Source organism: Hyla sarda, chromosome 11, assembly GCF_029499605.1.
Source record: "Hyla sarda isolate aHylSar1 chromosome 11, aHylSar1.hap1, whole genome shotgun sequence".
Taxonomy (NCBI): Eukaryota; Metazoa; Chordata; class Amphibia; order Anura; family Hylidae; genus Hyla; species Hyla sarda.
The window spans coordinates 92,792,760-93,081,117 of record NC_079199.1 but is presented as its reverse complement, the minus strand read 5'-3'; the positions used below and the strand labels follow the sequence as shown (position 1 = coordinate 93,081,117).

Below are 288,358 nucleotides of genomic sequence, written 5' to 3'. Positions count from 1 at the left end.
GACTTTAACAACTTGTCTGAAGACTTAGACGTCCTAGAAAATGCCCTTTAGATTGTACACTGAGCACTTTGTGTAGAGGAAAGGAAAATAAATTCAACCTACATATGAAGAATATGAAGTATATATGTATGTATATATATATGTATGTATGTATGTATGTATGCCGCCCCCCAGTGCCATCATAACAACTTAATTCTGGGAAAATCTTCTGATCTATGCAATATTTGTAACCACTGCGTATTCTGTTTGTTATATGATCATTGTAAAGAGAATCTGATTTGCACTGTGATCTTTGCACTTTATATTTGTGTATTTTGTACAGTTGTCTCATCTCTTTTTGTCCAATCTTACTAGTTAGGTGGATTTTGTTTAACACAAAAAAAAAATAATATAAGAAATGAATCAACAAATAAAATAAACGTTTTCAGATATTTGTGTATTTTTTTTTTCTTTCTCTTTCTTTCATTTTTTTTTTTTTCTAATTCCCTTAAGTTGTTCTTTCAAATGATCCACTCACTTATGGGATATACTGTATATAATGTGAGGGGTGGACTCACTTATGGGATATACTGTATATAATGTGAGGGGTGGAGTCACTTATGGGATATACTGTATAAATAATGTGAGGGGTGGACTCACTTATGGGATATACTGTATATATAATGTGAGGGGTGGAGTCACTTATGGGATATACTGTATATATAATGTGAGGGGTGGAGTCACTTATGGGATATACTGTATATATATAATGTGAGGGGTGGAGTCACTTATGGGATATACTGTATATATAATGTGAGGGGTGGACTCACTTATGGGATATACTGTATATATAATGTGAGGGGTGGACTCACTTATGGGATATACTGTATATAATGTGAGGGGTGGAGTCACTTATGGGAGATACTGTATATATAATGTGAGGGGTGGACTCACTTATGGGATATATTGTATATATAATGTGAGGGGTGGACTCACTTATGGGATATACTGTATATATAATGTGAGGGATGGACTCACTTATGGGATATACTGTATATATAATGTGAGGGGTGGACTCACTTATGGGAGATACTGTATATATAATGTGAGGGGTGGAGTCACTTATGGGATATACTGTATATAATGTGAGGGGTGGAGTCACTTATGGGATATACTGTATATATAATGTGAGGGGTGGACTCACTTATGGGATATACTGTATATAATGTGAGGGGTGGACTCACTTATGGGATATACTGTATATATAATGTGAGGGGTGGACTCACTTATGGGATATACTGTATATAATGTGAGGGGTGGACTCACTTATGGGAGATACTGTATATATAAAGTGAGGGGTGGAATCACTTATGGGATATACTGTATATATAATGTGAGGGGTGGAGTCACTTATGGGATATACTGTATATATAATGTGAGGGGTGGACTCACTTATGGGATATACTGTATATAATGTGAGGGGTGGACTCACTTATGGGATATACTGTATATATAATGTGAGGGGTGGAGTCACTTATGGGATATACTGTATATAATGTGAGGGGTGGACTCACTTATGGGAGATACTGTATATATAATGTGAGGGGTCGAGTCACTTATGGGATATACTGTATATATAATGTGATGAGTGGACTCACTTATGGGAGATACTGTATATATAATGTGAGGGGTGGACTCACTTATGGGAGATACTGTATATATAATGTGAGGGGTGGAGTCACTTATGGGATATACTGTATATATAATGTGAGGGGTGGAGTCACTTATGGGATATACTGTATATATAATGTGAGGGGTGGACTCACTTATGGGATATACTGTATATAATGTGAGGGGTGGAGTCACTTATGGGAGATACTGTATATATAATGTGAGGGGTGGAGTCACTTATGGGATATACTGTATATAATGTGAGGGGTGGACTCACTTATGGGAGATACTGTATATAATGTGAGGGGTGGAGTCACTTATGGGATATACTGTATATATAATGTGAGGGGTGGACTCTCTTATGGGAGATACTGTATATAATGTGAGGGGTGGAGTCACTTATGGGAGATACTGTATATATAATGTGAGGGGTGTAGTCACTTATGGGATATACTGTATGTATAATGTGAGGGGTGGACTCACTTATGGGATATACTGTATATAATGTGAGGGGTGGAATCACTTATGGGAGATACTGTATATATAATGTGAGGGGTGGACTCACTTATGGGATATACTGTATATATAATGTGAGGGGTGGACTCACTTATGGGAGATACTGTATATAATGTGAGGGGTGGACTCACTTATGGGAGATACTGTATATAATGTGAGGGGTGGAGTCACTTATGGGATATACTGTATATAATGTGAGGGGTGAACTCACTTATGGGAGATACTGTATATAACGTGAGGGGTGGAGTCACTTATGGGATATACTGTATATATAATGTGAGGGGTGGACTCACTTATGGGATATACTGTATATAATGTGAGGGGTGGACTCACTTATGGGAGATACTGTATATATAATGTGAGGGGTGGACTCACTTATGGGATATACTGTATATAATGTGAGGGGTGGACTCACTTATGGGAAATACTGTATATATAATGTGAGGGGTGGACTCACTTATGGGATATACTGTATATATAATGTGAGGGGTGGAGTCACTTATGGGATATACTGTATATATAATGTGAGGGGCGGACTCACTTATGGGATATACTGTATATATAATGTGAGGGGCGGACTCACTTATGGGAGATACTGTATATAATGTGAGGGGTGGAGTCACTTATGGGATATACTGTATATAATGTGAGGGGTGGACTCACTTATGGGAGATACTGTATATAGTGTGAGGGGTGGACTCACTTATGGGAGATACTGTATATATAATGTGAGGGGTGGAGTCACTTATGGGATATACTGTATATATAATGTGAGGGGTGGACTCACTTATGGGATATACTGTATATAGTGTGAGGGGTGGACTCACTTATGGGATATACTGTATATATAATGTGAGGGGTGGAGTCACTTATGGGATATACTGTATATAATGTGAGGGGTGGACTCACTTATGGGATATACTGTATATATAATGTGAGGGGTGGAGTCACTTATGGGATATACTGTATATATAATGTGAGGGGTGGACTCACTTATGGGAGATACTGTATATAGTGTGAGGGGTGGAGTCACTTATGGGATATACTGTATATATAATGTGAGGGGTGGAGTCACTTATGGGAGATACTGTATATATAATGTGAGGGGTGGACTCACTTATGGGATATACTGTATATATAATGTGAGGGGTGGAGTCACTTATGGGATATACTGTATATATAATGTGAGGGGTGGAGTCACTTATGGGATATACTGTATATATGATGTGAGGGGTGGAGTCACTTATGGGATATACTGTATATATGATGTGAGGGGTGGACTCACTTATGGGATATACTGTATATATAATGTGAGGGATGGACTCACTTATGGGAGATACTGTATATATAATGTGAGGGGTGGAGTCACTTATGGGATATACTGTATATATGATGTGAGGGGTGGAGTCACTTATGGGATATACTGTATATATAATGTGAGGGGTGGACTCACTTATGGGATATACTGTATATATAATGTGATTGGTGGAGTCACTTATGGGATATACTGTATATATAATGTGAGGAGTGGACTCACTTATGGGAGATACTGTATATATAATGTGAGGGGTGGAGTCACTTATGGGAGATACTGTATATATAATGTGAGGGGTGGAGTCACTTATGGGATATACTGTATATAATGTGAGGGGTGGACTCACTTATGGGATATACTGTATATATAATGTGAGGGGTGGAGTCACTTATGGGATATACTGTATATAATGTGAGGGGTGGACTCACTTATGGGATATACTGTATATATAATGTGAGGGGTGGACTCCCTTATGGGAGATACTGTATATATAATGTGAGGGGTGGAGTCACTTATGGGAGATACTGTATATATAATGTGAGGGGTGGACTCACTTATGGGATATACTGTATATATAATGTGAGGGGTGGAGTCACTTATGGGATATACTGTATATAATGTGAGGGGTGGACTCACTTATGGGATATACTGTATATATAATGTGAGGGGTGGACTCACTTATGGGAGATACTGTATATATAATGTGAGGGGTGGACTCACTTATGGGAGATACTGTATATATAATGTGAGGGGTGGACTCACTTATGGGATATACTGTATATATAATGTGAGGGGTGGACTCCCTTATGGGAGATACTGTATATATAATGTGAGGGGTGGACTCACTTATGGGATATACTGTATATATAATGTGAGGGGTGGACTCACTTATGGGATATACTGTATATATAATGTGAGGGGTGGACTCCCTTATGGGAGATACTGTATATATAATGTGAGGGGTGGACTCACTTATGGGATATACTGTATATATAATGTGAGGGGTGGAGTCACTTATGGGAGATACTGTATATATAATGTGAGGGGTGGACTCACTTATGGGATATACTGTATATATAATGTGAGGGGTGGAGTCACTTATGGGATATACTGTATATATGATGTGAGGGGTGGAGTCACTTATGGGATATACTGTATATATAATGTGAGGGGTGGACTCACTTATGGGATATACTGTATATATAATGTGATTGGTGGAGTCACTTATGGGATATACTGTATATATAATGTGAGGAGTGGACTCACTTATGGGAGATACTGTATATATAATGTGAGGGGTGGAGTCACTTATGGGAGATACTGTATATATAATGTGAGGGGTGGAGTCACTTATGGGATATACTGTATATAATGTGAGGGGTGGACTCACTTATGGGATATACTGTATATATAATGTGAGGGGTGGAGTCACTTATGGGATATACTGTATATAATGTGAGGGGTGGACTCACTTATGGGATATACTGTATATATAATGTGAGGGGTGGACTCCCTTATGGGAGATACTGTATATATAATGTGAGGGGTGGACTCACTTATGGGATATACTGTATATATAATGTGAGGGGTGGAGTCACTTATGGGATATACTGTATATAATGTGAGGGGTGGACTCACTTATGGGATATACTGTATATATAATGTGAGGGGTGGACTCACTTATGGGAGATACTGTATATATAATGTGAGGGGTGGACTCACTTATGGGAGATACTGTATATATAATGTGAGGGGTGGACTCACTTATGGGAGATACTGTATATATAATGTGAGGGGTGGACTCACTTATGGGATATACTGTATATATAATGTGAGGGGTGGACTCCCTTATGGGAGATACTGTATATATAATGTGAGGGGTGGACTCACTTATGGGATATACTGTATATATAATGTGAGGGGTGGACTCACTTATGGGATATACTGTATATATAATGTGAGGGGTGGACTCCCTTATGGGAGATACTGTATATATAATGTGAGGGGTGGACTCACTTATGGGATATACTGTATATATAATGTGAGGGGTGGAGTCACTTATGGGAGATACTGTATATATAATGTGAGGGGTGGACTCACTTATGGGATATACTGTATATATAATGTGAGGGGTGGAGTCACTTATGGGATATACTGTATATAATGTGAGGGGTGGACTCACTTATGGGGTATACTGTATATAATGTGAGGGGTGGACTCACTTATGGGATATACTGTATATATAATGTGAGGGGTGGAGTCACTTATGGGATATACTGTATATAATGTGAGGAGTGGACTCACTTATGGGATATACTGTATATATAATGTGAGGGGTGGACTCACTTATGGGAGATACTGTATATATAATGTGAGGGGTGGACTCACTTATGGGATATACTGTATATATAATGTGAGGGGTGGAGTCACTTATGGGAGATACTGTATATATAATGTGAGGGGTGGACTCACTTATGGGATATACTGTATATATAATGTGAGGGGTGGAGTCACTTATGGGATATACTGTATATAATGTGAGGGGTGGACTCACTTATGGGATATACTGTATATATAATGTGAGGGGTGGACTCACTTATAGGAGATACTGTATATATATAATGTGAGGGGTGGAGTCACTTATGGGAGATACTGTATATATAATGTGAGGGGTGGACTCACTTATGGGATATACTGTATATAATGTGAGGGGTGGACTCACTTATGGGATATACTGTATATAATGTGAGGGGTGGAGTCACTTATGGGATATACTGTATATAATGTGAGGGGTGGAGTCACTTATGGGAGATACTGTATATATAATGTGAGGGGTGGAGTCACTTATGGGATATACTGTATATAATGTGAGGGGTGGACTCACTTATGGGAGATACTGTATATAATGTGAGGGGTGGAGTCACTTATGGGATATACTGTATATAATGTGAGGGGTGGACTCACTTATGGGATATACTGTATATAATGTGAGGGGTGGAGTCACTTATGGGATATACTGTATATAATGTGAGGGGTGGAGTCACTTATGGGATATACTGTATATAATGTGAGGGGTGGAGTCACTTATGGGATATACTGTATATATAATGAGGGGTGGACTCACTTATGGGAGATACTGTATATATAATGTGAGGGGTGGACTCACTTATGGGAGATACTGTATATAATGGGAGGGGTGGAGTCACTTATGGGATATACTGTATATATAATGGGAGGGGTGGAGTCACTTATGGGATATACTGTATATATAATGGGAGGGGTGGACTCACTTATGGGATATACTGTATATATAATGGGAGGGGTGGACTCACTTATGGGATATACTGTATATATAATGTGAGGGGTGGAGTCACTTATGGGATATATTGTATATAATGTGAGGGGTGGAGTCACTTATGGGAGATACTGTATATAATGTGAGGGGTGGAGTCACTTATGGGATATACTGTATATATAATGTGAGGGGTGGAGTCACTTATGGGATATACTGTATATATAATGTGAGGGGTGGACTCACTTATGGGAGATACTGTATATATAATGTGAGGGGTGGACTCACTTATGGGATATACTGTATATATAATGTGAGGGGTGGAGTCACTTATGGGAGATACTGTATATATAATGTGAGGGGTGGACTCACTTATGGGATATACTGTATATATAATGTGAGGGGTGGACTCACTTATGGGATATACTGTATATATAATGTGAGGGGTGGAGTCACTTATGGGAGATACTGTATATATAATGTGAGGGGTGGAGTCACTTATGGGATATACTGTATATATAATGTGAGGGGTGGACTCACTTATGGGATATACTGTATATATAATGTGAGGGGTGGACTCACTTATGGGAGATACTGTATATAATGTGAGGGGTGGACTCCCTTATGGGAGATACTGTATATATAATGTGAGGGGTGGAGTCACTTATGGGATATACTGTATATATAATGTGAGGGGTGGACTCACTTATGGGATATACTGTATATATAATGGGAGGGGTGGAGTCACTTATGGGAGATACTGTATATATAATGTGAGGGGTGGAGTCACTTATGGGAGATACTGTATATATAATGTGAGGGGTGGACTCACTTATGGGATATATTGTATATATATAATGTGAGGGGTGGAGTCACTTATGGGAGATATTGTATATAATGTGAGGGGTGGACTCACTTATGGGATATACTGTATATATAATGTGAGGGGTGGACTCACTTATAGGAGATACTGTATATATATAATGTGAGGGGTGGACTCACTTATGGGATATACTGTATATAATGTGAGGGGTGGACTCACTTATGGGAGATACTGTATATATAATGTGAGGGGTGGAGTCACTTATGGGATATACTGTATATATAATGTGAGGGGTGGACTCACTTATGGGATATACTGTATATATAATGTGAGGGGTGGACTCACTTATGGGATATACTGTATATAATGTGAGGGGTGGAGTCACTTATGGGATATACTGTATATAATGTGAGGGGTGGAGTCACTTATGGGAGATACTGTATATATAATGTGAGGGGTGGAGTCACTTATGGGATATACTGTATATATAATGTGAGGGGTGGAGTCACTTATGGGAGATACTGTATATAATGTGAGGGGTGGAGTCACTTATGGGAGATACTGTATATAATGTGAGGGGTGGAGTCACTTATGGGAGATACTGTATATAATGTGAGGGGTGGAGTCACTTATGGGATATACTGTATATATAATGTGAGGGGTGGACTCACTTATGGGATATACTGTATATATAATGTGAGGGGTGGAGTCACTTATGGGATATACTGTATATATAATGTGAGGGGTGGAGTCACTTATGGGAGATACTGTATATATAATGTGAGGGGTGGACTCACTTATGGGAGATACTGTATATATAATGTGAGGGGTGGACTCGCTTATGGGATAAACTGTATATAATGTGAGGGGGGGACTCACTTATGGGATATACTGTATATATAATGTGAGGGGTGGAGTCACTTATGGGAGATACTGTATATAATGTGAGGGGTGGAGTCACTTATGGAAGATACTGTATATAATGTGAGGGGTGGAGTCACTTATGGGATATACTGTATATATAATGTGAGGGGTGGACTCACTTATAGGAGATACTGTATATAATGTGAGGGGTGGAGTCACTTATGGGATATACTGTATATATAATGTGAGGGGTGGACTCTCTTATAGGAGATACTGTGTGTATATATATATATATATATGTTATAAGCCTACACTGGAGCCCTCACTGCTTTGTGGGTCATATGTTTTGGACATGCTCTTGGTGGGATTTTTTCTCTGCATTTTTGCCAAGATAGTTAAAGTTACACAAGACTGGTTTGGACAGGTTTAATGTACAGCCAGGTTAAAAGCAGAGGACCCTGACAGGCAGCGATCATTCTGAAAGCCTTCAGCGCAGGGATGGCTCGGAGATCTTTGGTGGTACATGCAGCCTGTGTAGCACTGTTGGTCATCTTGCCTCTCGGGTCATTCAGACCAATTTTTGATGAAGTAAAAGATGAAGCTTCCGCTAACGTCTCCTCTGCAGAAATCAATGTATATTCCGTGTTGGAGCCTCGTGGAAAGAAACCAGAGGCCGCGCCCCAGATGACTTCTGAGAAATTCAATCTTGCAGCGGTAAGAATTTAATGTTTTGGAATAAGAACATATGAAACGTATATCAGACATATTGAGGAGGTAGAAGTCCACACTCAAGAACCAGAGATTCATTTGTCTTAATTGGCTGAGATAAGGCAGAAAGTTTCCCTAGGATCTATAGCAGGGGTCAAGTCCTGGGAACTCACCCAAGATTTCCACTCAAGGACTGGTCCTGCAGGATTCCTGCTAATGGGAATGGTGTCCCTGCTGTGAGAAAAGTGTAGGAACTTGGTTCCCACACGTTCCTGCAGGACTTGAGCCCTGGTCTATAGTCTATATATAAATGTACATACAAATCAGTGTCCTCTATCGAGTGAAGAAACCTGATGAAGGTCATTTTGACCAAAACATTTGGAATATGTTGTACTTAAAGGGGTACTCTGGCACTGAATTTCCCGATTGCCGGGGGTCGACACGTCAGACTTAAAGGGGTACTCCGCCCCTAGACATCTTCCTTCCTATCCTTTGGATAGGGGATAAGGTGTCTGATCGTGGGGGTCCTGCCCTGTGATCTCCCTGCTGCACCCGGCATTCGTTTAGCAGCGCCGGAGGCTCGTGACGTCAAGGGCCATGCCCCCTCAATGGGAGAGGGCGTGGCCCTTGATGTCACGAGCCTCCGGCGCTGCACACGACACTCTCTAAACGAGGGCCCTTTCCATAGACTTACATAGAGGGGGCGTGGCTGTGCGAAGTTTGCTCTGTGCGATGTTCGCGACAGTTTGAAGTTCGCTCTGTGCACCGGATGTCTGTGGTGCCTACTTAAAGGATAAGTATCATGAAGAAAAACTTATCCCCACACCCCCTCCATATAAATCTCTTTGGGAGAGCCGTTTGGCAATCTTCGGCTCTCCCATAGAGCTTCATGGAGGGGGCATGCCAAGGTCGTGATGCGCTCCTGTGCTTCAGAATCGGGGCTCCAAACAGGAAATCGCAGTGGGCCCCAGTGCTCGGACCCCCACAATCTTAAACTTATCCCCTATCCTTCGAATAGGAGATGTTTTTCTTCATGATACTTAATGGTAAGAACCTACTAAAAGCGGTCCAAGGAAGAATAACTGGTGAACCAGTCGTAGGTGTCCATGGCCCATTGATGTGGGTGGAACGTGGAGACAAGTCTGTCTGCTTAAATCTCCCAGAAGAGCTATTGCTGAAATCTATATTAGAAAGAAATCTCAGCTTGTGGAGTAATGGGCTAAGTAGTCAAAAATCTGTCAGATTGTCCATGCTGACTACTGTCCAGCACCAAAGGCACCTACACCTGGCACGTGAGCATCAGAACTGGCCTCCTCCCATAGAGTTGCATTGAGGAGGCGTGGCCTTGACATCACGAGCCTCCGGCGCTAAACCCGATGCTCTGAAGGAACGCTGGGTGTAGCACAGAGATCGCGGGCGTCCCCAGCGGCGGGATCCCCACGATTGGACATCTTATCCCCTATCCTTTGGATAGGGGATAAGATGTCTAGAGGCGGAGTACCCCTTTAACATCTACCCCTTCATGGCTGTGACATTTCTTAATAATTTGGCCTGTTTCAGAGGGATAATGCCCCCATCCGCAGTGCAAAGGTATTCTACAGTACTTATACTGCACCCCCATCCAGCTCTGCTACAATATGGTGTCAGGAATGTGTAACTTCAGGGCATGGATTATTATTTCACAAACAGTAATTATACCATTACAGTAAGGCCCCAAATATGAAAGAATGTGACTGGAGGGAAGACATTTCACATCCTGCCTCCCCACTAACTACCCTCTACACCTATCATTATACTGGAGGGTATGCGCCTTCGTGCTGTATGTACTGCCGCAGGGAAATGTGATGTAATATACCTTCAAAATACATTCTCGCAATGTTAAAGTTTACTACCGTCATATTGCTTTGTACCTATCGCTTCCTTTACTGTATATCCATTGATCAAATCTTCATGTAATGGTCCCAAGTTAAAGAGTACCTGTCAACAAGTAAAACTAGTAATATAGTGTTCCTTGTGTAATTTTCAGACACTTTCCCACTAACTTTATTTTAAAATTATTCACAGAAATATGTTTAAACTGTGATTGAAAAAAACGTCCACTAGGTAGCGCTGCCGCAATATACAGGGTGGGCCATTTATATGGATCCAACACAATGGGCATTGAACACATTTTTGAAAGAATAAAGTTACGTTAAAACCAAGCACATCATTGTTTTTCTTGTAAAATTCCTAATAAGTTTGATGTTTCACATGACCCTCTTCCTATTGAAAAAACAAAAGTTGGATTCAAAATGGCCAACTTCAAAATGGCCGCCATGGTCACCACCCATCTTGAAAAGTTTCCCCCCTTCACATATACTAATGTGCCACAAACAGGAAGTTAATATCACCAACCATTCCCATTTTATTAAGGTGTATCCATATAAATGGCCCACCCTTGTATACAGTGAGTTTGGTCTCCTCCCGGCCTGGCAGGAGTCCGAACTCAGGAAGTGAGCAAGGCACAGCTCTCACTTACGGAGAGCCAGCCGAGGCTCAGTGCAGCGCTGGAGCCCGAAGAAGAATGCTGTGCTGACTGATAGCTGCACAGAGAGGTCTTCTATTCTTCACAGCATTTGTTTTACGCTCAGGGAGAAAGCAGCAATGAAGGGGCGGAAGTGATCCCCCAGCAGGTTGGTGACAGGTACTCTTTTAAGTGCTTTAGCCTCCTACAAAGTCTTCACATTCCAAATTTGTGTCATGTCCATTGCTCTACACTCACAAATAAACTAATAATAGGATGTAACATGTGAAACACTGACAGCACCTATGCAGTTTCTTCTCTGCTTGTCAGGGGAGGACTACTTGCTCAGCAGCACCTCTGACACGCAGAGAAGGTGCAGCTTGCAAAGTTATCCCCTATTCACAGGATAGGGGTAACTATCTTGTGATGGGGGGGGTCTGAACACTAGTGCCCCCCCGTGATCTTGAGAATGTGGACCAGTGTCTTTTATCATAATAGAGCGGAGGGTCATGCATATGGGCCACCAGTGCATTCATTTACTATGGGAGCTGTCTCCATGACTCCGATAGAGAATGAATGGATCCCCATGTTTGGATTGGGGAAAACTTGACAAGATGGAAAATCGCCTTTAATCCTCACAATATTTATGGCAATCTTGTGCCTGAAATGCGTTCAGGTGACTTACCGGCCTCCTAGAGGATGGATGAATGTTCCATTCAGGAGGACGTTGGACCTCTGTTTTTGGGATAGGTGGGGATCCCAGTGATTGGACACCTATGATCAGCTAGTTAGTCCCTATACTGTGCATAGGGGATAACATTTAATTTTAGGAATGCAATTTAAATGTAATTTATCATATGTAATTTAATTGATCAATGGATGTCATGTAATTAAAATGAGTCCACCTCACAAATTCATATTTGGTCCAGATTTTAAGGTCAGCAATTGTTTGTTTGTTGGCCTAAAAATACAGATTCCAAAATCTACAGCATACATTCTACACCTTTCTATAAAAGCATCTATTAAAGGGGTACTCTGCTGCTCCGGCGTTTGGAACATTTTGCAGCCACGCCCCCTCCCATAGACTTTCATTGAGGGGCGTGGTGGCATGAGGGGCGTGGCCATGACATCATGACCCCCGCCGCCAGCACCCAGCATTCTAAATGACCGTCTGTTGCTGCACAGAGATTGTGGGCGGCACACCGGCGGGCAATCAGACTTCTTATCCCCTATGCTTTGGATAGGGGATAAGATGTCTAGGGGTGGAGAATCCCTTTAAGTAAAATGTACAGCAGCATAAAGAAGACCATAGGTAGTCACAAGCAGACTATGTTTGCTCTATTACAGCCTATGGTCACCACATACGTCAGAATACTTTTTGATGGTTTGTGGTTGGGTACTGTTTGAGTAGATATAAATGTTGGGAATCTGTAGTACTGGTGTACTGTATCAAGGTGGGCTATTAGTTTTGAAATGAGGGACCCCTCATACATTGAGTAGACTAAAGAGCGGACATTCTTTGATTTCTCACTTTTGTCACCCACCAGGAATACCTGATAGAGTTTGGCTACCTCCCTGATGAGAACATCACAGAGTATGTGGTTCCTGATGGTCCCTTTATCTCAGAGGACCAGCTGCCAGAAGAGTTCATCAGTGGACTGGAATGGTTCCAAAGACAGAATGGGCTAAAAGTCACCGGTAAGCAGCAAAAGCTACTGAGATGACCACCAAAAACATCAGTGAAAACTGAAATTTTGGGGTTTGGCTAATAGAGAGGTCACCCCTTAGAAAGGCTTTAAAGGGGTACTCCACTGGAAAACTTTTTTTTTTTTAATCAACTGATGCCAGAAAGGGAAAATATTTGTAAACTACTTCTGTGGTACCGGGGTGTGATAAGGACTGGATAATGTAATGCAGGCCACGCTGACTTGACAGATGACAAGGACTGACAAAGCTATGACTGTATGATGGTGGCTGTAGGACTGGACTTTGAGGTCTCCAACATACCTGGACATACAAACTAGGCACGACTGCACTGGGCCTTGGCAAAGACTGATCTCCAAAGAAAGAGAGAAGCTCCACCCAGGGCTTATATGGGGGAGACTAGCAGGGAGCCCATTGGTCACCCCTGGGATCACCTGGTCACTGATACCTCCTGGGTAACAATCACATGACAAGTCACATGGTACAACTCTTAAAGGGTACCTCTCATCAAAAAAACTTTTGATATATTATAGATTAATGTATGCAGAATAACTTTACAATTGCATGTTATTAAAAAATATGCTTCTTTCTGTTTAATTTTCCACTTTGAAGAAATGACCACTAGGGGTCTCCCTACCAGTCCTGGCAACAAGCATTTCAGACTCATGCTGGAGTCCTAAACACTACGAGCTGCCAGTCTGCTTTGTTCACAAAGGAGAACACTCAGAGCTGCCAGCCTGCTTTGGTCACAGCCTGTTTGGCTGTGAACAAAGCAGGCTGGCAGCTCTGAGTGTTTAGGACTCCAGCATGAGTCAGAAATGCTTGCTGACATTACTGATCGGGAAAAATACAATCGAAAGAAGAATATTTTTCATTAACATGCTATTGGAAAGTTATTCAACATTCATTAATCTATAATATATCAAAAGTTTATTTGATGAGAGGTACCCTTTAAAGCAGCAAGACATTTTATAATAAATATGATTATATTTTATAACAGGGGGAAACAAGTACATTGGTCCCTCAACATACAATGGTAATCCGTTCCAAATGAACCATCGTTTGTTGAAACCATCGTATGTTGAGGGATCCGTGCAATGTAAAGTAAAGGAGGTAATACTAACGTGTTCCCGCCACTCCGGACCCGTCACCGCTGCCCTGGATGTCGCCCTGCATCGCTATCGCCGCATCCCCGGGGTGTCCCCGTCGCTCCGGAATGTCTCTGCTGCCCGGTATCCTCACTCTCCGTCGCCACCATCACGTCTCTACGCACGTGGTGAAGGGCAGATGATGTTACCCTAGGGGCAGATGGCATTACCCCTTGTATTCGTGACGCCAGGTCATGGTTTAGCCTATAACCACCCGAAGGTATACTGCTGGATCCTGGGCTAGACACGGGGGCAATAAAGACTCCGACGCCAAGTTATGGATAACTGTAGCTTTACTGAGGGTAGACAAGGAGGTGACAAGAGATGCAGAGACCTTAAGGGCTTGCTGGGACTTGTAGTAGGACTGGGCAATTGAATGCCGACCACGCTGACTTGACAGATGACAGGGACTGACTTGACTTTACTCATAAAGCTGTGACTTTAGCTTACTGGACTTGATGGCGGCTGCAGGACCTCACTTTGAGGTCTCCAACACTCTGGAGACACACACTAGGCGACTGCACTGGACCTCAGCTTAGCAGAAGAGCAGAGCTCAAAGAGAGAGAAGCTCCACCCAGGGCTTATATGGGGGAGACTATCAGGGAGCCCATAAGTCACTCTTGGGATCACCTGGTCACTGGTACCTCCTGGTACCATATCACATGGTATAACTTTTAAAGCAACATTACATTTTATAACACTTTACATGATAAAACATATTTACAATGGGGAAACAAGTGCAGGGGGCCCTGGGGACACTGAAGGAGGCTGCCCGACAGGACAGCAGGAGCACGGGATAACACCTCTTGTACTGGGCAACCACAAACTCCCCCTCTTAATTAAAGTTGTCCTTGATGCCCAGTCCTGGAGGGCAGAGGACTGAAGTGGCCACTGAGGCCTAGTGACAGTTCCTGGGGCATTTATGCTCAATGTCCTTCTCAGGTCTGGATTACAAAAGGAGATAAGGATGAGTCCATGTGGCATGGTGAATGTCCATACATGCTCTTTAAACATATGGGGTTAATTTGACTTTGTAACTGCTTTCTGAAGACACTCAAGACAACAATATACATATCAATATACACAGATTCACGGATTGGGCTGCCAGAGGCTATCCATCCAATGCCTTGGCTGCTGGGGCCCCTCTGTTCTCAACTCTTCTCCCCAGAACTCAATATACATTGTTTCACTATACAACAGTGAATTATTAGTTTTGCATCAGCTGGAGGCACCCTGATTTAGAAACACTGCTGTAGAAATATATATAGTCTACTGAACTCTTTTTCCTTTGCTTTCTACAGGTAGACTGGACGACGAAACCAGTGATGCCATGAAGCTTCCCCGTTGTGGCAAACACGAACAGCGCATGTCCTATAATGTGGGCTCCAAGTGGACTAAACCCCTTTTAACATATAAAATAATTAACACCACTTCCCTGCTACCAGACAAGTCTGTCCGAGAAGAGTTAGTCAAAGCCCTGAAGGTACAACCTAGCTACGATATCACCAGACTGCGGTGAAAGAGCCGAGGCTTATATAACCATCACGTATAGAAGCCGGAATCTTGGGTTTAGATCTTCGTTACTTTGTTTAGTTGCCTTCTCAAGTTGTTTGTCTTACAGGCTGCTGATGGATCTTACCGTATATACTCGAGTATAAGCCGAGTTTTTCAGCACGATTTTTCGTGCTGAAAACACCCCCCTCGGCTTATACTCGAGTGAACTCTCTGCCCTCAGTGGTCTTCAACCTGCGGACCGCCAGATGTTTCAAAACTACAACTTCCAGCAATCCGGGCTTGCTGGGAGTTGTAGTTTTGAAACCTCTGGAGGTCCGCAGGTTGAAGACCACTGCGGCCTTCGACATCATCCAGCCCTCTCTCACCCCCACCCTCTTACCCCCTTTAGTTCTGTACTCACCTCCGCTCGGCGGGACGTTAGGGTGCGCTGGTCCGGTGCTGCAGGACTGTCCGGTGGGGAGGTCGTCCGGTGGGATAGTGGTTCCAGGCTGTCATCTTCACCGGGGGACCTCTTCTCCGCGCTTCGGGCCCGGCCCCGGAATAGTCACGTTACCTTGACGACGACGCAGAGGTACGTTCATTACCTCTGCGTCGTTGTCAAGGCAACGCCTCTATTCCGGGCCTGAAGCGCGAGTACAGTAAGGTGAGTACAGAACTAAAGGGGGTAAGAGGGTGGGGGGGGGGGGGGGCTGGATGATGTCGAAGGCCGCAGTGGTCTTCAACCTGCGGACCTCCAGAGGTTTCAAAACTACAACTCCCAGCAAGCCCGGACAGCCGATGGCCGATGGCTGCCCGGGCTTGCTGGGAGTTGTAGTTTTGAAACCTCTGGAGGTCCGCAGGTTGAAGACCACTGTATCAGACATTGACAAGCGGTGATGATGATGAAGGGGGGGGGGGGGCTGATGACGTGGTGATGATGAAGGGGGTGTGTGGGATGATGACAAAGGGATGATGAAGGGGGGTTTTGTGGGATGATGACAAGGGGATGATGAAGGGAGGGTGTGGCATGATGACAAGGGGATGATGAAGGGGGCATGATGACGAGGGTGATGATGACAGGTGGTGGTGATGATGATGATGATGATGATGATGATGATGAGGGTGTTGATGACAGGGAGGATGATGTATTTCCCACCCTAGGCTTATACTCGAGTCAATAACTTTTCCTGGGATTTTGGGGTAAAATTAGGGGCCTCGGCTTATATTCGGGTCGGCTTATACTCGAGTATATACGGTATTAAATGGGTCTTATTTGGTGTTCCCCAACCTGCGGCTCTCCATCTGTTTCAAAACTACAACTACCAGCATGCCCGGACAGCCAGAGGTCTGGAAAACGCTGATCCAAATTATTTAAAGGGGTATTCCTGCCAAATCCATCTTATCCCCTATCCAAAGGATAGTGGATAAGATATCTGATCATGGGAGGGGGCTGCCTCTGGGACCCACCGCGATCTCCGTGCAGCCCCTGCTGCATTTTCCATTTCTACAAGATTCTACTTGTATTATTTATATAGATAAAGCATGTTTGTCAAAGGGCTGAAAATAGTAGCAGGTCCTCTTGAAGGTGGAATAGCAGATCCATCAACAGCTTCAAGCACACAACACTTCTTCTACACTCCACAGCGTAATGGCAACCTGCTCTGAGTGGCCATATAGTCCACCTGGTGGCACAGACAGTGGTGGTATGAAAGGCCGATGTGTACCCTAAAGCTGTGGATACAGATTAATCTCAGGCGAACCTGCTGTTATTGGCAGGACTGGCTGACCATCTAATGTTTATGGGAGCCCCGATTCCCCCACCCATGGCAGATGTCAGGGGAGCGAAGGATCACACATTCAGACAAGGTTTCACTGTTATTGCTTCTTGTTTTCAGGTCTGGGAGAGCGTAACAACTCTAAAATTTATTGAAGTGGGAGCCAATCAGACGGCTGACATTGATATGTTCTTTGTGTCTGGACTTCACAATGATGGGCAGAGGAATGCCTTCGATGGCCCAGGTCGTGTACTCGGCCATGCCTTCCTGCCCCCATTCAGAAAATCCAAGAAACCCATTGATGGAGACTTACACCTCGATAATGATGAGAAGTGGTCAATTAAGGAAAAGAAAGGTGAATTATCTATTATCTATCTATCTCATATCTATCTAATATCTATATCTCATAATATCTATCTCATATCTATCGATCTCATATCTATCTATCTCATATCTATATATCTATCTATCTCCTATCTAACTATCTCATACTGTATCTATCTATCTCATATCTATCTGTGGTAACGGGGTGTGATGCAGGGCAGATGGAATTAGCCTAGGAGCAGATGGCATTAACCCCTTGTATTCATGATGCCAGGGCGTGGTTTATCCACAATACCACCCAAAGGTATACCGCTGGATCCTGGGCTAGGCACTGGGGCAATAATGACTCCGATGCCAAGTTACGGACAACGGTAGCTTAACTGAGTGACTTCAGAAACCTTAAGGGCTTGCTGGGACTTGCAGTGGTTTTGGACAATTTAGTGCAGGCCACGTTGACTAGACACTAGATGACTGTGACTGACAATACTGAGATTGTAGCTTATTTGTAGCTTGTGGCTGCAGACTGGACTCGACTGCACTGGACCTCGGCTTAGCAGAAAGAGAGAGAAGAGACTCCTCCCAGGGCTTTTATGGGGGAGACTCTGGTGGGATCCTATTGGTCACCCTTGAGTCACCTGATCACTGATACCTCCTGGGTAACAACCACATGACAACTCACATGACAACTAAAGATCACATGGGAACATTTCTTAAAGTTATAACACTTCTTTACACACTTTACAGCATAATAAATGGCAAAACATATGTAAGGGGCCCAGGGGACACTGCAGAGAGGCTTCCTGACAGGGCAGCAAGGGTACGGGGTAACACCTCCCGTACTGGGCCATCTATCTATCTATCTATCTCATATCTATCTATCTCATATATATCTATCTATCTCATATCTATCTCTCTCTCTCTCATATCTATCTATCTCATATCTATCTATCTATCTCATATCTATCTATCCATCTCATATCTATCTATCTATCTCATATCTATCCATCTCATATCTATCTATCTATCTCATATCTATCCATCTCATATCTATCTATCTCATATCTATCTATCTATCTATCTATCTCATATCTATCTATCTATCTATCTCATATCTATCTATCTAACTATCTATCTCATATCTATCTATCTTTCTTTCTCATATCTTTTGATCTGAGAAAGAATCTGCCTGTCCCTCTATCTTATTGCTGTTTAAATTATGTTAAAGAAACTGGGGGGGGGGGGGAATTGCCCCGTGTTGTTTTTCTTATTTATTTTTGTATCCTACTGATTTCCCAGTTTGGCACATTAGTCGGTAATTTGTGGTGCACGCTGGTCTTTTGTTTATTTAGCGCAGTGCGACAAGAACTACATGAAAATTTCCAAGTACCCCAAAACATTATACATAAAAAATTAATAAATAAGAAAAAATATTGTTTAAAAACAATATAAACAGTTTATGTTGAAATCCTAAATTTCACTTAATACCTTTATCACCGTAAATCCTAAATTATTTAGGTGAAGTCCACATTGGCAGTGTACAAATGGTTTTGTTTGAAAAAATTTTTGCACTTTTTTTTTTTTGGGGTCAGATTATTCCCAACTTGCGGTAAATTGCCCATTTAGCATGTGAACACGTAGTACATTTGTGGGAAAGAGAAAATGGTGTGAACACGGCTCTTTTGACAGTTTTCCAAGTTAATGTTGGGGCAATCTGTCTTTTTTTTTGCCACTTAAAGGGGTATTCCGGCTTTATACATCTTATCTTATAAGATGTATGATCGCAGGGGTCCCGCCGCTGGGGACTCCCGCGATCTCGGTGCCGCCCCCGCCATTCTGTGCTGGGCGCTGCCTCCGAGACGGGGACTTGACGTCACGGCCACGCCCCTCCATTCATGTCTATGGGAGGGGGCGTGACGGCCGTCACGCCCCCTCCCATAGACATGAATGGAGGGGGAATGGCATGACTTCACTAGAGGGTGTGGGCCTGACGTAACGTCCCCGTCCCTGACGTAACGTGCCGGGAGCTGCACCGAGATCGCGAGGGTCCCCAGCGGCGGGACCCCTGTGATCATACATCTTATCCCCTATCCTTTGGATAGGGGATAAGATGTATAAAGCTGGAATACCCCTTTAATGTTGCACCAAACTTTTGGATCACAACCTGACCAAAACATGGAACCCATTAGTCAAATTAGAACTTATATTTTTGGAATGGCATGTGACATTTTTACCCTCTATATTAAAGTAATTAACTAAATTAATTAACTAATTTGACAACTGGGCGTTACCTCTACATAGTAAACACACTATTTATGCCCATAATGCACAGAATGACCACCATAAATAAACCATAAAGACCAAGTAGGCTCACACCACTTTGACAAGGGAAATGGTAAGGCCAACACCTGATTTTTTTAGTATTGTATCGAGAAGTCATTCACGTTTTCATTTCTATGTTCTTTTAGGAGTCAACCTTCTGCAAGCGGCTGCCCATGAGCTCGGACATTCCCTGGGACTAGATCACTCCACCATTCCTGGAGCTCTGATGGCCCCAACTTACAAGGGCTACAATCCATTATTCAGGCTTCACCAGGATGATATAGACTCCATCCAAGCTCTGTATGGAAAACCTTCAGTGAAGACTAATGAAACGTCATCTGCCGTCCTATCAGGAGGATCGAAAGCTTTGACACCCAGCGCAGGGAACAAGAACGTTACCTCTGCCAAAGTGACCGAAGAAGAGAGAAATCCTAGAAAGCAGTCTATAGTCAGGTTATGTAGTGACGACCCAATCGACACATTTGTATCTACTAAAGATGGCTCTATTTACGTATTTAAAGGTAAGTGTGCTTAAAGGGGGTACTCCGATGGAAAACAATTTTTTTTTAATCAACTGGTGCCAAAAAGTGAAACAGATTTGTAAATTACAGTGTGAATTCGGGTAGAAAACAGACATGGTCGCACATCTACAATCTTGTATAATGATCTGATTGCTTCTCAGCATAATTACAAAGACTAACAGGTTGTTAGTATACATTTTTGATCAAAAAGTACAAGCCCACTCGCCACGTCAAGGCCACCTATTTAGAGTGGGTCCCTAGCATAAAATGGCATAGCACCGGGCGGCGACCACCACCGCCGCGACACCAGTGCCCACGGGGGGGGAAAATGACCCACTGGCAGAGCGGCCCCAATGCCACTCAAACCAGTCTATGGGCCGCACCCCCCGCAGACACGGCGCAACGGCAGCATCTGTGTAGGTGTTGTGAAGTGACACACCACAAAGAGGCTACAGTAATGGCCGCCTCCAGTACCCACTTTATCAATAAATAACATTTAAACTACTTTGTCCTAAAACTAAATACATAAATGAAATGCTTTATCTTGATAGAACAATTTTATTTATTAAAAATGGTGACACATTCCCTTTAAATACTATGGACACCTTTGAATGCAATTTATTTTTATTTTAGCATTGTACCATAGGCTTTAAAAACATTTTTTTTGCTTAGTTTCTCTTCCACAGCGTCATGTTTTCACTTATAGCGCAGGCTGCTCTGCCATGTCCAGAATGAAATCCCTCCGAACCAGGCAGCTCTCGTCTCCTGAATATCTTCTAAGCTGAATCATGACTGGACCAACCCGCAACATTGATCTAATCATAAACCAGCTTAGGCTGCATTCACACTTCATTTTCACATTACAGGTGCCGGATCCGGCTGGGGGAGGGGCAAACCGTGCTCTCCCGTACCCCAGCCGGACCAGCGCTGAAATCCATTCATGTTAATGAGCCGACCTGAGTCAAACAGGGACTCCGGTCGGCTCATTTTTGACCCGTATGCGGTTTCGTGACCGGACCTAAAACTGTAGTATACAAAACCGGATACGGATCAAAAATGAGCCAACTGGAGTCACCGTTTGACTCAGGTCGGCTCATTAAAGTGAATGGAGTTCAGCGCTGGTCCGGCTGGGGTACGGGAGAGCCCAGTTTGCCCCTCCTTCGACCGGATCCAGCACCCGTAATGTAAAAACGAAGTGTGAACGCAGCTTTTTCTTGCAATAATACTTACAATAGTGGATGTGTTTAATATGACTCTTCATAATTTATAGGTGAATATTTCTGGGATCTTAGCCGTGGAAAGCTACCATTGACTCCTAAGAAGAAACACCCACAACTGATCTCTACAAAGTGGAAAGAGCTTCCAGCATCGATCGACGCAACAATTCGAATGCAAAACCCAACAGCAGATCAAGATGGGAAGATCTTCTTTTTCAAGGTATAATACACTGTATTTCAGTCATTCTCTGGTATCCTTCTACCTCATCATACTTTTTGAAACTCTTGGGTTCACTGTTCATGTTATAAATATAGTGCAAAATCATATAAATCTGTCAGAAGACAACTTTTAGGGGAGTCAGGGTGCCGTCACATATGTTCTGTGATCCTGCTCAGAAATGAGCCAGATCACCGGCCACAGCTGATGGCAAAATGGCGGATGGTCCCTTAGCGGATGTACAAAGTAATAGGCGGAGCTACGGACAGATATACAGCCCCTTCTGTCTGTCCTAGTTCCCTGCTGCTTGTAAGTCATTGCACCGTTTCTAATAAAGTACATGAAGCTATCCACGAGTGGTGAGTGTCGCGCTTACCTTCTCTTTGTTACCTTCTTGCTACGTTTTGCTGACAGCAATGTCACCGCCAGCTGTGCGTATTACCATAGTGTTGTCTAGTATTAGCACATTTATCCTCTGAACCCATTATGCAAGTTATCAGATAACAGGACAACAACCTTGAGCCTATAGAAGACCGTACAGGGAGGTAGTGTCCATATTTGTTCAGGCAGTGAGTTACCATATATCTGGAAAATAATTAACCATTTCATGAATTCTTCCACAGTCATTTTATTTATTTATTTACCATTTATTTTATTTTAATGGTAACTGTTATTTAAAAAATAAATAAATAAAGTATTGATCGGTCGGGGGTCTGGGTGTTTTACAACCTCTGGAGGTCCACGGTTTGGAGACCACTAATCTACATGACCAGGTTGATCATCGAAAATCCCAACACATCTGATCCACTTCTATAGGAATCTCTGCTGTAACCTGAAGCTTCTGGGCCCTGAAGCAAAATCTGTTTAGGATAAGGAGTTTAATTCAAATTTTTAATTATCATTTTTATTTTTTTTTGTTTGTTTTTTTCACAGGGAAATAAGTACTGGAAATATGACAATGATAAAATAGAGCCTGGCTATCCCAAGCTGATTAAAGAAGGTTTTCCGGGTGTTCCTAATAGTGTTGATGCTGCATTCACCCAGCCGGCCATTGTGGCAAAGGGAAACAAAGTTATTCGGGAGGAGAGGATTTTCTTTATTAAAGGTGAGGTGTCTGATTTTATTGTAACAGGAAAACTGTCGGTGGTTCTGTCTGTAATATAAGACCTATTTGTGTCGGCTTCTCCTCTGCTGAAGTGTGGCTTTCAGCTCTGGAGGACCACAAGCATACAGGGAAATGTATGTAATTTTTTTTATATATATATATTTTTTAATACCCTGTTATGGAATCTGGATTAAGCTGTATTCACATTACGTACGTTACATACGGGACCAGATCCGGCGGGGACATGGGAAAACTGGGCGCTCCAGTATCCCAGTTCTCATTAATTTGAATAAGCCGACCGGAGTCAGATAGTGACTCCGTTAGGCTCATTTTTGCCCTGTATCCTGCTTTGTGACCGGATTAAAAAACGTGGTATACTACGGTTTTCAGTACAGTCACAAAACCGGATACGGGGCAAAATTGAGCCTAACGGAGTCACTATCTGACTCCGGTCGGCTTATTGAAATGAATGAAATCCGGCCGAGTCCGGCTGGGATACTGGAGCACCCAGTTTTCGCAACTCCCAGTCAGATCCGGTCCCTGTATGTAACAAACGTAATGTGAATGCATTCTTAGCCAAAAAGGAAAGTGGCTACAAAGATTGTCCTTCTCTCTGGTTGATTCAGCAGAACCAGTATGTAATGTTTCCTGAAGTCCCACTGCTGAGGAAATAAACACTTCTGCCAAGTGCCCCCCACAGAATGAAACTTATCCAGAGTCTTCCCAGAAGGAGATCCTTGCAGCCGGGAACCCTTTTAACATTGTGGACAACTATTTTAGAAGGGTAGGAGACAGCATTAAAGAGTATCTGTCATCAAACCATTTTTCTAAACTAACTCAGATTATACTCCCTAACTACTCCTAATACTCCTCGTGCCCATAAAAAACACTTTCCGAGCTTTAAAAAGCTGTGTATCATACCTTTCCCCTTGCTCACATTGTGTGAGCTCTCGGCAGGAGAAAGTGGGTGTTCCCCAGCAGGCACGCAGTCACTGAAGCCTGTGAGAGCTGTGCCTCGCCATGTACCGCACGCACTTCCTGAGTTTGGTCTCCTGCCAGGCTGGGAGGAGACCAAACTAACTATTTGACTTGTGGCAGGGAACAGAACAGAGCCATCTAGTGGCCATTTTTTCAATTACATTAAAAACATATAAAGGTTGAGAATTTTAACAGCAAGTAAAATTCTCAACCTCTAAAGGGATTATCCAGAAACAGAAAAAAATAGAGCTAGTATCTTTATTAAAAAAAGAAAGAAAAATAAACAGCACCTTGTCCTCAGGTTGTGTGTGGTATTACAACTTGGCTTCTAAGGAGAGTCTGTAAACGATTCCTATGGGAGCGCTGAAAAGACCTGAGTACAACTTTCGGGGATCATCAGCGTTCCCATAGAAATGAATGGAGCCGAGGGGTATAGCGAGGCGCCAACGAAGATGGCCACCTGAGAGGTGAGATCATGTCCTGTGAGGCATTCTGTTGGCTTTCATAAGCTGTAACAGTCCAGCACTTCATTGGGAGAACCTCCCGCAGGACTCCCCGGCGCTCCTCTACCCTCCTGTACCCTCCTGCCTCACCTGGGGGTATCCAGCGCTATCTACGGCCCCTCTCTTCACAGGCCGCAGGAGGCCCACCCGCCATTGCAGGCCCAGCAGCCGGATCCCACTTCATGAACTCCTCCTCCTTCCCTGGCGGGGATCGCATAGCTACTGCTCTGCAGTGTCCCCCGGCGGCTGACGGCAGTCTCTCCCGACGGTCTCCTCCTGCAGCAGCTCTCAGAGACCCAAGCCGTGCTCCGCAACTGCTGCCTCCTACAAACATGTCCCCTGCCAGATCAGGTGACTCAGTGGCAGCGCGGACGGACCGACAGCCACAGTATCCCTCCACAGAAAACCTGGACCACCCGTTTCCTGCCTGCCCAGAAGGGTCTTAACTCCAACGGGAGTTGGTTGCACATCGGGCTGATATTGTCTTTCTTCAGGAGACACACTTCGACCATTCAGGCACTTTTCAATTCCTCCTCCACCTTTATCCCCAGACTTTTTTCACTTCTTCTGGTAGGAAAGTTGCAGGTGTAGCTATTGTGATCTCTCAGCCCTGTCCCCTTCAGGTTTACTCCTCTTACACTGACCCCCTACTGCGCTATGTTATTGTTGAGGATTCTCTGGGTGGTAAGCCTCTTCTCTGTAATATCTATGCCCCCAACTCCCCCCAAATCCACTTTTTGCATAAAGTCCTTGCCAGACTTCATAAGTAACCTTCTTCCGCATGGCTTTTAGGGGTCAATTTTAATCTTATTTTCTCTCTCTTGATGTACCGCCACTCTCCTCTTGCTTGCCCTCCTTCTACTGTCCAATTATGCCTAGCCTCTCTGTTTCGAAGTCTTATCAGCTTCTCTTCTCACTATGTTCTTTGGCGGATTAACCACCCTATTGATAAATCCTTCACTTTTTATTCCCATTCTCATAAACTACACACACACGCATTGACTACTTCTTTGGCAATTTACCTATGGTTTGTATGCTTTCTGATGCTTCTATAGACCCTATTTCTTGGTCAGACCACATAGTCCGGTCTTGCTCTCCTTCTCTCATAAATCTGTGATTCGGGGACACTGCATAGCCATGGGTTCTTGATTGAAGCGAGATGCCATGGCTCGCTCCCGGGTGTTGTGTACTCAAATTGCTGGGCTTGAGGCTTCCCTATTGACCTCCCCTTCTCTTTCGGTGTTGAGGAGACTGGTTGCGGCACGTGCCCAATTAGGGGAGTTTACACTTCATAGAGTTGTGTCAGCTTTTCTATGCTAAGCAAAGATTTTATGAGAAGGGGAATAAGACTCACACTATGTTAGCCAGATGTCTCCGTAAAAGTGCTGCGGCCCAGTCACCCTCGGCCCTGAAGGACTCTTCTGCTACTCTCCACTATCACCCTGATGCTATATCTCGTCTCTTCCTGGATTACTACTCTAAGCTCTATTCCCTTCCTTCCCAACGTCAATCAGACCCGGTGGAGCGTGATGCTGCTTTTGATTCTTTTCTCTCGCAGTGTCACCTTCCGACCTTCTCAGCCTCTGACCGAGCAACTTTGAATGCTCTGATCATGCTTGAGGAACTGTCTGAGCTTCTCAAATCTCTTCCTGCGGGGTGCTCCCCCGGACCGGACGGTTTCACCTATTTGTATTACAAGACTTATTCTGCTTTACTTCTTCCTAAGCTAGTCCCTCTCTTTAACTCTTTTCTGGGGGATCCCACAGTCTTTTATGCATTCCTTAATCACTCTTATACCCAAGCAGGGCAATGACCCACATGACTGCTCCAGTTATAGACCCATAGCACTGCTTAACTCCGATCTGAAATTGTTTTCCAAGGTATTGGTGGCCCATCTCTGTTGTTTCTTCCCATCTCTTGTCCATAAGGACTAGGTTGGCTTTATTCCCTGTCATCAAGGAGGTGACAATACGAGACGGGTGTTCGATCTGATTGATCTGGTCAATCGGCATTCAGAAAAGGCTGTGGTTCTTAGTTTAGATGCGGAGAAGGCCTTTGATAGGCTGGGTTGGCCTTTCTTATTTGCTACTCTTCAGAAATTTGGCAACACGGATAACTTTCTCACTGCACTGCGGGGTCTCTACTCCTCTCCTACTGCTTCTCTTAAGCTCCCTCGCGCTACTTCTCCAACTTTTCCCCTGTTTAATGTTACTAGGCAGTGTCCATTGTCCCTCCTGATGTTTGCTTTGTGTATTGAACCTCTTGCTGCCATGAATCGGGGGGACCTGGACATCTCTGGAATAGCCTTGCATGATAGGGAATTCAAAATCTGTCTTTTTGAAGATGATGTTCTGCTTACCCTTACACGTCCTTTAACTTTTCTCCCTAACCTCTATAGGGTTTTACATTATTATGGTGGTGTTTCTGGCTATAAGGTTAATCTTTCATGCCCCCTCCCATAGACTTGCATTGAGGGGGTGGGGCTATGACATCACGAGCTGCCGGCGCCAGCTCGAAGCATTTGGAACAGTTTGTTCAAAACGCTGAGCAGCAGAGTACCCCTTTAATCCTAGTATTCCCCCTCAGTGTTGGAATTGTGGAGTGGGTCTTGGAACTGTCTTTCACATCTTTTGGTCTTATCCACTTATTGTGGATTACTGGAGGTTGGAGGGGCGTCTAATTCATGATGTCTTGGGGGTCTCTGTTCCCTTGGATCCGTTAGTTTACCTTCTGCAGATTCGGACCCCCCCCCAGAGTCAGGTACTTATCACCTATCCTGTGGATAAGGGATAAGTTAATTTTTGCCAGAGTGCTCCTTTAATACAGAGAGTCCTAGGCACCTAATGTAAAGAGACCACCTCCTGGAAACTTGTCATAGTGGCTGCGGTACGTCAGAAGATGCTTTATAATGGTCAAAACCCAAAGTATCACTGCATTCTGCTCTTTGACCTCTGTATAGAGATTTTAACTGCTGACAGATTCCCTATAATTTCCTGACTATCTTGAAATGATAAAGGGTAACTATAATGCGTTAGTGGCGGCAGGATGCATGTTAAACTCCAGAAAATCAATAGCCCATTGCTAGAGGGAGTAGTCTACAAAAGTCCTGGAAGTCCCATAGACATGCATGGGACTCCTGACAAACCTGTAGACTGATCAGCAAGATTAGCAATGGGCTACAGAGCTGCTGGGAGTCTGAACGTGCATCCTGCCCCCGCAACAGTAATATGGAGCCCTTTGCAAACCAAGACACTCGAATACCTCAGTAATGTAGTATTGCAAGTGAAGTTTGGAAATTTATAAAAATAAAATACTGTAAGTCTTTAACCACCAACTATCATTTTTTTTATTTAGGTAAAAGATTCTATCTTTATGACCCGGTTGCCGGCAACAGCTCAAGCCCGCAAATGTTACAAGAAGACTGGATTGGGGTGAAGCTTCCGATCACTGCTGCCCTCAGCTGGAAGAATGAGATGTTCCTTATTGGAAAAAAGAAGTTCCAGAAGATTCTCCTGCTATCTTACTCACATAATCGGGTCTATGGCAACATTCACCAGGCCAAAGATCTAAATCAGCTGATCGCGTGCGAAACTACTAAATAATGCAAGCGCATGTGCTGTAATGGTCATGATCTGCTGATATTCATTTACTGCTGATTTGTATGATACAATCTTTATAATAGCAATGATACTATGCATATATCTCATCCTAAGAGAAAGACGAGCTACATTTTGTTTTGTTTTTGCCTGCTACGTTGTTTCCACGTTGTGCCTGGCTATCCCTAAGAGTATGTTCACACCTGTATAATTCCGCACCAGTATTCAGCTTCAATTCTATTTTAAGTCAAAGGGGTACTTCACCCCTAGACATCTTATCCCCTTATCCAAAGGATAGGGGATAAGATGTCTGATCGCGGGGGTCCTACCATTTATCTCTGTGCCGACTGGCGATGCGGGGCGGTGGCTTGTGACGTCACGGCCATGCCCCCTCATTGCAAGTCTATGGGAGGGGGCATGATGGCTGTCACACCCCCTCCCATAGTCTTGAATTGAGGGGGCGCGGCCGTGAGGTCACGAGCCTCCAGCACTGCACCTGATGCTCTAAACAAACGCCAGGAGGCTGGATCCCCGCGATCAGACATCTTATCCCCTATGCTTTGGATAAGGGGATAAGATGTCTAGGGACGGAGTACCTCTTTAAAGTTCCTTTTTACTTTAATGGTCTTTTCACAGCTCTGTTAACACTGAGGAATTTCCACAAATGAAATTCTGATATGGAAACTTGTTCCACCAGAAGAGTGCACGTGTAAAATTCTTCTGGCAGAATCCATGGGTAAAAGCCCATTGAAGTCAATGGGACTTTATTTTTCCTGTTGAAATGAGTTCAGAGCAGAATTGACGTGGAAATGATGCGGAATTGACGTGGAATTTTCAGGCAGAATTTTCTGAAGGAGAATTGAGTCAGCCCGTTGGTGGTTGTAGTAATGATCCTCCTCCAGATTTCCTCTTCAAATTCTGTGTCAGATTCTGCTTTAAATTCCGCACCAATTCCGCTTCAAGCTGAAGATGGCAGATTTGCTGAATTTCCTAACCGAAATGATTCCTCAGTGTCAACATACCCTAACAGTGGAAACCATAATAGACGAAGCATGCAATACTGGATCCCAGGGCATACATATGAGCTTGCCTGAAATCCCTACATTAGTACCCTTTATTGTTGCCTATGTCTAATATATGTTATAGTATATCAAGGACCTTCCCCTATTTGTTTGAGTGTTACCCTGAGGACTGTACATTTGTTCTGTATCCCTCCTATCAACAGCTAAAACATTATAACATGAATAAAAATGATGGTTAAGATAACATCCTTTTCTTGTGTTATTTATTTATTTGTTTTTAAATGTTTTAGGGTGCGTTCTCACTTTGTTTTCTTTTCTTATGTCTTTTTTTTAAGCTAAAGCCCAGGAACGAATCATAAATGGAGGACATATTTATAGAAAAGGCAAAGGTGTTGTCAACTATGCTAAATCCATGCCGGGCTTTGGCTTCAAAAACTTCGTTATAAAAACCTGAATGTTGAGAATACACCCTTAATGCCATTGAATCGTCATACATATAAGTATACTGCCAATGCTGCACAGGCTATAAACCAGTGCACAATAAATCATAAAGGGTTAAAGCGAATCTATCAGCTCTATAGCAGGTACAGAGTGGCAGGTCCCAGCAGATAGGTATAAGGGTATGTTCACACTTCAGAATCCCTGAGATATTCCGAGCTGTAGACTCTGGGTGGCTGCTGATGAAATCCTTCGGCTCTAGGACCGCACAGACCTGCGCCGTCACCATTAACAGCAATGCAGTCTGCGTGTAATTCTGCTAAAAGAATAAACATGATCATTCTTTCGGCACGTGAATTTCTGTGACAGAATTTTAAGCCAATGAAATTCCGCAGTTTGAATAGGTCGGAATTTGAATTACACAAATGCGAGATTAGTGCAGTGGAATCTCCAAGCAGAATTACTGATCAAAATTCCATGTGAAGATTCCGTAGTGTGAACATTCCCTAATGGAGGTAAAATTAATATTACCTTTAGCTTTGCTGATCACTGTTTAAGTTATTAAAGCATCTTTTTTGTTTGCAGCTCAAGAGTAAACTAGCGCTGCTAAGCTGCAAACATCCAGCAGATGTGATTGGTTCACACATACCGCATCCACTGGGGATTTCACACTGCAAAAAAGCTGCAGTGGATTTGGCTTTCCATACATTAGGGGACATTAGAGTTACATTCTTCACACTTTAGTTGCTCGTTGTACCCTGTGACTTAAAGGGGTATTCCGGCTTTATACATGTTATCCCCTATGCAAAGTATAGTGGATAAGATGTATGATCGCAGGGGTCCCGCCGCTGGGGACCCCCGCGATCTCTGTGAAGCCCCCAGCATTCTGTGTTCGGGTACTGCCTCCGAGACGGGGACGTGACGTCATGGCCACACCCCTAGTGATGTCACTTCACGAGAGGGCGTGGCCTTGATGTCACAACCTAGTCAAGGAGGCAGCAGCCGGCACAGGATGCCGGGGGCTGCATCGAGATTGGGGTGCAGTCCTTTGGGTAGGGGATAAGATGTATAAAGCTGGAATTCCCCTTTAATATTGGGGTATTAATGTTTTACAACAGGCAGTGCCTATTTTTTTTTCATGGCACTGCAGCCGCTAGGAGAAGCAGGCCTTAGCATTTAGCTCGAACCTTCGCCGGATGGCAGACCTGGACAAGGAGACCCTCAATAAAAAATTTTGAGTACCAATGGGGTAGCAGAATCCGCTCCGGTTTTCTGCCCTTGTCTGTTCTGCTGTAGGTTGGACTATGAAGAATCAATAAAGAAATGAAAAGACCTTTTGGGTGAGTGCCACAGTTTTTCTTCTTCTGGTAATATGTATATTAATTATGTTTTTTTTTATTCTTATTTGCAGTCTACTGGGCCCTCTAAAACTGTCTAAGGCCATGTTCACACACAAAGAAAGCTATTTAATGGCAATCTTATTAAAGGAGAACTGTAGTTCAATATAACTTAAGTTATAGATCACAGGGGGGTCCGACTACTGGGGCCCCCTGCGATCTTCCGTACGGGGCCGCGGCAGTCTGCATGAAGCACCATGTTGTCCCCAGCAGGAAGCCACAGCAGACACGCCCCTCCATGTATCTCTATGGGAGGGACGGAATGCGGGGACGGAATGCCCCTTCCTGCATAATGCGGCGGCCCCATACAGAAAACAGTGGGGTCCCAGCTGTCAGACCCCCCGCGATCTATAACTTACCACCTATCCTTCGGATAGGGGCAAAGTTATATTGCACTAGAGTTCTCCTTTAAGTGATTATGGCCTAACACTTAGACAGGGAGATTAATAAAAATGTCCTAGTTCTGATTAAGTATAATATGTAAAAAGAAAAAAAACACAGAGATGGCGCCTTGATGGTGCCTTTACCCTTTTAATTCTAGGGGGTAAAGGGGGGGGTAGGTCGGGAGAGGAAGGGGGGGGGGGGATTATTCTGCTCACCTTTCAGAGTTGTGCTGCAACCAGGCACAACTCTGTGAAGCGTTTTTGTTGGTGTGCGGCAAGGTTCCGGGGCCGCTAACCGCTGGAACAGCTGGCCGACGTTCTGGCTGGTCTCCGTTGCGGCGGGGTGCCAGCCGGTGTCGGCGTTCTGGAGCGCTGCTTCTGTGGGATGGGTACCGTCGGCTGGTGTGTCCCAGATGTCCAAGTGCAGTCCGCTGGCAGATGTTGCAGCTGCTGCCAGTGGTGGTGGCCCCCTCGATGTATACTGGTCCCTTGCGGTCAGAGCGCAGTTGGAGTCACGGTGAGCAGAAGGGTGCCGCTCTCCTCCGGTGGGATAAAGATCTTTTCGGTTGGTGATCGGGAGCAGCTTTCTTGCCAAGACCGCTGGCAGGCGGTGGCAATAATGTAGGAGAAAATGGCAGGAGTCCCCACGCGGGGGTATCCCCTGGAAAAATTCCTCGGCGTTTGCTGTGAAAGCGCTTCTCCGTTGCGACAATGAAATGGCTGAAACTTATTGATTAGAAGGGGGGATTTATTATACAATCGGGTTACAAAAATAAAAAATAAAGAATAAAAAATGAAATTAAGAAGGTGGACAACGCGTTTCAAAAGGGGAATCCTTTTTTCTTCAGGTCTTCCTGAAGAAGAAAGGATTCCCCTTTTGAAACGCGTTGTCCACCTTCTTAATTTCATTTTTTATTCTTAATTTTTTTTTTTTTTTTTTTGTAACCCGATTGTATAATAAATCCCCCCTTCTAATCAAGAAGTTTCAGCCATTTCATTGTCGCAACGGAGAAGCGCTTTCACAGCAAACGCCGAGGAATTTTTCCAGGGGATACCCCCGCGTGGGGACTCCTGCCATTTTCTCCTACACTAGTTCTGATTAAGGAATAAAAGGCTTCAGAGGGAACCCAGCTCAACGGCGCTGAACGACCACAACAGGTGAAGGATTAAAAGGATTTATTTGTCCAGAATGCAACGCGTTTCGCTGCGCATGCGCAGCGAAGCGCGTTGCATTCTGGACAAATAAATCCTTTTAATCCCTTCACCTGTTGTGGTCGTTCAGCGCCGTTGAGCCGGGTTCCCTCTGAAGCCTTTTATTCCTTTGTCTGATATTTACCGGAGGGCAGCAGACGACTTCACCCATTTCTACGCCTACATCATTGTTGTGTATGAAGTTGCGCAAATACCCAGGGTGAGCATTTCATTCATAGAATTACTTCACCATTGGATCGCTTACGTTACTACTTTATGGAGCTCCTGTTTTCCTTATTCCTAGTCCTGATTAGACAGTCTAGGAATGTGCCAGATTTTTACATTGACTCAGGCTATTTGGAAATCTGGCGCATCTTTCAACATTCTAGTCTCTAAATTGTATACCATTTTAGAAATTGGCTTATTAAACCAAAATGAGGCACCAAAAAAGTGGCACTATTATTTGGTGTATATAAGCCATGCCCCTTTTTACCTACTCCATGGCCACTTTTCCAAATCTCACTTCCTTTTGTCTAATTTGTTTTAGAAATCTTAGAACGTGCACTCGGGCTGTTTGATAAATTTGGCACATCTGTAGACTGTCTAGTCTAAGTTTAGATCAACTATTGATTGGTCGTCTTAGCATTTTTTTTTAGCACGTATAGACCATGCCCACTTTCACAAGGCCGCGTGCCTTCTTGATAAGCCGCGTACCATTTTTGGACAAGGCAAAAAAAGCATTAAAAACAATGGCCCTCATTTACTATTCTAAACCCTACTTGTTTTGTCGGGTTTTTTTGGCGCATCTTTGTCTGCGCCATGTCGCAGACATCCTGCGCCAGTCTGCGACACGATGCAACATTTTTTCCCGACGGACCCGATGTGGATTCTCCCAAACCCGAAAAAGGGGCGTAACCCGACATTTCTGAGCTTTCCCACGTATTTATAAAGGTTTCCAACCCGAATTTGTTGAATTGTTGTGGATTTTTTCCCGACAACTCAGAGGAGTTGGAAACCAAAACCAACAAAACCCACGTGCGACAAACAGGATGCGACATAATAATAAATACCAGGGAAAAAAGCAGTCGGGTAAGAAAGCAAGATAGACTTACAACCCGATTTTCTAAGTAAATGAGGGCCAATGTCTAAAACGCAAAACAATAAATGCAGCACAAGGCAATAGTAATAATACAAGGTTAACATTACTGTTCGATCTGCTTCACAGGAGCTGTCCATATTTATTACGTCATTCACTGGTTTTTACATTTTTCCCATGAACAGGCAAGGATGATAGTTTATTTATTTTTTTACTTTTAAATACTTTTTCCATCTTTTTCCCGAATCATGACTTCTAACTTATTTTTTTATTCTTATTTTACTTTCACAGGAACATTTTGTAATTGTCATTGATTTACCATGATGATTCCCCATAGTATCTCGGCAATATTCTCCAGACAATTATATCCGCGCTGAACGTCTAGTCATTGAGTATAAAAGGTGCGCGCTGAATCCTGAATGTATCTGTGCAGCTCAGATCTGTTCTATTTCCTGTCGTCTCACAAGTTCTATCAAGAAGATGCAGAATGATGTTGGACACATGGTAAGTAAATCGTTAGCATTCTATTATATGTGAATGGTAATACTGTATAAAATTTCCCATACATACAGTGCCTTGCATAAGTATTCACCCCTCTTGGACTTTTCTACATTTTGCAGTTGTATAACCCACGGATTCAAGTTTATTTTATTGCAACTTTATGTAATGGACCAACTCATCATTTTCATTGGGGGGGGGGGGGGGGGGGGGGATTGTGAAAAAATGGCAAAAAAAAAAAAGCACCATGTTAGTATGGTGTTTCATGTGTTTCTATTACTTTTTTAAAGCCCGTCTACCGTATCTTCAGCCTGAAAGGATTTTTCAGCCATTTATTTTGTTTTTAAATACAGCTCCGAGTGATATACAATAATAATGTAGTATTTCAGGGATTTCCCCCCCTACAGCTCCCATTCCGGTGCCTACCAAGTCCCCCGCTGGTTTCCACTTCCAAGACTCTCTCAACACACATATGGGACCCACAAATAAGCCACTAAATAATGATCTATTTTGGCTCAATTTTCAAATTTTTTTTAAATTTTTTTTTAAAGGAAATCTGCAGTAAATCCTGTATGTGTGAATTAAGTCTAAGGCACGGATTACACTTGGCAGTTTAGACAAAAAGAAAATTCCCCCAAAAAACCATATACGCCATATGGCCTTTTTGAGGGGGAGCAGAAATGTAACAGACAGATATCAGCTCAGAGTCAATAGAGAAATAGGAAAAGCCAGACCAACATGTCGTTTTGTTCTTTGTTTTTTGGTTTTTTTAGTAAGCATTTTTTAAGTTTTTTGGGGGCTTTTTTTCAAGCTCGGGTAGTTTTCCAAAATCGAGGTGTTTTTCATCCCTTAGATTTCTATGAGAAGGGAAAAAACTGGCAGAAAAAAAGCAATGTGTATTTCATATTAAAGTTTCTTTTTTCCCTACTTCTTAAATAAAAATCTTTGAGTGACATAATGAAAGAATCACATGATGCAGGGGATAAGATGCTGAAGGGAAAAAAACGCCTAGAGTAATACACACTTTTTTGGGGGGGGGGAAACACCACAAAAATTGCATCTTTAAAATAAGGGGGCAGGTATTTGTTGTTTTTTTTTTTGTTTGTTTTTTTTTCAGTTTTTTTTTCAGGTTTTTTTTTTCACAAAGGTTGTGTGTGTTCCTAGCCTATGTAGACAAGGAGAGCACTCCTAGTGTGATAACGTATTATAAAGAGGAGATGGAAAAAGCAAAAATGCTCATCGAGTATAGTTGTACTGCAACCACGTACAACTATGGTGAAAGCATGGGATAACCCTTCAACGGGCAAAGATTGGCAGCCGCTCCTGGCAACACAGGTGAAGCACTCAGACGGATCCCTCCAAGGAACAGCCCAGGATAAAAGCAGCGCACAAGACTTCAAAGGTAAAATGGTTTATTTACCCGGCATGCAACGCGTTTCGCTGGACAACCAGCTTCATCAGGCACATGCTTGATGAAGCTGGTTGTCCAGCGAAACGCGTTGCATGTCTTGTAAGCTGCTTTTATCCTGGGCGGTTCCTTGGAGGGATCCGTCTGAGTGCTTCCTAGCCTATGGATGGTTTCACATGGATCTTTAAATAAATAAAAAATGAAAAAAATGCTTTGCATTCATTGGGTGAAAAAAATACTGCAGCCAGATAATAGATGGGAGTCAATAAAGAACTATAATATGATCTACCTTGTTCTTAATTTTTCAATGTTTCTGAAATGTAGCACGCTCTAGGTGTGGCCTCTTTTTTTTCCATCCAGTTTGTAATGTTTTTCTTACATAGATCTCCATATGTCATCAAAGAATCACAAAAATTCAACCAAAAACGTACTCACTAAAACACTTTTTTTTTTTTTGGGCTAAAGAACAATAAAACTGCATCATAAAAAAAAATGTTTCTGTTTTGTGTTGCATTTTGTTTTTCAACCCTCCCAAAAAATGTTATGAAAATTGTATGTGTGAAAAAGTAGAAAACTAATGTTTTCAAAAGTTACAGATTTGTAAATTACTTCTATTAAGAAAATCTTAATTCTTCCAGTTCTTATTAGCTGCTGTGAATTTATTTTCTGTCGTGGCCGTGACATCAACGTCGCATCGCTAGTCATCAGCAGAGATCTCCTAGGGGTTCCAGCGATCAGACATCTTATCCCCTATCCTTTGGATTGGGGATAAGATGTCTAGCAGCGGAGTACCCCTTTAAGTCTTACATCAGACATCCTTCTTACAATTTTTGCTTTCTATGTTACATATGTGGAGGGAGTGGCTGCCTCCATCTTGGTTTGTGTACTCCACCAATTCCACTGGTTGTTTTTTAAGTAGGGAATAGCTGGATCATACCTAGAAACTGCAGGCTTAGTGCTAGCCCCAGAGAGGCGTACCTATAGTGTAGGGTCCATCCAAAATGAGGTCACCTTATCGTGGTGGGATGGTACACACTATTTGGCCAAATGGTAAGCTAAGAACCTCTATTTTTCTCTATAGCAGTATGACAATGTACATAACATTGCCATACACATATATCTTAGCGCCAGCAGTGTGCTGCTGTATTTTTTCTTGTATACTTTTTTCACAGCATTTTCTAGCCCTAAAAACACCCCATAAAACTGCACATTTCTTTCTGATCCAGTGTTTGAGGCATTCCCCCCCAAATAGTGTGTATCATTACACACTGGGAGAAACAAGTGGGCACAAAAACTGCATCTTGGGAGAGAAAAATGGGCAGTTTTTTGGGACGGAGAGAGGATGGTGCACAGAGGTTGGACTTTTGAAATAAAGGCTTTATAAATCTGATGGCAGGTTCCTTTTAGAATTAGTAAATCGATAAAATGTCCCCAATAAAAAGGACTCAACAAAAGGTGGAACCAGAATATAACACAGCACATATAGGATATAAATAAGTATATACATCTCGTGCCTCTTGGTGACCACTCTAAACCAGTCAGTATTGCATACGGTTATGGGACTTATTACAGTTCTTGGTTTTGAGGATAGTTACTTCTGTAGAAGGTCCTCTTTATATTAGGGCAGTAATGTCCTAATTCATTTAAAGCTATCAGGTTATAAATCTTTCCTTGTAGTGTTTCTGCATACTGATAAGTAACGTTTTCTCACCTCGTTGGGTGATGGAGGCAAGGGTGTACGTCCGTACAATTTGATGACAATGCAGTTCCCTGGATTGAGTTCTGCAGAGTTTTTTATACTAATAGAGAAAAGGATCAACCAGGATTGGGTCCTTCTTTCCAAGGGCACCATAGCAGCCGCAGGGGCTGCTATGGTGCCCTTGGAAAGAAGGAACCAATCCTGGTTGACCCTTTTCTCTATTAGTAAAAAAAACTCGCCAGTCATCCGGCACAGAGCAAAGCACCGGATGTTTGGGGTGCCACAGCCGAGATCTTGGGGGTCCTTTGGATAGGGGATAAGATGTCTAGGGGCGGAGTACCCCTTTAAAGGACTGAAGTTGTATGGATCATTCTCAAGGTATAACAGAGCAAAAGTACTATAACTCAAAAGTTTTGTAGATACATGTAAAGGGTGGAGTCTATTACTAATAGAGCTAAATATTGGGGGATAGTGCAGACCACTTTTGGCTTCTTATATATAGTTACCTGTAATATGTTTTCAGATCCGTGAAGACAACCACAGTATGGTAAAAGACATATTTTTGGTGGGATTTCACATACACAGCAGTCTCAAAATCCCTTCCTTCCTTTTATTTCTCATTTTGTACAATGTGACAGTATATGGGAACATCATGATCACCATACTGGTATCAATATCCCCCAATCTCAAACACCCAATGTTCTTCTTTTTGGCAAATCTTTCTATTTCGGACATCATGTTTACTACCAACATTGTTCCTAAGATGTTATGTGCCATTGTGAAAGAAGGAGTCACCATATCTTTTCTTGGATGCATCATACAGCTCCAGTTCTTTGGTATTTCGTTGGTTGCCCAATGTCTTCTCCTCGCTGTTATGTCTTATGACAGATACTTGGCCATCTGTAACCCCTTACATTACGTCTATATCATGGACACCACTCTGTGCGTTCAGCTTGTTGCCCTATGTTGGTTCTTAGGCTTTGTCATCTCCTTAGTGACTGTGACCATGACAAGTAGACAAGATTTCTGTGGTCCTCATGTCATTGACCATTTCTTCTGTGATTTAGTCCCTCTTCTCAAGCTTTCTTGCTCGGATACGTCCTCAGTAATACTGGAGAACATATTGTTAGCTACTCCCTTGACACTGTTCCCTCTTGTTTTCATCTCGGTGACCTACATCTATATTTTCATCACCATCCTCAAAATTCCATCCAGAAACGGGAGAGAGAAAACCTTCTCCACCTGTAGCTCTCATCTGACCATCGTAGGAATGTTTTATGGGACATTGGCCTCACTGTATGTAGTTCCATCTGATGGACGCTCACTGAATGCTAACAAAGTCCTTTCTCTGCTCTACACTTTTGTGACCCCATTATTCAACCCTATTATATATAGTCTGAGGAACAGTGAGATAAAGGGAGCCTTAAGAAAATATGTTTTTAAGGCAAAGGAAGAATTAAAAAATACACACTCTGTGCAGTAATACGATAAATACTGTATCTTACAAATGTATAAGAACATATATATATATATATATATATATATATATTGGGCAAACTATATTACACACATATATACATAGCATATAGGGTATCAGTTCATGTCATTTATGATCAAAAGGTAATCCAATGACTGCACAGCTTAAAGAACAGTTTATTGCTTAGCATTAGAGGTAACCAACTGGTGCCAGAAAGTTAAACAGATTTGTAAATTACTTCTATTTAAACATGTTAATCCTTCCAGTACTTATCAGCCGCTTTATACTCCACAGGAAGTTATTTTCTTTTTAAATGCCTTACTTCCTGGCCACAGTGCTCTCTGCTGACAGCTCTGTCCATGTCGGGAACTTTCCAGAGGTTTGCTATGGGGATTTGCTCCTACTCTGGACAGTTCCTAAAATGGACAGAGGTGTCAGCAGAGAGCACTGTGGTCAGACAAAAAGGAAATTCAAAAAGAAAAGATCTTCCTGTGGAGCATACAGCAGCTGGAAGGATTACGTTTTTTTTTTAATAGAAGTCATTTACAAATCTATTTAACTTTCTGGAGCCAGTTGAATGTTTTCCAGTGGAGTACCCCTGACTCTTATAGGGTCGGACATTGATTGTAAGGGAAGCTACCTCCAGTAGTTGTCACTGTAAAGCCAGGAGAGATCAGCTGACGGCTATCTTGTGTATGGCCAGCTTTAGAATAGAGATACTTCACTGATGTATCATGTCATCTATTCAAATAAGTAGTCGTCCATATAATATAAGAATGGGCCATGTCTGCGTTTTAGTATCTCACTGCTCCAACTCACAGTTAAGGGTCCCAATTGGATAACTCCCCCCTTCCCTATCTATGTTGACCATATGCCTCTTGGTTGTCTTCTAATGAAGGCCAGTTTGACTTGCCATGTCGCCAAACCTTTGGTAATTTTAACCACTATCTTAGCACATGCGATGTCATCAGTGATGTCATCATCCAAGAACTCTGTTATAGTGTTTGCAGCAACAGCCCATGTGACAGCAAAGTAAGTGGCAGAATTTTGATGGACAGGGTGAGGAGTTTCTTTTAAAAGTCATTGTCTGCCCCTGAACACCATATTGTTTCTTTTATTAAACACAGGTTGAGACCTGACGAAGCAAGGATTTCCTTGCGAAACGCGTTGTCCTTTTATGTTTTTATGCCTTCAATATACTACTAAATAAACCTGTTTGGATATACCTCTGCTGCCCTCCGTTCATTTGTGACAGGCAGCTACTTTGAGGTGCCGAACTGCGTTCCGAACCAGCGAGAGGAAGGTTCCGAATTCCTCTCCATACCACTGATTGCCTGACCGACATTATAGATGATCGGGAAAAGGATACAAGGCTGCCACAAGGACTCTACCTGAGTGTATACACTCATTCATGCGCCTGCAGCGCAACACTAAGAGGTGAGTTTACAATCTCACCATCCTTTGCTTCACTTGTCAAAAATCCAGCTATTTCTATTCTATTTGAATTTTATATGGGAAATTGCTGGACTTAGAGAGCACCTGCTCTTTCTTTTTTTCTGGTCAATATCCATATATATATATTCTTGGCTGGTATCCAGCATTTCTTGGTGTTGGAACATCCCAGCAGAATTTCTATCTGTTCAGTTGATGTGATAAAAGCAGCTCTACGAGTGGTGTTAATGAAACAAACCCAAAGTAAGCCTACGGTAAGACAACCTATCTCTGGGAAAGTTTTCAGGGACTTATCTGATATGCTTACCAGGAATCCGTTTGGTTATTTTTGTAGTTTAATATTGAAAGCAGCCATTTATCTTGGCTTTTACGCATTCCTTTGGGTTGGGGAATTCACCTGCGCTAACAGTAAGGCCAGTTACATTAAAGGGTAGCTCCCACCATCCTATTCTTTTTTTCTGTCCCTGCCTATTGCCAATCTATCCCTAACCCCCTCCCTGCTTTTAATTTTTATTTTTACTATATTAAAAATAACTTTTTTTTCTGCCTGGTAGTGTGCTCACTACCAGGCAGACTTCCCCAGCAGGCACCACGTCACTGATGCCTGCTGGGGGGGACTTCCGCCCTTAGTTTATCTGCACAGGGTGCCTCCAGCTGTTTCACCACTACAACTCCCAGCTTGCCCTGACATCTATCGGCTGTCAGTGCATGCTGGGAGTTGTAGTTTTGAAAAAGCTGGAGGCACCCTGTGTAGATAAACTATTAGTTAGTTACATGCGGCGCTAGCCCGTTCCCTCCGTTCCGTGTCCCCCCCCGCGCGCCATACCACGTTCCCTCTATCACAAACCCCCCGCATACCCCGTTCCCTCATTACACTTACTGCAGAGTCCGGCAGCGGGCGTGCAAGGACAGCGGCGGCGATGTGTGGGAGGAGTGGCCGGGGAGCCAATGCGCTCGTTCCCTACCTGTCTGATTGACAGGCAGGGAGCGAGTGCAGCCTAACTGAAAAAGGACTGATTGCCAGGCCAAAATCAGTCCTTATTCAGGTGTGACGTCACGCCAGGCTGCAGCCGGCCACTAGGAGGGAGACCCCTAGTGGCCGGTTTTCAAACGTAAATTAAACCATTTTAATTTAAAAAAATAATAATAAAAGTATATTAGAGATATGTTGTAGTACATAAGTACTACAACATATCAAAAAATAAAGTTGGTGACCGTGCCCATTTAAGTGCAGCCAGCTCTCTTGGCGCTCTGATCATTTTGTTCTTTTACTGCCAGTTACCAAGACATCCCAAATGGGTGCCCCTACATTGATTAGGTATTTCCCTACTACCCGTGCTTGGTGTCCTGTACGGGTGCCCCCACATTGATTAGGTATTTCCCTACTACCCGTGCTTGGTATCCTGTACGGGTGCCCCCACATTGATTAGGTATTTCCCTACTACCCGTGCTTGGTATCCTGTACGGGTGCCCCCACATTGATTAGGTAATTCCCTACTACCCGTGCTTGGTGTCCTGTACGGGTGCCCCCATGTTGATTAGGTATTTCCCTACTACCCATGCTTGGTGTCCTGTACGGGTGCCCCCATGTTGATTAGGTATTTCCCTACTACCCATGCTTGGTGTCCTGTACAGGTGCCCCCACATTGATTAGGTATTTCCCTACTACCCATGCTTGGTGTCCTGTACGGGTGCCCCCACGTTGATTAGGTATTTCCCTACTACCCATGCTTGGTGACCTGTACGGGTGCCCCCACGTTGATTAGGTATTTCCCTACTACCCATGCTTGGTGACCTGTACGGGTGCCCCCACGTTGATTAGGTATTTCCCTTCTACCCATGCTTGGTGTCCTGTACAGGTGCCCCCACGTTGATTAGGTATTTCCCTACTACCCATGCTTGGTGTCCTGTACGGGTGCCCCCACGTTGATTAGGTATTTTCCTACTACCCATGCTTGGTGTCCTGTACGGGTGCCCCCACATTGATTAGGTATTTCCCTTCTACCCATGCTTGGTGTCCTGTACGGGTGCCCCCACGTTGATTAGGTATTTCCCTACTACCCATGCTTGGTGTCCTGTACGGGTGCCCCCACATTGATTAGGTATTTCCCTACTATCCATGCTTGGTGTCCTGCACGGGTGCTATGTGATCTGTCTACAGCTCTACAAAGCAAAGAGCCTAATGATCCTTTGTTACCTTTTCCCACATCAGCATTATCCACATCTCAGTTCATCAAGCACGTTCGCATTTTGGTCTCTAATTAAGGTTTGAATCCAGCCACCATCTCTGGGCATTCTTTCCGAATGGGTGCCACAACTACGGCTTCTAAACACAAAGTTCCAGCCCACGTGATTAGAAAACTAGGGTGCTGGAGATCTTCTTGTTTTACTCAATACATACCTAATCCTTTGAAAAGAAATGTCAGAAGCTTTTGAACATTTGGCTTTGTGAATGGTTAATTAAAATTTCTGTAAAACGTTTACAGTTGTCTGTGATTTTTGCCCCCTTAAAGGCATATTCCCTTTGCAGCGGTTATCGCACAACACAAGCCGCTTAGTTAGCTTTTGGTGTCATTAGTTAGGGTTCACACTAAACTTATCAGGTCCTGACCACAAATATAAAATATATATATATATATATATATATGCAACTGAAAATGTAGAGGTGACCAAGAAAATGCCAAGAATAGGAACATGTGATGTTCCCATGTGAAAGCAACTTAAAGGAGTTGCCCACGTGGTCTCCAGGCCAATCTTCACCTATTATTGCATTCAAAACAAAAACGGGACACATCACTGAAGAGGATAGACCTCCATTCCAGCCTCCATTGCTGTCTTACTCTTCACCATGATAGCCATTGAAAGCAATGACGTAAGGTCAATGTTGTGCAACCACTGGGACACACAATGTTGTGCAGTGCTGACATCTAGGCCTACATGCGTAGTGATCTGCTGGAAAGATAAATTAAGGTCTCTCAGTTCAAGGATTGTGTCCTTCTCAGTTGGTGGTCATACCTGGCACTTTGTGTGGCAAAAAAAAAAGAGCTTTTAATCTTTTATAAATAAGATCTATGACTGCTATCTAAACCGTTTACAAAACTGTTGCATTATCATACTTATTTTATCAGTTTTATGTTGGCGTGGAGTGGCTGCAGAGACCCATTATTGAACAGGGTTCTTATTATAGCACTATATAAAAATAAACTTACTGGCACAGTTGATGTGGCAAAGGTTTGTAGATCCTTTGCCTTTCCCGTCTTTGCACCATTTCCTGTTGGTAAACTGAAAGATGCCAAAATTCCTACTGCTCTTGCTCTTTTTTAGGAGGGATGTGTCAAAGTTGCTGACATGTTTTATGAGGCACATCCATGTAAGAACTATTTACGAAAAAAGAATGTATATGGCCACAAAGCTCTATGGCTCCATCACAGTGGAGATGTGTTCTCTTTGAGGAATTGACAGTAAACTAAAGAGTCTACAAAAACATTTAGCTATTTTGTTACGCCTTAGATCTCTGACAATTGGGGGTTCACAGGTGCACCAGTACCCCTTGACGGTTGTCCAAGCCTCGCCCTCCTTCCCCCACAGCTCCATCTCCACAACTTTGCAAAAATGTTCTTTACATTACTTACAGTACTTACAGTCTAATGCACCGATTTTCTTGTATCCATCCATTCCCTGTGCTTTAATACTCCTGAGCACGTTGCAGTGCACAGTCTCTTCTTGTGGTGGTGAATGGCTATGTGTGACAGTCAGCAACAAAGAGTCGTCTGTAGGAGCTTGATGTGTATTACTATGTGTCCTCTGATCAGTTCTAATATGGTCTCCTACCTCTTCCCTATTTAGAGCTGTTGCAGTCAAATTATAGCTGCGTGTTCCAAGTCCTGCTGGTCCAATACTATGTAAAAATGTGGGCGTCTCACTGTATATTTTTGTAACTGGCTCGGCGGATAAATACTTTTCCATATCTGTATGTATGTGATACATAAATACTGTATGTGAACTTGGTTGTTTTTGGTTTTGTAACTATCTGTCACAGACTCCATTGGCAGATTACTTGTTGGAAAACTTGAAAACTGGTTTCCAAAAGCTCCAAAAGATTCTGCCGATTAGTTACTTTCTGGACCAGAATCCCTGATGGACCCTTTGGTAACCCTTCTGGTTTTATTGGATTGTAAGTCTCTGTGACAGATTCTCTTGGCAGATTACTTGTTGGAACCTGTGAAAACTTGTTTTTAATAGCTCTAAAAGATTCTGATGATTCATTACTTTCTGGTCCTGAATCCCTTTGGTAACCTCGTCTGGTTTTCAATAGTTTTAAAAGATTCTGCCGATTCGTTACTTTCCGGACCTGCATTCTTGATGGACCCTTTGGTAACTATGCCTGGTTTTATTGGTTTTATTGGATTGTAATTCTCTCTGTGTAATTCCATTGGCAGATTACTTAAAAATTGGTCAATAGCTGATTCTGCCGATTTGTTACTTTCTGGACTTGAATCCCTGATGGATCCTTTGGTAACCTTGTCTGGTTTCATTGGATTGAAAATCTGACAGATTCTATTGGCAGATTACTTGTTAGAACCTGTGAAAACTGTTTTTCAATAGATTTAAAAGATTCTGCCGATTCATTACCTTCTGGACCTGAATCCCTGACAGACCCTTTGGTAACCTCGTCTGTTTTTATTGGATTGTAACTGTCTGTGACAGATTGCATCGGCAGACTACTTGTTGGAACCTGTGAAAACTAGTTTTCAATAGTTTTAAAAGATTCTGCCGATTTGTTACTTTCTGGACCTGCAATCTTGATGGACCTATTGGTAACCTTGTCTGGTTTTATTGGATTGTAATTCTCTCTGACAGATCCCATTGGCAGATTACTTGTTGGAAAAAGTGAAAACTGGTCAAAAGCTCTAAAAGATACTGCCGATTTTTTACTTTCTGGACCTGAATCCCTGACAGATCCTTTGGTAACCTTGACTGGTTTTATTGGATTACTAGCTGAGTACCTGGCGTTGCCCGGTTTTTCCTTCCTAATCCTTGTTGGGGAGGAAAATAAACAAAGGAGGAAGCTTTTGACTTCATATCCCATCCCCATATATTGTTGTCATATCCCCTCTTCCTATCTCGACCTCCTGTCCCGACCTCCTATAACGTCCTCCTATCCCATCCTCCTATCCCGTCCTCCCATCCCGACCTCCTATCCCGACCTCCTATTTTGACCTCCTATCCCGTCCTCCTATATCGACCTCCTATCCCGACCTCCTATCCCTTCCTCCAATCTCGAGCTCCTATTCCGACCTCCTATCCTGACCACCTATCCCGACCTCCTATCCCGTCCTCCTTTCTCGACCTCCTATCCCGTCCTCCTATCCTGTCCTCCTATCCCGTCCTCCTATCCCGACCTCCTATCCCGGCCTCGTATCCCATCCTCCTATACCGACCTCCTATCTCGACCTCCCATCCCGTCCTCCTATCCCGACCTCCTACCCAACCTCCTATCTCGACCTCCTATCTCGACCTCCTATCCCGACCTTCCATCCCGTCCTCATATCCCGACCCGTAATATGTGTACCAAGCATTGAAATATCTCCAGCCGTACGGAAATTATATGGGAAAATACATTTCCCATTGATTTGCATGGGACTTTAAACAAAAACCCCGACCCTCACAAATGGGGGTAGTTAAGGGTTAAATTAACTATCCTATATTTTAAGTGGACATATAAGTAACATGTGACCAAGTATTATCGAAATATCTCCAGCCGTTTGGAAGTTATGCGGTAACATATATTTCCTATTGACTTGCATGGGACTTTAAACATAAGCCCCACCCCTGGCAAATGGGGGTGAGTAAGGGTTAAATCACCTATCCTATGTTTGTTGTTGGCTTATAAATAACATGAATGCCAAGTTTCATGTTAATATCTTTAGCCGTTTGAAAGTTTTTGTGGAACATACACACACATACATACATACATACACACACATACATACATACATACACACACACACACACACGTTGAGTTTTATATATATATATAGATAATTCTCTGTGAATTATTCCATTGACAGATTACTTGTTGGAACATGTGAAAACTAGTTTTGAATAGCTCTAAAAGATTCTGCCGATTTGTTACTTTCTGGTCCTGAATGCCTGACGGACCCTTTGGTAACCTCGTCACGTTTTATTAGATTATAACTCTGTGACAGATTCCATAGGCAGATTACTTGTTGGAACCTGTGAAAACTGGTTTTCAATAGTTTTAAAAGATTCTGCCGCTTTTTTACTTTCTGGACCTGAATCCCTGACGGACCCTTTGTTAACCTTGTCTGGTTTTATTGGATTGTAAGTCTCTGAGACAGATTCCATAGGCAGATTACTTGTTGGAACCTTTGAAAACTGTTTTTGAATAGCTCTAAAGGATTCTGCCCATTTGTTACTTTCTGGACCTGAATCCCTGACGGACCCTTTGGTAACAACATCTGGTTTTATTGGATTGTAAATCTATGTGGCAGATTCCATTGGCAGATTACTTGTTGGAACCTGTGAAAACTGGTTTTCAATAGCTCTGAAAGATTCTGACAATTTGTTACTTTCTGGACCTGAATCCCTAATGGACCCTTTGCTAACAACATCTGGTTTCATTGGATTTTAAGTCTCTGTGACAGATTCCCATAATTCACTATTGTCTGGGCCCTGAATTTCTTTATCTACTGATTTGTTGCTATTGAAATCCATTGGAACCTGAATATTTTCTTCAGAACCAGATTCCTCTAGGTCAATATTTTCTAGGCCTGATGGGGAGACCATGAATGACCCTGTGACAGATTCTATTCATTCACTATTATCTGTAGCTCCTGAGGCATCCTCACAATTTCCTGTGACTGGGTTATTATTAACAGAACATTTCGGAACCTCACTAACATTTATCATCTGTTTCTCAGCCTGCTCGGTAACACTTTGTGTATCTCTTTCATTTTTGGACATGTTTGGGGATGTTGTGACGTTATTGGTCCGTAATGTATTGCTATATTTCAGGTCTGTTGTGTATTGTACATTGTTCTCTTTAACTGTCCCTGCAGGCTCATCACAATATGCCAAAAACATCATACAGGTAAGGAACACAAACCCTGAAGGCGTCGGGGACCTCTGATCCAAAAAGTCTTCTGTGTAAATCAAAAAAGGTAAAGAAGAATGGGAAAAAGTCAGGAAGTAAACATGGTGACTACAATCAGAACCTATTAATAAGCACAAGAGTTGTAATTTTGTTAAAACCCCCCAAGATGGTGGTCCCTGATGGACAATTATAATGATATTAGGGGTTACACATCACATACACATTGGTTAAATATTGGCCAAAGCTGCCGATTTCTGGGGGATGTACGTCGTGCAATAGTCTGACAGCTATTTAATGTGTATTGAACTGGAGTGTACTATACAAGCCAATGCACTCCCCAGTGGATGTGCACCTGAGTGAGGCTAAAGATTAAAGTAAAAAAAAAGTTTACAAAATGAAAAAAAAAAATACAAATATAGTAACGCTAAATATTTTTTAAGAGGCTAATTTTTTTAATATGTAAAACACAACAATTGCTATCGAAATAGCCAAACTGAAGACAGGAACCACAAGAACCTCCAAACCCTACTGGGTTCTGTTAACTGAAAACTAAAAATTAAAGGGGAAAGAATTATTTTTTAAATCAACTGGTGCCAGAAAATTATACAGATTTGTAAAGATTTGTAAGCGAAGTCCGCTTTGTGCACCGGGTGTCTGGGGTGCCGCAGCAGAGATCGTGGGGGTCCCCAACGGTGGGACCCCCACGATCAGACATTGTATCCCCTACCCAAAGGTGTCTAGGGGCGGAGTACCCCTTTAAAGGTGTACTCCACTGCCCCAACATTGGGAACACCCCCCCCCCTCAATGCAAGTCTATGGAATAGGGTGTGGTGGTTGCCATGCTCCCTCCCATAGACTTTCATTGAGGGGGCATGGTCTGACATCACCAGGGGCGTGGCTGTAACATCGTGACCCTCGCAGCCTGCAAAATGTGTCGAACGCTGGAGCAGTGGAGTACCCCCTTTAAGAATATTTTGGTATATTACCAATATCATAATATCATGGTTTCTTCAAAAATAGTAAGTTGTCTTGGGGCAGGAAGTGAGGTCACTCCAACTTACTACCACCTTGTTTAATGGATTTGCTGGGCACCAGCCATCTAAAGAACATCACCCTCAATGACTTGAGGACCATATAGGATGGTTCTCTATGCAAAATGAGAAAAGAGTAGGTTCCATAGTGGAAAACCATTTCCATTATGAGAATCTCATACTCTTCATCAATCTGAAGAAGAGTACCGTGACCCCTGAAACCCGTCATTGCAGTGAAGTTTAAAGAGTACCTCTCATGATCTCTCCATTTTCTACCTTGATGTTCCTCTGTATTTTTTGCTCAATCTCAGAGCAGATTCACAGCCTGGGAAGGGGCATTCCCCAGCAGGCTTCAGACATCATCTGAAGCCATACAGGGGAGAACTTCCTCTCTCACTCTGCTACACACAGCCCAGAGCAGTTAATTGTGTGAGAAGAGCTATGATTGGCTAAGGCTGCACACACCCCCCACAGCACTCCAGACTGCATTTCCTGATTTTGGATTTCTGCCAGGCCAAGAGGAGTCCAAAGTCTGTGCAAGAGGTCGGGGGAAATGTGCTCTGGACAAGTAGGGAGACACCTAGTGACAGCTTTTTTAAACACAAATAAAACATAAAAAATTTTTTTTTAACAAAGTACATGTGCACTGCCACTCTTACGACCTCTATGATCCCTCACGATCTCCAGAACAGACCTTGTCTCTCCCTTTGCATGGAGCGGAAGGTCAGCATATGCTCCAAGCATTCTCTATGGAAGCGCTGGAGATACATGTATTGAACTTGAGTATCTCTGGCGCTCCCATAGACAATGCATGGAGCGCATGCTGACATGCCGTTCCATGCACAGGAAAAGACGGGGCCCAATTTTGGAGATCAGACCCCCCTCGTTCAGACACTTATCCCCTAGGGGGTCTAGGGGTAAAATTTTAAAACTTCACCAGAAGGATATTTCTACCTGTTATTGCAGTTTTCCTTAAAGGATACCTCCGGCATGTACAACTTATCCCCTATCCTAAGGATAGGGGATAAGTGTTAGATCGCGGAGGGTCCAACAGCCTGGGCCCCACGCAATCTCCCGAACGGAGCCCTGGCTCCCTGTATGGAACGGCATTTTCGACCACCACCAGAAGCGGCGGCCGACACGCCCCCTCCATGCAGTTCTATTGCAGAGCCAGAGCGCTGCTTTCAGCAATCTCCGGCTCTGCCATAGAACTGCTTGGAGAGGGGCGTGTTGGCCGCAGCTTCGTGCATTGGTTGAAAACGCTTGTTTCATGCATGGAGCTGGGGCTCCGTTCTGGAGATGTCGGGGGCCCCAGCAGTCGGCCCCCCACGATCTAACACTTATCAACTACCATTAGGATAGGGGATAAATTAAAGGAGTTATCCTTTAAAGGGGTACTCCACTGGCCAGCGTCCGGAATTAAATGTGTGCGTGCTGCAGGGGTCATCCACGCCACCTCAATGCAAGTTTATAGGAGGGGGCGTGGTGGCCATCACGCCCCCTCCCATAGACTTGTATTGAAGAGGCATGGTGAACCCCAGCAGCGGGCACACAGCGTTCGGTACTAAATGTTCCAAATGCTGGCCAGTGGAGTACCCCTTTAAACTTCCCCCTTACTGAGGTTTAGTATATGAGTCAGGAATAGATGGTCATCTTTATTTCTTCTGTGGTTATCTAGTGCATTTTATAAATACTATATGGTTAAAACAACGTACCGATTTCTTCGATAGTTTAGATTTCTTTATATTATTTATTAAGTTCTAAATGAGATATAGAGCAACATAACATGACACCAAAGTAATTAATAGCAGAATTAAGCCTAAAGGTGTATGCAATATTTAAAATAAATATAAATATGCAATATTCTGGGCCATAAATATCATCCATGTCACAATCTACTATTGTCTGTTTAATTCTAGGTGTCCAGGAATATGCACAGCATATATTATATATCTATAGAAACACAAAGTCTTACAGTAGACATGTACATGAATAAAGAAACAAAAACTATTATAATGGGTGCTAGCTGTAGAGTAGCTGTAGCCATAGAGGATTTAACAGAGCCATATGAGGGATTGATTCTTGCGGGACAACCTGTATTTTTTATTGACATGATTTACTATATAATATATTGGGAGATTAAAAAATATATGAATATTTGTAGGGTAAAATAGAGAAAATAACCCTACAATTCCCAGTTTTTGGGTGGTTTTATTTTTAAGGCATAACTATAACCTTTTTTTTATTTTACTGTCTACAGGGTTTGTTTTTTGCAGGGTGAGCTGTAGTTTTTATTGATACAATTTTGGGATCCAGTAAACTTTTTGCTTTTTAATCTATGTTTTCCGGGAAGTGAGGTGACCAAAAAAAAAAAAAAAAAACTCTGGTGGTGTTCACAGTGCACGAATAAATAATGTTATATTTTATTAGTTAAGATATTTAAACACATGGCAATACCAGGTATTAATACGGTATATATTTTTTGGAGTTTAGCTTTTATTTATATGAAAAATGAGTATGGGATGTTTTTTTTTTATTTTTTATGTTTTTTATTTGTACTTAAAAGGGTTCTCCGCCCCTAGACATCTTACCCCCTATCCATAACATATCGATAACATCTCTGTATAAAATGAGAATCAGCATTATAATAAATAAATAATCTGCTTGAATCATAGAACCTTTTGTCACCTCAACTCTTCTCTACCAGGGTTCTCCATTGTGTAGATTGGCGCTCTCCTAATTGTTGTCCCACTGGCTGTCTCAAGCAGCCTATGGAGTCATACCATGTCATCTGATTGGGTCTCCTCAGGCTCTGGGCCCCGTTGCACCTACTATGGTAACTCCTATAACTGGCAGACAATGATCCAATGATAAGTTCATGCCTTTTAACATCAGGAACCAATGTTCATAAAAGAAGCCATGCCACCAGATTTGGAGAAACTGAATTTACATCTTATGAACATACTACGTTGTATCATGGAGGCAAACAAGTTAATGACAACTACAAAGGGTCATAAATAGCTATAAAGTTCATGGAACATATATTCTTCATGTCGTGTACTTAGATAGCTCATATTAACTCATACTCTGCGATGGCCATGCAAGATCCAATGTCATCAGCCCTTCATGAAGACTCTTTACCATGGTACTTCCAACCTAGTTGGCACCTTGGTTGCCCATGTGGATGAAACACTGTATGGCGCTTTTGCTCATTCGGCCAACATGACTGGTTTTACACGTGAGTGGATTTTGACATGGGTGGTTAGGTGGGCCTTTCGAGTAAAACACTTGCCACACTCGGAGCAAGCATAAGGTCTCTCACCGGTGTGGGTAGTCTGATGGCGGACAAGATCCCTATTGAGAGCAAACCTCTTATCGCACTTGCTACAAGCATATGGCCTCTCCCCAGTGTGCGACCTCTGGTGGACATTGAGGTTGGAGTAGCAAGTAAATCCTTTACCGCACACAGTACATACAAATGCCCAGTCTCCAGTATGAGCAGCCTTATGTTTTACAAGTCGAGAGTTATCGGCAAAACTTTTTCCACACTCTTCGCAGGTGAATGGCTTCTCTCCAGTGTGGGACCTCTTGTGTATGACAAGCGCGGACGTGCATGAAAATGTTTTCCCGCATTCAACACAGATATATGGCTTCTCGCCTGTGTGAGTCCTGTTATGTATAAACAGAGAAGAATTACTGGTAAAACTTTTCCCACACTCCCAGCACACATAAGGCCTCTCTCCAGTGTGGATTCTAATGTGCGTGGAGAGCGTGGCGCTGCTAGTAAAGCTTTTCCCACAATGTGTGCAAGTGTATGGTCGTTCTCCTGTGTGGATCCTCTCGTGTATGACCAGAGAAGACTTTCGGGCAAAACTTTTTCCACAGTCATTACAAGAAAAAGGCCGTTCTCCCGTGTGGGACCTCTGGTGTATGATGAGGTGAGAACTTGAGATGCAGCTTCGTCCACATTCGGTGCATATATAGGTTTTCTGCACCTTGTAGGGGGTGTAAGGGATGGTGAATTTTGAGATCTCCGAGGAATCTTTATCTGGCTTCTTATTCCTATATTTAGACTCCACAGTTGATTTACGTAAACGATGTTTACTAATATTTTTTTCTTCATCATCTTCATTTTCACTTTCTGCTTTGTTTTCGGGAGAACTCACATTCTCTGGGTCCTTACAGCTCGCAGATTCCTTGCTTAAATTGATCTCAGTGTTTTTTTGGCTGTTGGACTTCCGGCACTGTATTTTATGGTTGGGTTTATCCTTCTTTGTTGTATCTTCCTCATCAATTGGAGATGGAGACTTATGTCCACTTGGTGAAATGGGTTCTGCTACGAGGAAAGTACAAAGAAGACATTAAAACCGTCGCTATACACAATTTCATAAATTTGCCATAAAAGAACTATACGTACTCTATTGACCTAAAAAAAACAATGGTTACAGGTGAGCCCTTAAGATTTTCAATATACTTTGATTTCTGCATGTTGGAGATGGCAGCGTGTAATTGGAGTACAGTCATGCCTATAGGTCTTTACTATGCAACCATCTGCCATGATGACCCAACAGCAGCCAGCGATCCCCAGGGACCCCCTTTGATCATGAAGTGATGGCATATCCTCACTTTATAAAAAGAGAATGCCCCTTTAATACTAAAGGGATACTCCGGTCCTAAGACATCTTATCCCCTATCCAAAGGATAGGGGATAAGATGTCTGATCCCGGGGTCCTGCCGCTGGGGACCCCCACAATCTCACATGCAGCACCCACCTGTGGGAGCTGCATACAGCCTCCAAGTCTGCCGGGTCACGACTACGGGGCCAGAGTATCGTGACTTCACGACTCCGCCCCGCGTGACCATAGACTTGCATTGCAGGGGTGGGGTGTGACATCACGCAGGGGCGAAGATGTGACATCATGATACTCCAACCCCATAGTCGTGACCCGGCAGGCTCGGTGGCTGCAGCGCTGCTTGCAGTTCCCACAGGTGGGTGCTGCATGTGAGATTGCGGGGGTCCCCAGCGGCGGGACCCCATGCGATCAGACATCTTATCCCCTATCCTTTGGATAGGGGATAAGATGTCTTAGGGCTGGAGTACCCATTTAAATCACAAGAGGATCACCACTTCAATTTAATTATTTACTCAAACAAACAGGTCAGGAAAAGCCACAGAGCCTCTTTAAAGGGGCCTATTTTCTTTCAAACACCGCTCCCTGTCTGTCTCCACTTTGGGTGTGGTATTACAACTTGGCTCCATTCACTTCAATAAAACTGAGCTGCAGAACCACACTCAACCTGGAAAAAGACAGGGAGCGGTCTTTGAAAGAAATTCTCTGTATTTCGATTCCTGGATAGGCCCTTTAAATGGGTCTGAGCTACTATACCAGACTATAACAGCCACATGATCAGGGCTGTGCCAACTACAGCAATGAAAAGGAGCTTCATTGCATTCTCATAGGCCACATATTGATGGCCTATTCTAAAAAATAAAGGTACAACTTTTTTTTTCTTCAAATCTCTTTTTATTGATTTTTTTTTATATTTAACAACAGGAAAAACAAGTACTTAAATTTTTGAAAGCAAGACATACAGTTGAAAAAGGTACAAATGAAGCAAAGCAGCGCACAGGCCCAGGTCCTTAGGCAACTCAGGTACCTGTAGTGGAGTATAGTGTCAGAGAGACTGGCATTTGGTTAAAGGGGTACTCCGGCGCTAAGACATCTTATCCCCTATCCAAAGGATAGGGGAAAAGATGCATGATCATTGGGGTCCCGCCACTGAGGACCCCCATGATCTTGCACGCAGCACCATATTACCATCAGTCCCCGGAGCATGTTCGCTCTGAGATTGATGACTGGCGATCACAGGTCCGGAGCATTGTGACGTCACAGCTCCGCCACGTGTGACGTCATGCTCCGCCCCCTCAATGCAAGCCTATGGGAGGGGGCCTGACAGCTGTCATGCCCCCTCCCATAGGCTTGCATTGAGGGGGAGGAGCGTGACGTCACACGAAGTGGAGCCGTGATGTCACAATGCCCCGCCCCAGTGATCACCAGTCATCAGACCCGGAGCGAATATGCTCCGGGGGCTGATGGTAACGGGGTGTTGCGTGCAAGATGAAGGGGGTCCCCAGCGGCGGGACCCCCATGATCAGGCATCTTATCCCCTATCCTTTGGATAGGGTATAAGATGTCTTAGCGCCGGAGTACCCCTTTAATAGACAGGGGTGGGGGGGAAATAAGGAGAAGGGGGTGGCGTGATGCGGTAAAGGGGATGGGAAGGTGGGGTGGAAGTAAGTACAAGGGATAAGGTACAACATTTTTTTTGATAGATAACCATCTGTGGTCTCCATATTGACTCCTTGGCTATCCTGGAAATGTAGTAACATATTTATTGTATTAGAAAAGAAGCTGTTTTCTTAGAAAAAACAAACCAGTTTTGTGCTATTGAAGAAAACCGGTCTGAGCTGTAACTTCCCGCTACAACCCGTGGACAGGTGTGGCACTGTTTTTGGAAAACCAATTATCTTCTAACCCTAAACAACCCCTTTAATTAAGGAGACATAAAAGTACATGTTTTCATTCCATTGCTTTTAGGGCAGCCATTGTTCACATAAAAGATATATACAGTACTGAAAAAAAATAGTTCCTAATTTAAATGTTTGCATTTTGGCACAATTCAGGTCACCAAACTACTTTTTATATTAGATACAGTTAATTAAACATAATAATAATAAAATAAAACAACGACTCTAACCTATTAAATTATGATTTATTTTATTAAAGAGAAGTAAATGCCCCCTTACCTACTAAATCCACTAGATAATCAATTCAGTTGACGACTTACTTGAATGTCAATAGCCACACCCAGGGATGATTCCTGACAATCCTATTGAATTGAAATATCACTTAAATGCTTTTCCAATCTTAAAATAATCACTGTCATTTCAAACAACTTCTTCCCTCATGCCATAGACAGCCAATGTGAAAGTTAACAAATTGTAAATCACTTCATTTACCAAAAATAACTCCTTACCCTAGCTCTAAATTGGCCAGTAGATGTCTCACTTCTATCTGCTGTCCGCTACATGCTGGTAGGGGAAATCTGTCTCTAGAAACAGCTAGATTCGGACAAATTACAGGAAGTTTGGGTGGGGATTATCATATGCTATGTGGAGGAGATAATGAGACCCAAGAAAGCTTGGGCTGTGTACCTGCACGTTAAGCCTGTCTGCCTGCTGGAGATCAACCACACTGTCCCTGAAAGGTAAATCAAGCTTTCCTTTCACCACCCATAAGGCTAAGGCCAGCTTTTCCTTGTATATACACTACTGCACCTAGTGCTGTATGTCCATTATTCCTCTATGTTGTCAGCAGAAGCAACAGTAGCAGCTCATTGTCTAGTGTAACCCTTTCCTTGCTGTTATCCTGTTGTTTCTTTCCTTTCTCTTTACAAACCCAGTGAACTAGTAACCCCTTTTTCCCTTTACTTATCTATAGTAGTGTACTGTGTAAATCATCAGCCCAACATACTGCAGCCTGTTCAGTCGAGTACACCAGTAACCCCCTTCTCATGTTATCTATAGTAGTGTACTGTGTAAATCATCAGCCCAGTATACTGCAGCCTGTTCAGTTGAGTACACCAGTAACCCCTTCTCATGTTATCTATAGTAGTGTACTTTGTAAATCATTAGCCCAGCATACTGCAGCCTGTTCAGTCGAATACACCAGTAACCCCTTCTCATGTTATCTATAGTAGTGTACTGTGTAAATCATCAGCCCAGTATACTGCAGCCTGTTCAGTTGAGTGCACCAGTAACCCCTTCTCATGTTATCTATAGTAGTGTACTTTGTAAATCATTAGCCCAGCATACTGCCCAATGTTCAGTCCAGATAGCAGAGTGAATTACAGTATGTGCTTTGCCAAAGAAGTAAGGGAAAGGAAGTCCATGTATGTGTACAACTGGCAAAGAGCCAAGAAGTGGCCACGCTCACTGAAATGGAAAGAATGAGAAATAGTTGTGCATCATGAAGGGGCATCTTGGGCTCAATAACAGCAGTAAAAGCCCTAAAGTCATCCTGTGAAGAGTTAAGCACTTTCAAGAATAGTCTAAGCCTTTAAAGCCATCTTTAAGTACTTGGCTATACATGGATTTTTTTTCTTTGCCCTTTACAACCCTTTAGCTCGTAGTTTTTGGGTTTCTTTAGTAATAATCATTCCCCTATAGTAATGCTTTTTCTTATTTTGCAGGCAGGAGCTGTAAGCTTGAAGGTCACATCCATACTACTTCAAGACATCCAGGATGAGGAAACATCAGAACCCTATAAACATAATCTGAATAAACTTTATTGTTTTTTTTTGTACTGGTCTCAGCACATCCTCCCTTATCTTGTGCTGCCATTTCCTTCTTCCTATGTCACCACAGGTTTTCCATGACAGGTAACCTTCATCAAGTGAATGCTCCATTGTTCTTGGGCACCATTGGCTGAAGACTGCTCTACAGGTTCATTGCTCATTGGATACTTGGCCCTTGTCCATGCACCGTGTTGGCAAATTGTTATGTTCTCACATTTAGAGATGAGCGAAGTTTCAGAAATTCGATTCGTCACGAACCTCGCGGCTCCACATTTGCTGAGTTTAGCCTGCATCAAATTAGTTCAGCTTTCAGGTGCTCCGGTGGGCTGGAGACTCTCTCCTAGGACTGTATCCACCTTTTCCAGCCCACCGGAGCACCTGAAGGCTGAACTAATTTATGCAGGATAAAGTCAGCAACTGACGAGCCGAGAAGTTTGTGACGAATCGAATCACTGTAACTTCGCTCATCTCTACTCACATTAAGCAGATGAAGGAAGAAATATTTATGTGCGAGATTTAGGGCTATGAGCGATTAAAGGGGTACGCCGTCCCTGGACATCTTAGGGAATAAGATGTCTGATTAAGGGAGTCCAGCCGCTGGGGACCCCCGTGATCTCGGCTGCGGCACCCGCTCCCTGCCGGATGACTGGTGATGCGGGGCAGAGGCTCGTGACATCATGATCTATATACTTGCATTGAGGGGGTGGGGCCGTGACATCACGAGCCTCCTGCGCTTAACCCAACGCTCTAAACGAATGCCGGGTGCAGCACGGAGATTGCAGGGGTCCCTAGCGGTAGGACACCCACGATCAGACATTTTTTTCACTATCCTTTGGATAGGGGATAAGATGTCTAGGGGCAGAGTACCCCTTTAACGCTGCCCCAATAAATCCCTTCGTACACTTCACTTAAAGGGGTATTTCAGAAAGTAAAGACTGATGGCCTAGCTTTGGGATAAACTATCAGTGTTTAATCAGTTCCCCACCCAAATAAGCTGTGTTTCCTACATTCTACACACAAGCATAGCCCAACATATACCAAGGTGGCTGTGCCTGGTACTGCAGCTCAGTGACATTTCAATTAACCCAACAGGTACTAAAGTGGCTGTGCCTGGTATCACAGGTCAGCCCCATTAAAGGGGTATTCCGGCTTTATACATTTTATCCCCTATCCAAAGGATGTATGATCGCTGGAGTCCCGCAGCTGGGGACTCCGCAATCTCTGTGCAGCCCTCGGCATTCTGTTCCGGAAGCTGCCTCCGAGACGGGGACGTGACATCACGGCCATGCCCCTCCATTCATGGGAGGGGGCGTTCCTGTGTAAACTACATAGGAGACATTAGTAATAGAGACCCACTTAATATAGGAGGCCTCCCTCTGTCATGTGTATACTTTGTGTTTTTCTTCTAGAATTCTATAGGGGATCAATCTGCAGCAAACTTGTAGCTGTATATCACTGGAGTCCACAATTCTTTCTGTCAAGTCACCAACAATGCATATAAAGGTCATAGTTACATAATTGAGTCAATCAACTTCAGCCTATAACCCTATTGTGTTAATCCAGAAGAAGGGAAAAGCCCTTTTCAGGCAGATGCGAATTGTCCGATACGAGGGTAAAAATGCATGCCTGACTCCAAATTTGGAAACCAGAATAAATCCCTGAATCGAAGTTCCAGCTTTAAAAGTCTAGTTCCAATAATATTAAATTTTTTAAGAAAGACTTCCCAGGACCTTCTTGAACTTGCTCAATGAATCAAGCACCACAACATCATGTGGCAGAGTTCTTAATAATATATCTTATTACAGACCCATGCCCCTTTTTCTTCCACGTTAGATGCCTCTCCTCCCCTGCCTCTACACTGATCACTCATCCTTAATTTCCTACTAAAATCCATCTTGAGAGACAAATTATCAGCCTCGTTGAGGGACCAGATTACATGCTACCCATAGAACTCTAAGGAGAAGAAAGGATGTGTAGTGAAAAAGGAGGGCACAAAGTGATGCTGCAGGCTTTAGTTTAATGTTTCAAGATTCCCCCCAGTTCTGCATCCACCCTCAGAAGACGCAGCAGCATGAGGGACATTATACATCCGTAAAGAGTAGTGTCACTGTGAATCCAACACTGGGATTAATAGTTAAACACTTTAATAAAGCCTTTGTCTCTATCTCGCTATCTGTATCTTCTTTTCCCCTCCCTTTTCCATAGACTTCTATAGGCAGCATGTAACCTGACCCCAGAATGAACTAGGAAGCAAAGTTCATTAAAATGGCAGTGCCTATTTTACATATATCACCATCATGTAAAGAGAAACACAGAGTACAAGGAGAAAAGCATGTGCCATTGTCATCTCTTTAATTCCTATTGAGTCATCAATTTGTCATGATAAAATATTTCTAAATTCATGCAAAACTCATGCCCCAGTAGTGCCATTAAAGACATTAAGTGGAGAACAGGGGTAATCTCTATACTGAACATGTAAACATATTATATCCCACCCACTGCCATTACTTATAAAATGCAGAGGCTTTCCATACTCCCTATTAGAAGCCACATACCTCCATGATGAACAGGGTGTGGCATTTCTGAGTAGGCGGTGCTTCTGTATAATAAGGTAGCAACCGAAGGCTCAGGTTAAAAAGTCCCAACAGGGCAGAAAAATTTGGCACGTTCATATTGTACACCACCAGTCTGTGACGAAACTTCTGGCGAGAACCTTCTCATGAACGATGGACACGGCCATGCCAACAATTGTGATAAATGCCCACGGCCGTCGCACCCCCTCCATAGACTTGCATTGAGGGGGCATGGCTGTTACATCATGAGAGTGGCTGTGATGTCACAAGCCTCCGCCCACATTGCCAGTCATCCGACACGGAGCGAAGTTCATACACCGGTTCCATACGCCGGATGTTTGGGGTGCTGCAGCCAAGATCGCAGGAATCCCCAGCGGTGGGACCCCCGCAATCAGACATCTTATCCCCTATCCTTTGGATAGGAAATAAGATGTCTAGGGGCGGAGTACCCTGTTAAGTCAATCACGAAGTGCTGTAATTCTAAAAAGTAGCCAATATATAACACAAAATACTACCCCCCCCATGCCAACAAAAGTCAATAATCCTTATACTTTCCCCCCTTTGCGAGCACTTGAAGCAGAAGCTCCTCCCCTTGTGCGTACAGCAGTCCTCCGCACGGTACTTGGCCTGCCTTCCCCTGTTTGAAGGTTCTGACGGTGAAAGTTTGTATCCATGGCAGATTCCTTTGAAAGCCTTTTGGCTGCAAAATTTCATTGGCTTCCTTGAGAAGTCTGAGCTCATTTACCCGATACCGGGCCGTCTCTTCTCGATAGTGTGCAGTATCTTCCCTTGTTTTCTCTTGGTTGGTGGCTAGAAGGTCCAGCATGTGATTCATGGCCACCACCTCTGCATGTAAGCGTTGTATACTACCGCCCAACTCTTGCAGAGCTTTCCCCTGACGATGGACACTCTTCAGGTTTTTTTGTCAGGCAAAGGTTCACAGTCTACCGTAAAGTTTCCTGATGATGAACATTCTCCAGGCCTGACATGGCTTCAATGTCTTGAGGGTCCACGTTTGTCACAATGATCTCCTGATTTTCATCTAGTTAGTGGAGGAAAAGGGAACTTAGTATAGCTCCTGGTGCAAGAAGAACCTATCAAGATTGCTAGTATTGACTGCTATATAGTTACCGGAAGATGTAGATCCAAAGGAGACGCCCCAAAGCCCATCAAGTCCTGAAACATCTCTGAAAGAAACGGAACAAAAGAAATAGTTATAAGAGTTATAGGGCAATGACAGCACACATACTAGATGTATTTACTCTATTTTATAGTAGGAATTTATTACAGGAAAAGATCCCTAGAAATGGAGTCCTAAAACTACAACTGGCCCTACACGTTAGATGGCTGCCCACCCAAATGCCCCACAGTAAAATTATGGTATAAATGATATTACATCAGGCATCGCATTCTTCATCCTCAAAGGATAGGGGATAACATGTCCAATTGTAGGGGGTCCGGCCGCTGGGACCCCCTGGTGATCTCTGGGCTGGTGCTGCGGCGTTTATGAAGCCACAGGCTTCCATGTTCGTGACGCCGCGCCCCATCCATCCATGTCTATAGGAGGGGTATGACAGCTGATAATGAACGCCGCAGCACTGGCCGTAGATCACAGGGGGTCCCAGCGTGCGGACCACCCGCAATCAGACATATTGTCCCCTATCCTTTGGACAGGGTATAACATGTCTAGGGGCGGAGTACCCCTTTAAGGTCTGATACATTTTTGGTTTAAAGGGGTACTCTGGTGGAAAACATTTTGTTTTAATCAACTGGCTCCAGAAAGTTAAACAGATTTGTAAATTACTTCTATTTAACAATCTTAATCCTTTCAGTACTTATCAGCTTATTATGCTCCACAGGAAGTTCTTTTCTTCTTAAATGTCTTTTCTGTCTGACCACAGTGCTCTCTGCTGACACCTCTGTCCATGTCAGGAACTGTCCAGTTCCTGACAGGAAGAAATACTACTTCCTCTGTAGTATACAGCAGCTGATAACTACCGGAAAGATTAAGATTTTTAAATAGAAGTAATTTACAAATCTGTCTAACTTTTTTTTTAAACCAGTAGAGTAAAAAAAAATGTTTCCACCGGAGAACCCCTTTAAAGTGCCATAACTATTTTATCTTTCTATCCATGTAGCTGTATGAAGGCTTCCTTTTTGGGGGGACACATTGTATTTGTTCATGCTTAAATTTTGGGGTGCAAATAACATTAGGTTTTCTTGTTGTGCTGTTTAACACGCGGTAAAAAATAATGTGTTACATTTATTCTACAGGCCAGTGCAGCATTGGATGTTCCAGTTCTTTTGTACAATATACAGAATTTTTTATGGGAGAAGTCACTTTTTGTTTTTCTAAGACCCAAATTTTAGTTTTTTGTAGAATGAGTTGAAGTTTTTATTTAAAAAAATAATAATTACGGTACTTTAAAATGTATCGTAGTCATGGGGTATAAATAGTCAATTTATTCAAGATTTCTGTGTATACGCTTATGTATTTTGTTTCGATAACAATTTTTTCTAAATAAAATATATATATTTTTTCTTATAAATTGGGAATTTTTTAATTAAAGAGGTATTCCATGAAAAATCAACTGGTTCCAGAAAGTTAAACAGATTTTTAAATAAGTTCTATTTAAAAATCTTAATCCTTCCTTTACTTCTCAGCTGCTGAAGTTGAGTTGTTATTTCTGTCTGACAACAGTGCTCTCTGCTGACACCTGTCAGTGTCTGGAACTGTCCAGAGTAGAATAGGTTTGCTATGGGGATTTGCTGCTACTCTGGACAGTTCCTGAGACAGACAGTAGTGTCAGCAGAGAGCACTGTTGTCAGACAGAAAAAAACAACTCAACTTTAGCAGCTGATAAGTACTGGAAGGATTAAGATTTTTTTTTTATAGAGGTAATTAACAAATCTGTTTAACTTTCTAGAGCCAGTTTATATGAAAAAAAAAAAAAAAGCTTTTTCATGGAATACCCCTTTAAAATCTTATCCTAATAAGGTAAATGGAACTAGGATTGTTTGATCACAAGTATAAGCATTAGTGCCTTTCAGTGTATATGTTAGCATGGCCTAATGGTAGACCTGGGAGCTAATGGGCTGACAGAAGGAGGTCCTTAGATTTTGTGGGTGCTATTGACTGTAAAATTAAAGGGATAACGGTGTGGCGTGACATCACAAGGGGCGTGGCTGTGACGTCACAATTAGAGATGAGCGAATTTTTTAAAAATTCTATTCGGCCGATTCGCCAAATAAAAAAATAAAAAAATCGATTCGATCCGAATAAATTCTCTGCAAATTTTTCTTAGTAAAGTATTTTAATTAAGTGTTTAATAAAGTGTGTGTGTTTCACTTTTTTTTCTCTCTTTTAAAAAAAAACATTTTTAGGTAGTACTACTACTCCCAGCATGGAACAGACTGTTTCATGATGGTAGTAGTAGTACCTGTGCTAATAAACAGATCTCCCTGGGTGTCACTCCTGACACCCGCTGCGATCGTCCTGTATAATGTATAGATGCGGGCGGCTTTCTCGCATCTAGATAGGACGATCGCATCTGGTGTCAGGAGTGACACCCGCTATGATCTGTCCTCAACTGCAGGTACTACTGATCCCAACATGGAGCACACTCTGCTCCATACTGGTAGGTGTAGTACCTGCATTAATAGACAGATCGCATCGATCGTCCTGTATAATGTATAGATGCGTGCTGCCGGATGCTCTTCTCTGGTCCCACTGTAATATAAGTATATGCCGTATATATACCTATTGTTCATATTTCCCGCAGAGAGCTGTGAGTGGCTGGAACCATCTGGCCAATCACAGCTCTCTGCGGGAAGTATGAATAAGTGATGTGAATTATATTCACATTACTGGCAAGCCGGATTATAGAGCAGAAATGCGAGCGCAGGAGAAAGCCGCTCCATCTCTAGAAAGGACAGGACAAAGTAGAAAGGACAATCGCATCGGGTGTCAGGAGTGATACCTTCTGTGATCTGTCTATTAGTATAGATACTACAGCTCCCAGTATGAAGAAAAGTGAGCTCCGTGTTGCGAGCAGTAGTACATGCAGTTAAGGACAGATCACAGCAGGTGTCACTCCTGACACCTGCTGCGATCGTCCTACCTATTGCAGAGATGGGAGCGCAGGAGAAAGCCGCTCGCATCTATACATTATACAGGACGATCGCAGGGGTGTCGCTAATGAAGAAATTCATTATTTCGAATCGGGTCAAAGTTCGGATTCGGTACTAATCAAATTTTTCATGAAATTCGGAACGAATGTTCAGAATGCTGGAGCACCAGAATATCCCTTTAAGGACAGGACCTCCACGATGACCAAGGCTCGGAGACAACCGCCAAGGTTTTGCCTGTGTGTGTAAGCCCTTAGACTACACATAATGGAGACTCGAGAATGAAGATACTGGCCCTGATTTACTAAGAGTGAAGTGTACTTTTCTTTGTGGTTTCCACTGTATTTAAATGTTTCCACTGTATTTACTAAGGTTTCCCTACATTTTGCTTTTTTTTTTTTTAACACTCAGGTTTTCCTCAGCTCAAATCCACCACATTTTCTGTGGAAACCTTAGTAAATATGTTGAGTTTTTGTGAAAATGTTGGGCCCACGCCCCCTTTCCCAACAGACACGCCCCCTTTTTGGGTTTTCTCAGTAAAATGGAGAGTTGGTTGGGATTTTTCTTTTTTATTCTGGCGCAAACTCTGGCGCAATGTGCCAGAATCTGGCGCACAACCCGGCAAAACATGTCGGGTTTACAATAGTAAATCAGGGCCATTGTATCAAAGGTGTTAAATTCTACAAGATGTAAAGCTTGACCTACCAGTAGACCTAGTGTCACGAAAAATACATAAATATATACGTTAGTTTAGTCTGGTAGTAATCATGACAGCTCTGAGCGCTTGTCCATGTGGTGACGAAAAGGTTTTTATGGTCATTTATGTCTTATATTGCTCTTATACTTAGATGCAGAGGCAGCGGGTGTACTTTAATGTAGCAGAAGGGCCTTCTGGCCCCCTGAGGTACCAAAGATGTACTCCGCCCCTAGACATCTTATCTTCTATCCAAACGATAGGGGATAAGATGCCTGATCGCTTGGAACCCCCACAGTTTCTCCTGCAGCACCCCATATCATCTGCTGCGTGGAGCGAACTTCGCTCTGTGCCAGATAACGGGCAATACAGGACCCGGAGTATCTTACCGTCAAGCCACGCCCCCTTAATACAAGTCTATGGGAGTGGGTGTGGCAGCCGCCACGCCCCCTCCCATAAACTTGCATTGAGAGGGGCGGGGCTGTGAAGTCACGATACTCCGGTCCCTGTATTGCCCGTTATCAGGCACAGAGCGAAGTTCGCTCCGCGCAGCAGATGACACCAAGTGCTACAGGAGAGATCGTGGGGTTTCCCAGTGGCAGGATAGGGGATAAGATGTCTAGGGGCGGAGTGAAAGGTTAAGAAAATGGGGAATTACCTGAGGAAAGGCCAGTATCTATGTATCCTTTGATCTTGACACCATCCGCCATTTCAGTGCTCAAAATATTCCTCTTCATAGTCAGTGAGTTCTACATCTCCTGGGGGATCTCTGCCGTTCAGCGTCTTTTGTTTTTCGGCCTCCGACAACTCTTTCTTCACGTGCCTCTTGATATCGTGATATCTCTTCTTGCAGACATCCACACTGCGCAGGTGCGGGCCCACGGCGTTCACCGCATCCGTGATATTAATCCGCAGATCCTTTTTCTTGGATTTGGGGACTTTGGCAGCCTTCTGGCCAATGATCTGATGGTAATACTCCACCACCTTCGAGATGAGGACACTGTATTCTTGACTGACCTGAATTCTCTCCCTGTCCTTTGTGAGTACCCCCATCTGAATGGCCAGGAACAACCTCCTCTCCAGTATTTTGCATTCTCAATATTATATAGATAGATGTGTGAATGAAAGACGGGAAGAGGAAAAAAACAAACTGAATTTAATTCTTCACGAACGTGAACGTGAATGGGTGCGATGCATGAGAAGTGTTCTTAAAGCAGCGCCTCAAAACCAAAAGCTGGAAAAAGAACAAAAGACACATCACAGGCTCCTGCAGGGTCGGGTGAATTTATTATTTTAGTAGATTCTTTTACCTTGGATCAGAAAGCAGCAGATTCCAAGTGAACGGATGAGGTTCTTTTTGTGGTGTAAATTTTGTCAAAATTGCCAACAAAAAAAAGGAGAATAAAAACTATAACAATCAAACGAAAGAAAAAGGAGCTGTGATAGGCATGTGCCAGAATGGTCACTCTTACAGGGTTTATCATACACTTATGCATTTGTACACTTAGCACCTATCCTGTGTTAAAAGGGGTACCAAAGGATAGGGGATAAGATGTCTGATCGCGGGGGTCCCGCCACTTTGGACCCCCGCGATCTGGGCTGCGGCACCCCAGGCATTGGTGCATGGAGCAAACTTTGCTCCGTGCCTGATGACCGTCAATGCGGGGCGGAGGCTCGTGACATCATGGCCCAAGCCCCCTCAATGCAAGTCTATGGGAGGGGGCGTGATGGCCGTCACACCCCCTCCCATAGACTTGCATTGAGGGGGTGCGGTCGTGACATTACAAGCCTACGGCACTGCACCCGACACTCTAAACAAACGCTGGATGCAGCAGGGAGATTGTGGGGGTCCCCAGCGGCGGGACCCCCTCGATCAGACATCTTATCCACTATCCAATGGATAACACCTTTAGGGTACGTTCACACAGGCGGATTTTTTTTGCGTATTTCAAAGGGGGCTGTCCGCAGCAGATTTTTCGTGGCAGAATTTACGCTGCAGAAAATCCGCCGCAGTCCCTACTGACTTCAGTTAGTGCATTCTGAGGCAAGGATACATGAGCCGAAGCTCAAAATCGTCTGCCAACGTATCTATGCTCGGGCAGGCTACATTTATTTAATTCAACGAACTGAAAGTAGTCACCTCATGGCTACGTTTGAGTCATTTTCTGAGCATATGTGAGTTTTGGCTCAGCACTAATGCTGGAGTGAACCGACCCCAAGAAACTACCACCCCCTGCATGTTTCACCATACCTGACAAACAATATCTTATCTTTTCTACACCAAATAAATCCAGTAGAGAATGCCCAACTATCAGAGGCCTAATGAATGGTCTCCACCACCTACTGAAGACCACAGGTATGTTATCTAGCAATATTATATGCACACATTACGTTACGGGATCTAAACATTTAGGCTTTGTTGACTCACATCGCAGCTACGTATGACCATTCATATTCATTCCATGATGCTTATATGGCTCCAACATGTTCTGCAGCACCGTCCTTACAAAATGAACAAAAATGTGCAAGAGCTTACTCACTTGTGAGGGGCTCAGCCTCTGGTCCGTTCTGTTGTACACTTGAGACTGGTTTGTCTTTAGTGTCGCCCTTAGGTGTCACCTCCTGGTCCATGATTAGATCCCTGCAACACACCGGGAGAAATCTTTTAATGTGTCACATAATCTGTGAAGGGGTATTCCGGCTTTATACATCTTATCCCCTATCCAAAGGATAAGATGTTTGATTGCAGGGGTCCTGCCTCTGGGGGGCCCCCGCGATCTCGGTGCAGCCCCTGGCATTCTGCGCCGGGCACTGCCTCCAAGACGTGGACATGACATCATGGCCACTCCCCCTAGACCTGAATGGAGGGTCATCCATAGACCTGAATGGAGGGGGCATGGCGTGACTAGGAGGCGTAACCGTGACGCCACGTCCCCTTCTTGGAGGCAGCGCCCGGCACAGGTGTCAGGGGGCTGCACAGAGATCGTGGGGGTTCCCAGAGGCAGGACCTCTTCGATCATACATCTTATCCTCTATCCTTTGGATACATAGGAAGCTTTGAGACACAAAAACCCAGCTGCATAAAGAAATGCTGTTGGCTCAGTGACCTGAAATGTAAGTTCCATTCAAAATTTGCGTAAACCAATGAGATTGCACTTTGGATACATCCCAGGAGCAGGGATGTCCCGATACTGGTATTGGTATGGGGACCGATACTGGACATTTGTACGAGTACTTGTACTTATGTCCTTGATACCTAAGCCGATAGGTATCACAGAGGTGCGGAAAGCCGCCTGCACTCTCCACACGGAACAACTCCCTGTGCCCCTCAGCAGCTGAGCGCGCGTCATAGCCGGGACCCGCATTAACCTTTTAGACGCCGCAATCAAAGTTGATCGCGGCATCTAAAAATCCTGAACTTAACTGCCGGTTAGCTCAGGGATGCTGATTGGGATCACCGCTGTGAAATCGCGGTGTCCTGATCACCTGAAACGGCGGCCAGAGGACCCTTACCGTGCTCTGTGCCGTCCGATCATTGCTTCTTCACTGCAGCCATCCATGGCAGGCAGTAGTAAAGGAACACTGATAACACTGATCAATGCTATGCTATGGCATAGCATTGATCAGTGTATGCAATCTACAGATTTCATGTAATACTTTCCTATGGGGACAAAAAAATAGTGAAAAAGTTGTGTAATAAATAATAATTATACATGTTAATTAACCCCTTGCCAAATAAAAAATTTGATTCACCCCCTTTTTAAAAAGTTTTAAAAAAAATGTGTATATATATATTTATTTATTTTTTAAAGCCCTTTCTCTTATAAAAACTTTAAAAAATACCCCTTTTTTTCTTTAAAGGAAAAATAAAAAAACCCTGTCAAGTGACATTGAAAAAAGTATCGGTAATTGGTATCGGTGAGTACTTAAAAAAGGTATCAGTACTCGTACTTGGTCTTAAAAAAATGGTATTGGGACATCCCTACCCAGGACTGAACTATCCCCTGTGGCTAGAGATGTGCGGCCGGTGCCTAATATTCTGACTCTACAGGAGTTCTAATAGATCCACTAGAAAAGTCAGAGACTGACTGTGATACCTGGCCTCTAAGTCATGATTGTCTCACGATAGACAACCCCAATCATATACAAGCCACCACAACGATCACCCGAGACCCCCGGTATACAGCTGAGTTTGCCAGAAAACCATAGCCAGGGAGGCTTGTGGCATTACATGGTGGCCATGAAGATGGATGGACATCCATGTAACATGTGGGCGGAGTCTGTGTACAAGACAGCTGGCACTTGGTAGCCACTCAACGTTCTGACTTTGGACCACCACTTGTTCAAACCAATTACAAATATGGGGTTCAAAATATATAACTAAATTACTATAGTGTTATGATACCACTTTTGTTTTGATGGGATTTTTTTTTTGATTGCTTTTTATTCTGGTATATGAAGTGAGCAAAAATTCGTAATTCTTTTTATTTATTAGTTTATTTTGTTTACCGTGCAGTTTACTTATCCAGGAATAGAAAAACACAGCTACTTTCTATCAAAAACAGCTCCCTGTCTGTCTCCAGGTTGGGTGTGGCTCTGCAGCTCAGTTTGATTGAAGTGAATGGAGCAAAGTTGTAAAACCCCACCCCAACCTGGAGACAGATGTGGAGCTGGGGCACGGCGTGGGGGGTGGGGGGCGTAGCTGTGACATCACGATCACGGCCTCTGTTCAGAATGCTGGTGCACCGGAGTACCCCATTAAATGATTTAATTTAAAACTTGATATGTTTTGACAACCCTTTTATTGTACTAGTAAATGTTAAGTAAATAGTGAGACAAAAAAATTAATCACTAATATTTATTTTTGACAAGTTGTCGCCATGGGAGTACTACAGCGTTTTCTTTGGTGACATTTTTTATTTTCTTCACCCCATGTCTTTCACATTTTCTTTAAGAAACATTTGCGGCTGTTCTAGTGGCCTCGAACAACAGCAGGTGTGATGCCGAATTTTCGTGTGTGTGTGCCACTTCTATTAGCCTCCAAACCCCTGAAGGTGGCATTTATGGTGAAACCCGTTGGAGAGTGTGCAGGGTGCTTATTCACACATTATGTTATGCTCACGATTTCCTGCATGGCTCCTATAAATATATATATATATATATATATATATATATATATATATATATATATAAACCAGATACAGGCGCAGCACTCCAACAAAAAAGTGATTTAATGTCTCATGTCAGCATTACAACGTTTCAGCTCCTCCTGGAGCCTTTTTGAAGCATGTTTGAAAAAGGCTCCAGGAGGAGCTGAAACGTTGTAATGCTGACATGAGATATTAAATCACTTTTTTGTTGGAGTGCTGCGCCTGTATCTGGTTTTTTATCTTGGATGGACTCTGATCAAGTCCTTTGAGACGCTGGCACCAATTCTCTGGTTGGACTAGATAAGTAGTACTGATATATATATATATATATATATATATATATATATATATATATACAGTGATCCCTCAACTTACAATGGCCTCAACATACAATAGTTTCAACATACAATGGTCTTTTTTTGGACCATTGTAACTTGAAACCAGACTCAACATACAATGCTATGGAATCTGCGAAACGTTTCAATGGCTGGAAGAACCGACCAATCAGAATGGATATTTCACTGGTAAAACCCCTGTATTACTAAAGTGCATGCACTGACTGGTGTCTGGTAGCGCCCCCTACAGTACAGGGAGGTATTACATGTTCTGTACTCTTTACCTGTATTACTGAAGTGTATGCACTGACTGGTGTCTGGTAGCGCCCCCTACAGTACAGGGAGGTATTACATGTTCTGTACTCTTTACCTGTATTACTGAAGTGTATGCACTGACTGGTGTCTGGTAGCGCCCCCTACAGTACAGGGAGGTATTACATGGTCTGTACTCTTTAACTGTATTACTGAAGTGTATGCACTGACTGGTGTCTGGTAGCGCCCCCTACAGTACAGGGAGGTATTACATGGTCTGTACTCTTTAACTGTATTACTGAAGTGTATGCACTGACTGGTGTCTGGTAGCGCCCCCTACAGTACAGCAAGGTATTACATGTTCTGTACTCTTTACCTGTATTACTGAAGTGTATGCACTGACTGGTGTCTGGTAGCACCCCCTACTGTACAGGCAGGTATTACATGGTCTGTACTCTTTACCTGTATTACTGAAGTGTATGCACTGACTGGTGTCTGGTAGCGCCCCCTACAGTACAGGGAGGTATTACATGTTCTGTACTCTTTACCTGTATTACTGAAGTGTATGCACTGACTGGTGTCTGGTAGCGCCCCCTACAGTACAGGGAGGTATTACATGTTCTGTACTCTTTACCTGTATTACTGAAGTGTATGCACTGACTGGTGTCTGGTAGTGCCCCCTACTGTACAGGGAGGTATTACATGTTCTGTACTCTTTACCTGTATTACTGAAGTGTATGCACTGACTGGTGTCTGGTAGCGCCCCCTACAGTACAGGGAGATATTACATGTTCTGTACTCTTTACCTGTACCAGGGTTAGCTTCTCCTTTGGGCATCAGGTGAGGGCGGCTCCATTTTCCTTTTTTTTATTTTGCACGTTCTGTACAGGACCCTGAAGAAGATCCTGTCCTCTACATAGACCAGGGTTTCCCAAAGAGGGTGCCTCCAGCTGTTGCAAAACTACAACTCCCAGCATGCCTGGACAGCCTTTGGCTGTCCGGGCATGCTGGGAGTTGTAGTTTTGCAACAGCTGGAGGCACCCTGGTTGGGAAACACTGACATAGAAAGTGATTACAGCTCCCAGCAGATCTTTCTTACTTTTATATGTATGGAATTGCTTTATCTATATTAGTTCTTATTTTTCTTTAATCCTCACTTTTTCCTATTTTTGGATGACATTTTGGTGGCTTCAGAACCAATTACCAGGTTTCCATAGAGTTATGGTCTCACCATACGATGGTTTCAACATACAATGGTCGTCCTGGAACCAATTAATATTGTAACTTGAGGGAGCACTGTGTATATATATATATATATATATATATATATATATATATATGCTACTAGATGAGAGAGAATAAAAAAGAGTGCAAAGTGGGCAAAAAGAGTATACAGGTTGGGTATAGCCCAGCATAAAAATAAGTGCAAGAGTCTAGCTCCAATCGTGGAAAAAGCTTCTCCAAGCGAAACACGTCGGGGGTTTGGTGTGGTGCTGGGGTGAGTCCTGGGCTCTGTATGTATCTGTTGCTACTACTTTCTTTCTAAATGTTGGTCTCTGCGGCTAGCTTAGCAAGCATTAGTGTGGCACTTGCGCACTTTATAAAAGGGGTACTCCACTTCCCCAGCGTTCGGAACATTCTTGGAGCGGGCGGCGGGGCTGTGACATCCCGCCACGCTCCTTCAATGAAAGTCTATGGGAGGGGGCGTGATGGCTCGAGGGGGGCACGGCAGTGAGGTCACGAGCCCGCAGCCAGCCTTCCAAACGAACACCGGGGGCTGCACAAAAGTCATGGGACCCCCGCGATCAGACATCTTATCCCCTAGCCTTGGCATAGGGGATAAGATGTCTAGGGGCAGAGTACCCCTTTAATTCGTTAGGATTGGCGCTAGACTCTCGCACCCTACCTGTATACTCTTTTTGCCCCCTTTGCACTCTTTTTCATTCTATCTCATCTAGTAGCATATATGTTAAAGGGGTACTCCGGTGGGAAACATTTTTTATTTATTTTATTTTTTTTAAATCAACTGGTGCCAGAAAGTTAAATCGATTTGTAAATTATTTTTATTAAAAAAAATCTTTACCCTTCCAGTACTTTTTAGCAGCTGTATACTACAGAGGAAATTCTTTTCTTTTTCAATTTCTTTTTTTTGTCTTGTCCACAGTGCTCTCTGCTGACACCTCTGTCCGTGTCAGGAACTGTCCAGAGCAGGAGAGGTTTGCCACAGGGATTTTCTCCTGCTCTGGACAGTTCCCGATACGGTCAGAGGTGTCAGCAGAGAGCACTGTGGACAAGACAAAAAAAGAAATTCAAAAAGAAAAGAATTTCCTCTGTAGCATACAGCTGCTAAAAAGTACTGGAAGGGTAAAGATTTTTTTTAATAGAAGTAATTTACAAATCTGTTTAACTTTCTGGCACCAGTTGATTTAAAAAACAAAAAAAAAACTAAAAAATTTCCACCGGAGTACCCCTTTAATAACACATTGTGACAGGAATATCACCCCGGTATCCATACAGATATTTTTTCTCTGTCTTTGTGTGATTTTTATGTATAATGTTTTTAATATACACTTTTTGTTGATTGAATAACACTTACTATTATTTTATACATCATTATTTGTTCTTGTAGCGCCTATAAGTATATACACTCTCTAAAGGGTTTCGCTAAAAATGGCGTCTTCAGGGGTTTGGAGGCTAATAGAAGAGGCACACATGCTAATTTCTTTGTCGCACCAGCTATTGTGCGAGCCCGCAAGAACAGGAGCCATTTGAGCTATCATTATATATATATATATATATATATATATATATATATATATATATATATCTCCAGTACTTATCAGCTGCTGTATGCTCCAGATGAAGTTCTATAGTTCTTTTCTTCCTGACCACAGTGCTCTCTGCTGACACCTCTGTCCGTGTCAGGAACTGTCCAGAGCAGGAGAGGTTTGCTATGTGGATTTGCTCCTACTCTGGACAGTTCCTGACATAGACAGAGGTGTCAGCAGAGAGCACTGTGGTCAGACAGAAAAGAGCAACACAACTTCCTCGGGAGCATACAGCAGCTGATAAGTACTGGAAGGATTAAGATTTTTTTTTAATAGAAAAAATGTACTAATCTGAATAACTTTCTGGAATGAGTTGATCTAAAATAAAATTGTTTTCCGCTGGAGTACCCCTTTAAGGAAGGGTTCTATCGGTCCATTAGAGGGTGTGTAGACTGCTCGTACACACAGAACTCATAGAATATAGCATCACACCCGCTCTTGTTTAGGTTTCCTAGAACCGGAAAGCGGCAGGAAATCGCAGTTTTTGTGGCCTCAGACAACAGCGAGCGGGACACAGAAACTTGCATGCATACCTACTCTCCAACAGGTTTGGCCATAAATGGCGTCTTCTGGGTATTAGAGGCTACTAAGATAGACACACACTGCTTAAAGGGGGTATTACACTGCCCATTTTGTTCTGAACGCTGGGTGCGGGCTACAGGGGTTGTGATATCACGGCCACGCCCCCTAGTGACGTCACACCACACCCCTCAATGCAAGTCTATGGGAGGGGGCGTGGCAGTTGCCACGCCCCCTCCCATAGACTTGCATTGAGGGGTGTGGTGTGACATCACTAGGCGGCGTGGTCGTGACGTCACGACCCTCGCAGCCCACACCCAGCATTCGGAACAAAATGTTTAGGGCGCTGGGGCAGTGGAGTACCCCTTTAACAAGTGCTGTTATTTCAGGCCACAAGAACAGGAGTGGTGCGGGAATTTGTGAGCATAACTCTCGCGATTTCCCGCACCGCTCCTGTTCTTGCCACCTCAAACAACACGTTCTATGGGTTCTGTGCGTACGAGCAGCCTACACACTCTCCAACGGGTTTGGCCATAAATGGCGTCTTCAGGGGGGGTTTGGAGGCTAATAGGAGAGGCACACAGTGGGCTCTGTATCCATGCCATGCGATTCTACAGCTAAACGTGCATGAGTGTGAACAGAGCCCAGGTAGGACACAGTCCTGTAAGAACTGATACAAACAGTAAACATGTGACAATGAAAATAACACCACGTGACGTGATGTATACACACAGGCAGCGGCTGGGACTTGTAGTACCACATCATCACACCACCTCCACGGCCCGGTCCTACATCGTTCACCCAGGATTACTCTCCCCCCGGCCCCTCCCTGACTACACACCCATCCTGCCTCAACTACCGCCAGCTACAGCGCTTACCTGCTCCGGCGGGCTGTGCGCATGCGCCGAGGCTATATTTCGCCGGACAAAAGAGCTCTGCCAGTTCTGTATCCTGATTGGCTGATGCGCTGAACCGAGCGGCTCGCGTTGAATCATGGGACTTGAAGTTCTTCAGTTGGACGTGTCTGAGTAGAGCGGCAGTCATAAGACTACAACTCCCAAAATCCCTTTTTTCTGCTTTTATGTTTTTTTTTTATGATAAAACTTTATTACTATGCGTAAAACTAATGTAATTTTAACGTGTTTTAGTTATGTATGAATGAAGTAAACAATAGGACCATATATGTGAGCTGATAGGACAGTATTCTAATACACTACAGTTTATATGCTCAGAATATACAGAAAGAGGAGTAGGGGGACTACATTTTTCCCTAAATACATTAAAGGGGTACTTTGGTAAAAAAAAAAAAAAAAAAAAAAATTTCATCAACTGGTGCCAGAAAGTTAAACAGATTTGTAAATTTCTCTTATTATAAAAACTTAATCCTTCCAGTACTTATCAGCAGCTGTATACTACAGAGGAAATTCTTTTCTTTTTGGATTTTTTTTCTGTCTGTCCACAGTGCTCTCTGCTGACACCTCTGTCCCTGTCAGGAACTGTCCAGAGCAAGTGAAAATCCCCATAGCAAATCTCTCCTGCTCTGGACAGCCCCTGAGAGGACAGAGGTGTCAGCAGAGAGCACTGTGGTCAGACAGAAAAGAAATCCAAAAAGAAAATAATTTCCTCTGTAGTATACAGCTGCTAATAAGTACTGGAAGGATAAAGATTATTTTTATTAGAAGTAATTTACAAATCTGGCACCAGTTCATCAAAAAAAATGTTTTCCACAGGAGTACCCCTTTAAGGGTAATTTTTTTACTCCCAATTTTCTATGGCATTTTATCCCCTTGTGTTTTTTTTTCTCCATGGGATTCGTTCATCATCTGACTCAGGGATTCCTATTGAAGAATTTAGAGGGAAAACACCATAGAAAATGCCAAATATCTAAACACACAGCTTTTTTTTCTGGTGTTTTTTTTTAAATCTTCCATAATAGTCTACAGGTGGAAAAACAACAAAATCTCATGAAAAAATACTATCCCCCCAGGCTTTCATTTTGGACAACTGCCACAGTACTTAAAGGGGTAGTCCAGTGGTGAAAAACGTATCCCCTATCCTAAGGGGCCCCCTGCGATCTCTCTGTACGGGGGCCCGGCTCTCCGACCAGATAGCGGGTGTCGACCTCAACACGAAGTGGCGGCCGACACGCCCCCTCAATACATCTCAATGGCAGAGCCGGAGATTGCCGAAGGCAGCGCTTCGGCTCTGCCATAGAGTTGTATTGAGGGGCCGTGTCGGCCGCCGCTTCGTGCGGAGGTCGACACGCCCCCTTCCCGCGGGCTGTCGGGGCCTCGTACAGGAGATCGCAGGGGGCCCCAGCGGTCGGACCCCCCGCGATCTGCAACTTATCCCCTATCCTTAGGAAAGGGGATAAGTTGTTCACCACTGGGTCACCACTGGACTACTCCTTTAAAGGGGGGGGAAAAATTGCAAAAAATATAAAATAAAATTTTTTATATAACCGTCATGTGGGTCTGACAATTCATATTTCCCTATTGACTCCTTTTTGGGGAGATTTGTACCATCTGTCCATTCAGAACCGCTGTAACGATCAGGCAAATAATCGCTCCGATCAACGGCAGCTTTACTGAGGCAGACAGATGGAATAGTCTTTACAGCTCAGTTAGGCTCAAGGAGATGACCAGTGACTTAGGAGACTTGAGGGCTTGCTGGAACTTGTAGTGGACTTGGACTGAATTATGCAGACCCACGCTGACTTTAGCAGATTTGACTGACTTGACTATGACTGACTAGACTTCACCCCCGTGGTTGCTTACCAGACTCCGACCGTCACCTGAAGGGGCACTTGGTGACTGAATCGCGGCTGCGTGGTTAGGCCTAGGTCTCCCTTAGGACACCAGACACTCTCAGGCCTTGCTGAGGAGCAGTACAGTCAAGGCCTAAGACTGAACTAGCTAGCTCCTGCCTAGTATTTAATGGGGTACTCCGCCCCTAGACATCTTATCCCCTATCCAAAGGATAGGGGATAAGATGTCTGATCGCAGGGGTCCCGCCGCTGGGGACCCCCGCATTATTGCATGCGGCACTCACCTGTTTTTTCACCGGAACCGCTGGAGGGTCTGAGTCGTGACTACGGGAACAGAAGTCCGTGACGTCAGGACTCCGCCCCCGTGTGACGTCCCACCGGTCCCCTCAATGCAAGTCTATGGGAGGGGGCGTGACGTTCGTCACGCCCCCTCCCATAGACTTGCATTGAGGGGACAGGGATCCCCGCACTCAGACATCTTATCCCCTATCCTTTGGATAGGGGATAAGATGTCTAGGGTGGGAGTACCCCTTTATGGGAGCAATGTCGAGGACTCCCATAGGTCACCACACAAGTCACCTGGTCACGGACACCTTCCCTGGTTACAGAGGACTTGGTAACAACATTTAAAGGCACATGAACAGCAGAAGGTTAAATTATTAAATAATATAAAGCATTTGGGGTATGCAGAATGAAGGTGGACTCAGGGGCACTAAAATAGAGTCCGCCACACAGAAAAGGGTACAGGAGGCAACTCCTGTACTGGGCCACCACAATATCACTTACTACAGAACTAATGGGACAGTCAGATATCACTGACTACAGAACTAATGGGACAGTCAAACAGAACACACAATGATATCAGTGACCCGAGTGATGTCTTCTCTGTTGTCTTTCGTTTTCTTCCTCATCTGGTCCAGACGCCAGGTCTTTTTCCAGCTACATCTTCTCTACAGAGACACCCGCACATCATTGGTTCCTTAACCCCCTAACGACCACGGACGTAAATGTACGTCCTGGTTTGGCGGGACTTCCGCACCAGGACGTACATTTACGTCCTGTGTATGACCGCGAGCATCGGAAGGGTGCTCGCGTCATACACGGCAGGTTCCGGCTGCTAGCAGCAGCCGGGGACCCGCCGGTAATGGCCGACATCCGCGATCGCGCGGATGTCCGCCATTAACCCCTCTGATGCCGTGATCAATACAGATCACGGCATCTGTGGCATTGCGGCACTTTGATTGGATGATCGGATCGTCCGCAGCGCTACCGCGGGGATCCGTTCATCCAGCATGACAGCCGGAGGTCCCCTTACCTAGCTCCGGCCATCTCCCGGGGTCTTCTGCTCTGGTCTGTGATCGAGCAGACCAGAGCAGAAGATCACCGATAATACTGATCAGTGCTGTGTCCTATGCATAGCACTGCACAGTATTAGCAATCAAAGGATTGCTATAGATAGTCCCCTATGGGGACATAAAAAGTGTAAAAAAAAAAAGTTGAAAAATGTAAAAAAAAAAAGTAAAAAAAAAAAAGTGAAAAATCCCCTCCCCCAATAAAAATGAAAATTGTTTTTCCCATTTTACCCCCAAAAAGCGTAAACATTTTTTTTTAATAAACATATTTGGTATCGCCGCGTGTGTAAATGTCCGAACTATCACAATATAATGTTAATGATCCCGTACGGTGAATGGCATAAGCGTAAAAAAATTTAAAAGTCCACAAATCCTGCTTTTTTGTCACATTTTATTCAAACATGTTTTTACAAAAAATTATCTAAAAGTTTAATATATGCAAATGTGGTATCTAAAAAAAAGTACAGATGACGGCGCAAAAAATGAGCCCTCATACCGCCCTATATACGGAAAAATGAAAAAGTTATAGGTGGTCAAAATAGGGCGATTTTAGATTACTGATTTTGTACAAAAAGTTTTTGATTTTTTTTAAGCGGTACAAAAATATAAAAGTATCTATGGGTATCATTTTAATCGTATTGACCCACATAATAAAGAACACATGTCATTTTCACCGTAAAGTGTATAGTGTGAAAGCAAAATCCTCCAAAATGTGCAAAATTTGGGTTTTCATTTAAATTTCCTCCCTAAAAATTTTTTTTTGGGGGGTTCGCCGTACATTTTATGGTAAAATGAGAGGTTTCATTACAAAGTACATTTGGTCACGCAAAAAACAAGCCCTTATATGGGTCTGTAGATGGAATTATAAAAGAGTTCTGGATTTTAGAAGGCGAGGAGGAAAAAACGAAAACGCAAAAATAAAATTGGCCTGGTCCTTGAGGTGAAAATGGTCTTGGGCATTAAGGGGTTAAAGGGGTACTCCGGTTAAACAGATTTGTAAATTACTTATGCTAACAAATCTTTATCCTTCCAGTACTTATTAGCGGCTGTATATTACAGAGAAAGTTCTTTTGTCTTTGGATTTCTTTTTTTTCTCTGTCTGTATCAGGAACTGTCCAGAGCAGCATATATTTGCTGTGGGGATTTGCTCCTGTTCTGGACAGTTCCTGATACGGACAGAGGTGTCAGCAGAGAGCACTGTGGACAGAAAAAAAAATCCAAAAAGAAAAGAACTTTCTCTGTAGTATACAGCAGCTAATAAGCACCGGAAGGCTAAATTTTTTTAATAGTAGTAATTTACAAATTTGTTTAACTTTATGGCACCAATTGATAAAAAAAAATGTTTCCCACCGGAGCACCCCTTTAATTTGTCAACAGATCCTCATCCTCTGCATGAATACAATAATCGTTATTATTCTGCTAAATACTGTACCCCCTGAATATAATACTGCCAACCACTGTACCCCCTGAATATAATACTGCCAACCACTGTACCCCCTAAATATAATACTGCCAACTACTGTACCTCCTGAATATAATACTGCCAACCACTGTACCCCCTAAATATAATACTGCCAACCACTGTTCCCCCTGAATATAATACTGCCAACCACTGTACCTCCTGAATATAATACTGCCAACCACTGTACCCCCTGAATATAATACTGCCAACCACTGTACCCCCTGAATATAATACTGCTAACCACTGTACCCCTGAATATAATACTGCCAACCACTGTACCCCCTGAATAAAATACTGCCAACCACTGTACCCCCTGAATATAATACTGCCAACCACTGTACCCCTTGAATATAATACTGCCAACCACTGTACCCCCTGAATATAATACTGCCAACCACTGTACCCCCTGAATATAATACTGCCAACCACTGTACCCCTTGAATATAATACTGCCAACCACTGTACCCCCTGAATATAATACTGCCAACCACTGTACCTCCTGAATATAATACTGCCAACCACTGTACCCCTTGAATATAATACTGCCAACCACTGTACCCCCTGAATATAATACTGCCAACCACTGTACCCCCTGAATATAATACTGCCAACCACTGTACCCCTTGAATATAATACTGCCAACCACTCTACCCCCTGAATATAATACTGCCAACCACTGTACCCCCTGAATAGAATACTGCCAACCACTGTACCCCCTGAAAATAATACTGCCAACCACTGTACCTCCTGAATATAATACTGCCAACCACTGTTCCCCCTGAATATAACACTGCCAACCACTGTACCCCTTGAATATAATACTGCCAACCACTGTACCCCCTGAATATAATACTGCCAACCACTGTACCCCCTGAATATAATACTGCCAACCACTGTACCCCCTGAATATAATACTGCCAACCACTGTACCCCCTGAATATAATACTGCCAACCATTGTACCCCCTGAATATAATACTGCCAACCACTGTACCCCCTGAATATAATACTGCCAACCACTGTACCTCCTGAATATAATGCTGCCAACCACTGTACCCCCTGAATATAATACTGCCAACCACTGTACCTCCTGAATATAATACTGCCAACCACTGTACCCCCTAAATATAATACTGCCAACCACTGTACCCCCTAAATATAATACTGCCAACCACTGTACCCCGTAAATATAATACTGCCAACCACTGTACCCAATAAATATAATACTGACAAATACTGTACCCCCTGAATAGAATATTGCCGACCACTTTACCTCCTGAATATTGCCAACCACTGTACCCCCGGAATATAATACTGCGATCCACTGCACCCCCTGAATATAATACACCCTTTGCACCCCATCCTCAGTCTCATCCTTGGTCTCCACATCATCCCATCCCATCATCCCCCCCCCCCCCGGACTCCATTCTCATTCTCCACATCGACACATCCCATCACACCAATCTCCCTGCACCCCATCCTCGGTCTCATAATCAATACACACACACACAACCCCCACCCCAAATTCACAAAAATTTCTAAATTGAAATTTTTCAGAGACCAGTTTTAAAGTGAATTTGAGGGTTGTTATGTTCGAAAAGTGGAGGAGAATATTCAAAATCTAAATTTTTTACACCAACATGTTCTTGTAGACCCTTTTTTTTCCCATTTTTACAAGGGGTAAAAGGGAAAAAAATTACCAAAATGTGTAACCCCATTTCTCTGGAGTAAGGAAATACCTCATATGTGGATGTAAAGTGCTCTGCGAGCGCACTACAGGGCTCAGAAGGGAAGGAGCGACAATGGGATTTTGGAGAGCAAATATTGCTGAAATTATTTTTGGGGGGTATGCCACATTTAGGAAGCTCCCATGGTACCAGAACAGTAAAATCCCCCACATGGCACACTATTTGGAAAATTACACTCAAGGAACAAGGAGTGAGCCTTAACACCACACAGGTGATTAAAGAACTTTCGGTAAAGTGGGACTTGAAAAGGAAAAATTACATTTTTTTCAATAAACTCCTGGTGTTACCCCAAATTTTTCAATTTTTACAAGAAGTAATAGTTAAAAAAAAGTCCCCAATATGTGGAGGTAAAGTGCTCTGCGGGCGCATTACAGGGCTCAGAAGAGAAGGAGTGTTATTGAGCTTTTGGAGAGAGAATTTAGTTGGAATAGAAGTCAGGGGCCATGTGCATTTTCAAAGCCCCCATGCTGCCAAAACGGTGCCCCCCCCCCCCCCACATGTGACCCCATTTACACCTCACTGGTGTTTGACAGATATTTGTAACAGTGGGCTGTGCAAATGAAAAATTAAATTTTTCATTCTATAGATCACTGTTAAAAAAAAAATCTGTCAGACACCTGTGAGGTGTAAATGGAGTCACATGTGGGGGTCCACCGTTTTGGCAGCATGGGGGCTTTGAAAATGCACGTGGCCTTCAATTCCAGCCAAATTTTCTCCCAATGGCGCTCCTTCTCTTCTGAGCCCTGTAGTGCGCCCGCAGAGCACTTTACATCCACAGATGGGGCATTTCCATACTCATAAGAAATGGTGTTACAAATTTTGGGGGGCTTTTTCCTATTACCCCTTGTGAAATTTAAAAAATGTGGGGTAACACCTGCATTTTAGTGAAAAAAAATGAAAATAAGAATTTTCATGCCGAACTTTAACAAAAATTTGTCAAACACCTGTAAGGTGTTAAGACTCACTGCACCCCTATTTACGTACCATGAGGGGTGTAGTTTCCAAAATTGGGTCACATGTGGGTGTTTTTTTTTTGCGTTTATGTCAGAACCGCTGTAACGATCAGCCACCCCTGTGCAAATCACCAATTTAGGCCTCAAATGTATTTGGTGCTCTCTCACTCCTGAGCCTTGTTGTGCGCCCGCAGATCGCTTTACGTCCACATATTGGGTATTTCCGTACTAAGGAGAAATTGTGTTACAAATTTTGTTTCCCCCCCCCCCCCTTTTACTTCTTGTGAAAATTAAAAATATGGGGCAACACCAGCATGTTAGTGTAAAAACTTTACCTTTTCATAAGGGGTAAAAGAAGAAAATGCTCCAAAAATTTTAACACAATTTCTCCCGAGTCCGGAAATACCTCATATGTGGCCCTAAACGGTTGCCTTGAAATACCACAGGGCTTCGACGTGAGAGAGCACCATACTTATTTGAGACTTAATTTAGGGATTTGTAGATATGCAACAGCTGGAGGCACGCAACTACAACTTCTAGCATGCCCAGACAGCCGTTTGCTGTTCGTGCATGCTGGGAGTTATAGCTATGCAAAATCTGGAGGGCCACAGTTTAGAGACCACCGTACGGTGATCTACAAACTGTAGCCCTCCAGATTTTGAAAAACTACAAATCCCAGCATGCCCAGAGAGCAAATGGCTGCTTGGGCATGCAGGGAGTTGTAGTTTTGAAAGACCTGGACAGCCACAGTTTAGAGACCACTGCACAGTGATCTCCAAACTGTGGCCCTTCAGATCTTGCAAAACTACAAATCTCAGCATGCCCAGAGAGCATATGGCTGTCTGGGCATGCTGGGAGTTGTAGTTTTGCTAAATCTTGAGGGCCACAGTTTAGAGACCACGCACTGTTGTCTCCAAACTGTAGCTCCTAGATCTTTGAGAACCTCTGCCGCATCAACGATGCCTCCTGCCAGGATCAAAATGTTGCCAATCTTTGCCCGCCAGGGTTGAGCTGCCTGTCGCTGATCTTTGCCCTCCCAGGGTAAGCCACCGCTGCTTCGCAGTTCCCCTGCTCTGCCCGGACTACCATTGGTGGGCAGAGTGGGGGGACTGAACTTTGACCCTACTGACCGACCAATGGCAAGGATAGGAGGAGTGGTACCCCTGCCACCTCACTCCTATCCCTTCAGGGTGATCGGTGCTGTCTCGATCGGTACTGTTTCCACACACCAGCAAAATCTTCTAAAAAAAAAATACTGTGGCAGTTTTTTGGGCGTTTTTGCTGGTGGAAAAAAAAATTCTGTGGAATCCTAGCCTCAAAGTAATAGAACAAAATACCTGTGTCCAGGACACAACACATCTCCTGTGAGGTGCAGCTCAGGTGTACAAACAGAACTGTGTGGGGATTTAGAACTTTGCACAAAATTTATCATGTGGCTTGCACAAGTATGGTGCATTTGGTGCAATCAAAAACATCTACAGAAACATTGATAAATGTCCCCTATCAAGTTTTATATATAGATTAAGGAAGGCAGATGTGACATAAGTGTTATGTAGAAGAAAATGGGGGGGGGGGATGCAAAAATTACCCTTTTCCTTAGCAACAGTGATATGTATATATACAGGCCCGTCGATACAGGACAGGCAAACCAAGCAATTGTTTGGGGCCCCGAGCAGAGCCGGTGCTTGCCTGTCCTGTAGCGACGGGGCAATTCCCCCCATCACTATTAAGGACATCCCTGTGTCCCGAAAGATGTTTTCGGGACACAGGGATGCCCCCGTTAACTCTCTGCAGCCCTTAAGTTTAAAAACGCAGGGGCTGCCTGGTGATAGCGCACGCCGGGACGTCACTGACATCCCGTGCGTGCGCCCATAGCAACGGAGGTGCAGAAGACCGGAGCATTGAGGAGGAGGAAGACGTGCGCTGGCCAGCTTGGTAAGTGACCAGCGGCACGTCATCTTCGGTGTTCCGACCACCGCTTCTCCGGTCCCGGAACTAATGCTATGGCCGGACGGGCGGAGTGGTGGTCGGAGCACTGAAGTGGGGCAGCACACAGGCATACAGCCTCCAGCCATACACTGTATATGGTTGGAGGCTGTATGTCTGTGGGGAATACTGCCTACCTAATGTGGGGGAACACTGCCTGCCTAATGTGGTGGGAACACGGCCAACCTAATGTTGGGAGAACTATGCTGCACCTAATGTAGGGGGGAACACTGCCAGCCTTATGTGGGGGGAACACTGCCAGCCTAATGTGGGGGGAACTATGCTGCACCTAATGTGGGGGGGAACTATGCTGCACCTAATGTGGGGAGAACACGGCTAACCTAATGTGGGGGGAACACTGCTAACCTAATGTGGGGGGGGGGGGGGGACACTGCCAGCCTAATGTTGGGAGAACTATGCTGCACCTAATGTGGGGGGAACGCTGCCAACCTAATGTGGGAAGAACTATGCTGCACCTAATATGGGGGGAACGCTGCCAAATTAATGTGGGGGGTTACTACATCCTGATGCCGGCCCTAGAGCGTGACGTGCGTGAACATCAACGGGAGGCCGGCCCTGTATACATATATATATATATATATATATATATATAATATGTGTGTGTGTTTACATTTCTTCCCTCGCTTATAGGACTGTTAGACAAGGTTGGTGACATCACACATGTGACCTCACAAGGGATTAGCTATATCTTTGCCTTTCTTATAATCAGGCACCAAAGAAGACAAGACATTTCAAGGATCAGAGGGAGGATGATCAGGAGCAGCCGAATACAACAACAAACCAAGAAGATTGGTTCTCAGCAAAACACCTAGGACAGGATAAGGACAACATTCAGCAAAGAGAAGTTGAAAGGGGTCATCCAGGATGAGAAAATCAGAGCCGATTTCTTCTAAAAACTGCCCCACCTCTGTCCTAATGTTGTGTGTGATATCGCCGCTCAGTTCTTGGAAAGTGAATGTGAGAAAACTTGTAATACTACACACAACATGAGGGCAGGTATGGTGCTGTTTTTGGAAACAAATAGCTCTGTTTTCTATTCCCTTTAACAAACTCCTAGGATCCAGCAACATTCATCAGATGGACGGCACAGGTAGGTCACTACGGGGGAGATTTATCAAAACCTGTCCACAGGAAAAGCTGCTGAGTTGCCCATAGCAACCAATCAGATCGCTGCTTTCATTTTGCAGAGGCCTTGTTAAAAATGAAAGAAGCGATCTGATTGGTTGCTATGGGCAACTGGGCAACTTTTCCTCTGGACAGGTTCTGATAAATCTCCCCCTACATGTTTTTCTATACATCTCTCACTATTACCACCAGTATTACCATGCAGTAATTTTTCCGCCATGATGTCCCGTCACTGTATAACGTCCGTAAGGAATTACGGGCATATACGGGTGCAAACGGGCAGTTACAAAACCCCATAGGCTGCAATGCGATTTAGTTGCGGCCGTCAGGGGTTTTGTAACAGCCGGTTTTCCCCGATATAGTGACGGAACTTCTGACGGAAGATCCTAAACGGAACAATAATATAGTGTGAAAGGAGCCTAACTCCGGTGGAAACCTTTTTTTTTTTTTTTTTTTTTTTTTAAATCAACTGGTACCAGAAAGTTAAACAGATTTATAAATCTTAATCCTTCCAGTAGTTATTAGCTGCTGAATACTACAGAGGAAATTCTTTTCTTCTTGGAACACAGAGCTCTCTGCTGACATCACGAGCACAGTGCTCTCTGCTGACATCTCTGTCCATTTTAAGAACTGTCCAGAGTAGGAGAAAATCCCCATAGCAAACATATGCTGCTCTGGACAGTTCCTGGACAGAGATGTCAGCAGAGAGCACCGTGATCGTGATGTCAGCAGAGAGCGCTGTGTTCCAAAAAGAAAAGAATTTCCTCTGTAGTATTCATCAACTAATATGTACTGGAAGGATTAAGATTTTTTAATAGAAGCAATTTACTAATCTGTTTAACTTTCTGGCACCAGTTGATTAAAAAATTATATAAAGTTTTCCACTGGAGTGCCCCTTTAATTATGCGGTGATAAGAACATTTCACTTAAATTCCATGTTAGGAGAGCCAACTAATGCCACAATGTCCTTATCAGTAAAGGATTCCTATCACCTCTCCCCCTAACGTTATATCAGTTATTTTACTTCACATTATAATAAAAGCATTACCATAGAATTCAGGTGCTTAGGACCAGATAATTGTTAAACGGGTACTCCGCACCCCTAGACATCTTATGGCGGAAGAGCGTGATGTCACGACTCCGCCCCGTCTGACGTCACGCCCCGCCCCCTCAATGCAAGTCTATGGGAGGTCCGTCACGCCCCCTCCCATAGACTTGCATTGAGGGGGCGGGGTGTGATGTCACACGGGGCGGAGTCGTGACATCACGCTCTTCCGCCATTGTGGTCGGGATCCGAATCCTTTGCATTGGGGATAAGATGTCTAGGGGTGCGGAGTACCCCTTTAAGAACTTGACAGAAGATGAAAACCTATGTATAATGGAGGCAGGGCAGCCCTCACACACACACACTATTAGATCTATGGGAGCGGCATGAAATGAAATGATGTATTTTTTATGTCTGGGTTGAATCTTCTTTAGATCTGGGACAAATCTGTGCCCCTATGTACTATTGTGGATATTGTAATGATGGAGGAGAAATTACATGTTTCTTAAAGGGGTACTCCACTGCCCCAGCGTCCAGAATGTTTTGTTCCGAACGCTGGGTGCGGGCTGCGGGGGTCGCGACATCACGACCACGCCCCTCGTGATGTCACGCAATGCCCCCTCAGTGCAAGTCTATGGGAGGGGGCGTGGCGACTGCCACGCCCCCTCCCATAGACTTGCACTGAGGGGGGCGTTGCGTGACATCACGATGGGCGTGGCCATGACGTCACGACCCCCGCAGCCCGCACCCAGCGTTCGGAACAAAATGTTCTGAACGCTGGGGCAGTGGAGTACCCCTTTAACTACTCTAGATACACTGGGTAAGTGAATTATTGATTTTTTTTTCAGTAATATATCCCCTGAATGAGTGCTGCCTAGTTTTTTTTATTCATCTCTTTTGTTTATTAGTTAATAATGGCAAAACTGCTTCCTAAGGGTACATTCTCACTATGTTTTGCATCGTTGTGGCACGGATTCAGTGAGAAAAGCTCAAAACTGTTTGCCAGGGTATACGTGCTGGACGCATGCCTGAGCGTGAGCACAAGAAGCCCGTAAGGAGACTGCCCTTATTGTAAACCAGTATCATGGTAGTATATATTGGCCCTTATTTAAAGGGGTTATCCAGGAAAAAACTTTTTTTTTATATATATATATATATATAAACTGGCTCCAGAAAGTTAAACAGATTTGTAAATGACTTCTATTAAAAAATCTTAATCCTTTCAGTACTTATGAGCTTCTGAAGTTAAGCTTGTTCTTTTCTGTCTAAGTGCTCTCTGATGACACGTGTCTCGGGAACCGACCAGTTTATAAGAGCTTTGCTATGGGGATTTGCTTCTAAACTGGGCGGTTCCCGAGACAGGTGTCATCAGAGAGCGCTTAGGCAGAAAAGAACAACTTTAACTTCAGAAGCTCATAAGTACTGAAAGGATTAAGATTTTTTAATAGAAGTAATTTACAAATCTGTTTAACTTTCTGGAGCCAGTGGATATATATATATATATATATATATATATATATATATATATATATATAAAAGTTTTTTTCCTGGAATACCCCTTTAATTATTTCCACCTCTTTCTTTATCTTTTCAGTTTTCCCTCCTATGCATGAATGTGCTTTTCACAACTTTTTGTGCACCCAAATAACCAAACAAAAGAGGGGATTTGAGGGCTAATTTTTTGCGCCCTGATCTGAAGTTTTTATTGGTACCATTTTTGTTTTGATCTGACTTTTTATTCATTTTTTTATAGTATAAAAAAAATGAAAAAAAATTGGACTTTGGAATTTTTTTATGTGTACGTCATTGACCGTGTGGTTTAATTAATGATATATTTTTATAGTTCTGACATTTACGCACGCGGCGATACCACATATGTTTATTTTTATTTATGCTGTTTTTTTTTTAAATGGGTAAAGGGGGGTGATTAAAACTTTTATTAGAAGAGAAGGGGTTAAATTAACTTTTTTTTTTTTGACACTTTTTTTTGCAATGTTATTGCTCCCATAGGGAGTTATAACATTGCACACACTGATTGAATACACTGATCACTGTCATGCAATAGCATATCACTTACCAGTGTTATCGCCGATTGACTGCTAATGCCTGGATCTCAGGCAGTCATTCGGCGATCGGACAGCGAGGAGGCAGATAGGGATCCTCCTCGCGTCCTGCAAGTTGTTCGGGATGCCGCGATTTCACCGTGGTGGTCCTGAACTGCACCGTTGAGCTAACCGGCATTATTTACATTCGTTTTAGATGCGGCAATCAAGTTTGATTGCAGCGTCTAAAGGGTTAATGCCGGGCATGAGCCCGATCATCGATATCCGGCATTAGCCGTGGGTTCTGGTTGCTTATAGCAACCGGGGCCCACCGGGTATGATGCGCTCTCACCTTCTGAGCACGTACCTCGGGATTTTTTTTTAGGTTTTTTTTTTGTTTTAAAGGGGTACTCCCATGGAAAACTTTTTTTTTTTAAATAAACTGGTGCCAGAAAGTTAAACAGATTTGTAAATTACTTCTATTAAAAAATCTTAATCCTTCCTGTACTTATTAGTGGCTGTATACTACAGAGGCAATGCTTTTCTTTCTGGATTTCTCTTCTGTCATGACCACAGTGTTCTCTGCTGACCTCTGCTGTCCATTTTAGGAACTGTCCAGAGCAGGAGAAAATCCCCATAGCAAACATATGCTGCTCTGGACAGTTCCTAAAATGGACAGCAGAGGTCAGCAGAGAGCACTGTGGTCATGACATCAGAGAGATCTAAAAAGTAAAGCATTTCCTCTGTAGTATATAGCCCCTAAAAAGTACTGGAAGGATTAAGATTTTTTAATAGAAGTAATTTACAAATCTGTTTAACTTTCTGGCACCAGTTGATTAAAAAAATAAAGTTTTCCACGGGAGTACCCCTTTAAATAGTGTTTACTGTGCGGTACAAATAACATAATTTTAAAGTAAACGTCATGAATGTGGCAATGCCTATTATGTATAGTTTTTTTTAAATTTTATTATTGTATAATACAGGGCATTACAAGGGGCATTTATATAATTTGTTTACACTATTTATTTTATTTTCACACTTTTCCCCTGTTATACTATACTGTAGTACAACTTTACTGCAGTATAGTATAACTGTTAAAGGGGTAGTCCAGTGGTGAAAAACGTATCCCCTATCCTAAGGATAGGGGATAAGTTTGAGATCGCTGGGGGTCCGACCGCTGGGGCCCCCTGCGATCTCTCTGTACGGGGCCCCGGCTCTCGGTCCAGATAGCGTGTGTCGACCCCCGCACGAAGCGGCGGCCGACACGCCCCCTCAATACATCTCTATGGCAGAGCCGGAGATTGCCGAAGGCAGTGCTTCGGCTCTGCCATAGAGTTGTATCGAGGGGGCGTGTCGGCCGCCGCCTTGTGCGGAGGTCGACACGCCCCCTTCCCACGGGCTGTCGGGGCTCCGTACAGGAGATCGCAGGGGGCCCCAGCGGTCGGACCCCCCGCGATCTGCAACTTATCCCCTATCCTTAGGATAGGGGATAAGTTGCTCACCACTGAGTCACCACTGGACTACTCCTTTAATATACTTTGACAGTTCGCCTATACGATCCAGGCTAGGACTGGACCTTACAAGCTTCTGCACTGAGAAGACAGGAAACCATCCACTGGCTTTCTGTTGCCATGGTAACCTGCCAGGTCCCGTTGACAATCTTGGGGGAATGTAGACATCGTTTTTCCTGGAATTAATGGAGCATATCCCTACCTACGCAGCCACCACTTTAATAATTGTCTGTGGTGCTAGTGGACATTTCCGGGAACGGGAGCGTACCTGTACACCCTGCGTCTTCAACTGGTTAAACCAGTGCCTCTTGAGGAATAACATACTGGAAAATTTGACTTAACTTTTTAGCAATATACTAAAAAATACAAATACCCACTTAAGTATTGGGTTCAAAATGTGTAATTTTCCCTTATGCTGCTATCCTTTTATAATCGATAATTTTTTGGCCAGGTAGTCCGATGACTTGGCCATCTTTGAAATTTTTGACTTGGCAATCTTTATCATTTTTAGGTTCAGGTCATAGGGTTATTTGGCTACTTTATAGCAGTAGGAATGTAGGACTGTTTGGAAATAACATGCTGGAGGCTCAAATTGAGGGGTTTCCCAGAGGACAAGATAAAGGATAAGCTATTTTAAGGGTAAACTCGAGAAGTGAAGAGATAGGAAGATATTTATCAAAACCTGTTGAGAGGAAAAGTTGCCTAGTTATCCATAGCAACCAATCAGATCGCTTCTTTCATTTTGCAGAGGCCTTGTCAAAAATATAAGAAGGGATCTGATTGGTTGTTATGGGCAACTTTTCCTCTGCACAGGTTTTGATAAATCTCCCTCATAGTGTTTAGGCAATTAGGTAGCTGTAAGATACTTTAGCACAAGTACCGTATTTTTCGCCCTATAGGACGCACCGGCGTATAAGACGTACCCTATTTTTAGGTGCAAAATCTAAAAAAATAAAGATTTTGAACCCAATAGTGGTCTTCAACCTGCGGACCTCCAGATGTTGCAAAACTGTTGGCTGTCCGGGCATGCTGGGAGTTGTAGTTTTGCAACATCTGAAGGTCCGCAGATTGAAGACCACTGCATAGGAGGTAATACTCACGTGTCGCCGCCGCTCCGGACCCGTCACCGCTGCCCTGGATGTCGCTCCATCGCTGTCGCCGTGTTCCCGTCGCTCCGGAACATCTCTGCTGCCGGCCGGGTATCCTCGCTCTCCGTCGCCGCCATCGCGTCGTTACGCACGCCGATGCACGTATGCGACGACGTGATGACGAGGAAGGAGAGTGCAGGCCATACAGGGGATCCCTGAACGGAGAAGACACCGAGGAAGCAGGTAAGGTCCCTCCCGGTGTCCTGTAAGCACTAACCCGGCTATTCAGTCGGGCTGTTCGGGACCGCCGCGATTTCACCGAACAGCCGAACAGCCCGACTAAACAGCCGGGTTAGTGTCACTTTCCCTTCAGACGCGGCGGTCAGCTTTGATCGCCGCGTCTGAAGGGTTAATACAGGGCATCACCGCGATCGGTGATGTCCTGTATTAGCCGCGGGTCCCGGCCATTGATGGCCGCAGGGACCGCCGCGATAGGGGTGTATTTGCCGTATACATTTTCCAATCCCCTTCTGGGAGGAGATCCTCCCTTCCGGGGAACAATACCCTATCTGTAACCCAATAAAAATATAACTTTTATTCTAATTACTTAAAAAGGTCTATCTGTGATTGTGAAACTTATATATATTTAAAATTGTCAGGAAAGACAGTATGTCTTCTTGTGTAAGCCCACTTGGTGGTGCTATAGTGCTGGTGTAGGAGTTATCTTATTTCTCACTGTGCATGGTCAGTATATCACTCTACCATCACACAGTAACTCCGCACCCTTAATACACACTGTCTTCCTGTCTAAAAACTTGATAAATTGCTCTAACGTTTCGTTAGAAAACTAACTTCTTCAGAGAGCTGCCTAATATCCATTGGTGTTGTATTTGCCGTATAAGACGCAATGACTTTTCCCCCCCCAGTTTTGGGGAAGAAAAAGTGCGTCTTATACGGCGAAAAATACGGTAATTAAGTTATAATTGCATTTGATAGTTTATGTATAAGATTTCTTACCAACCTCTGTATAGTGTGAGCATGTGTGAGCCCTTGGAGCACAATGTTTCCACGAGGGACTGGGCCTATTAGTTTTGTTATAGCGATGTGAATAATTGGGCTTTTACCGGATGCATCACAAACCTCAGTAAATAAAGGCCAACCATTTATACCCACTATCTTCTAAAAAAGTTTTGGTCCCTCTGTCGTCTGTTTATGTCATTGTAAAACTGAATGCTATGTAGGATAGACCTTTGCCTTCCATGTCTATTTATTAAGAAGTGTCTTTACATAAGGGCATCCTCTGGGACACACATTGTTCTCTTATGGTAGTTTAACTATTTAGCCATATCAGACATGTATGTGTGTAAGTTGATTTGAATTGGGAAAATAGGTGAAGGATGAAAAATATATGAAAGGATGGAAGCATAAGGCAACTTTACTGTTAGCATTTTTCAAAGCAAAGGAGGAGGGAATAATTGGTTAAAAGGCTATTTTTGGAGATGAACAGGAAGAACGAAGATATAAACCTACACTCTTCCTCTGAATTATAACACCAATAGAAATGGCAACAAAAACTCCTATAATAATGCTCCTACAATTGTCACCACAAAAGTAACCACCAATAATGCAAAATTAATGCAAAAAATGTATACATTTTATTGATAATCTCACCACAATTAACAATACAAAAAAGGAGACAGACAACCCCACCCCTAAAAAACATATACCCCAGAAATGGCACCGGTTCCCTGGTCCTGAATATAATCAGATGGTAAATATCAGGAACACTGCAGAATAATATGTCCCCCTTTACATCGGTATGGCAATGTTTACATCAGTACAAAATCATGTATAAAAATATCCATCATACATTACCTGTAGCAGGCATGTTCCCACAGGTCATCCAGGGACACCGTGCACCCTCAACGGACGTCGTTTCGTGGGTCTCCCCACTTCATCAGGAGTCCTGACGAAGTGGGGAGACCCACGAAACGACGTCCGTTGAGGGTGCACGGTGTCCCTGGATGGCCTGTGGGAACATGCCTGCTACAGGTAATGTATGAAGGATATTTTTATACATGATCTTGTACTGATGTAAACATTGCCGTACCGATGTAAAAGGGGACATATTATTGTGCAGTGTTCCTGATATTTACCATCTGATTATATTCAGGACCAGGGAACTGGTGCCATTTCTGGGGTATATGTTTTTTAGGGGTGGGGTTGTCTGTCTCCTTTTTTTGTATTGTTAATTGTGGTTAGATTATCAATAAAATTTATAAATTTTTTGCATTAATTTTGCATTATTGGTGGTTACTTTTGTGGTGACAATTATAGGAGCATTAGGAAGGACGAAGAGAAGGAGGAGGCCTGCATTTTTAAACTAAAAACTCTCAGGAGTTTTTGGTTAAAAATATGAAATTTTCCCTATGCTGCTACCCTTTTATAATCCATAATTTTTGGACCAGGTACTCTGATAACTTGGCGATGTGACAACAGTATGAGTGTAGGATGGTTTGGGAAAATAGGTGTAGAAAAACAAATGGATGAAAGGATGGCAGCATATAACAACTTTACTGTTTGCTTATTTCAAAGCAAAAGAGGAGCGTATAATTGTTAAAAAGGCTATTTTTGGAGATGGACAGGCAGGCTGAAGGGGAGGAGGTAGGTCTGTATTTTTGAACATAAAAACCTCACATGGGTTTTTGGGTTCAAAATGTGTAATTTTCCCCTTATGCTGCTTCCCTTTTAAAATCCATAATTTTTGAGCCAGGTAGTACGATAACTTGGCGGCATGAGAATAGTATGTAGGATTGTTTGGGAAAATAGGTTTAGAAGGACGAATGGATGAAAGGATGGCAGCATATGGAAACTGTACTGTTTTATTTTTTCAAAGCAAAGGAGGAATGTAAAATTGGTCAGAAGGCCAATTTTGGAGATGGACAGGAAGGCTGAAGGGGAGGAGGAGGCCTACATTTTTAAGCTGAAAACCCTCATGGGTTTTTGAGTTCAAAATGTGTAATTTTCCCTAATGCTGCTACCCTTTTATAATCCACAATTTTTGGGCCAGGTAGTCCAATAACTTGATGACATGAGAACAGTATAAGTGTGGGATGGCTTGGGAAAATTGGGGTAGAAGGACGAATGGATGAATGGATGGCAGCATTATGGAAACTTTACTGTTTGCTTTTTTTAGAGCAAAAGAGGAGAGTATAATTGTTAAAAAGGCTGTTTTTGGAGATGGACAGGCAGGCTAAAGGTGAGGAGATAGGCCTGTATTTTGAACTTTAAAAACTCTTATGGGTTCTTGGGTTCAAAATGTGTAATTTTCCATTATGCTGCTACCCTGTTATAATCCATAATTTTTGGGCAAGATAGTCCAATAACTTGGTGATGTTGGGAAAATTGGTGTAGAAGGACAAATGGATGAATGGATGGCAGCATTATGGTAACTTTACTGTTTGCTCTTTTTAAAGCAAAAGAGGAGTGTATAATTGTTAAAAGGCTATTTTTTGGTGATGGACAGGGAGGCTGAAGGGGAGGAGGTAGGCCTGTGTTTTGAACTTAAAAAACTCAAAATGTGTATTTCTCTCCAATGCTACTAGCCTTTTTTTAATCCATAATTTTTGAGCCAGGTAGTCTGAAAACTTGGCAACATGAGAGTAGGAGTGTAGGATGGTTTGGAAAATAGGTGTAGAAGGGCGAATGGTAACTTTACTGTTTGCTTTTTCAAAGCAATAGAGGAGCATATAATTGTTAAAAAGGCTATTTTTGGAGATGGACAGGCACGCTGAAGGGGAGGAGGTAGGTCTGTATTTTGAACTTAAAAACTCAAATAGGTTTTTGGGTTCAAAATGTGTATTTCTCCATTATACTACTACCCTTTTATAATCCATAGTTTTTGGCCAGGTAGTCCGAAAACATGGCGACATGCGAACAGTAGGAGTGTAGGATGGTTTCGGAAAATAGGGGTTGAAGGGATAATGAATGAATGGATGACAGCATATGGAAACTGTACTCTGCTTTTTCCAAAGCACAGGAGGAGTGTAAAATTGGTAAAATGGCCAATTTTGGAGATGGACAGGAAGGCTGAAGGGGAGGAGGAGGCCTGCATTTTTAACCTAAAAACCCTCATGGGTTTTTGGGTTCAAAATGTGTAATTTTCCCTTATGCTGCTACCCTTTTATAATCCATAATTTGTGGGCCAGGTAGTCCAATTACTTGGCGACATGAGAATAGTATGAGTGAAGGATGGATTGGGAAAATAGGTTTAAAAGGACGAATGGATGAAAGGATGGCAGCATATGGAAACTCTTCTGTTTTATTTTTTCAAAGCAAAGGAGGAGTGTAAAATTGGTAAGAAGGCCAATTTTGGAGATGGACAGGAAGGCTGAAAGGGAGGAGGAGGCCTACATTTTTAACCTGAAAACCCTTATGGGTTTTTGAGTTCAAAATGTGTAATTTTCCGTTATGCTGCTACCCTTTTATAATCCATAATTTCTGGGCCAGAGAGTCCAATAACTTGGCGACATGAGAACAGTATGAGTGTACGATGGTTTGGGAAAATAGGTGTAGTAGGACGAATGGATGAAAGGATGGCAGCATATGGTAACTTTACTGTTTGCTCTTTTAAAAGCAAAAGAGGAGTGTATCATTGTTAAAAAGGCAATTTTTTTGGTGATGGACAGGCAGGCTGAAGGGGAGGAGGTAGGCCTGTATTTTGAACTTAAAAACTCAAATGGGTTTTTGGGTTCAAAATGTGAAATTTTCCCTTATGCTGCTACCCTTTTAAAATCCATAATTTTTGGGCCAGGTAGTCTTAAAACCTGGCGACATGAGAACAGTAGGAGTGTAGGATGGTTTGGGAAAATAGGGGTAGAAGGGCGAATGGATGAATGGATGACAGCATATCGAAACTGTACTCTTTGCTTTTTCCAAAGCAAAGGAGGAGTGTAAAATTGGTAAAATGGCCAATTTTGGACATGGACAGGAGAGCTGAAGGGGAGGAGGAGGCCTGCATTTTTAACCTAAAAACCCTCATGGGTTTTTGGGTTCAAAATATGTAAATTTCCCTTATGCTGCTACCCTTTTATAATCCTTAATTTTTGGGCCAGGTAGTCCAATAACTTGGTGACATGAGAACAGTAGCAGTGTAGGATGGTTTGGGAAAATAGGTGTAGAAGGACAAAAGGATGAAAGGATGGCAGCATATGGCAACTTTACTCTTTACTTATTTCAAAGCAAAAGAGGAGCGTATAATTGTTAAAAAAGCTATTTTTGGAGATGGACAGGCAGGCTGAAGGGGAGGAGGTAGGCCTGTATTTTGAACTTAAAAACTCAAATGGGTTTTTGGGTTAAAAATGTGAAATTTTCCCTTATGCTGCTACCCTTTTAAAATCCATAATTTTTGGGCCAGGTAGTCTGAAAACCTGGCGACATGAGAACAGTAGGAGTGTAGGATGGTTTGGGAAAATAGGGGTAGAAGGGCGAATGGATGAATGGATGACAGCATATCGAAACTGTACTCTTTGCTTTTTCCAAAGCAAAGGAGGAGTGTAAAATTGGTAAAATGGCCAATTTTGGACATGGACAGGAGAGCTGAAGGGGAGGAGGAGGCCTGCATTTTTAACCTAAAAACCCTCATGGGTTTTTGGGTTCAAAATATGTAAATTTCCCTTATGCTGCTACCCTTTTATAATCCTTAATTTTTGGGCCAGGTAGTCCAATAACTTGGTGACATGAGAACAGTAGCAGTGTAGGATGGTTTGGGAAAATAGGTGTAGAAGGACAAAAGGATGAAAGGATGGCAGCATATGGCAACTTTACTCTTTACTTATTTCAAAGCAAAAGAGGAGCGTATAATTGTTAAAAAAGCTATTTTTGGAGATGGACAGGCAGGCTGAAGGGGAGGAGGTAGGCCTGTATTTTGAACTTAAAAACTCAAATGGGTTTTTGGGTTCAAAATGTGAAATTTTTCCTTATGCTGCTACCCTTTTAAAATCCATAATTTTTGGGCCAGGTAGTCCAATAACTTGGCGACACGAAAATAGTATGAGTGTAGGATGGTTTGGGAAAATAGGTTTAGAACGACGAATGGATGAAAGGATGGTAGCATATAGAAACTCTTCTGTTTTATTTTTTCAAAGCACAGGAGGAGTGTAAAATTGGTAAGAAGGCCAATTTTGGAGATGGACAGGAAGGCTGAAGGGGAGGAGGCCTACATTTTTAACCTGAAAACCTTCATGGGTTTTTGAGCTCAAAATGTGTAATTTTCCCTTATGCTGCTACCCTTTTATAATCCATAATTTTCGGGCCAGGTAGTCCAATAACTTGATGACATGAGAACAGTATGAGTGTGGGATGGTTTGGGAAAATTGGGGTAGAAGGACGAATGGATGAACGCATGGCAGCATTATGGCAACTTTACTGTTTGCTTTTTTAAGAGCAAAGGAGGAGCGTATAATTGTTAAAAAGGCTGTTTTTGGAGATGGACAGGCAGGCTGAAGGGGAGGAGGTAGGCCTGTATTTTGAACTTTAAAAACTCTTATGGGTTCTTGGGTTCAAAATGTGTAATTTTCTATTATGCTGCTACCGCGTTATAGTCCATAATTTATGGGCCAGGTAGTCCGATAATTTGGCGAAGTGAGAGCAGTATGAGTGTAGGATGGTTTGGGAAAATTGATGTAGAAGGACAAATGGATGAATGGATGGCAGCATTAAGGTAACTTTACTGTTTGCTTTTTCAAAGCAATAGAGGAGCGTATAATTGTTAAAAAGGCTATTTTTGGAGATGGACAGGCACGCTGAAGGGGAGGAGGTAGGCCTGTATTTTGAACTTAAAAACTCAAATGGGTTTTTGGGTTTAAAATGTGTATTTTTCCATTATACTATTACCCTTTTATAATCCATAATTTTTGGCCAGATAGTCTGAAAACTTGGCAACAGGAGAACAGTAGGAGTGTAGGATGGTTTGGGAAAATAGGGGTAGAAGGGATAATGAATAAATGGATGACAGCATATGGAAACTGTACTTTGCTTTTTCCAAAGCAAAGGAGGAGTGTAAAATTGGAAAAATTGCTAATTTTGGAGATGGACAGGAAGGCTGAAGGGGAGGAGGTAGGCCTGTATTTTGAACTTAAAAACTCAAATGGGTTTTATGGTTCAAAATGTGAAATTTTCCCTTATGCTGCTAACCTTTTATAATTCATAAGTTTTGGGCCAGGTAGTCCAATAACTTGGTGACATGAAAACATTATGAGTGTAGGATGGTTTGGAAAAATTGGGGTAGAAGGACGAATGGATGAACGGATGGCAGCATTATGGCAACTTTACTGTTTGCTTTTTTAAGAGCAAAAGAGCAGCGTATAATTGTTAAAAAGGCTGTTTTTGGAGATGGACAGGCAGGCTGAAGGGGAGGAGGTAGGCCTGTATTTAGAACTTTAAAAACTCTTATGGGTTCTTGGGCTCAAAATGTGTAATTTTCCATTATGCTTCTACCTCGTTATAATCCATAATTTTTGGGCCAGGTAGTCTGATAACTTGGCGATGTGAGAACAGTATGAGTGTAGGATGGTTTGGGAAAATTGGTGGAGAAGGAAAAATGGATGAATGGATGGCAGCATTATGGTAACTTTACTGTTTGCTCTTGTCAAAGCAAAAGAGGAGTGTATAATTTTTAAAAAGGCTATTTATGGAGATGAACAGGCAGGCTGAAGGGGAGGAGGTAGGCCTGTATTTTCAACTTAAAAACTCAAATGGGTTTTTGGGTTCAAAATGTGTAATTTTCCCTTATGCTGCTACCCTGGTAAAATCCATAATTTTTGTGCCAGGTAGTTCGATAACTTGGCGATGTGAGAAAAGTATGAGTGTAGGATGGTTTGGGAAAATTGGTGTAGAAGGACAAATGGATGAACGGATGGCAGCATTATGGTAACTTTACTGTTTGCTTTTTCAAAGCAATAGAGGAGCATATAATTGTTAAAAAGGCTATTTTTGGAGATGGACAGGCACGCTGAAGGGGAGGAGGTAGGCCTGTATTTTGAACTTAAAAACTCAAATAGGTTTTTGGGTTCAAAATGTGTATTTCTTCATTATACTACTACCCTTTTATAATCCATAATTTTTGGCCAGGTAGTCCGAAAACATGGCGACATGGGAACAGTAGGAGTGTAGGATGGTTTCGGAAAATAGGGGTTGAAGGGATAATGAATGAATGGATGACAGCATATGGAAACTGTACTCTGCTTTTTCCAAAGCAAAGGAGGAGTGTAAAATTGGAAAAATGTCAAATTTTGGAGATGGACAGGAAGGCTGAAGGGGAGGAGGCCTGCATTTTTAACCTAAAAACCCTCATGGGTTTTTGGGTTCAAAATGTGTAATTTTCCCTTATGCTGCTACCCTTTTATAATCCATAATTTTTGGGCCAGGTAGTCCGATAACTTGTTGACAGGAGAATAGTATGAGTGTAGGATGGTTTGGGAAAATAGGTTTAGAAGGACGAATGGTTGAAAAGATGGCAACATACGGAAACTCTTCTGTTTTATTTTTTCAAAGCAAAGGAGGAGTGTAAAATTGTTAAGAAGGCCAATTTTGGAGATGGACAGGAAGGCTGAAGGGGAGGAGGAGGCCTACATTTTTAACCTGAAAACCCTCATGGGTTTTTTAGTTCAAAATGTGTAATTTTGCCTTATGCTGCTACCCATTTTTTCATCCATAATTTTTGGGCCAGGTAGTCCAATAACTTGGTGATATTAGAACAGTATGAGTGTAGCATGTTTTGGGAAAATAGGTGTAGAAGGACGAATGAATGAAAGGATGGCAGCATATGGCAACTTTACTGTTTGCTCATTTCAAAGCAAAAAGGAGCGTATCACTGTTAAAAAGGCTATTTTTGGAGATGGACAGGCAGGCTGAAGGGGAGGAGGTAGGCCTGTATTTTGAACTTAAAAACTCAAATTCGTTTTTGGGTTCAAAATGTATAATTTTCCCTTATGCTGCTACCCTTTTTTAATCCATAGTTTTTGGGCCAGGTAGTCCAATAACTTGATGACATGAGAACTGTATGAATGTGGGATGGTTTGGGAAAATTGGGGTAGAAGGATGAATGGATGAACGGATGGCAGCATTATGGCAACTTTACTGTTTGCCTTTTTTAAAGCAAAAGAGGAGCGTATAATTGTTAAAAAGACTGTTTTTGGAGATGGACAGGCAGGCTGAAGGGGAGGAGGTAGGCCTGTATTTTGAACTGTAAAAACTCTTATAGATTCTTGGGTTCAAAATGTGTAATTTTCCATTATGCTGCTACCCTGTTATAATCCATAATTTTTGGGCCAGTTAGTCCGATAACTTGGCAATGTTAGAACAGTATGAGTGTAGGATGGTTTGTGAAAATTGGTGTAGAAGGACAAATGGATGAATGGATGGCAGCATATGGAAACTCTACTGTTTGTTACTTTTTCAAAGCAAAGGAGGAATGTAAAATTGGTATAAAGGCCAATTTTGGAGATGGACAAGAAGGCTGAAGGGGAAGAGGAGGCCTGCATTTTTAACCTAAAAACCCTCATGGATTTTGAGGTTCAAAATGTGCAATTTTCCCTTATGCTGCTACCCTTTTATAATCCATAATTTTTGGGCCAGGTACTCCGATAACTTGGCGACATGAGAACAGTATGAGTGTAGGATGGTTTGGGAAAATATGTCTAGAAAAACAAATGGATGAAGCATGTTTCAACTTTACTGTTTGGTTTTTTCAAAGCAAAAGAGGAGCGTATAATTGTTAAAAGGGCTATTTTTGGAGATGGAGAGGCAGGCTGAAGGGGAGGAGGTAGGCCTGTATTTTGAACTTAAAAACTCAAATGGGTTTTTTGGTTAAAAATTTGTAATTTACCCTGATGCTGCTCCCCTTTTATAATAACTGAAATGGACATTGGATACAATGCCCCAGGACTGCATGTGGCCCCACGGACGTTTCGCTCCTCAAAGCTTTCCACGACGGATGTTGCGGGCGACTTTACTTAAGTGGGGGGGGGGGGGGGGTTGTGATGATGGTGACTGGGATAGAACTTTACACGGTTTGAATTTGTATATTTTACCCAGAAAGATCAGCACAAGTGGTAATAAAAAGTTCCCTAATGTTCTTATTGATGGTAAATAGGTTACATATAGAAGCAAACATTATATAAATATATATATATATATATATATATATATATATATAAAATGTTTGCTTCTATATGAGATCAGTGGAACAATAAGTAACATCACAGTCTATAAATTATACAGAATATATTTCACACTTCATGATGTTTATACAGTAACAATAGACATTATTTCCCTCAGGTTTTACCAATTTGTCCTCAGTGCAGCAGAGAATTATTGAGGATACAGCGCCCTCTAGTAGGGTGAGGAGTGAAGAGCAGATTACACAGCCATGTTTGGGGCCTCCCATCATCCTCAGGTGGAGGCTGGAGTAGATGGTGACTGTATCTTTGACCATGGACCATTTGTCATGGCGGTGACATTGCTGGAGGTTCTTCTTCGACACAGTCAGATTGGACATTTTTATCTTTCCCCCACTTCCCTATATAGTGAAGGGGTCTGTTCTCTATATAGTGACGGGGTCTGTTCTCTATATAGTGACAGGGTCTGTTCCCTCTATAGTGACGGGGTCTGTTCTCTATATAGTGACGGGGTCTGTTCCCTCTATAGTGACGGGGTCTGTTCTCTATATAGTGACAGGGTCTGTTCCCTCTGTAGTGACGGGGTCTGTTCTCTATATAGTGACACGGTCTGTTCCCTCTATAGTGATGGGCTCTGTTCTCTATATAGTGATGGGCTCTGTTCTCTATAAAGTGACGGGGTCTGTTCTCTATATAGTGACACGGTCTGTTCCCTCTATAGTGACGGGGACTGTTCTCTATATAGTGACGGGCTCTGTTCTCTATATAGTGACAGGGTCTGTTCTCTATATAGTGACACGGTCTGTTCCCTCTATAGTGACGGGCTCTGTTCTCTATATAGTAACAGGGTCTGTTCTCTATATAGTGACGGGCTCTGTTCTCTATATAGTGACGGGGTCTATTCCCTCTATAGTGACGGGGTCTGTTTTCTATATAGTGACACGGTCTGTTCCCTCTATAGTGACGGGGTCTGTTCTCTATATAGTGACGGGGTCTGTTCTCTATATAGTGACACGGTCTGTTCCCTCTATGGTGACGGGGTCTGTTCTCTATATAGTGACAGGGTCTGTTCTCTATATAGTGACAGGGTCTGTTCCCTCTATTGTGACAGGGTCTGTTCTCTATATAGTAACAGGGTCTGTTCCCTCTATGGTGACGGGGTCTGTTCTCTATATAGTGACAGGGTCTGTTCTCTCCATAGTGACAGGGTCTGTTCCCTCCATATTGACGAGTTAGTTCCCTCTATATTGATGGGGTCTGTTCCTTCTATAGTGAGAGGGTCTGTTCCTTCTATAGAGACAGGGTCTCTTCTCTTTAAAGGGGTACTCCGCCCCTAGACATCTTATCCCCTATCCAAAGGATAGGATCTCAGCTGCGGCACCCCGCCGTCATCAGATGAAGGGCGATACAGGGGCCGGACCATTGTGATGTCACATTCTGCCTCCTCAATACAAGTCTATGGGAGGGTGCGTGGTGGCCATCACGCCCCCTCCCATAGACTTGCATTAAGGGGGCGGGCCGTGATGGCATGAGGGGCGGAGCCGTGATGTCACAATGCTCCGGCACCTGTATCGCCCGTCATCAGGCACAGAGCGAGTTCGCTCTGTACAGTGATGACGGCGGGGTGCCGCAGCCGAGATCGTGGGGGTCCTCAGCTGTGGGCCCCCACGATCAGACATCTTATCTCCTATCCTATCATTGACGTCTTCTCTGTTGTCTTTCGTTTTCTTCCTCATCTGGTCCAGAGGCCCGATCTTTTTCCAGCTACATCTTCTCTACAGAGTCTGACACCCGCACATCATTGAATCATTGGTTCCTTAATTTGTCAACAGATCCTCATACTCTGTACGAATACATAATCATTATTATTCTGCTAAATACTGTACCCCTGAATATAATACTGCCAACCATTGTACCCCCTGAATATAATATTGCCAACCACTGTACCCCCTGAATATAATACTGCTACCCATTGTACCCCCTGAATATAATACTGCCAACCACTGTACCTCCTGAATATAATACTGCCAACCACTGTACCCCCTGAATATAATACTGCCAACCACTGTACCTCCTGAATATAATACTGCCAACCACTGTACCTCCTGAATATAATACTGCCAACCACTGTACCCCCTGAATATAATACTGCCAACCACTGTACCCCCTGAATATAATACTGCCAACCACTGTACCTCCTGAATATAATACTGCCAACCACTGTACCCCCTGAATATAATACTGCCAACCACTGTACCCCCTGAATAAAATACTGCCAACCACTGTACCCCCTGAATATAATACTGCCAACCACTGTACCTCCTGAATATAATATTGCCAACCACTGTACCTCCTGAATATAATACTGCCAACCACTGTACCCCCTGAATATAATACTGCCAACCACTGTACCCCCTGAATAAAATACTGCCAACCACTGTACCCCCTGAATATAATACTGCCAACCACTGTACCTCCTGAATATAATATTGCCAACCACTGTACCTCCTGAATATAATACTGCCAACCACTGTACCTCCTGAATATAATACTGCCAACCACTGTATCCCCTGAATATAATACTGCCAACCACTGTACCCCCTGAATAAAATACTGCCAACCACTGTACCCCCTGAATATAATACTGCCAACCACTGTACCTCCTGAATATAATACTGCCAACCACTGTACCTCCTGAATATAATACTGCCAACCACTGTACCTCCTGAATATAATACTGCCAACCACTGTACCCCCTGAATATAATACTGCCAACCACTGTACCCCCTGAATATAATACTGCCAACTACTGTACCAAATATTGACACTTTGGGCCCAATTTGGACATGTCCATTTAGGGGTGTACCCATTTCCATTGCCAAGGTTTAGACATATGGCTGTGTGTTGAGTTACTTTGAGGGGACACAATAATGTACCTGTATACACAATTGACTCAATTTTGCCTGCTAACAAAGAATGAATGAGACATGAGATCATCACTGATAAAAAAAAATATAAAAAAAAATAAAAAAATCCCCGGAGACTGCAAACAAGCCGCGTTCTGGGAGCCATTACTGTATTTTCACTCTTTGTTTTGAAGTTGTGTTTTCCCGATTCCATTAGGGAGAAATTTGCCATTGACACAGTTCAATTAACTTTGTTCATTGTCACCACTGGGAATCAGACAGAAGACGGAGGAGATCCCCGCTGAATACTGCAATCTATAATCGCTATTGTCAAACAATCCTATGGTGATAGGCGGGTTATTGAAAAAAAATACATTGAAGGGCTGCTTTATAGGAAATGACTTGTCTTAGACATGGCAATAGTGGGGCCCAGTATTGGATAACATAATATCAGTAAAGTGGGCCCAGACATGGCAATAGTGGGGCCCAGTATTGGATAACATAAAATCAGTAAAGTGGACCCAGACATGGCACCACAGGATGGCCAGGGCTATCATTTATTTAAAAAAACCAAAATAATAATAAGCTAAGTTGTGAGAAGCAGAAACGTTTCTTTGTAAACTTAATAAGAAATAAAAATACAACATTTTAAATTTACAAAGACATATTTGGTATATCATAATGTAATAATTGCCCATATAATAGGACCCTTAGTGATTTTTTTCACCCAGTATTTTTCTGCCTTGCTCTCTAGAATGCAATAACCCAAACGCTCAGGTTTATACCCAACGTCCTCAGTTATAAACGCGCCCTAAAGACATATCTCTTTAAGCCGATGTATAACATTCCCTAATTTGTCTCCCCTACTATCACTTTGCCCCCACCCTCACTATCAGGGCCGGACTGGGACCAAAAATAGAGTCAGGCATTATTGACTAAGCTGCTCATTTTGGTCATGGATGTGGCCCTCTAGGTATTAGTAGCAGTCCCCTTTTAGGTAGTAGCAGTCCCCTTTAGGTAGCAGTAGCCCTCCTTAGGTAGTAGTAGCCCACTTTTGGGTAGTAGTAGCTGCTTTTAGGTATTAACAGCCCCCTGTAAGTAGAAGATGCCCTTTAAGGTAGTAGTAGCCCCCCTGTAGGTAGTAGTAGCCCCCTTTAGGTAGGAGAAGCTTCCTTTAGGTAGTAGCAGGCCCCATTCAGGTAGTAGTCCCCTTTCAGGTAGTAGTCCACTTTTAGGTAGTAGCAGCCCCCCCTTAAATAGTAGTAGCACACCCTGTAGATAATAGCAGCTCTTGTAGGTAGTAGCCACCCTGTAGTTTGTAGCAGTTACCCTGTAGGTAATAGCACCCCTTAGTAGTAGTAGCAATTTCTCTATAGGTGGTACTAGCGCACCTCACCCCCCCCCCCCCTGTATGAAATAGCAGCCTCTCTTTAGGTTGTTGCAGTCCCCTTTTGGTAGTAGTAGCAGGCCCCCTGTAGGTAGCACTACTCCCCCTGTATGCAGTAGCGGCCCTCCTTGCAGATATTAAAAAACAAAATATTCCTGCTTGGTCCATAGTGTGGCCTCTGCTCTTCTCTCCTTTTCTTCTCCACTCTGTGTGCCGGTGTAGGGCCATATTTTGTGTTTTGCCGTGGAATGTGTTACATGACTCAGCACTTTCCAGTGCTTGACTAAGACAGCTCCATTGGCTGACACGCGCACACCCGCCCCCTACCATTGGTTTCTGGGGGGGGGGGGGGGAGGGGGGCTGGGGTGTGTGTGTCTGTGTGCGCGTGTCACATGACCACAAATATGCTGTCTCAAACACCGTTCCCTTCAGTGTGAGTTCGGCTACCACAGCAAGAGGATGTCTACTGCTGTGATAGCCGAAGCGCTGCGGCTGTAATGTAATTGATTCCCCGAGATGGGGACCATGCGCCCGCGGGGGGATCTGTATGAGATGCCAGCTGCTGCTCTCAGCTTATGACACCCACGGGCGCACGGTCCCCATAGCAGGGAGAATGTCATATGTCAGCCGCAGCGCAATCCCCACAGCGGGGACTGTATGAGATGACAGCCGCTGCGCTCAGCTTATGACACCTATCCGAACTCACACTGAAGGGAACGGTGTTTGAGAGAGCATATTTGTGGTCACGTGTCCTGAGTCATGTAACACATTTCACGGCAAAACACAAAATATGGCACTACACCGACACATCGTGCAGAGGAAGGGTTGTTCAGCCTCTTGTGGCTGCCTGCATAATGCGCAAGGAGCCAACTATAGTTTAATGCACCCAAGACCGTCCAGCCCACTATCATCTGAAATTTCTCTGAAATTTTCCACTCTTCTTGTCACAATTGAAATGTTATGGCTTGTGTACAATTGTTTGAGTCTTTATGCATATTATTTGAGCATTTTCTGCACGTAAATTGCCCCATTCATGATTCTCATCTATTAGCTGAAAGCACAGCAGCGGCAGATATTTCACAACCCTCAATTACACGGACAGTCTATGGATTCCAATGGAATATTCATTGGTTCCCCAGCAGATTTCCCTAGCAGGGGTTGCTAGATGGAGGAAGGTTGGGGCACCTGGTCAGGCAGGGGAGGCCCACTGTTGTTCACTTCTTGTGGAGCATAAAGCAGCTGATAAGTACTGGAAGGATTCAGATTTTTAAATAGTAATTTACAAATCTGTTTAAAGGGGTTATCCAGGAATAGAAAAACACAGCTAATTTCTATCAAAAATTGCTCCCCGTTTGTCTCCAGTTTGGGTGTGGTTGCAGCTCAGTACCACTGAAGTGGATGGGACCAAGTTGTAAAACTACACCCAACCTGGAGACAGACAGGGAGCTGTTTATGAAAGAAATAAGCTGGGTTTTTCTATTCCTGGATAACCCCTTTAAACAGATTTGTAAATTACTTCTATGTAAAAATCTTAATCCTTCCAGTACTTATCAGCTGCTGTATGCTCCACAAGAAGTGAACAACAGTGGGCCTCCCCTGCCTGACCAGGTGCTCCAGCCTTCCTCCAAACTTTCTGGCACCATTTAATTTGAAAACATTGGGTTTTCCACTGGATTTCCCCATATTTTTGAAGAATTTTCTGTGATCTTTGTTTTCTAATTTTCCATTGTGCTATCTATTATAAAATAATCCGAAATCTTGCAGTTTTCTGTCTGACCACTAGATGAGATTTCCTGTTCTGTGCAGATCAATTTCCTGCAGTGTTGTCCTTATCATAACAGACACGATTGCAGTGAAAGTGGAATCAGTAGACAGATAAGACAGCATCAGGCCATTCTCAATAGATGACACTTAGAGATCAGCCCCCCCCCCCACCACCCTGTGGAATCACCTTTGCACAGATCACAGAGCATGTCTAGAAAACCCTTCCTCAGTAGTAAAAAGGGTCTGCTGTAGAAGATTGTTGCGTATGTTCATATGGCTTGCTGTAAACATATATCTTAGAGGTGTTACAAAACAGCTCAGACAAGTCGGCTACCCCATAATAATGGACAATTAAAGAAATTAAAGAATTACAATCAGAAAATAGAAACGGATATATAAGGAAAAAATTACATATGGTTTCAGTATCTGCCTCTAATCTGTACAACAACTTTACACACAAACATTTTAGTTCTTTAGGGGTATTCCAGGCAAAAACTTTTTTTTTATATATCAACTGGCTCCAGAAAGTTAAACAGATTTGTAAATTACTTCTATTAAAAAATCTTAATCCTTCCAATAGTTATTAGCTTCTGAAGTTGAGTTGCTGTTTTCTGTCTAACTGCTCTCTGATGACTCACATCCCGGGAGCTGTCCAGCTCCTATGGGGATATTTTCCCATCATGCACAGCTCCCGGGACGTGACATCATCATTGAGCAGTTAGACAGAAAACTTCAGAAGCTAATAACTATTGGAAGGATTAAGATTTTTTAATAGAAGTAATTTACAAATCTGTTTAACTTTCTGGAGCCAGTTGATATATAAAAAAAAGTTTTTTTGCCTGGAATACCCCTTTAAGCGTAGCGACCAGGACTCTTCCGAGAGCTGGATAAACAGCAATCAGGGGAGATGATCCTAGGTAAGAGAAGGGACCGAAAACTCAATAGTCATTGTGGCTGAACTGCAGACGGTAGAAACTTCCAGAAGATCAACCATAACTGCGGCCTCCACAATCTATGCTTTATCGCAGGGTGAAAGAAGCCGCCTTTCCTCAGTTAAAGACACTTGAAAGCCGCCTGGAGTTTGCAAAAAAAATAAAAAAATGCACCGAAAGGACTTACCGTATTTTTCGTCCTATAGTACGCACCGGCGTATAAGACGCACCCAGTTTATAGGTGCAAAATCTAAAAAAATAAAGATTTTGAACCCAATAGTGGTCTTCAACTTGCGGACCTCCAGATGTTGCAAAACTACAATCCCAGCATGCCCGGACAGCCGTTGGCTGTCCGGGCATGCTGGGAGTTGTAGTTTTGCAACATCTGGAAGTCCGCAGATTGAAGACCACTGCATAGGAGGTAATACTCACGTGTCCCCGCCGCTCCGGACTCGTCACCGCTGCCCTGGATGTCGCTCCATCGCTGTCGCCGTGTCCCCGTCGCTCCGGAACGTCTCTGCTGCCGGCCGGGTATCCTCGCTCTCCGTCGCCGCCATCACGTCGTTACGCACGCCGACTCACGTACACGACGACGTGATGACGAGGAAGGAGAGCGCCGGCCATACAGGGGATCCCTGAACGGAGAAGACACCGAGGAGGCAGGTAAGGTCCCTCCCGGTGTCCTGTAAGCACTAACCCGGCTATTCAGTCCGGCTGTTCGGGACCGCCGCGTTGAAATTGCGGCGGTCCCGAACAGCCCGACTGAACAGCCGGGTTAGTGTCACTTTCCCTTCAGACGCGGCGGTCAGCTTTGATCGTCGCGTCTGAAGGGTTAATACAGGGCATCACCGCGATCGGTGATGTCCTGTATTAGCCGCGGGTCCCGGCCGTTGATGGCCGCAGGGACCGCCGCGATAGGGGTGTATTCGCCGTATAAGACGCACCGACTTTTTCCCCCCAGTTTTGGGGAAGAAAAAGTGCGTCTTATACGGCGAAAAATACGGTAGACAATGAGAAACAAGATTCTCTGGTCTGATAAAACCTGTATTAAGTTTTTAGACTTTACTCTAAGCCTCGTGTCTGGATCATCCCCCTCCCTTTCTCTCGGGGGATTGTGTTTCACATTCTGGGCAGTAGATAGGAAAGTATCTGTGAGAAATGTATTAGCAGAGCAAACCGAAAGTAATTACAAAGCTGCCATAAAGATTGTACTAAAGGTGATGTCTGTGAGAGGAAAGATGAACCATGAGAACAGTAATCCTTCACATTTATTATCCCCCCCATAGCAAGCCATGGCAGTATAAAAATAAAGGTGCTAAAGAATTAAACATTGGAAAAACAAACAAACAAACAAAAAAAAAAACGAGAACCTGAATAATCCCAAATTACTCTTTTTGAATTATTAATCCATTTATCTACTATGCAAAGTTATCTAAAAACTTTATTGCTAAGGTGAAAAAGTAACTGCCCCCCCAAATATTGCCAGTGTTCACACCACTTGGTACTTTTCCACTGCAAAGTCATTAAAGGGGTACACCGCTGCTAGACATCATATCCCCTACCCAAAGCATAAGGGATAAGATGTCTGATCGCGGCGATCCCGCTGCTGTGGGCCTCCAACGATCTCCCGCAGCATCAGGTGTTCCAAACAAAAAAATACCGGGTTTCTGCGGCAGTGGTTGTGATGTCACGGCCACGCCCCCTTCTTTCATGTCTACATGACACGCCCCCTCCCATTGACATGAATGAAGTGGGCGTGGCGTGACGCCACGCCCACTTCATTCATGTCAATGGGAGGGGGCGTGTCATGTAGATATGAATTAATCGTCCAGGGAGGATGGGGTGGTCATGACCCAACGATCACGGCCTCTGGCTATGAGCGTTCTGTACGGAATTGTTCAGAACACTGGAGCACCGGAGTACCTCTTTAAAGGGGTACTCCGGCCCTAAGACATCTTATCCCCTATCTAAAGGATAGGGGATAAGATGTCTGACCACAGGGGTCCCGCCGCAGCGGACTCCCACAATCTTGCATTACACGGGGGGGCGGAGTCGTGACATTGTGCAAGATTGTGGTTGACCCCCGCGGTCAGACATCTTATCCCCTATCCTTTAGATAGGGGATAAGATGTCTTAGGGCCGGAGTACCCCTTTAACAATGTACATCTTTAAATAATCCCATCGAGCTGCTTGCGGTGTCACGTCTCTGTCACATCACATTTCAGCCCAGTTTTATTTGTACATCTGATCCGCCTAGTGTGATGATCTGCGGAGCCATCGTACGTCAGTCTGTCACCACCAGTGATATGGGCAACGTGTCGCTTCTCATGGCTTCTGACTGGCATGTTCAGCAGGATCACTTTGGCCCACACACGGTAAGGGTTTCCCAGAATTGTCTGCGCCAGATTGCAACGCTTCCTTGGCCTACCCAGTTACCAGATTTAATGGTAACCGGGCATTTATGGCAAACTACGAGTGCGCAGGATCTTCAAGCCCAGCTGCAACATCTGTAGCCAAATTACCGCAGGATGCCATACAGAACCTGTATCCCTCAATGCCCAACCGTATCTCATCTTGTATCTAGTGTAGCTCAATAGGGAATGAGAGCCTCCTTTCCCCCAATAAACTTATCCTTTCCCTCTAATATTGTTCTCACTTCCATATATATGATCATTACATTTATGCATAAAAAGCTGAATTAGGCTGGGTTCACACTACGTTTTTCAAATACGGTAATCGTATACGGTTTTCCGCAAAAAAACGTCTACGACCGTATCCGAAACCGTATGCATAGAGAATGCATTGTAAACCATATTCCAAATGTTGTGTACGGTTGCATCCGTTTTGCCTCGGATATGGTTTTGCCGATTTTTCAACCGTAGGCAAAAACGCTGTCGACCAAGTTTTTGCCTCCGGTTGGAAAACCGTATGCGAACCGTATGCGGTTCTTTTAACATTGTTGTCTATGAGAACCGTACACAGAATTTCAGAATACGGTTGCACACGGTTTTTCTAATCCGTTTTTGGAGTTGACACATGCGCAGATTGGAATTTCAATAGAACAATAGTAACTTTATTAAATTGCTGGAAGACTAATTCCAACAAAATAGCAAAACCGTTGGCAAAAACTGATGCAAACGGATGGAACCGTACGGGTAAAAACCGTATATGTTTTCATTTGGAGTCATACGGTTGTATACAGTTGCATACGGTTTTTGCCATACGTTTTTTAGCGGAAAACTGTATACGGTAACCGTATTTGAAAAACGTGGTGTGAACCCAGCCTTATATTCCAAAAACTCTTCTTTGGTGCTTTATTTTCGTGTCGTTGAGGGTAAATGACAATTTTTAGGTCTCCGTTAGGACAATAGGGCTCTACGACTATGCTGTCCCAGTGCATAGGCTGAGTCTGGTGTGCACATCAACTAAAATGTAAGTAAAATAACTTAACTTAAAAATACAGCAAAAAATGAGGCGTGCAGCACTGATGCTTTATTCAGAAATGGCGAGAAGGCAAAGCCCCAAAGGCAGCAAAAAAACAATGAAATAAATACCGTATTTTTCGCCGTATAAGACGCACTTTTTCTTTCCCAAAACTGGGGGGAAAAAGTCGGTGCGTCTTATACGGCGAATACACCCCTATCGCGGCGGTCCCTGCGGCCATCAACGGCCGGTACCCGCGGCTAATACAGGACATCACCGATCGCGGTGATGCCCTGTATTAACCCTTCAGACGCGGCGATCAATGCTGACCGCCACGTCTGAAGCGAAAGTGACAGTAATCCGGCTGTTCAGTCGGGCTGTTCGGGACCGCTGCGGTGAAATCCGAACAGCCCGACTGAATAGCCGGGTTAGTGCTTACAGGACACCGGGAGGGACCTTACCTGCCTCCTCGGTGTCTCCTCTGTTCAGGGATCCCCTGTATGGCCGGCGCTCTCCTTCCTCATCATCACGTCGTCGCGTACGTGCGTCGGCGTGCGTAACGACATGATGGCGGTGACGGAGAGCGAGGATACCCGGCCGGCAGCAGAGACGTTCCGGAGCGACGGGGACACGGCGACAGCGATGGAGCGACATCCAGTGTAGCGGTGACGGGTCCGGAGCGGCGGGGACACGTGAGTATTACCTCCTATGCAGTGGTCTTCAATCTGCGGACCTCCAGATGTTGCAAAACTACAACTCCCAGTTTTGCAACATCTGGAGGTCCGCAGGTTGAAGACCACTATTGGGTTCAAAATCTTTATTTTTTTAGATTTTGCACCTATAAATTGGGTGCGTCTTATACGCCGATGCGTCCTATAGGGCGAAAAATACGGTAATGAAAAAGTTATGATTATAGGTTTCCACACAACTAATATCATGTATTGCCTCATTTTGCATTAATGACAACCTGGGGTCTTTTGTAATAGCTGTGGATAAGGGTCTTCCCTTTCCTATATGGTAAAGTTGCACATTCTTGGCTAGAAGCCTCCACATCCTCTAAGGCTGGGATCACATAAGTTCGGCATCCGGCATAGGTGATCTCAGCCTAGATCTTGACACAACTGATGCCATACAACTGATGACAAGTTGTCATCAGTTGTATGGCATCCGGCGTCCATTGTTTCTGGATGACGGACATGGGGAACGCTTGCCGTGCTGTCCGGCGTCTCCAACCATCTGGTGTCAAAATTTAGACGCTTGATAATTATGAAATGTCCCATTCAAATGAATGGGATCAGTTCCAGCATCAGTTTCCCTCCGGTGCATGCCGGAAACTATGCCGGACGCTTGATATATGTGAACCCAGCCTAACTTCATAGTCTAGTATGAATTGTTGTAAAGATGGTGGCGTGTTAACACTGGCGCACTGTGCTTCCCAGCAGGTTACCCTTGGTGTTCATTCACTGCTATGCGCCTCCTCTGGCTCCACTGTGCTCAGGACTTTCTGTAGGGTGCACGCTGTACCAGTTTCTTAAATAACCATCATGCACACTGTGAAATCCATCCTTGGCCAGTCATTTTCTAGTGTCATCTATTTAGGGCTGTCAAATCTTGCCCACCCTCGCCTGTGCATTAGGTTCCCTTGTGCTCTGTAGTAAAGGTTTCCATGACAGTGTATGACTTTTGCCTCATTCTCTGATTACATTTCTACCTGTCCGCCTTGTTTTGAAGTGCCTCTCCTGTGTATGACCCAGATTGTTGGCCCTATACCTGTGTTAATGTTACGCCGAGCGCTCCGGGTCCCTGCTCCTCCCCGGAGCGCTCGCGGCGTTCTCCTCTCTGCAGCGCCCCGGTCAGACCCGCTGACCGGGAGCGCTGCACTGACATTGCCGGCGGGGATGCGATTCACATAGCGGGACGCGCCCGCTCGCGGATCGCATCCCAATCTGCTCACCTGTCCCCGGCTGTCACGTCCTGGAGCGCGCGGCTCCGCTCTCTAGGGCGCGTGCTTGCCAGCTCTCTAAGATTTAAAAGGGCCAGTGCACCACTAATTGGTGCCTGGCTCAATCAGTGCAATTAGCTCCCACCTGCTCCAAGCCTTTATAACCTCACTTCCCCTTCCCAGCATTGCCGGATCTTGTTGCCTTGTGCCAGTGAAAGCGTTTTGTGTATGTCCCAAGCCTGTGTTCCAGACCTTCTGCTGTTGCCCCTTACTACGACCCTTGCTGCCTGCCCTGACCTTCTGCTACGTCCGACCTTGCTCTTGCCTTGTCCTTCTGTACCGCGCCTGTCTCAGCAGTCAGAGAGGTTGAGCCGTTACCGGTGGATACGACCTGGTTGCTATCGCCGCAGCAAGACCATCCCGCTTTGCGGCGGGCTCTGGTGAATACCAGTAGCAACTTAGAACCGGTCCGCGCCAATCCCTCTCTGACACAGAGGATCCACCTCCAGCCTGCCGAATCCTAACAGTTAACATATAAGAAAGCAGAAGGGGGCACTCGTGAGGTGTGTCTCAAGCCTTCTCATGTGCTGCGGTGAAACAGAATCACTTGTACTTCACTAATGGCAGTCCAGGTATCTTAATTATCCGACCATCTGCAGGGTGCACATCACAAAGCTGCAGTATCGAATAAAATACAAAGAAAAAAGGTAATATGCACTCACCGCTGGGTTACGGTCGTACATCCTAGGAGTCCGGGGACACTGGGGAGATTGGTGTCTTCTAGGAGCGCTCGGAGCCTCCGAGCGCTCCTAGAAGACGCCGATCTCCCCAGTGTCCCCGGACTCCTAGGATGTACGACCGTAACCCAGCGGTGAGTGCATATTACCTTTTTTCTTTGTATTTTATCCTATACCTGTGTTGCCTGCCATGATCAGTTTGCCTGGCCTTGACTACGCTTCTAATGCCTGGACACAAACTTTTACGTTTATCTGAACCTTCCTTGCTTCCTTGCTCAGCCATTCCTTCTTCTGACTAGACGATACTCCCTCAAAGATGTCATGCTAATTGTACGCCCCAAAAATGGATCAGGAACAGATATGCATTCTCGGAAGGAGGAAAAAAAGAAATTGTAGCTGCACTCACCGCTCCTTATTAATACAAAACATCAATTTTTTACACATTTCTTTAACCTCTTAAGGACATCAGGCGTACCTGTATGCCCAAGTTCCGCACCGATTGTATGCCAGGGCCAACAGCGCAGCCAGGACCCACAGCTTTGTCAATCTGGCCGATGCCCAGAATGAACCCTTTAGATGCCGCAATCAATGTTGATTGCGACGTCTAAAACAGGAAAACATACTCTGTGGTAGCTCAGAGGAGCTGACAAAACTGAGAGGTCCCAAACAACTGAGAGGATGGTGGGAGGGCCCTTACCTTCCTCTCCGCTGTCCGATCAGCGCTCCAATGCTGAAGCCAAGGCAGGCTGTAGCAATGAGCGCCGATAACACTGATCAATGCTGTTCTAGTATTCGCTACGTGGGACCGTACCCTAAAGGGTTAAAAGCAGCAGGTTGTAGGAGATGAAAAAATGGCTGCAAAGGCACCAGCCATTTTGCGTGACACACTACATACATCTCATAGTGGAGAAACAACATTAAATATTCTTGTTTACTGTAAAAGTTCCCTTTATACAGATGCTGTTGACATTCGATCTGGGGATAGGGGATATGTTTTTGGGAATAATACTTCTCTTTAATCCTTGCATTTCCTCATACTACAGTAAATTCAGTGTCTATTCAATGTGATACAGGTTATGCAGGTTTAACTCACGATTCTTAGAGATAAATTCAGACACTTAGAGGAAGAACTGCCAGGGCCGTTTAAAGGAATTTGGGGGCCCCAAGCAAAATGGACATGGAGGGCCCCCCCCCCCCCGATCACGCATTTCATGCTCTAGGGCCGTCGTCAGGACGTAGTAACCCCCCACATTAGGTGCAGCAGAGTTCCCCCCACATTAGGTAGGCAGAGTTCCCCCACATTAGGTGCAGCATAGTTCTCCCCACATTAGGTTAGCAGTGTTCCCCCCACATTAGGTAAGCAATGTTCCCTCCCACATTAGGTGCAGCATAGTTCTCCCCACATTAGGTTAGCAGTGTTCCCCCCACATTAGGTGCAGCATAGTTCTCCCCACATTAGGTGCAGCAGTGTTCCCCCCCCCCCACATTAGCTGATTTTCCCCCCAACAATCTGCACTGACTGACTGCTACTGCTGAAGACTCCGGGAACCCTTGCTCCACTACCTCCCGGGCAGGTAGGCTGCCGCAAAGCAGGTGGTCTACCCAGGGCACATTTTGCTCCAGACTTCCCACTGCTGCCATCATGCTGACTACCAACTATGCTACCACCTTGCTGGCTCAGCTGCTGCCTCACGGGAAACCTGCCACCCTCTTCTCATGATGATGATGAAGCCCCTTCAGCAGCCGGCTCCCAAGTGTAATTGGCTTCATCGTCATCGAGTTGTGTCTGCATGACACTGATGTCATCCTCAAGTTCCTCAAGGATGTCTGTTTTAGGAGCCTGAACTCTCACAACACCACCTCCCATGCCACTCTCCTCATCACTACTTGCTCGCCTAGTGAAGGAAGCGGCAGATGTCTCCTCCACTTCTTGGCTCGGCAGTAGCTGCTGACTGTCCTCTAGTTGATCGTCCTCGCTGTATAGTCGAGCTGAGCCCACAGCTTACGATACTTCTCTGGAGGAGGGAACAGGATTGGACAGAGGTAATTGGAGGACAGGGACGGCTCCCGGGCCATGCCAACTGAGGTTTGTGTCTGAGGAACCCACCGACTGTTGACTGGGGGTATCAGATGTCACTTTTGATGAAGTGGATGACAGAGTTAACCAATCAATGACGGCAAATGGGTTACTGGTCGAGACACAACCGCTAGCTGATACCGCTAGCTGTGAATCCTGCTGGCACAGGCCCCTAATCTGCTGCAACCTCTGCCTGCGCCTGATGAATTTAGGCCTCTGACACTCCTCTGTGCATGGCCTGGCACTTCTCTGCCTGACATACTTGTACAACTGTTGAGTGCATATATATTTCACTTATTTGCAGATAATATGTCCCAAAAAGGTTTCCCCAGAAATAAGCGTAACAATCTAGTGCGGAAGTCTTTTAGTGCTTTCACACTAACTGCCCCCTATGAGCTTTAACCAGAATAAACATGGAACTGCTGAGTGTGTATATATTTCACTTATTTGCAGATATTATGCCCCAAAAAGCTTACACCAGGAATAAGCGTACTCTCTCTCTCTCACTCTGAACTGTCCCTGCCTGTCTGCCTGCCTGCAGTGATGCAGGCTTGAGGTGAATGGATTCAATGTAAAGATCTGTTCTGTATTGTAACACACAGTGTCTACTCTCTGAGCAAAAAGTTCCAGAAATGCCTGTGTTCAGCAATGGCTGCCGAATATATAGGGATGTGACATCACAGGGCTGGCTGCCGATAGGCTTCATGCCACCATGAGATTAAGGGTGATCCCTCCTACCCACCTTTCCAGAATGTTATCCCCCCTGGCCGGCACAAAATGTAGTTAAGGAAGCGTTTCGTTATAATGAATCGCAACGAAATTCGGATTCGTTCCGAAACAAATTTTTCATTAAATTCTGAATGAATTTGAATTTGTCAGATTTGATTTGCTCATCTCTAATGGCTGACTGGAGTATGTGTATATAAAAAACACCCAAAAAAATATTAAGGGTTCATTATGTTTGACCGATACTGATTTTGTAATATATAATTGTTTTCCCTAATTTTGACTGTTGACAAAATATTGCAAAACTGTTCATTGTCCCAAGTTGATATCATTCAAAGCTAAATCCCACAGATACAGCAATGTGTAAATGTAATGCCATGTTAACTAGGAAATGATGTGTGCTTTGTTTTCTAACATCTAATTATACTCCAGGGATCTTCATGGCCTTAAGAAGCCAATGAGTGGCGCCATGGATGAGAATCTAAATTTCTGGGGTCTTATAAAAGGACGCTGTATCCTTACTGCAAACATTTCAGCTATGAACATCAAATGACTTCCCTCGCTCCATGTTCACACTCTACCTTCATATCAAAACAAAAACTCTAAGTACTGGGTCCTAAATTATAGTAAGTACTATTTGAATGATATACCATGTAAAAGTTACTATCTGTGAGTCTAAAGTAATCCACTGGGAGACCCTCAGAATATATTTTTATGCATTTTATTGTTTTATATGCAGTATCATTTCAGAAACTGTAGAACTAGACCTGAGAAATTCATTTTTGTTTACAAATATTTTGTATTAAATAAAAACTTACATAAATAACAGATTAACATTGGAGAGGAAAACAATGTAAGTATATTATATAAAAAAAAAAAAAAAAAAACATCAAGTATAACATACAATTAAATTGTAACATGATGTAATATATGTAAAAAAAATTAAGTAAAACTTAAATATACATTTGCAAATAAAATAAATGAATAACTAACGAAATAAATAAGTAAATAAATAAAAACACAAATAAATAAATACATAAATAAATAAAAATACTAACCTTGCAGCCAGGACCATCTCGCCCTCTATATCGGTCTGTTGTTTTCTCTGTGTCTCGTTCATGCACTTTCATTTGTGTTATGTATTTTAACCCTTATCATACGTACAGTGCCCTGGAACAAAGGGAGCTATAAAAATAAATAATAATAATAAATTAATTCTTACCTTAAAATGTTTAATAAGCTTAAAAAAAAAATTCCATATACTCTTAAAATGTAAATCTTATTTAAAAGAAACTATACTAAGACTACATAGAAGACATTATAAGCCTTTTACAAAGCCTCATGTATCCTACCATTTTTCATGGTGGTTTAATAGAGCGTCTGTGGAGGTTTGGTCCAGACAAGATAAAAAGCCCATAAGGACGTCTAGTTATCTGGTTAAAATAAGTGCTCCCCAATGGACAAGCCTATATCCATGTGTAATATAATATTACACTGATGATTGAATTAAACTGCTTATGTAGTGATAAGACTATGGTCAGTGGCTTGGATTGAACATGACAAAGAAAACAATGGGATTAAAATTCACTCAATGTTTCTCTCTTTGGGAGAAGATGAAACAGAACACTGTGTAATGTAATAGTAGAGCGATTATATCCATGTAATGTATCTACACTGATTGATAAACCAGACGGGAAGACACTTTAATGAAGGTATTAAACATAATTTAATATACCATACCTAATGAAATATGGAATGCCCAGGGAAATGCTATTCACGGTGTTGAAATATATTGGCTGTAAAAGGACAATAAAAACAAAAAAGCTTACGAAATAAATACATTTCTATAAATTAGAAATTGTTATAAAAAAAAAAAAACATAAAAAACCTAAAACAAACGTAAAAACCGCCTACTTTTCATAGTCTATCCAGGGAGCTCCCCCCCCACTACTTCTTCAGACTTCGGCAGCCAATTGCTGGTGACTTCAGTGACGTGTTATCCATGGCGTCGCCACCGAAGCATTCAGTGATTAGCTGCTGTGGTCACATGCACTGACGAGGTAATTTGTCAAAAAATTATGTAAAATAGTTTATATATTTACACAATATACTGAACATTAAAAGATAACCCACAAGCTAGGAGGGTAATTGGTTGGAGTCAGACTACTGGGACCCCCACCAATCCTGATAATGGAGGAAAAATTCCCCTGATGAGTGAAGCACTTACTGCGCATTCACAGGAAAATTCTTCGTTCTCAGGATCAGTTGGGGGTCCCAGATGTCAGGCCTTCACTGAGCAAGCTTTTGTATTCCCTATTTTGTGGATAGAGATCAATGACTGGAGGATAGAAGAACAATGCCAGGTGCCAGGCGCGATCCACTGAAACATACGTGCTTCAGACAAGTTGTAGATAAAAGCAGATTTATTAGCCAAAGATGCACAAACGCGTTTCGAGGTGTAACAATCTCTTTATCAATGTGAGTATAGCGTCATACTCACATTGATAAAGAAGTTGTTACACCTCGAAACGCGTATGTGCATCTTTGGCTAACAAATCTACAAATCTACAACCTGTCTGAAGCAAGTTTGTTCCAGTGGATCGCACCTGGCACCTGGCATTGTTCTTCTACCCACCAGTCATTGATCTGTATTCATCGGTCCGGGGAACCCGCTGCACCGATAACTGGGAGGCAGCACCACTACCACGGATATTCTACTGTGCCTTTGGAAACACAACAACTAAAAGGTGAGCATTTTCTTTGTTGAGATATCACCTTACACCATTCCTTTGTTGCAATACTACTCTGTGGGAAGCTCTGCACTCTTTTTTCCGTCCAGCCCCTCTACACTATTTTGTGGATAGGGAATAACTTTTTCTGTTGGGAATACCCTTCAAAGCCGAAGTACTTGTGCATATACACTGACCCATTAACCCATTTTTATCTTATATGCTTCAGATTGGTTAGGTTAGTTGCCTCAAAACCTTCAAAAAAAGTGTCTATGATTTTTATTTTGATTAAGATTAGAAGTTAGACTTCTAGTCTTGAGTGTAGTCCCTTCAGGACTCCTTTGTCCTGTATCTTAGACCATTCTTCTAATTAAAGGGGTACTCCACGGGAAAAACATTTCTCTAAATCAACTGGTGCCAGAAAGTTAAACAGATTTGTAAATTACTTCTATTTAAAAATATTATTCCTTCCAGTACTTACCAGCTGCTTTATGCTCCACAGGAAGTTCTTGTCTTTCTGAATTTCTTTTTTGTCTTACCACAGTGCTCTCTGCTGACACCTCTGTCTATGTCAGGAACTGTCCAGAGCAGGATAGGTTTGCTATGGGGATTTGCTCCTACTCTGGACATTTCATAAAATGGACAGAGGTGTCAGCAGAGAGCACTGTGGTCAGACAGAAAGGAAATTTAAAAAGAAAAGAACTTCCTGTGGAGCATACAGCAGCTGATAAGGAATAGGATTTTTAAATAGAAGTAATTTACAAACTTTCTGGCACCAGTTGATTTAGAATTTTATTTTCAGTGGAGTACACCTTTTAAGATCTAGATGTAATAGACTGCGGAGCTAAGAGTAGCGTACCCCTATAACAAGTTACAGTGAGGCCAGTGGTAGACTGCCATCCTATAGAGTTCTATGCTATTTGGCCAAAAACTCTTCAAAATATGACCAGGAAACCTCTTAAATGGATCTCTTGATTAATCTTAGCAATGTCTGGGTGGGTTAGTGTTTACTCTTTTATACAAGCCTTTACTCCTATATTAGAGGATCCCACCATTGAGCTTACTTTTTATTACTGTAAATTTAATTATGCTTTTAAACCAGAGGCAAGTTATGTTCCATTGTGGCCAGTGCTGATGAGAAGAAGCTGCCCTGTGTGTGGTGGTTTCCACTGGCTAACTTGACAACAGCAGAGAACGCTCAGCTTCCCATGTATAGCCGGATTCAGGTGCTGGGAGTCCACCAGCACTGGACACATTAGGTGGATGTTCTGAGAAACCCATCGCTCCTCCCCTTCTCCATGAAGGGATCATGAATAGGTTGTCATGGCCCTTGGTCTGCCATCTTAGTAAACCCATTAAGCCTAATAGGATGTCTGCAGGTGTTATGCTAAATTTCACATTCCCCAAAAAAAAATTAAAGGAAGAAAGCCGCTTCATGTGTAGGCCAAATTAGCTATCCTATAAAAAAAAAATATGAGGTAATCTGCTAACCATAAGCTAGCCACTAGGTCAGAATGTAATGACTCGTCTGTGTCTGACCCGAAGGGTTAAACTTTCTTGAGGTTTGGCTTGAGCCTGCACATGTGGGGATAGCTACTTAAATCCAACTCACTCTGTTTGGAGTTCCCAGTGAAAAAAACTTAATTTGAGTAACCAAAGCATTGTTTGTTCTCTGTTATCTGGATATTGATCTTTTGGTTTTTCCCTTGACTCCTCTCTTGCTCTGCGTTCCTGTACTCCGCTGTTTCCTGGTACCGATCTTGGCTAGTTTGACTACGATTTAACTGTGTGTGTGCGCGTGTGTTGTAGTGTATGTCTGTTAGTTTGTGTGCCTCCAGCTGTTTACTGCCTCCGACTGTTTTGTATTTTATTATTTTGACAACGATGCACCAGCACTTAGCAGGGAGGGTATGTCATCGTGGTTGTCGATCCGTCACTTAGAGCGAATAGGCAATAGGTAGGGGCAATGGCTGTGGGTGAGTTAGGGCTGACACAGAATTGGTCAACTGCTGGTGCTCCACCTCATCCCAGGAACAACATCTGATGCTGGTCTGATACATAGAGGACAATTATTTTAGAAACCCAACTCATTTGCATATTTTATGTTATCGTTGATGCGGTCCTGCGTGATTGCTTTTTAATGTCTTTTATGTGTGGCCCATAGCTCATTGATTTTTTTTTTTGCTACTTGTTAAAATTTCAATAAACTCAGATTTACCATAAAAACCAAACTCATTACACAAATAATCAAGGCTCAATAAGGCTACAATGGTGGAAAAATATAGACAATGAGGAAGATTTATCAAAACCTGTCCAAAAAAAAAAAAAGTTGGCCAGTTGCCAATCAGATCACTTCTTTCACTTTTGAAAAGCCCTCTGAAAAATGAAAGAATCTATGGGCAACTCCGCAACTTTTCCAATATGTCTGTTTGAAGGTGGGAAAGCAAAAATGAAAAGAAACATTGTTGAGTGCTCAAAGTCCCCCCCAAAAATTTATATTTTGTATGATCTGATAGAGTAAAGTAATATTTATTTGTGGGACAACCATTTTACACAGAGATAATAAAGATATCATAAAGAGGCTGCAATTTCTACAATTTAATTTTTTTTTTTTTTGGGGGGGGGGGAGGGAGGGGAGTTTTTTTTTTTTTTTTTTTTAAACCATAGAATAATGTATTTTTTAAAAATAAAAAATATGATTAAAACATTTTCAGCGCAGAACTTTGTGCCATTATAAAGAATTATATTACTTCAAGTCTTGGAATAATTGAATAAGTGACATGATAACCTACAAAAAACGGTGATGTAATGTTAGATTATTGTATCAATACAAATACCAGTTGACTATGCCTAACTAGCCATACTCTTATATTTAGCTTGTACTTTGTATATCAAGCTTTTTTTTAACCTGGTATTTTGTTTTCTTTTTTTTGTTGACATGTTGTTTACATGTATGTGCACTGTTTCCCCGAAAATACACCCTACCCCGAAAATAAGTCCTAGCTGGATTATCGAGGTGGGCTGCAATATAAGCCCTACCCCGAAAATAAGACCTAGGCAATGCCCGGGCTGCAAATATTAAAAAAACAAACTGTAACTTACCTTCGTCCTCCGTTCCCCCGTTGCTAAGGCACCAGCCTCATGGTCCCTCCTCTGTTCAGCGGAGGGACCATGAGGCCGGTTCCTTAGCAATGGGGGAACTGTGGACGAAGGTAAGTTACAGTTTGTTTTTTAATGTTCGCAGCCCGGGCACAGGAATACAAAGTACAACGCAGCGGCTGATAATTATTTGGCAGGGGGCGGGAGAGAAGCAGCGCTTGCGGATGACATACGGTACGATTAGTCCTCGGATGTGGGGTGCAGCGCTGGGCTGATAAACCGGCGAGGGGGACGGGACGTTGGGGGCAATGTTTGTTGTTCAATGTACATATCGTAAATAGCCCTACCCTGAAAATAAGCCCTAGTGTGTGTTTTGTGACTAAAATTAATATAAGACCCGGTCTTATTTTCGGAGAAACACGGTATGTACTTTGAGAATTGTAGGGTTGAAGAATAGGTGTTTTCGTTTCCAAAACCTTTGTAGACTGTTGGCTACAGATAAGTAAGCACATGTGTAGCGGAACCAGCAGAAGTTAAAATGTTTTTATATGAGGAATTTCAGTTCTGTGCTCTGGCCAACTATTAACTAGTGGAGGAAGTTTTGGACAGAACTGGAATTGGTATGGAGAAATGATTGAGAAGAGTATTGAAGTTGGGGATAAATGACATGGACACTAGTTGGTTTGTTGGGCAATTGCCGAAGAAATCAAAATAAATCACCCAGTGTATAAATCACCCAAGGAGGACATACTGTGATTGTGTCATGGGAGAAGAAGGAGCAGATATGGAAGTAGTAATGAATCCCAGCACTCGAAGGTTCTCAATTTCTTATCTTTTTTTATTATTAAAGGGGTATTCTGGCCCTAGACATCTTATCTCCTATCGAAGGATAGGGGATAAGATGTCTGATCGTGGGGTCCCGTCGCTGGGGACCCATGCAGTCTCCCTGCTGCACCCGGTGTTCGTTTAGAGCATCGGGTGCAGGGCAGAGGCTTGTGACGTCACAGTCACGCCCTGCTTGTGATGTCAGGGCCACGCCCTCTCAATGCAATTCTATGGGAGGGGGCGTCAGGCCCCCTCCCATAGACTTGCATTGAGGGGCGTGGTTGTGACATGAGCGGGCGTGATCATGATGTCACGAGCCTCGGCCCTGCATCGCCAGTCATCAGGCATAGAGTAAAGTTCACTCCGTGCACCAGATGTCTGGGGCACCTCAGCCGAGATCGCAGGGGTTCCCAGCGGCTGGACCCCCCGCGATCAGACATCTTATCTCCTATCCTTTGGGTAGGGGATAAGATGTCAAGGGGCGGAGCACCCCTTTAAGGCATTATCTCATGCAAAGGGAACGCAGCACGCATGGGCACAGACTACCACACCGGTGCTGACCTACTGTACTACTTACTTATATCACATATGAAAGAACTGCCCTTAGGTTGAAAGTCCTATGGTTTGTGTCTAGATTTTATGTTTGCAAACAAAATGGTAATCCAATAATTCTTATTATAATATAGCTTAAAATAACTTCCAATTTGTAGCATGAAGTCCTCCTCGATGCCTTCAATAATGATGGTCAATTCTGTTACAGGTCTGGAGCATCTTCGAACGTCCATAACTATGTGTTTTCTTTTTTTTTGTTGACATGTTGTTTACATGTATGTGTACTGTATACCCTGTTTCCCCGAAAATACACCCTACCCCGAAAATAAGTCCTAGCTGGATTATCGAGGTGGGCTGCAATATAAGCCCTACCCCGAAAATAAGACCTAGGCAATGCCCGGGCTGCAAATATTAAAAAAACAAACTGTAACTTACCTTCGTCCTCCGTTCCCCCGTTGCTAAGGCACCGGCCTCATGGTCCCTCCGCTGTTCAGCGGAGGGACCATGAGGCCGGTTCCTTAGCAGCGGGGGAACTGAGGACGAAGGTAAGTTACAGTTTGTTTTTTAATGTTCGCAGCCCGGGCAAAGGAATACAAAGTACAACGCAGCGGCTGATAATTATTTGGCAGGGGGCGGGAGAGAAGCAGCGCTTGCGGATGACATACGGTACGATTAGTCCTCGGATGTGGGGTGCAGCGCTGGGCTGATAAACCGGCGAGGGGGACGGGACGTTGGGGGCAATGTTTGTTGTTCAATGTACATATCGTAAATAGCCCTACCCTGAAAATAAGCCCTAGTGTGTGTTTTGTGACTAAAATTAATATAAGACCCGGTCTTATTTTCGGAGAAACACGGTATGTAATTTGAGAATTGTAGGGTTGAAGAATAGGTGTTTTCGTTTCCAAAACCTTTGTAGACTGTTGGCTACAGATAAGTAAGCACATGTGTGGCGGAACCAGCAGAAGTTAAAATGTTTTTATATGAGGAATTTCAGTTCTGTGCTCTGGCCAACTATTAACTAGTGGAGGAAGTTTTGGACAGAACTGGAATTGGTATGGAGAAATGATTGAGAAGAGTATTGAAGTTGGGGATAAATGACATGGACACTAGTTGGTTTGTTGGGCAATTGCCGAAGAAATCAAAATAAATCACCCAGTGTATAAATCACCCAAGGAGGACATACTGTGATTGTGTCATGGGAGAAGAAGGAGCAGATATGGAAGTAGTAATGAATCCCAGCACTCGAAGGTTCTCAATTTCTTATCTTTTTTTATTATTAAAGGGGTATTCTGGCCCTAGACATCTTATCTCCTATCGAAGGATAGGGGATAAGATGTCTGATCGTGGGGTCCCGTCGCTGGGGACCCATGCAGTCTCCCTGCTGCACCCGGTGTTCGTTTAGAGCATCGGGTGCAGGGCAGAGGCTTGTGACGTCACAGTCACGCCCTGCTCGTGATGTCAGGGCCACGCCCTCTCAATGCAATTCTATGGGAGGGGGCGTCAGGCCCCCTCCCATAGACTTGCATTGAGGGGCGTGGTCGTGACATGAGCGGGCGTGATCATGATGTCACGAGCCTCGGCCCTGCATCGCCAGTCATCAGGCATAGAGTAAAGTTCACTCCGTGCACCAGATGTCTGGGGCACCCCAGCCGAGATCGCAGGGGTTCCCAGCAGCTGGACCCCCCGCGATCAGACATCTTATCTCCTATCCTTTGGGTAGGGGATAAGATGTCTAGGGGTGGAGCACCCCTTTAAGGCATTATCTCATGCAAAGGGAACGCAGCACGCATGGGCACAGACTACCACACCAGTGCTGACCTACTGTACTACTTACTTATATCACATATGAAAGAACTGCCCTTAGGTTGAAAGTCCTATGGTTTGTGTCTAGATTTTATGTTTGCAAACAAAATGGTAATCCAATAATTCTTATTATATTATAGCGTCAAATAACTTCCAGTTTGTAGCATGAAATCCTCCTCGATGCCTTCAATAATGATGGTCAATTCTGTTACAGGTCTGGAGCATCTTCGAACGTCCATAACTATGTGTGAACAGAATGAGACCACCGTGACCCAAATCTTCCTTCTCGGATTCCAAAATTTTTACAATCTCAAAGCACTGATTTTTACTCTTGTATTAGTAGTTTACATAGCCATAGTGATTGGAAATCTGCTCATTGTTCTCCTAGTGTCAACCAATCGCAGTCTGCAGGTTCCCATGTTCTACTTTTTGAAGCACTTGGCTCTTGTCGACCTTTTGTTCACGACCAACATTGTACCCAATATGTTATATATTATACTCATGGACGGTAGAAACATTACCACAACTGAATGCTTTGTACAATACTATTTTCACTGCATTTCCATATACACCCAATCCGTCATTCTATCTGTTATGTCCTTAGATAGATATATGGCCATCTGCCAACCTCTTCATTACTCTTCCATTATGAACCCTAAGGTTTGTTTCCATCTTGCTTTCTGGTCATGGGCAGCTGGTTTCTTCCTCATTCCAAGTGAATTTCTTCTGATATTCCAGTTACAATTCTGTGGTTCGAATGTTATTGACCACTTTTTTTGCGATTTTGCCCATTTTCTCAGCCTTTCAACCTTATCCAACACCGAAATAATACGATGGCAAGACTTTATGATTTCTGTTTTGCTTATATTTCTTCCATTTTTGTTTGTCATTGTGTCCTATATATGCATTTTTATAACCATCCTGAAGATCTCTACAGCGGCTGAAAAAAAAAAGGCTTTCTCTACTTGTAGCACCCATCTGGCTACTGTCAGCACCCACTACGGGGCTTTGGTCACGATATATATTATTACGGCAAGAGGTAATTCTCTTCATGAGAATAAATTTAGGTCTCTGTTATACACAATCATAACACCATTTATTAATCCCATGTTATACAGCATGAGAAACCAAGAATTTAGAAGAGCGTTAAAGAAATTACCTTACCTGAAGAGATAGCAACTAAATATATGTTTTATCAAAATCTTGAGAAATGTTTAATAAATGGAAATCTGTTACTAATGTCTGCATTTTGTTTTGTCTGTGCAAAATGGTGTAAAATACTAAAGCGCTCAAACGGAATTTGGGGCTGATAGGAACACTCGCGAGATTAATAAACTATGGGCAAGATACTTGTAATTCTCAGTGGATATGTTCATGGAGGACCATTATAAATAAAATGACCCCCTTGTCAAATCGGGCAGGAAAAAGTGCAGCCCTGAGCCACTTTCCTTGTCTACTTAAGTATCCTCCCTAAGCAATTTATGTCACACCCCCTCCCATAGACATGAATGGAGGGGGCGTGGCATAACATTACCTCTCCAGTCCCGGAAAACAAATAGCTTTCTGAGACTGGAGATGCAGCCCCGCATAGAATGCGGGAGCTGCACTGAAATTGCAGCGCCCCCCCGCGATCAGACATCTCATCTCCTATCCTTTGGATAGGGGATAAGATGTCTTTGGCCAGAATACCTCTTTAAAGGGGTATTCCAGGCCAAAACTTTTTTTTATATATCAACTGGCTCCGGAAAGTTAAACAGATTTGTAAATTACTTCTATTAAAAAATCTTAATCCTTCCAATAGTTATTAGCTTCTGAAGTTGAGTTGTTGTTTTCTGCTCTCTGATGACTCACGTCCAGGGAGCTGTGCAGTTCCTATGGGGATATTCTCCCATCATGCACAGCTCCTGGGACGTGACATCATCATTGAGCAGTTAGACGGAAAACTTCAGAAGCTAATAACTATTGGAAGGATTAAGATTTTTTAATAGAAGTAATTTACAAATCTGTTTAACTTTCCGGAGCCAGTTGATATATATAAAAAAAGGTTTTGCCTGGAATACCCCTTTAAGTCTATGAGAGAGAATGGTGGGGGATTTTGCTGACCGCTCCCTGCTTCACCATTACATTCAACTGTACCTGCATTGATTTATCGCTATAATGCTGAGCACGGAATCCCTAACTTTACGTATCGCTCAGGGCCCTGTGTCTTTGGTGCTATCAGGAACATAATCTAAATCATCTATAAATAAATTTATATATTACATATTATATGATTGAAATATTTGTCAAATCGAATACAAATGGTGCTAACTTGATTTAGAGCACTGGGAGGGGCCCCAGCTCAGACAAAAAAAAAAAAAAAAAAAAAAACCTTACAGTATTTCCAACCCTTAAAGTGTACCTGTCGTCAACAAAAACTTTTTATATAATATAGATAATACCATTATATGTACAGTGGTCCCTCAAGTTACAATATTAATCAGTTCATGGATGACCACTGTATGTTGAAACCTTTGTACGTTGAGACCATAACTCTATGGAAACCTGGTAATTGGTTCTGAAGCCCCAAAATGTCATCCAAAAATAGGACAAAAAGGGAGGATTCAAGATAAAGCAAGTCCATACATATAAAAGTAAGAAAGATCTGCTGGGAGCTGTAATCACTGTCTATGTAGAGGACAGGAGCTTCTTCAGGGTCCTGTACAGTACACAGTGTCCCAAAAAAGTTACATGGAGCCGCCCTCACCTGGTGTCCAAAGGAGCAACTAACCCTGGGGCAGATAAAGAGTAGTACAGAACATGTAGTACCTCCATGTATTGTAGGGAGGCGCTACCTGACAGAAGTTCAGTGCATGCGCTTCAGTAATACAGGGTTTTTCCCAGTGAAATGCCCATTCTAATTGGCAAGTTCTTCCAGTCATTGACACATTTCGCAGATCTGGACTGTCTGTATCATTGTATGTTGAGTCTGGCTTCAAGTTACAATGGTCCAGAAAAGACCACTGTATGTTGAAAATATTGTATGTTGAGGCCATTGTAAGTTGAGGGCACTGAGGACAAGCAGGGCTCTGTGCACTGAGGACAAGCAGGGCCCTGTACACTGAGGACAAGCAGGGCCCTGTACACTGAGGACAAGCAGGGCCCTGTACACTGAGGACAAGCAGGACTCTGTACACTGAGGACAAGCAGGGCCCTGTGCACTGAGGACAAGCAGGGCCCTGTGCACTGAGGACAAGCAGGCTTTAACCACTTAGACACCGCAATCAAATTTGCTTGTAACGTCTAAAATGCAAGTAAAAACGTCCCGGAAGCTCTGTGGAAGTAAGTAAAAACACCTAACCTGCCAAATTCAGGACCCGGGAAAGTGTCTACTTCCCTCCCTCACAAGCGTCTAGAAAAAGTGTATGTGGTAGAGCTTTTCCCACCACAGCAGATCTGCGCAAAATTCATCATCCCGCTGCACCTTCTTGATAAATAAGATGCACGCTGGTCAAACCCACCACCCAAATAAACGTGGGAAAATAACTCTACCGTAGACATTCTTTGATATATCTGTGCCATAATGTTATTATCTACATTACTATATATAAAAAATTTTGTTGACTACAGGTACACTTTGAAATATCAGTGGGACATGCACCCTCACCAACGACCAGAATGAAGAGGCTGCTAAATTATGGGCCCTATAGTCAAAGCATACAAATAGTCATACATATCCCACAATAAGGCATCATATACAGCAGGTGAAATAAGAAGTGGATATGTCACCATTTTTCTCACTGAATATATTTCCTAAGGTGCTATTGATATTAAAGGAGTTCTGTAGTGAAAAAAATAACTTATCCCCTATCCAAAGGATAAGGGATAAGTTATAGATTGCGGGGATCCAAGCACTGGGACCCCCCGCGATCTCCTGAACAGGGCCCCAGCTGTCTGCTGGAAGGGGGCGTGCTGACCCCCACACAGAGCGCCGGCCAACACGCCCCCTCCATGTATCCCATAGAGATACATGGAGGAGGTGTATCGGTCGTGGCTTCTCTAGGGGTTGGAACGGCAGACTGCTGAGGCCCAATTCAGGAGATTGCGGGGGGTCCCAGTGCTCGCACCCCTTGCTATCTATAACTTATCCCCTATCCTTTTGATAGGGGACACATTATTTTTCGCTACACTACTCCTTTAAATTTTCACCAGATGTTGGTAACAACCCAAGAGAGCTTCCACACCAAAGTTGTAAGAAACAACAGGTTTATAACTCAATATGCAACGAGTTTCACGGCAACAACCGATTCCTTAGGTCATTATGCTTGAGGAAGCGCTTGTTGCTGTGAAATGGGTTGCATGCTGGGTAATAGGCCTGTTGTTTCTTACGACTTTGGTATGGAAGCTGTCTTGGCGCCCATTGTAATCCCATCATCCATTCAGAACAATTGTCTGCTATATCAGCTTTATGCCTGTTTTACGCTTAATGGTCAGAATGAAAACTGCAAGATTTTAGGATTATTTTAAAATATAGATAGTAAAATTCACAATTTGAAAAATCCCATCAGCCATCTGGAGGAATCATCTGCTATATCATATTGCCACTGAATGGGAAGACTGCAGACAGATGCAACAATACACACCTATATGCAAATTCCTAAGTTGTGCTTGGTCTACACAACCACCAAGAGCAGGCGCCTATTCATTTGGAGCATTATCGTGTGATCCCAGTAATACACTATGAAGCGCTTTCTGCTTTTGTTGTAAAACAAAGATGAGACTCCTGTTCTTTACTAATCATTTCACAGATAACACTGGATTCATCATCATTCACAGCAGAGATCAGCCTCCCCCTCCCTCTGGAAATGACCTATGAAATTTTCCCAGAGAATGTTCAATAGTGTCTTCAATTCATCTGAATAGGACAGGTCCTGGCTTTTGTGTCTATGTCCACAGGCCTGCTGTAAAGCATTTAACTGAATGCTGTAAAAAACAGCTCAGGCAAGATGGCAGACCCCATAATAACGTACAAAAAAAATAAAAAATTTAAAATAGAAACTAATTAAGAAAAAAGAACATATTTAAGTATTCAATTCTAATCAGGAAAAAAACTAATACAGGTGATACATTACCTTTAAGTTTCCCAAAGTATTTGCACTCTGTCGGAGGAAACTATTTATAACAATGTTATTGTCTTTGTGATAATTGTGCTCTCGGGGGTTTCATCAATGGTTAAATGAAATCAACGTCTTTCAATGTCCTCAACCAATTAATCAAGAGGGAATATAAAAGTTAGGTATAAGAGTCATTCCTCAGCATCAGACTTTCCAGTCAGAAGACCATCTACATAGACTATCATAGGGCATGTAGGGTCAGATCTACATTCGCCGAATTCTACACTGCATTATAAATGTACTTTGGGACCTAAAATATTGTAAGTAGAATTCAAATGCACTTATATATTACATTTCATTTACAATATATGTATAGCTTTGTTTTTAGTCATATCAACTGCTATCTATGTTTTTTTGCAAAACATTTATTGGACATCTTCCCCAAGGTTAAGTGCACACATACCTTGAAAACTGTAAAATTTACCCTTTGTTGACTGCAAGACGTGGTTTACCCCCTTTTTTTTTTTTTTTTTTTTTACTAATCTCAAACAACCCCTTTAGTTATGGAGTAAAAGGCTACAAAAAAAAATATAAAAAAACAAATGAAAAGTTTTTAGTAACCCGAATTCTAATATTCAACCTATTACTCTAGCAGGGTACCAGAAAGCTCAGATATGGAGAGATGTTTGGCATGGCCATCACGTGGAAAGTTGGTGGTCACTAATGATCCTTTTTTTTACTGCGTAACTCTGTATAGCTAAAAAAATTTATAGGCTTCTAGTTCGAGAAAATCAATGGAGACCAACTCTCGAAGCACAGTAAATCCTGAGATTATCTCCAATATATCACTTTGTTCTATGCATACTTTCCAACATTAGTGAGGAAAGGATGTTATACCTATTAATGCATCTGAGCCAAGCCTGGGGAACTCCAAGATAGTAACTTGAACAAGTTGAACTATTATAGAAATACCACGAGTATAAGCCGACCCGAATATAAGCCGAGGCCCCTAATTTTACCCCAAAATCCCAGGAAAAGTTATTGACTCGAGTATAAGCCTAGGGTGGGAAATACATCATCCCCCCTGTCATCATCCAGACCCCCGTCATTAACACCCTCATCATCATCACCACCCTGTCATCATCCCCCCTTCATCATCCCACCCCCCCTTCATCATCCCCTCCCCCTTTCAACATCCCCTTGTCATCATCCCACACCCCCCTTCATCATCCCCTTGTCATCATCCCACACACCCCTTCATCATCCCCTTCATCATCCCCTTGTCATCGGCTGTCCGGGTTTGCTGGGAGTTGTAGTTTTGAAACCTCTGGAGGTCCGCAGGTTGAAGACCACTGCGGCCTTCGACATCATCCAGCCCCCCCCCCTCACCCCCTTTAGTTCTGTACTCACCTCCGCTCGGCAGGACGTTAGGGTGCGCTGGTCCGATGCTGCAGGACTGTCCGGTGGGGAGGTCGTCCGGTGAGATAGTGGTTCCAGGCTGCCATCTTCACCGGAGTGCCTCTTCTCCACGCTTCGGGCCCGGAATAGAGGCGTTGCCTTGATGACGACCCAGAGGGACATTGGTAATGAACGTCCCTCTGCGTCGTCGTCAAGGCAACGTGACTATTCCGGGGCCGGGCCCGAAGCGCGGAGAAGAGGCCCCCCGGTGAAGATGGCAGCCTGGAACCACTATCCCACCGGACGACCTCCCCACCGGACAGTCCTGCAGCACCGGACCAGCGCACCCTAACGTCCCACCGAGCGGAGGCGAGTACAGAACTAAAGGGGGTGAGAGGGGGCTGGATGATGTGGACAGAATTACTGGTGGACAATAAGCTCAACTTTTGGAGTGGGTGCAGAGTAGGGTGACCAATGAAATTAATGGTATGGGAGGATTACAGGACCAAGACAGGTTACCAAACTTGTGGTCTAAAGAATGCTCCAATGTAAGACTGTAGAGCGTGAATATTTCGCATATTCTTTATTTTAGCTTGTGTGCCAATGAGAATAATGCAAATACACTTGTCAGAGGTTGTCAACATCCCTAGCAACCAATAGTAATGTTGCCCACCCCTTCACTGTTTTCTTCCTCAAATACGCAACAAACACACAACGAATATAACGAATACGCAAAATTTGCGAATATAGGACGAATATTCATCTATATATTCGTGAAATATCGCGAATTCGAAAATGACCAATGTCGCTCATTGCTAATACAGAGATCTTTCTAGTGATATTTTTATACCTATGCCGGTAATCATGACAAGGGGGCATCCTCTACATCTAGAGGAAAGAAGGTTTCATCATCATCATCACAGAAAGAGATTCTTTACTGTAAAAGCAGAGAGACTGTGGAGCTCTCTGCCACATGATGATGTGATGTCTGACTCAATAAACAAGTCAAGTCGGGCCTGGATATGTTTCTGGAAATTTTTTTATAGTACAGGTTATGGAGACTAGATTTATGGAGATAGAACATTCATCCAGGGACTAATTTCCATCTGAAGTCAGCAAGGAATTATCCCTTTAATATGGGGCAAATGGCATCAGCTTCATAAGGGTTTTTTGTCTTCTTCTGGATTAACACAATAGAGACACAATAGGAATATATGTAGAACTTGATGGACTCTTGTCTTTTTTAACTTTATGAACTATGTAAGAATTCTGTTGAAAGTTCATGACTTTTCACTTTGGAAAACATCAAGCCCATCCTTATGATACATCTTATACGTATATCTGCATTTATTTACAGACAACATAAGCAGTCGGATTAACTATCTATTCCACAAATGGGTCACTAATGGGTAAACCTACAACGGAGAAAGATATGGATGTAATCATTGATGACAATCTAAATGATAGCCCTCAATGGCAGGCCGCTGCATCAAAAGCTAACAGGATACTGCTTTGTGTTAAAAAGGCATTGTTTCTAAAATATATATATGTATATATATATATATATATATACTAGAAAAAACTAGTATGAAAGTATCTTGAGCATGCAGACCAGTTATGGGCACTAGTTCATACAAAAAACAAATGGAAAGCAGGAGTAACCTGCTGGTTATCTCATTTGCCATCACCTAACCACTCAGTGCCATGCACCATTTTCCCTGGCCCTCGGGTCAACCACTGTCCACACTGAGACCACTCTCAGGAAGCCACCTGTTGGCAGCTAAGACCTGCTTCCGTGTCCTGGGGCAGAATAAAGGTTAAAGGGGTTATCCAGGAATAGAAAAACACAAATATCTTTCAAAAACCACTCCCTGTCTGTCTCCAGGTTGGGTGTGGTTCTGCAGCTCAGTTCAATTGAAGTGAATGGAGCCAAGTTGTAAAACCACACCCAACCTGGAGACAGATGTGGAGCTGTGTCTGAAAGAAATTAGCTGTGCTTTTCTATTCATGGATAACCCCTTTAAAACTCAGTGGGTGTCTAGATCCCACTTCTGAGATAAACCGGTTGGGTAGGATGGTGAGTTACCATCTGTTAAACATTGTAAAGAAAATAGTATAAAGAAATTGTATTTTACCCAGAAAAGGGAAGATATTTATATAAAATGTAAGTGACCCCTTTAAAAACTAAAAATTGATATTTTTTTTCTTTTTGCAGACCCTACAGAAAACATATGGTCACTGTGAGCAGCTTAGGAATAATCTACAGGTATTTGTTTTTAAAATTGAATAGATATACTTTCCTATCCAAACATGAAATTTGTAGAACTTGAGTCTCCAAGGTATGGTAAGGACTGTGTATAGATAAATATCTGGTATAAGGGGAGGGATATAGGGACTTTACTCACAGAACAGTATAGTAATGTTACTGAAGGTATTGGTGCTATACAAAGTTGTGCAACAAATATGCAGCAATAAACAACATATCATTACTTTACCACTCACAAATGGGCTGTACAATGATCTTTGCTATGACATGGGTTGTGCATCTTAAAAAAAAAAAAAAAAAAATCGCTGTGTCTTACTGCTGCTGAGGTAAATAAGCAGCATTAAGATGGCCATAGCAAGATTGGTTTCTTACGATTTTGGGGTTATGGTAAGGCTGGGCGGGTTGACCAAATGGTGTATCATGGTATTTTTGTAACTTATGGCGGTTCCACGGTATATAATGGTATTTCTCCCCGCCCCCCTTAAATCATGTGACCCGCGAGCGCTGTTCTGCTTCCCCTCCCCAGCTTCTTACATGACTGTGGGCTCAACCTCTCACCGGCCGACGTGGAACATCGCTGCGGCCGGTGATAGGCTGACGGTCGCATAGGGATACAGCTTGCAGTACAGAGTTCCAGCCAGCGCAGGCGGCCTGCAACAAACAGGAGGACGAGGAGGGCAGCGCTTGTGGGTGACATATGTGAGTAGTACCCCGATGGGGACAGCGCAGTGCTGGGCTGATGATTACTTTGGGGGGGGAGTGGAACAGCGCTCGCGGGTCACATATCATTAGTTCCCCGATGTGGGGACAGCGCAGCGCTGATAATTCATTCATTCCCGAGGGGGGAGGGGCCAAACCGGTATTGCGGTATGGGGAAAAATGTATATCGTGCAGGACAAAAATTTCGGTATTCGGTATGAACCGGTATACCGCCCAGCCCTAGGTTATGGTCGCATCTGCATCTTGTGAGTCACAACGCACCTACCAGAGATTTTCTAAGCTTCAATTTCTAATTGTTAATCCTTGACCCCTTACAGAGCAATACAATTAGTTATCAGCCAAACCAGACACATAAGTAGACAGCACTGTTTTATGGACACAGAATAGGGTTTTGGTTGTCTATGTGAGATGACTTGTACTCCTTGGAGAGATCCAGCTAGTACGGGGTCTTTAGAATTTCACACTTTTATAAACTCCCTATCTCTATTGTCTTATAGGTTTACATGCCCTTATAAATGTGTACGGAAAATCAAACCATGGTGTCTGAGTTCCTTCTTCTGGGATTCCAAAGTCTTCATAACTTCAAGATTTTAGTTTTCCTTTGCATCCTCCTGGCTTATCTTGCCACATTAGTTGGAAATCTTCTGATCGTCATCTTGGTTGCCACCAACCACCAGCTCAAGGTCCCCATGTTCTACTTTCTCAAGCATCTAGCACTTGTGGATCTTCTGTTCACCACCAACATTGTACCCAACATGTTACATGTTATACTGATGGCTGGGGCTACAATAACCACAACTGGGTGCTTTATCCAGTACTGCCTTCATTCTCTTTCGGTATACACTCAATCGCTGGTCCTTGCTGCTATGTCTCTTGACCGATACATGGCCATCTGTCAACCTTTGCGATATTCCTCTGTAATGACCCCAAAATTGTGTCTTCATCTGGCTTTTTGGTCCTGGGCGGCCGGTCTCTTCCTCAGCCCAAGTGAATTTTATATAATCTTCCACCTGAAATTTTGTAGCTCTAACGTGATCGACCATTTCTTTTGTGATTTAGCACCATTTCTTATCTTGGCTTCGTCAAACGAAGAATTGGTGGAATGGCACGACTTAATCATCTCATTTACCCTGATCTTCATCCCATTTCTCTTCATCATCTTTTCCTATGTGTTTATTTTTATAACTATCTTGAGGATTTCTACCTCCTCCGGAAGAAAGAAGGCGTTCTCCACCTGTAGCTCACATTTGGTCACGGTCAGCACACACTGCGGGATTCTAGTTACTGTCTATGTATTTACTGCAAGGGGAAAGCCTATTCATGAAAACAAATTGAGGTCTTTGTTATACACAGTACTAACGCCGTTCATTAACCCCTTGTTATATAGCATTAGAAACCAAGAGTTTAGAAAAGCGATAACTAAATTAATTCATGGAAATAATGGAAGACAAGGTTAGTGAATACAAAGATTGATTACAGGTGTTATTCTGATAAATTGGGTTACACCTGAGGGTATGGGGCACAACGCAGGATGTCAGTGTAACAATTTTTCAAGTGTATCTCTAAATGTATTCAGACACAAAATGGGGGATTAAATACATAGTGCATATGTCAATGTCAAGGGATATGCTTATATGCCCCAGAGAATCCTCAGTAAATGTATGCTAATGTATACCTCTATGGGTCATAGCCCCATAAATTATAAGCCACATTTACCTATACTGGATGATCCCCCAGATACTTCTTATGGCAAAAATAATCCCAACTCAAAAACACTCACAATGTTAGGGTGCATTCACACCATGATTGTTTAATACGGTGACCGGATCCGGCTGGGAAATGTGAAAAACGGGCATTACCTTACCCCAGCCGGACCCAGATAGTCCGGTCGGCACATTTTTGCCCGAATACAGTTTTCTGACTGGACTGAAAACCGTGGTATGCTACAGTTTTCAGTCCGGCCAGCAAACCACATACAAGGCAAAAATGAGCCGACCGGAGTCACTATTTGACTCCGGTTGGCTCATTGAAGTGAATGAGATACGGGCTGGGTCCGGCTGGGGTACGGGAGTGCCCAGTTTTCACATTTTCCAGCCGGATCCAGTGACCGTAACTGCAAAACGTGGTGTAAATGCACCCTTAGTATCAGTGTGCTGTGATGGACCTCAAATGCACGTTTTCATTGCCTTCATCAGGGGGCTACAATCTATATGTCCGCATTCTGTCTAAATAGGGGGAGGTGGGGCACATCCAGAACGCTTGTCCGCCTTCCGCCCATGTCATTCTACAATAGAAGCAAATGCACAGTGTCCTGTCCGGGAAACATATGTTCCTCCATCATGAAATTACTTAGGACGCACGGCCACGCTACTAGACATGGAGGGGTGAACTGCTCAGACACCGGGCATGCACATTTAGGGAATGGAGCGGCGAAGACATAAGCTGATGGTTCAATTAATTTGACGGATCATATGCTATGACCCATATTATGTGCAGATATTGTGCAAATAGTACAAAGATATATATATATATATATATATATATATATAAATATATATATATATATAGTGCTGGGCGGTATACCGGTATGAACCGGATACCGTTTTTTTTTTCTCCCACAGTATGGATTTTTGCCCATACCGCTATACCGGTCGGGCCCCTCCCCCACCCTCTGAGTCAATAAAAAATTAAACTTACCCGTAATGGGGGTGGTCCGGGCCTCTGGGTGGAGGGTGAACTGGTCCGGGCTGTCCTTCTCCGGGGGTCCTCTTCTCCACTCCGGGCAGGCTCCGGCCCAGTACGCTGCATAGACGCCGCTACGTCCGTGACGTCAGGTGCGTCGATGCGCAGCGGCGTCTATGCAGCGTTACTAGGCCGGAGCCTGCCCGGAGTGGAGAAGAAGGACAGCCCGGACCGTTTCACCCTCTGCCCGGAATGCCGCCGGACACTACAGGAAGGATGTATGGCCTGGCTCACCCTCCCCTGATGGTCCCTGCAGCAACTGGGAAGGTGAGTCAGGGTTCTGGGATGGACAGGGGTCTGTATAATATACTATACCTACAGTAGGCCCTCCAGCTGTTGAGGCCCTCCAGCTGTTGCAAAACTACAACTCCCAGCATGCCCGGACAGCCAACGGCTGTCCGGGCATGCTGGGAGTAGTAGTTTTGCAACAGCTGGAGGCACCCCTAGTTGGGAAACACTGACCTATACTATACACTACTATATAGTCCAACATGCTGGGAGTTGTAGTTTTGCAACAGCTGGAGGCACCCTGGTTGGGAAACACTGACCTATACTATATACTACTATATAGTCCAACATGCTGGGAGTAGTAGTTTTGCAACAGCTGGAAGCACCCTGGTTGGGAAACACTGACCTATACTATATACTACTATATAGTCCAACATGCTGGGAGTAGTAGTTTTGCAACAGCTGGAGGCTGTAGGGTTGTTTGTTACATCTATTTAAAAGGGTACTCCACTGCCCCAGTGTTCAGATCATTTAGTTCCAAAAGCCCATTTAGTTCCGCTACGCCACCTCAATGCAAGTCTCAATGTGAACCTAAATATTTTATATATATAAATAATGTGACATTAAAAACTGTAATAATGGTGTATTTCATAATGAATATAGTACAAATAAAAGACATATCGTGTATCACAAATAAAGTTCATATTTATATTGCAGTGTGATGTGTACATTTAACCAATTTATGGAAAGTGAACAATAATTTAAATATTAAAGGGATAATCCAGGAATAGAAAAACACAGCTAATTTCTTTCAAAAAACCGCTCCCTGTCTGTCTCCTGGTGGGGTGTGGTTTTACAACTTGGCTCCATTCACTTAAATGGAACTGAGCTACAGAACCACACCAAACCTGGAAACAGACGGGGAGCGGTATTCGAATGAAAGTAGCTCTGTTTTTTTTATTTCTGGATAACCCCTTTAAAGTGACAAGTGCATATTAATAAACTACATTAAAAAATGCACAGGATACACATAAAAAGGGTTATTTTCGGGTATACCAATCCTCAGATGGTAAATGATATGTGCTCTCTTATCTTGCCTTTTACAAACCGGAAAGGATGCAAATAAATGTTGGATATAAATGATCATGATAGAACCTACAAAAAAATCTAAAAGACACAGCTAATAGTTAAAATTTGTCAATTGGTGAAGGTCTTTATCATTGCATAGACATATCCTTGTATGTATGTTGTAAAACATGCATAAACTGAGCTCCTTGCAGAGTGCAGAGGGTTAAAATCTTGAAAAACCTGAATCAATTGCAATGTATTTTCTGTACAGGGGAAAAGCAGACTTGGTCACATGTCCAGCTCTTGTCCAATAAATGCCTTAGGCAAGAAACAGCTGTAACCACTTACCTTGTTTTGAACACACCGGCCTCCATGCTGGCCGAGGCGACACATCCGGCACCAAACATGTCTGTGTCTAGTATGATATGAATAAAGAACTGAAGATCTATGATTGGTCATAAATTATTATTATTATTGAACAGTATGCTCACTTCAGTAGAGCAACACCAGATACATGAATTGTATCAGTTACCGCTGCTTAATCCACTGGGGTAAAGAGCCACGGGGTAAAGAACATAAAGAGATAGCAGTGACTACCATCTGTAATCACCATATATATTACCATCATATTGTTACTGACCAAATCCTGTATACTGAGACCAATATTACCAATAATACCAGAATACAAGGAGGAATATTATCACCATACATATTACCATCATACTGTTACTGTTACCCCCTCCATCAAGTAGACAGGTCCCTTTACCTAGTTCTCCCCATTACACCTGTAGGTAGCACCTATCTATTCAGAGCACCTGTGTTATATAGCTAGCTGCCCCCCGTACGTAGTTACTCCCTGTAGGTGTAGCCCCTGTATATAGTTGCAGCCCGCCCGTATATAGCAGTCCCCCTTTAGATATTGGTAGCAGCCCCCTTCAGGTAGTTGTATTGGCACCCCCTTTTTGTAGTTGTAGTACAGCAGCCCCCTTTCTGTAGTTGTAGTGGCAGACCCCTTTCTGTAGTTGTAGTGCAGCAACCCCCTTTCTGTAGTTGTAGTGCAGCAGCCCCCTTTCTGTATTTGTAGTGCAGCAGCCCCCTTTCTGTCGTTGTAGTGGCAGCCCTCTTTAGGTAGCTGTAGTTCAGCAGCCCCCTTTCTGTAGTTGTAGTGCAGCAGCCCCCTTTCTGTATTTGTAGTGCAGCAGCCCCCTTTCTGTCGTTGTAGTGGCAGCCCTCTTTAGGTAGCTGTAGTTCAGCAACCCCCTTTCTGTAGTTGTAGTGCAGCAACCCCCTTTCTGTAGTTGTAGTGCAGCGGCCCCCCTTAAGATATTTGTATTGCAGCAGCCCCCTTCAGGTAGTTGTAGTGGCACCCCCTTTTTGTAGTTGTAGTACAGCAGCCCCCTTTCTGTAGTTGTAGTGGCAGACCCCTTTCTGTAGTTGTAGTGGCAGACCCCTTTCAGTAGTTGTAGTGCAGCAACCCCCTTTCTGTAGTTGTAGTGCAGCAACCCCCTTTCTGTATTTGTAGTGCAGCAGCCCCCTTTCTGTCGTTGTAGTGGCAGCCCCCTTTACGTAGCTGTAGTGCAGCAACCCCCTTTCTGTAGTTGTAGTACAGCAGCCACCTTTTGGTAGTTGAAGTGCAGCAGCCCCCTTAAAGGATAAGTCTCATGTATAAAAACTAAATCAGTGGTCTCCAACCTGCGGACCTCCAGATGTTGCTGGGAGTTGTAGTTTTGCTGGGCATGCTGGGAGTTGTAGTTTTGCAACAGCCGGCTTCTAACATGACAGTGGGCTCAGCCTATCACTGGCCGGGGCGGGACATCGCTCCATCCGGTGTTAGGCTGACAGCTGTCCGACGTTCCCGTCCCCAGCGTAAGGCCGACGTAGGTAAGTTTTAGTTTATTTTCTTTAGCCTTTGCAGCCCGGGCATAGGGATACAGCGTACAGCAGTGGTCTCAAACCTGCGGACCTCCAGCTGTTGCAAAACTACAACTCACAGCATGCCCGGACAGCCGTTGGCTGTCCGGGCATGCTGGGAGTTGTAGTTTTGAAACATCTGGAGGTCCGCAGGTTGAAGACCACTGCTCTAGATATATTGAAAGAAAAGTGGTGTACATAACATACAGAAAAAAGTGTGCTCCATAGCAAACATTGAAATGGGCCTCGTATTATGGCAATAGCAAAGATTATATTTCTCCTTTTATACTAATATTATTGGTAATATTGGTTAGTATACAGGATTTGGTCAGTAACAGTATGATAGTAATATGTATGGAGATAATATTCCTCCTTGTATTCTGTTATTGGTAATATTGGTCTCAGTATACAGGATTTGGTCAGTAACAGTATGACAGTAATATGTGTGGAGATAATATTCCTCCTTGTATACTGGTATTATTGGCAATATTGGTCTCAGTATACAGGATTTGGTCAGTAACAGTATGACAGTAATATGTATGGAGATAATATTCCTCCTTGTATTCTGGTATTATTGGCAATACTGGCATGTATAAAGGATTTGGTCAATAACAGTATGATGGTAATATGTATGGTACCGGTGTTATTCGGTAACTATATGATTTATTTAGAGGTACATGTGTTCATCACAGGAAATTGTCTTAGCTATGTTAATGTGTATATATATATATATATATATATATATACACAGTATGTAATATTTTTTTTCCTGTTATGTACCCTATTATACCCAATTATAATAATATTTGCCACCTCCCCATTGTGGCTCCGCCTTCACATAGCCACACCCATTACCGAAATGGGCTGCTTGATCTAAAATGCCCGGACCTATTATTGCTCCCAGTCCGGCCATATATGAGATAGATAGATATGAAATCGATAGATAGATAGATAGATAGATAGATATGTGGTGTCCCGGTACAGGACATGGTCCTGTACCCTTTCTAAGTCCCTGCAGGGCTCTCCTGCAGGGCTTCCCCCCTTGCTCATCAGTTACTGCTTCATATAAATGCATTGTAAATGTATTGTGCATATTGTTTATTGTATATAAAGTTGTACAAATGTATAGGACCTTCCTGGGTCATGTGATCAACTGTCATGTGATGTACCATGAGTTCCCTGGGTACAGGGCCTACAGTCTTTGCCACCAATGGGATTTAGTCCAGCCCCCCTAGTATATAAGGGGCAGTAGTCTCTAAATTCACTCTCTTGGTTCCTGCTCCTCATCCTGTACACTACAGCAATACCAATTTCTGCACAATTGCAACTAGGCCAAAGCCTAAGGAACCTGCAGCCACTTCAAAACATGAGTTATCAAGCTCTATCTACATTTCTAGTGACTACTACTCAACTCAAGTATACAATTAGTAGCACGGTGGCCTGCATAAATCCTCTCAATACTACAAGTCCCAGCAAGCCTGTGAGGTATCCTGCATCCCGGTGGCCTCTAGAGAAACTGCATAATTGTAAAGACTGTTTCATAAGAAGTTTAAGTAAAAGTTCCAGTTATCTCATAATTCCTGCTGTGGACTTTATTGCCTGCTGTTTTGGTGTTGGTTGTCGGAAGGGCCTTTTGCAGAAAACAACCACGTCCTGGCGTCACGACAAATCAGGGGTTAATAACACCTTATCCCACAGGGTTAATACCACCAGACCCTTCTATACCGTTGCAACACCCCAGACACCACAGAAAGATAAATATGAGAGAGAGAGAGAGATATGAGAGAGAGATATGAGAGAGAGATATGAGAGAGAGAAATGAGAGAGAGAGAGAGATATGAGAGAGAGATGAGAGAGAGAAATGTGAGAGAGAGATATGAGAGAGAAATATATGAGAGATAGAGAGAGAGATGAGAGAGAGAGATATGAGAGAGAGAGAGAGAGAGAGAGAGAGAGAGAGAGAGAGAGAGATAGGAGAGAGAGAGATAGGAGAGAGAGAGATATGAGAGAGAGAGATATATATATGAGAGAGAGAGAGAGATATGAGAGAGAAAGAGGGAGATATGAGAGAGAGAGAGAGAGAGGGAGATATGAGAGAGAGAGATATGAGAGAGAGAGATATGAGAGAGAGATATGAGAGAGAGAGAGAGAGCTAGAGAGAGAGAGATATGAGAGAGAGAGATATGAGAGAGAGAGATATGAGAGAGAGAGATATGAGAGAGAGATGAGAGAGAGAGATATGAGAGAGAGAGAGCTAGAGAGAGAGATATGAGAGAGAGAGATATGAGAGAGAGAGAGATGAGAGAGAGAGAGATGAGAGAGATATATGAGAGAGAGATATGAGAGAGAGAGATATGAGATAGAGAGATATGAGATAGAGAGAGATGAGAGAGAGATGAGAGAGAGATATGAGAGAGAGATATGAGAGAGAGTTATATGAGAGAGAGATATGAGAGAGAGATATGAGAGAGAGAGATATGAGAGAGAGATATGAGAGAGAGAGATATGAGAGAGAGAGAGATATGAGAGAGAGAGAGATATGAGAGAGATATGAGAGTAAGAGATATGAGAGAGAGATATGAGAGAGAGAGATATGAGAGAGAGATATGAGAGAGAGAGATATGAGAGAGAGAGAGATATGAGAGAGAGAGAGATATGAGAGAGATATGAGAGTAAGAGATATGAGAGAGAGATGTGAGAGAGAGATATGAGAAAGAGATATGAGAGAGATGAGAGAGATAGATATGAGAGAGAGAGATATGAGATAGATAGATAGATATGAAAGAGAGAGAGAGAGATATATAGATATGAGATAGATATGAGATAGATAGATATGAGATAGAGAGATAGATAGATATGAGATAGATATGAGATAGAGAGATAGATAGATATGAGATAGATAGATATGAGATAGGTATATGATAGATAGATATGAGATAGATAGATATGAGATAGATAGATAGATAGATAGATAGATGATAGACAGACTAGATAGAGAGAGTGTGAGAACAGAGGGGCTGTTGTATGAGCGGACAGTCACCACAACAATCCATTTGCTTTCTCCATTCACAGGACACAGCACTCTCCGCATTATTCCTACAGCCCCTCGATGTGCATTGATACTTCTCCCCCTCCATTCCTCGGCTCTTGAGTATCTTTACGCTTCCATTTCAGACTCTGTAAAGATGTCCTGTTATTACATAATTTATGTGGATACATCATACTCAGCGGCCTTTAAGAATCCATTGCTGGGCACTTATCTGCTCTGCTGGGAGACTGAGACAAGAAGATAAAGGGTCACACGGTCTGCAGAATGGATTCAGGGCAGTGCTTCCCAACCGGGGTGCCTCCAGCTGTTGCAAAACCACAACTCCCAGCATTCCCGGACAGCCAACGGCTGTCCGGGCATGCTGGGAGTTGTAGTTTTGCAACAGCTGGAGGCCCCTTGGTTGGCAAGCACTGATTTAGGGGATAGTACCTAACAAAAGGGCTCCCTGAACGGACAACATGGTCATGGGCACTGATGGCTTATGGATGTCTGTGTAGATAGATGGCCCGTCTCGTCTGACCATACAGAAGACCTGCTGTGGAAAATTGCTAAAAAAACATAAAAAAAGGTATGTTATCAATAGAATAGGTAAAATGTCCTCCAGTATATAGATGCTAATGGCCAGGCCTCCATTCATTGTCTATGAGGCCGAGCACTAAGCAGTCATTCATTCCAGGGACAATCTTATCCTCATACTCGGGATCGGTGAGGGTCCCAATGGCTGGACCCCCACGTATTAGCGTGTTATCCCTTATACTGTGAAAATACCCCCTTAAATCTGGACCCCTTTAAAGATCTCATACACTCCATGGGGGAGATTTATCAAAACAGAGGAAAAGCTGTCCAGTTGCCCATAGCAACCAATCAGATCACTTCTTTCATTTTTCACAGGCCTCTTTAAAAATGAAAGAAGCCATCTGATTGGTTGCCATGGGCAACTGCACCACTCTTCCTCTGCACAGTTTTTGATAAATCTCCCCCCCCATGTCTGTATGGGTCAGAGCTGTTCTGGTAGCACAAGCGGTCACCTTCATTAAAGGGGTACTCCGGTGGATCTCCGCTGCGATCAGCACCCGGGACCTGCCGCGAATGATCCGGGCATCGCACCAATGCTCGCGGTTATGCTTAGGACGTAAATGTACGTCCTGGTGCGTTAAGTACCACCTCGCCAGGACGTAGATTTACGGCGCTCGTCGTTAAGGGGTTAAAAGGGTACTCCTTTGGAAAACATATATATTTTTTTTAATCAACTGGTGCCAGAGAGTTAAACAGATTTGTAAATTACTTCTTTAAAAAAAATCTGTATCCTTCCAGTACCTATTAGCTGCTATATACTACAGAGAAAGCTCTGACCACAAAGATCTCTGCTGACACCTCTGTCCGTATCAGGAACTGTCCAGAACAGGAGCAAATTCCCCATAGCAAACCTACGCTGCTCTGGATACAGACAGAGGTGTCAGCAGAGAAATCCAAAAACAAAAGAACTTTCTCTGTAATATACAGCCGCTAATAAGTACTGGAAGGCTAAAGATTTTTTTAATAGAAGTCATTTACAAATCTGTTTAACTTTCTGGCACCAGTTGATTTAAAAAAAAAAAAAAAAGTTTTCCACCGGAGTACCCCTTTAACCCCTTAACGACGAGCGCCGTAAATGTACGTCCTGGCGAGATGGTACTTAACGCACCAGGACGTACATTTACATCCTAAGCATAACCGCGAGCATCGGTGCGATGCCTGGATCATTCGTGGCAGGTCCCAGGTGGTGATCGCAGCCAGGGACCTGCCAGTAATGGCGGACACCCACGATCCCGCGGATGTCCGCCATTAACCCCTCAGATGCTGTGATCAATACAGATCACGGCATCTACAGCATCGCGGTCACAAAAATGAATGGTTGGATCGCCCGCAGCGCTGCCGCGGCGATCCAATCATCCAGCATGGCAGACGGAGGTCCCCTCACCTGCCTCCGCTGTCTTCTGGGAGTCTTCTGCTCTGATCTGCCTTCCCGCAGACCAGAGCAGAAGATGACCGATAATACTGATCAGTGCTATGTCCTATACATAGCACTGAACAGGATTAGCAATCGAGTGATTGCTTTAAATAGTCCCCTATGGGGACTATTAAAGTGTAAAAACAAAAGTTTAAAAGTTTAAAAAATAAAGTAAAAAAATGTGAAAAACCCCCTCCCCAATAAAAACATAAATTGTCCGATTTTCCCTATTTCACCCCCAAAAAGTGTTAAAAAAATATTTTCTATACATATTTGGTATTGCCGCATGCGTGAATATCTTAACTATTAAAATAAAATGTTAATGATACCGTATGGTGAACGGCGTGAACGTAAAAATAACAAAATTTCCAAAATAGATGCTTTTTTATAACATTTTATTCCCCAAAAAATTTATAAAAAATGGATTAAAAGTTCTATATAAGCAAATATGGTATCAATAAAAAGTACAGATCACAGCGCAAAAAATGAGCCCTCATACCGCGCTTATACGGAAAAATTAAAAAGTTATAGGTCTTCAAAATAGGGGGATTTTAAACATGCTAATTTGGTTAAAAAGTTTGCGATTTTTTTTAAGCGCAACAGTAATAGAAAAGTATGTTATCATGGGTATCATTTTACTCATATTGACCCAAAGAATAAAGAACACATGTCATTTTTACCGTAAATTGTACGGCGTGAAAACAAAACGTTTCAGAATTAGCAAAATTGCGGTTTTCTTTTTCATTTCACCACACAAATAGTATTTTTTTGGTTGCGCCATACATTTTATGGTAAAGTGAGTGATGGCATTACAATGGACAACTGGTCGCGCCAAAAACAAGCCCTCATTTTAGTCTGTGGATGAAAATATAAAAGAGTTATGATTTTTTGAAGGCGAGGAGGAAAAAACGAAAACGTAAAAATGTAATTGTCTGCGTCCTTAAGGCCCAAATGGGCTGCGTCCTTAAGGGGTTGTTTGTGCTGTTAATGTTACAGCCGGTCAGAGTATTCATAAAATCAGTAAACTGTATTATTCACCTTAAAAAGAAGATTTGCATCATATGTTTCAAAAACGCAAAAAATAAAATACCAAAAGGAGGATATGTCACTACAAATGGTATCACTTCTCTATTACACAGTAAGACAAAAACACTTCTGAAAATATAGTAGTCACTACAAAAAGTAGAAAAGTGAATACATCTGATTGATACTTTATGGAAAACCTAGAATAATATAGCGCAATGGGCTCCTATAACCCATCCATTTACCACTAAAGGAACCAAGTTCTACACCAGGGCTCCCAAAGCTTGATATACTGGGGCCCCACCAACCAGAACATGATGGTTCTTGGGCCCACACAGCGTCTTTATAGGGTTTAGCTCTTGACATGACTAGTTAAGAACCCTGGGGGAGATTTATCAAAACCTGCCCAGAGGAACGTTGCTGAGTTGCCCATAGCAACCAATCAGATTGCTTCTTTCATTTTTTAAAGAGGCTTGTGAAAAAATGAAAGAAGCGATCTGATTGGTTGCCATGAGCAACTCTGCAACTTTTCCTCTGGGCAGGTTTTCATAAATCCCCCCCCTCCTATCTTTTCACAGACACTGGTATTATTGGTATGTTAAAGTGTTCCTGTCGTCAACAAAAACTTTTTATATAATGTAGATAAGAACATTATATGTATATTTGTAATAGACATTGGTTAAAAATTTTATATTTTTGGGTGAAAAAATGCTGTCCCAGGAGATATTGTCTGTGTGTCTCTATGATGAGTCCAAAAACAGGAAGTGAGGGTAGGACAAGCAGGGATCTGTGCAGGCTCTTGGCTTGTCAATCATCCTGATGTATGAGCCAGGAGCAGGTTATAGAGCCTCAGTGCACACTGTCCTGCTTTTTGTTAGTGCACAGAGCCCTGCTTGTCCACTCTCACTTCCTGTATTTGGTCTCCTCATAGAGACACACATGCAATAGCTGCAGGGACAAAACTATACACATTTTTTAACCAATGTATATTACAAATATACATATAAGGGTATTATCTACATTATATAAGAAGTGTTTGTTGACGACAGGTACACTTTAAAGGGGTACTCCGCCCCTAGACATCTTATGCTCTATCAAAAGGATAGGGGATAAAATGTCAGATCGCGGGGGGTCCCGCCGTTGGGGACCCCGGGATCTCGGCTGCAGCACCCACCTGTTGCGGCTTCCGGCAGCGCTGAAGGCTCTCATCCTGACGCCTCACGACCATGGTGACGGAAGATCGTGACATCACGACTCCGCCCCGTGTGACATCATGCCCTACCCCCTCAATGCAAGTCTATGGGAGGGGGCGTGACAGCCAGACGTCTACAATTGAAAAAGGGTAGGCTTGTACCCGAAACGCGTTTTGCTCATGGATGTACCTGCTGAGTGTTTTTAAATAAAGTACGGCTGTATTAAATATAGGGATCGACCGATATCGTTTTTTTAGGGCCGATACCGATAATCGGTGGAGGTTAGGGCCGATAGCCGATAACATACCCACCTGTTGCGGCTTCCGGCAGCGCTGAAGGCTCTCATCCTAACGCCTCACGACCACGGTGACGGGAGATCGTGATGTCACGACTCCGCCCCGTGTGACACCACGCCCTGCCCCCTCAATGCAAGTCTATGGGACTTGCATTGAGGGGCGGGGCGTGACATCACACGGGGCGGAGTCGTGACGTCACGATCTCATGTCACCGTGGTTGGGAGCCGAAGCCAGACGTCTACAATTGAAAAAGGGTAGGCTTATACCCGAAATGCGTTTTGCTCATGGATGTACCTGCTGAGTGTTTTTTAAATAAAGTACGGCTGTATTAACCACTTAAGGACCTAGGGCGTATGGATACGCGCTTGACGTCCTGGTACTTAAGGACCCAGGGCGTATCCATACGCCCGTGGGAATTTCGGTCCCCGCCGCGCGCCGGGCGGGGACCGGGCCGGGGTGACTGCTGATATCTATCAGCAGGCACCCCGTGCAAATGCCCAGGGGGGTCATCAGACCCCCCCACGTCGGCGATTGGCGCAAATCGCAAGTGAATTCACACTTGCGATTTGCGCCGATTCCGGGTAATACGGGTCTATTGTGACCCGGTGACCCGAAATAGAAGGGGGATCGCGGTTGTCCAAGACACCCACGATCCCCCTGTAGGCATAGGAGTGAGGTGGCAGGGTTGCCACCCCTCCTATCCCTGCTATTGGTCTGCTATTGATCGTCAGAGGCGACGACCAATAGCAGACCGGGGGCGGGGGGGTTAACTTTCGTTTTCCCCGTCCTGCCCTCCCACAATAGGCGGGGCAGAACGAGGAACCGAAGGGGACCGGGCGCCGACGTCCACTTACCCATCCGGAGGCTGCGGCGACGTTGATCGGCGGGCGGCGTCACGTGCGTCTGAAGAGGACGGCTGCCGGGATCCTACGGAAGCCGGTAAGTAGATCTGGAGGGCTACAGTCTGAGACCGTGGTCTCTAACTGTAGCCCTCCAGATGTTGCAAAACTACAACTCCCAGCATGCCCAGACAGCTGTTTGGGCATGCTGGAATATGTAGTTTTGCAACAGCTGGAGGGCTGCAGTTTGAGACCACTATACAGTGGTCTCTAAACTATATCCCTCCAGATGTTGCAAAACTACAACTCCTAGCATGCCCACATAGCTGTTTGTTGTCTGGACATGCTGGGAGTTGTAGTTTTGCAACATCTGGAGGTCCACAGTTTGGAGATCACTGTGCAGTGGTCTAAAAACTGTAGCTCTCCAGATGTTGCAAAACTGCAATTCCCAGCATGCCCAGAAAGCAAACAGCTGTCTCGGCATGCTGGGAGTTGTAGTTGGGTACCTCCAGCTATAGCATAACTACATCTCCCAGCATGCCCTTCGTGATTAGTACATGCTGGGAGTTGTAGTTTTGCAACAGCTGGAGGCGCACTGGTTGGAAAATATTGAGTTAGGTAACAGAACCTAACTGAAGGTTTTCCAACCAGTGTGCCTCCAGCTGTTGCAAAACTACAACTCCCAGCATGCACGGTCTGTCAGTACATGCTGGGAGTTGTAGTTTTGAAACAGCTGGAGGTTTGCCCCCCCCCATGTGAACGTACAGGGTACATTCACATAGGCGGGTTTACAGTAAATTTCCTGCTTCAAGTTTGGGCTGCGTCAAATTTTCTGCCGCAGTGCAAACTCCTAGCGGGAAATTCACCGTAACAAGTCAGTGTGAATGTACCCTAAAAACACTACACTACACTACCACCTAATAAAGAGTAAAACACTACATATACACCCCTTACACTGTCCCTCCCCCCCCAATAAACAATTTAAAACGTCTTGTACGGCAGGGTTTCCAAAACGGAGCCTCCAGCTGTTGCAAAACAACAACTCCCAGCATTTCTGGACAGCCACTGACTGTCCAGGCATGCTGGGAGTTTAGCAACAGCTGGAGGCACCCTGTTTGGGAATCACTGGCGTAGAATACCCCTATGCAATCCCTAATTTAGTCCTCAAATGCGCATGGTGCTCTCTTACTTCGGAGCCCTGTCGTATTTCAAGGAAACAGTTTAGGGCCACATATGGGGTATCTCCGTACTCGGGAGAAATTACACTACAAATTTTGGGGGGCTTTTTTTCCTTTTACCGCTTGTGGAAATAAAAAGTATGGGGCAACACCAGCATGTTAGTGTAAAAAAATAAAAAAATTTTACACTAACATGCTGGTGTTGCCCCATACTTTTTATTTCCACAAGCGGTAAAAGGAAAAAAAGACCCCCAAAATTTGTAACGCAATTTCTCCTGAGTACAGAAATACCCCAGATGTGGGCGTAAAATGCTCTGCGGGGGCACAACAAGGCTCAGGAGTGAGAGTGCACCATGTACATTTGAGGCCTAAATTGGTGATTTGCACAGGGGTGGCTGATTTTACAGCGGTTCTGACAAACGCAAAAAAAAATAATACCCACATGTGGGTAAAATGCTGGTGTTACCCTAAATTTTTCATTTTCACATCGGGAAATAGGAAAAAAGCCCCCCCAAATTTGTAAACCCATCTCTTCTGAGTAAGAACATACCCCATATGTGAATTTAAAGTGCTCTGTGGGCGAACTACAATGCTCAGAAGATTTTGTAGAGAAAATTTGTCCGGCATTGAAGGCCACATGTGTTTACAAAGCCCCCATAGTGCCAGAACAATGGACCCCCGACACATGTGACCCCATTTTGGAAACTACACCCCTCACGTAATGTAATAAGGGGTACATTGAGAATTTACGCCCCACAGATGTCTGACAGATTTTTGGAACAGTGGTCCGTAAAAATGAAAAATAAACTTTTTCATTTGCACAGCCCACTGTTCCAAAGTTCTGTGGGGTGTAAATACTCACTGCACCCCTTATTAAATTCTGTGAGGGGTGTAGTTTCCAAAATGGGGTCACATGTGGGGGGGTCCACTGTTCTGGCACCACGGGGGGCTTTGTAAACGCACATGGCCCCTGACTACCATTCCAAACTAATTCTCTTTCCAAAAGCTCAATGGCGCTCCTCCTCTTCTGAGCATTGTAGTTCGCCAGCAGAGCATTTTACGTCCTAACATGGGGTATTTCCATACTCAGAAGAAATGGGGTTAGACATTTTGGGGGTCATTTTCTCCTATTACCCCTTGTAAAAATGTAAAATTTTGGGGAAAAACTGCATTTTTGTAAAAAAAAAATTATTTTTCATTTACACATCCAAATTTAACGAAAAGTCGTCAAACACCTGTGGGGTGTTAAGGCTCAGCGGACCCCTTGTTACGTTCCTTGAGGGGTGTAGTTTCCAAAATAGTATGCCATGTGGGTATTTTTTGCTGTTCTGGCACCACAGGGGCTTCCTAAATGCGACATGCCCCCAAAAAACCATTTCAGCAAAAGTTGCTTTCAAAAAGCCAAATGTGACTCCTTCTCTTCTGAGCATTGTAGTTTGCCCGCAAAGCATTTTACATCCTAACATGGGGTATTTCCATACTCAGAAGAGATGGGGTTACAAATTTGGGGGGGCATTTTCTCCCATTACCCTTTGTAAAAATGGTAAATTTGGGGGAAAAACTGCACTTTAGTGAAAAATTTTTTTTTTCATTTACACATCCGACTTTAACGAAAAGTCGTCAAACACCTGTGGGGTGTTAAGGCTCACTGGACCCCTTGTTACGTGCCTTGAGGGGTCTAGTTTCCAAAATGGTATGCCATGTTGGGGTTTTCTGCTGTTCTGGCACCATAGGGGCTTCCTAAATGTGACATGCCCCCCAAAAACCATTTCAGCAAAATTCCCTCTCCAAAATCCTATTGTCGCTCCTTCCCTTCTGAGCCCTCTAGTGCACCCGCCGAACACTTGACATACACATATGAGCTATTTCCTTACTCGAGAGAAATTGGGTTACAAATTTTGGGGGGATTTTTCATCTATTACCCCTTGTAAAAATTCAAAAACTGGGTCTACAAGAACATGCGAGTGTAAAAAATGAAGATTTTGAATTTTCTCCTTCACTTTGCTGCTATTCCTGTGAAACACCTAAAGGGTTAACACACTTACTGAATGTCATTTTGAATACTTTGAGGGGTGCAGTTTTTATAATGTGGTCATTTGTGGGGTATTTCTAATATGAAGGCCCTTCAAATCCACTTCAAAACTGAACTGGTCCCTGAAAAATTCTGATTTTGAAAATTTTGTGAAAAATTGGAAAATTTTGAAGCCCTCTGATGTCTTCCAAAAGTAAAAACATGTCAATTTTATGATGCAAACATAAAGTAGACATATTGTATATGTGAATCAATGTATAATTTATTTGGAATATCCATTTTCCTTACAAGCAGTGAGCTTCAAAGTAAAAAAAATGCAAAATTTTCAATTTTTTCATCAAATTTTGGAATTTTTCACCAAGAAATGATGCAAGTATCGACAAAACTTTATCACTAACATAAAGTAGAATATGTCATGAAAAAACAATCTCGGAATCAGAATGAAAGGTAAAAGCATCCCAGAGTTATTAATGCTTAAAGTGACAGTGGTCAGATGTTCAAAAAATGGCCGGGTCCTTAAGGTATATTTGGGCTGGGTCCTTAAGGGATTAAATATAGGGATCAACCGATATCGGTCTTTAAGGGCCGATACCGATAACATACCGATATTCCGGTAGGGCCGATAGCCGATAACATACCGATATTCCGGTATAACTTATCGGCTATTTATCCCCCTGCGACACCGCTGCAGATCATTGATTTAAAGCGGGCGCTTTAAATCAATGCATTGCAGTGGCTTTTGCGGTGCCATAGACCACCGCCGCCACCCGCTACTCTCCCCCTGCCTGTCCGGGGGTCCTGAGTCCTACCACCGCCACCCCCGCACCGCTCCCCCCACCGCTCCACGCCCCCTACTGCCGTAGGGGACATGGTACACATCTACAATCTTGTATAGTGATCTGATTGCTTCTCAACATAATTTAAAAAACTAACAGGTTGTTAGTATATACGTTTTGATCAAAAAGTACAAGCCCACTCGCCACGTCAAGGCCACCTATTTAGAGTGGGTCCCTAACGTCCCTAGCATAAAATGGCGTAGCACTGGGCGGTGAACACCACCGCTGCGACACCAGTGCCCACAGGGGGAACCACCCACTGGCAGAGCGGTTCCAATGCCACTCAAACCAGTCTATGGGTCGCACCCGCCCGCAGACACGGCGCCACGGCAGCAACGGACGCCACACAGCACCACATCAGTGTGAACAGGGATGTAATAGCTCACTTACCATACTCTCCCAGTCATACTGGGAGGCTGCTAGGAAATAAATGGCCCTTGTGTAGCTAATTACTACTTATATAGGGTTGGGCTGAGGGGGTGGGGAAGAGTGCAGCACATGTTAAAAAAAAAAAGAAATAAAAAAAAAAAAGGAGGGGATAGAAAACACAAAGTGAATTCAGGTAGAAGACAGACATGGTCGCACATCTATGCACAATGAGTGGGCTTGTACTTTTTGATCAAAAATGTATAATAACAACCTGTTAGTTTTTGATATTATGCTGAGAAGCAATCAGATCATTATACAAGATTGTAGATGTGCGACCATGTCTGTTTCTTCTAACTGAATTCATTTGCAAATCTGTTTAACTTTCTGGCACCAGTTGATTTAAAAAAAAAAAAAAAATAATGTTTTACACCGGAGTACCCCTTTAAGGGTCATGTTGCAAGGTCCACTTTCAGCGACCCTCAGACAGGCGTGGCCCCGGGAGGAACCCGGGGCCACAAAGTGAGTTCAAAGTGTCGATGATGAATGTTTCCTGCAATTCACACTAATTCTCACAGCTAGCTGCGTTCTTCATCGACGCGCGAGCCGAGTGATCCACCGCTTTGCAACAGCTGGAGGCACCCCTGGTTGGGAAACAATGACCTATTTTATTTTTTTAAGAGCCAAGAAGCAAGCGCTCTCTATCACCCAAAGTGAAAGAATAAGTGCAAACGTGTCACACTAAAAAAACGTGCACAAAGGATGCGGTCTATCGCTAAGCCCTTCTCCAACAGGAGAGAGGCCCCCCCAACAAACCTACCCTTCACCTCCGGGCCAAAAGGCACCTGCAAGGATCCAGGTTCGATGCCCCTTTTTGCCGAAGCTACTAAGGGACCACAAATGCCCCTGGCTTCAACCTAGGCGTTAACCAGGGAGTCATGGAGCCGTATACTGATGGCATCTCGACCGAAGCCAAGATGCCCGGGGGTTGCTGACACTGACCTATACTAATGTATAGTGCCACATGCTGGGAGTTGTAGTTTTCTTTTGGGGCAGCTCTTAGCCACAGGCTGTATCAGGGCATGCTGGGAATTGTAGTTAGTAACTAACTGCAACTCCCAAATTAAATTTTTTTTTAAAAAGCGATCAAAAAGTCACATCAAAACAAAATGGTACTGTTCAAAATTGCAGATTGGGGCACAAAAAATGAGCCCTCATACAGGCCCCGTATAAATAGAAATAAAAAAGTTATAGGGGCAGAATAGGACAACATTTCCATTCGCATATGTGTATTTATCCAACCAATCCTCCAACTCCCGGAATGTTGCACAATATACTATGCCAGTGTTTCCCAACTAGAGTGCTTCCAGCTGTTGCAAAACCACAACTCCCAGCATGCCCGGACAGCCAGCGGCTGTCCGGGCATGCTGGGAGTTGTAGTTATGCAAGAGCTGGAGGCACCCCTGGCTAGGAAACACTGACCTATACTAATATATAGTGCCACATGCTGGGAGTTGTAGCTTTCTTTTGGGGCAGCTCTTAGCCACAGGCTGTATCAGGGCATGCTGGGAGTTGTAGTTGGTAACTAACTGCAACTCCTTAATTTAAAGGGGTACTCCGGCGCTAAGACACCTTATCCCCTATCCAAAGCATAGGGGATAAGATGCCTGATCGCGGGGGTCCTGCCGCTGGGACACCCCCTCCACAGCTGTCACGCCCCCTCCCATAGGCTTACATTGAGGGGGCGGAGCCGTGACGTCACAACGCTGCGTCCCCATGATCGCCAGTAATCAGAACACGCTCCGGGGATTGATTCTAACAGGGTGCTGCGTGCAAGATCACAGGGGTCCCCAGCGGAGGGACCCCCCCCCCCCCCGCGATCAGGCATCTTATCCCCTATCCTTTGAATAGGGGATAAGATGTCTTAGCGCCGGAGTACTGCTTTAATTAAAAAAAAAGCGATCAAGAAGTCACACCAAAACAAAACTGCAGATTTTTTAACACCGGGCCGTATAAGGAGAAATAAAAAAAAGTTATAGGGGGTCAGAGTAGGACAAAATTTCCCTCGCATATGTGTATCCTGTGATGTCACGCATATATAATTAATTATGCAAATTAGCACGGCCGGTAGTTTTTTCCAAGAAAGGTGGCGACCCTATCTGTGAGTAGCTAGTACTGGAGTCTGCCGGGACTGTGGGGATAAAGTTACCCTGTAAGTGGCAATCAATATAGAGCTAAGGCCACATCTCGTTTTTGCAATACGGGTCCCGTATCCCGTTTCTGTACAAAAAACGTATGTCTCCAAACCGGACCGAAACGTATGCAACCGTATATGCCTCCTCACGTTTTTAAACCGTATACAGTTTGAAAACGGATGACCATTTGCATGCGTTTTAATACGTTTTCCTTGGGGGAAAAAACAGATACGGTTTTATGTTTGTCAACATTTTAAATAAAGTTCTTCTTTTTTTATTGAATTTCCCCAAAAAATTAAAAAATTAATAAATAAATGAAAAACAGTATTGTGCAAACCGGATGTAACCGTACGCACATATACGGTTCAATATGGTTACCATAGAACGCTATTTTAAAATAACCGTATACAGGTTGGATACGGTTTTTGACCGGGACACAAAACCATAGTAGACTACGGTTTGGTTTACCGTTAAAAACCGTATAAACCCGTAAATGATGCAAAACGTGCACAACCTGATGCTACGGTTGGCATACGGTTTACAATGAAATGTCTATATATACGGTTTGCAATACGGTTCGATGCGTTTTTTTCAATCAAACCGGATACGGCAACCGTATTGCAAAAACGAGATGTGAATGCCGCCTAAAACTGGAAGGAAGCTGTGGCTGGGCCCAATATGGAGGCTGAGGGAAAATCCCTAATTCTGCTGGGCCAGTAGATAGCTAAATTGTGGGGCCCTGGTAGAAGGCCAAGAGTGCAGGGTACAGTGCACGGGGCAGAGAGGCGGTTAGGGTAAAGTACCAGCTATGTGCATGATAGTCAGCTAAGGCGGCATTCACACCACGTTTTTACAATACGGTTCCTGTAACAGGTTTTTGATAAAAAAACGGATTCCTCAAAACCGGACTAAACTCTATCAAAACGTGTACAAATTTTAACCCGTATACGGTTTGAAAAGTGACGTCCGGTTGCATCCGTTTTTTAAGAAAAAAACGTATACGTTTTTAACTTTTCATTCCATTATGAATAAAGTTTCACTTGTTTGATTGAAATTCCAAGAAAAAAACTGTGCAAAGTAAAAAACCGTATGGAACAGTACGCACATACAGGTCTGTACCATTCCCATTGACTCCCATGTGAAAAAAAAAGTATACGTTTCAATACGGTTTTTCACCCGGACCAAAAACCTTGGTAGGCTACGGTTTTGGGTACGGAAAAAAAATTGACAAAGCCGTATAAGATGCAAAACGGATACAACCGGTTCCAAATTGAAAACGTATACAGGAACTGTATTGCAAAAACGTGGTGTGAACCCAGCCTAAAAGTGGGGGTAAGTGATTGGCACCAAATGTTCCACCATCCCAAGGCCTAGATAGGGAACTGGGGAAAGCAAGCGGTATTAACTCCATAGACTGGGTGGAAAAGACCAGTGAGCTTGCCTCTATTGTGTTATCTGTGTGAGTATTCTATATAGAGCCATGCTGTAAAGTTGAAATGGCCATCTTGGGTTTACCAGTGGTCTCTGGAGGGTCATAACTGTAACAGTGGACTCCCACACATTTCGGGTGGTATAGTTGCCAAGGTCACCATACAATGCTCAGAAAGCTCTATGCACAAGATGCATTTCTATTTTATGACTGCGCTAAGGACACTTAGGGGACATTTTCATCAATGACTGGGGACATTATAAGGCACGATGACTATGTGCAGGACACTGAGTGTGGGCACACTATTGCTATGTGTGGGCATGCCATTACTGTGGGGGAGGGGCATTAAGGGGTGCCATTACTATAGGGCAGTAAGGAGCCTCTATTTATGTGGGGCACTAGGGAGTGCAGTAGACTCTGCTGTGACCAAGAGAAGGTATTAAAGAAGACGCCCCCTGTGTTCAGTGGGTGTAAGTGCAGTGTAATGACTTGTATGAAGTGTATGGTGAGATTATGCCCTGTAGAGGGCGCTATATGAAGGTATGATTGGTCATATCAGTGTATAAGTCAGCTCTATGTGATCTTTATTATGTATATCCCCCCCCCCCCCTCCGGAGCTGTCAGTGACAGATCAGCTGATCCCCGGCTCCTCCCCCCTCCAGCACTGAGTATGCGCGGCCGTCCGTCACCAGGGAGTGAGCAGACGGAGGCCGCCGGAGACAGGTGAGGCTGGTGGAGGGGCACGGGGCGGGCACCTCCTGTATAGTCTCTACCGCCCTCCGCCCGCATTGTATCCGTATACCGGGAGCCCGAGCCCCAGGGACACGGACAGCGGCAGCACTGCGTTACCTATAGCGGGAGGGGCATCCCTGCTGCCCGGTACTGAGGGTGCGGCGGGCACAGAATGGGGCGGTGTCACGTGATCGGTGCTATCCCTGGAGCCTCCCTTGAAATCAGGAAATCATAGGGTTGGGAACCCGGGTCATGTGACTGCTGGGGTGAGGGGCTGTATTATTACCGGGTCATGTGACTGCAGGGGTGAGGGTTCTGGTATTACCGGGTCATGTGACTGCTGGGGTGAGGGGCTGTATTATTACTGGGTCATGTGACTGCTGGGGTGAGGGGCTGTATTATTACCGGGTCATGTGACTGCTGGGGTGAGGGTTCTGGTATTACCGGGTCATGTGACTGCTGGGGTGAGGGGCTGTATTATTACCGGGTCATGTGACTGCTGGGGTGAGGGGCTGTATTATTACTGGGTCATGTGACTGCTGGGGTGAGGGGCTGTATTATTACTGGGTCATGTGACTGCTGGGGTGAGGGTTCTGGTATTACCGGGTCATGTGACTGCTGGGGTGAGGGTTCTGGTATTACCGGGTCATGTGACTGCTGGGGTGAGGGTTCTGGTATTACCGGGTCATGTGACTGCTGGGGTGAGGGTTCTGGTATTACCGGGTCATGTGACTGCTGGGGTGAGGGGCTGTATTATTACCGGGTCATGTGACTGCTGGGGTGAGGGGCTGTATTATTACCGGGTCATGTGACTGCTGGGGTGAGGGTTCTGGTATTACCGGGTCATGTGACTGCTGGGGTGATGGTTCTGGTATTACCGGGTCATGTGACTGCTGGGGTGAGGGTTTTGGTATTACCGGGTCATGTGACTGCTGGGGTGAGGGGCTGTATTATTACCGGGTCATGTGACTGCTGGGATGAGGGTTCTGATATTACCGGGTCATGTGACTGCTGGGGTGAGGGTTCTGGTATTACCGGGTCATGTGACTGCTGGGGTGAGGGGCTGTATTATTACCGGGTCATGTGACTGCAGGGGTGAGGGTTCTGATATTACCGGGTCATGTGACTGCTGGGATGAGGGTTCTGATATTACCGGGTCATGTGACTGCTGGGGTCAGGGTTCTAGTATTACCGGGTCATGTGACTGCTGGGGTGAGGGGCTGTATTATTACCGGGTCATGTGACTGCAGGGGTGAGGGTTCTGATATTACCGGGTCATGTGACTGCTGGGGTGAGGGTTCTAGTATTACCAGGTCATGTGACTGCTGGGGTGAGGGGCTGTATTATTACCGGGTCATGTGACTGCTGGGGTGAGGGGCTGTATTATTACCGGGTCATGTGACTGCTGGGGTGAGGGTTCTGGTATTACCGGGTCATGTGACTGCTGGGGTGAGGGTTCTAGTATTACCAGGTCATGTGACTGCTGGGGTGAGGGGCTGTATTATTACCGGGTCATGTGACTGCTGGGGTGAGGGGCTGTATTATTACCGGGTCATGTGACTGCTGGGGTGAGGGTTCTGGTATTACCGGGTCATGTGACTGCTGGGGTGAGGGTTCTGGTATTACCGGGTCATGTGACTGCTGGGGTGAGGGTTCTGATATTACCGGGTCATGTGACTGCTGGGGTGAGGGTTCTGGTATTACCGGGTCATGTGACTGCTGGGGTGAGGGTTCTGGTATTACCGGGTCATGTGACTGCTGGGGTGAGGGTTCTGGTATTACCGGGTCATGTGACTGCTGGGGTGAGGGTTCTGGTATTACCGGGTCATGTGACTGATGGGGTGAGGGTTCTGGTATTACCGGGTCATGTGACTGCTGGGGTGAGGGTTCTGGTATTACCGGGTCATGTGACTGCTGGGGTGAGGGGCTGTATTATTACCGGGTCATGTGACTGCTGGGGTGAGGGGCTGTATTATTACCGGGTCATGTGACTGCTGGGGTGAGGGGCTGTATTATTACCGGGTCATGTGACTGCTGGGGTGAGGGGCTGTATTATTACCGGGTCATGTGACTGCTGGGGTGAGGGGCTGTATTATTACCGGGTCATGTGACTGCTGGGGTGAGGGGCTGTATTATTACCGGGTCATGTGACTGCTGGGGTGAGGGGCTGTATTATTACCGGGTCATGTGACTGCTGGGGTGAGGGGCTGTATTATTACCGGGTCATGTGACTGCTGGGGTGAGGGGCTGTATTATTACCGGGTCATGTGACTGCTGGGGTGAGGGGCTGTATTATTACCGGGTCATGTGACTGCTGGGGTGAGGGGCTGTATTATTACCGGGTCATGTGACTGCTGGGGTGAGGGTTTTGGTATTACCGGGTCATGTGACTGCTGGGGTGAGGGTTCTAGTATTACCGGGTCATGTGACTGCTGGGGTCAGGGTTCTGGTATTACCGGGTCATGTGACTGCAGGGGTGAGGGTTCTGGTATTACCGGGTCATGTGACTGCAGGGGTGAGGGTTCTGGTATTACCGGGTCATGTGACTGCAGGGGTGAGGGGCTGTATTATTACCGGGTCATGTGACTGCTGGGGTGAGGGGCTGTATTATTACCGGGTCATGTGACTGCTGGGGTGAGGGTTCTGGTATTACCGGGTCATGTGACTGCTGGGGTGAGGGGCTGTATTATTACCGGGTCATGTGACTGCTGGGGTGAGGGTTCTGGTATTACCGGGTCATGTGACAGGTGTGTGTGTGTGTTTGGGGGGGGCTTTATTATTACCTGGTCATGTGACTGCATGGTTCATTGGCCTAGTCCAGTCAGGTTTTCCAAACCAGGGAAACACTGTCCAGGCATGCTGGGAGTTGTAGTTTGGCCACAGCTGGAAGGCCACAATTTTGACACCACTGATAAAAGCCCTCACGTCTGACCATGCATATCAGAGCAAAAACCACAGTTGTTTGGCCGCAGCGGCGCGGAGTTGTTTGGCTCTTGCATCAGCAGTGAAGATGAATTTGGTTTTGGTTCCTCTTTTTTCCCAATAATAACATGAATAGATTTACAGTAACGTTTTGCATCACTGACCATAGGCCAGATGTGTCGGGGCAGAACTACGAGGCTGACATCTGTAACAACCTACAAAACTGACAATACAAAATTCCAAACTTTATTTATGAAATTTCACAACATTGCAAGAGACAAGGACTCCGCCCCCTAAAAACATCCCACCCTTAAAACACATATACCCCAAACACAAGGAGGAATCACCCCTCAGAATATACCGGTCATAACTGACCAATGTGCACCGATCTGTGACCAAACCTGTATAATGCAATGCTGTATGGCAGTGGTCTCCAACCTGCGGACCTCCAGATGTTGCAAAACTACCACTTCCAGCATGCCCGGACAGCCGTTGGCTGTCCGGGCATGCTGGGAGTTGTAGTTTTGCAACATCTGGAGGTCTGCAGGTGGGAGACCACTGCCGTATGGCGTTTACCAGGTATATTTACCTACATCCGGTATTGTGGGGTACACCCTGCCGCACCCCTACACGTGTTTCGAGGTAGTCTCTTCCTCTTCCTAATATGGAAGGGGTTAATAATGTGTGTTTTTCAAACTTTTTGCTCGTGATGTCATAGCCCCGCCACCTCATGACAACACGCCCCGCCCCCTCAATGCAAGTCTATGGAAGGGGGCGTGACAGTCGTCATGCCCCCTCCCGTAGACTTGGGGTGTGGTGTGACGGTTTGGGGGCGGGGCTATGACGTCACTAACTCCCGGCTCCAGCGTTCAGAACAGTTTGTTCCAAATGCTGAGCAGCGGATTACCCCTTTTAAAGTTCCCTCCCTAAGGGGACTAATTTAAGGAGAAATCATTAGATTCCTCATACAGATCAATGCAGTTCTATTGAACTCAATTCATCTGTGCTCATTTGGTTTAGCCTGCTCCAGGCAGGCTCAATCAAATGCAGATCCACAGCAGCCATGGGAGGAGAGGTAAGTCCTCCTGCTACTTCCACAGTGGATCACCCCCCTGCAATTAAGGGTGATCCACCCCACTAGAACACTGAGGATGGTTAAAAGGTCCCTTTAGACGTGGCTGTCATTTTTGACAGCGGTGATCTAAAGGCTTAAAGGGGTACTCCCGTGGAAATTTTTTTTTTCAAATTAACTGGTGCCAGAAAGTTAAACAGATTTGTAAATCACTTCTATTAAAAAATCTTAATCCTTCCAGTACTTTTTAGGGGATGTATACTAAAGAGAAATCCAAAAAGAAATGCATTTCCTCTGATGTCATGACCACAGTGCTCTCTGCTGACCTCTGCTGTCCATTTTAGGAACTGTCCAGAGCAGCATATGTTTGCTATGGGGATTTTCTCCTGCTCTGGACAGTTCCTAAAATGGACAGAGATGTCAGCAGAGAGCACTGTGGTCATTACATCAGAGGAAATGCATTTCTTTTTTGGATTTCTCTTTAGTATACAGCCCCTAAAAAGTACTGGAAGGCTTAAAGGGGTTTTCCAGGCAAAATCTTTTTTTATATATATCAACTGGCTCCGGAAAGTATTTGTAAATTACTTCTATTAAAAAATCTTAATCCTTCCAATAGTTATTAGCTTCTGAAGTCTTCTGTCTAACTGCTCAATGATGATGTCACGTCCCGGGAGCTGTGCATGATGGGAGAATATCCCCATAGGAACTGCACAGCTCCCGGGACGTGAGTCATCAGACAGCAGTTAGGCAGAAAACAACAACTCAACTTCAGAAGCTAATAACTATTGGAAGGATTAAGATTTTTTAATAGAAGTGATTTACAAATCTGTTTAACTTTCTGGCACCAGTTGATTTAAAAAAAAAAAAAAATTTTTTTTCCACGCGAGTACCCCTTAACCCCTTAAGGACCAGGCCATTTTACACCTTAGGACCAGAGCGTTTTTTGCACATCTGACCACTGTCACTTTAAACATTAATAACTCTGGAATGCTTTTAGTTATCAATCTGATTCCGAGATTGTTTTTTCGTGACATATTCTACTTTAACATAGTGGTAAAATTTTGTGGTAACTTGCATCCTTACTTGGTGAAAAATCACAAAATTTGATGAAAAATCTGAAAATTTTGCATTTTTCTAACTTTGAAGCTCTCTGCTTGTAAGGAAAATGGATATTCAAAATATTTTTTTATTTTATTCACATTTCCAATATGTCTACTTTATGTTTGCATCATAAAATTGATGTGTTTTTACTTTTGGAAGACACCAGAGGGCTTCAAAGTTCAGCAGCACTTTTCCAATTTTTCACAAAATTTTGAACCTCGCTTTTTTTCAGAGACCAGTTCAGGTTTGAAGTGGATTTAAAGGGTCTTCCCATTAGAAATACCCCACAAATGACCCCATTATAAAAACTACACCCCCCAAAGTATTCAAAATTACAATCAGTAAGTGTTTTAACCCTTTAGGTGTTTCACAGGAATAGCAGCAAAGTGAAGGAGAAAATTCACAATCTTTATTTTTTACACTCGCATGTTCTTGTAAACCCAATTTTTGAATTTTTACAAGGGGTAAAAGGAGAAAATGTATACTTGTATTTGTAGCCCAATTTCTCTCGAGTAAGCACATACCTCATATGTCTATGTAAAGTGTTCGGCGGGCACAGTAGAGGGCTCAGAAGCGAAGGAGCGAGAAGGGGATTTTGGAGAGTACGTTTTTCAGAAATGGTTTTTGGGGGGCATGTTGCATTTAGGAAGCCCCTATGGTGCCAGAACAGCAAAAATAACCCACATGGCATACCATTTTGGAAACTAGACCCCTTGGGGAACATAACAAGGAATAAAGTGAGCCTTAATACCCCACAGGTGTTTCACGACTTTTGCATATGTAAAAAAAATTAAAAAAAATTTCACTAAAATGTGTGTTTCCCCCCAAATTTCGCATTATTGCAAGGGTTAATAGCAGAAAATACCCCCCAAAATTTGTAACCCCATCTCTTCTGAGTATGGAGGCACCCCATAAGTTGGCATGAAGTGCATTACGGGCGAACTACAATGCTCCGAAGAGAAGGAGTGATATTTGACTTTTTGAGAGCAAATTTTGCTCGGGGGGCATGTCGCATTTAGGAAGCCCCTATGGTGTTAGAACAGCAAAAAAAAAAAAAAACACATGGCATACCATTTTGGAAACTAGACCCCTTGAGGAGCGTAACAAGGAATAAAGTGAGCCTTAATACCCCACACGGGTTTCACGACTTTTGCATATGTAAAAAAATATATATTTTTTTTTCACTAAGATGTGTGTTTCCCCCCAAATTTCACATTTTTGCAAGGGTTAATAGCAGAAAATACCCCCCAAAATTTGTAACCCCATCTCTTCTGAGTATGGAGGTACCCCATAAGTGGACCTGAAGTGCACTACGGGTGAACTACAATGCTCAGAAGAGGAGGAGCACCATTGAGCTTTTGGAAAGAGAATTCGTTTGGAATGGTAGTCAGGGGCCATGTGCATTTACAAAGCCCCCCGTGGTGCCAGAACAGTGGACCCCCCCCCCCACATGTGACCCCATTTTGGAAACTACACCCCTCACAGAATTTAATAAGTGGTGCAGTGAGCATTTACACCCCACTGGCGTTTGACAGATCTTTGGAACAGTGGGCTGTGCAAATGGAAAATTACATTTTTTATTTTCACGGATCACTGTTCCAAAAATCTGTCAGACACCTGTGGGGCGTAAATGCTCACTGCGCCCCTTATTACATTACATGAGGGGTGTAGTTTCCAAAATGGGGTCACATATGGGGGGGGTCCATTGTTCTGGTACCATGGGGGCTTTGTAAACACAAGTGGCCTTCAATTCCGCAAATTTTATCTTCAAAATCCCAATGGCGCTCCCTCTCTTCTGAGCATTGTAGTGCACCCATAGAGCACTTTACATCCACATATGGGGTATGCTCTTACTCAGAAGAAATTGGGTTACAAATTTTGGGGGGCTTTTTTTTATTTTCCCTTGTGAAAATGAAAAATTTAGGGTGACACCAGCATTTTAGTGAAGAAAAATTTTTTTTTTCATTTTCCCATCCAACTTTAATGAAAATTTGTCAAACACCTGTGGGGTGTTCAGGCTCACTATACCTCTTGTTACGTTCCGTGAGGGGTTTTGTTTCCAAAATGGGGTCACATGTCTGTATTTATTGTTTTGCGCTTATGTCAGAACCGCTGTAAAATCAGCCACCCCTGTGCAAATCACCAATTTAGGCCTCAAATGTACATGGTGCGCTCTCACTCCTGAGCCTTGTTGTGCGTCCGCAGAGCATTTTACGCCCACATATGGGGTATCTCCGTACTCAGGAGAAATTGCGTTACAAATTTTGGGGGTCTTTTTTTCCTTTTACCTCCCGTGAAAATAAAAAGTAAAGGACAACGCCAGCACGTTAATGTAAAAAAAAATTTTTTTTTACACTAACAGGCTGGTGTAGACCCAACTTTTCTTTTTCATAAGGGGTAAAAGGAAAAAAAGCCCCCAAAATTAGTAACGCAATTTCTCCTGAGTACGGAAATACCCCATATGTGGCACTAAACTGTTTCCTTGAAATACGACAGGGCTCCGAAGTGAGAGAGCGCCATGGGCATTTGAGGACTAAATTAGGGATTGCACAGGGGTGGACATAGGGGTATTCTACGCCAGTGATTCCCAAACAGGGTGCCTCCAGCTGTTGCTAAACTCCCAGCATGCCTGGACAGTCAGTGGCTGTCCGGAAATGCTGGGAGTTGTTGTTTTGCAACAGCTGGAGGCTCTGTTTTGGAAACACTGCCGTACAATACGTTTTTTAATTTTTTATTAGGGGGACAGTGTAAGGGGGTGTATATGTTGTGTTTTACTCTTTATTATGTGTAGTGTAGTGTTTTTAGGGTACGTTTACACTGGCGGGTTTACAGTGAATTTACCGCTAGGAGTTTGCGCTGCGGTGAAAAATTTGCCACAGCCCAAACTTGAAGCAGAAAACTTACTGTAAACCCGCCAGTGTGAATGTACCCTGTACGTTCACATGGGGGGGGCAAACCTCCAGCTGTTTCAAAACTACAACTCCCAGCATGTACTGACAGACCGTGCATGCTGGGAGTTGTACTTTTGCAACAGCTGGAGGCACACTGGTTGGAAAACCTTCAGTTAGGTTCTGTTACCTAACTCAGTATTTTCCAACCAGTGTGCCTCCAGCTGTTGCAAAACTTCAACTCCCAGCATGTACTGATCGCCGAAAGGCATGCTGGGAGATGTAGTTATGCAACAGCTGGAGGGATCGCAACTACAACTCCCAGCATGCCCAGAGAGCTGTTTAGGCTTGCTGGGAGTTGCAGTTTTGCAACATCTGTAGAGCTATAGTTTAGAGACCACTGCATAGTGGTCTCCAAACTGTGGACCTCCAGATGTTGCCAAACTACAACTCCCAGCATGCCCAGACAGCAAACTGCTGTCTGGGCATGCTGGGAGTTGTAGTTTTGCAAGATCTGGAGGTGCACAGTATAGAGATCACTTTGCAGTGGTCTCAAACTGTAGACCTCCAGCTGTTGCAAAACTGCAACTCCCAGCAAGCCTAAACAGCTCTCTGGGCATGCTGGGAGTTGTAGTTTTGCAACATCTGGAGGGTTACAGTTTAGAGACCACTATAGTGGTCTCAGACTGTAGCCCTCCAGATGTTGCTAAGTAACTCACCGGCTTCCGTTGGATCCAGGGAGCTGCGTCGCGGTCCTCTTCTTCCGCCGATCGTCGCCCGCTGCCGCCGCTGATCGTCGCCGCTGCCGTCGCCGATGGGTAAGTGGATCTTCGGCGCCGGTCCCTGTCGGTTTCCCCGTCCTGCCCCGCCTATTGTGGGAGGGCAGGACGGGGAAACCGAAAGTAAACCCCTCCGCCCCCGATCTGCTATTGGTGGTCGCGTCTAGACCACCAATAGCAGAGATAGGAGGGGTGGCAACTCTGCCACCTCACTCCTATCGCTACAGGGGGATCGTGGGTGTCTAGGACACCCGCGATCCCCCTTCTATTCCGGGTCACCATAGACCCGTATGACCCGGAATCGGCGCAAATCGCAAGTGTGAATTCACTTGCGATTTGCGCCGATCGCCGACATGGGGGGTCTAATGACCCCCCTGGGCATTTGCGCGGGGTGTCTGCTGATAGATATCAGCAGTCACCCCGGCGCGATCCCCGCCCGGCGCGCGGTGGGGACCGAAATTCCCACGGGCGTACAGGTACGCCCTTGGTCCTTAAGTACCAGGGAGCAAAGGCGTACCTGTACGCCCTTGGTCCTTAAGGGGTTAAGGACGCAGGACGTAAATGTACGTCCTGGTGCGGTGGTACTTAACGCACCAGGACGTACATTTACGTCCTAAGCATAACCGCGGGCATCGGAGCGATGCCCGTGTCATGCGCGGCTGATCCCGGCTGCTGATCGCAGCCAGGGACCCACCGGCAATGGCCGACGCCCGCGATCTCGCGGGCGTCCGCCATTAACCCCTCAGGTGCCGGGATCAATACAGATCCCGGCATCTGCGGCAGTTCGCGATTTGAATGAATGATCGGATCGCCCGCAGCGCTGCTGCGGGGATCCGATCATTCATAACGCCGCACGGAGGTCCCCTCACCTTCCTCCGTGCGGCTCCCGGCGTCTCCTGCTCTGGTCTGTGATCGAGCAGACCAGAGCAGGAGATGACCGATAATACTGATCTGTTCTATGTCCTATACATAGAACAGATCAGTATTGGCAATCATGGTATTGCTATGAATAGTCCCCTATGGGGACTATTCAAGTGTAAAAAAAATGTAAAAGTAAAAAAAAGTGAAAAATCCCCTCCCCCAATAAAAAAGTAAAACGTCCGTTTTTTCCAATTTTACCCCTAAAAAGCGTAAAAATAATTTTTTATAGACATATTTGGTATCGCCGCGTGCGTAAATGTCCGAACTATTAAAATAAAATGTTAATGATCCCGTACGGTTAACGGTGTGAACGAAAAAAAAAATAAAGTCCAAAATTCCTACTTTTTTTATACATTTTATAAAAAAAAAAAATTATAAAAAATGTATTAAAAGTTTTTTATATGCAAATGTGGTATCAAAAAAAAGTACAGATCATGGCGCAAAAAATGAGCCCCCATACCGCCGCTTATACGGAAAAATAAAAAAGTTATAGGTCGTCAAAATAAAGGGATTATAAACGTACTAATTTGGTTAAAAAGTTTGTGATTTTTTTTTAAGCACAACAATAATATAAAAGTATGTAATAATGGGTGTCATTTTAATCGTATTGACCCTCAGAATAAAGAACACACGTCATTTTTACCATAAATTGTACGGCGTGAAAACGAAACCTTCCAAAATTAGCAAAATTGCGTTTTTCGTTTTAATTTCCCCACAAAAATAGTGTTTTTTGGTTGCGCCATACATTTTATGATATAATGAGTTATGTCATTACAAAGGACAACTGGTCGCGCAAAAAACAAGCCCTCATACTAGTCTGTGGATGAAAATATAAAAGAGTTATGATTTTTAGAAGGCGAGGAGGAAAAAATGAAAACGTAAAAATTAAATTGTCTGAGTCCTTAAGGCCAAAATGGGCTGAGTCCTTAAGGGGTTAATAGCCGGCCGCGGCGATCGCTACATGCCGGCTATTAGCAGCGGCCCCAGCTACAGGAATCAGCCGGAGGTTGCTGGGTAAGGGGGCGGCTTGAGTAAAGAGCCCGCTCCATACACCCTGAGCGCCAGCGTATTAAAATCAGACAGGGAAGTCGGTCCAGCCTAAATGGGCTAAATGCATAAAAAATTCACCTGCCCCGCGGCCAGAACTGCATGTCCCGGGCGTCAGGTGATAGGATTTCCACATCCCTGATTTTGGAGGCTCCATTAGGCTACGTTGACATCAGTGTTGAAGGCTCCATTAGGGGCCTCAGTCGCAAATTCTGTTCAGCAATGGCGAACTGAGCTGGGCATTCTGTTGCATGATCCGTGGGGTTTCCGTTTGGTTCCATTGTTTTTACAGGATTAAAGGGGTACTCCGGTGGAAAACATCAACTGGTGCCAGAATAATAAACAGATTTGTAAATGACTTCTATTAAAAAATCTTTACCCTTCCAGTACTTTTTAGCAGCTGTATGCTACAGAGGAAATTCTTTACTTTTTGAATATCTTCTTTGTCTTGTCCACAGTGCTCTCTGCTGACACCCTTGTCCATGTCAGGAACTATCCAGAGCAGCATAGGTTTGCAATGGGGATTTTCTCCTGCTCTGGACAGTTCCTGACACGGACAAGGGTGTCAGCAGAGGGCACTGTGGACAAGACAAAAAAAGATATTCAAAAAGAAAAGAATTTCCTCTGTAGCATACAGCTGCTAAAAAGTACTGGAAGGGTAAAGATTTTTTTAATAGAAGTCATTTACTAATCTGTTGACTTTTCTGGCACCAGTTGATTCCACCGGAGTACCCCTTTAACTACATTCCCTAGAAAAGTATATTTTCAGTACTTGGATTAATAGACTACGTTTGGTCCATTAAAGTGGATGGATCTGGTGCGGGTACACCACAGTAGTGCTGGGCGGTATACCGGTTCATACCGAATACCGACATTTTTGTGCTGCATGATATGAATTTTAACCCATACCGCAATACCTGTTTACCCCCTCCCCCTCGGGAATGAATTAATGAATCAGCGCTGCGCTGTCCCCACATGGGGTAACTTATCATATGTTGCCCGCGAGCGCTGTTCTGCCCCCCCCCCCCCAATTATTAGCCCAGCGCTGTCCCCATCGGGGTATATACTAGGGATTGACCGATATGTTTTTTTTAGGGCTGATACCGATAATCGGTGGAGGTTAGGGCCGATAGCCGATAACTTATACCGATATTCCGGTATAAGTTATCGGCTATTTATCCCCCCCGCGACACCGCTGCAGATCATTGATTTAAAGCGGGCGCTTTAAATCAATGCACTGCAGTGGCTTTTGCGGTGCCATAGGCCGCCGCCACCGCCACCCGCTTCTCTCCCCCTGCCTGTCAGGGTGGTCCGGGCCATCCATCCATCCATCCTTCCTGTAGTGTCCGGCGGCATTCCGGGTGGAGGGTGAACCGGTCCGGGCTGTCCTTCTTCTCCGGGGGTCATCTTCTCCACTCCGGCCTAGTAACGCAGCATAGACGTCGCTGCGCTCGGGCATCACTGCGCAGCGGCGTCTATGCTGCATTACTAGGCCGGAGCCTGCCCGGAGTGGAGAAGAGGACCCCTGGAGAAGGACAGCCCGGACCGGTTCACCCTCCACCCGGAATGCCGCCGGACACTACAGGAAGGATGGATGGTCTGGACCACCCCCATTACGGGTAAGTTACATTTTTTTTTTTATTGACTCGGAGGGTGGGGGAGGCGCCCGACCGGTATAGCGGTATGGGCAAAAATCCATACCGTGTGAGAAAAAAAAAACGGTATCCGGTTCATACCGGTATACCGCCCAGCACTACCGTGGGGGGTGCGATGCGGTGCGGTGGGTCGGGGGGGCGTTCGCGGTGCGGCGTGATTATCGGCCAAGTAGGCTTTTATTACCATGTAATAGGCCGAGCATATACAGTAAAAAACTCTCTCTATCTATCTATCTATCTATCTATCTATCTATATATATATATATATATATATATATGAGAGAGAGATATATATTCAAGCAGATCCTATGCTGAATAGGCATACACTTAAATAATTTTTGGCTTGGGTTAATATGCCCTAAAAGTGTTCTCTTCGGCCCTGTATATACAGAGTGGGTCAAGGGTATATTGGGATTTGGACTCCATATAGTGTAAGGAATAGTGGTGCAGTTGCCCGTAGCAACCAATCAGATTGCCTTTAAACAATGGAAGCTGGAATCTCATAGGTTGCTACGAGCCTCTGCACCCCTCATCCTCCGCAGAAGACTTGATAAATCTTAGAACCGGACAGGTCTGAAGGGTTAACACACTTCCAAATGGCGTTTTAGGGCTGAGGCCTACGCTCCTGAGGAGACTGGCTATAGAAAACTCTATGGGGGGAGATTTACAGGATTGGTATTACATCCGGTGCCCATTTATATAGGGGGAGATTTATCAAAACCTGTCCAGAGGAAAAGATGCCCAGTTGCCCATAGCAACCAATCAGATCGCTTCTTTCGTTTTGCAAAGGCCTTGTTGAAAATGAAAGAAGCGATCTGATTGGTTGCTATGGGCAACTGGGCATCTTTTCCTCTGGACAGGTTTTGATAAATCTCCCCCTATATAAATGGGCACCGGATGTAATGCCAATCCTGTAAGGCAGTGTTTCCCCAACCAGTGTGCCTCCAGCTGTTGCAAAACTACAACTCCCAGCATGCCCGGACAGCCGAAGGCTGTCCGGGCATGCTGGAAGTTGTAGTTTTGCAACAGCTGGAGGCACACTGGTTGGGGAAACACTGCTCTGAGGTCATTGGCAGGGGGTAAATATTAGATATGAGGTGTATTTTTGTCCTTGCCCCTTTCTCCTACCAGCACCAGATATGAAGTATTTGGCCGGCGCTTAATCTCACGCCGTTTGCCGAGCATTGTTAAAGCCACAAATAATCTTGTTGGCCGTCGGCCATCGCCGGCAGACTCGGGAGCGTCATTGCTTTATGTATTTTCTTTTTCAGGTGTTAAAGCATTGGCGCGAAGTCCCTGAATGAGAAACGGAATTGCCAACCTACCGCAGCCATGGCGTATAGTACCATCCGGGACCCAGCGCAGCTGGCACAGACAGTCTCCTCCAACATCCTGCGGATAACACAGGGCTGTACGTCATTCACGTCTACTACACTTATCCCCCATATGTTAGAATTTAAAGGGTGCATGAAAAAAAAATGTTAAGAATTTCTTAAATGCGTTTTAAATCAGAAGCGTGATGTAGCGCATGAGAAGCGTCCGTGTTCCGGCTCTCGTATTACAAATGTCTTTTTCTTATTTGGGGAATTTCGATGGTTAGTAAAATGAGCTACAAGGGTCATGTGACATACCAGGGATGGAAAGTATTTTCTCTCCGGGCCCTCAAGATGCTCTGTACACTGTAGCCCATTGTTCCCCAATGCATGACTCTACAGCTGTTTCAAAACTACAACTCCCAGCATGCTCGCACAGCCTAAGGCTGTGCGAGCATGCTGGGAGTTGTAGTTTTGCACCTATTTTAGCTGCGTGATTATTAGGGGCAACGCACACAAGGGACATTCCCCTCAGAATTACTTCCGAGCAGATTACAGTGATCTCAATGGGAGGTTGCTGGTCAGCTCGCACGTCGGAAGTTCTCCTTCCCGTAGAATCATTTTTGTTCAAAGTCTTTTTTTTAAATAATTTTTTAGTTTAAGACATAACAATTATACACAAAACAAATACAAAAAGGGTCATAATCCCTCAATGAAACCAAGAGAAAAAAAAGAATAATGACTTCTGTGTTTATGAAATTGCAAGTAAACAGCATCAGGGTATCAAACAGCGAAAAAGACTGACGGGTTTCTAGCCCCTGTGTGTTCTTATTCATAGTCCTTGTTCCGGCTTGGATGCTTGGATATACCACAGCTCTAGAGGGGTAAGACTCACACGATTTACCTGAATTAAAGGGGTACTCCTGGGGAAAACCTTTTTTTTTTTATTTTTTAAATCAACTGGTGCCAGAAAGTTAAACAGATTTGTAAATGACTTATATTACAAAATCTTTACCCTTCCAGTACTTTTTAGCAGCTGTATGCTACAGAGGAAATTCTTTTCTTTTTGAATTTCTTTTTCGTGTTGTCTACAGTGCTCTCTGCTGACACCTGATGCCCGTATCAGGAACTGTCCAGAGCAGGAGAAAATCCTCATAGCAAACCTAAGCTGCTCTGGACAGTTCCTGACACGGACAGAGGTGTCAGCAGAAAGCACTGTGGACAAGACAAAAATGAAATTCAAAAAGGAAAGAATTTCCTCTGCTGTATAGCTGCTAAAAAGTCCTGGAAGGGTAACCATTTTTGAATAGAAGTCATTTACAAATCTGTTTAACTTTCTGGCACCAGTTCATTTAAAAAAAAAAAAAAAAAAAAAAGTTTTCTCCCGGAGTACCCCTTTAAGCTGGCGGTGGGACATGAGCCGTCACCATTCCATGCATATCTGACTGGAATTTTAATTTCAGAATTCAGTAGCTTGCAGCAGAATCTCATTGGAAACAATAGGAGGCTGCTGCATCGGAATGTCCCATTAGAATTTCTGACCTGGTCTCTGCTTGGAAATTCCATAGCGTGAATGCTGCCTAGGGGGTAGGGTCACAGGTAGCGCGTCCACAGCTTATTTGACCCTGCCGATGCGCTACTGACTGGCCCTAATGTGAAGCCTCCTGTTGTGCCCGTGCGTCCTGCTTTGCTCTGCTGCTACGAGCAGACACACAGTGATCCGGGAGTCACCTCGCGCATGCGCATTGTACTCAAAGACATCGCAGTCGCTCCCCTGCTCCCTGAGCTATGCCACGATGTCTGTGAGTACGCTGCGCATGCGCACGTCGACTCGTAGATCTGTGTGTCTGCTCATAGTGGTGGATTTCTGCTACGAGCAGACAAAACAGGACGCACGGGCACAGCAAGGGGGCTCACTTTAGTTGCGGTCAGTACGCTGCGGATGCGCTACCTGTGACTCTACCCTTAGGGAGTGAACACACACAAAAAAAATTATAGGATTGGTTTATGTTCATAGGGGGTTTCTGAAAGGGTAATATGGTGGGCCGACCTTTAGGACAGATGACAGATCATCAGTGTCAGCTTGTTGGCGGTCAGCACCGTCACTGCGAACACATGATCTCTTTTTAAAAAAAATTATTTTGAGTGTCATTCTCAGAAATTTTTGACGTGTCATACAAAAGTTTTGATGGGTGGCGGTCAGGGAGACAGGCCCATAGACTTTCTGCAGTGAGGAGAGAGACAGGGAGAGAAGCGCTCAGCTAAGCACTTCGCCTGGCTTGTTACAACGATCGTTGGGGGGTCTCTGCACCCAGACCACACCTAATGACGTCAGAAGTTTTTTTTTTTTAAGACAGACTTATAGGGGGAGATTTATCAAAACCTGTCCAGAGGAAAAGTTGCCCAGTTGCCCATAGCAACTAGAGATGAGCGAACTTACAGTAAATTCGATTCGTCACAAACTTCTCGGCTCGGCAGTTGATGACCTATCCTGCATAAATTAGTTCAGCTTTCCGGTGCTCCGGTGGGCTGGAAAGAGTCTCCTAGGACTGTATCCACCTTTTCCAGCCCACCGGAGCACCTGAAGGCTGAACTAATTTATGCAGGAAAAGTCAGCAACCGCCAAGCCAAGAAGTTCGTGACGAATCGAATTTACTGTAAGTTCGCTCGTCTCTAATAGCATCCAATCAGATCGCTTCTTTCAGTTTTGAAAAAATGAAAGAAGCGATCTGATTGGTTGCTATGGGCAACTCAGCAACTTTTCCTCTGGACAGGTTTTGATAAATCTCCCCCATAGTGTACAGCAGTGGTTTCCAAACTGTAGACCTAAAGAAGTTGCAAAACTACAACTCCCAGCATGCCCGGACAGCCTACGGCTGTCCGGGCATGCTGGGAGTTGTAGTTTTGCAACCTCTGCAGGTCCACAGTTTGGAGACCACTGCTGTACAGTGCATCTGAAACTTACTCTAGAGGACCAGAATAAAAGGTATAACAGCCCTGGTATAATATGGGGGTTCTTCAGGACCTAAACATTGATCTGACCTTTGACCATCGGTTCAGTGAAGGCCGCGGCCGCATTAGGAGCCATGTGGCCAGATAAGAAGAAGTATAAACCACAATAGAATGCAGCTTTTTTTCGCATTTTTCTTATTTTGTATTCGTCTTATTATAAATACTCAAAACGAAACGTCAGATTGATAACGTAGTTTGTTCTCTCTCCGTGCAGCCGCCGAGATCCAGAGGATAGTGAACCAGCTGGGAACCGTCCAGGACACTTCCGAACTACAGAACCAACTGTGAGTAATCCCACCCGGTCCTCTCCAGATAGTGGGCAACACAGAACCCTTCACACACAGCGTTTCCTTGGTGACAAAAATGCCACGGCTAAATGTCGGCTGAAAGTGAAAAGAGTAGTGTAGTAAAAGATAACTTATCCCCCTATACAAAGGATAGTGGATAAGTTATAGATCGGGACCCCGAGATCTCCTGAATGGGGTCTCGGCAGTCTGCTGGAAGAGGGCGTGCTGACCCCTGCACAGAGCGGTAGCCGATGTTCCCTCCATGTATCCCATAGAGATACATGGAGGGGGGGTGTCTGCCGTGGCTTCTTGCGGGGTCTGTGCGGCCACTTTCGGCAAACTGCTGAGGCTCCGTTCAGGAGATTGTGGGGGATCCCATTGGTTGGACCCCCACAATCTATAACTTATCCCCTATCATTTGGATAGGGGATAAGTTATTTTTCACTGCACTATTCGCTTAAAGGGTTATTCCGATGGAAATATATATATATATATATATATATATATATATATATATATATATATATATATACACATATATATAATTTTTTTTTTTTTAAATCAACTGGTGCCAGAAAGTTAAACAGATTTGTAAATGACGTCTATTAAAAAATCTTAATCCTTCCAGTACTTTTCAGCGGCTGTATGCTACAGAGGAAATTCTTTTTTAATTTCTTTTTTGTCTTGTCCACAGTGCTCTCTGCTGACACCTGACGCCCGTATCAGGAACTGTCCAGAGCAGGAGAAAATCCCCATTGCAATCCTATGCTGCTCTGGACAGTTCCTGACACGGACAGAGGTGTCAGCAGAGAGCACTGTGGTCAAGACAAAAAAGAAATATGAAAAGAAAATAATTTCTTCTGTAGCATACAGCCACTAAAAAGTACTGGAAGGGTAAAGATTTTTTAATAGAAGTAATTTACAAATCTGTGTAACTTTCTGACACCAGTTAATTAAAAAAAAAAAAAAAAAAATCCACTGGAGTACCCCTTTAATAGGAATTTATGGAACTCCAAACCCACTCTGCATTTTTTCCTTTGGTGTTTTTTTCACTCTTTAAGTGGCAGTTTTTCAAAATGGCATCACATGACTGGAAAAAAAACCAGACAAAACTAAAACCTACTGTTTTTGAAAAGATTTGCGTCTATGCAGCGTGATTCACACTGCTCCAAATGCCCTGCGGCAGCCCTGTGTGCGCAGTGAGGTTTGGGGGTGTGGCCAGTGTGCCGTCGTGACTGGGACGCTCAGGCCTGCCACCAAACCTCACACTGCACACAGGGCTGCCGTGGGTTAATCTTGTGTGTCTGCTAATAGGAGAATAGGAAGCGGATTTTCTGTTGTGTAGCGGATTTTGCACAGTGTGAAATACTCTGCGTATACGCAATGTGTGACCCTACCGTTAGGAAATGGGATGAAAAAATGACCTGTTGTTTAAAGGCATATGAAAAAAATATGCAAAATTTAAGCTGTGGCTTTTATTATGCCTATTTTCTGCTGTGTTCAGTTATTTAAAGCAGAACTATAGTGCAATATAACTTATCCCCTATCTGAAGGATAGGGGATAAGTTATAGATCGTGGGGGGGGGGCGACTGCTGGAGCCCCTCGCAATCTCCTGTACGAGCCGCTGCAGTTTGCAGAAAGTGCTGCGTCGTCCCCAGCAGGAAATTGTGACAGACAGTCTATGGGATACATGGAGGGGGGCATGTCGGCCGCTGCATCATGCGAGGACGGAACGCCCCATTCCAGCAGACTGCCGCAGCCCGTACAGCAGAACGCGGGGGTCCCAGCGGTCATACCCCCAGCAATCTATAACTTATCTCCTATCCTTCGGACAGTTTTCCTTTAAGGATATTGATTTATTCATCATAAAATCCACAGCTTCTCTCCAGACCGCCGCCGCTCGACATGTCCCCGCTGCTGCTCTACTCCTAGCGCAATGCCGGGACATGTCTATTATTTTCTGCTCGTCTCTGTACCCGACGGAGATGAGCAGCAGAGAATAGACATGACCCGGCAGTGCGCTAATTGCGCTAGGAGTAGAGCAGCAGCAGGGACATGTAGGGTGGCGGCAGTGAATGGAAGTATTGGGCCAATACTAGCAATTTGCATGGTATCGGGGACTCGTTCAGTGTCCCCGATACCAAAACCGATACCTGCTTCTCCAGTTCTCCCGTCTGCATCCCGTTCCATGGAGGAGCATGTGACACACACGTCACTCCGCCTCCTCCCCCGCGCCCAGCATTACGCTACTGAGAATGCAGAGTGACGTATATGTCACATGCTCCTCCATAGGACGACATGATGGGAGAACGGGGCAGAGGACAGCCGCAGGTGAGTGCTATCTACAAGGGTGGGGGCTGCCGTCTACTGGAGGGGCTGCTACTAATGTCTACGTGGGGCCTTGTTGTCTAAAGTGGGGTCGCCCTGCTGTCTAAAGGGGGGAAACAAGGGTGCAATGCTCTGCACATACCCCCATCTGTATAGGAATGTACATACGTGGGGGTTATGTGCAGACTGCATAGCATTGCACCCTAGGGTCTGTAAAAGCAATGCTCTGCAGTCTGCACATACACATGTGTATAGGAGTGCTATATTAAAAGCTACAAAAAAATATATAAATTAACCGCTCCCCCAATAAAGATTAGCTCCCCTTTTTCCTATTTCTATACAAAAAAAGTTAAATAACTTATTCTTTTACACATTTGATACTACCGCGTGGCGAACTGTCTGAACTATTAAAATATTAGTGAATCATTAACATTTTATTTTAATAGTTCAGACAATTACCCATGCGGCAAAATATCAAATTTATGCTGGTTTCTGTACAGGATCATTAATAATGACTGCAACCGGCGTAAACGTTAAAAAAAAAAAAAAAATCCAAAATTGCTGCTGTTTGGTCACATCACATGCTATAAACTTTTATTATGGCCATTGTACATAATTTTTCAAGTAGAATCACCTGGACCCCTTTTTTTTGGCATTTTGACATTTTTTCCGATTAATCGATGAAATAATCAGCAACTAATCGATTATTATTAAAATAATGGTTAGCTGCAGCCCTAGTTTATTTGGTGACAGGTACCTTTTTAAAGTGCACAATCTCTATGAGCTCATAACATTTTCGTTATAACAATATGGAGTCAAAAATAGGAGCTGTCATTTTAACAGTGGTGCGGTCCTGACACCTAGTGGTGTATTTTATGTATTACAATCTTTTAGATATTTTTTCAAAAATTTTTAAGTGACTAATAAAGGTTACATTTTTTTGGGAGGGTACTTAGTTTAGGGTCCCCCTTTGGGGTTTTCCCTAAAGAGTTGTTGCCATATTGGAGCTGCTTGTTGGCACACACTCAATGCATTCTCTATGGGAGAGTCGGAGATACATGATCGCTGTACTCGGGTATCTATGGCGCTTCCATAGACAGTGGATAGAGTTGAGATAGATTCACTGCAGCACTTCATAGTTGTGAAAGTAGCTTTTTTACATCTTGTATATAATGTGCAACAATTCAGCTTTATATAGGCTGCATGGGCAGCTGAAACGTTGCCCCCTTTATGCAAGATTCGCAAGATTCTATTGACGGGTCCCTGAAGCACATACCGCTCCGAGGCTTCCTCCTTATCTAGCAGCTCACTCCCCAGTTGACCCAAGCAGGGGTGACACAATATTTTAACCATTATACCAGGTGAGAGTTCACTTGTCTGTGGGGGCCTTACTCGCATGGGTTAAATATCAGCCATATGGGATTATACGAGAAGCTGTCCTCATGGTTTTTTAACCTTTTCTCTTCCTATCAGACTACGCTGGCTGTAGTGTTCTTACTCAGGGGTTACTGTCTGGAAGTCCCCAAAAAGCTTCACATGTTCTAAGCTGTGTATTATTGATAAAGGGGTATTTTGGCTTTATGCATCTTATCCCCTATCCAAAGGGTAGGGGGATAAGATGTATGATCGCAGGGGTCCCACTACTGGGGACCCCCACGATCTCGGTGCAGCCCCCAGCATTCTGTGCCGGGGCTGCCACAGAGATGGGGAAGTGAAGTCACGGCCACGCCCCCCTAGTGATGTCACAGCCACGCTCCCTCCATTCATGTTTATGGGAGGGGGCGTGACGGATGTCACGCCCCCTCCCATAGACATGAATGGAGGGGGCGTGGCCGTGACATCACTAGGCGGCGTGGTCGTGGTGTCACGTCCCCATCATGGAGGCAGACATGAATGGAAGAGGCGTGGTGTGATGTCACTAGGGGTCTGGCCGTGACATCACGTCCCCATCTCAGAGGCAGCTCCCGCCACAGAATGCCAGGGGCTGCACCGAGATCGCGGGGGTCCCCAGCGGCGGGACCCCCGCGATCAGACCTCTTATCCTCTGTCCTTTGGATAGGGGATAAGATGTCTTTGACCGGAATACCCCTTTATTATAAGTCCTTATGGTTTGTGCTGTTGGGAATAAACCTTTTTCTTTATTCTGTTTTTCTTCCAGACAGCAGAAAATACAATATGTGAACAAGCTTGCCAAAGACACGGACAAATGTCTCAAGGAGTTCTCATCTCTCCCTTTCGACAGCGATCAGGTAGAGACATCATGTAGCTTATGATGGGAAATGTTGTTTTGGAGGAATAGCTGATCAGGCATAGATATTCATGCTATTACAGAAGGAGATAAGAGGATGCAGAAGCTTGTCCAGCCTGGTCTATGTCCTGACAGTAATCGTGTCTTCCATCTGTCATGAATACGTTTACCTGCGGCCCAAACAGCAACACGGAAGTCTGCGGATTATCTACGTTCCATCCATCTAGAGTGCACATGATGTCGGGCACCATAAACCCTGTGTATATACATCCTGATCCCTGACAGTGGGTGAGATGTTGGGCACCATATACCACCTGGTAGACCCTGTGTAGATAAATCCTGATCCCTGACAGTGGGTGAAATACAGGGCACCATATACCACCTGGTAGACCCTGTATAGATACATCCTGATCCTTGACAGTGGGTGAGATGTTGGGCACCATATACCACCTGGTAGACCCTGTATAGATACATCCTGATCCCTGACAGTGGGTGAGATGAGGGGCACCATATGGCACCTGGTAGACCCTGTATAGATACATCCTGATCCCGGACAGTGGGTGGAATACAGAGCACCATATACCACCTGGTAGACTCTGTGTAGATACATCCTGATCCCTGACAGTGGGTGAGATGTTGGGCACCATATACCACCTGGTAGACCCTGTGTAGATACATCCTGATCCCTGACAGTGGGTGAAATACAGGGCACCATATACCACCTGGTAGACCCTGTGTAGATACATCCTGATCCCTGACAGTGGGTGAAATACAGGGCACCATATACCACCTGGTAGACCCTGTGTAGATACATCCTGATCCCTGACAGTGGGTGAAATACAGGGCACCATATAACACCTGGTAGACCCTGTGTATATACATCCTGATCCCTGACAGTGGGTGAGATGAGGGGCACCATATAGCACCTGGTAGACCCTGTATAGATACATCCTGATCCCTGACAGTGGGTGAGATGAGGGGCACCATATAGCACCTGGTAGACCCTGTATAGATACATCCTGATCCCGGACAGTGGAGGAGAGATGGGCACCAAATGCCAACTGTGTATACCAAGAACAAAACACTAAAGCATAACTACTGCATAAAATCACAAATGTTATTCAATATTCATGAAAGAAAACAATTGTGCAAATAAAGTGAAAATAGATACAGCAGAAGCAAAATAGAGAAATACTCCTAAAATACATGGGGGCAGGATCAGCAGTACAATAGTCCCACGTATACAGTATACAGCAGAGTCATACACTGCCAATGGGCCGAATACATAAAGACATTTCACTAGAAGGATATATGGTGTAAAGTAAACACCCTCACTCCTATCTATAGGTACCCTGCATCAAATTAGCACATATTCATAAAGTAGTCACAAAGTCCCATGAGAAAGTGAGCTATCACGAAATGTGTGTCAGGGCTGGTGGTGGCAACTTCCTAATGGGTGAGTTCATACTGGGCGACTTTGTAACTGTTTTATGAATATGTGCTAATTTGATGCAGAGTACCTATAGATAGGATTGAGGTGGGGAGGGTTAGTCGTTCCGGGCTGTCCATTTTCACCAGGGGGGGGGGCTCCGGGCCCGGCCCCGGACTAGTGACATTGCCTTGACGACGATCCACAGGGACGCGCATGAACGTCCCTGTGCGTTGTCGTCAAGGCAACGTCACTAGTCCGGGCCGGGCCCGGAGCACGGAGAAGAGGGCCCCCCCCGGTGAAAATGGACAGCCCGGAACGACTAACCCTCCCCACCGGATGGTCCCTGCAGCATAGATGGCCCGGACCAGCTCACCCTTCCTTCCCACCGAGGAGAGGTGAGTAGAAAACTAAAGGGGGTGTCTGGATGATGACGAAGGCCGCAATGGTCTTCAACCTGCGGACCTCCAGATGTTTCAAAACTACAACTCCCAGCATGTCCGGAGTTGTAGTTTTGAAACCTCTGGAGGTCCACAGGTTGAAGACCACTGATGAAGGGATTGACAGGTGGTGATGATGAAAGGGGGGATGATGTATTTCCCACCCTAGGCTTATAGTCAAGTCAATAACTTTATCTGGGTGTTTGGGGTGAAATTAGGGGCCTCGGCTTATATTCGGGTCGGCTTATACTCGAGTATGTACGGTAAGTCAGTTTAGTCAAAATAACTTGAGCAAAAAGTCACACGTTTTTTGCGCAAGTGCGATGTTTTTGAGCTAAATGCACACAGAAAAGCTGTGTACAAGTCTTGATACAAGGTCTCTATAACCATTCAAAAACTGTAGCAATCCCATGGGAGGACACCTCATCGCTGGAGTCCAGAGACTGACAGATGACAGGCGTGGCCATAAAATCTCCAGGAAATCGGTAACGGTGCACATGTTGCTCTTGTTTGGATGATCAGGTGCTTGAATCCATTAGGAGATCCAATGCCAAAATCTACAAAAATTTCATCCGTGCCGGATGACTGGAGATGCGGGACCGGAGGCTCTACACGAACGCCGGGTGCAGCAAGGAGATCCTTTGGATAGGGCATAAGATGTCTGGGGGCGGGGGACCCCTTTAAAGGAGTACTGCAGCCAAAATTAACTGATCCCCTGGATCAATAGCTGATCGCGGGTGTCTCACCGCTGGGAACCCCGGCAATCTTTGGAGTGAGGAGAATGTGCGGTAGATGGCACGCGCTCCATTGATTCCTGTGAGAGCTCCGAAGAGACCCGAGTCCAGTATTCGGGGATCTTGGACGCTCACTTAGGATTGAATGGAGCGCATGCTGTAGATGACACCCTCCTCACTGAGCAAGTCGGGGTCCCGTTCCAGAGATCCCGTCAGTCGAACCCCCTCAATCAGCCACTTATCCACTATCTTGTGGATAGGGGATCAGTTAATTTTGGCTGAAGTACTCCTTGAAGTAAATGAATAAAATTCTTGTTTTCAGTGATGATCCAGTCCGATCCACACTTGGGATTTGGAGGGAAATTTTTTTCAATTTTTTTAGGCATATTTTATGTTTTTTTTGTTCTACAACTCCCAGTTTAGCCACATTTGGAGACAACCTGGTTGGAAAACACTGATCTAAATCCCTTTTCCTTCATCCACATCTTCTCTCCTGGTAAAACTTGAAAATGTGTCCTCAATGACCCGTCATGTACTTGCTGTGTAACTCATACAATTCTTCTCCTTTTGCAGAGACAGAGAAAGCTCCAGAAGGACAGACTCCTGAATGAGTTTAGCTCCGCATTGACCAACTTTCAGAAGATTCAGAGATTAGCCGCAGAAAAGGAGAAAGACTTTGTGGCTCGGGTCCGTGCCGGCTCCAGAGTATCGGTAGGTTGGAAGCCTCTATAGTTCAGTCCTGGGTGTGAGGAAGGGAATACTGATACCTATCTGTGAAGTATGAGTTTTTTAATAGCACCATGAGAACAGTAGTGCTTAAAAAAGTTTGTGAACCCTTCAGAATAGTCTATATATCTGCATAAATTTGGCCTAAAACTACATCACAAAAGTAGATAAAGAACCGAACCGAACAAATGAGTTAAAAATATTAGTAATATTAATTTGGACTCCCCCAATCCACAGACAGGCTTTTTAGAAATGGAGAAAAGTCAACCCTCCCGAGGAGTGATTGTCTAATAAAGATCATACTAAGAGCAAGGTGTATTATAGTTTGCAAGGTCACAAAGGAACCTCAAAGTAACCGAAGGCCTTTCGATATTAGCTGATCTGTTCATAATTCTACCGATCAACAATGGTGTACATGGCAGGATTGTTTGGAGAAAGCCACTGCTCGCCAAAAAAGAACATTGCTGCCTGTCTGCAGTTTGCTATCACCTGGAAAAGCCATAAGACTATTGGAACAATGTGTTGTGCACGGATAAGATAAAAATTTAGATTTTTGGTATTAATGAGAAGCGTTCGATTTGGAGAAAGGAAAACACTACATTCCAGCAGAAAACCTTCACAGCATCTGTGAACTATGGTGGAAGTTTTATGGTTTGGGCCTGTTTTGCGGGGTCAGGATGGCTTGCCATGGAGTAGTGCAATCTGAATTATTCCAGCAAATGCTTATAGGGGTACTCCGGTGAAAACATTTTTTCTTTTAAATCAACTGGTGGCAGAAAGTTAAACATATTTGGAAATTACTTCTATTAAAAAAATCTTAATCCTTCCAGTACTTATTAGCTGCTGAAAGCTACAGAGGAAATTCCTTTATTTTTGGAACACAGTGCTCTCTGCTGACATCTCTGTCCATTTTAGCAACCATACATAGCAGATGTATGCTAAGGGCAGCATGGTGGCTCAGTGGTTAGCACTGCTGCCTTGCAGTGCTGGGAACTTGGGTTCAAATTCCACTAAGGGCAACAATAAATAAAGCATTATTATTATTATTATAATAACGTCAGCAGAGAGAACTGTGCTCGTGATGTCATCAGAGAGCATTCCAAAAAGAAAATAATTTCCTCTGTAGTATTCAGCAGCTAATAAGTACAGGAAGGATTAAGATTTGTTAATAGAAGTAATTTACAAATATATTTAACTTTCTGCCACCAGTTGATTTAAAAGAAAAAAGGTTTTCACCGGAGTACCCCTTTAAAGGGGTACTCCTCCCCTATCCAAAGGATAAGGGATAAGATGTCTGATCGTGGGGGTCCCGTAGCTGGGACCCCCATGATCAGACATCTTATCCCCTACCCTTTGGAGAGCATATACGATGTCTAGAGACGGAGTACCCCTTTAAGGAAAATGTCAGGACATCTGTCTGTGAGCTGAATCTCAAGAGAATGTGGGTCATGCAGCAAGATTGGAAACACTGGGGAAAAACTTTCCACTTTTGACATGTCAAACGTCTTGATTGGTGTGTGTGTGGGGCTGGGGGTCTAAGGCCGATCAGGAAAATAAGCCGCGAGAAGTCTGCACTGCTGTGCGCTCCTTTTCCTGCTCCCTGTTTTACAACACCTTGAGTTCCAAAGTTTGGTGACCTCCTATATAGTCTGGCCAGTATTTTTGGAGTAAATATACATATAATCTAGGCATTTTACCAGTACGGTATATAGATTACATTTTTTTTCTGAATCACCATTGTGTTATCTTTTAGGGTGGTGGCGCAGATGATGGACTTAAGGATGGCTCATTGGTCAACTGGGAAAAGTAAGGATTCAAAATTTTAGATAATATTTTTACCTGCACTATATTATTGCATGAAATTACAGCTAGTGCTGTAACTATGAAAGAAAAACAGTTCCCATGGACCACACCACCACAATCTAATACTATGTACCATGACCTACGTGAGGGTCCTACATACAGCACTATCTACAGCAGTGTAGCTCTATGATACATTGTACACAAGAGAGCAAAGAATAAGCATAACCATTGCACAAAAACACTTTCCTTTACTGAATAACCACTAAAATCACAAGAAATTTAGAAAAAGCTAAAAATTAATCCTAATGACCAAAATAACGTGTCCACAAGTACCGTATATACTCGAGTATAAGCCGACCCGAGTATAAGCCGAGACCCCTAATTTCAACCCAAAATCCCAGGAAAAGTTATTGACTCGAGTATAAGCCTAGGGTGGGAAATACCTCATCCCCCCCCTGTCATCATCCAGACCCGTCATTAACATCCTCATCATCCCCTTGTCATCATCCCACACATCCCCCCTTCATCATCCCCTTGTCATCATCCCACACATCCCCCCTTCATCATCCCCTTGTCATCATCCCACACATCCCCTTATCATCCCACACATCCCCCCCTTCATCATCCCCTTGTCATCATCCCACACATCCCCTTATCATCCCACACATCCCCCCTTCATCATCCCCTTGTCATCATCCCACACATCCCCTTGTCATCATCCCACACATCCCCCCTTCATCATCCCCTTGTCATCATCCCACACATCCCCTTATCCCACACATCCCCCCTTCATCATCCCCTTGTCATCATCCCACACATCCCCTTATCATCCCACACATCCCCCCTTCATCATCCCCTTGTCATCATCCCACACATCCCACACATCCCCCCTTCATCATCCCCTTGTAATCATCCCACACCCCCCCCCCTTCATCATCCCCACCCCCCTTCATCATCCCCACACCCCCCCCCTTCATCATCCTCTTCTCATCATTCGCCCTCAGTGGTCTTCAACCTGCGGACCTCCAGAGGTTTCAAAACTACAACTCCCAGCAAGCCCGGGCAGCCATCGGCTGTCCGGGCTTGCTGGGAGTTGTAGTTTTGAAACCTCCGGAGGTCCGCAGGTTGAAGACCACTGCGGCCTTCAACATGCGGACCTCCAGAGGTTTCAAAACTACAACTCCCAGCAAGCCCGGGCAGCCATCGGCTGTCCGGGCTTGCTGGGAGTTGTAGTTTTGAAACCTCCGGAGGTCCGCAGGTTGAAGACCACTGCGGCCTTCAACATGCGGACCTCCAGAGGTTTCAAAACTACAACTCCCAGCAAGCCCGGGCAGCCATCGGCTGTCCGGGCTTGCTGGAAGTTGTAGTTTTGAAACCTCCGGAGGTCCGCAGGTTGAAGACCACTGCGGCCTTCAACATCATCCAGCCCCCTCTCACCCCCTTTAGTTCTGAGTACTCACCTCCGCTCAGCGCTGGTCCGGTCCTGCAGGGCTGTCCGGTAAGGAGGTGGTCCGGTGAGGAGGTGGTCCGGGCTGCTATCTTCACCGGGTGCGCCTCTTCTCTGCGCTTCCGGCCCGGAATAGAGCCGTTGCCTTAACAACGACGCATCTGCGTCGTTGTCAAGGCAACGTGACTATTCTGAGGCCGGGCCCGAAGCGCTTAGAAGAGGCCTCCCCGGTGAAGATAGCAGCCCGGACCACCTCCTCACCGGACCACCTCCTTACCGGACAGCCCTGCAGGACCGGACCAGCGCCGAGCGGAGGTGAGTACTCAGAACTAAAGGGGGTGAGAGGGGGCTGGATGATGTTGAAGGCCGCAGTGGTCTTCAACCTGCGGACCTCCGGAGGTTTCAAAACTACAACTCCCAGCAAGCCCGGACAGCCGATGGCTGCCCTGGCTTGCTGGGAGTTGTAGTTTTGAAACCTCTGGAAGTCCGCAGGTTGAAGACCACTGCGGGTGGGGGAGTTCACTCGAGTATAAGCCGAGGGGGGTGTTTTCAGCACGAAAAATCGTGCTGAAAAACTCGGCTTATACTCGAGTATATACGGTAATCGATGGTCACAAAAGACATTGAACCATTGCATTAAAGGGGTACTCCGCTGCTCAGCGTTTGAAACAAACTGTTCCGAACGCTGGAGCCAGTGTCGGGAGCTTGTGATGTCATAGCCACGCCCCCCTCATGATGTCACGCCCCGCCCCCTCAATGCAAGTCTCAATTTCTAACAAGCCACCATGGGCCCTTTGGTTAAAATGGGTTCCTATCCTGCAGCTAACGTTTAGGTATATCAGTGTTTCCCAACCAGGGTGCCTCCAGCTATTGTAAAACTACAACTCCCAGCATGGCCGGACAGCCAAAGGCTGTCCGGCCATGCTGGGAGTTGTAGTTTTACAAAAGCTGGAGGCACCCTGGTTGGGAAAGACTGACATATATATATATAGACGTGGCTTAAAGGGGTACTCCACTGGAAAACATTTATATTTTAAATCATCTGGTGGCAGAAAGTTAAACAGATCTGTAAATTACTTCTATTAAAAAATCTTAATCCTTCCAGTACCTATCAGCTGCTGTATGATCCACAGGAATTTCTTTTCTTTTTGAATTTCTTTCCAGTCTGACCACAGTGCTCTCTGCTGACACCTCTGTCCATTTTAGGAACTGTCCAGAGTAGGAGCAAATCCCCTATCGAAAACCTCTCCTGCTCTGGACAGTTCCTGACACGGACAGAGGTGTCAGCAGAGAGCACTGTGGTCAGGCAGAAAGGAAATTCAAAAAGAAAAGAACTTCCTGTGAATCATACAGCAGCTGATAAGTACTGGAAGGATTAAGATTTTTTTTTTTTTATCAGCTGCTGTTATGATCCACATTAAGTTCTTTTCTTTTTGAATTTCCTTTCTGCCTGACCACAGTGCTCTCTGCTGACACCCATGTCCATGTCAGGAACTGTCCAGAGCAGGAGAGGTTTTCTATGGGGATTTGCTCTTACTGTGGTCCATTCCTAAAATGGACAGAGGTGTCAGCAGAGAGCACTGTGGTCAGACAGAAAGGAAATTCAAAAATAAAATAATTTCCTGTGGAGTATACAGCAGCTGATAAGTACTGGAAGGATTAAGATTTTTTAATAGAAATAATTTACAAAACTGTTTAATTTTGTGGCACCAGTTGATTAAAAATTTTTTTTTCCAATGGAGTACCCCTTTAATGGTTGGATCATTATGTGTAGGGACACTTGCCTAAAGCGTATCTAATGACTGATGTATGTATTCCAGTGAGAGCCAGTCACAGGCGACAATGCAAGAGGATCTCATCACGGAAGATGATCTGCGGCTCATAGAGGAACGGGAAAGCGCCATACAGCAACTTGAGGTTTGTCTCTGACACTATCCACTGCCGAAACATCTGAGCTGTTAGGTCAGTGGAGGCTTAAAGGAGTTTATCTCAGAACGACAGCCCCTATTTACCTAAGCTATTCCCACGATGAACCTGTCCAAACATAGGGGTGCAGCCCCCGCATTCTATCCAGTCTCGGAAACCTCTTTGTCTCTGGGACTGGAGACGTGACGTCACGCCGCGGCCCCCTCATCACGCCACGCCCCCTCCATTCATGTCTATGGGAGGGGGCGTGACGGATGTCACGCCCCCTCCCGTAGACATGAATGGAGCGGGCGTGGTGGGACGTCACAAGGGGGCTCTTTCCACACCGGCAAATGTGGATTTTGGATCCGGTGCTGTAGAATGTAATGTGACACTCCAGCGCTGAATCTGTTGCTGGAGGCAGGAGCAAACCAAAATGTAAAGTAAAAATAGTTTAGGAAAAATGATTATAGTGCAACATCTTGCACTATAATAATTTTTCCTTTAGAAATAAAGGGATGCGAAGTGAGCAGTGATGTAAACAATGGTTTATGCATCACGGCTCACTAATAGAGATGAGCGAACTTACAGTAAATTCGATTTGTCACGAACTTCTCAGCTCGGCAGTTGATGACTTATCCTGCGTAAATTAGTTCAGCTTTCAGGTGCTCCCGTGGACTGGAAAAGGTGGATACAGTCCTAGGAAAGAGTCTCCTAGGACTGTATCCATCTTTTCCAGCCCACCGGAGCACCTGAAAGCTGAACTAATTTATGCAGGAAAAGTCATCAACTGCCGAGCCGAGAAGTTTGTGACGAATCGAATTTACTGTAAGTTCGCTCATCTCTACTCACTATAATACAGGAGCAGGGAATCTTGGGATCTATAGGAATTGTTTATGCTCTTGTACATACAGTACAGGCAATGTATTTTATTTCTATAGATTTTATTTCTATAGATTGTTTCCACAATATGTGGATGAGATTGACAAATTCTCCTCTGCTTTGCTGCGTACACAGTGGAAACTTTCTGGACTGTCGTGTAGAATTTACAATATGCAGCATGCCAATATGTGTTGCAGATTTTTCCCCATTGAAACCAATGTGGAAAAATAAAATCTGCAGAGTTTCTGCAGCAGATCTGTGTGACGTCGGGCAGATTTTTCATGCACATTTTCATTCTACCCTAATAGTGCCGTTTTTACCTCATTGAAGAGTGAATGAACTAACTTAATCCAGTCTGGGAGTTGTAGTTTAGTGGTATTTGGAGACCGCTGATATTGGCTAATAGACATTTTGTTATCCTTGTAACGATGTGTTATGATCTAATAATTCACCGTATACTTGACAGGAGGATATCAGAGGGGTCAATGAAATCTTCAAAGACTTGGGTATGATGGTCCACGAGCAAGGAGAAATGATTGGTAAGTAGTTAAAGAGTACCTGTCATGATCTTGTTAAATTTTATAATCCTCCCAGTTCACTTCCCCCATCATGATAAACCACCCCCGGCCTTTATTTTTATTATTTTTTAGTTTTCTTCCTTGATATTGCTCTGTATTTTCCACTCAGTCTCAGTCAGATTCACAGACTGGGAAGGGGCGTTACCCAGTAGGCGTGACATCATCTGAAGCCATAAAGGGGAGAACTTCCTCCCTCACTCTGCTACACACAGCACAGAGCAGTTCAGTGTGAGATGAGCTATGATTGGATAAGGCTGCATACGCCCCCCTCAGCATTTCCTGTGTTTGGACTTCTGCCAGGCCAGCCGTAGTCCAAAGTCTGGGCAAAAATGGGGGGAAATGTGCTCTGGACAAGTAGGGAGACACCCAGTGGCAGCTTTTTTAAACATTAATAAAACATAGAAAACTCAACAAAGTTATTGTTTCATTAGAAATATTTTTTTTATTTACCATAAGGAGTGCAATAGCAAAAATTTGTTTAAAGAGCGTGCCCATTTACATTTAAGAGTTTTAAACTGCGTCTTCGTCCTGGGGACACAAATACAGTTCAACGTGGCACTAGCCCGGGGACCCAGTTATGTTCCCGTTCTCTGCCCGGCCCATTGATGTTTGCACACTCTTTAATTGTAATCATTATGCCCTTAGGAGGTGGCCATCAGGCCAGTCCAATGCTTTAAGGGTTGTTGAATCGGACCACATCTCTGTAATGTATGAGGCTTCTCAAAAGTAGAATTCAAAAGAACATGACTTCTATTGTTTAATTGGTTTCAACCTAAGATTAGGGTTCTATACGTGTTGGTACTATGTCAATTAAATAACCAGGTGCTATATTATTGTTTTTCCCACAGACAGCATAGAGGCCAACGTAGAAACTGCTGACGTGCATGTCCATCAAGCCAACCAGCAGCTGGCCCGGGCAGTAGAGTACCAGGTAAGAGGGTTGACATTACTTTTACATGGATGGAAACTATTCTGACTTCATTTGGTCAACCACTTTACCTCCAACAGTCATACAAAGGACTATCATTTTTTTTTTTTTTAAGAGTCAAGGTATGTGCTCTTACCCAAGTGCATAAAAAGTGCAGTCATGTTACACAAAAAGTGCACTAGGATGCGGTCTTTTGCAAGCCTTTCTCTTAAAGGAGAGGGGCTTCCACAAACCTTTCACAATCCTAATGACAACAGAGGACTAGATGCCCAGATTCCACCCTGTCACTAGAACAGCTCCCTTTAGTCTATAACGCAGGTAGTATGCTCTTTTGTTTATTCCATAACATTTCTCGACTCCACTCCTTTCTCTGCTTTGACTCCACTAAACTACTGGTGCATGCCCTCATCATCTCCCGCTTGGGCTACTGCAACCTCCCCCTCTGTGACTTTCCATCAAACACTCTTGCTCCCCTCCAATCTTTCCTCAATTCTGCAGCCCTACTACTCCACCTCTCTCCTTTCTCCTTATCTGCCTCTCTCTTCTATCAATCCCTATACCTGCTTTCTGTTGCCCAACAAATTCAGGTTATACTGTTCACAATGACGTACAACATGGTAGTCTACAACTTGTCCCCTGCATACATCTCTGACCTGATCTCCCAATACAGTCCCTCATGTAAATCGATCCTCCTAAGACCTCCACCTGTGCCTCCCCTTAGTCTGCACCTTGCACAACCATCTTCAAGACTTCTCCCATGCTTCCCCATACATTAGAACCCACTTTCCTGATCCCTACGGTTCTCACCCACCATCAAGACCTTTAAAACGAACCTGAAATCCATCTCTTTATATATTCCTGTATACTGGTGAGGTTCAAAGGAAAAAAAAAGACCTTTCCACAGATGAGTCATTGGCTTACAAAGCAGTCACCAAAATAACACTATTAGCTTTGCATAATTTTTTTGCATATTTTCTAGGGATCAACCGATTATCGGCCATATTCACGATTTTGTAAGTTATCGGCATCTAACCTGCTGATAATACCGATAATGTGGGCGCTTTAAATCAATGAACTGCAGCGGCTTTTGCAGGGCCAGAGACCGCAGCCGCCGCTATCCGCTTCTCTCCCCCTGCCTGTCCTGAGTCCAACCACTGACGCTGCCCGATTGCCTCCCCCTGCCTATCCTCTGGCCAGAGACCGCCGCTGCCCATTGCCTCCCCCATCCCCGGTTTTATAATTACCTGTTCCCGGGGTCCGCGCTACTTATGGCTCTTGCGGCGTCCTGCGCTGTCACTGTGTGCTGTGCAATGACAAGTGACGTCCTCAACGTGACTCCACTGTAAGTGGCCCGGCGCACAGTGACAGCGCAAGACGCAGAAGTAGCGCGGACCCCAGGAACAGGTAATTATAAAACCGGGGCTGGGGGAGGCAATGAGGCAGCCGCGGCAGCGGTCTCTGGCCAGAGGATAGGCAGGGGGAGGCAATCGGGCAGCGGCGATGGTTGAACTCAGGACCCCCGGACAGGCAGGGGGAGAGAAGCGGGTGGCGGCGGCGGTCTCTGGCCCCGCAAAAGCCGTTGCAGTTCATTGATTTAATGCGCCCGCTTTAAATCATTGATCTGCAGCGGCTTCTGCGGGGCTAGAAACAGTTTCAGGGTATACCCGCACACACACACGCACCCTCATTTTACCAAGGATATTTGTGGGGGTGGTGTAAGATTTTGGTTATTCCAATGAGGCTATACACCTAGTAATGATATGATATTACAGAGATCACCTTTTTTTTTTGTCTCTTTTTTTTTTGCTCCAGCGCAAGTCCCGGAAGAAGATCTGTATTATCATACTCGTGCTCGTAATACTGATCGCAATTCTTGCAGTGATTATCTGGGCGGCCACTAAAAATTAGGAAAAGCCTGGAAGATATAAGATCTCGCAAGTTCTTTATGTCTTTATTTTCGGAACCGTAACTAATCACTGGAGAAATGGCGCACACGTTCAAGATGAAGAATACAATGTGTCTGTATAATAGTTGTCTGCTGGTGCATGGTGGATTTGATAGAACTGTATTTTCCCTTGCACAGTATATTGTAGGGCTGGGTGGTTCGGCATATCATTTAATAGCCGTTTTGTTCAAATATCATTTTGTGAAGACTCGTGAAATTCATAGAAGCCCCGATCTTACAGGTGGGATATATTGGGGACCAAGGGGAGGAATTGAGGGATGGACAGCGGTGCCTGGAGGAGACCGGGGAGCGGAACACATATCTGGTGACAGAGAGGGAGAGGTTAGACATAAAAGAAATTACAATAACTTGCTGGGAACGTGCATTGTGGTTGGAATAATCTTTATTCTGTGCTGTCAGTCTAGGCTCATTGGCTTAAAGGGGTACTCCGCCCCTAGACGTCTTATCCCTATCCAAAGGATAGGGGATAAGATGTCTGATCGCGGGGGGGGTCCCAGCTGCACCCGGCGTTCGTTTAGAGCGTCGGGTGCAGCGCCGGAGGCTCGTGATGTCCCGTCCATGCCCCGCTCGTGACGTCACGGTCACGCCCTCTCAATGCAAGTCTATGGGAGGGGGCGTCACGCCCCCTCCCGTAGACTTGCATTGAGGGGGTGTGACCGTGACTTCATGAGCCTCCGCCTCGCATTGCCAGTCATCCAGCAGAGAGCGACGTTCACTCCGTGCACCGGATGTCTGGGGTGCGGGACCCCCGCGATCAGACATCTTTTTCCCTATCCTTTGGATAGGATTTAAGATAACTACCCCTTTAAGTCTGACCCAATCTACATGTAAAGTTTAAGCTGCTGCTATAACTCACACTCCAGAGCTGATCAGCTGACCCATAGTGACATCGTGACCCGACCTGAACCTCGCTGCCACCATGACAATACAGGCTTCTGCACAGAACTATTTTCTGCCACTTAAAGGGGTTCTCCGGTGGAAAACTTTTTTTTTCCCCTTAATTAACTGGTGCCAAAAAGTTAAACAGATTTGTAAATTACTTCTATTAAAAAATCTTAATCCTTCCAGTACTTATTAGCTGCTAAATACTACAGAGGAAATTCATTTCTTTTTGGAACACAGAGCTCTCTGCTGACATCACGAGCACAGTGCTCTCTGCTGACATCTCTGTCCATTTTAAGAACTGTCCAGAGTAGGAGAAAATCCCCATAGAAAATATATGCTGCTCTGGACAGTTCCTAAAATGGACAGAGATGTCAGCAGAGAGCACTGTGCTTGTGATGTCAGCAGAGAGCTCTGTGTTCCAAAAAGAAAAGCATTTCCTCTGTAGTATTCAGCAGCTAATAAGTACTGGAAGGATGAAGATTTTTTAATAGAAGTCATTTACAAATCTGTTTAACTTTCTGGCACCAGTTGATTAAAAAAAAGAAAGTTTTCCACCGGAGTACCCCTTTAACACCAATAAACACATGTGAAGACTACAGAAAAGTATTAACGCACTCATTGAAAGAAATATTGACATAACACAAGAAAACACTATAGATCCAGCCTTGTAAGGTGACATAGAAACTGTAGATTAGACATTGTGCACTCTTGTTAGTATTGACAAGGAAAATATGAGAAAATAAGAAAAAAAAATAACAAAGTTCCAGCTTCAGACACACGGAGGTAGGCAGTAGGGCACCACACGGCAATCCTTAAAGGGTTACTCCGGTGAAAAACAATTTTTTTCATATCAACCTGCTCTAGAAAGTTAAACGGATATGTAAATTACTTCTATAACAGATTTGTAAATTACTTCTATTAAAAAAATCTTAATCCTACTAGAACTTATCAGCTGCTGAAGTTGAGTTGTTCTTTTCTGTGGAGCCACCGCCACTGCACCCGACGTTCTAAACGAGCGCCGGGTGCTGCAGGGAGATTTCGGGACCCCCGCTATCAGACATCTTATTCCCTATCCTTTGGATAGGGGATAAGATGTCTAGGGGAGGAGTACCCCTTTAATCCTTGATTGGGGGTCTAAATCAGAAGAAAAATGAGGAAGAGAGGGGCTATAACAGAGCATCACGTCCACCATAACATCTGAGTAGTGCAACAAATATTTAGAAGTTGTCCAAACCTGAGAGGTGCATCTGTGAAGTGGCAGCCATGTCCTGGTGGTGGCGGTCTACCCTCCAACACCGGCCGATAGGGTTGCATGGGACTTCCGGCAAATGTTTATCCTGATCCTCTGTGGTCCCTTATTACAGTTACACTTTCATTGACGATTCCAATCATCTAAATATCTTAGTATTTTTAGCAAGGTAAAAAAAAAAAAAAATGTACCCTGTCGCCCACAGTCCTCGTATACGGTTTAGGCTCCATACACATTGTACTAAGCACTTGCACTATACATGCTAGATGAGAAATAAGATAATTCATAGATGATATCATATTTGATGTGCCATGTGGGGTGGGGGTGGGGGGTTGGGTATTTCTGAAAGTGTCTAAGAAATTTTTGTTAAATAATTAAACTTTTTTTTTTATTAATGTATAGATTTTGTACGTGTTTTTTCTTTCCTTGCGTATTTTGTATATTGAATTGTTTTTAAATTAAAAGCCTCAATTTACTTCATTGGGCCTTTGAGTTTATGTGGCCTCTAAGCTGATGTCACTCGGCCTTTCCCAGTAGAGACCCCTGTATAACAAGGAGGGACCTATGGATGGAGGATTATTAAACATTATCCCACAATGTGATCACTAGAACCCTCATTTCCTTATCTATTAGAGTGAATAACACGTAACTTTTATTTTGTGCCTTTATGAACGATTAAAAACCTCAACCCACTGGTCTCATTGGAGAATAGAAACATAGTGTGTGGTCCATCTAGTCTGCCCAATATTCTAAATACTAGGCATAGTCCCTGGCCCTACCTGAAATTTTCTAGAAAATGAAGTATTTCTCACAGTAAAGGATTGCAGTAACACATGTTTTGCTATACACATGTTTATTCGTTTTGTGTGTATTAGAACTAAACCAAAAAAGGGAGGAAAAAAAGCAAATTGGACATAATGTCACCAAACTCCAAAAATGGTCTGGACAAAATTATTGGCACCCTTTCAAAATTGTGGAAAAATAAGATGGTTTCAAGCATGTGATGCTCCTTTAAACTCACCTGGGGCAAGTAACAGGGGTGGGCAATATAAAAATCACACCTGAAAGCAGATAAAAAGGAGAGAAGTTCACTTAGTCTTTGTGTGTCTGTGTGTGCCACACTAAGCATGGACAACAGAAAGAGGAGAAGAGAACTGTCTGAGGACATGAGAACCAAAATTGTGGAAAAATATCAACAATCTCAAGGTTACCAGGTCCATCTCCTGAGATCTAGATTTGCCTTTGTCTACAGTGCGCAACATTATCAAGAAGTTTGCAACCCATGGCACTGTAGCTAATCTCTAGGCGTGAACGGAAGAGAAAAATTGATGAAAGGTGTCAACGCAGGATAATCTGGATGGTGGATAAGCAGCCCCAAACAAGTTCCAAAGATATTCAAGCTGTCCTGCAGGCTCATGGAGCATCTATGTCAGCGCAAACTATCTGTTGACATTTAAATGAAATGAAACGCTATGGAGGAGACCCAGGAGGACCACACTATGGAGGAGACCCAGGAGGACCCCACTATGGAGGAGACTCAGGAGGACCCCACTATGGAGGAGACCCAGGAGGACCCCACTGCTGACACATAGACATAAAAAACCAAGACTGCATTTTGCCAAAATGAACTTGAGTAAGCCAAAATGCTTCTGGGAAAACATCTTGTGGACAGATGAGACCAAGATAAAACTTTTTGGTAAAGCACATCATTCTACTGTTTACCTAAAACGGAATGAGGCCTACAAAGAAAAGAACACAGTACCTACAGTGAAATATGGGGGAGGGTCAATGATGTTTTGGGTTGTTTTGCTGCCTCTGGCACTGGGGGCCTTGAATGTGTACAAGGCATCATGAAATCTGAGGATTACCAACGGATTTTGGGTCACACTGTACATCCCAGTGTCAGAAAGCTGGGTTTGTGTCCAAGATCTTGGGTCTTCCAGCAGGACAGTGACCCCAAACATATGTCAAAAAGCCCCCAGAAATGGATGGCAACAAAGCGCTGGAGAGTTCTGAAGTGGCAGCAATGAGTCAGATCTAAATCCCATTGATCACCTGTGGAGAGATCTTAAAATTGCTGTTGGGAAAAGGCGCCGTCCAATAAGAGAGACCGGGAGCAGTTTGTAAAGGAAGAGTGGTCCAACATCCCGGCTGAGAGGTGTAAGAAGCTTATTGATGGTTATAGGAAGAAACTGATTTCAGTTATTTTTTTTCCAAAGGGTGTGCAACCAAATATTAAGTTAAGGGTGCCAATAATTTTGTCCAGCCCATTTTTGGAGTTTGGTGACATTATGTCCAATTTGCTTTATTTCCTTCCCTAACATTTGTTACTGTAATCCTTTTCTGTGAGAAATACTTCATTTTCTAGAAAAATTTCAGGGGTGCCAACATTTACGGACATGACTGTATAACAGGGGGCATTATTATATATCGGGTCTTTATGATATATCAGGGAACATTATTATAAATCAGTGGGCATTACTATATATCAGGGGCCATTATTGTATATCAAAGGAAATTCTATATCAGAGGCATTATTTTATATCAGAAGACATTATTCTATATCAGGAGGAACTATTATATATCAGGGGACATTCTTATATGTCGGGAGGAATTATATATCAGGGGAGCATTATTATATATCTGGGAGAATAATCTATAAGGATACATTACTATGTGTCTGGGAGCATTAATATATATCAAGGGGCATTATTGTACATCAGGGAGACATTACTATATATCTGGGTACACAATTACATATGAGGGAACATTATTATATATCTGGAAGAATAATATATAAGGATACATTACTATGTGTCTGGGAGCATTATTATATATCAGGACACATAATTATACATCAGGGAGACATTATTATATATCAGAGTACACAATTACATATGAGGGAACATTATTATATATCAGGACACATACTTATATATCAGGGAACATTATTATATATCAGGACACATACTTATATATCAGGGAGCATTATTATATATCAGGGAACATTATTATATATCAGGACACATAATTATATATCAGGGAGCATTATTATATATCATAGGGAATTACTATATATCGGGACATTTTTATATGTCACGGGGACAAAATTATTTATCCGGAGATATATGAGGATAATTGTATATCAGGGGACAATATTGTATATGATAGGTCATTATTATATATCAGGGGGACAATAATATATATATATATCAGGGGGGCATTTCTTTATAACAGGTGGCTATATTATAAAACAGGGGACATTATTATTTATCAGGGGCATTATTATATATCAGAGGACCTAATAGAGTAATCTTGGGTTGGGGTAGCTATAGTGTGATGACTAAGGGTGGCAGGTATGATGTACTGGTGATGCCAGGAGTGTTATCCACCACACTAGAGGAAGCGCTGTGAAACAGTCTGTCCCGGTCCGGCCCTCCACCTCCACTACTGCACCTGCTTGCCACCATTGGAACGCCTGAATAATGCCACGTTGTATGTTGAGTGCTGTCCTGTCTTCTGTATTAGCATTAACCACTACACTACCATGGATAAGTGGTTGCTTGTGCCAGGGACCGGGCAATAAAGCACCTCAAATTTTTGGGAACTAACAGTCACTGACTCTGTTCTTCACTCAGGCAATCCTATGTTAGGGCTTACTGCCAGAGTGAAATAGTATGGACCGGAGTTGCCTGAGGCTTTCTCTCTCATATCCTCTTCTTTTGCAAATGGAGCCCGTCTGCTCACTTGGCTCTTCTCCCCACTGCAGACTTGCAGTCTGAACTGGAATGGACAGACTTGATGTACGACTTGGTCGACGGGATCATGTGAAGTGTGTTGTTGCTCAGGAACAGATTGCAGGATTTGAGTATCTTAGGGTGAGGGACAGGTTCCAATCCTTCCATGAAAATATTCTTCCAAACAGCGCCACTCTTGCCCACAGGGTGTGTTAAGTATTGCCAGACCCTCATAGCCTATTGGAAGAATCGCACTATTGATGATTTGTTATATAAAACTTCCATTTCGCAACCAGAATGTAATTGGCTTGCAGATAGCGGCCCGCCATTTTAAAACCTACAAAAGCAATTTTGCTGTGCATGTCATTACATACCTGTGGGGTTTTTACTACATGCTGGGCAAATGTTTGTCAGGTTTAGAGAAGAATGTTGGCATAGAATCGCTGGTGCACGCCTATGAAGGTGTGGACATTCCATTGCGACATATCTCCTGTCCTGAACAAGTGCTCTGGGCACAAAACGGCCATTGCCAGTGACCCACCTGTGCAGTATCTACAGTAAAGCAAGAGGACTGTGAAGAGTATTGGTGAGTTCCTCTATCTTTGCCCCTTTGCCGAGTTATTGCCTTGGGGCTGCTGTTATACTGTTATATATATGTATATTAGCCTTACAAGGGGGGTGGGGGGGGGGAGTGTGTATGTGTGTATATATATATATATATATATATATATATATATATATATATGTATATATATATATATATAGGCCCTGTATGGAAGGGTTGTTATGTATGTATATTGGATTTATATGGGTAGAGGGGGTGGGAGAGTTTATATATGTATACTGGCCTTGCATGAGAGGGGAGGAGGGTTTATATATGCATATTGGTCCTGCATAGGGGGAAAGTTTTATACGTATATTGAAATTGGTCCTACATGGGGGGGGGGGGAGGATTATATATGTATATTGGTCCTGCATGGGAGGAGAATTTATATATGTATATTGGATCTGCATGGGAGGGGAGGGAGTTTATATATGTATATTGACCATACATGGGAGGAGAGTTATATATGTATATTGGCTTTACTTTGGAGGGGGTGGTTATGTATATTGGCCCTGCATAGGGGGAGAGTTTATATACGTATATTCGTCCTGCGTGGGTGGAGAGTAATATATGTATATTGGCTCTTCATGGGGGTTTATATATGTAAATTGGCCCTACGTGGAAGAGGAAGGGGGTTTATACATGTATATTGGCTCTGCCTGGGGGGAGAGTTTATATATGTATATTAACCCTTATGTGGGGGAATTTTATGTATGTATATTGGCCCTGTATGGGAGGAAAGGGAGTTTATATATAGATATATATTGGCCCTGTATGGGAGGGGAGGGAGTTTATATATGTATATTAACCCTTATGTGTGGGGGGGGAGTTTATGTAGGTATGTATATTGGACCTGTATGGGGGGAGGAGGGTGGTTTACATGTATATTCCAGGCTTCCCAAAAGGCTATTATGGACCATAATGCACACTAGAGGGCAGTCAGCAGCAGGACCTACAATATGCTAAAACTATAGGTGTCTCCGACCCTTTTCCACTGCTCTGGATTTACTAACTCCTATTGACTTTGATGGGAATTGCACAAACTTATCTGCTTTCCTAACTCTTGGAGTTATGTAAACAATGTAGCTCGTGGTGCTAAACCATCTGCGCAAGACCCATTAAAGTCAAAAATTCCCTAAGGCTCTATACAGGTTGGTCCTGAAAGGGTTAGAGGGGAATTCCAGATCAGGCCTGTATCACATTCATGCTCTTAATATATAGTTTGCAAAGTAGAAACACGGTAGAAGCACTGCATAATGTCCCGTAATAGACCACCTGTACCTGGAGAGGTGCCGAGATGTAAAAGCCGCAATCCTAATGTCAGTCTTTCGATGCTCAGGTCCAGTGGAAGCCGCGTGTGTGGCGAAACAGTCATTGGCCTATTCCCCCGTCTCCACTCCCGATGTCTGTGTATCCCCATGTTTGAATAAAGAAGAAATTTGATGTCAGCGTATCGAGTGCCGTGAGTCTTCTTTCTCTTGGTTTGGAATGATCCTAATATATAGTAACATACTGCACTGTATGTGAGATGTAGATCCCTGCAGCCATTGTGTTTGTGAGTCCACATGTTGTAGGTGCTTAGTCCCTCCCCTGAGGATGCTAATAGAAAATAAATAGTCCAGCACCAATGGGGAGACATTGCTGCTTATATACATCATTATATTCATCACATATATGGTGGATAATGGGACTCCTGTAATAAATTCTGATTCCTCTGGTAACACACACAGCTCATAAACAGAGGGGTCATCTTATATATGGCAGACAATGGCCTCTGGGACCCCTGATATTTGTGGCATTTCCATGTGTGCATAGTTCTTTTGAATAGAATTGTATTTGCTCAATCTTAACTTAATTTATATGTGGACAAGAAAGATTCAAGTTGCCCTGAGACATATAAGAAAACGAAAATGCTCAGTCCACATAAAAACATAGAATGTGTCTGCAGATAAGAACCATTTTGTCCATCTAGTCTGCCCAATAGAGGACAAAAGAGGACACAGAAGAGGCGGGGTTTCAGTAAGCCCACACAAAAGTAGCTTTTAAGGGGGCATTCCTGGATATTTTGTGGTGCATTTCCAGACAGTCTCACATTTTTTTTTTTTAAATGTTGGCAGCTTTGGTATATCCCATAAGTCAGCAAAAATCAACCACCATAAGACCACCCACAAGAAACAACCTAGCCATTATATTGATACCAATATACAACCTACAATCCAGCTAACACAATAATGGTGCCAATCTACTTAGCACATACAAAACCTACAAACGATGGACACCAGAAAATTATACAAAACACTTTATTATACTCAAAATCACATACTGACAAAAATAGCCCCCCAAACTGGACATGTGTTTTGATTCTTTGTTGGGAACACAGGAGTCTGTGAGTGCATGCCACCACAATCTCAACCCGTGTTTTGGACTCAAAATGCCCATCTGCTGTTCCCATCTATGCTAAGGAGCAATGAGTTGTTCATTGTATTCGCCTACAGTTTGTACTTGACTATGCACCATCTGTTCATCAGAATGATCCTTTTCTAGTCCTTTTTCTTGGTGATTCGTTTACCCTGACCGGATTCCTTTCCTCTGAATGGTGTTGCTGAATGGCAATATCCTTACAGATTTCTTTATGCCGTCTATGCTGAGCGGGCATTTCCTGTTGGCACGGCACATCAATGGAAGTTTTAAAGAAGAAGACGACGGTTTATGAAGATCATTCTATTGAAAAACTGGCAGTGGCAGGGGAGTGGGACATGTAAGTACCTGTTTGCAATGGACTATGCAGAAGCATAGTAAATTATCAATAATGCCCGGGCAACCCCTTTAATATCTGTTATGTTTTCCTAAGATTTGAACCTGTAGTGCGGTTTTTATCTCTTGGTTTCTAAGGCTGTATACAATAGGATTGAACATTGGGGTAACCACGGTGTATAAAAGGGACAAGATCTTATTGAGGTTTAGTGAGGAGATGTTGGTGGGTACAACATAGACAGCAAATAGTGTCCCATAATACAAGGATACCACAGTTAGGTGTGAGCTACAAGTGGAGAAAGCCTTCTGCCTCCCAGATGAGGATGAAATGCGTACAATACTCAAGAAGATGGAGATGTAACTTGCCATTATGAAGAGAAATGGTAACACCACAATGGGGACAGAACAAACATATAGTTCGATTTTTACAAGAGATGTATCCGAGCAAGAGAGTTCCAAAAGAGGAGAAATATCACAGAAGAAATGATCGATCACATTGGATCCACAAAACCAGAGCCTGCATACCAGGAGAAGTGAACTCAGGGTCACCACCAAACTTAAGAACCACGATGAAGCCACAAGAAGAACCTGGAGACGTGAGTTCATCACCGCAGTGTACCGTAATGGATTGCATATGGCCAAGTATCGATCATAGGACATCATAGTAAGAAGAAATGACTCTGAAGTTGCCGAAAAGCCAAAAACATGATACTGGGCAATGCAGCCTGCCACCGACAGAGTACTGCCTTCTTGTAGGATGACTTGAAGCATGTTCGGCAAGACGTTGGTAGTAAACACCGTGTCACAGAATGACAAGTGGCTGAGGAAAAAGTACATGGGGGACCGTAGAAATCTACTGAATAGAACTAAAGTGATGATCAGTAGGTTACCACCCAACGATACAACATAAACTACGAGAAGCAAAGTGAATAGGAGGAACCTAAAGATACCAAGGTTTCCGAAACCTAACAAGTAGAACTCTACAACGTTGGTTTGGTTGGTTGCACTCATGGATGTGGCTATACCAGGAAGAAAGACAAATATTAGTTTCACACTACAGAATAACATAGTAAAAAAATATGATTGACGTTTTGGATTGGATGTAGACAAGAGTAGATTTCTGCAAATAAATGTGTACAGATTTGCTGCAGATTTTTTCCACAATTCATTTTAGTTAGGACTGTTGTTTTGGAATTAAAAAAAACTTTGGGAATTATTGGATGCAGACTTGCCTACGGCTAGGTGGGACGAGGCCAATTTCTGGATACTGATGGACATGTTTAAAGGGGTACTCAGCGTTTGGAACAAAATGAACGAATGATTAGAGCCGGCGCCGGGAACTTGTGACGTCATAGCCCCGCCCCCTCATGATGTCACACCCCATCCCCTCAATGCACGTCTATGGGAGGGGGCATGACAGCTGCCACGCCCCCTCCTATAGACTTGAATTGAGGGGGTGGGGCGTGACGTCATGAGGGGGCGGGGCTATGATGTCACAAGCTCCCGGCGCCGGCTTTAAGCGTTTGGAACATTTTATTCCAAACGCTGAGCGACGGAGTACCCCTTTAATAGCTTTTAGGAACAGCCATGAGTGTAACATAGGTCAGCATTGTTGTACTGAGACATTATGGCCCTAGGTGGATTTTATAATATCCTCACAATGAAACACATAAAATACACTTCAGATAGCAACTTATTAAAAAAAAAAGAAAAAAAAATACATGGTCATTCCCCTGCTTTATAATAAAAGACATTTTGTGGAAAAATAAAGAAAATACTTTTTGTAGAAAAATACAATGAAAAAGAAAAAATACATAAGTACAATTTTTAAAAAAAAATATCTACACAGTAAAATTTTATAAAACAAACAAAACAACAAGATTCCTCTAGGAATTTATAAAATAAAAGGCCAAAAGAAGAGACTCAAAAACCATTGGCTGAGAATTTCCTGCCTGAAGCAAAGTTGAACCATTTGTAGTAAAATATTTTTGCATGGATTACATTTAAAGGGGTACTCCGGTGGAAAACATTTTTGTTTTTTAAATCAACTGGGGTCAGAAAGTTAAACAGATTTGTTAATTATTACTATTTAAAAATCGTAATCCTTCCAGTACTTATCAGCTGCCGTATGCTTCTCTTCTGTCTGATCACAGTGCTCTTTGCTGACACCTCTGTCAATGTCAGAAACTGTCCAGAGCAGGAGGGGTTTGTTATGGGGATTTGCTTCTGCTCTGGACAGTTCCTGACATGGACAGAGGTGTCAGCAGAGAGCACTGTGGTTAGACAGGACATAAATTCAAAAAGAAAAGAACTTCTTGTGGAGCATACAACAGCTGATAAGTACTGGAAGGAATAATATTTTTAAATAGAAGTAATTTACAAATCTGTATAACTTTCTGGCACCAGTTGATTTAAAAAAAAAAAAAATGTTTCCCACCGGAGTACCCCTTTAAACCCTAAAGTCCTTATTTCCTCATATCAGCCTCACAGGGATGTAGGAAGCTGGCACTGTGCTAAAAGTATATGGTGTTTCTTAACGTAACTCTTTTCATGCTTCTGGTCATTGGAGATTGTATTTTCCTATCTTCAATGTTGCATTATATTCTTCAGTGCAGCATATCCTTGGTTAAAAAACAAAAAATACCAAACCCCACACCTGGAAAGAATCCCAGGTTGGGGTACAAAACCCCTTTTATGGTGCACCCTCCCTTTTAAAACTTTACTTTTATTGATTTAAAAAAAAAAAAAAAAAAAACATATATAAATCTTGTGAGGTAAAAAGAAAATAGTGGTTTAAAAATCCAGCAGTTCTTCCCACACACTTTCCATCATAAGTACACCTCCAACTGGAGGTCTGAATTGAACCCTGCGCCTGCAGTGCTACAGGGCCACTGAATGAGGGTGCTGCCGCTCAACACCCCTGAAGACGTGACTGATGTCACAAAACATGTAGGGGAGGCAGTGTGTATATGTTTTAAACAGCAGCAGCACCCTCATTCAGTGGCCCTGTAGCACTGCAGGTGCAGGGTTCAATTCAGACCTCTAGTTGGAGGTCTACTTATGACGGAAAGTGTGTGCGAAGAACTGCTGGATTTTTAAACCACTATTTTCTTTTTCCCTCACAAGATTTATATATGTTTTTTTTTTATTTTTATTTTTTAAAGAAATCAATGAAAGTGAAGTTTTAAAAGGGAGGGTGCACCATAAAAGGGGTTTTGTACCCCAACCTGGGATTCTTTCCAGGTGTGGGGTTTGGTATTTTTTGTTGATTAATACCCCAGCACCATCTCCTGGGCATTGGTATCATTTGCATATCCTTGGTTGGGACAAAACCGTACCCTTATAGCTGTACAACAAAAGTAAAACCTCTTCAAAAGACCACCCACATTGAGAAGACCACCCTCTTATTCTGACCAGGTTTTCTGCAATTCCTTCTTTCATCTATTAAATATAATTAATTAATTCATTATAATTAGACATTTTACAAAGTGTCCATTTTCTTTGAGAAGATGACATCCAAAGAAAACGTTCAATGTTGGGTGATCTCAAGGCGTTTTGACTGTATTTAGATTTTTCTATGTTTTCACTCAACTTGACCAGTGTGTTCTCTCCACCAGGACTTTAGACTCTAAAAACAACGGTAGCATAATTTAGTGAAAAATTGCACTATACCTATTGGCCACTTTAGAGCCCAAATTACCCACCCCTTAGAGTATAGCAGGAACAACCCCACCATAGTTTATACCCACAAGCAACCAGCCAATTCAAGACCCCTTGTATACGGTCATTGTATGAGATGGTACTTACTGTACGTTACCATAATAAGTCTAGATTTGCTGTATTTGAATCATAATTTATGTTCTTACATTGTCGTAGGTAGCTATACTTTAAGATAACTTACTCTTTCTACATATCTCGATGGGAACAGTTTAGAGAGTTGTTGCGGCTCGATATCATTTCCTTAGAAACCCAGATGGAACTGTCTGTATATGACTTGTTCTGCGCGTCTAGAGTATTATAAATGATCCTATATACGAGACATTGGGGATTTATAGTAACCCAGAGAATTCCTACAAGGGCCTCTGGGGTAATTATTCAAACAATGGAAAAACATTGACATCTATTTAGAGAACACTAACAAATTCAGGTTTTCGTTATCCTAAAATAGAGCGTCCAGTGCCTGTGGGTAAAGAATTATAGCGGGGAGACGATATGTTGGCTGTTGGTCATCCTGTTGACCTCTTTGATACCTTAACATGGTAAATTACTCTATAACATTGGAGATAGTAGATATGTCAAATGTCAAACTGAAATCTATAGGTATTGGTGTCTTCTGGTGGTATCAACATGATTTATATTCAAGACCTTGGTTGCTCCTTTGATGTAAATTACTTGAATTTAGAAATATTAAAGGGGTATAAAAACATTTTATCCCCTATCCAAAGAATAGGGGATAAGATGTGTGATGGCGGGGGGGGGGGGGGGGGGGGGGGCTGCTGCTGAGACCTCCCTGCAGCACCCTCATTTTATGCGGGTGCTGAATCTCCAGTTTCGGAAGGTTTCTGGGACTGGGGACGTGACGTCACGCCATGCCCCCTCCATTCATGTCTATGGGAGGGGGCGTGACGCCCCCTCCCATAGACATGAATGGAGGGGGCATGGCGTGACGTGGACAGAAGTGTCAGCAGAGAGCACTGTGATGGACGTCACGCCCCCTCCCATAGACATGAATGGAGGGGGCATGGCGTGACGTGGACAGAAGTGTCAGCAGAGAGCACTGTGATGGACGTCACGCCCCCTCCCATAGACATGAATGGAGGGGGCATGGCGTGACGTGGACAAAAGTGTCAGCAGAGAGCACTGTGATGGTCGTCACGCCCCCTCCCATAGACATGAATGGAGGGGCGTGGCTTGACATCACGTCCCCAGTCCCGGAGGTTTCTGAAACTGGAGATTCAGCACCCGCATAGAATGTAGGTGATAACATGTTTTTGCCCGGAATACCCCTTTAAGCCTTCAAGTACTTATCAGCTGCTGTATGCTCCAGAGGAATTTATGTAGTTCTTTCCAGTCTGATGACCATGGTGCTCTCTGCTGCCACCTCTGTCCATGTCAGTAACTGTCCAGAGGATAGGTTTGCTATGACGATTTGCTCCTGCTCTGGACAGTCCCTGACATGAACAGAGGTGTCAGCAGAGAGCACTGTGGAGAGACTGGAAATAACTACACAACTTCCTCTGGAGCTGAACTGGCACCGCACAGCACCTATTATGAGAATGTGTGGGAATCTGAGGAGGCCTGCACCCCACCATCTCCTGATAACATAAAGAAATACCATGAGCCATCTTATGATGAGACCTCCAACGTTTATTAGTAATTCTCAGCTGCCATGAAGTCAAAGGAAAATATAGATGCTGTAGACCACCTTGTCCTTGAGGTTAATGGCAGACCAGGCTCTGCTCTAGTGGACATGTAGTCATGAATGGTGGTCGCCTATTTGTTCGCCTTTATAAAGAGAGCTGTTAAAAAAAACAAAAAAAAAAAAAACATTAGGCCATTATATTATGAGGACCAAAGTATAAGTCCCAAAAACATGTGGAGTAAATATGTGGAATGTATGGCCCCCAAGTGATGTCAGAGCTAACACACTGCAAGCTGTAAACCTGTATCACTACGATACATCAGTGTCCTTCCTGCAAGTGCTTTGCACCAAAAGTGGTGCTCATGTTTAGTAAATGCAGAAATTTGAACACAAGATCGGCCATAACACTGACTATGAGAAGAAAGGGACATATGTATTCTGGTTAGTCACCTGTGGCTTCTGCATGTAGTATTACACCATCGTAACTTTGGATATGACATCTTGAATAAACCTTTCGTCCTTCAATTTTGTCCACGTGGCTGTCCACAAACAAGGTGCATCTCAGGGGTATGGGTCTGCCAAGTAAAATGTTACAAGAAGAAGTTGAGTCTCCTTTTAAGACTGTTGCTTAAAAATGAGTACAAAGGATATTGGAGCCCAATGTTAACCAAACAAACCTACAGTTGTGATATACCTGCCTGTTAAGCATCGCGCTCCAGCTGCACACGCCGGCCACGAGCTCTTTGTCCCTGCTGTCGGCAGGGCTGGGATTGGCATCGCAGGACACGCCTGCATGTGAGTCCCAGCCCGTCACTTACCATGCTCCTCTGACCCCTCCGCTGCGGCTTCTCAGCTCCGGTGCGTGTGTCCCCATCCCCTAGGGCGCGCACGTGCCGGAACTCTAAAATTTAAAGGGCCAGTGCGCCCATAATTAGGTTACACACCTGACACTTGTCTATAAGTTCTTGCACCTCCCCCTCTTCCCTGCCGGATCTTCAGTGCCACTAACCTGAGATTAACCTTTCCATTTTGCCTGTTTGCCTTGTCCGTGTATCCAGACCTTCCCGCTACGTTATTTGACTTTGCACCTTTGCCGCCTGCCCTGACCTTCTGCTATGTCTGACTACGCCACTGCCTTACCCTTCGGTACCTTGCCTTGCCAGTTACTTGTGTGCTCGAGCCGTGTCGGGGGTAGCGACCTGGGTGCCGCCTGCTGCAGCAAGCCCATCTTGCCTTGCGACGGGGTCTGGTGAAGAACAGGGGCACCTTAGACTCCGCTCCCCGATACGGTCTGAGTCATCAGCCACACAGGTTAGAGGATCCACATCCAGCTCCGTAACAGCAAGATCTGGCCATGGATGCCACTGTGGTCCCGCTGCCTGATAATCCAGATCTCGCTTCCATTGTGGCACTCCAGTCACAGCAGTTGGCCCAGCAGGCACAGCAGTTGAGCCAGTTGTCCACCATGATGCAGCAGTTACTCACTGCTCAACAACAACCGCCAAAGCCACAGCCTCCTGCTCCGGTTTTGCCTCCTGCTCCTGCAGTCGCCTCCGGATCAAAACTCTGCTTCTCTCTTCCAGAGAAATATGAGGGGGATCCCAAGTCCTGTCATGGTTTCATGACTCAGTGTTCCATGCACATAGAACTCAAGGCGGAACAGTTTCCTACAGAACGAGCAAAGATAGCCTTTGTCATCAGTCTCTTAACTGGAAGGGCTTTGGCCTGGGCAACTCCACTTTGGGATCGTAGTGATGTTCTCACTACTAATCTCCAGGCATTCCTGTCGTAATCTTGTGGTGTCTACAAAGAACCTGCCCGAGCTTCCTCCACTGAGTCGGCATTGCTGAGTCTATCTCAGGGCAACTCCTCTGTAGGCGAGTATGTCATACGATTTCGTGCCCTGGCATTAGAGTTATCATGGAATAATGAAGCTCTTTGCGCTACCTTTAAGAGAGGATTATCAAGTCATATCAAGGATGTCCTCGCTGCCTGGGAATTGCCTTCTAACCTGAATGAAATAATACAGTTGGCATACCGGATTGATTTCCATTTCTCTGAGCGACCTGAGGAACTACGCCAAGAAAGGGAGCCTGCACGACCTTGGCACCTGTTTTCCAGCAACCACCGTAACATTCTATGTTGCCTCCCGCAGTGGAGATTATGTAGGTGGATCGGTCTCGCATGACCCTGCAGGAAAGAACTCACCGACGAAATGAGAATCTTTGCCTATACTGCGCCAGTGCAGATCACTTCCTCAAGGATTGTCCTCTGCGTTCACAGTCACAGGGAAATGCTCGCACCTAGGGTTTGTAAGAGAAAGGCCTCCCTAGGTGTGAATGCCACCTCTCCACGCTTAAATTTGATGGTTCAGCTTTTTCTACCCTCCAAAGAGATCATCTCTGTTCTTGCCTTTCTGGACTCTGGCTCAGCAGGACTTCAACTTCATTGATGCCTCCTTAGTACATAGGTATCATCTGCCTGTGTCCCGCCTGTTAAAGCCTCTGTACATCTCTACGGTCAATGGAGATAAACTGGACTGTACTGTGCTATATCGCACCGAACCTTTGTCTATGAAGGTTGTACTCTTGCATAAGGAGAACTTGTCCTCTATGTACTACCTCATTGTACTTCTCCTCTCTTGCTTGGTCTACCTTGGTTGCAGCTCCATACCTCGCAGCTGGATTGGAAAACTGGAGAAGTTCTTCGCTGGGTCCGCAGTGTAACAAGCACTGTGTTCATATACATTTGTCTAAGTTGGAGCCTTCATCTTCTTGTCCCCTTCTCGGGTTGCCTTCATTCCTCCAGGACTTTCCTGATGTCTTCAGTGAAAAGCAAGCTGAAGTTTTTCCTCCACATCATCCCTACATTTGTCCTATTGACTTATTGCCCGGCACCACTTCTCCCAGGGGCAGAATTTACCCTTTGTCTGTCCTAGAGACTCTGGCCATGTCTAATTACATCCAGGAGAACCTTCAGAAGGGGTTTATCAGGAAATCCTCTTCCCCTGCCGGAGCTGGCTTCTTCTTTGTGGAAAAAAAAGGCGGGTCCTTGCGACCTTGCATTGACTACCGAGGTTTGAATAAAATTACAGTAAATAACGCTACCCACTTCCTTTAATCTCGGGGTTATTTGATTGCCTGTGAGGTGCCAGGATTTTTTCTAAACTAGACCTCTGTGGGGCCTATAATCTGATTCGTATATGTGAAGGGGGCGAATGGAAGACTGCGTTTAATACTAGTGACAGACATTTTGAATATCTTGTGATGCCATTCGGACTCTGTAATGCCCCAGCAGTTTTCCAGGAGTTTGTCAATGATATTTTCCATGACCTCCTGTACTTCTGTGTTGTTGTTTATTTGGATGACATACTTATCTACTCGCCCAATGTCCAGTCTCATCGCTCTTACCAAGTGTTACAGCATCTCTGAGAAAATCATCTCTATGCTAAATGTACTTTTGAAAAGACTAGCCTCCCTTTTCTGGGCTATATATATTGTTACCAGTCAAGGTCTTCACATGGATCCCAAGTTATTTGCAGTTCTGGACTGGCCCCAACCTAATGGTCTGAAAGCGATTCAGCGCTTCCTCGGCTTTGGCAATTCATTCCTCATTACGCCACTCTGGTAGCTCCCATCGTTGCATGCACCAAGAAGACTGCTAATCCAACATTTTGGACTCCCGAGGCTGAAGAAGTGTTTAAACCGTTAATGTCCGCCTTCGCATCTGCTCGTGTTCTATCCAGACCCGATCCAAGCAAACCGTTTTTCTTGGAAGTGGATGCTTCTTCACAGGGAGCCGGCCAGCCAGGGAATGGCGCGTAATGCTGCCCAATTTCCCGTCAGGAGCCATCCCTCCTACTACTACTCCCATCATGAAACAGATTCTGTGGGGTAAAGTTTATAAAACAGTACAGAACCGTGCACAAAATGTGGTTGACCATGGATTTGTGTATGGAAAAAATGCTCAAAACCATATAGTACAAAAACTTACAGGACCAGATACATCTAGTTGTGTAAGTTTTTGTATGGTAGGTCAATGTATACGGTTTACTATATGGTTGTATATGGTTTTCTAATGGAAAAGGTATAAGGCAACTGCATAGCAAAATTGTGTTGTGAATGCACCCTTAAACTTTTTGTATACAGCATCCAAGGAAGAAATAGTCTACAATTCCATTAATTATAGACAAAATGGTAGGGTAAACACCTTCTTATATCTTTAGGAAACATGGCGTCTAAGGGAAAGCAAAGATTCTGGTCAAGGCAGCAGACGGGCCTGGCTCTGCCTATAGGCAAAATAGGCAGCTGCCTATAGCGCCTTCTTGATGGGTGCTCCACTTTGCCTGCTGCAATAAAGTTAGCCAGCATCCGAAGCACCCACCCATCTGAAGCACCTGCCCATTAGGAAAACCCTGCCAAGCTACCCCCACCCGTACTATAATAATCAGCATTTTTCAGCCTGCTGGAGGAGCACAGCGCCACCTCCGAGGCAGACATCGGCGATCACTAAGTTCAGGTCCTTCAAACATCCTGACATCCCGTGCGCCTCCACACATCGGGAGGAGCCAATGGGCAGGGTCAAAGGGCGGCAAAATTAGTTTTCGCCTAGGGTGGCAAAAATCCTTGCACCAGGCCTGGCAGCAGAACATTAGAGAGAGAGTAGAGGAAGCATAATTTCCCAATTAAACAGGGATTGGCAAGGTCGAAACAAGAACATCAAATCTAATAAAAGATGTAAAAGAAAAATGGGAAGCAAGAACTAAGACAAGAGACAATACGACCAAAGGGAAGCAACAAGAGGAGGAGTAATAAGGGGAATCGGAAGGGTAAGGAGAAGAGGAGGTCCTTTTGGGTGTCAGCAATGTAGAATAAATCCCATGGGTCCCAGATGGTCAGAAAAGTATCCAATTTATTATTTAGGATGACTGTAATGTATCTTAAGGGTCCGACCTCCATAATATAGGCATCAAGATCCAACCAGGTGGGAGGAGCCTGTAGTCACCATGCCCAAGGGATAAGTCTTTTCAAAGAAACATTGAGTAAGTAGATCACTGGGTATAGGGCAGAGATCTCCAAACTGTCGACCTCCAGATGTTGCAAAACTACAACTCCCAACATGCCCGGACAGCCGTTGGCTGTCCGGGCATGTTGGGAGTTGTAGTTTTGCAACATCTGGCGGTTTACAGTTTGGAGACCACTGGTCTAGGGGGATTCTTAAAAGTGGACATGCACTCACTGAATAGAAATAGACATAGTGAGAAAATCGATCTATCACCTACTTGTGGTAGGTGATGTTGAGATTAGCCGTCATGACGCTACCGCATGTATACACAGCGCCCGCTCCAGCTGTACTGTCGATTATTGTGGCAATGCAACCTCCATGGGCATACCTGTAAGAAAATATCATAGTATGGAGTATAAGAAGCAGAATGTGCTATTTTAGCACACATACAGGGGCGTATACTATACTTCATTCAATCCCACAAAAAAAAAATGGACTCTATCATGACCCAGTAGTTAGGTAAGGGTGGGTTCACACTACGTTTGTAGTGTACGGTTGCTGGATCCGGTTGGGAGGGGCGAAAACCGTCCGCTCCCGTATCCCAGCCGCATCCGGTCCGAATCCCATTCATTTTAATGAGCCGACCGGAGTAAAATGCTGACTCCGGTTGTCTCATTTTTCCCCGTATACGGTTTTCTCACCGGACCAAAAACCCTGGTATACCACGGTTTTAGGTCCGGTCAGAAAACCGTATTTGGGGCAAAAATTAGACAACCAGTCAGCATTTTACTCCGGTCGGCTCATTGAAATGAATGGGGTTCGGGCCGGATCTGGCTGGGATACGGGAGCGAACGGTTTTCGCCCCTCCCAACCGGATCCAGCAACCGTACAACGTAGTGTGAACCCACTAACAGGGATTATTTTCTTAAATTTTTCACTCGTAAAGCTCTAAAGTCAATACTTCACTTCACTCAGAGATCAACCATAACATTTTTGCCGCAATGTAGATTTCTCTTCAGAAAGCTTGTGATGTACATGTGGCGAGAACCCTGAATCGGCTGTCCACAGATGTACATTTGTAGGAGAATCTGGTGTGGTTTATAATCCAAAGTCATGTTCCAAGGCTCTTTAAATGGAAGAAAACCTATCCCGTATCCGAAGGATCGGGGCTAAGTATTAGATCGCGGGGGTCTGAGCGCTGGGCCCCCCCCCCCCCCCCCCCCCGCAATCTCCTGTTTGGAGTCCCGGCTCTACTTCACAGTGGCGCTTCACTACCACCACCCAAATCGGGGGCTGCCATGCCCCCTCCATATAGCTCTTTGGGAGAGCCGTTCGGCAATCTTCGGCTCTCTCTTAGAGCTATATAGAGGGGGCGTGGCGGCCCCCGCGTCAGGCAGGGGTTGTGACGCGTCGCTGTGTAGGAGAGCCGGGACTCCAAACAGGAGATCGTGGGGGGGGCCCAGCGATCTCCCCTCAAGATAGGGGACACATTTTTTTTCCCATTATACTTCTTCTTTAACCCCTTCATGACCCAGCCCATTTTCACCTTCATGACCTGGGCATTTTTTGAAAATCTGACCACTGTCACTTTAAACATTAATAACTCTGGAATGCTTTTACTTATCATTCTGATTCCGAGATTGTTTTTTCGTGACATATTCTACTTTATGTTATCGGTAAAATTTCACTGATATTTGTATCCTTTCTTGGTAAAAATCTAAAAATTTCATGAAAATTTTGAAAATTTTGCATTTTTCTAACTTTGAAAGTCTCTGCTTGAAAGGAAAATGGATATTCCAAATAAATTACATATTGATTCCCATATACAATATGTCTACTTTGTGTTTGCATTAAAAAATTGACAAGTTTTTACTTTTGGAAGACACCAGAGGGCTTCAAAGTTCCGCAGCAATTTTCCAATTTTTCTCAAGATTTTCAAAATCGTATTTTTTCAGGGCCCAGTTCAGGTTGGAAGTGGATTTTAAGGATCTTCATATTAGAAATACCCCATAAATGACCCCATTATAAAAACTGCACCCCCCAAAGTATTCAAAATTACATTCAGTAAGTGTTTTAACCCTTTAGGTGTTTCACAGGAATAGCAGCAAAGTGAAGGAGAAAATTCTAAATCTTCATTTTTTACACTCGCATTTTCTTGTAGACCCAATTTTTGAATTTTTACAAGGGGTAAAAGGAGAGAAATCACCCTAAAATTGGTAACCCAATTTCTCTTGTGTAAGGAAATACCTCATATGCATATGTAAAGTGTTCGGCGGGCGCAGTAGAGGGCTCAGAAGGGAAGGAGCGACAATGGGATTTTGGAGAGTGAGTTTTTCTGAAAGGGTTTTTGGGGGGCATGTCCCATTTAGGAAGCCCCTATGGTGCCAGAACAGTGGACCCCCCCACATGTGACCCCATTTTGGAAACTATACCCCTCATGGAATTTAATAAGGGGTGCAGTGAGCATTTACACCCCACTGGCGTTTGACAGATATTTGAAACAGTGGACTGTGCAAATCAAAAATTTTATTTTTCATTTTCACAGACCACTGTTCCAAAAATCTGTCATACACCAGTGGGGTGTAAATGCTCACTGCACCCCTTATTAAATTCCGTGAGGGGTGTAGTTTCCAAAATGGGGTCACATGTGGATATTTATTGTTTTGCGTTTGTCAGAACTGCTGTAACAATCAGCCACCCCTGTGCAAATCGCCTCAAATGTACATGGTGCACTCTCCCTTCTGGGCCTTGTTGTGCGCCCCCAGAGCACTTTGTGCCCACATATGGGGTATCTCTGTACTCAGGAGAAATTGCGTTACAAATTTAGAGGGTCTTTTTTCCCTTTTACCTCTTGTGAAAATGAAAAGTATAGGGCAACACCAGCATGTCAGTGTAAAAAAAATTTTTTTTTACACTAACATGCTGGTGTAGACCCCAACTTCACCTTTTCATAAGGGGTTAAAGAAGAAAAAGCCCCCCAAAATTTGTAAGTCAATTTCTCCCGAGTACGGCGATACCCCATATGTGTCCCAAAACTGTTGCCCTGAAATACGACAGGGCTCCAAAGTGAGAGAGCGCCATGCGCATTTGAGGCCTGAATTAGGGATTTGCATAGGGGTGGACATAGGGGTATTCTACGCCAGTGATTCCCAAACAGGGTGCCTCCAGCTGTTGCAAAACTCCCAGCATGCCTGGACAGTCAATGGCTGTCCGGCAATACTGGGAGTTATTATTTTGCAACAGCTGGAGGCTCCGTTTTGGAAACAGTAGCGTACCAGACGTTTTTCATTTTTTTGGGGAGGGAGGGGGGCTGTGTAGGTGTATGTGTATATGTAGAGGTTCACAGCAAGTTTGCCGCTGGAAGTTTGAGCTGCAGCGCAAAATTTGCGCCATCTCAAACTTGCAGCACTCACTGTAAACCTCCGCCCATGTGAGTGTACCCTGTACATTCACATTGGGGGGAGGGGGCAAACATACAGCTGTTGCAAACTCCGAGCATGCCCTTTGGCTGTCCGTGCATGCTGGGAGTTGTAGTTTTGCAACAGCTGGAGGAACACTGGTTTGGAAACACTAAGTTAAGTAATAAACTTTCAAGTGTTTTGCAACCAAACTTAGTGTTTCCAAACCAGTGTGCCTCCAGCTGTTGCAAAACTACAACTCCCAGCATGCATGGTCTGTCAGTGCATGCTGGGAGTTATAGTTTTGCAACAATTGCAACAGCTGGAGGCACTGAGGTAGGAAACGGACAATGTTTCCCAACTAGTGTGCCTCCAGTTGTTGCAAAACTACAACTCCCAGCATGCCCAGACTGCCAAGGCATGCTGGAAGTTGTAGTTCGGCAATATCTGAAGGATCAGATGTTGCCGAACTACAACTTCCAGCATGCTTGGGCAGTCTGGGCATGCTGGGAGTTGTAGTTTTGCAACATCTGGAGGTCCACAGTTTGGAGACCACTGTATAATGGTCTCCAATCTGTGCTCTTCCAGATGTTAGAGAACTACAACTCCCAGCATGCCTGGACAGACTGAGCATGCTGAGATTTGTAGTTTTGCAACATCTGGAAGAGCACAGATTGGAGACCATTATACAGTGGTCTCCAAACTGTGGACCTCCAGATGTTGCAAAACTACAACTCCCAGCATGCCCAGAAAGCCAAAGGCTGTCTGGGCATGTTGGGAGTTGCAGTTTTGAAACTCTCAGAGGCAGCAGTGAGATCGCTTTACGGCGATCTCACTGCTGCCAATGAAGATGCCGCCCTGCTGCCGGAAACTCACCTCCGGGACGCAGCGCAGTATTCTGATAGCGAAACGCTGCTATCAGCTAGTCAGATTTGACCAGCTGATAGCAGCGATCGCTGGGGGGGGGGGTGGGGGATGAAACCCCCCGTGGTCGCACGGTAAGATGGCTAGCTATCAGTGATAGCCACCATCTTTCCGGGCGCTGCGGGATGCTGCGAGTATCGGCAGTAATGTTCATGACGTACCTGTATGTCATAGGTCGGGAAGGGGTTAAAGGGGTACTCCGGTGGAAAACTTTTTTTTTCAACTGGTGCCAGAAAGTTAAACAGATTTGTGAATTACTTCAATACAAAAATCTTAATCCTTCCAGTACTTATTATTTGCTGAATACTACAGAGGAAATTCTTTTCTTTTTGGAACACAGAGCTCTCTGCTGACATCATGACCACAGTGCTCTCTGCTGACATTTCTGTCCATTTTAAGAACTGTCCAGAGTAGGAGAAAATCCCCTTAGCAAACATATGCTGCTCTGGACAGTCCCTAAAATGGACAGAGGTGTCAGCAGAGAGCAATGTGCTTGTGATGTCAACAGAGAGCACTGTGTTCCAAAAAGAAAAGAATTTTCTCTGTAGTATTCATCAGCTAATAAGTACTGGAAGGATTAAAGGGGTTATCCACGAAAAAACTTTCTGGCTCCAGAAAGTTAAACAGATTTGTAAATTACTTCTATTACACAATCTTCATCCTTTCAGTACTTATGAGCTTCTGAAGTTGAGTTGTTCTTTTCTGTCTAAGTTCTCTCTGATGACACGTGTCTCGGGAACCGTCCAGAGTAGAAGCAAATCCGCATAGAAAACCTCTTCTACTCTGTGCAGTTCCCGAGACAGACAGAGATGTCAGCAGAGAGCACTGTTGCCAGACAGAAAACAACAACTCAACTTCAGCAGCTGATAATTATTGAAAGGATTAAGATTTTTTAATAGAAGTAATTTACAAACCTGTTTAACTTTCTGGCACCAGTTGATAAAAAAAAAAAAGTTTTCCACCGGAGTACCCCTTTAAGAGAGATATAACTTTTAGAGTAAAAGGAAGAAATGAAGAGAGTTCACTCACCGCAATAATCTGTGCTCTATTCTTTATTTCTGGGTACAGATAAAACATAGCAGTACGGCCGGGACGGACGCCACTGACGAAACCGAGGGGACAGTTGCTGTTTCACACCGCTACAGTTACTGTTTCACACCGCTATGGTGTTTCATCAGACTCTCTTTGGGGTGTGTGCAAATACATGTGTTACAACATTATATCATAAAACCAATAGTTTCTACATAATAAATAAACAACTTACTCAAACATGCTTAAAGGGGTACTCCGCTGGAAAACATCTTAACCCCTATCCAAAGGTTAGAAACAGCCACCCCTAGAGGGAACTTTAGATGCAGCTCTTGGGCATGGTGCCCGTTTATGACTACAGACAAAAACTTGGTGTTAGGTGTTGTTGTCATACCAGCTCAAGACTTCATTTGTACCACATTTGTTGTCGATGCCATTGTCTGCCGTGCATGCGGTTTTATGTCGGATGCACAAAAAAAAAGCATTAATTACCCGCTTTAGGGAACATGTGTATTCCCTGAAAACGGAGAAAGGGGCACCAAGGTTAATCTCCCATGGTGGGGATTCAAAATGCCTAAAAATGTTTGGCATTTTAAAGAGATATTCCAGGAAAAAAACTTTTTTTTTATATATATCAACTGGCTCCAGAAAGTTAAACAGATTTGTAAATTACTTCTATTAAAAAATCTTAATCCTTTTAGTACTTATGAGCTTCTGAAGTTAAGGTTGTTCTTTTCTGTCTAAGTGCTCTCTGATGAAACGTGTCTCGGGAAACACCCAGTTTAGAAGAGGTTTGCTATGGGGATTTGCTTCTAAACTGGGTGTTTCACGAGACACGTGTCATCAGAGAGCACTTAGACAGAAAAGAACAACCTTAACTTCAGAAGCTCAAAAGTACTGAAAGGATTAAGATTTTTTAATAGAAGTAATTTACAAATCTGTTTAACTTTCTGGAACCAGTTGATATATATAAAAAAAAAAGTTTTTTCCTGGATAACCCTTTAAAGGGTGTACTCCGCCCCTGGCATTTTATCCCCTATCCAAAGGATAGGGGATAAGATGTCAGATCCCCGGGGTCCCGCTGCTGGGGACCCCGGGGATCGCTGCTGCAGCACCCTGCCATCATTACTGCACAGAGCGAGTTCGCTCTGTGCGTAATGACGGGTGATACAGGGGACGGAGCAGCGTGATGTCATGGCTCCGCCCCTCATAACATCACGGCCCGTCCCCTTAATGCAAGTCTATGGCAGGGGGCGTGATGACCGCCACGCCCCCTTCCCATAGACTTTTATTGACGGGGGCGGGCCGTGACGTCACGATGCTCCGGCCCCTGTATTGCCCGTCATTACGTGCAGAGCGATCTCGCTCTGCGCAGTAATGATAGCGGGGTGCTGAAGCAGTGATCCCCGGGGTCCCCAGCAGCGGGACCCCGGGGATCTGACATCTTATCCCCTATCCTTTGGATAGGGGATAAGATGTCTAGGGGCGGAGTACCCCTTTAAGGGTGCTCCCGTAGGATGGCTTAGATCGACGAAAGCTGTTATTACAACATGAACAACTCACTCATGCTGTATTTGCGAGTGTGCTCCCGGACCCCTAGGGGTCCGGGAGCACACTAGCATATACAGCATGGGTGAGTTGCAACAGCACCATCACGTATGAGTGTTGTTTTTTATATATTAGGCTATCGTTGTGTTGTGGAGTGGTTGAGGATCTACAACCCATAGTGGTTTTACGTTTTGTGCGCCCTTGCCTTCCCTTGTGCCTAAAAGATTAAAGGGGTACTCCAGTGAAAAACGTATATATATATATATATATATATATATATATATATATATATATATATAAATATATATATATATTTTTTAATCAACTGGTGCCAGAAAGTTAAACAGATTTGTAAATGACTTCTATTAAAAAAATCTTAATCCTTCCTGTACTTATTAGCTGCTGAATACTACAGTGGAAATTCTTTTCCGTTTGAAACACAGTGCTCTCTGCTGCTGACATCTCTGTCCATTTTTAGGAACTGTCCAGGGTAAAAGGAAATCCCCCATAGCAAACATATGCTGTTCTGGACAGTTCATAAAATGGACAGTGATGTCAGCAGAGAGCACTGTGCTCATGATGTCAGCAGAGAGCTCTGTGTTTCACACGGAAAATAATTTCCAATGTAGTATTCAGCGGCTAATAAGTACAGGAAGGATTAAGATTTTTTAATAGAAGTCATTTACAAATCTGTTTAACTTTCTGGCACCAGTTGGGCACCAGTTGATTTAAAAAAAAAAAAAAAGTTTTTCACCGGAGTACCCCTTTAATGGTACAGCTATTGTACTCATATGTAAGTTACTATTATTGTTACATATTTACATTACTACTGCTGTATCCCCATCTTTTTGGTGGTGTCCTAGGTACGACCACTATGCTGTGCTACTTTTCTATCATGGAGCATACCATTTAGTCATATGAGGGGTCTCCTGGCTATTTGTTGTCTGTATTTTATCTGAGCACCATACATGTTTTTTATGTGGAATATTCAATAAAATGTATACTTTTTATAAATAGGTTGCTATCATCTGGTGTTTTTTTTAATGTTATTTATTTTTTGTATATTAGCAATATATCAAGTCCTCCGCTCGATCCCCCTTACCACTGCTCTAGTGCTCCGACCAGGGAGGTGGCGTTCCTCTCCACGTGCAGCAGACAAACAATAGATGAGGTCCGGCTCAATAGAAGCAGGTAAAATCCAGTGCTTTATTCAATATGCAGAATAACAAGTAGTACAGGAGGCAGTCGCCTACGCGTTTCGGGCTGTTGAGCCCTTAGTCATGGCATGACTAAGGGCTCAACAGCCCGAAACGCGTAGGCGACTGTCTCCTGTACTACTTGTTATTCTGCATATTGAATAAAGCACTGGATTTTACCTGCTTCTATTGAGCCGGACCTCATCTATTGTTTGTATATTAGGTTATACAAGTTGATAAAGGATGTACATCCGATTTAAAAATCAATTACTTAGTCCCTAAAGCATTATGCAAATGACAAGTAGGGGGTATGGGCAGAAGTGCCTAATGGAACTAATTGTGTATAATTACAACATGAAGCCCGTTGGATGACTGAGACTAGGACATTGGGCAATGTAGGGCTTAATGACAGAAAAGACTTCAGAATGTTTGAGCAAGTTGTTTATTTATTATGTAGAAACTATTGGTTTTATGATATAATGTTGTAATACTTGTATTTGCACACGCCCAGATGGGGCGTGAATTTATACCTCCCCCACAGAGTCTGATGAAACACCATAGCGGTGTGAAACAGTAACTGTAGCGGTGTGAAACAGTAACTGTCCCCTCGGTTTCGTCAGTGGCGTCCGTCCCGGCCGTACTGCTATGTTTTATCTGTACCCAGAAATAAAGAATAGAGCACAGATTATTGCGGTGAGTGAACTCTCTTCATTTCTTCCTTTTACTCTACAAGTTATATCTCTCTTAAAGGGGTACTCCGGTGGAAAACTTTTTTTTTTGTAAATTACTTCTATTAAAAAATCTTAAAGGGGTATTCCAGGAAAAAACTTTTTTTTTTTATATCTACAAGTTATATTGAATGCACTAGAGATTGAGCACCCCCCGGCTCGTTTGATCCACCAATGTATGCTGGCTCTTAAAGCGTACCCGTCAGATCCAACAATTTTTTTTTTAAAATATATCACTCAGTACCTAATCCTGACCATGTTTGTACATCTAATTTGTATGTGTCCAGCACCTTTATTTATTTTTTATGACACTTTTTAATTTAGCTCCCTATTCTTAAAGGAGTACTCCGGCGCGCACTTTTTTCCTTTTATCCCGTCCGGGCTGCAAAATAAAAGAAAACACACTTTCTCTTACCTGCCAACGAGCCCCCGGAGCTCCGGTACAGGTGTTCTGTCCCCGGGCTGTATTCTTCTTACTTCCTGTTAGCCCATCACGTCACACGGAGCTTCAGCCTATCACCAGCAGAGGCGGGACATCGCTGCGGCCGGTGATAGGCTGAAGCTCCGTGTGACGTGCCGGGCTAACAGGAAGTAAGAAGAATACAGCCCGGGGACAGAACACCTGTACCGGAGCTACGGGGGCTCGTTGGCAGGTAAGAGAAAGTGCGTTTTCTTTTATTTTGCAGCCCGGACGGGATAAAAGGAAAAAAGTGCGCGCCGGAGTACTCCTTTAATTCCTCTCAAAGGGAGGGGGCATGGCCACACTGTGCAGGTCTCCGCCCCCCTCCCTCAGTATGCTGTCTACTCACATCTCCCCCAGCATTAGCAAAACTACAACTCCCAGCTTGTCCTCACTGACAGTAGCGGGACACAAGCTGACAGTGGGAGGATTTTTCCTCCAGCTCTGAGCCCTGCACTCACAGCTGTCAATCAAGGATGTGTGTCCATGATATAGGTGATGACGCATGGACACAGCAGGACTAGTATGTGTCCAAGCAGGCAGGGGGGACAGTTGTTTGACTGGCTATTTCAGTATAAAATACTGAAAATTTTCTAATGAAAGCAATTGCAAAACCTATTTTTTTTTTTTTTGCATGCTGTACAACATATCAAAAGTTTTTATATCTAACAGTCCACATTTAAGTGGATGCATGGACTTACCTGAAAGTGTTTAGTGCCGACCGTTCTATAAAGGAGAACTGTCGTGCAGGACAACTTATCCCCTATCCAAAGAATAAGAGTCTAATCGGGAGGGGTCTGACTGCTGGGGCCCCCGCTATCTCCTGCATGGTACCCCGGCTTGGGGAACAGGGCTTGTTGACCCCTGATTGAGGCAACGGATGACACGGCCCCGTCCATGTATCTCTATGGAAGAGCCAGAGATAAAGCTTTCGGCTATCTACGGCTTTCCCCTAGAGATAGATGGAGGGGGCGTGTTGGCCGCCATTTGTGCATGGGTCGACAAGCTCCGTTCCCCAGGAGAGCCGGGGTCCTGTGCAGGAGATCTCGAAGGGTCCCAGCGGTCGTTACCCCCACGATCTGAAACTTATCCCCAATCCTTTGGATAGGGGACACATTTTTCTGCACGATAGTTCTCCTTCAAGGAGTCAAACATTGGTCTACATAGAAGATGCTTCCAATAGGTATTACTGTAGAGCAAGTTTTCTTCTTCTGCAGGGAAAACTACTTTGTAAATTTTATTTCCCAGGAAGCATTGCATGGCCTATATGACTTCCGGTTCCAGTTTGTTGGTCTACTCAAGAAGAAATTCTTCCATACGATGGAAATGTTTACTAGTGAGCGCAATAGGTACAAGCTCCTGTATGTCTGTATGACAGTTCTGGGTTCCCTCTAATGGTTAGATATAAGGTCTAGGGTCCTGTTACGGTTAGGTATGATGTAGTATACATAATACAGAAATTAATTTTTTTGTGTTTTTTGAGTTTCTGCATCATGCCCCGCCCACTAAAAACCCTCTTAATATGAAGATTAGCAAAACATGGCTGGATTCTTCCATAGCTATGCCGGCCAGTTCTACAGTTGTGTGTGGTTAAGCAGCTAAGATCCATTCACTTCAATGGAGCTAAGCCACAATACCAGACACAACCTGTGGACAGTTGTGGCGCTGTTTCTAAAAGAAAACTTCCGTGTGTTTCTAATACAACCGAGTAGTGTTTGTAGATATCCAACAACGTACCCTGGAGGACCTTCGAGGTAGGGGCCAGGTTGGAAAAGACAGACCATTCTCCTTTCATCCCTGTTAAAAAACATGCAGTATTCAAATCCGAGACCATCGCTGTCTAAGTTTCTGAGGAACATCCGTTTGCCTATCCTTGTTTCTTGAAGGTCACCTGCAAACAAATGGCAAAACGGAGGTGGAAAAACGGGATGAAGACTAGTTGTTTTTATCCAAGCTTTAAAGGGGTACTCCGCTGCTCAGCGTTTGGAACAAACTGTTCCGAACGCTGGAGCCGGGGCTGGGAGCTTGTGACGCCCCCTCCCATAGACTTGCATTGAGGGGGCGGGGCGTGACGTCACACAGGGGCGGAGTCGTTACGTCACGATCTCCCGTCACCGTGGTCGTGAGGCGTTAGGATGAGAGCCTCCAGCACTACCAGAAGCCGCAACAGGTGGGCGCTGCAGCCGAGATCCCGGGGGTCCCAAGTGGCGGGACCCCCGTGATCTGTGATCTTATCCCCTATCCTTTCGATAGGGGATAAGATGTCTAGGGGTGGAGTACCCCTTTAAATGGGAACTCCACTGCCCCAGCATTCGGTACATTTTGTTCCGAACGCTGGGTGCGGGCGGCGGAGTAGCGATGTCACGAACACGTCCACTTGTGACGTCCCATCACGCCCCCTCAATGCAAGTCTATGGGAGGGGGCGTGATAGCCATCACGCCCCCTCCCATAGACTTGCATTGAGGGGGCGGGGTGTGACATCATAAGGGGGTTGGGCTATGACATCACAAGCTCCCTGCGCCGGCTCTAGTGTTCAGAACAGTTTGTTCCAAACGCTGAGCAGCGGAGTACCCTTTAAGTGGTCCAACCCTTTGCTCTGTGCCCCCATCTTTTAGGCCCATTTCTGGAGAACCTCACCTTGTAACTGATCTGCGATGGTGTTGTGGGAAGGAATCCGCTCCCAGCTGCCATTTTTGCTGAGTTCCAAGAACTTGTTGTATAGATTCTTCAGGTTCTGACTCCATGTGGCATTAGGTAGCCCAAAATCCCGCAGTTCCTCAGGGGGACAGTGGCGCTTGACCTGGTATGGTAAGACTGGAATGTAAATCCAATGTAACATTTTGATGCCTTAAAAAAGTACCTGTCACTAAATAAATTGTTCTAAACTATCTCAGGCTATGTTCTCTAACTACTCCTAACACTTCTCCCACCCTTATAAAAAAAATTCAGAGCTTTAGAAAGCCGTTTAAGCTGTTCTTGCTCACATAGTGTAATTTCCCAGCAGGAGTAAGTGGGTGTTTCCCAGTAGGCATGACATAACTGAAGCCTGCTGGGGGACCACTTCCACCCTCACATCTTTGCAGCGCTGTGATGAATAAAAGACCTCAGGATCTGTGCAGGTTTCAGTGAAGCTCTCCTTCAGCTTTCAGTCTGTGCAGTATTCAGTGAGGCTCTCCTTCAGCTTTCTGCGAGAATCTGTGGAGCTTTCACTTTCTGTGCAGCTGTCAATCAAGCTCAGTGCAGAGAAGCACTTCCTGAATTTGGACTTCTGCCAGGCCTGGAGGAGACCAAACTCACTGTATTCATTGTGGCAGGGAACCGAACAGAGCCACCTAGTGGCCATTTTTTTCTATTACATTTAAAAAATATTTATGTTGATAATTTTAAAAGCAAGTGAATGGGAAAGTGTCTGCTAATTACACAAGGAACATTATATTCAAAGTTTTATTTGGTGACAGGTTCTCTATAAAGATTTTTACAGCAATACTTACTGAGAAGTAGCATGAAGAAATGGTGGTTCCTTGTGGCTGAATGGGGAGATTATAAAGAGCCTTGGTCTTGTGGATTAATCTGCCGCATCCTCTTAACATAGTTGTTGCTTCTGTCAATAAACAGAGTAAAAACATAAAGTCTACATCTTTATCCCATCCATAACTATCGAGTCTGAACAGACCTGGACTGGGCTCTGCAGTGCAGGTATAGGGGAGAGGAGACTACAACCAAATATAAACCAGGGTCATCCCTGGTCCGGATCAAAGAAATAATGTCATTGGGTAGAAAGTGTTAGACTGACTATAGCAAGTGTTTCATAGTCCAGGTGAAAGGGAAAGAGGATGTCTAGTATTACCCAAAATTACTCTAACACTCTAAAGATTTGTGATACTTAAAGGGGTACTCCGCTGGAAAACATTTTAGTTTTTAAATCAACTGGTGCCAGAAAGTTAAACAGATTTGTAAATTACTTCTATTTAAAATTATTAATCCTTCCCGTACTTATCAGCTGCCGAAGTTGAGTTGTTCTTTTCTGTCTGACAACAGTGCTCTCTGCTGACACCTGAGGAACTGTCCAGAGTAGGAGCAAATCCCCATAGCAAACCTCTCCTGCTCTGGACAGTTCCTGAGACAGACAGAGATGTCAGCAGATAGCAGAAAAGAACAACTCAATTTCAGCAGCTGATAAGTACTGAAATGATTAAGATTTTTTTTTAATAGAAGTAATATACAAATCAGGTTAACTTTCTAGAGCCAGTTGATATGAACATTTTTTTTTTTTTAGTGGAATATCCCTTTAAATGGGTTTTCCTCTTTGGAGAACTCCCATTTAGAAGGTCCCTTTGACAATCAGTTGATAATAAACTTTCTTCCTGCTGGGACCTCGAGGGATCAGATGTCATTTTAAGGAAATCTTTTCAATTCCACTGATGTCGCCTATGAATAGATATTGATAAGATTGTGGTGCAAGTGCAACACAAAAGTCACAGGTTCTGATCCATAGGATGTATCAGGAAAGAACTTGCGAAATGTAACATGTGGACAGTACTGAATCTGTTCAAGCATGGACTCTACAAGACCTCCGCACCAAGACCTTAGCAGCAGATCCTTTAAGAGGTACCTATCATGATGATCGGGGCGGCGGTGATATGTGGGAACCCGTCGCCATTCTCGTAGTCGTAGCCAGAGACTTGGCCCTACATGAGGCAAGTACAAATGCGGGAAGTTCCATGTAAAGTCTATGGGACTTCCAGAATTATGTCTCGTGATCACGTCATGTCGGGCCAAGTCTCGGGCTATGAGAATGGCGTCCGGTTTACACATATCCCATCACTGCTGCATCATTGTGACAGGTACCTTATAAGTCCGGTAAGTTATGAGGTGCATCCTCCATAGATCAGACTTTTCTCTCCAACTCATCCAATAGCTGCTCGAATGGATTGAGATCTGGAAGATTTAAAGGCCACGTCAACACTTTGAGCTCTTTGTCATGTGCCTAAAAACTATTTGCAGTATGGTAGGACACATCATCCTGCTGAAAGAGGCCACTGCCATTGGCGATACTGTTGTCATGAAGGGGTTTCCTCGGTCTGTAAAATGTTAGGATAGGCCCTATATGCCAAAGTAACATCCACATGAATGCAAGGACCCAAGTTAAGTCCAAGCAAAGACCCAACATTGTTTTGAGCATCTCATTGCCTCCGTCAGCATACCTTCTTCCCAAAGTGCATCCTTCTCCCTTTAATCCAGAGGTCCCCAAACTTTTGACTTTTGTGAGCCACATTCCACTTTAAAAAAAGGTGATATATATTGAATGCGGAGAAACAAGAATCACGAGTTTGCAAACCGTCCCGTTAGGCAGGGATTGAGTGAAGCCCTAATCTTGCCCATACCCTCTATTCCTTCCTACTGGCATACCTGTCCTAAACAATGGGTCCACAACCACGAGAACGGCCCTTCCTTACTACATGCAGGGGCAGACAGAGTCAAAACAATAGTATACAATACAGTCGGAGTGGGGAAACAGCTGTAGGCACACAAAACTAACAAAAGTAAATCCAAACACACACACAGTCAAATCAGAGTCAAACTAGCCGAGTCAGCAACTGGAGATAGCGAGGCACCAATTTACAAAAGCAGAAGAAAGGTCAAAAGCCGAGCCAAGATTAACACACAGAATACAGGGAACAACAATGCTGGTTACTCAAAACAAGTTCTTTCACTGGCAACTAAAAACAGAGTGAGCTGGACTTAAAGGGGTACTCCACTGCCCCAGCGTTTGGAACGTCACGCCACGCCCCCTCAATGCAAGTCTATGGGAGGGGCGTGGTTACTGCCACGCCCCCTCCCATAGACTTGCATTGAGGGGGCATGGCGTGGCTTTATGAGGGGCATGGCCGTGACGTCATGACCCCCAATGTTCCAAATGCTGGGGCAGTGGAGTACCCCTTTAAATGCTCACCCCACAGGTGCAGGCTCAGCCTGGTTAGCTGCTACAGCCCAGATTGGCTAGGGCATAGCCAAGCAACCAGGCCAAGCCAAACCTCAGGAAGAGTTAACCCTCCGAGTTCTTACACAAACATTGTAGAACATATTGTACTAGTGTCAAAGACACTGGTACTATGTCATCTATTGGAAATGTTTTGTGTTGGGTTTTGGATGTATCAGTGCTCACAGTAATAGTTCAGGTGAGCAGTAGCAAGCCACAAACCAAGGAGCTGCAAGCCACCTGGGTCTTCCAAGCCACTGGTTGGGATGCCAGAAAGTTAAACAGATTTGTAAATTACTTCTATTAAAAAAAAAAAAATCTTAATCCTTCCAGTACTTATTAGCTGCTGAATACTACAGAGGAAATTATCTTCTTTTTTGAACATAGAGCTCTCTGCTGACATCATGACCACAGTGCTCTCTGGTGACATCTCTGTCCATTTTAGGAACTGTCCAGAGTAGGAGAAAATCCCCATAGAAAACATATGCTGCTCTGGACAGTTCCTAAAATGGACAGAGATGTCAGCAGAGAGCACTGTGCTCGTGATGTCAGCAGAGAGCACTGTGCTCGTGATTTTCCACCGGAGTACCACATTAAAGGGCAAGTGCGTTAAAAGTGCAGGGTCTCAAGCCCCCTTTTGAGTCTATGTGTGCACGTCCCTGCCGTACCTACCCATAAGATGAAGAGGTGTTTTAGGGGAAAAGACACTGGGCCATGTTATCTTATAGAGATATTTTCCCCAGAGGCATTACTTCTATGGCAGAATACACCATGTGGCGGTACAACTGTAGGGTTAGGGTCGGGGCACAGTATATAACAAGTATAAGGCATATAGGGAAATAATGTAGGATAGACTCTAATAGTCCCTACTCACCTGCTGCTGGGTTCCGTGCGGTAACAGGAGGAGGTTTTTCGTCTGAGCAGCTTATCTTGTAGTATGATAAATCTCTTCACGTGCGCTCAATGGCTGACAGGAGTGATGGCTTCCAGCTTAAGCTTTACCAAGATTAGGATCATACAAATGTCACCATCATATCCCTATACTTAAAGGGGTATTCCAGGAAAAAACTTTTTTTTTTTTTTTTTATACATCAACTGGCTCCAGAAAGTTAAACAGATTTGTAAATTACTTCTATTAAAAAATCTTAATCCTTTCAGTACTTATGAGCTTCTGTAGTTAAGGTTGTTCTTTTCTGTCTAAGTGCTCTCTGATGACACGTGTCTCGGGAACCGCCCAGTTTAGAAGAGGTTTGCTATGGGGATTTGCTCCTAAACTGGGCGTTTCCCGAGACACGTCGTCAGAGAGCACTTAGACAGAAAAGAACAACCTTAACTTCAGAAGCTCATAAGTACTGAAAGGATTAAGATTTTTAAATAGAAGTAATTTACAAATCTGTTTAACTTTCTGGCACCAGTTGATTAAAAAAAATAATAATTCACCGGAATACCCCTTTAAAGGGAAAAATCCAGGGAAAAACATATATATATATATATATATATATATATATATATATATATATGTTTTTCCCTGGATTTTTCCCTTTAAAGGGGTATTCCGGTGAATTATTATTTTTTTTAATCAACTGGTGCCAGAAAGTTAAACAGATTTGTAAATTACTTCTATTAAAAAAAAAATCTTTACCCTTCCAGTACTTTTTAGCAGCTGTATACTACAGAGGAAATTCTTTTCTTTTTGAATTTCTTTTTTTTGTCTTGTCCACAGTGCTCTCTGCTGACACCTGATGCCCGTATCAGGAACTGTCCAGAGCAGGAAAAAATCCTCATAGCAAACCTATGCTGCTCTGGACAGTTCCTGACATGGGCATCAGGTGTCAGCAGAGAGCACTGTGGACAAGACAAAAAAAGAAATTCAAAAAGAAAAGAATTTCCTCTGTAGCATACAGCTGCTAATAAGTAGTGGAAGGATAGAGATTTTTTTTTTTTATTGAAGTAATTTACAAATCTGTTTAACTTTCTGGCACCAGTTCATTTGAAAAAAAAATAAAGTTTTCCATCGGAGTACCCCTTTAACTCACCTTTTGCACATTTGTTCCGTGTTCTTACTATATTCCTGTATCATGGATATTTCTATACGTAGGTACAGCACATTTAATGAACCAAAAACCTTCCTAGTTTTAAAGGGGTACTCCGCCCCTAGACATCTTATCCAATATCCAAAGGATAGGGAATAAGATGTCTGATGGCGCGATCTCGGCTGCGGCACCCCAGACATCCGATGCACGGAGCGAACTCTGCTCTGTGCCGGATGACTGGTGATGCGGGGCGGAGGCTTGTGACGTCACGGCCGCGACCTCGTCACGGTCAGCCCCCTCAATGCAAGTCTATGGGAGGGGGCGTGACGGCAGTCACGCCCCCTCCCATAGACTTGCATTGAGGGGGCTGACCGTGACGTCACAAGTGGGGCGCGGCCGTGACTTCACGAGCCTCCGGCGCTCCGGCGCTGCACCTGATGCTCTAAACGAACGCCGAGTGCAGCAGGGAGGTTGCGGGGGAGATGTCTAGGGGCGGAGTACCCCTTTAAGTGTTACTGTCATTTAAAAGAACTTTTGACATGTCATAGAGATATATGAAAAGTTTTGATCAGTCAGGGTCTGGGAGCTAAGACCCCCACCACTGGAATGAGCAGGGACCGGTCATGAGTGGATAAAATCATCATTTACTTTCATAAATTCAGATGATTGATGGCGCATTTCGAGGAACATATAACCTCTTTCTCAGGTCACAAGTCATGCAACCTGAGGAAGAGCACTGACACTCTATTCAGACGGGAGCTTCTAAACGCCCATTTATGAGATTGTGGGGTCCCATTAGTTGGACCCTTGAAAACAGAAACATGTCCCCTATCCTGTGTCCATGGATAGCTGTACATGGAACAAATCCTTTAAAGGGGTACTCTGGTGGAATTATTATTATTATTTTTAAATCAACTTGTGCCAGAAAGTTGAACAGATTTGTAAATTACTTCTATTTAAAAATCTTAATCCTTCCTGTACTTATCAACTGCTGTATACTACAGAGGAAGTTCTTTTCTTTTTGAATTTATTTTCTGTCTGACCACAGTGCTCTCTGCTGACACCTCTGTCCATGTCAGGAACTGTCCAGAGCAGGAGAAAATCCCCATAGAAAACCTATCCTGCTCTGGACAGTTCCTGACATGGACAGAGGTGTCAGCAGAGAGCACTGTGGTCAGACAGAAAAGAAATTCACAAAGAAAAGAACTTCCTCTGTAGTATACAGCAGCTGATAAGTACTGGAAAGATTAAGATTTTTTAATAGAAGTCATTTACAAATATGTTTAACTTTCTGGCACCAGTTGATTTAAATAAAAAAAAATGTTTTCTACTGGAGTACCCCTTTAAATCATTAGGCCTGAAACGTTCTCCACCCTCACCGCTACCATAGGGGGTTTATGTACATCTGCTCTGCATTAGAAAGACACACAGCCTTTATATATACATTGCACAATATATATACTATGTTCTTCTAGACAGAGATATCAGGAACAGGAAAGGGAAAAATGATCCTCAATAGGCGCAATATACAGCAGTAAAGGAGATTTCAATGGTCATCCATCATTTATATAAAGATATTTATTGAGCACACAATGGCAACGCGTTTCTTGCCCGGATCGGGCACTTCCTCAGGCAAATGTGCATGTACAAACATAAAAATGGCAGCAACTTAAATAGGCATGGATACGCGACTATTCAAAGGTCAAATCAATTAGGCTATTCAGGAACGCTAGTAACTAGACCAGCCGTAGTAAAAAGCACACGTATCATCTTAGTGATCTAGATAATTTACATAAAACAAACTTTATCATAAAAGAATTTGTCTCTAAAGAAAAGAGACATATACAGTAGTTGGATTTAGTAGGTTTGCGGCTTATTGCGCTGTAGTATCCTGATAGGAGAATATGGTTCAGTATTTGGAGATATCTGCTGAAAACTCACAGGACTTGTTGGGTGAATGATCAGCAGGAGCCCTGTGTTAGGTATCAATGAGTAGATCGCTATTTTGTTGCATGGTGAGTTTCACTCACCACCGCTGTCTGGATCGGCTCCGCTATCAGCAGGAGCGCTATGTATATCGTAGCGGAATCAGAGAGGGGCGGGTGCTCAAGTTTAATTATGATAGACAGCGCTTCAAAGAGAGCGCTCTGCTATCAGTAGTGTTGAGCGGCATAGGCCATATTCGAATTCGCGAATATTCGCGAATATATGGACGAATATTCGTCATATATTCGCGAATATTCGCATATTCGTAATATTCCCGTTTTATTTTCGCATACACAAATATTCGCGCATGCGAAGATTTGTATAGGAGGAAATTCGCATATGTGAAAATTATCGTACACAAATATTCGCATATGCGGAAATTCGCGCCACAGTCTCACACAGTAGTATTAGAGCCTTCTTTACACCACACAAGCTGGAAGCAGAGAGGGATGATCACTGTGATGTGTACTGTGAAGAAAACAAAATAAAAAAAGTAAAAATACGAATATTCGTAATTACGAATATATAGTGCTATATTTGCGAATATTCGCGAATTCGCGAATATGCTATATTCGCGAATAAAATTCGCATTGCGAATATTCGTGAGCAACACTAGCTATCAGCAGGAGCGCTATGTAAGTAGTGACGGAGTAGAAAAGGGGCGGGTGTTCTGGTATCACTAGGACGGGCATCCCTTTGCAGACAGCGCTTGAAAAATATCGCTTCACAGGAAGCGCTACACATACCGTGGCGGGTTTGAAAAGGGGCGGATGTTATTATATCGCTATAATGATTGGCGCTTCATAGGGAGCGCTATACAGGCAGGTTAAAAACTGGGTGGTGCTCTATAATAGTACTATAATATGTGGTTGGGTAGTGAGCAGGTAAATAGTGTAAGTGGTCTGGAATATACAAAACGGGACGAAAGGACTTAAATAACCTAATAAAGGTATTTTGCTACTTTATAAATCTCATATAACGTGAATGAATAAAGGCATGTCAAGAGCAGAACCCAGATCACGGCCAGCCTGATAGTGGTATAGTATATATATAAACCAAGTAAATGCGATTTAGTGTGCTCAAATTGGCCGGATTATTGAATACCGGACTAAAAGGAACAAGCAGTGAAGCGCTGCTAAATTCCATAGGGTATTCAGGCGAACATTCATAGTATTAAAATATAAAGTTGCTGTTCAATAAAATAACACATTCAAAAAGTGACTAAAATACAATAGCATGCACATAGTAGGGTCCCTGATGCAATCAATAACAAGCAGCATCTTATGTACAAAAAATGGCATGCATCAACCATATCAGAGTATATAATAAAAACTATGCTCAAAAAAGTAGCACATTTGCAAGGAAAAGATAAAATTCAATCCACATGTTGGGATCCCTTGTATAAGATCCAACACAACATATTGATATACACATAATGATTAGTGTTGAGCGGCATAGGCCATATTCGAATTCGCGAATATTCGCGAATATATGGACGAATATTCGTCATATATTCGCGAATATTCGCATATTCGTTATACCCTCGTTTTATTTTCGAATATGCGAATATACGCGTATGCGAAAATTAACCTGTGTGAAAAGTTGCATATACAAAGTTAACACACGCGAAAATTCGCATATGCGGAAATTAGCATATGCTAAATTTCGCATATGCGAATTTCCGCACGTCAGTCTCACACAGTAGTATTAGAGCCTTCTTTACACCACACAAGCTGGAAGGAGAGAGGGATGATCACTGTGATGTGTACTGTGAAGAAAAAAAAAAAAAAAAAAAAAAAAAAAAAAAAACAATATTCGTAATTACGAATATATAGCGCTATATTCGCGAAATTCGCGAATTCGCGAATATGCGATATTCGCGAATAATATTCGAATTGCGAATATTCGCGAGCAACACTAATAATGATATATGTGAAACTCGTTCGGGTATAAGACCCGTGGTAGATTGGTTGGTATAATTGATTGATCACAAATAATAAATGAAAAATAATGATTACTTTGAGTTGTATATTGTGAAAACTATTTAAAACTATAGATACACAGGAACGTTGCTCCCTGTACCTATAGAATGCGATGGACAAAACTGGCTAGGAAGTTTGGGATTATACCAAGACAGTTTCGGATATTTCATTAAGTCCCAGCGGCTGTAAAGAATTGCATTTATAGATCCAAATAGTGTTGCTCGTGAATATTCGCAATTCGAATTTTATTCGCGAATATCGCATATTCGAGAATTCGCGAATATTCGCGAATATAGCGCTATATATTCGTAATTACGAATATTCTTTTTTTTTTTTTTTTTTTTTTCACAGTGATCATCCCTCTCTGCATCACAGTACACATCACAGTGATCATCCCTCTCTGCTTCCAACTTATGTGGTGTAAGAAGGCTCTAATACTACTGTGTAAGACTGGTGTGCGAATTTTTGCACATGCGAAAATTCGCATATACTAATTTACGCATATGCGAATGTTTGCATGAAGTTGATTTTGAATATACAAATTTTCGCAAATGTTAATTTTCGCGCACGAGAATATTCGCATATGCGAAAATAAAAAGGAACTATTACGGTTATGCGAATATTCGCGAATATGACGAATATTCGTCCATATTTTCGCGAATATTCGCGAATTCGAATATGGCCTATGCTGCTCAACACTAGATCCAAAAGATTTCAAGCCTTTTTAACATCTCAAATCGATTGGATCTATATTTGGGTACATGATCTATAGGGGTAACCCTAAACGTTTTTTGTTTCTTTGTGTGTCATGATTAGTGTTGAGCGGCATAGGCCATATTCGAATTCACGAATATTCGCGAATATATGGACGAATATTCGCCATATTCGCGAATATTCGCATATTCGTAATGTTCTCTTTGTATTTTCGCATATGCGAATATTTGCACGTTCGGAAATTACCACATGCGAAAATTTGCATAAACAAAATGAACATAAGCTAAAATTCGCATATACGAAAATTATCATATGCATACTTTCGTATATGCGAAAATTCGCACACCGGTCTCACACAGTAGTATTAGAGCCTTCTTACACCACATAAGCTGGAAGCAGAGAGGGGTGATCACTGTGATGTGTACTGTGAAAAAAACAAAAAAAACGAATATTCGTATTTACGAATATATTGCGCTATATTCGCGAATATTCGCGAATTCTCGAATATGCGATATTCGCGAATAAAATTCGAATTGCGAATATTCGCGAGCAACACTAGTCATGATGCAGTGCCTAGATAGGCTATGTAGCATGAAGCCTGTTTTTATATTGAACCTTAGTGTTGAGTGGCATAGGCCATATTCGAATTCGCGAATATTCGCGAATATATGGACGAATATTCGTCATATATTCGCGAATATTCGCATATTCGTTATATTCTCGTTTTATTTTCGCTTATGCGAATATTCGCGTATGCGAAAACTAACATATGTGAAAATTAGCATATAAAAAATTAACACACGCGAAAATTCGCATATGCGAAAACTAGCATATGCTAAATTTACGTATATGCGAATTCTTGCACACCAGTCTCACACAGTAGTATTAGAACCTTCTTTACACAAGAAGCTGGAAGCAGAGAGGGGTGATCACTGTGATGTGTACTGTGAAGAAAGAAAAAAAAAAAACGAATATTCGTAATTACGAATATATAGCGCTATATTCGCGAAATTCGCGAATATACGATATTCGCGAATAATATTCGAATTGCGAATATTCGCGAGCAACACTATTGAACCTATGCTTATTGATGCGATTCCTCAGTGTCATGGTGGTTGTCCCTATATATTGGATCCCGCAGTGGCATTGAATGAGATAGATAACATACTCTGTCTCACATGTAAGATGATATTTTATAGGAAATTTTTCCCCTGTAGAATGGGAGACAAATTCTTGTTGTCGGTGTGTAATTTCTTGGCAGCACCTACTTTTCTTTTTGCCACATCTATAGCTTCCCAGTGGTCTGGTTTCTTATTTATTTTGTTGATGCTGTTTCAGTTGGCTTGGCGCCAATACATTTTTTTATAGACGGGGCTTTGCGGAATGTGACCCCGGGTTGGGGGTCTAGGGATGGTTTCAGATGTTGGTCTCCCTCCAGGATATACCAGTATTTCCTGAGTATCTTCTTTATCTGTGGAGCAGATTTATTAAAAGTCGTAATAAAATTAAGTTCCCACTTCTTTTTTGCTTTTTCTTCTGCTACTGCATTAGATGATTTACAGTTCTTCTCCTTCTTAGGTATCAGACATTCTTTCTGAGATAGATTTTGTGTTTTCTGATTAGATAATAGTTCCTGCGGATATATATATATTTTTTTTTCTAGACAGAAACCTCATTGTATAAATATCCAGACCCCAGCAAGAGGGGAGAAGCCTGCGAAGGGTGAGAACATGAATCAGATGTATAGGAGATATATACAGATATATAGAGATGTGAGATATATAGAGATATATACAGATGTGAGATATATAGAGATATATACAGATGTGAGATATATAGAGATATATAGAGATGTGAGATATATAGAGATATATACAGATGTGAGATATATAGAGATATATACAGATGTGAGATATATAGAGATATATAGAGATGTGAGATGTATAGAGATATATAGAGATGTGAGATATATACAGGTGTGAGATATATAGAGATGTGAGATATATAGAGATGTATACAGATGTGAGATATATAGAGATATATAAAGATGTGAGATATATAGAGATGTGAGATGTATAGAGATATATAGAGATGTGAGATATATAGAGATATACACAGATGTGAGATATATACAGATATATAGAGATGTGAGATATATAGAGATGTGAGATATATAGAGATGTGAGATGTATAGAGATATATACAGATGTGAGATATATAGAGATGTATACAGATGTGAGATATATAGAGATATATAGAGATGTGAGATATATAGAGATATATAGAGATGTGAGATATATAGAGATATATAGAGATGTGAGATATATAGAGATGTGAGATATATAGAGATGTATACAGATGTGAGATATATAGAGATATATAGAGATGTGAGATATATAGAGATATATAGAGATGTGAGATATATAGAGATGTGAGATATAGAGATATATAGAGATGTGAGATATATAGAGACATATACAGATGTATATAGATTTAAGATCTATACAGATGTGAGATATATAGAAATATATACAGATGTGAGATATGTAGAAATATATATACAGATGTGAGATATGTAGAAATATATATACAGATGGGAGATATATAGAAATATATATACAGATGGGAGATATATAGAAATATATATACAGATATGAGATATATAGAGATTTATACAGAACAGGAGGTCACAGCAGCCATCGTATCAGGCAGGAGGGTTTACAGAAAACATATCCAGGTAGTGTGGTGACTTTGGAGCTATATATATATATATTTCCCTGGAGTACCCCTTTACTTTCTCACTATCACTAATCGTACGTTGCCTTTTGTTTTATTCCTGCCCAGCTGCATCCTGTGTTTTATCACTCTCTAATTTTACTAATTTTTTATTTTACTTTTGCCTTCTCACTGTGTTTTATTACTCTAATTTGGTCATGTGATCACGAGTCTGTCTGACAATTGTTTCCCAGCCAGGGTGCCTCCAGCTGTTGCAAAATTTACAACTCATAGCATGCCCGGACAGCCAAAATGAGGTTGTGTATCTATAGGCTGGGAGTTGTAGTTATGTTGTTTCATCTATCTTCTAGGATGAAGATGAGAATACAATTGATGCTGCTGCACATGGTACAACACTTGGCTCTTTCCGAAGTGACTTCCTTCTGTAGTAAGTAAAGATTCCGCCATCTTTATATAGAAGACATTGAATCTATTGTATGAGGCGACTAAAACTACTGGAGGAAGAATTGGGTGGAATTGGAATTTTCCAGAATCTACGAAGAGCAATGTGTAATCTTTGGACATAATAGTTCCCATCTGTCTCATGTTTTCCATCTAGAACAGTGCTTCCCAACCAGCGTGCCTCCAGCTGTTGCAAAACTACAACTCCCAGCATGCCCGGACAGCCGAAGGCTGTCCGGGCATGCTGGGAGTTGCAGTTTTGCAACAGCTGGAGGCACCCTGGTTGGAAAGCATTGATCTAGAAGGCAGTATCATGTGGTCAGAGAATGGGCCGCCTGTGGTTTCTAACTAACCATATGTAATGTGTATCTTTTCTTATATGTGCAGAGCTTTTGGGCTTTATCATTTTTCGGTGTTTTCTTGTATTTTTATATATACTTATTCTATACTTCTTGCTGTCTACAGTTAAAATTTTGGCTCCAGAAAGTTAAACAGATTTGTAAATTACTTCTGTTAAAAAAAAAAAAAAAAAAAAAAAAAACTTAATCCTACCAGTACTTATCTGCTGCTGAAGTTGAGTTGTTCTTTTCTGTCTGACAACTGTGCTCTCTGCTGACACCTCTGTCTGTGTCAGAAACTGTCCAGAGTAGCAGCAAATCCCAATAGCAAACCTCTAATGCTCCGGACAGTTCCTGAGACAGACAGGGGTGTCAGCAGAGAGCACAGTTGTCAGACAGAAAAGAACAACTCAACTTCAGCAGCAGATAAGTACTGGTAGGATTAAGATTTTTTTTATTTATTTTATTTTATTTTTTTTTAATAGAAGTAATTTACAAATCTGTTTAACTTTCTGGAGCCAAAATTTAAAAAATTGCCTATTCTATACTTCTTGCTGTCTATAGTAAAAATTTTGGCTCCAGAAAGTTAAACAGATTTGTAAATTACTTCTATAAAAAAAAAAATAAAAAAAAAATCTTAATCCTACCAGTAGTTATCTGCTGCTGAAGTTGAGTTGTTCTTTTCTGTCTGACAACAGTGCTCTCTGCTGACACCTCTGTCTGTGTCAGGAACTGTCCAGAGTAGCAGCAAATCCCAATAGCAAACCTCTAATGCTCCGGACAGTTCCTGAGACAGACAGGGGTGTCAGCAGAGAGCACAGTTGTCAGACAGAAAAGAACAACTCAACTTCAGCAGCAGATAAGTACTGGTAGGATTAAGATATTTTTTTTTTTTTTTTTAATAGAAGTAATTTACAAATCTGTTTAACTTTCTGGAGCCAAAATTAAAAAAATAGCTTATTCTATACTTCTTGCTGTCTATAGTTAAAATTTTGGCTCCAGTAAGTTAAACAGATTTGTAAATTACTTCTATAAAAAAAATAAAAATAAAAATAAAATCTTAATCCTACCAGTACTTATCTGCTGCTGAAGTTGAGTTGTTCTTTTCTGTCTGACAACAGTGCTCTCTGCTGACACCTCTGTCTTTGTCAGGAACTGTCCAGAGTAGCAGCAAATCCCAATAGCAAACCTCTAATGCTCCAGACAGTTCCTGAGGCAGACAGGGGTGTCAGCAGAGAGCACAGTTGTCAGACAGAAAAGAACAACTCAACTTCAGCAGCTGATAAATACTGGTAGGATTAAGATTTTTTTTTAATAGAAGTAATTTACAAATCTGTTTAAAAAAAAAGTTTTTTTTTCCATGGAATACCCCTTTAATAGTATGAGTCTAAGTTTAGATCTTATCTGGGCCATGCTATTTCAAACAACTTCTCTTCATCCCACAAATCACAAATGACTCGTAGCGCCAATGTTTCACCCCAACCTTTTTCAGCTTAGACACATCTTAGAAACCAACCCCCCCACCATTTGCAACCGGAGGTAGATTGCTCCCCCGAAGGTAGGGCCACCTGTAGTTAGCTTGACCCCTTAGGGACCCGGGTCCTTGTGGCACACTAGTGAGGAACCACTGCCTTACTCTATACCAGTGATGGCGAACCTATGGCACGCATGCCACAAGTAGCATGCCAAGCCCCCTCTGTGGGCACGCGGCCATAGTTCGCCATGGATGCCCTTTGATGCACACCATGGGCACCGGACTTCCGCTATGCTCAGGGCCGGCATTAAGGCGGGGCAAACCGGGACATCCCTGTGTCCCGAAAGATGTTTTCGGGACACAAGAATGTCCCGGTTACCTTTCTGCGGCCCCGCGTTAACTTTAAGAACACAGGGGCTGCCGGGAGGTAGCACACATAGGGACATCACTGACGTCCCGTGCATGCGCCCAAAGGAACGAAGGAGCGGAGCATCGAGGAGGAGCACGCGCGCTGGCCGGCATGGTAAGTTACCAGCTACACTTCAGCTTCGGTGCTCCGACCACCGCTCCTCCGGTCCCGGGACCTACTGCTATGGCCTATAGGCCATAGCAGTAGGTCGTGACCCCGGACTGAAGGAGTGGTGGGCGGAGCACTGTGAGGCAGTACACAGACATACAGCCTCCAGCCATACACTGTATATGACTGAAGGCTGTATGTCTGTGGGGGAACTATACTGTGGGGGGACTACAACCTAATGAGGGGGGATATACTGCCAACCTAATGTGGGGGAACTGGAACCTAATGTGGGGGACTGCAACCTAATGTGGTGGAACTGCAACCTAATGTGGGGGAACTACAACCTAATGTGGGGGAACTACAACCTAATGAGGGGGAACTATTCTGCCAACCTAATGTGGGGGAACATACTGCCAACCTAATGTGGGGGAACATACTGCCTACCTAATATGGGGGAACATACTGCCAACCTAATGTGGGGGAACATACTGCCTACCTAATAAGGGGGAACATACTGCCAACCTAATGTGGGGGAACATACTGCCTACCTAATATGGGGGAACATACTGCCAACCTAATGGGGGAGAACATACTGCCTACCTAATATGGGGAACATACTGCCAACCTAATGTGGGGGAACATACTGCCTACCTAATATTGGGGAACATACTGCCAACCTAATGGGGGAGAACATACTGCCTACCTAATATGGGGAACATACTGCCAACCTAATGTGGGGGAACATACTGCCTACCTAATATTGGGGAACATACTGCCAACCTAATGTGGGGGAACATACTGCCTACCTAATATGGGGGAGCATACTGCCAACCTAATGGGGGAGAACATACTGCCTACCTTATATGGGGGAACATACTGCCAACCTAATGGGGGAGAACATACTGCCTACCTAAGTTGTTTTTTCTAAACCTCAGTATTCTGATTTAATTGCTGTGCTGGCACTTTGAAGGAAAAAAAAGTTGGTGTGCATTACGGTTTGGGCACTTGGGCTCAAAAAGGTTTGCCATCACTGGTCTATACAAACAACTCTAAAGTCTTGGCCACTAGGTGTCTCCCTTCCCTGCAATCATATAAGATTTAGTCATGGAATGGCACCTGTCATTTAAAAAAAAATATATATTTTATAAACCTGCACAATTTTATTTCATTCACCCTTCATAGGGGTGACAAGGTCCTCTCACTGCTGTTATTGAGCCCATGAGAGTCCCCTCCATGGTGCGTAGCTATTTCTCATTCTCTATATTACATGGGAAAAACAAGAGCTGGGCTGTTTGCAAGCAGCACTCACACAGGGCTTACTTTTCCTTACTTATCTGGCAAATTACAGCACATGCTCTTCTCTCTACTATGCCATGCTGCTCAACATACTGTACAAAGCATTACCTGATTATGTTTTTAAATCTTTGTATTTTGTGTAGAAGATACATCTGTGTCATCTAAGAAAGAGAAGATCTTAAACCTGCTGTCCTGCTGGGAAGATGATAAGGAAAAGGGGGATAACCACAACGAAAACCGTGACCATGTTTTCAAATATAGGAGCTGTAAGGAGATCAGAGACTACATTAATGATGCCAAAGGTGAAAATTCATCTACTTTCAAAAATATAAGCCAATGATATCTGAATTACAGCATATCTAATGCATTTTAGTAATCTGTGACATATATAGAGAAGATCAAAATCCCCCCTTCATGATTGTAGGTTTTGCCATATAGGATTGAACAGTCTGGTGTTTGTTTCCCTGCTCTTGTGTCTGTTCCCCATGACCATGATTGGGAATAGTTCCACTATTATTGGAGAGGAAAGTCCTGTCCATGCTCTTGGCTTTTTCCCCATATTAGGTAGCATAGATTCTCCACATTGGGTTTCATAGATTCCCCACATTAGGTAGCAGTTTCCCCACATTAGGTAGCTGTTTCTCCACATTAGGTAGCAGTTTCCCCACACTAGGTAGCAGTTTCCCCACATTAGGTAGCAGGTTCCCCACATTAGGTAGCAGTTTCCCCACATTAGGTAGCAGGTTCCCCACATTAGGTAGCAGGTTCCCCACATAGAAACATAGAATGTGTCGGCAGATAAGAACCATTTGGCCCATCTAGTCTGCCCAATAATCTGAATCCTATCAATATTTCTTGTCCCTATCTTATATGAAGGATAGCCTTATGCTTATCCCATGCATGTTTAAACTCCTTCACTGTATTTGCAGCAACCACTTCTGCAGGAAGGCTATTCCATGCATCCACTACTCTCTCAGTAAAGTAATACTTCCTGATATTACTGCAGAAACCTTTGCCCCTCTAATTTAAAACTATGTCCTCTTGTGGTAGTTTTTCTTCTTTTAAATATACTCTCCTCCTTTACCATGTTGATTCCCTTTATGTATTTAAAAGTCTCTATCATATCCCCTCTGTCTCTTCTTTCTTCTATACATGTTAAGGTCCTTTAATCTTTCCTGGTAAGTTTTATCCTGCAATCCATTTAGTATCTTCTCTGAACTCTCTCTAGACTATCTATATCCTTCTGGAGATACGGTCTCCAGTACTGCGCACAATACTCCAAGTGAGGCCTCACCAGTGTTCTTTACAGCGGCATGAGCACTTCTCTCTTTCTACTGCTTATACCTCTCCCTATACATCCAAGCATTCTGCTAGCGTTTCCTGCTGCTCTATTACATTGTCTTCCTACCTACATTAGATAGTAGTTTCCCCACATTAGGTAGCAGTTTCCCCACATTACCTAGCATAGTCCCCCCGACACGGACACACGCACAGACACACAGAGACACAGACAGACACACAGACAGACACACACACACAGAGACACAGACAGACACACACGCACAGACACAGACAGACACACACGCACAGACACACAGAGACACACACAGACACACACACGCACAGACACAGACAGACACACACGCACAGACACACAGAGACACACACAGACACACACACGCACAGACAGACAGACAGACAAACACAGAGACACATAGACAGACACACAGACACACACAGAGACACAGACAGACACACAGACACACTCACCTGGCCTGCACATTGCTTCTTCTCTCTGGCGGCACTGATGTCCTCCTGCGCGGGTCTGCTGTCACTGTGTTAAGGTGCTCGCTGCGCTGTCAAGCAGCTCGGGCTGCACCGGCACCGTGGCCACTTTAGAACAGGGAGCAGCAGCAGTGCAGTGGGGCGCAGTGGCAGGGCCAGGTCGACCATGAATCTAGGTGGCTCGAAGAAAAAAAAAAAAAAGGGCAGCAAAATGCCACCCCTGAAAAGTGCTGCCTGGGACCAATGATCCCACTGGGTCGCATTGTAGGGCCGGCCCTGCCAATAGCAGTTTGCATGTATAATGTTTGTTGATAATAAACTCATATTTTTTTCTCATAGATGGAATCTATACACTGACCACAAAAAATGGAATGACCTACCAGACGTTCTGTGACATGACGACTAATGGTGGAGGTTGGACTTTAGTGGCAAGCATTCATGAGAATAATATACATGGGAAATGTACCTTGGGCGATCGCTGGACAAGTCAACAAGGAAATAATGCAAACAACCCAAAAGGTGAAGGAAACTGGGATAACTATGCTACGTTTGGGACACCGGAAGGAGCCACAAGTGATGATTACAAGGTACGATGGCAGAAGTTGGTTTAAAGCTTAAACTAGGAGGCAACACCACCCACGGCATATGATTCTGGGTGCACAAATCTTTATGTAATTACTTTTATTACAATGTGGACCATGTATGATGGTGTAGGGTTAAAGGGGTACTCTGCCCCTAGACATCTTATCCCCTATCCAAAGGATAGGGGATGAGATGTCTGATCGTGGGGGTCCTGCCTCTGGGGACCCCCACGATCTCGGCTGCGGCAGCCCAGACATCCGGTGCCCAGATGACTGGCCGAGGCTTGTGACATCACGGCCACGCCTCACACCCCCTCAATGCAAGTCTATGGGAGGGGGCGTGATGGCCGTCACGCCCCCTCCCATAGACTTGCATTGAGGGAGCGTGGCCGTGACCTCACGAGCGGGGCTTGGCCGTGACCTCACGAGCCTCTGGCAATGCACCCAATGCTCTAGACGAAAGCCGGGTGCAGCAGGGGGATCCTTTCCATAGGAGATAAGATGTCTAGGGGTGGAGTACCCCTTTAAACATATTAGTCCACTCAATCCCAAGTCATTGGGCAATTCCAACTACTAGCAAACATCAGGTTTTCACCAAGGTCCATGGTTTTGTTGCAGTATCCAGGTACCCAATCTACCTACTGATGAAGTACAGAGAAACTTCTCCAAAAAGCCACCTCTTTGAGGAAACCACCCCCTTACTCAGACCAGATTTACTGTGACAGATTTTTTTTGTATTACATTTATTGTGCAGAAGACCACTTTTTGTGCATTTTTGTATTCTGTGTGCTGCCACCTCTGGTGGATACCCGGTAGGCTTAGAATAAGCAGGTCACATGACCTTCCTACATGGTTTCCTGGAGAAACCTTTTGAAATTTCTGTGAAAGAAGTCCCAAAGTTTAACCCTTTCTCCCCAGTGGGCTGGGACCAAGTACTCTAGTCAGTGTCTAAGCCTGGCCAGTGAAGGAGTCTCTGTGAGGTTCACTCTGTCAGCATGCCTGCTGTGCAGAAATAGGTTTACCCTTGCTCTGCCAGGGGACCAGTTCCAGTTAATCTGCTGCACAAGCCAGCTCTGGGTTGTTCATGGTAAGACTCAGAGCAGTGTGTAAATAAATATACATCCACAAGGTGCTATCAGTCTACATTGAAGAGGTATTCACTTAAAGTCAGAGGAAAGTTGAACAAGGGCTCTTCTGCATCTACTCTTCTCCCGATGGGCCTACATGACTTCCACGCCACAAACCTAACCACCCTACGCCCTTCTATAGGAAATCATAGCACAAACAACCATGAGTAACAAATCTCTAATTAGCTGTTTTATTCACCATGGAGAAGGAACCTGTGAAGATCCCTTACAGCAATGCATATATGTAGTTGGACTGCCTCTTTTAAAGGGGTACTACATTTTGTTCCGAACGCTGGGTGTGGGTTGCGGGGTCGGGACGTCACGACCACGCCCCCTCAATGCAAGCCAATGGGAGGGGGCGTGGCAGCCGCCACGCCCCCTCCCATAGGCTTGCATTGAGAGGGCGTGCGGTCTACGGGGCGATGTCACAACCCCGTAGACCGCACCCAACATTCGGAGCTAAATGTTCCGAACACTGGGGCAGTGGAGCACCTCCCGATTGCCTCTTTTATTTTTCAGAAGCCATTTTACAAATTAAAGAAGCGATCTGATTGGTTGCTATGGGCAACTGGTCAACTTTTCCTCTGCACAAGTTTTGATAAATCTCCACAAGAGAGTTGAGGCTATTAGGGGTCAGGGTCCAGCTATCCAATCTGTCATCTCCTATGTGTTTGTCACATTGTAAGGTTCATCGGTCAAGGGTCATCATGCGCCGGTCGGCATGTAGTTCCATATATCTTCCCTTTCTGCCCCATGTTCCCAATATTCTGATCCACAGTGACCTTTGAATCTAATTTGCGAACATTTATTTCCCACTGAATCCTTAGAATCCTGGATATTATGATATCTTCTCAAAAGATGTAAGTGTCTGGCATGTGCCTAATGATACTCCACTGGAATTATGGAAGAACTCCTCCTTACAGAGGTATCGGACAGACACTGGCTTCCTACAACATGAAGGTGGAAACCTATTCTATTTATACAAGGTAACATTTGCCCAATCCTTTCCTGAGATGAGGGGTGTATTTTTAGGTTTAATTAATGTTAAATTCTTCAGATGTTGAAAGGGGTGGGGGGTAAGAGTTAAAAGGGTACTCCACCCCTAGACATCTTATCCCCTATCCAAAGAATAGGGGATAAGATGTCTGATTGTGGGGGTCCCGCCTCTGGAACCCCCATGATCTCCTTGCTGCACCCGGCGTTCGTTTAGAATGCCAGCTGCGGCACCGGTGGCTTGTGATGTCAAAGTTACGCCCCTCATGACATCACAGCCACGCCCACTCAATGCAAATCTTTGGGAGGGGCGTGGCGGATGCCACGCCCCCTCCCATAGATTTGCATTAAGGGGGAGGGCTTGACGTCATAAGGGGGCATGGCCATGACGTCATCGCTAGAGATGAGCAAACTTACAGTAAATTTGATTCGTCACAAACTTCTCGGCTCGGCAGTTGATGACTTTTCCTGCATAAATGAGTTCAGCTTTGAGATGCTCCCGTGGGCTGGAAAGGTGGATACAGTCCTAGGAGACTCTTTCCTAGGACTGTATCCACCTTTTCCAGCCCACCGGAGCACCTGAAAGCTGAACTCATTTATGCAGGATAAGTCATCAACTGCCGAGCCGAGAAGTTCGTGACGAATCGAATTTACTGTAAGTTCGCTCATCTCTAGTCATCGCATTGCTAGTCATCAGGCACGGAGAGAAGTTTGCTCCATGCACTGGATGACTGCAGTGCTGCAGCAGAGATCGCGGGGGTTCCCAGCGGCGGGAGCCCCCCCGATCAGACATCTTATCCCCTGTCCTTTGGATAGGGGATAAGATGTCTATGGGTGGAGTAACCCCTTTAAGTGAGGAGTTATAAGACACCTTGGAGGAGATTCATCAAAACCTGAGCAGAGGAAACGTTGACCAGTTGCTTATAGCAACCAATCAGATCGCTTCTTTCCTTTTTAAAGAGGCCTGTGAATAATGAAAGAAGCGATCTGATTGGTTGCTATGGGCAACTGGTCAACTTTTCCTCTGCACAGATTTTTTTTTTTTCCATAAATCTCCCCCATATTGAGCCAATTCCCTTAGATCAGGGGTGGGGAACCTCTGGCCCACTACACGATTTCTTGTGGCCCACGTGGCACTGGCTGCTGAATCAATACTTGTGGCACGCCGCTGTTCTGCGAGAGTATATAATGGCCAGCCTCACCGTAAAAAAAGCCGTTCCAGCAGTTGTCAGGGGAACAGAAAAGATCCTATCCCTCCCACTCCCCAGCAGTCCCCTTCCATTGCTTGGTTTACTGTTCCGAGACGGGGGGAAACGGATGGTCGTCCCCATCATTGCGTGCAGGCGAAACCACGCCCACAAATGATGTCCAATAGCTGCCTGATTAGTCACATGATGCAACTATTGGACATCACGGCGGGTCTGGTTTCGCCCGGAAGCGAAGTTTGGCCCTTGAATGAAGAAGAGGTTCCCCACCCTTGACTTAGGCCGGGTTCGCACCACGTTTTTGCAATACAGTTCCCGTATACGGTTTGAGCGTCAAAACCGTATGGAACCGTATTGCAATCCGTACTCATTGACTTTGTATTGCAAACCGTATGTTAACCGTTGCATACGCTTTGTTAAAAGCGTTTATTTCCCGTACTTCAAACCGTAGTCTACTACGGTTTGAAGTCCGTTTGAAAAACCGTATCCTTTTTTTTTATATAATGGTGGTCTATGAGAACCGGATTCAACCGGATACACTTACGGTTACATCCGGTTTTCACAATACGGCTTACGAATCTGCACATGCGCAGTTGGCTCCGAAAGTTTTTTTTGAAGGAAACGTATCGCTAAAAACCGTACTAAACCGTATGCAGACGTATACTACCGTATATCCGTTTTTTTTTATCATAATACGGTTTTTAACCGGAATCCTGCATATACGGTTGCGTACGTTTTTTAGCGATACATTTCCTTAAAAAAAAACGTGACACGGGAACTGGATTGCAAAAACGTGGTGTGAACCCACCCTTAGATGTATAATTCTACATAGTGAGGAAGGGGTACTCCGCCCCTAGACATCTTATTCCCTATGAGATGTCTGATCGCGGGGGTCCCGCCGCTGGGGACCCCCGCAATCTCCCTGCTGCACCCGGCATTTGTTTAGAGCGTTGGGTGCAGCGTCGGAGGCTCGTGAGGTCACGGCCTCGCCCCCTAAATGCAAGTCTATTGGAGGGGGCGTGACAACGTCACGCCCCCTCCAATAGACTTGCATTGAGGGGGCGCGGCCGTGACCTCACGAGCGGGGCGTGGCTGTGACCTCATGAGCCTCTGGTGTTGCACCCGATACTCTAGACGAAAGCCGGGTGCAGCAGGGAGATCCTTTGGATAGGGGATAAGATGTCTAGGGGTGGAGTACCCCTTTAAACATATTAGTCCACTCAATCCCAATTCATTGGGGACCCCCCCCCCCCCCCCCGCAATCTCCCTGCTGCACCCAGCCTTCATTTAGAGCGTCGGGTGCAGTGTCGGAGGCTCGTGACGCCCCCTCCCATAGACTTGCATTGAGGGGGGCGTGGCCGTGACATCACAAGCTGGCCCGGCCGTGGCGTCACGAGCCTCCGCCCCTGCATTGCCAGTCATCCGGCACGGAGTGATGTTCGCTCCGTGCAGCGGATGTTTGGGGTGCCGCAGGGACCCCCGCTATCAGACATCTTATCCCCTATCCTTTGGATAGGGGATAAGATTAGAGATGAGCGAACTTACAGTAAATTCGATTCGTCACGAACTTCTCGGCTCGGCAGTTGATGCCTTATCCTGCATAAATTAGTTCAGCTTTCCGGTGCTCCGGTGGGCTGGAAAAGGTGGATACATTCCTAAGAAAGAGTCTCCTAGGACTGTATCCACCTTTTCCAGCCCACGGGAGCACCTGAAAGCTGAACTCATTTATGCAGGAAAAGTCATCAACTGCCGAGCCGAGAAGTTCGTGACGAATCGAATTTACTGTAAGTTCGCTCATCTCTAGATAAGATGTCTAGGGACAGAGTACCCCTTTAACACATCATTTGATCTCAATCTTCTTTTAATCTTTACCACAAATTCACCATATTAACTCATTCATTCTCTAGAAATATCCGGTGACTTTTAAAGCAGGAACCTGTCTGGCACATAATGGACCAGCGGCACCCGTAGTGTACGACTATGGATATGCAGAAAAGACTGCCAGGTTTTACTCACCCAATGGAAGAAGTAAGAATTAATGTTTTACTGTCCGCCATAACCAACATGTGAAAAAAAATAGATTTCTAGAAATATGAAGTTAACCCCTTTAGGGCTCGATTTTTCATTTTAGGGTTTCTTTTTTTTTCTTCCTCTTGTCCATTGGTGAAAAACTTATCCCCTATCCTAAGGATAGGGGATAAGTTTGAGATCGTGGGGGGTCCGAGCGCTGGGGCCCCCTGCGATCTCTCTGTACGGGGCCCCGGCTCTCCGGCCAGATAGCGGGTGTCGACCTCCGCACGAAGCGGCAGCCGGCACGCCCCCTCAATACATCTCTATGGCAGAGCCGGAGATTGCCGAAGGCAGCGCTTCGGCTCTGCCATAGAGTTGTATTGAGGGGGCGTGTCGGCCGCCGCTTCGTGCGGAGGTCGACACGCCCCCTTCCCGCGGGCTGTCGGGGCTCCGTACAGGAGATCGCAGGGGGCCCCAGCAGTCGGACCCCCGCGATCTGCAACTTATCCCCTATCCTTATGATAGGGGATAAGTTGTTCACCACTGGACTACTCCTTTAATAGCCATAACACTTTCAATTCTCCACTGCAGACTCATATTAGGGCTTGTTTTATACGGGACCAATTTTACCTTATAATGACATCACTTATGTTATGGCAAAGTCTACGGCAAAAAAATTTAAATATATACAGTGGTCCCTCAACATATGATGGTAATCCGTTCCAAATGGACCATCGTTTGTTGAAACCATCGTATGTTGAGGGATCCGTGCAATGTAAAGTATAGGACAGTGGTCTACAACCTGCGGACCTCCAGATGTTGCAAAACTACAACTCCCAGCATGCCCGGACAGCCAACGGCTGTCCGGGCATGTTGGGAGTTGTAGTTTTGCAAAATCTGGAGATCCGCAGGTTGAAGACCACTGGTAGAGGAAGTTATACTCACCTGTCCCCACGGATCCAGACCGTCGCCGCTCGTCACTGCTGCCCTGGATGTTGCCTTCCATCGCTGTCACCGCGTCCCCGAGGTGTCCCCGACGCTCCGGCAAGACCTCTGCACCCCGGCATCCTCGCTCTCCGTCGCTGCCATCACGTCGCTATGCACGCCGCTCCTATTGGATGACGGGACGACGTGCGCAGCGACGTGATTACGACGATGGAGAGCACCGACGATGCAGGGGATCCCAAAGAGGACGTGCCGGAGCCCCCAGGACAGGTAAGTGATCGTCAGCGGACCACACGGGGCACCGTAAACGGCTATCCGGTGGCAGCTGAAGCAGTCTGCGCTGCTGGATAGCCGTTTATGCGATGGCCCCGACATACAAAAGCATCGTATGTTGATGCTGCCTCTGAGAGGCCATCGCATGTTGAAATGATCGTATGTCGGGGCCGTTGTAGGTCGGGGGGGTCACTGTATATATATATATATATATATATGTATTTTTTTTTTTTTTTTTGTGTGGGAGTAAAATGAAACAAAAAAATAAATAACAATACAATTTTAGGGGGTTTTGTTTCTACGCCGTGCACTTTACAGTAAAAATGAAACATTACCATTATTCTGTAGGTCAATACGATTACAAGGATACCCAATTTACAGTATATCGGTTTTATTTTATTTGACTACTTGAAAAAAATTTTACCTTTTTTTTTATTTTTTATTTTTTGTCGAAAATAAGTATGCCTTAAATTGCCCCATGCTGATATGCTGACCCCCCAGACCCCTATAACTTTTATTTTTTCATATACCGCGCTGTATTTGTACTAATGTTTTTGCGCCACATAGATGGGACTTTTTGGTCACTTTTTTATTATTTATTTCTTTTTTATCTATGAAGTCACCAAAAATCTGCACTTCTGGCATTTGGTATGTTATTTTTACACCCTTCACTGCGCTGTGTTATTAACGTTATATTTAAAAATTTCGGATATATTCACACTTAGCAATACCACTTTTTTTGGACATTATTAGGAAAATGAGAAAAGGGGGGGGGTGACTTGAATTTTTTTTTAGGGGAGGGGATTGTTTATAAAGATATTTTTTTTTTCCTACCATTTTCTTAGTCCCCATAGGGGACTATTAGAAGCAATTAGAGATGAGCGAACTTACAGTAAATTCGATTCGTCACGAACTTCTCGACTCGGCAGTTGATGCCTTATCCTGCATAAATTAGTTCAGCTTTCCGGTGCTCCCGTGGGCTGGAAAAGGTGGATACAGACCTAGGAGACTCTTTCCTAGGACTGTATCCACCTTTTCCAGCCCACCGGAGCACCGGAAAGCTGAACTAATTTATGCACGATAAGTCATCAACTGCCGAGCCGAGAAGTTCGTGACGAATCGAATTTACTGTAAGTTCGCTCATCTCTAGAAGCAATCGCTGGATTGCTAACGCTTACACTGCTATAGCATTGGATTGATCCGTTTAATTGGTAAACTGCTTATACAGCCTGACTAAGGTGAGTATTGTCAGTGAGCCTTATCTGCCAATAGCAGCTGTTACTTACCGGGTAGGAAGCAAGCTTAGCGCTTAAAGGGGTACTCCGGTGAAAAACTTTTTTTTTATTTTTTATTTTTTTTTAAATCAACTGGTGCCAGAAAGTTAAACAGATTTGTAAATTACTTCTATTAAAAAATCTTAATCCTTCCTGTACTTATTAGCTGCTGAATACTATGAATACTACAGAGGAAATTCTTTTCCGTTTGAAACACAGAGCTCTCTGCTGACATCATGAGCACAGTGCTCTCTGCTGACATCTCTGTCCATTTTATGAACTGTCCAGAGTAAAAGGAAATCCCCATAGCAAACATATGCTGTTCTAGACAGTTCCTAAAATGGACAGAGATGTCAGCAGAGAGCGCTGTGCTCGTGATGTCAGCAGAGAGCTCTGTGTTTCAAATGGAAAATAATTTCCTCTGTAGTATTCATAGTATTCAGCAGCTAATAAGTACAGGAAGGATTAAGATTTTTTAATAGAAGTCATTTACAAATCTGTTTAACTTTCTGGCAACAGTTGATAAAAAAAAAAAAAAAAAATGTTTTTCACCGGAGTACCCCTTTAAGTACGCTGCATACATGTATGCTCTGGGTGGTTAAAGTGATAATGCCAATGTGAACATAAAAGGACAGATTGGTCAATCAAAAAAATAAAACAAAAAGAATCCCCATAAAAAGGAGTACTCCACCCATATCCAAAGGATAGGGGATAACATGTCTGATTGTGGAGGGCCCAGCCATGATCGTGACATCATGTCTATGTGAGGGGGCCGTGGCGGCTGTGATCATCAGTCATCGGGCATGGAGCGGAGTTTGCTTTGTGCACCAGATGACTGGGGTGCCTCGGAGGAGATCACAGGTTGCCCCAGCAGCCGGACCCCTGCGATCAGACATGTTATCCCCTATTCTTTGGATAGGGGATAACATGTCTGGCGGTGGAGTACCCCTCTAAGTCTACTATTAGTTGGTCTTCAAGTCTATAAACTTGTAAGCCTAGACAGTCTGTTAACATGCCACTGTGGTAAATCTGGCACATTTGAGGACTATATAGTCTTAGGCCCCTTTCACACACTATAAAATTAATCCGTTTTAAAGATCTGTTCAATTTTCCGTTATAAAACGGCAGATTTTAAGGGTTTTTATAATGGCACATTGAACGGATCTTTAAAACGGATACATTTTATAGTGTGAAAAGGGCCTTAGTTTGCAATGCGCAACTATTTCCTAGCACTTCTTTGTGGACCACTCCTTTGTTGCCCCGGCTGTGTGTTTTGGGTCACTGTAATGCTGGAACATTTATTTATGACCCATTTTCAATGCCCTGGTTGAGGGAAGGAAGTTCCCACCCAAGACTGGACGGTACATAGCCCCATCCAACGTCCATTTGATCCGGTGAAGTTATCCTGTCCCCTTAGCAGAAAAACACTCCTGAAGTACAGTGACCCCCCGACCTACGATGGCCCCGACATACGATCATTTCAACATACGATGGTCTATCAGAGACAGCATCAACATACGATGCTTATGTATGTCTGGGCCATCGCATGAACGGCTATCCGGCAGCGCAGACTGCTTCATAGCCATTTACGGTGCTCCGTGTGGTCCGGTGACGATCACTTACCTGTCCTCGGGGCTCCGGCGCGTCCTCTTCGGGATCCCCTGCTTTGTCGGCGCTCTCCATCGTCATCCAATAGGAGCGGCGTGCGTAGTGACGTGATGGCGGCGACGGAGAGCGAGGATGCCGGGGAAGCAGAGGCCTTGCCGGAGCGTCGGGGACACCTCGGGGACGCGGCGACAGCGATGGAAGGCGACATCAAGGGCAGCGATGACGAGCGGTGACGGTCCGGAGCGGCGGGGACACGTGAGTATAACCTCCAATACCAGTGGTCTTCAACCTGCGGACCTCCAGATGTTGCAAAACTACAACTCCCAGCATGCCCGGACAGCCGTTGGCTGTCCGGGCATGCTGGGAGTTGTAGTTTTGCAACATCTGGAGGTCCGCAGGTTGAAGACCACTGTCCTATACTTTACATTGCGCAGATCCCTCAACATACGATGGTTTCAACAAACGATGGTCCGTTTGGAACAGATTACCATCGTATGTTGAGGGACCACTATATAATGTTTCCACCTCTATGTTTGATGGGTGGGATGATGTTCTTAAGGGGTCATAGGAAGCATTCCTTCTCCTCCAAACATGGCGAGTCGAGTTGATGCCTAACAGCTTGATTTTGGTCTCAACATTTCCATCCAGTTCCCATCTAAATGATTCTGGGCTGATTCCTCCCCGTTCTCCTGATTATTGAAACTCAACGAGGTGAGATCATGCATGGAGCCCCCGACCGAGGGAGATTGAGAGTTAAATTTGTGTAAGGTCGAGCACATCCCTCACTTGGGTAGAGTGGACGAACCAAGATGGAGGCAGCCACTCCCTCCCCATACGTAACATAAAAAGCTAAAATTGGTCAGCACTTCCTAATACACAACTATTGTATGAAATAAGTATACAGGTATCTGTCCCAAATTAGGTCAACTTACCATGGTGGGATGGTACACACTATTTGGCAAAATGGTAAGGTAAGAACCTCTATTTTTCCCCAGTAAAACATGTAGGTTGGTCTTGTAGCCCATTCCAGCCTTTTGTAGGTCTACAATCTTGTCCCCGACATCCTTGGACAGCTCTTTGGTCTTGGCTAGAGAAGAGCGAACCTACAGTAAATTTGATTCGTCACGAACTTCTCGGCTCGGCAGTTGATAACTTTTCCTGCATTAATTAGTTCAGCTTTCCGGTGCTCCCTTGGGCTGGAAAAGGTGGATACAGTCTAGGAGACTCTTTCCTAGGACTGTATCCACCTTTTCCAGCCCACCGGAGCACCTGAAGGCTGAACTAATTTACGCAGGAAAAGTCATCAACTGCCGAGCCGAGAAGTTCGTGACGAATCAAATTTACTGTAAGTTCGCTCATCTCTAGTCTTGGCCATGGCGGCGAGTTTGTAATCTCATTGTCTGATTGCTTTTGTGGACAGGTGTCTTTTATACCGGTAACAAGCTGAGATTATGAGCACTCCCTTTAAGAGAGTGCTCCTAATCTCAGTTTTTTTTTTTTTACCTGTATAAAAGACCCCTGGGAGCCAGAAATCTTACTGACTGATAGGGGGTCAAATACTGAGTTAAAACCAAATCAATTCACAACTATTGTTTTTCTGTATTTAGTTATTTTTTGTTAAAATAAACCCACCATTAAAGTTATAGAATGATCATTTCTTTGTCAGCAGGGAAACGTGCAAAATCAGCCAGGGATCGAATCATTTTTTCCTTCACTGTATGGAGGCATCTTCATGGTTAGGCCTTAAAGGGGAACTCCACTGCCCCAGCATTTGGAACATTATGTTCCGAATGCTGGGTGCGGACTGTGGGGGTCGTGATGTCACAGCCGCGCCCCCTTGTGACGTCACACCATGCCACCTCAATGCAAGTCTATGGGAGTGGGCGTGACAGCCATCATGCCCCCTCCCATAGACTTGCATTGAGGGGGTGTGGCGTGACATCACAAGGGGACGTGTTCGTGATGTCACAACCCCGCCGCCCGCACCCAGCGTTCGGAACAAAATGTACCGGATGCTGGGGCAGTGGAGTTCCCATTTAAAGGGGTTCTCCACCCCTAGACATCTTATCCCCCTATCCAAAGGATAGGGGGATAAGATCTCAGATCACGGGGGTCCCTCCGCTGGGGACCCCCGGGATCTCGGCTGCAGCACCCACCTCCGGCAGCGCTGGAGGCTCTCATCCTAACGCCTCATGACCACGGTGACGGGAGATCGTGACGTCACGACTCCGCCCCTGTGTCACGTCACACCCCGCACCCCGTGGCGTGACGTCACAAGGGGACGTGTTCGTGATGTCACAACCCCGCCGCCCGCACCCAGTGTTCAGAACAAAATGTAACGAATGCTGGGGCAGGGGAGTTCCCATTTAAAGGGGGTACTCCACCCCTAGAAATCTTATCCCCTATCCACCTGTTGCGGCTTCCGGCAGCGCTGGAGGCTCTCATCCTAACGCCTCATGACCACGATGACGGGAGATCGTGATGTCACGACTCTGCCCCTGTCCAAGTCTTGCATTGAGGGGCGGGGCGTGACGTCACGCGGGGGCGGAGTCGTGACGTCACGATCTCACGTCACCGTGGTCGGGAGCCGAAGCCTCCAACGGAAGCCGCAACAGGTGGGTGCTGCATCCTTTGGATAGGGGATAAGATGTCTAGGGGAGGAGTACCCCTTTAAGTTCCTAAATGTGTCCATGAGTGACCTTCTGAAGGTTAATGCTTTGAGGTTCAAAGTAAGGAACCAAGCGGCATCATTTTATTTGATTATTGTCACATTTATGTCCCTTTCACAGCACAATTTATCGCTGGCTTCATTCAATTCCGTGCAATAAACAATGAAGGGGCTGCCCTGGCACTCTGTCCCGGAATGAAGGTGACCGGCTGTGATGCCGAACAAGTATGTATCTTGTTTCTATTGTACAGCATATATGTGCTTATTTTACTTAATGGGGTACTCTGGTGAAAAACATTTTTTTTTTTTTTTTTAAATCTACTGGTGCCAGAAAGTTAAACAGATTTGTAAATTACTTTTATTAAAAAATCTTAATCCTTCCTGTACTTATTAGCTGCTGTATACTACAGCGGAAATTCTTTTTTTTTTTTTGAAACACAGAGCTCTCTGCTGACATAACGAGCACAGTGCTCTCTGCTGACACCTCTGTCCATTTTTGGAACTGTCCAGAACACCATATGTTTGCTATGGGGATTAACCTTTTACTCTGGACAGTTCTTAAAATGGACAGAGATGTCAGCAGAGAGCACTGTGCTTGTGATGTCAGCAGAGAGCTCCGTGTTACAAAAAGAAAAGAATTTCCGCTGTAGTATTCAGCAGCTAATAAGTACAGGAAGGATTAAGATTTTTTTTTTTTATAGAAGTAATTTACAAATCTGTTTAACTTTCCTGGCACCAGTTGATTTAAAAAAAAAAAAGTTTTTCACCGGAGTACCCCTTTAAGGACTGGGATAGAGACTTCTGCTATAGAAGACCTAAAGCAGGTAGCGTAGTCCAGTTAAGGCTTTCATATGTAGAACGCATCACCGGGGGTCTGAGAACTAAGCGACGTCGCCTTTTCTGTTGCAGCACTGTATTGGAGGAGGAGGGTATGTCGGAGAGGGTCTCACCCGGCAGTGTGGAGACTTCACTTCTCTGGACTGGGATGGATACGGTGCACATACCGGGTGGAGTTCCAGCAAAGAAATCACAGACGCTGCAGTCCTGCTGTTCTACCGCTAGTACGCCTGCATACATACATACATATGTCATCCTTCACACGAATACTATAGCCAGCATTGTAGTGGTCTCCAAACCGTGGACCTCCAGCTGTAAGCTCATTCTAAGACACCAAACCACCAGCATGTCTTCAGGCCCGTGTTTCCCAACCAGGGGGCCTCCAGCTGTTGCAAAACTACAACTCCCAGCATAACCGGACAGCCAACGGCTGTCCGGTTATGCTGGGAGTTGTAGTTTTGCAACAACTGGAGGTCCACAGTTTGGAGACCGCTGCACTACTTAAATGTGCACTCTCGTTAAAACGAATTTTTGCCATTGCACTCCTTATGGTAAATAAAAAAAAAAATCTTTCTAATGTACTTTGGTTAAAAAATTTAATAAAAAAAAGTTTAAAAAAAAAAATGTTTTATTTGTGTTTAAGAAAGCTGCCACTAGGTGTCTCCCTACTTGACCAGAGCACATCCCCCCCCATCTTTTGCACAGACTTTGGACTCCGGCTGGCCTGGCAGAAGTCCAAAATCAGGAAATGCTGAGGTGGGGGGTGCAGCCTTAGCCAATCATAGCTCATCTCCCTCACTGAACTGCTCTGGACTGTGTGTAGCAGAGTGAGGGAGGAAGTTCTCCCCTGTATGGCTTCAGATGATGTCACGCCTGCTGGGGAACGCCCCTTCCCAGTCTGTGAATCTGACTGAGACTGAGCAGAAAATACAGAGGAACATCAAGGTAGAAAACTAAAAAATAATAAAAATAAAGGCCGGGGGTGGTTTATCATGATGGGGGCGGTGACCTGGGAGGATTATACAATTTAACAAGATCATAACAGGTTCTCTTTAAGGGTCCTACTTTTTGAATGTTCTTTGGCATCACTGTAGGCATTATTCTTCTATTACCATGTTGGGGTGGGGGTGGGGGGAGGCTTTAGTTGTATCTAGGCCCTATTTCTGTACATGTCCTAATAAATAATAAAATGTATCCACGGGCCAAACAGTGCTTTTGTTTTTAGTCTTCTTTAGGTCGGTATATATCTAATTACTATCTCCTATCTATCTCATATCTATCTATCTATCTCATATCTATCTATCTCATATCTATCTATCTCATATCTATCTATCTCATATCTATCTATCTATCTATCTATCTCATATCTATCTATCTCATATCTATCTCATATCTATCTATCTATCTATCTATCTCATATCTATCTATCTATCTATCTATCTATCTATCTCATATCTATCTCATATCTATCTATCTATCTATCTATCTATCTCATATCTATCTATCTCATATCTATCTATCTCATATCTATCTATCTATCTCATATCTATCTCATATCTATCTATCTATCTATCTATCTCATATCTATCTATCTAATTACTATCTCATATCTATCTACCTATCTATCTATCTCGTATCTATCTACCTATCTATCTATCTATCTATCTCATATCTATCTATCTCATATCTATCTATCTATCTCATATCTATCTATCTCATATCTCTCTATCTCATATCTATCTCATATCTATCTATCTATCTATCTCATATCTATCTATCTAATTACTATCTCATATCTATCTACCTATCTATCTATCTCGTATCTATCTACCTATCTATCTATCTCATATCTATCTATCTCATATCTATCTATCTCATATCTATCTATCTATCTCATATCTATCTATCTATCTCATATCTACCTATCTATCTATCTCATATCTATCTATCTCATATCTATCTATCTCATATCTATCTATCTATCTCATATCTATCTCATATCTATCTATCTATCTATCTCATATCTATCTATCTAATTACTATCTCATATCTATCTACCTATCTATCTATCTCGTATCTATCTACCTATCTATCTATCTCATATCTATCTATCTCATATCTATCTATCTATCTCATATCTATCTATCTATCTATCTATCTATCTCATATCTATCTATCTCATATCTATCTATCTCATATCTATCTATCTATCTATCTCATATCTATCTATCTCATATCTATCTATCTCATATCTATCTCATATCTATCTATCTATCTATCTATCTCATATCTATCTATCTATCTATCTATCTATCTCATATCTATCTCATATCTAGCTATCTATTTATTTATCTGTCTATATCTATATCATATCTATCTATCTATCTAATATCTATCTATCTATCTATCTAATATCTATCTAATATCTGTCTATTTAATATCTATCTCATATCTATCTATCTATCTATCTATAATAATAATAATAATAATAATAATAATAATAATAATAATAATAATAATAATAATACTACAATATAATAAGTCTCCTCAGCCCCCGGTGACATGTTGAGGTGTTTCTTCTCTCCGTGTTCTGTACGGGGATCAGGCAGGTCATGTGTTATCGCCGCAAGGCACACTGGGAGTCGTAGTTTCCTCGGCCGCTCTTGCTGTGACATCTATAGGACTGAAAACTACAATCCCCAGGCGCGGTCCGCGGTGTTCTCCATGTCCTGACTCGGGGCTCGGCCACTGAGCGGTAGCGATGAGGTGTCCGTCCTGTGGCTCCTGGGGGCCCCTACTCCCGCCCGCTGCCGTCTGATGTCTCCTGATGCTGTGCCCAATGACACCACAGGTGGGTGAGGGGCGTACATGGTGTACAGGTGAGGGGCACAGATTGGGCAGACACCATGCCATCCACAATGTTATTATTGGTTCCTCTATGACAGTGTTTCCCATGCAGAAGGCCTTCAGCTGTTGCAAAACTACAACTCCCAGCATGCCCAGACAGCCGAAGGCTGTCTGGGCATGCTGGGAGTTGTAGTTTTGCAACAGCTGGAGGCACCCTGGTCTGATACAATGCAATGACGGTCGGTGACATGTCTGACAAATGTCCAAACTTGTTTATTATGGCTCCATAAAGGGGGATCTTATGATCCCTCCCCCAGAACAGATCAGGTGACCTAAGTGACCCCGCCCCTGAGGTCCAGAAGGGAGAATGCCAAGGATACCACCACAGTCCAATCATCCCTGGTCTACACTACAGTCTATGTGTCAGTGGTAGAAATGTCTGTGCTGTGCCCAAGGGCTGTCCATAGCACAGTGCCCACCCTGAGGACCAGCTACCTACCTGATGCTGCAGGTCTATGGAGTATGTATGATGCCCGGCTGCAGGTCTATGGAGTATGTATGATGCCCGGCTGCAGGTCTATGGAGTATGTATGATGCCCGGCTGCAGGTGTATGGAGTATGTATGATGCCCGGCTGCAGGTCTATGGAGTATGTATGATGCCCGGCTGCAGGTCTATGGAGTATGTATGATGCCCGGCTGCAGGTATATGGAGTATGTATGATGCCTGGCTGCAGGTCTATGGAGTATGTATGATGCCCGGCTGCAGGTCTATGGAGTATGTATGATGCCCGGCTGCAGGTCTATGGAGTATGTATGATGCCCGGCTGCAGGTCTATGGAGTATGTATGATGCCCGGCTGCAGGTCTATGGAGTATGTATGATGCCTGGCTGCAGGTCTATGGAGTATGTATGATGCCCGGCTGCAGGTATATGGAGTATGTATGATGCCCGGCTGCAGGTCTATGGAGTATGTATGATGCCCGGCTGCAGGTCTATGGAGTATGTATGATGCCCGGCTGCAGGTCTATGGAGTATGTATGATGCCCGGCTGCAGGTATATGGAGTAGGTATGATGCCCGGCTGCAGGTATATGGAGTATGTATGATGCCCAGCTGCAGGTCTATGGAGTATGTATGATGCCCGGCTGCAGGTGTATGGAGTATGTATGATGCCCGGCTGCAGGTCTATGGAGTATGTATGATGCCCGGCTGCAGGTCTATGGAGTATGTATGATGCCCGGCTGAAGGTCTATGGAGTATGTATGATGCCCGGCTGAAGGTCTATGGAGTATGTATGATGCCCGGCTGCAGGTCTATGGAGTATGTATGATGCCCGGCTGCAGGTATATGGAGTAGGTATGATGCCCGGCTGCAGGTATATGGAGTATGTATGATGCCCGGCTGCAGGTGTATGGAGTATGTATGATGCCCGGCTGCAGGTCTATGGAGTATGTATGATGCCCGGCTGCAGGTATATGGAGTATGTATGATGCCCGGCTGCAGGTCTATGGAGTATGTATGATGCCCAGCTGCAGGTCTATGGAGTATGTATGATGCCCGGCTGCAGGTCTATGGAGTATGTATGATGCCCGGCTGCAGGTCTATGGAGTATGTACGATGCCCGGCTGCAGGTCTATGGAGTATGTATGATGCCCGGCTGCAGGTCTATGGAGTATGTATGATGCCCAGCTGCAGGTATATGGAGTATGTATGATGCCCGGCTGCAGGTCTATGGAGTATGTATGATGCCCGGCTGCAGGTCTATGGAGTATGTATGATGCCCGGCTGCAGGTCTATGGAGTATGTATGATGCCCGGCTGCAGGTCTATGGAGTATGTATGATGCCCGGCTGCAGGTCTATGGAGTATGTATGATGCCCGGCTGCAGGTATATGGAGTATGTATGATGCCCGGCTGCAGGTCTATGGAGTATTTATGATGCCCGGCTGCAGGTCTATGGAGTATGTATGATGCCCGGCTGCAGGTCTATGGAGTATGTATGATGCCCGGCTGCAGGTCTATGGAGTATTTATGATGCCCGGCTGCAGGTCTATGGAGTATGTATGATGCCCGGCTGCAGGTCTATGGAGTATGTATGATGCCCGGCTGCAGGTCTATGGAGTATGTATGATGCCCGGCTGCAGGTCTATGGAGTATGTATGATGCCCGGCTGCAGGTCTATGGAGTATGTATGATGCCCGGCTGCAGGTCTATGGAGTATGTATGATGCCCGGCTGCAGGTCTATGGAGTATGTATGATGCCCGGCTGCAGGTCTATGGAGTATGTATGATGCCCGGCTGCAGGTATATGGAGTATGTATGATGCCCGGCTGCAGGTCTATGGAGTATGTATGATGCCCGGCTGCAGGTCTATGGAGTATGTATGATGCCCGGCTGCAGGTCTATGGAGTATGTATGATGCCCGGCTGCAGGTATATGGAGTATGTATGATGCCCGGCTGCAGGTATATGGAGTATGTATGATGCCCGGCTGCAGATCTATGGAGTATGTATGATGCCCGGCTGCAGGTCTATGGAGTATGTATGATGCCCGGCTGCAGGTATATGGAGTATGTATGATGCCCAGCTGCAGGTATATGGAGTATGTATGATGCCCGGCTGCAGGTCTATGGAGTATGTATGATGCCCGGCTGCAGGTATATGGAGTATGTATGATGCCCGGCTGCAGGTATATGGAGTATGTATGATGTCCGGCTGCAGGTCTATGGAGTATGCCTGATGCCCGGCTGCAGGTGTATGGAGTATGTATGATGCCCAGCTGCAGGTGTATGGAGTATGTATGATGCCCGGCTGCAGGTCCATGGAGTATGTATGATGCCCGGTTGCAGGTATAGGGAGTATGTATGATGACCGGCTGCAGGTCTATGGAGTATGTATGATGCCCGGCTGCAGGTCTATGGAGTATGTATGATGCCCGGCTGCAGGTCTGTGGAGTATGTATGATGCCCAGCTGCAGGTCTATGGAGTATGTATGATGCCCAGCTGCAGGTCTATGGAGTATGCATGATGCCCGGCTGCAGGTGTAGGGAGTATGTATGATGACCAGCTGCAGGTGTATGGAGTATGTATGATGCCAGGCTGCAGTTATATGGAGTATGTATGATGCCCAGCTGCAGGTCTATGGAGTATGTATGATGCCAGGCTGCAGGTGTATGGAGTATGAATGATGCCCGGCTGCAGGTCTATGGAGTATGTATGATGCCCGGCTGCAGGTCTATGGAGAATGTATGATGCCCGGCTGCAGGTCTATGGAGTATGTATGATGCCCGGCTGCAGGTATATGGAGTATGTATGATGCCCGGCTGCAGGTATATGGAGTATGTATGATGCCCGGCTGCAGGTATATGGAGTATGCCTGATGCCCGGCTGCAGGTGTATGGAGTATGTATGATGCCCAGCTGCAGGTGTATGGAGTATGTATGATGCCCGGCTGCAGGTCTATGGAGTATGTATGATGCCCGGTTGCAGGTATAGGGAGTATGTATGATGACCGGCTGCAGGTCTATGGAGTATGTATGATGCCCGGCTGCAGGTCTATGGAGTATGTATGATGCCCGGCTGCAGGTCTGTGGAGTATGTATGATGCCCAGCTGCAGGTCTATGGAGTATGTATAATGCCCAGCTGCAGGTCTATGGAGTATGCATGATGCCCGGCTGCAGGTGTAGGGAGTATGTATGATGACCAGCTGCAGGTGTATGGAGTATGTATGATGCCAGGCTGCAGTTATATGGAGTATGTATGATGCCCAGCTGCAGGTCTATGGAGTATGTATGATGCCAGGCTGCAGGTGTATGGAGTATGAATGATGCCCGGCTGCAGGTCTATGGAGTATGTATGATGCCCGGCTGCAGGTCTATGGAGAATGTATGATGCCCGGCTGCAGGTCTATGGAGAATGTATGATGCCCGGCTGCAGGTATATGGAGTATGTATGATGCCCGGCTGCAGGTCTATGGAGAATGTATGATGCCCGGCTGCAGGTCTATGGAGAATGTATGATGCCCGGCTGCAGGTCTATGGAGTATGTATGATGCCCGGCTGCAGGTCTATGGAGAATGTATGATGCCCGGCTGCAGGTCTATGGAGTATGTATGATGCCCGGCTGCAGGTCTATGGAGAATGTATGATGCCCGGCTGCAGGTCTATGGAGTATGTATGATGCCCGGCTGCAGGTCTATGGAGTATGCATGATGCCCGGCTGCAGGTCTATGGAGTATGTATGATGCCCGGCTGCAGGTCTATGGAGTATGTATGATGCCCGGCTGCAGGTCTATGGAGAATGTATGATGCCCGGCTGCAGGTCTATGGAGTAGGTATGATGCCCGGCTGCAGGTATATGGAGTATGTATGATGCCCGGCTGCAGGTCTATGGAGTATGTATGATGCCCGGCTGCTGGTCTATGGAGTATGTATGATGCCCGGCTGCAGGTCTATGGAGTATGTATGATGCCCGGCTGCAGGTCTATGGAGTATGTATGATGCCCGGCTTCACCCGTATAACTTTATTGTGATATACTCTTATATCGCAGCCTTCAGCCGGTGGTGGTGGCATCTATGTCTACTACCTAGATATATACATATACACACACACACACACACACACACACAGTACATACACATACACACACATACAGTACATACCATACATGCATACACAGACATACAGTACATACCATGCACACATACACATACACACACATACAGTACATACCATACACACATACAGTACATACACACACATACATACAGTACATACCATACACACATACAGTACATACACATACACACACATACAGTACATACCATACACACATACAGTACATACACACATACAGTACATACCATACATTCACACACATACAGTACATACCATACACACACATACAGTACATACCATACACACATACAGTACATACACATACACACATACAGTACATACCGTACATTCACACACATACAGTACATACCATACACACACATACAGTACATACCATACACACATACAGTACATACTATACACACACATACAGTACATACCATACACACATACAGTACATACCATACACACACATACAGTACATACCATACACACATACAGTACATACCATACACACACATACAGTACATACCATACACACACATACAGTACATACCATACACACATATAGTACATACCATACACACACATACAGTACATACCATACACACATACAGTACATACCATACACACACATACAGTACATACCATACACACACATACAGTACATACCACACACACATACAGTACATACACACACACATACAGTGCATACCATACACACACATACAGTACATACCATACACACACACATACAGTACATACACACACACATACTGTACATACACACACATACAGTACATACCACACACACATACAGTACATACACACACACACATACAGTGCATACCATACACACACATACAGTACATACCATACACACACATACAGTACATACACACACACATACTGTACATACACACACATACAGTACATACCATACACACATACAGTACATACCATACACACACATACAGTACATACCATACACACATACAGTACATACCATACACACACATACAGTACATACCATACACACACATACAGTACATACCATACACACATATAGTACATACCATACACACACATACAGTACATACCATACACACATACAGTACATACCATACACACACATACAGTACATACCATACACACACATACAGTACATACCACACACACATACAGTACATACACACACACACATACAGTGCATACCATACACACACATACAGTACATACCATACACACACACATACAGTACATACACACACACATACTGTACATACACACACATACAGTACATACCATACACACACACATACTGTACATACACACACATACAGTACATACCACACACACATACAGTACATACACACACACACACACATACAGTACATACCATACACACACATACAGTACATACCATACACACACACATACAGTACATACACACACACATACAGTACATACACACACATACTTCACATACATACATTCTTCCCATCACTATATGCTTTATGGCTTGAATAACGTCTGACCTGTAGAATTATGTGTTTAAATATTATGTCAAAAATCCTTTTCTGCTGAAGAATTCTATAGTGTATATGTTCATATATATTTTAGGGACCGTCCATACTGATTGGAGAATGTAGACAGGTTTCAGCTGCTGCCTTTGATGTCAGATGCCCCCTGCTGCCATGGAGGTAACACGTCTTCAATTACTAAGGAATTCACTCGGGAAATCTTCTCATTGCTTTTTTGGGTTTTATTTTTATGGAGTTAACTTAATTTTGTGGGCCGGTATCTTTACTAGAGCCATCCACTGGCCCGCAAACTCATAAAATCTACTTTTTATTTCTCAGTCAAGTGTCAAGGAGACGGAGCCAAGTTGCTCAAGTGCCACAGCCTGACACGCCTCCTTGCCGGCCCGCACTTCTTAGCACCTCATTCGCAATGAATGTGTAGGGCCGTGCACTTTAGTGAAGGAGGTGAGGGCAAGCAAAGAGTCGTACTTAACCCCTTAAGGACCGAGGGTTTTTCCGTTTTTGCATTTTCGTTTTTTTCTCCTTGCCTTTAAAAAATCATAACTCTTTCAAATTTGCACCTAAAAATCCATATGATGGCTTATTTTTTGCGCCACCAATTCTACTTTGTAATGACGTCAGTCATTTTGCCCAGAAATCTACGGCGAAACGGAAAAAAATTATAATTGTGAGACAAAATTGAAAAAAAAAAATACGCTGTTTTGTAACTTTTGGAGGCTTCCGTTTCTACGTAGTACATTTTTCGGTCAAAATGACACCTTATCATTATTTTGTAGGTCCATACGATTAAAATGATCCCCTACTTATATAGGTTTGATTTTGTCGTACTTCTGGAAAAAATCATAACTACATGCCAGAAAATGTATACGTTTAAAAATCTCATCTTCTGACCCCTATAACTTTTTTATTTTTGCGCGTATGGGGCGGTATGAGGGCTCATTTTTTGCGCCATGATCTGAAGTTTTTTGCGGTACCATTTTTGCATTGATAGGACTTATTGATCTTTTTATTCATTTTTTCATGATATAAAAAGTGACCAAAAATGCACTATTTTGGACTTTGGAATTATTTTGCGCGTACGCCATTGACCGTGCGGTTTAATTAACAATATATTTTTATAATTCGGACATTTCCCCACACGGCGATACCATGTATGTTTATTTTTATTTACACTTGGGTTTTTTTTTTAATGAGAAAAGGGGGGTGATTCAAGCTTTTAATAGGGAAGGGGTTAAATGATCTTTATTCACTTTTTTTTTTCACTTTTTTTTGCAGTGTTATAGCTCCCATAGGGACCTATAACACTGCACACACTGATCTCTTATACTGATCATTGTTATCCCATAGGGACCTATAACACTGCGCACACTGATCTCTTATACTGATCATTGTTATCCATAGGGACCTATAACACTGCACACACTGATCTATTACATTGATCACTGGTTTCGACGATTCTGCTGCTTGACTGCTCATGCCTGGATCTCAAGCACTGAGCAGTCATTCGGCGATCGGACAGCATGAAGGCAGGTAGGGACCCTCCTGCTGTCCTGTAAGCCGCGGCTATCCCGAACAGCCCACTGAGCTAACCGGCACACTTTCACTTTAGACGCGGCGTTCAACTTTGAATGCCACGGCTAAAGGGTTAATAGCGCGCGGCACCGCGATCATTGCCGCGCGCTATTAGCCACGGGTCCCGGCGGTTGTTAGAGGCCGAGCCCGACCCGCTATGACGCGGGGCCACGCCGTGGCCCTGCGTTATAGATCGGGAGCGGACACATGACGTTCCAGTACGTTATGTGTCCTTAAGGGGTTAAAGGAATAGGCCCCCGCAATCTCCCGTACGGGGCCCAGGCAGCCTGCGGGAAGGGGGCATGTCGACCAACGCATGAAGTGGCTGCTGACACGCCCCCTCAGTACAACTCTATGGCAGAGCCGGAGCGCTGCCTTTGGCAATCTCCGGCTCTTCCATAGAGTAGTGCTGAGGGGGCGTGTCAGCAGCCGCTTAGTGTGGTGGATGACACACCCCTTCCCGCGGGCTGCCAGGGCCCCGTACGGGAGATTGCGAGGGGTCCCAGTGGTTAGACGCCCCGCGATCTGAAACTTATCCCCTATACTTAGGATAGGGGATACATTTCTCAGGACTGGACTACTCCTTTAAAGGGGTACTCCGCCCCTAGACATCTTATGCCCTATCCAAAGGATTGCATTGAGGGGTCGTGGCCTTGACGTCATGAGCCTCCGGCACTGCACCCGACACTCTAAATGAATGCCGGGTGCAGCAGGGACCCCCGCGATCAGACATCTTAAGATGTCTAGGGGCAGGGTACCCCTTTAAGCAGCTCTGCCTCCTTGACACTTGGCTGAGAAATAAGAAGGTAATTTTTTTATATTTGTAACCACCATCAGCTCCAGGAAAAGTACAATGTGTTCTTCTACCAGAACAGCCGTCATCTCATAGCACCAAATAAGATTCCCTTTGATGTCATTTATTTTTCTATCATCGATGGGAAGAGTCCGCGGATACTGACAAACATTGTTATCGTCTTTCAGGAAACCACAAAACCAGAGGAGGCCACTGTCTGTTTTTCAGTAGAAGAACTCGACTCCTTAGAAGACCGTGAAAAGGAACGTCATAAGGACGCAGAGACGAAGATTCATCAGCGCCCAAACTTAGTGGGTGAGAGGCGCCGGCAGTGTCAGACCAGAACCTCTCACTTATCCAGAACCTTCACATTTATCCAGAACCTTCTCATATATCCAGAACCTTCTCATTTATCCAGAACCTCTCACTTATCCAGAACCTTCACATTTATCCAGAACCTTCTCACTTATCCAGAACCTTCACATTTATCCAGAACCTCTCACTTATCCAGAACCTTCTCATTTATCCAGAACCTTCTCATTTATCCAGAACCTTCTTATTTATCCAGAACCTTCTCATATATCCAGAACCTTCTCATTTATCCAGAACCTTCTCATTTATCCAGAACCTTCTCACTTATCCAGAAACTTCTCATTTATCCAGAACCTCTCACTTATCCAGAACCTTCACATTTATCCAGAACCTTCTCATTTATCCAGAACCTCTCACTTATCCAGAACCTTCACATTTATCCAGAACCATCTCACTTATCCAGAACCTTCTCATTTATCCAGAACCTTCTCATATATCCAGAACCTTCTCATTTATCCAGAACCTTCTCATTTATCCAGAACCTTCTCACTTATCCAGAACCTTCTCATTTATCCAGAACCTCTCACTTATCCAGAACCTTCACATTTATCCAGAACCTTCTCATTTATCCAGAACCTCTCACTTATCCAGAACCTTCACATTTATCCAGAACCATCTCACTTATCCAGAACCTTCACATTTATCCAGAACCTTCTCACTTATCCAGAACCTTCTTATTTATCCAGAACCTTCTCACTTATCCAGAACCAACTCATTTATCCAGAACCTTCTCATTTATCCAGAACCTTCTCACTTATCCAGAACCTTCTTATTTATCCAGAACCTTCTCATTTATCCAGAACCTTCTCACTTATCCAGAACCTTCTCATTTATCCAGAACCTTCTCATTTATCCAGAACCTTCTCACTTATCCAGAACCTTCACATTTATCCAGAACCTTCACACTTATCCAGAACCTTCTCATTTATCCAGAACCTTCTCACTTATCCAGAACCTTCTCATTTATCCAGAACCTGCTCATTTATCCAGAAACTTCTAATTTATCCGATACCTTTTCATTTATCCAGAATCTTCTCATGTATCTAGAATATTCTCATTTATCCAGAACCCTGTCATTTATCCAGAGCCTTCTCATTTATCCGATACCTTTTCATTTATCCAGAACCTTCTCATTTATCCAGAATCTTCTCATTTATCCAGAACCTCTCATTTATCCAGAATCTTCTCATTTATCCGATACCTTTTAGTTTATTCAGAACCCTCTCAGTTATCCAGAACTTTCTCATTTATATGCAACTTTCTAATTTTTCAGAACCTTCTCATTGATCCAGAACTTTCTCATTGATCCAGAACTTTTTTATTGATCCAGAACCTTCTCATTTATCCAGAACCCTTTCATTTATCCAGAACCTTCTCATTGATCCAGAACTTTCTCTTTTATCCAGAACCCTGTCATTTATCTAGAAACCTGTCATTTTTCAGAATCATCTCAATTATCCAGAACTTTCTCTTTGATCCAGAACTTTCTTATTGATCCAGAACCTTCTCATTTATCCAGAATCTTCTGATTGATCCAGAACCTTACCATTGATTCAGAACCTTCTCATTTATCCTTTTTCTGAGGTTTGACCTTCAGGACCCATGCTGATCAGCACAATGTAGGGGTTGGAGTGCCCATTAATGGTTAAAGGGGTACTCCTGTGGAAAACTTTTTTTTAAATCAACTGGTGCCAGAAAGTTAAACAGTTTTGTAAATTACTTCTATTAAAAAAAATCTTAATCCTTCCAGTACTTTTTAGCAGCTGTATACTACAGAGGAAATGCTTTTCTTTTTGGATTTCTCTTCTGTCACAACCACATTGCTCTCTGCTGACCTCTGCTGTCCATTTTAGGAACTGTCCAGTGCAGCATATGTTTGCTATGGGGATTTTCTCCTGCTCTGGGACAGTTCCTAAAATGGACAGCAGAGGTTATCAGAGAGCACTGTGGTCGTGACAGAAGAGAAATCCAAAAAGAAAAGCATTTCCTCTGTAGTATACAGCCCCTAAAAAGTACTGGAAGGATTAAGATTTTTTTTTTATAGAAGTAATTTACAAATCTGTGTAACTTTCTGGCACCAGTTGATTAAAAAAAAAAAAAAAGGTTTTCTCAGGAGTACCCCTTTAAGTCCTGGAGATCCTCTTAGGGCCCATGAGCACTGCAAGATTTCGGGCAGCAGGTGCCGCCTGTACATTAAACCTTTCCCCCATTGACGGCAATGCCACGGGCAATTGCAACACAACATCTAGACCAGTTTTTTCCTAACAGTGTGCCCCCAGCTGTTGCAAAACTACAACTCACAGCATGCCCGGACAGCCAACGGCTGTCCGGGCATACTGGTAGTTGGCGTTTTGCAACAGCTGGAGACACACTATTCGGAAAACACTGATCTAGACAGTTGAGGCAGAGGGAGCCCCCTCTGTCACCTAATTAGTCCCTATAGTTGTCATGGCAGCCTGGGGACCTTGTGAAGCCCTTCATGCCGCCATGACCAGATGGAGGGTTTAATAGGACAACATTAACTGGGTACTCTGCTGATAACATGCCCTATCCAAAGGTTAGGGGTTAAAGGGGTTATCCAGGAAAAAACTTTTTTTTATATATCGACTGGCTCCAGAAAGTTAAACAGATTTGTAAATTACTTTTATTAAAAAAATCTTAATCCTTTCAGTACTTATGAGCTTCTGAAGTTAAGGTTGTTCTTTTCTGTCTAAGTGCTCTCTGATGACACCTGTCTCAGGAAACGCCCAGTTTAGAAGCAAATCCCAATAGCAAACCTCTTCTAAACTGGGCGTTTCCCGAGACAGGTGTCATCAGAGAGCACTTAGACAGAAATAACAACCTTAACTTCAGAAGCTCATAAGTACTGAAAGGATTACCATTTTTTAATAGAAGTAATTTACAAATCTGTTTAACTTTCTGGAGCCACTTGATATATATAAAAAAGTTTTTGCCTGGAATACCCCTTTAAGATGTCTAATTGCGGGGGTCCCACGGCTGGGGACCCCTGTCATTCGGTGCACAGAGCCAGCTCCGCACCATGCCCAATGGAGGGCAGTGCCAGCCACTACACACACCCTCCATTCACTTCTATGAGAGGAGTCGTGACTGCTATGTACTAGCCATCACACCCCCTCCCATAGACATGAATGGAGGTGACGTGGCGTAAATAAAAGTAAATTCCAAATCTGTTTAACTTTCTGGCACCAGTTGATCTGAAAAAAATTGTTTTCCACCGGAGTACCCCTTTAAGATGACCCTACATGTCAATGTATCTGCTATATGGAGACATGTAGGTGTTTTTTTGGATACGTGACCATCTTGGCAAGTCTTTCGTTTTTCTAGCTGGCGTGTACCATCTTACGTTGCGGCTAGAAGACAAGCAGTACGACTGTCTGGGGTTACTCCAACCACTAGGTGGTGCTCTGATACCATGATGTAGACAGCAGCACAGGATTCATGGAAAAATATCCCTTTATTAAAATAAAATATTACAATAGAACACAGAAAGACTTCTCACATCTACTGATCATACAGCAAAATTCTATACATATTCTATATATATATATATATATATATATAAATACTGTAAAATCTCCCTTAGTGGACACCTCCCAATAGCAGACAGTTTTTGATTCCCATAGGACTTAATGTATTTGTACCCTCCGAATAGGGGACATTCCCAATAACAGTCGTGGACAGACCCGAAAGGGGACAAAACACTCCCAATAGGGGACAGTAAGGGAATAAACACTACTATTAGAGGACAAAACACTCCCAATAGGGGACAACCAGGCTTATGTGCCGCTGCACATTGTACACAGGACTGCCGGTAGGGGGTACAGCCAATACCCCAGTAAGGAGCCCAGGCCCCCGATGCACCCCCCTGCAGAAATCCCAGCACAGAAGCAGTGGTCTCCTGCTTCTGTATGTCCGCCAGTCACATCATTCACCCCCTTCTTCCCTGATCCCCCCCCTGCCACTTTATTCCCCCTGTGCCAAATCATCCCTCCCCCTTTTTTACCCCCTGTACCACTTCATTTCCTCTTGATCTCCCCTTGTGCTATTTCATTCTTTCTTTATTACCCTCTGTGCAAATTCATCACCCCCTCTTTACCACCCCCTGTGCCATTTCTCCCCCCATGCTATTTCATTCCCCTTTATCCCCCTGTGCCATTTCTCCCCCCCATGCTATTTCATTCCCCTTTATCCCCCTGTGCCATTTCATTCCTCTTTATCCCCCTGTGCCATTTCATTCCTCTTTATCCCCCTGTGCCATTTCATTCCCCTTTATCCCCCTGTGCCATTTCATCCCCCTTTATCCCCCTGTACCATTTCATTCCCCCTTTATCCCCCTGTGCCATTTCATTCCCCTTTATCCCCCTGTGCCATTTCATTCCCCCTTTATCCCCCTGTGCCATTTCATTCCCCTCTATCCCCCTGTGCCATTTCATTCCCCTTTATCCCCCTGTGCCATTTCATTCCCCTTTATCCCCCTGTGCCATTTCATTGCCCTTTATCCCCCTTTGCCATTTCATTCCCCTTTATCCCCCTGTGCCATTTCATTCCCCCTTTATCCCCCCCTGTGCCATTTCATTTCCCCTTTATCCCCCCCTGTGCCATTTCATTCCCCCTTTATCCCCCTGTGCCATTTCATTCCCCTTTATCTCCCTGTGCCATTTCATTCCCCTTTATCCCCCTGTGCCATTTCATTCCCCCTCTATCCCCCTGTGCCATTTCATTCCCCTTTATCCCCCTGTGCCATTTCATTCCCCCTTTATCCCCCTGTGCCATTTCATTCCCCCTTTATCCCCCTGTGTCATTTCATTCCCCTTTATCTCCCTGTGCCATTTAATTCCCCCTTTATCCCCCTGTGCCATTTCATTCCCCCTTTATCCCCCTGTGCCATTTCATTCCCCTTTATCTCCCTGTGCCATTTCATTCCCCCTTTATCCCCCTGTGCCATTTCATTCCCCCTTTATCCCCCTGTGCCATTTCATTCCCCTCTATCTCCCTGTGCCATTTCATTCCCCTTTATCCCCCTGTGCCATTTCATTCCCCCTTTATCCCCCTGTGCCATTTCATTCCCCTTTATCCCCCTGTGCCATTTCATTCCCCCTTTATCCCCCTGTGCCATTTCATTCCTCTTTATCCCCCTGTGCCATTTCATTCCTCTTTATCCCCCTGTGCCATTTCATTCCCCTTTATCCCCCTGTGCCATTTCATTCCCCTCTATCCCCATGTGCCATTTCATTCCTCTTTATCCCCCTGTGCCATTTCATTCCCCCTTTATCCCCCTGTGCCATTTCATTCCCCTCTATCCCCCTGTGCCATTTCATTACCCTTTATCGCCCTGTGCCATTTCATTCCTCTTTATCCCCCTGTGCCATTTCATTCCCCCTTTATCCCCCTGTGCCATTTCATTCCTCTTTATCCCCCTATGCCATTTCATTCCCCCTTATCCCCCTGTGCCATTTCATTCCCCTTTATCCCCCTGTGCCATTTCATTCCTCTTCATCCCCCTGTGCCATTTCATTCCTCTTCATCCCCCTGTGCCATTTCATTCCCCTTTATCCCCCTGTGCCATTTCATTCCCCTCTATCCCCCTGTGCCATTTCATTCCTCTTTATCCCCTGTGCCTTTTCATTCCCCTTTATCACCCTGTGCCATTTCATTCTCCCTTTATCCCCCTGTGCCATTTCATTCCCCCTTTATCCCCCTGTGCCATTTCATTCCCCTCTATCCCCCTGTGCCATATCATTCCTCTTTATCCCCCTGTGCCATTTCATTCCCCCTTTATCCCCCTGTGCCATTTCATTCCTCTTTATCCCCCTATGCCATTTCATTCCCCCTTTATCCCCCTGTGCCATTTCATTCCCCTTTATCCCCCTGTGCCATTTCATTCCCCCTTTATCCCCCTGTGCCATTTCATTCCTCTTTATCCCCCTATGCCATTTCATTCCCCCTTATCCCCCTGTGCCATTTCATTCCCCTTTATCCCCCTGTGCCATTTCATTCCTCTTCATCCCCCTGTGCCATTTCATTCCCCTTTATCCCCCTGTGCCATTTCATTCCCCTCTATCCCCCTGTGCCATTTCATTCCTCTTTATCCCCTGTGCCTTTTCATTCCCCTTTATCACCCTGTGCCATTTCATTCTCCCTTTATCCCCCTGTGCCATTTCATTCCCCCTTTATCCCCCTGTGCCATTACATTCCCCTCTATCCCCCTGTGCCATTTCATTCCTCTTTATCCCCCTGTGCCATTTCTTTCCCCCTTTATCCCCCTGTGCCATTTCATTCCTCTTTATCCCCCTATGCCAGTTCATTCCCCCTTTATCCCCCTGTGCCATTTCATTCCCCTTTATCCCCCTGTGCCATTTCATTCCCCTTTATCCCCCTGTGCCATTTCATTCCTCTTTATCCCCCTGTGCCATTTCATTCCCCTTTATCCCCCTGTGCCATTTCATTCCCCTCTATCCCCCTGTGCCATTTCATTCCTCTTTATCCCCTGTGCCTTTTCATTCTCCTTTATCACCCTGTGCCATTTCATTCTCCCTTTATCACCCTGTGCCATTTCATTCCCCTCTATCCCCCTGTGCCATTTCATTCCCCTTCATCCCCCTGTGCCATTTCATTCCCCCTTTACCCCCCGTGCCATTTCATTCCCCTTTATCCCCCTGTGCCATTTCATCCCCCTTTATCCCCTGTGCCATTTCATTCCTCTTTATCCCCCTGTGCCATTTCATTCCCCTTTATCCCCCTGTGCCATTTCATTCCCCTTTATCCCCCTGTGCCATTTCATTCTCCTTTATCCCCCTGTGCCATTTCATTCCCCTTTATCCCCCTGTGCCAGTTCATTCCCCCTTTATCCCCCTGTGCCATTTCATTCCCCTTTATCCCCCTGTGCCATTTCATTCCTCTTTATCCCCCTGTGCCATTTCATTCCCCTCTATCCCCCTGTGCCATTTCATTCCCCTCTATCCCCTATGCCATTTCATTCCCCTTTATCCCCCTGTGCCATTTCATTCCCCTTTATCCCCCTGTGCCATTTCATTCCCCTCTATCCCCCTGTGCCATTTCATTCCCCTCTATCCCCCTATGCCATTTCATTCCCCTTTATCCCCTGTGCCATTTCATTCCCCTTTATCCCCCTGTGCCATTTCATTCCCCTTTATCCCCCTGTGCCATTTCATTCCCCCTTTATCCCCCTGTGCCATTTCATTCCTCTTTATCCCCTGTGCCATTTCATTCCCCTTTATCTCCCTGTGCCATTTCATTCCCATTTACCCCCCATGTGCCATTTCATTCCCCTTTATCCCCCTGTGCCATTTCATTCCCCTTTATCCCCCTATGCCATTTCATTCCCCTTTATCCCCTGTGCCATTTCATTCCCCTTTATCTCCCTGTGCCATTTCATTCCCATTTACCCCCCTGTGCCATTTCATTCCCCTTTATCCCCCTGTGCCATTTCATTCCCCTCTATCCCCCCTGTGCCATTTCATTTCCCTTTATCCCCTTGTACCATTTCATTCCCCTCTATCCCCCTGTGCCATTTCATTCCCCTTTATCCCCCTGTGCCATTTCATTTCCCTTTATCCCCCTGTGCCATTTCATTCCCCCTTTATCCCCCTGTGCCATTTCATTCCCCTCTATCCCCCTGTGCCATGTCATTCCCCTTTATCCCCCTGTGCCACTTCATAAAGAGGGAGTGGTTAATTTACACAGAGGGTAATAAAGAGGAAATGATATGGCACAGGCGATAATGGGGAATAAGATGGCACAGGGGATAAGGGGGGATGAAATGAAACGGGGGGGGGGGATAAGGGGAGATTAGGCAGCACTGGGAGATTCTACTGTATTATTGCTTTTTATGATGTTTTATAGGTAATTACACTCTGGGGTGAGTACAGTTGAGTATTCGGTCATTCAGAATGATTTTTCAGCATTTTTTCCAAATAGGGGACACCTCTCAATAGCGGACACCTTTTTACTCTCCATGGGTTTCCACTATTGGGAGATTCTACTGTGTATATACATATATAATACTTTTCATATGAGGGCCTTATATAAAACCCTATATACCTTGTCTTTTATTAGGTTACCTGTATGTGAAACCAGAGACGGTTCCCAAAATTCATCGGGGAGAGGAGCTGTGTGTGAGCAGCGACCTGTACACGCCAAGGAGGAAAAGGAACGCCCGACCCTCCTCAGGTGTGGAAATTACACAGCAACCATTCTCTCGCCAATATTCAATATCTCTGCTTGCTGTCAGTAAACACATATGGGGGAGGTAGATTTAAAGGAGTAGTCCAGAACAGGAAAACGTATCCCCTATCCTAAGGATAGGGGATAAGTTTCAGATAGCGGGGGTCCGGCCGCTGGGACCCCCTGCGATCTCCCATATGGGGCCCCGGCTCTCCAGCCAGATATTGTGTGTCGACTACCGCCAAAGGCAGCGCTCCGGCTCTCCCATAGAGTTGTATTGAGGGGGCGTGTCAGCCGCTGCTTTGTCCGGTGGTCGACACCCCCCCTTCCCGTGGACTGCCGGGGCTCAATACAGAAGATCGCGGGGGGTCCCAGCTGTTGGACCACCCGTGATCTGAAACTTATCCCCTATCCTTAGGATAGGGGATAAGTTTTCCTATACTGGAGAACTTCTCTAAAGGGGTACTCCGCTCCTAGACATCTTACCCCCTATCCAAAGTAAGATGTCTGATCGTGGGGGTCCTGCTGCTGGGACCCCCCCCCCCACCGCGATCTCCCTGCAGTACGTCGGCTGAGGTGCTGGAGGCTCGTGACGGTAAGGGAATAAACACTACTAAACGGACGCCGGCTGAGGGGCTGGAGGCTCTTGACGTCATGGCCACGCCCCCTCATGATGTCACACCACGCCCCCTCATGATGTCACACCACGCCCCCTCAGTGCCAGTCTATGGGAGGGGTAGGGGTGGCCGTCACAATCCATTGGATAGGGGGATAAGATATCTAGGGGCGGAGTACCCCTTTAATATAATTGCACCAAAACTGGGGATTGTACTGTCCCACAAAACTCAGATGCAGTGCCCTGATTAGATTTTCTGGGGTCCCCATGATTGGCTGCAGAGGGGGAATCCAGTCTTCAACTGGGTCCCTGGAAAATCCTGGGACTAAATAATAGGAGGGAACAGAGAGGTCAGTATTAGGAGTGTTAGGCTCAGAATTTGTGTTAGGGTCCCATCCAAAATGAGGCCACCTCCGCGTGGTGGATGGGGGGACACGTTTTGATCAAAAAGTGTTCTAAGAGCATCCATTTTTTGACCAAGTGTGCTGCTGCAATCTTCTTTTTTTGTATACCCTGTATTTGCCACAGCAGCGTGCACCCGTGTATTAGGTAGTTGTGCTGGCTATTTTTCTTTTTGCCAGATTTGTAAATGACTTTGATTTAAAAAATCTTAATCCTTCCAGTACTTATCAGCTGCTGTATACTACAGAGGAAGTTGAGTAGTTCTTTTCTGTCTGACCACAGTGCTCTCTGCTGACACCTCTGTCTGTGTCAGGAACTGTCCAGAGCAGGAGCAACCTGCTCTCCTGCTCTGGACAGTTCCTGACATGGACAGAGGTGTCAGCAGAGAGCACTGTGGTCAGACAGAGAAGACCTACTCAACTTCCTCTGGAGCATACAGCAGCTGATAAGTACTGGAAGGATTAAGATTTTTTTTTTTATTGAAGTCATTTACAAATATGTATAACTTTCTGGCACCAGTTGATTTAAAAAAGTAAGAAAAAAAAGTTTGCCACCGGAGTACCCCTTTAAACCCTAGTTTGTCCCTATGTCGCTGAGGCCAGGAGAAGCAGAAGAGGCTCAATAACTGCAATCATTGGCTGATCTTTCCTTTATGTCTTTATATCAGGGGAGCCCTCAGATGGGCGCCATTATCCAGGCCAGTCCAATTTGGATACACAGAGACCTTCATCAAGAGCCAGGAGGAAACAGGACAGATCTACAACCGGCACACCGGAGGAGTCAGTGTCTGGTGAAAGAGAAAGCCCAATAAATATGGAAGACGTACCAACCAATGAGGAGCAGGATGACAGCCAGAGAGACCAAACACCCAAAGTATACACATGTAGTGAATGCGGGGACTGTTTTGAGGAGCGCACAGCATTTCTTGTGCACAAAGCAGTCCACGCCGAGGAAAGAAACTCATCGAAACACGATAGGACGCCTACTAGACATCACGGAGTCCATGAAGGTGAACACGCCGGCAGCCGTCTCAGGCATAGGAAGCATGTAACATACAATCCAGACAAAATCATGGCGAAAAGGACTCAGACGGAGCCAAAAGCTTACATATGTAAGGAGTGCGGCAAGAGTTTTACCCAAAACGCCAGCCTGATAGTCCATAGACGGACCCATACCGGAGAAAGGCCTCATACCTGCAAAGTCTGCCTGAAAAGCTTCATCAGCGGCTCCTACCTGGTGATGCACCAGAGGGTCCACACCGGAGAGAGGCCGTATGTCTGTAATGACTGTGGAAAGAGGTTCATCAGCAGCTCGAACCTCATCATCCACCAGCGGGTCCACACCGGCGAGAAGCCGTACCTCTGCACGGAATGCGGCAAGTGTTTCGGCCACAGCTCCCATTTGGTTAGGCACCAGAAGGTCCACACGGGAGAAAGGCCGTTCACTTGCGCCGAATGCGGAAAGTCCTTCTCTCGAAGCTCGCACCTGGTCAGGCATCAGACCATTCACATGAGAGGTCCGCCCAACCCAGCCGTGTGACCTTCTTCTAGGTTTCGGGAGAACTCGGGCCAACCGGTTTTTAGCACTTGACTGTATTACTGATGTACAACCCTTTTGAGATTGTATTGCCGTCCAAGCTGAATAAGATGGGATGATAGGTGGTTCTCATCCATTTGGGTTTTACTTTAACCCCTTGGGGACGAAGGGTTTTTCCATTTTTGCACTTTCGTTTTTTTCCACTTTTTTTTTTGCAGTGTTATAGCTCCCGATCAGAAAGCGAGGAGGAAGGTAGGGGACCCTCCTGCTGTCATACAGCTGTTCGGGATGCGGCGTTTTTGCCGCAGGGATCCCGAACAGCCCCCTGAGCTAACCGGCATTAGTGCACTTTCACTTTAGACGCGGCGTTCAACTTTGAACGCCGCGTCTAAAGGGTTAATAGCGCGCGGCAATGCGATCAGTGCCGCGCCCTATTAGCCACGGGTCCCGGCCGTTGTTAGAGGTCAGGTCTGACCTGTTATGATGCGGGGCCACAGCATGGCGGGGCCACAGTTATAGAAAGGGAGTGGGCAGAGGGCGTACAGGTACGCCCTCCGTCCCCAACAAGTTAAAGGAGTTCCTCTGCTGGAAAACATTTTTTTTTTTTAAATCAACTGGTGCCAGAAAGTTAAACAGATTTGTAAAATTACTTCTATTAAAAAATCTTAACCCTTCCAGTACTTATCAGCTGCTGTATGCTCCACAGGACGTTCTTTTCTTTTTGAATTACCTTTCTGCCTGACCACAGTGCTCTCTGCTGACACCTCTGTCCATTCTAGGAACTGTCCAGAGTAGGAGCAAATCCCCATTGCAAACCTCTCCTGCTCTGGACAGTTCCTGACATGGACAGAGGTGTCAGCAGAGAGCAATGTGGTCAGACAGAAAATACATTCAAAAAGGAAAGAACTCTCTCTGTAGTATACAGCAGCTGATAAGTACTGGAAGGATTAAGATTTTTTAAGATAAGTAAATTACAAATCTGTTAAACTTTCTGGAACCAGATGATTTAAAAGAAAATGTTTTCCAATGGAGTACCCCTTTAAAAAAAATAAAAAACAAAAAAAAACAATATATATATATATATATATATATATATATATATATATATACATACAATAGCATATAAAGACAAGTGAACAAGGTTTTTTTTATGTTTCCCCCGCATCCCTATTATTACTTGGCCAGTGTTTCCCAACCAGAATGCCTCCAACTGTTGCAAAACTACAACTCCCAGCATGCCCGGACAGCCGAAGGCTGTCCGGGCATGCTAGGAGTTGTAGTTTTGCAACCGCTAGAGGCACCCTGGTTGGGAAACTCTGACTTAGCATTTATAGAGGTACTCCGCTGGAAAACTATATATTTTTTTAATGAACTTGTACTAGAAAGTTAAACAGATTTGTAAATTTATTCTATTTCAAAATCTTAATCTTTCCCGTACTTATCAGCTGCTGTATACTACTGAGGACGTTGTGTAGTTATTTCCAGTCTGACCACAGTGCTCTCTGCTGCCACCTCTGTCCATGTCAGGAACTGTACAGAGTAGGAGCAAATCCCCATAGAAAATCTATCCTGGTCTAGACAGTTCCTGACATGGACAGAGGTGGCAGCAGAGAGCACTGTGGTCAGACAGAAAAGAACTACACAACTTCCTTTGGAGCATACAGCAGCTGATAAGTTCTAGAAGGGTTGATATTTTTAAATAGAAGTAATTTACAGAACTCTGTAACTTTCTAGCACCAATTGATTTGAAAACATTTGTTTTTCACCGGAGTACCCCTTTAAGGGACGTCAACCGCCCGAGAGGAGCACTTGTTCTGGACAACTCAGTGGAACCAAAACCCAATAGGGGGAATGTAGGTCTGGTCTTCTCCACAAGGGGTCTTCGTCCTAGGTGGCAAATCACTTTATATGCAAATAAGTTCAAACAATTGGTGAAATATGCAAATCATCAGCATTATGTGCCAGGTACCTGTAGGCAAAGCCAGTCAGTGCAGTCCTTCTTTGCCATACCTCGCCCACTATGGGCGCTCAGCTGGAGACTGAATTGTTTGCACTTATTATCTACTTCTCAGTTCCTATGCTTCCTGCCTGATGTTTTGGTCACTTTTGAATGCTGGCGGTGCTTTCACTCTAGTGGTAGCATGAGCCGAAGTCTACAACCCACACAAGTGGCTCAGGTAGTGCAGCTCATCCAGGATGGCACATCAATGCGAGCTGTGGCAAGAAGGTTTGCTGTGTCTCTCAGCATAGTGTCTAGTGCATGGAGGCGCTACCAGGAGACAGGCCAGTACATCAGGAGATGTGTAAGGAGGTGCACTGCCAGAGTCCTGCAAAATGACCTCCAGCAGGCCACAAATGTGCATGTGTCCACTCAAACGGTCAGAAACAGACTCCATGAGGGTGGTATGAGGGCCCGACGTCCACAGGTGGGGGTTGTGCTTACAGCCCAACACCGTGCGGGATGTTTGGCATTTGCCAGAGAACACCGAGATTGGAAAATTTGCCACTGGCGCCCTGTGCTCTTCACAGATGGAAGCAGGTTCACACTGAGCACATGTGACAGAGTCTGGAGACGCTGTGGAGAACGTTCTGCTGCCTGCAACATCCTCCAGCATGACCAGTTTGGCGGTGGGTCAGTAATGGTGTGGGGTGGCATTTCTTTGGGGGGCCGCACAGTCCCCCATGATCTTGCCAGAGGTAGCCTGACTGCCATTAGGTCCCGAGATGAGATCCTCAGACCCCTTGTGAGACCATATGGCCATGACTAAAGGCTATGCTTGAGCCCGAAACACATCGGAGTTTATCACTTTTACAGTGACATGTTGCTCTTGTTTTGCTTTTAACCTGGATTATTAAAGTTTGAAGATTTTACCCTTTTTTTTTCCTTGGGAGCTGGATTTTCACCTTTTTTTGCGGAACTAAAAATAGCCTGCAGCCACTTTGCTTACTGCTAGATTCAGAAGACCCTGAATTGTAGGACATTTAGCAGAACCCATTGAATGATATATGGATTTACATAGGACTGCAGATTTATCTAATGCCGATGGGAGTTACTATGATGCAAAGTCACCACCATAATGTTATAAAGTACCTGTCACTAGTTTAAAAAAAAAGCAAAATGCTCTAGGCTTACTCTTCAACCGGTGCTAATCCTGTTCATGTGCTTAAATCCGGTTTCCTAGTTCCCTTGTTAATGTTGCAAACGCTGCATGCAGTTCACTGAGGAGGAGGGGAGGTTTTCTTGGGAACTTCCTTCCTTCACTCCCCGGTGCTAATCCTGTTCATGTGCTTAAATCCGGTTTACTAGTTCCCTTGTTAATGTTGAAAACGCTGCATGCAGTTCACTGAGGAGGAGGGGAGGTTTTCTTGGGAACTTCCTTCCTTCACTCCCCAGTAACAACTGGCTGCTCTGTGCACTGAGACTCTATGACATGTGCCCCGGCACACACACAGCAGGCTGATTGACAAGCCAGGAGAATGCAGAATCCCGCTAGCCCCGCCCTCCTTTTATATATTTTGTCACGGCCGAAATGCACAGGCAATAAATGGAGGGATCCCTAGTGAACTATGGAGCATTTTTCTTTTTTTTTTTTTTACCCAAAAATGGACATATTTTTTAACCAATGTATATTACAATCTCTATTATGTTGTATTGCTGCAGTCATGATGATTTATTATACAGTATGTTACTGTGTTATCTTATGTTATGTTATGTCATTTTGCCTGTGGAAATGCTTATCAGAACCATAAAGGACCTTGATACGTGATTGTACACAGTGGAGATGATGTGTGAAGTCATTGGGTACACCAGTGTTTCCCAACTAGGGTGCCTCCAGCTGTTGCAAAACTACAACTCCCAGCATGCCCGGACAGCCGAAGGCTGTCCGGGCATGCTAGGAGTTGTAGTTTTGCAACAGCTGGAGGCACCCTGGTTGGGAAACACGGCAATATACTCTGAAAATTGGATGCCTGATATTCCTCCATCCTAGGATTGGAGTACAACTACAACTCCCAGCATGCCCGGACAGCCAAAGGCATCGATGGCCTATGATTCTCCACACATTGTTATGCCGCTCTTCTTAAAGGAGTACTCCCGTGGAAAACTTTTTAACTTAACTTTTGAAATCAACTGGTGCCAGAAAGTTAAACAAATTTGTAAATCACTTCTATTAAAAAATCTTAATCCTTCCAGTACTTTTTAGGGGCTGTATACTAAAGAGAAATCCAAAAAAGAAATGCATTTCCTCTGATGTCATGACTTCATGACCTCTGCTGTCCATTTTAGGAACTGTCCAGAGCAGCATATGTTTGCTATGGGGATTTCTCCTTCTCTGGACAGTTCCTAAAATGGACAGCAGAGGTCAGCAGAGAGCACTGTGGTCGTGACATCAGAGGAAATGCATTTCTTTTTTGGATTTTGGATTTCTCTTTAGTATACAGCCCCTAAAAAGTACTGGAAGGATTAAGATTTTTTTAATAGAAGGGATTTACAAATCTGTTTAACTTTCTGGCATCAGTTGATTTAAAAAAGTCATGGGAGTATCCCTTTAAGGAGAACCATCACCCCTTTATTCATACATTACTTACGTTGAGGAAACCAAAAAACATGACTCCGTGTATAGTGGGGGCATACATGCCAGCTATCACTGGATAAACAAAAAGCATGAAGAATGCCAAGGTATTTTTTTCCTCGAATATCATTTTTTTCTCTATCTCCCAGGTATTATCTCTCCAACCTTAAAGGGGTACTCTGGTGGAAAACATTTTTATTTTATTTTTATTTTTTTAATCAACTGGTGCCAGAAAGTTTTACAGATTTGCAAATTACTGATATAAAAAAAAACTAATCCTTCCAGTACTTATCAGCTGCTGTATGCTACAAAGGAAGTTCTTTTCTTTTTCAATTTCCTTTCTGTCTGACCACAGTGCTCTCTGCTGACACCTCTGTCCATTTTTGGAACTGTCCGGAGCACAATAGGTTTGCTATAGAGATTTGCTCCTAATCTGGACGGTTCCTAAAATGGACAGAGGTGTCAGCAGAGAGCACTGTGGTCAGACAGAAAAAAATATTCAAAAAGAAAAGCACTTTCTGGTGAGCATACAGCATCTGATAAGTACTGGAAGGATTGAGATTTTTTTAATAGAAGAAATTTAAAAATCTGTTTTTCTTTCTGACTTAAATCAGTTAATTTAAAATAGAATTGTTTACCACCAAAGTACAGTGATCCCTCAACTTACAATGGCCTCAACATACAATAGTTTCAACATACAATGGTCTTTTCTGGACCATTGTAATTTGAAACCAGACTCAACATACAATGCTATGGAATCTGTGAAACGTGTCAATGGCTGGAAGAACCGACCAATCAGAATGGATATTTCACTGGTAAAACCCCTGTATTACTGAAGTGTATGCACTGACTGGTGTCTGGTAGCGCCTCCTACAGTACAGGGAGGTATTACATGTTCTATACTACTCTTTACCTGTATTACTGAAGTGTATGCACTGACTGGTGTCTGGTAGCGCCCCCTACAGTACAGGGAGGTATTACATGTTCTATACTACTCTTTACCTGTATTACTGAAGTGTATGCACTGACTGATGTCTGGTAGCGCCCCCTACAGTACAGGGAGGTATTACATGTTCTGTACTCTTTACCTGTATTACTGAATTGCATGCACTGACTGGTGTCTGGTAGCGCCCCCTACAGTACAGGGAGGTATTACATGTTCTGTACTCTTTACCTATATTACTGAAGTGTATGCACTGACTGGTGTCTGGTAGCGCCCCCTACAGTACTGGGAGGTATTACATGTTCTGTACTCTTTACATGTATTACTGAAGTGTATGCACTGACTGGTGTCTGGTAGCGCCCCCTACAGTACAGGGAGGTATTACATGTTCTGTACTCTTTACCTGTATTACTGAATTGCATGCACTGACTGGTGTCTGGTAGCGCCCCCTACAGTACAGGGAGGTATTACATGTTCTGTACTCTTTACCTGTGCCAGAGTTAGCTGCTCCTTTGGATATCAGGTAAGGGTGGCTCCATTTAAAAATTTTTAGGACATTGCGTGTTCTGTACAGGACCCTGAAGAAGCGTCTTTCCTCTACATAGACCAGTGTTTCCCAAAGAGGGTGCCTCCAGCTGTTTCAAAACTACAACTCCCAGCATGCCCGGACAGCCGAAGGCTGTCCGGGCATGCTGGGAGTTGTAGTTTTGCAACAGCTGGAGGCACCCTCTTTGGGAAACACTGAAATAGACCGTGATTTACAGCTCCCAGCAGCTCTTTATTACTTTTATATGTAAGGATTTGCTTTATCTATATTAGTTATCTACTTATTTTTCTTTAATCCTCACTTTTTCCCCTATTTTTGGATGACATTTTGGTGGCTTCAGAACCAATTACCAGGTTTCCATAGAGTTCTGGTCTCAACATACAATGGTTTCAACATACAATGGTCGTCCTGGAACCAATTAATATTGTAACTTGAGGGATCACTGTACCCCTATTATAGAATTACCCAACATGCAGAACCTTATCCCTCCTCTAACCATACTGAATAGTTATTGTAGCTAAAGAGAAGGGATGAGAAATACAGTGGAGAAAGAGCACGGATAATGCCAGGGGTCATTTGTGGATATGCGGGCGACTTCTGTATTGGGATCAATGGTGCCCCCCTGTATCGGGGAATGGTTATGTGCTCTGTATAGGCGCACATACTGTACACCCCAAAGACCGGGACAGGAAAGTACAAATATACAGGGGTCCCTCAAGTTACAATAATAATTGGTTCCAAGGCGTCCATTGTATGTTGAGCCCATTGTATGTTGAGCCCATTGCATGTTGAGCCCATTGTATTTTGAGCCCATTGTATGTTGAGCCCATTGTATGTTGAGACCAGAACTCTATGGAAACCTGGTAATTGGTTCTAAAACCTGGTAATTGGTTCTAAATTGGTAAAAAGTGAGGATTAAAGTAAAATAAGTAAATAACTAATACAGATAAAACAAGTCCTTACATATAAAAGTAAGAAAGATCTGCTGGGAGCTGTAATCACTGTCTATGTAGAGAACAGCAGCTTCTTCAGGGTCCTGTACAGTACACAGTGTCCCAAATTTTTTTTAATGGAGCTGCCCCCACCTGATGCAGCTAACCCTGGCACAGGGGTGGCGCTGTCCTTGTGCCGTTAACCAAGGGCAGCACAATAACAATTTCCACTTTGTAAAATGCTCACGTACCTGGACGTGTTGGGCTCAGAGCTCAACACCTTTTTGCGCATAAACAGGAGTAGTTGCGTGGTGGCAGCCAGGACCCGGTACCGTAGCTGCACGGAGTTTGGCTCGAACGTGTCAATGGCTCGAAGAACCGACCAATCGAAATGGACATTTCACTTGTAAAACACCTGTATTACTGAAGTGCACGCACTGACTGGTGTCTGGTAGCGCCCCCTACAGTACAGAGAAGACTTGGTTCCGTTGGAAGGCTCGAACGGAGAGGTAAAAACGTGTTTTCCTAAGGGCGCACACCGCTACGGTAGGTTAAAACAGAAGTCATCAATAGTAAAATAATAAAACGGCTTTAATGACATATAGACGACGCGTTTCGAGAGCTGCGCTCTCGAAACGCGTCGTCTATATGTCATTAAAGCCGTTTTATTATTTTACTATTGATGTCCGCGGTTTTAACCTACCGTAGCGGTGTGCGCCCTTAGGCAAAACCCGTTTTTACCTCTCCGTTCGAGCTTTCCAACAGAACCAAGTCTTCTCTGTACTGTAGGGGGCGCTACCAGACACCAGTCAGCGCGTGCACTTCAGTAATACAGGTGTTTTACAAGTGAAATGTCCATTCTGATTGGTCGGTTCTTCGAGCCATTGACACGTTTCACAGATCTGGACTGTCTGAAGCATTGTATGTTGAGTCTGGTTAAAAAATATGAAAATATTGTACTGCATATAAGAGTTGAGATACATAGTCAGGCTTTCATTCTGCTACAGGCAGTGCTTTAAGTGGGCCGGTACGCGCCGGTACTCAGTGCTGCCACTTCCAAAAATAGCTCTTGAGTGTACCACCACCTCTCCGTGCGCCCAGAACATGCTGCAGGCCCGTCGCTACAGGCAAACCAAGCCCGGGGCCCCCGAGCAATGCTGGTGTTTGCCTGTCCTGTCCTCCTGTGCTATCCCGGTTCGGCAGGTATCTCGCCCTGTCATCCTGCCGGGCCAGCAGTGCGAGAGCCTGCCTTGAGCGGGACGGGAGGCAGAGACTAAAGCCGCTGCCTCTGGCTCCTTTTTGTTCCCGCCCCTGGCTCACCGTCCGCGCAGCTCACGCTCAGTGACGTCACGCTCCGAGTCCCAGAATTCAGGGGCCGGCGTTGCATCCTGACGCCAGCCCTAGAGCGTGCGCAGTGCGCGAACTGACAGTGGTATCATTACCCCGCGCGGCGTTAGCGCTGCCACCTCGCCCTGACAGTAATTGTGAGTGTGACTGGGAATGTGATTAAAGCAAGGTTCTGCCCTGTATTCTTAGGGGTACTACTAGTAGTACCCCCAGATTAACCCAGACCCAGTAGGCAGGTAGTTAGTAGTACTAGTACTGTACTAGTACTACTAACTACTTGCCTACTGGGTCTGGAGGGGAGGGGGGGGGGGTTAATCTGGGGGTACTACCTGCCTACTGGGGGGGGGGGGGGGTTAATATAGGGCCCCCCAGTAGGAAGGTAGTACCCCCAAGATTAACCCCCTCCCCCCAGTAGGCAGGTAGTATCCCCCAGACTAACCCCCCCAGTAGGCAGGTAGTACCCCCAGTACCCCAGGAGGGGGTTCATCTGGGGGTACTACCTGCCTACTGAGGGGGTTAATCTGGGGGTAATAATGATTGAGTACCGCCACCTCTTTTGGGCCACTGAAGCACTGGCTACAGGTTTTACTCATTTCCCTTCTGGATATTATGCTGAATGTTATCTCATATCTAGAAACACCAATATCGCTCAAGTTGACTCTTTCATCCTAGAGAACAAGCGAGGGGATTGTTATGGGTTCTCAATGGGCACCAGTGGGCACTCAGATAAGGAATAGGCTCCATTTAGTAAAGGGTTATGTTCCCTGTATGATGTCTTAAACTTTATCAGCCAATTGATAAACCATTCTTAGTTCCCGTACTCCGCCCTTGGCCATAGACATCAAAGTGTTCATAGAATTCCCATCCTAATAAATAGTCCCCTCACCTCCATATCCCAGACAAGACTTTACAGAGCGAGGACATCGATTTGGGTGAGACAAAAACTTAATGCATTCATTTACTAAATGAAAGTTAGTAAATTAACTATTTTTTATATTTTTTATTTATTTCATTTTTAGCCTAAGTTTTGTCTAGGTTTTG

General features: G+C 44.1%; 10 protein-coding genes and 1 non-coding gene across 34 annotated transcripts in view; 7 read left to right on the top strand and 4 right to left on the bottom strand.

Annotated features, from left to right (window-relative positions):
* The window catches only part of LOC130295859 (matrix metalloproteinase-18-like), a 32,920-nt gene extending 4,064 nt beyond the window's left edge, over positions 1 to 28,856 (top strand). The window contains exons 2-8 of the mRNA XM_056547103.1: positions 13,219 to 13,369; positions 15,825 to 16,006; positions 17,913 to 18,147; positions 20,582 to 20,956; positions 22,227 to 22,393; positions 23,324 to 23,495; positions 28,331 to 28,856. Coding sequence (XP_056403078.1) covers positions 13,219 to 13,369; positions 15,825 to 16,006; positions 17,913 to 18,147; positions 20,582 to 20,956; positions 22,227 to 22,393; positions 23,324 to 23,495; positions 28,331 to 28,578 — 1,530 coding nt within the window. The 3' untranslated portion in view covers positions 28,579 to 28,856. The remainder of the gene's footprint in view (positions 1 to 13,218; positions 13,370 to 15,824; positions 16,007 to 17,912; positions 18,148 to 20,581; positions 20,957 to 22,226; positions 22,394 to 23,323; positions 23,496 to 28,330) is intronic.
* Positions 28,857 to 32,286: 3,430 nt separating this feature from the next.
* LOC130294972 (olfactory receptor 1009-like) lies at positions 32,287 to 39,187 on the top strand. Its single transcript, XM_056545129.1, has 3 exons — positions 32,287 to 32,329; positions 34,437 to 34,603; positions 38,228 to 39,187. Exons 1-3 carry the CDS (start codon positions 32,287 to 32,289, stop codon positions 39,185 to 39,187), a joined length of 1,170 nt encoding a protein of 389 aa, XP_056401104.1.
* An 11,199-nt stretch (positions 39,188 to 50,386) lies between these two features.
* Positions 50,387 to 74,677, bottom strand: LOC130295816 (zinc finger protein 239-like). Of its 15 annotated transcripts, XM_056546984.1 has the most exons (7): positions 74,497 to 74,517; positions 67,075 to 67,175; positions 65,845 to 65,887; positions 65,193 to 65,768; positions 60,844 to 60,899; positions 59,695 to 60,754; positions 50,387 to 53,117 (listed from the first exon to the last, which is right to left on the bottom strand). In XM_056546984.1, exons 6-7 carry the CDS (start codon positions 59,717 to 59,719, stop codon positions 51,991 to 51,993), a joined length of 1,152 nt encoding a protein of 383 aa, XP_056402959.1. In that variant the 5' UTR covers positions 59,720 to 60,754; positions 60,844 to 60,899; positions 65,193 to 65,768; positions 65,845 to 65,887; positions 67,075 to 67,175; positions 74,497 to 74,517; the 3' UTR covers positions 50,387 to 51,990. The 15 variants fall into 15 exon arrangements, 13 of the variants coding, with proteins under 13 accessions (XP_056402959.1, XP_056402966.1, XP_056402958.1 ...); XM_056546991.1 differs by having other exon boundaries at positions 50,387 to 53,114; positions 65,193 to 65,887; XM_056546983.1 differs by lacking the exon at positions 74,497 to 74,517 and adding an exon at positions 74,351 to 74,360 and having other exon boundaries at positions 65,193 to 65,942.
* Positions 74,678 to 84,549: 9,872 nt separating this feature from the next.
* Positions 84,550 to 127,017, top strand: LOC130295817 (olfactory receptor 6B1-like). Of its 2 annotated transcripts, XM_056546993.1 has the most exons (3): positions 84,550 to 84,995; positions 126,011 to 126,835; positions 126,915 to 126,972. In XM_056546993.1, exons 1-3 carry the CDS (start codon positions 84,983 to 84,985, stop codon positions 126,917 to 126,919), a joined length of 843 nt encoding a protein of 280 aa, XP_056402968.1. In that variant the 5' UTR covers positions 84,550 to 84,982; the 3' UTR covers positions 126,920 to 126,972. The 2 variants fall into 2 exon arrangements, with proteins under 2 accessions (XP_056402968.1, XP_056402967.1); XM_056546992.1 differs by having other exon boundaries at positions 126,011 to 127,017.
* Positions 127,018 to 135,809: 8,792 nt separating this feature from the next.
* LOC130294971 (olfactory receptor 5V1-like) lies at positions 135,810 to 136,730 on the top strand. The gene has a single exon (XM_056545128.1). The coding sequence runs from the start codon at positions 135,810 to 135,812 to the stop codon at positions 136,728 to 136,730; it is 921 nt and encodes a 306-aa protein (XP_056401103.1).
* A 17,770-nt stretch (positions 136,731 to 154,500) lies between these two features.
* LOC130295986 (5.8S ribosomal RNA) lies at positions 154,501 to 154,654 on the bottom strand. Its single transcript, XR_008849081.1, has one exon. It is a non-coding gene; the product is annotated as a 5.8S ribosomal RNA (ribosomal RNA).
* Positions 154,655 to 158,251: 3,597 nt separating this feature from the next.
* On the top strand, positions 158,252 to 193,839 carry LOC130295818 (syntaxin-7-like). 2 transcript variants are annotated; one of them, XM_056546994.1, is made up of 10 exons: positions 158,252 to 158,371; positions 172,037 to 172,176; positions 175,305 to 175,374; positions 179,865 to 179,955; positions 183,131 to 183,268; positions 185,037 to 185,089; positions 188,354 to 188,450; positions 189,787 to 189,859; positions 190,747 to 190,829; positions 192,639 to 193,839. In XM_056546994.1, the coding sequence occupies exons 2-10, from the start codon at positions 172,098 to 172,100 to the stop codon at positions 192,732 to 192,734; spliced, it is 780 nt and encodes a 259-aa protein (XP_056402969.1). In that variant the 5' UTR covers positions 158,252 to 158,371; positions 172,037 to 172,097; the 3' UTR covers positions 192,735 to 193,839. The 2 variants fall into 2 exon arrangements, with proteins under 2 accessions (XP_056402969.1, XP_056402970.1); XM_056546995.1 differs by lacking the exon at positions 158,252 to 158,371 and adding an exon at positions 171,822 to 171,844.
* An 8,055-nt stretch (positions 193,840 to 201,894) lies between these two features.
* LOC130295069 (intelectin-1-like) lies at positions 201,895 to 256,876 on the top strand. Of its 4 annotated transcripts, none has more exons than XM_056545326.1 (9): positions 221,006 to 221,175; positions 236,030 to 236,088; positions 237,453 to 237,529; positions 241,312 to 241,470; positions 243,293 to 243,540; positions 245,489 to 245,647; positions 248,767 to 248,887; positions 255,759 to 255,862; positions 256,547 to 256,876. In XM_056545326.1, the coding sequence occupies exons 1-9, from the start codon at positions 221,128 to 221,130 to the stop codon at positions 256,697 to 256,699; spliced, it is 1,128 nt and encodes a 375-aa protein (XP_056401301.1). In that variant the 5' UTR covers positions 221,006 to 221,127; the 3' UTR covers positions 256,700 to 256,876. The 4 variants fall into 4 exon arrangements, with proteins under 4 accessions (XP_056401302.1, XP_056401301.1, XP_056401304.1 ...); XM_056545328.1 differs by having other exon boundaries at positions 221,093 to 221,175; positions 236,034 to 236,088; XM_056545327.1 differs by lacking the exons at positions 221,006 to 221,175; positions 236,030 to 236,088 and adding an exon at positions 201,895 to 202,025.
* On the bottom strand, positions 202,094 to 203,032 carry LOC130295215 (olfactory receptor 998-like). The gene has a single exon (XM_056545720.1). The coding sequence runs from the start codon at positions 203,030 to 203,032 to the stop codon at positions 202,094 to 202,096; it is 939 nt and encodes a 312-aa protein (XP_056401695.1).
* On the bottom strand, positions 207,380 to 242,966 carry LOC130295072 (acyl-coenzyme A thioesterase THEM4-like). 4 transcript variants are annotated; one of them, XM_056545331.1, is made up of 7 exons: positions 242,939 to 242,966; positions 225,163 to 225,272; positions 224,309 to 224,471; positions 223,408 to 223,561; positions 212,665 to 212,775; positions 207,834 to 207,958; positions 207,380 to 207,540 (listed from the first exon to the last, which is right to left on the bottom strand). In XM_056545331.1, exons 1-7 carry the CDS (start codon positions 242,949 to 242,951, stop codon positions 207,515 to 207,517), a joined length of 702 nt encoding a protein of 233 aa, XP_056401306.1. In that variant the 5' UTR covers positions 242,952 to 242,966; the 3' UTR covers positions 207,380 to 207,514. The 4 variants fall into 4 exon arrangements, 1 of the variants encoding a protein (XP_056401306.1); XR_008848693.1 differs by lacking the exons at positions 223,408 to 223,561; positions 224,309 to 224,471; positions 225,163 to 225,272; positions 242,939 to 242,966 and adding an exon at positions 217,739 to 217,873 and having other exon boundaries at positions 212,622 to 212,775; XR_008848692.1 differs by lacking the exons at positions 223,408 to 223,561; positions 224,309 to 224,471; positions 225,163 to 225,272; positions 242,939 to 242,966 and adding an exon at positions 217,739 to 217,873.
* Positions 256,877 to 259,183: 2,307 nt separating the features above from the next.
* On the top strand, positions 259,184 to 279,642 carry LOC130295067 (zinc finger protein 250-like). 2 transcript variants are annotated; one of them, XM_056545324.1, is made up of 5 exons: positions 259,184 to 259,325; positions 265,561 to 265,640; positions 268,035 to 268,161; positions 276,316 to 276,429; positions 278,109 to 279,642. In XM_056545324.1, exons 2-5 carry the CDS (start codon positions 265,620 to 265,622, stop codon positions 278,978 to 278,980), a joined length of 1,134 nt encoding a protein of 377 aa, XP_056401299.1. In that variant the 5' UTR covers positions 259,184 to 259,325; positions 265,561 to 265,619; the 3' UTR covers positions 278,981 to 279,642. The 2 variants fall into 2 exon arrangements, with proteins under 2 accessions (XP_056401299.1, XP_056401300.1); XM_056545325.1 differs by having other exon boundaries at positions 259,200 to 259,353.
* The last annotated feature ends 8,716 nt before the right edge of the window (positions 279,643 to 288,358 follow it).

Coding starts and splice junctions, on each gene's coding strand:
- LOC130295069 (XM_056545326.1), top strand. CDS start 221,128: ATGTTTTATCTGTACCCAGAAATAAAGAATAGAGCACAGATTATTGCG. Junction 236,089..237,452: donor AGGGGAGAAGCCTGCGAAGG/GTGAGAACATGA, acceptor TCTATCTTCTAG/GATGAAGATGAGAATACAAT. Junction 245,648..248,766: donor ACCTATTCTATTTATACAAG/GTAACATTTGCC, acceptor TTCATTCTCTAG/AAATATCCGGTGACTTTTAA.
- LOC130294972 (XM_056545129.1), top strand. CDS start 32,287: ATGTATACTGGTCCCTTGCGGTCAGAGCGCAGTTGGAGTCACG. Junction 32,330..34,436: donor AGAGCGCAGTTGGAGTCACG/GTGAGCAGAAGG, acceptor GATTCCCCATAG/TATCTCGGCAATATTCTCCA. Junction 34,604..38,227: donor AGAATGATGTTGGACACATG/GTAAGTAAATCG, acceptor ATATGTTTTCAG/ATCCGTGAAGACAACCACAG.
- LOC130294971 (XM_056545128.1), top strand. CDS start 135,810: ATGGTGTCTGAGTTCCTTCTTCTGGGATTCCAAAGTCTTCATAACTTC.
- LOC130295818 (XM_056546994.1), top strand. CDS start 172,098: ATGGCGTATAGTACCATCCGGGACCCAGCGCAGCTGGCACAGACAGTC. Junction 183,269..185,036: donor GTGCCGGCTCCAGAGTATCG/GTAGGTTGGAAG, acceptor GTTATCTTTTAG/GGTGGTGGCGCAGATGATGG. Junction 185,090..188,353: donor TCATTGGTCAACTGGGAAAA/GTAAGGATTCAA, acceptor TATGTATTCCAG/TGAGAGCCAGTCACAGGCGA.
- LOC130295816 (XM_056546978.1), bottom strand. CDS start 74,519: ATGCGCACAGCCCGCCGGAGCAG. Junction 67,176..74,496: donor CGCACAGCCCGCCGGAGCAG/GTAAGCGCTGTA, acceptor GGTGTGTTGCAG/GGATCTAATCATGGACCAGG. Junction 53,118..67,074: donor AGAGGCTGAGCCCCTCACAA/GTGAGTAAGCTC, acceptor CTTTCCTCGTAG/CAGAACCCATTTCACCAAGT.
- LOC130295067 (XM_056545324.1), top strand. CDS start 265,620: ATGCCCCCTGCTGCCATGGAG. Junction 265,641..268,034: donor TGCCCCCTGCTGCCATGGAG/GTAACACGTCTT, acceptor ATCGTCTTTCAG/GAAACCACAAAACCAGAGGA. Junction 268,162..276,315: donor TCAGCGCCCAAACTTAGTGG/GTGAGAGGCGCC, acceptor GTCTTTTATTAG/GTTACCTGTATGTGAAACCA.
- LOC130295215 (XM_056545720.1), bottom strand. CDS start 203,032: ATGAGTGCAACCAACCAAACCAACGTTGTAGAGTTCTACTTGTTAGGT.
- LOC130295072 (XM_056545331.1), bottom strand. Junction 212,776..223,407: donor TACCTCGAAGGTCCTCCAGG/GTACGTTGTTGG, acceptor ATTTTCTTACAG/GTATGCCCATGGAGGTTGCA. Junction 207,959..212,664: donor CTCAACATCACCTACCACAA/GTAGGTGATAGA, acceptor TTTACTTGGCAG/ACCCATACCCCTGAGATGCA.